Raw genomic sequence first — 275547 nt, forward strand, 5'->3', positions numbered from 1 at the left:
TTTCCTGCTTGTACACTTTTTGTGCTTGCTACCCCTGCCATTTCTGAGATCTGGAGTGATCACAGCCTAAATTAAGAAAACAGGTAACTCTGGCAGTATCACTAAAGCTTTGCACAGCTCTGGGTTACTGATGTCGTTTGTGTGTAACTGCTTACCCACCAAGGGCTGGTGAATATACAGTTACTGCAGAAAATATTCATTTAAAAAAACAACATACAGGACAGATACTGAAGAATTTTTACTCTTCAGTGTATCCCAAACTGGAAACCAAAGAACATAAACCCCCTTCTTTACTCATGAAGAAGGCAGTGGGCTGTGGAGGCATCATGTTCTGGGTAAAGAACAATGCTCTGACCCACATTTCCTTCCAGCATCACATGCTACAAGTTCCATGAGGATGGGAACCATCTCCTGCCATGAACTTCATCTACAAGTCAATAAAAGACTGGCACTGTTCCCAGAAATGCAAGCCTAAGTGGTGTTTTCTGGAGGGAATACACTGGGCAGGGAGCTGCTTCAGTGTCCAGGCACTGCAGTTCCTAAATGGCTCTCTGGGGTAGCCTCACACACTGGGAGCAGAGATCCACAAGCAGCTGAGATCCTGCTGGAAAGAGGAAAAATGGAGGGGAAAATTGGCAGAAGCTACAAGTAAGCACATAGACAAATAGATATTTATTTTGGAATTATATACTCTATCATATAAACTTCTGAGAAAAAGAAATCGAACAGCTCCAAGCAATTTTTGTAGAAACCTATTAAATGACAAATAATTCTACTCTTTTTTGTAACAATTTCTTTATCTCTGTATGAGCTCCTCAACAAGCAGCTTGAAAAGCACAACAGCGTGCACACAGCAATAGCCTCTCTGAACTAACCCAGAAGTTCATAAATGGCGGGGACCACCTTGAATGTATTAAGGTCATATAGAGTACAGTCTGAAGGGACCACCACCAGTGGGACACTCAGGTCCAGACTATTCATTCAACTGCCTTTACAGAAAGAGAAGATAGCAACATCATAAACATGCAATTCAGCACTCCAGATTTTACTACTGGGGACATGATTGCTGGAAAAGACTTCTGTGACCCTTCTGAACAAGGATGGCAATGAAGACTTGATGGAAACTTTGGCAGTACTTTGAATGTCTGTGTATGACTATAGATGTAACACAAATTAGTTCTTTTCTGCTTCTTCTTTGTCTTGCAGTTTACTCAAAGAGATACATTAACACTCTTTTTAGAAAACATCAAAAATTTTAAGTACTATGGACACATATCTTCTTTATATAATCAAAAAAAGTAAATATTAAAAATATGGATTGCCTGGAATTATCTCTTTTCTGAAAGTTATTTACACCTGCCACTCCATGCAGAGCTTTTTCTCTGAGACAACAGATGAAAACACACACTTGGTTTGTAAAAGTTATTAAATGGAGGTAATTATACAAGCTACACAGACATCTTGGAATATTAATGCCTTCCTACATAAACACAGAAAAGGGGAAAAAAAAGAGTATTTCAGCAGCCCTTGGAGCAATTCTCTTTTTTAAGAACTTAGTAATGGTGTAAGACTTTTTTGCTGCACAGAAGTCTTGCACACACATGAAAAAAAATCAACTTAGTCTAAAATAAACATGCGTATAACCTAAATTTAGTTTGAAATACTTAACTAAATAATGTTTGAGTATATTCTTGAAGAAGAAAAGCAACTTATGCTTACCAAGCTTTAGTTTTGAACAGTCATTTCCAATATTATTATTAAGTTTTAGAACTAAATTCAGTACCTGTATATGATCTTACTTGTCAATCACAAGCACAGAGTGCATTTAAAAGTGACAATCTATTGTGCAATATTCAGTTTTTAACAATCATTTCTCATTCACAATATAATGATTTTTGTTTTAGCTGAAGGACTCTTCACAGTCACCCTGTGCTGCTCTGACACATTTAAAAGGCCTCATCATCAATTTCTTTGAATCAAATTGAGACACAATATTATGAAAGATCAATTTCCTTTTCAAGCTATTATTATACTTTTGAAATAAAAATATATAGCAATAAATGTTAGCATCTATGTCTGGGTATAAAGGGAGCAAATCCTCTAGGAGGGTGAGGGAAATCTTCAAGTGGCAATTACAGGGTGAGAGATATAAAAGTCTGTTCATAATTGTGTCTAAACAGAAAAAAATGTGACTTTTACATACTTAAACTTTTTTTTTCATTTAATCAAATCTTTCTAGCTACTATTAATATCATTATATTTTAGGGCACAGAGTTGTCAATTCCCCCCTGAAGTCATCATGCAGCCTACCATCACACACGGTAGAGAGGCCATTTTTGCCATTATGAATGCTTCACGTATGTCACAAAGTTAATTTTAGTGGGATAAACTTTCTAACTTTAAATTTCAGTATTAAAATTACAGGAAACCATAATAAGCTCTGTCTCTAGAAATTAAAGAAGCAAGTAAATTTAAGAAGAAAGGAGATTACTAAAAATGAACGTTTTTTAAAAATCTATTCTCCCTTTATATTTTACGTCAAAATAGGATTTTGCAATGAGGACAAAAAAAGAAAAGCTTACACAACATCAGCACCTTTTCACTATTTCACCTTTCACTAAAAGGTCCTTCTTTACTAAAAGCATAAGTCTCTGTCTAAAGACAATTCTTGAATGGTTTTACAAAGTCAAATGAAAACACTGATTCAAGTGAAATATACCTAATTTATTCTGATTTCCAACTTTACTAGGAGTGAATGAAAAAGAGCAGATAGTATAGACTGATAGTAGCAAAACACTGAGTGTTCCTACTGAAAAGGTCTGTTTTATCTAGCAGACAATATTCTGCATCATTGCAACAATCAGCATGCTCACATATGGAGCATCAGCAAAATTAATGACAAAAAGGTCACACTTTACCCCTGAGAAACAACGGCTGCTGAAACACCTTCGCAAGGTGTGCACTGGCAACTCTGTTATTCAGACTTTATAAATCAAATCTGGGTTTCCTTCTGAAAAATATGTTCCAGTTTATCCCCCAAACTGGTTGAAGGTGAAGTTTATGACCTCTGTTGCCTCATGGATTAGCCTAGATAACAATGACAGTCTGTACAGGCATTTAACACAAAAATCAAAATATTTTATTGATACTAATAACGTGGTCAAAATTCAAGGAAAGGGAAGAAAATGTCCTAGTTTTCAGCTGGGCTGCAGCCACACTAGTATTTATGTAGTCAGTAAAACATGGGTGGACACACTCTACTGATAGGTTTTTAAATATTTTCCATCAACACCATGTGTACAAATCAATGAGGAAAAAAATACAGGTCCATGGGTAGCAGTTTTTCTGCACAGCTGATCTTTAAGGCACAAGATGCAGTACCACTGGAGCGCTGATCTGCATTAGATCCTGATAGATTTATAATGACACTTTTAGTTATTCCAAGCATGTTGTGATCCTGACATGTTTGAGAATACTTAGAAACACGGGTGAGAATTAGAACTGACAAGCCATGCAAAGAATCTAAGTGGACTGTCATTTTTATTTATCGTGCCATTCTTATGTTACTGACATCATGATTAAGAAGACTGCATGTCACCACCTCTTTTGTGCATTACACAAGTTGCACTGTATCACTGAATGAGCTCAAGTGATTGATCCATACCTTTTAGGAAGGATGGAGCAAACCTAGCAAAGGCAACAAGCCACTCTTCTAAGTACTAATACTATAAATTAACATATATCAAGTATTTCTGTTAATGACTTACAGAAATCTATTACTTTAGTAGTGAACTAATACTATGACAAGAAAGCATATCTTATATAGTAATAATGCCTTTACGGTTCATATTCACCCAAAACCCCAAATAAAACTAGCAAATATTAACCTTGTTTCACATCATCTTCCAGTTCACAGTCAAAAGGCTTTAGCCAGTAACACATCTATAGGTTTTGTTTCAAGTCTCAAAATAAGTCAGGAATAGGTCTTGAATCTGTTGAACCCCCACACTACACAAGAAGCCGAAGTCCCTCATTCCTCCAATGAAGATGCTGGGGCACTTTTAGCAACCCCCCAGTTCTTCACGGTATTTCAGTAGCAAACATCATCAGATGAATTAAAGGAAATAAGGAGAGGAAATGCAATTATTGCAGTAGTCTTAGATCTGAGGTCAGTGTACTTTGCATGTGCATTTTGAAAAAGTTTCAGACTTTTTAAGAAAAAAGCTTGGAAGAAGGTCCTAACCATGCAGAACGTAAGTTGATATTTTTGTTGCTTCAGGCACATAGACTTACAAGAGAAAATCTTTGACATTGCCAAGCTGCTTTCACTGCTCTGATTCACCTGCCTTCCAAATCTGCATACCCTGTTTCTGCTGGGTTTGTGTGGCATCCTCTCCTAAACTCCTGCATTTTTCCAGCCCCAGTATCTGTCTCCTGTTGAGGAGAGCTCCTCTCTCTGCCTGTGAATCTCACCATACCACACTTACCTGCTTCCCCAACTCACTTGTGGCAATTGCTAATTCCTTGGCGAGCTCCTATCACCTGCAGCACACCCAGATGGTTCTGTCAGAGCCTATCTGGGGACAGCGCAGGCTCATACCCATACCACAGTGCTGGGAGAGGAGGTCCAGAGGCAATCTGGCTTTAGCAGGAGCTTTTTCAAGCTCCTTCTGACTCGTGGTGCAGACAGCAAGAGCGAGAGATGACTCTGCCTGTGGCTGTGTGCCCTGAGGAGCTGAGCTGAGGCTGGTTTGTCACAACTGTGCACCCAGCTGCAAGAATTTGAGTTCCTGGAGGGGAGGGAGGGGAGCTATTTCTGTAACATGCCATGGCAATCACTACTGATGCATACAGCACACTGTCCAAGGAGACAGGAAATTTACTGGGGGATGGTTATTCGCACTAAATCCTGCCCTCTCTGCACACGTGTGACATTTTCCCTAGTGCGAAGTGAAGGTGAAGCTGGAGGGCGTGGGGATGCAAGGGAGGTGCCCCCCAGGCTCGGTGAGCTCCCACCCAGGGCTGCTCCCAGCCCAGCCAGACACAGGGGCTCCTGCAGCCCCTTGGTGGTCAGGCCTGTGGCAGGGGCACGAGCGCCAGGGGCACACATCCACAGGCACAGGCACGCAAAGGCAGCCTATTCACACAGAAACCAGTCAGACCAGAGCTTAAAGACCGGGCAAGCCGTGGTGACAGCAGGCAGTGCTGACCAGCAGCCTGCTCTCGCTTGACCAGCCTTTTTATCTCCCTGCTCTCTCCTTTTTCCATGCTCGTTCTTCCCCCCACTTGCATCTGGCTTTCTTTTTCCCTGGAGGAAAAACCCATTCCTTGTGTACTTTTCCCATTGGTTCCAATTCTGCTACTCTATTCCCACTCTATTTGTTGTTCCTGATCCCTTTATCTAGGTCATCTAAGCTTTCCACTATGTGTTGACAAGATTACCCAAGTTCTGTCGGTATTGTAAGATTTTACTCCCACAAAGAGCCCCTCTAATTATCAGTGAATTTCACTGTCTCTCACCAAACCCCCCATTAACTACCTGTGAAACCCAGCTAAGCTCAGGGCACTGTCTGTCCCCAAAGCTGGTATTTCTGATTCCACTACCGAGGCCATCTCACTATTGTATAGTATTATTATTATGGCTATCTAGTGCTGTTACAGCTATCTAGGCTTTGAGAGATTTCCTCTGCTCAAAAGTCCCCCTTGCAATTATTGGCATTTCTCATGCGATTCCCCCTTAGCCATCTGACCACAGATCTGACCATACCCCACTGCAGCACACACCTTCACTCATTTCTGCTGTCATGTCTTCTCACACCTCTCCACGCCTTTAGTTTTCCTTTCTGCTAAATCTGCCTATTCTTCCAAGTGCTTATCCCACTTACCCTTCCCTTCTGGCTTCAAGTCTGAAGATGGATACTCAGAGAAAAGGAGAAAATTCATGGAATGTAAGCAGATCTGACTTTCCCTTGGATAGGGTTGGAACTACGAGGCTTTTACATATATTTATTGTCCAGCAAAGGAAAAAGAAACCTTATAATTTGTATTGTTAGGTTCACCCCTTCAAGTCCGGTGAAAAGAATGTCAATATAGTCTCCTTCCTTTCTTTTGCCCATCAGATTTTTGCCTCTGTTAACAGGAAAACAGTCATCCATAAGAACTCTCTCCAGCAGATGTCAGTTCCTACTTCTGATAATGAGAATTTTGCAATGAAAACAAGCAGAGAAAGGGGGATGATGAAGCAGGACTCTTCAGTGTCAGGAAGATGAAAAGTTTCTCTTCCCATTTACTGGTGGTGCAACAGCTGAGCTCCCATTAGTTTAACTCATGCACTCGGGATTCATGTCTCTGCTCTGTTAATCACTTCATCTCTCACTGGGAAAGCAGAAAGGCACACAGGAGCTGCTTTTTGTGATCGTGACAAGATTCCCCCGTGCAATAAATTACATAGAAAAGGGTGAATAATGCATAATTTTCAACTGAAATTGGCAAGATTCATTAACATTAATACAAATAGCTACGCTTTGATGTTTCGGGGTACTTGCATGTGGCTAATGCAGGCACTCAGGGCAGAGCCAATTCAAGAGGTGTCAAATAAACCCCTGTGGCCTCTACACCTATTGCTCTGACCTCCTCACATCACACACCAATTGAGTCCATCCTGTTTCCCAGCTCTCCAATTTCCTGCAACATCAAAGCACAATTGTGATCCATTTACACTGCAGAACCACCTGACAGAGCCAGGATCTATTAGGACTTGCTCTCACAGTAAGCAGAAATAAAGAGCAGAGCTCCAGCAGGAGCACCCCCAGACTTTCATAAAATGAGCATTCTTGTAGGAATCTTTCAGCATGGTGCTGCTGTGCCCAGCCTTGTCCTGAGCAGGAAGCATCACTGTCTCCTCCTTCTCAAATGCTTTGTTGTGGCCCAAGGCAACCTAGAATCAAGAAGGGACCACCCTGGTCACCAAGAATTGCTGGCATCCATGCAGTGAGTACCTAAACAGGCAAGGTACACAGACCAAATTCCTTCAACTTGTTTGAAATACGTGCAGCTCTGCAAGTAAAGAAACAACAACTCGATAGCAGTGGAAAAAGTATAGAATATAGAATTCCTAAAGAGGGAAATGGGGAAAATGGGCAAATAAATCACACTCTATGTGATTGTTATATTTAAGTCAGCAGGAGTTGAAGGTGATTCAATTTTGCAGGCCAGGACTTTGCAGAGAGATATAATTTTGATCACATTTAATTTTGGGCACATTAAGATCCCAAAAGCTGCTTTCCAAAGAACTGTTGACTTCTGATAATCAAGGTTCCTACTTCCAAATTAGGCATCTAAATTTTTTTTTTCAAAACCACAGCATTCATTATTAAGACACAGTCTATTAGTGATCAATTCCCTATGTCAACCCAAATTCTAAAGAATATTCATTTATTCAAATGATTTCTTCAGCGTCAAAACTGACACTTAAGCACTCCTTATTTACATATACCCTTAAGCAACTGCTCTCTAATTATTTTTAAAATAACCACAGTAACCAAGTGTAATCATAAAACTCATATTTCAGGCTGCCCAAAGTGAGGACTCAGTATTGTAAACACTATAAGAGGATCACAGTGCAAAGAGCATGGAGCCTGAGCCCACAAAACAGATAAAATATAGAGGAAAGAATACAAACACAAAGCAGACTGATCAAGGAGTTATTCTTCTTTCTTTGAAAGAAAAAATAGGTTAGTAAGCTAGGAATAAGCCAAAGAAGTAGGGGGAAGAAAAGAGGACATTAGTGCTAAAAGCAAGTGAGAGAGAAAGTAAGGGAGGCAAGCAGGAGAGAAACAGATAAGGAAAGGAATTCTAGACTGGGAAAGTAGGAAAGAGAAGGGATTAGATAAAATGATCAGTTGGCACAGAGCAGAGGACACCCAGCCAGAGCCCAGGGAGGACACTCCAAGTCCAAAGGCTCCTGCTTTGTCTGCTTTCACGTAATCCACTCCTCATGTGTTGCAAAAGTTTACATGAGTGAGCAATAATCTAACCTCCCATGGAACATCTTTACCTCAGCTCAGAATCTGTTTTCAAGTCAATTTTTAACACTATAAACTCCAAAATTAAATTTATCTCAAGCCAAGTCCTCCAGAGTGCTGAGTTCAAGTTTTATAGGGGTATCCAACATTAATATTTTTCATATCTTAAATGGTAGCAGGCTCTCATAATTGTTCACTTTGTGATATAGTACTTGAAAAAGAAAAATGTATATCACTAAACAATGTCATTTATGGTTGTGTAAAGTATGCCTAGATCACCAATTTGTTATTTTCAAAGTCATCTCAAGACTGGCTTTTTGTTCCTTTTCAAATTGTCCCACTGCTTTTCACAAGCAAGTCTCTGTATGTTTTACACGCTCTACACCTTGCTCTATGTTTGTTCTACATTCACTACAACTGAATTTAGTTCACATTTGTGTGTCACACGTGTGAATGCTGTCTGCTCTCTTTATAACCCCTCTAACTGGTTTTGTAGAGCTCATTAGGCTGCATTCCTTTGCTGACCGTGGGTTAGCTCGGCTTTAGCTCCGGTGTCCTCGTGTAGCTCTACTTTGAGGTTTCTGCCAATAAATAGCTCACTCCCCACAGAATAACTGCTTGTGATGACTTTGCATTAGTTTAAGGAAGATTCATAACGTTTGGTGTTCTGCTACACATCTTTACAATGCTAAGCAAAAGGCAAAAGGTCATGGTCCTTTTGTCACTACATAATCATCTTCCTATCTGCAATTTCCTATTGTTTCCCAGTTTAATATTATGAGTTTAGGTAGGATTTCAGCTGTTATTTCTGCTCCATGGACCAGGCTTGCTCTAAAGAGCATCTGTATATCTGGCTTGACTGGATCTTTTTCCCCATTAATATCCATCTTTCCATTCTTTTTATTAATCCATTAGAAGACAAATTAAATTTGTATGGATTATGTTCCAAGCCCCTACAGCAGGGGGCTGGAACTATATGATCTTCAAGGTGTCTTCCAACCCACACCATTCTATGATTCCATGATTCTCAGAAATCCAGATTAATAAAATCTGAAGCATTCAAGAACTAAAATGCTTTATACTTTTATTAATGGAAGATTAAACTCCAAAAGGAGAGTTGATACAGAAATCCTGAGTACAGGAGTAAATATTCAAGCATATGCTCTTTCAGCAGTAAAAATGTTTGTCACCTCCACATAGCTCAAATAGGAGTCAGACTAACAAAGAATAAGATTATCTGAAAACTGGCAATGAGTAAGCTTGTTTGGATTTTTCTGCCTGTGTAGTCCTACAAATTATGCTTCAGTCTTATCTGCAAGAGTATCCTCACAGCTACAATGATTAAAAATACTCATGAATGGGCCCTGGGAATTTGAGAGTTATTAAAACACAAAGAGGCTCATACCAAAATACTCAGAAATAACTTTCTAGGAATCACAATTCTGGAGGACATGGAACAGGCACGGGGGAAAAGCAGGAAAGGATTCTATTAATTTTTCTCTAGAACTCAGGCCATAACTTTGACCATTCGGTAGCCTGTGTCACACCAGAGCATTTCCTGCTGAAATTATTTTCAAGACTTTGAGTTTCTCATGCTCCTTCCAGTGCCCTCAGAGCAGTTTTGTCATTTCCTTAATTAATGTTTTAACTTAGAGGTTTCTCTGCAATTCTTTAACATTGCAATTTTTTTCCCTAAAAAATGACTTATATGCAATATCTTAAGAGTGTTTCCTTTTAACAAAGGCTTATGAATAATTGTCTGTACCCCCTATATAAATCTTAGGGTGAAGAGCGTATAGTAACTAAGAGAAGTTTGGAAGAAATACCTTGGAACTGGTTTATGAAACATGAACAGCAAACTGTGCTGAAGGTTAGGGAATTTTATATTTTGGGAACTGATAAAGGGCAAATCTAAAAAATTCATTTTAGAAGATGGAGACAGAAACAAGAGCTGCTCAACTACAAGAGCTGTTCAAAGAGTGATTTTTATTTGCCATCCAGGATGATAAGGATTCATCATAAAAATTTTCCACTTTTGTTGGAGTAGGTGGGGGAAAACCAGCCCCAAATGAGCCAAAGTTAAACATGGAAGGAGTGAGAAGAACTCAAGGGAAACAAACAAAACAACAACAAAAACCACCACCAAAAAAAATCTGTTTCTGTTTGTTTTGACTCTATTACATTTCTTTCAAAACAAAGCTCTTCTGTCTAAACCTCCTAAAAGCTGGTTTCTCAAAGGTACTGAAATTCCCTGCCTGATTTCTGATGGAAGCTCAGACAAAACCAAAGCACTCCTAGGGAATGTTACAATTCCAAGGATGCAGTGTTTTCTAGCAGAATGACAATTTTTCCAGAAACTGTAACCATTTTAAATATCAATACCAGTGTTGATTCAATTACTTAAGGTTCACATTTCAGTCAACAATTTTAAATCTCGTATAAATTACTTTTCCTGCTAGTCCCATAGCCTTGAGGATTTCAACTCAAAAATTAAATTCTGCTTATATTAAAAAGTGTTTCAGAATTCTATTTCAAAAACTTGAAGGAGAAGGCAAAGAAAGAAACTTCCCTGCTAAGTTTACTGCCTATTTAAAATCTTGTGGGTTGTTGTTTTTTATTCCTTAGTACTGGAAAATGGAAATGGCAACTCTTCGGAAGGTCCAGCAGAGAAGCATTGGCTGTATATACACTGGCTTATAGATATACTGGTAAAGGTTTTATACAGAACCCCTAAAAATAACCAGAAAAATCTCTCCAACTTCATTAAGCTTTGTGCCTATGCCTGATTTTATTAAGATAACAGTTTTGCCTTCTTTCCTCTCAGGTGGTTTGTTTTGTTTGGTTGTTTTGGTTTGTTTTTTTTTTTTTTCTTTTAATGTACTGCCTTTTTCTTTCTTTTTCTTTATGTTTTAGAGAATATTTGCGTATTTGTTCTTGTCTGAATACTGGGAGTTTTATTATGCCTTAAAGGAGTATAAATAAAGCTATTAAAAGAACATGTCTATGTCTCTTCCTAAGTCTCAAGGTGAAATTTATTTTCAAACTAGGTTTGTCCTTCATTTCTACTATTGTTTGAATATGCTGATTTTATGCAGAAGTTCAGCACTTTCTAGCACTTTGAGTTCATAATGCAAGAAAAAAGTGTATTTATAGGTGACTGAAAAGTGGTGAGCTCAGTTTTCATTCCATAGGAAAAGAGTATTGGAAAAGCCACAGCTCCAATATACTTGGCAAAAGACAAGTGAATGGATTGCAGAACAGAAACTGGATGAGAAAATAAGGCTTTTTTTTTTTTTCTTTCCAGAGATTACCTGAGAACTTCAGCTTATGAAAATAAACCATTCAAATAACCTATTTTCCATTGTTCTGAAACAGTCATGCTTCTCTGACAAGCAAGAAAAAATTGCTTAACTTCCACAGAAGTTTAGTGGCATTAAATACAGGCAGAGCCAATAATATGTTGTGACAAGACACCATATTATGCTGAATATAAACTGACCTCAGTTTGCACAGATAGAGCAGCAAAAGGCACCTTTGGCTGGCAGAGCTGTTGTTAAACCTGCAGGCTGTGATGTCCCAGCTGGACACGCCCCACTGCAGAGATTGCTGAGCCAGGCTGAGCAAGGAGAGACATTCACTCAGTGTTGGACCTTACCTCTCCTTCCTGGCTTTTGCCTGTCTCTGCAAAGGGATTAAAAGCACATTCTCTAAACACCAAATGGGTTTTTTCAACCTTAATGTCATCTGACATGTGCATGAGTCGTGTTTGAGTGTGCACAGCCATGTGCTTCTGCTTGGTCACGACAGTCAGGATGAAAATGGTATCCTGGGCTGCCCTTGGGAATTGCTTTGGCAGACTCCTGATGCTGTCCCAGAAGCCCCACATCTCCAAACCAACGTTTAGTCAGTACCACTTAGTTCCATTTGTCTGATTAGACACCCTGAAATCTTTAGAATTATCTCATTAGATTGGTCAGCAAATATGGAATGCAGCTTTGGTTACTCATTATCAGTAATTTAGTACAAATTCCAGACCCCTTGTGAAATTATTTCTGTATTTTCTCTTGCTTCTCTCTTTTTCACTCCAAAGATTTCTTATCTGTCCCTTTTCCTTAATTCCTGATGTTTTGTTTGTGCTTTATCACGTCACACCAAAATTGAATGCTCTTACAAGTCACCTGCTAGGAATATTCTTGCATATTTTTTCAGACGTAGAAAAGCAGAGATACAAGAGCTGTTCCAAGAGTGATTTTTATTTGTCATCATATCTATGTGAAGTAGAAGCATTTGTTCTCATTGAAATAATCAAATTATAAGGGCCTTATAAAATGGGTCATTCTTCTGTATCCTAAACAGAATTTTTCCATGAGCCTGCCTGAGAGCTGGATCTTTCAGAAGTCAGCCATCACCCCAACATGAATTCATTTATGTAAAAGAGTATGCATTAATGCAAGGCACACAATGTCTACATTGGGGAAAGACAGTGGTCAGATGAAGGTGAAGACTCGATATTTAAAGGCAGTTGTAGCTAGAAATGAGGGAGACTGTCCTTACAGTACAGAACCAGCCCACAGGTATAGATAGAAACACTTCTGGGTATTTGCGAGTTCTGCAAAGACTTCTAAAGCAAAGATGTAAATTGGGACACAGACTGAACCTCAGAGTCCTGAGTTTGGTGGGTTTGTGCATCTCGGTTGTTTGTTTGTTTTTTAATGTAGTCAGACTGCAGGGACAGCCAAGGTTTGCCAGCCCTTAAATCCACAGAGAAATGCACATGAGATAAACAGCTGTCATTTTAAAAGGTGTTGCTGTCCCTTTTTGCCCTTCCCCTGAGAACACAGTGCCAGAGGGAAAGCACTGCAGTCCTGGACTGCCAGCCCAAGGCATCAGCAGTGACACTTTCCCAAGCAAGGAAAAACCCAAGCAGGACACAGCACCCCCCTCCACACCCCTTCTTCAATTTGAGACCAGCCTGAGATCTCAGTTGAGCTGTTTCCAGCTATCAGGATAGCAAAATATTGATGAAGTTAATTTTGGACTCTCCTGTTAGGATAGCATACAGAGTCTGACACCTCTTGAGAGAACTGAGTCACATCAAATCACTAGTCTCTGGCAGAAACTATATTTGAAACATATGCTGCTACCATAAAAAGCTGCTTTTATTTCAGGAAGAGACGACTCTGAAGCGGTCTGCACTGCACAAAGAACTACCAATATTGCCATATGCCCCCTCAAAGAACCGGCCTGAAAGCTGCCTTAACTTGTGCAGGAAAAACTGCTCTCCGTCTCCTAAAGGAGGTGCAGTAACACCAACTGCTGCTAGCTCAACCTGTGACTTCTGGATCTTATTGCTCCAAACGGAACGACTGCCCAGCACAAAAGCTGCTTTACCTCATGGATCAGCTGCAGCCCATCTTTGGCCCTGGCTGCCAAGGAAGCTCTTTCATCTCTATTCAGCTGAAACCTCCCCTGATCTCAGCAATGAGACAGAAACCACGCTGAGGAGGGGGAGACCCAGGGAAGAAAACATCTTCTTGGTTACAAAACAATAACCAAACCTCTCCCCCTGAAAAGTCAGCAGAGAAGTGTTTCCTCCTTGCAATTAGACTGTATGTTAAAGAACTCCTGTGTCATTCTTGTGCTTTGAAATGGCCTTTCCAGATGTTCTCTCTCTCCATCACATATTTCTGTGTCTGTCCCGCCCCCTTTGCCTTGCTCAGCAGTCACATGCAAAGCAGAGATGCACGGAAGAACCTAAAGCCGGCTCCAGGCTCCAACAAAAGGACGGTGGGAGCTGAGAGATGTTAGAAGCCACATTTAGCAAATGTTTTGAAAAACTTGGCTTGAACTCCTTTTCTAAACTCTCTGTCCTAACAGAGTATTTGGGAAAGGAGGAAACGTTTTAAAGAGAAGAAAAGATTACACTTCTGTGCTCTATTCTTATCCAAAGAATCCTTCTTTCACACATGATGTTACAGCATCAGTAAAATACAGCGGATTGTGTGGGCAGATTCTTTAATAATTTGAAGGTAAAACTAATGGAGCAATTACAACATAACATATACATATGTAAAGAACCCTGGTGCTCTAATCTTATGGCTAATAATAGTCAACATTGGTAAGTGTTACTCATAATTCCTGGTTGCCTCTGAAGTGTAGCAGATATGAGGATCTTATCACTTCACCTCTGGTCAGAGGGAATTGGCCATTTTCTAAGCATGATGGTCCTCTAATCTGTGCTACAATGTGATAATTATTTTGATTATTAGCTTGGCTCTTTACCTTCATTCTGATAACTACAGAAATCCAGAGCCCCAAAACTCTCTTGACTACTGCCTTTGAACAACTAGAAATAATTAAAAAAACTTGTGCAGAGGTCAGGGAGGAAATTTTAAAATATGATATAAAAAGACATCAGACTGTTAATAAATGCAAATATATTGATGGCATCTGTAAAGGCTGCTTGCAAAGACAACACACCTGCTTTTCACCTCTTGTATGTCTACTTCAAGAACTAAGCAAATCATGGTAATGTAGGAGCTCTAACCCAAAATCTAGTGCCCAGAATCAAACCCAGTGTCCCAAGATAAAGTGTTCTTTAGCTGATAATGTGCTCTGGAAAGCCAGATAAGGGCCCTTCCACTTGCAATGTGCCACCACACAGGAATTTGTTTCATTTTAATCCACTGCATTCTCCTATAAAGACCGTCTTAATCAAGTGAGCAAACTCTGGCCCTGGTTCAAAATCTTTCAGGGGCAAGACATTTTCAGCAACTGCTATTTTTAACATGTGTGAACCTGCTGTACTAAATTTCCTCTTGGCATTGTCCAAATAAACCTGCCTGAGTATGTAAATGGTTCATATGTTCTGCTTTTTCCTTTTTGAGCTACTTTGGATATCAAATGACACTCTTGTGACAGTTACACCAGATTGTATTTTCTGGTACAGTAAAGCAAACTCTCAAATTTTTTCTGTACAGTAAAACAAGCCATTTTAAATATCACTGCAGTTTAAGGCTAGAAGAGACTGAGATCCTCACCCAGCTTCCCACAGAATAAATCAGAGAATTTCATCCTGTGATTCCTAAATCTAACTCATCTCTAAAACTCATTATCTCAGTATTTAACAAGCAACATTCTTTTGACTTCAAGAAATAAATTAGGTATCAATTTATACTGTGGATCATTGCAAGCAAGAATCCAACACCCTCCTAATTATCAGGCAGGGCATGTTACTGTAGTCCATTAAAACTAGAATACCACCAGTATTGATACTACCTTAGTGCTGTAACAATAGCAAAAAGCTTCATGAAAATGTTGAGTTTACTTTGAATGGTTCCTTTCATGTTAGGAATTAGGATGCTTCCCATTGAATTCCCTCCCTAGACAGCCCTGGAAGAGGGATCTTTGCTGTTAACCTTCTCAGGAACTGTGAAACAACAGGGTGAAAAAACAGACGCTTCCTCAAATTGGTAAACTGATAGGTAACAGAGCTCGACTACATTTCACTTAGCATACAAGGGAGAAATTGGAGCTTGCTAAACTTGATTAATCCAACATTCAAGACTCAGTTCCAGTAATGAGAAACGCTGAAAACCTGGTTTCACTTGGCGAGGTAAATGCATCTCAGAGGTCTTTTTGCTGTTAGTGAAAAGAACCTTTCCTGATGAGGAGCAATAACACTGAGAAGAGGATTGATTCTGTGAGACAAACCACAGTGAGACCAGATCGGTGAGACTTCAAAAACTTCTGAGATTTGGCAGGAAAAAATAAGCTCTCTGAAGGCTCCTAAGAGACATAAAACTGTCTGGATAAAGTAATTTTGCCTTGCATCTCACCGACCCTAACCATCAAAGCCACTTTTGGTCCTGTCTCAGTCAATATCTTCAGCTGGAGGGGAAGAAGGAACATACCCTAAATTAATCTATGAAGATAACAGGCAGTGGCTTCTGACTACCAATCTTCATGTATCATTAAAAAAATCAGATTACCCTGTTAACCTGCCAGAGACAAACAGAAGTCTCTCAGAATAACTTGAAACTTTAAAAATACCTTCTTAAACTGACAATTAATTCACCAGTGGTCAGAGGATCAAGGAAGAAAACTGAGAGGCAAATTGGCTATCTTGATAACAGCAGGGAAAAAAACATAGCTAACACTTGAAGAAAGGCAGTGATCATTTTTTTCACCAAAAACCAAAACTAAAACTAACCCAAAAACTCAAACAAAAGAACACCAAACAAAACAAACCAGTTATGGGTACAGCTTGTGTTTAAGGTACATTACAAAAAGTAACTTTCTCCATGTTGATGTGGAAAAGATAGCAAGCAACTCTTGTTCTTTGCTGCAGAAGCTGAGATAGGTGTGAATAAAGCCACGCTGCTAATTGGCAGGGGAAACAATCAGCACATAAACCTGATTGTTAATATTTACATAGCAAAATCATCCTGGCCATTATTAGAAGATTACTCAGAACAATTTAAATACCACCACCTTCTGCTGATTACAAACTGACTGATTAAACTGAGGAGACAACTGAAACTCACTGCTTTCCTCTGCCAGGCACCTCATCTTCATGGCCACACAGGGAGAAATTACCTGGTTCTTGTTCAAAGATCGGGAGGGCAGCTGCAGGCCCAGCTCTGGGGGAGAGGCGTCCTGAGGCACGGGTGATTCCTGAGGCAACTAAAGCACCCAGGGATGGGGTGATTCCTGAGGCACCTGAGGCTCCTGAGGCACTTGAGGCAGGAGCAGTTCCTGAGGCACCCGAGGGTCTTGAGGCCCCTGGGGAAGGGGCAGTTCTTGAGGCTCCTGAGGCACCTAAGATGAGGGTATTTCCTGAGGGTCCTGAGGCACCTCACAGGGGGATGGTTCCTGAGGGTCCTGAGTGTCTTCAGGCACCTGAGACACCTGAAGCAGGGGCGGTTCCTGAGGCACCTGAGAGGGGGGGCGGTTCCTGAGGCACCTGAGCACAGGTGGTTCCTGAGGCACCTGGGGGTCCTGAGGCAGGGGCAGTTCCTGAGGCACCTGAGGCAGGGGCAGTTGCTGAGGCACGGAGGTCCCGAAGCACTCGAGGAGCTTTCCCTGGAAAGTGCCAGTCTGTTGACACAGAAGGCATTGACACAAAGGAACATCAGCATGCGATGTTCCTAACTTTAGACGCTTAAAGGCAGATGTAAGATTAACTGGGTCCTAATATGGGATGGCAGGTTGTACTTCTCTACCATATAAAGGAATGGTCAGTGGCCTTGAAACAAAGTGAGACAGTAATGAGACAATGCAGTGGATTTGTGGGCTCATGGAAAAGTCCAGGGCTTCGGAAATCCCTGGGTCCAACGTCCTGTTAAAAGCAGGGTCCCAGATCAGGTGAACCAGAGCCCATAAACCAAATCTGGAGTACTTCCAGCAAGGAAAAAAGTTTCCACTGTTTTCTGGGCAATCAGTTCCTATGGTTAATTGCTCTAATGAAGACTTTTTTTCCCCCTTTTCTTCATTCCAAACAGAGCTGCCCCTGAAGAAGCTTGTCCCTGTTATTCTTGTTCTCTCACTGTGCATCCTCGTGAAGAAAGAATCCCTGTCTTCTCCTCAGCTACCTTTTAAGTACTGGAAAACACAGTAGACCGCCCCTTACCCTTCAAAAATCCCATGTTAAATTCTCTCCCAGTGATGAAATGTGTCAACACAGGAGAAACATACTATATAAACAAACAAATCCAAACAAATGGCATTTCTCTTAGATAAAATTAACAAAGAGATACATTGCTATCCTGAAAGTAAAAACAGAATAATCTGTTTATATTGAACCATCTAAATACACCAGCTGCATTTTAAAAATAGTTTTATCCAACAGAGAAGTCCCCAAAAGGATTAGTTAGCAGGGCTTGCATTAGAGGCACAAAGTGGCCCTCCTAAACTCCAGATGAAGGCTACTAGTTAAATACAAGTTTTAGGCTAAGACTGCAAGATATTCACTTACCCTGAAGGCTAAAATCCTTCCACAGAAACTGAATTAGCAAGAGCCTAAATTTAACGGATTTATTTTCCAGAAATCTATGTTACTTGTTCTTGACATTTTATACAGAATCCAGAGTGAGCCTCAAAGGATGCACCTACATTAGTGCTGCAGTTTGGGTGAAGAACATGTCCCCACAGAAAGCCTGGATGTTCTCTGCTTAATTTGCTTGCACTCTCTGTTGTTACACGCTACGTGTGGACATTCCACCATCTAATTTTAGAGAAACTTACTTTAATGCTGGAAATACTTGATCTAGAATCAATAATTTTCTTTCTCCATGCTCTTTCACAAGCATAATAGTTAAAAAGACATCTGTGGAAAATTACAGGAAAATCATATTAGCTCTGCATGACACAGATAATTACATTAGACTTTGCACTTTACCCCACAAGTTTGGTAAATCAGGTTCATCATTATGTTAAAGATGCACATATCACTGCAAGTAATTGGAATTAAAAGGGGTGCACAGGAAGGTAGAAGTTAATAGAACAGAATGTCTTTCCAAAGGGCACAAGGCATGCCATTTACAAGTGTAAGTCAACAGCAATCATTTACACTCTCCAGCAGTCAGCAGGCAGAAATTCTGCCTTCCAGGCACATATGATACAATGCTTGACTTGCTACCTTCACAGGGAAATAAAGTTATCAAACACTAGTGTCATTGGGCAAAAGCACTGAATTTCTAGAAAATGTACAGATTCCAAGTCATGCACTTCAAAAGGAGTGCTTTACAATGTCATTTATACCAGTCAGGTCATGGCACTGCTGATGCAAAATGAATCAGGTCCCACACAAGCAGCTGCTTTCTGACACTGCTGAGGACCTGCAGCTTTCTCCTAACATCAAAATACTTAATGAATTTTTCTACATTGTGATCAATTTCCAATAATAGAAAAACTGCTGTCTTTAGCAGTTATTAGCTCCATACTCAGCTAATGTAAAAGCTGTGTCAATTACCCTCATGACCTAAATTATGTTATGCAGGGTCAGCTAGCTTACCAGGGAGAAGGAAGCAATAGTTAGCTGAGTCAGACAACCATTTCATTAAGATTGTTTCAGTTGCACGTTCTAATAAAGGCAATAGCATGGTGAAAAAAATTGTACCATTTTTTTAGCTTGTATATCTCAACCGAAAAGTTCACATGCAGACTTTTTCTGACATATTACAGAGAATCTACTGATGGCTTCATCTAACCTCCAGAGCATAAAACCACAGCAAAATAAAGTTAAGCCATGATAAATCATGACTGCCTGTGGGCACTGTAGAAATACGACTCCTTTGATGGTCCTGAACCTCCTCACCTTATCATCATTTTATGACACAGCAGAACCCCATTTCTCTGTCTGGATGCTAAAAGCTTCAAGGTTATTGCTGGTTTTAAGGAGTCTTTTAGTCTGCAGACAATGCCATCCACTGCATTGCTAAGTGTGGCACGGAACATTAAGAGCTGCATTAAAGAAAACCAGACATTTATCTCTGTATTTCAGATATAAACTTTATATCACCTTTTACTACTATAGAAAAATATCTGACACGGATATGAGATGGCCCATGACTGTTTATAAGGTTAGCAATACAGTTCTGGCCAGCTGAGTTATTTTTACAGAAAGTGGGCAGGTACTGTAACACAGAACAAAGATGGGAGAGACTGAGAGAACAATGGGAAGCAAATGCTGTGAAATAGCTCTGGACAGGAGGTGAGAAAAACTAGCTATGGGTGGAGACAGTATGGGAATGATGGGAATGACTTCCTAAACATTTGGGTTGCTGTGCCTCCTAAATCAAGCAATGGCCACAGTCACTTTTATTTTCCTGTCTTTCAATTAAGCAACTCTTCCCAGACACACTGCTACCTGCACTGGACTAGACTGAAACTCCTGTTTCAAGAGATACTGGTTATTTAAGGAGCTAAAAATTAGAAAGTATTATAAAATACCTGCCCCCTCCTCTGATGTGACTGGTAACACACCTGAAGGTATTAATCCCAGAAAAAAAACAGTACAAATCACAATTTCCAGGTATAAGAGGAGAAGCATTAAAAATATGTTGCACAAAGAATTGTTGGGCCAGTGATGGTGAATTCATTACCATTCTACAGACTTGACATGTGAGAGATGAGACTGTTTTGAAGACACCTGCTGACATTTCACATCTCACATCAAATGGGTAAATTCCTGACATATTACATGCATTTCAAAGACTTCTGGCAGATTTTATTACGCTGAAATTCTCAAAGGCTATTTATTGCTCTTGGAAATAACCTACAGTCTGTATTAGAGTAAAAACAAGCCCCTGAGAGGCAAATTACTAAATGCACAGTTCTCCTTACCTATGATTTCTCATGTAGCTTAGTTAAAGAATTGAATATAGTCTCATGCTGTATGGCCAAGTGTCAACTGTGTTCTGAAAGGAATTAACATATGGAGAACACCACACTTGAATTTTGACACATCACAGAAGTAATGATATAAAAAATTACAATGTACATCATGATGGATGCACATTTCTCAACAGAACAGTAATGCGTATGCACATAAACACAAAATTAACTGTTACTTTTCATTTACCTAATTCTGTACTTACAAGATCATCCAGCTGCCTTGATATTTGGGTGAAAGAGAAGGCAAGATGAACAGACCAATAGCTACTGACTAAAGCCAGAAAAATCCAATATGAAGTGAAAATAAAATTCAATAGGAATTTTACTCCAGTGTGTGAATTTGTGGATCAGTCAACTTGACAAAGGCAAAACAAGATTATTTGGAACACAATTTAGGGCATTAATCCATACAGAATAAATTTGTTGCATACAGACTTTACAATGCATTGTTCCAAATCTATTTCAGTTTAGTAATTTCTATGTAGTTTGGGTTTGCTGGTGTTTTTGTTAATTTGATTTTGTTGTTGAGCAGTTTTTGCAGGTTGTGGGGTTGGTTTTTTCTTTTTTTTTTGTTGTTTTGGTTTTAGTCTTTAATCCTATTGTTACCTTTTTGGCAACTTTTCAGCAAGCAGACTAATTGCTTCCATCGTGCATAAAACACGGGCTCCTTCCTACAAGTTTTATTACAGAACAAAAAGATGCCCTATCTCCAGTGGAACTTGCAATCCAAGTATGGACACTTCAGCTGAGGAGGGGTTCAGCCCAGATACCCCACTACAGACACAGACACAGCTACACCTTCTTTTTCTGTGAGAATCAGAACTTTCTAAGGGCATGCTGTAAAATTTACTGGTAACTCCTAGCCCTGGAAAACCATCAAATCCACAAGTATCAAACTTTTAGTTTTTCACGTTGTTCACTGCTCATATTTTTTTTTTTTTTTTTGGATCTGTGTCACAAAATCAGTAACAAAACTAGTGTGGTGCTCCTGAAACCCTGGGCCAGCTGTGAACAAAGGCTGTCAGGTAATTAAGTGTTTAGATTTCACTCAGTCTCAGGTTAAGAATGACTCAGTGGAGCTCAGGATAATCATTCTTCACCTCAGACTAATCTGCAGTAACAGGGAGACCTCTGCAGTTAAAGGTCCTTGGAGAATAATTAGCGACATACCAGTAATTAAGGAAATACTAACAACTAGTATGCCTTCGGTATTTTTATGTTCAAAACTTCAAAGCTTCATTGCTCCAGGTCAAAACTAAACTAGAAAGAAGCAGGATGAAATATTGAGTAGGTCATCCATGAATTTTTATCAGTTTTGAGGTTTTGTTCATTTGGGGTTTTTTGTTTGTAAACAGCTTTAAGATACAATAGGGAGAAGTTCATGCTTCTTGTGCTTCCACTGCCCTGTCTGTGCCCTGATAGGGCAGAAGAATCATTCCTAGTGGTGTGCTTCCATAAAAAGACTGTGGGTTAGGGAACAGTTTGGCAGAAACAAGCAGGAAGAATAAGTCAGGGAAGCAGAAGAGTAGCTGGATAGGTCTCTGGAAAGGATTTCAAGAGGAAAGGAACAAGTGAAACATTAGAAGCTGTTTCTTTAAGATGTTTTTTTACATCCTATTTCACCAATAAAAATGCATTCAGTGTTATGAAACTACATGTTTGGTCTTAACTGATAGGAACATGAAAAACATGCTTTGTTTCTTCTTTCAGGGCTAAGATGACTGTTGCAATTTGAAAGACATCCTACCTTTGAAAGTCTGAAAGATATTTTTCCTAGGAATCCTCAGAAGTTGGACTTGAGCTAATGCTGAACTATAACTCTGTAAAAAACATCATTAATATAGTTCACATCTTAAATAATGGTCATGTAACAAGATATTTCCAAAAATTTAAATTTAACAGTCTGTTAAATACAAGTTTATGACAGCTATGTCATAGTTTAAAGTTTGAGTCGCATGGAAAGTTTCTTTTCTTCGTCACTCAATAGTAGTTGTTCCCATAGGGTTCTTCTGAGATTTCATTTGAATTTCAACCTTCAAAACCACTATTAAAACTTGGGCACACTGACACAGGCCAGAACTTATAACCCACACACTCATAAAATCTATAAACTTTCAAGGAACTGCAGCTGAAGATTTACCTCTGACAGTTTCCACTGATACATGCAGGAACCTTGTGAAGCAAGTAAACAGTTTTTCTGCATTTGAAATACACCAAAAGAATTTACAGATGGAAATAAAAAACAGACACTAAGTTATTTTTCTTACAGATTTTCTGTACCACCTCATATCTTTCATTTTTACAAGAGAACTAGTATCTGCAATAAACTTTGAAACATTTGAGATTGTTCTTTGCATTTGCATTCTTATTTTTAAAATTATAAAATTCATGTTTAAAGAAAATCGAGCACAGTAAAAGTCTGGATGCATGGCCTGCCACTGTGTACTACCCACCAACAGGTTGTGCTGGATTAAATCTCATCCTCAAACCTGCCCTGTGTGATAGCATCACCACTGAAAGGAATGATCCAGAGAGAAGTCAATGACAGCTGAGCAATCACAGCATGTGCTGAGTTGGAAGGATCCACAAGCACCATCAGATGTTACCCCTGGATCACAGTCCCATTCAGACACCGTCGTTATCCTTGCCAAGTGCCTCAGCTCCACTCCAACAACTCCCTCCTCAGTGATCTGTGTTCTGTCCCTGCCTCAGAACCCTTGTGGTGTGCAGTCTCAATGCAAACCCAAACCTAGGACAGAAAACTACACAAGTGTGACTGAAGTATGCAACTGCTAGCAAAGTAAGCAGAACTGCCACCTCTCACAAAAATCCATTCATTACAAGTGAGCAACTCAGGATACGACATTTGGAGATTCCAGTTCGTGGTAGATTTTTCCACACATTAGCTGAACTGTAACCTACTTGGCCAGCATTTTCTTCAGGCAGGGATTTTAATTTTTCATGAACACATTGCTCTAATAAAGTACTTGGCATTAGTTATGGCTTTTGAATTAAAATGCATTCATGACATTAAATTTTAAAACCTCTAAGCCATTAATTTTGATCAGCTTTTTTTTCTTTTCTGGTACAGTGTTTGCAAGAATTAGCAACAAAGTGCATATTTCACCAGCAAAAGAATAAAGGCTGTACTAACAAAACTTACTTTTGCACGTCCCTGTAGAGACTGGCAATATTTATACACCAACTGCACAGCAAATGAAAGCCAAAAACAAATTTGCTGTTCCAAATTTGCTGTCAAATATAACATAATAGTTTAACTTATGATGAAGGGCAACTTAGCACACAATTTGCTATCTACATTTTCTTCTGAATTCAGAAATAAAAAGGTTTACAGCATTGCAGAACAATTCCATAAATTGTCTAGTTCAAGCACTGACTTTAGTACCTATTTGTAAAACCATCTTCCTACAAAAACTTCCAGGTAATAGCTAAATAGCTGAGACTACTCAGCTGAGGATGCTGATCTGCAATTTCTTCAGGTATGCAAGTCCCTGCAGTTGCCCTACTTTATCTTACAAAAAACTCCCCTTTGGTTTGCTTTGTTCAGACTAACCTTCAAAAAGCTCAAGTGAAAAGTATATTCAAAAGCTCAAATAGTATAAATCATAGGTATTTTAGTTTTTAATATAAAATCATTACTTCAGGTACAACTACTGGCCCCACTAACCCTGCTACTAAAAGCAATAATCACCTGCTGACAGCATGTGAGCCCAATCACAGACTTCAAACCAGTTCTGGACTTATCATGCTTCATCTCACTCATCTCATCCTCCTGAAACAGTGAAGAGTTATGACATTAAAAGTGTAGAACAGGAACAGCCAATTTGATATCTGATTCTCACGCTCGTGTCATTCTATTGTTCAATAAACTGCAGTCAGGGAAGTAGCTCAGCTGTAGCTGGACATTTTAATTGAATACAATTTACACACTTTATACACCTCTAAGTAGTGTGTTGAATTTGCTCAGCAAAAAGAAAGCAGCTCAGTAAAACAGATGTCTGCTCCTCCAGCTTCCTCACTTCTTAGTATCAGTTTTCTTTATTGCTCTACATTAACGTGCAGACAAATTAAGCATAACATAAATGTCTAAAATTCCAGCTGTGTTGCAAAATGCTGCTGTAAGGCTAAATTTTTAAGTCCAAGTAGTTTCATAATCTATGTGCAGTTATTTATGAAGGCAGCAGGAATGCTATTCTGACAACCTAATTAAACTTCCAATAATGTCAGCAGGAATCTGATTGCAAAATGGCTCATTTTATAAACATCACTACTTTTATGACTGACAAAAATATGCACAATCAGGTGCCAGCTCCTTCACAAATACATATTGTATAATTTGGGTCACAAACTGCTTGCCAGTACAAAATTTTAAGATGTTAAAGGTCTGTCCTCAACCCATAAAAACAAACACAGGTCACACAGATTTCATGGATATTGCTCTTCTGCCCACTCCATGGCCACGTAACGTCAGTAGTTTCAGAGGAGTTTCAACTGCCAATAAGTACATAAATCTCCATCTAAATCAAACCATCTCCTAGATACAATACTGGATGTGGAATTATACCTGCATTGAGAACACAAGTGAAGTACAGGATACAGAAAAGATAACTGTCCCTTGCCTATTGCAAACCCACTCTGTGGTCTGCATATCACACTGCATGTGAAGCACACACTTGTTCAAAATTTACTTTTCAAGCTGACTGCCTAGACGTCTCTTTAAAACAGCACAGGCCATGATGTACTTATTAAGTCTGAAAAAATGACATTTCTATTTGGAAATGCTCAAGTTGAAGAAGGCATACATGATATCTCACTGTTTAAAGAAGAAATGTGCTATAAATTGCTACCACGTGGTAGCAGCTACAATGCTGGAAGAAGCCATTACAGCTTTGCTCTGTACAGTACAGGTAAAACCAAGCACTCAGTGTTTCAGCCAGCTCTAGTATGGCATGGACACATTTCTAATAAGCTTGAGTACAAGGAAAACATGGTAACAGGGTACTGCCCAACTGCCCACACAAACAGACTTCCCAGAGGTTCTGCAGTGCCCAGTCTTCCCAGTCACCACACTGAATCCATTCCAAAATCCAGGGTCAGCTGCTTCTCATCTTGGGATTCACGGAGGGTTGCTTTGGTGGTTTGAGATTTTACAGTTCCATTAAGACCATTTGAAAATACAGTCTCAATATAGCAGGGATGGAAATATACAATTAAAAGTCAGACCTCACAGTCCTCATAAACTTAAGACATAGTTTTAAAAACCTGTTATGGATATGTGACTTGGGGTTCTATTAAAAATGAAGTTAACATCAAATAAAAACCAAAACAGAATAGGTAGAACATTTTATTTTTGTCAAACCTTAAATGTAAAGTATATTAAAAAAACATGGTTTGGAATTTCAAGAACAGGAATATAAACATGTATTTTCTATCCCAGAAAAAAAATCATGCAGGTGTTACAGTATTTGATCATTCTCTACATTCACTGGTATGCAACATCAACTTAACGTTATTCCATAGATTCAGAGATGCTGTAAATTGGTACAAATACCAGGATCCTCTGGCCTCACACTGTAGATGAAGCAAATCTGTTCTTTGGTAATTTGAGAAGGCTGATTTTCCATTCCAACGCAGGACTCTTGGGAGGCCATATTAGCCACTCAGCTCAGAAAATTACAACTCCTGTTGAGAGTCTGGGCTACTTTTGTCACAAGAAAATAGTATTAGAGGTATAAATGCAAAGAAGTTAAAATTATTCATTCCTTGTGGTGGCTGTTCCAGGAAAAAAAAAGAATCCAACTGTCTCCTCCTCTATTCATCATTTAATCTAGGTAACATTTAGACTCATATGCAAAGGTATTTGCTAGATGGGAATGTACACATGCATACTTTCAGTTTAAAGAAAGAGACGCGCGTGGAGAATGGCAATTTAGAGTTACCATGACTTGAAGGTATGCCTATAATAAATTTTCAAGATTTAGTAAACTGGGACATTACAAATCCAAAAAAAGAGTTAATAGATTTTTGATCTTCCCTTTTTCAACAAAGACTGACAGAATATACATATACAGGTTGACATTTTGATTTATCGAAAACAACTTTCACTTTGCTCAGTTTGCAAGTCCTATTGACTAAAATGTAATATCATTCACAACAAAATATTTTCAGTAAGTGAAACAGTAAGCAAAGAAACCCCAAACTAAGCTCAGAAGCTAAGTGGTTCAGAAAGCCTGGGAACACCTACGTGTGCCTCAGTGTGTCTGTAACTTTTTTGTACACTATATCTGCAGACACAGGCACACATTTATTTACACACGCCCGTGCGCACACGCACACACGCACACACACGTGGGGAACCCGCCGTGGAGATCCAGCTATCACCTACTCGGGAACAAAACACATTCTTTAAAAATGTGGCTAATTTAACAAAACAGAGAAGAAACTGCTGCTATCAAAATATACAATTTGGATTGCAGACTAGAAGGCTAACAACATTAAAAAAATAGTTTTAAGCAAAACCCCTTTGCTTCTGAATAACAGGTATCAACCTGCCATGGCATGAATCATCCAAATAAGATTTTATAAAAAGTTTAAACTGTGACCCTTCCTCATTTGTAAAGTTCTTGACATATATAGTGCGAGCTCTGGTCTCCAAACTGGAGCCCCTTCCATTTTTTTCAATCCATACTTCAGGAAATAAATGGCAGCTGAAGGATTTAGAATCTCAAGTGAGATTTGTGCTTTACCATATACCTGAAAAAAAATTAACAGAAGACAGCATTACTACCCTTGTGGCATTCACAGGAATTTTACTTGCAGGAATAAAACGCCCAGGCATTGTTAAAAGAGAATTCTTAGGGAATGAGAAAGTTGCCAGAGAGATGCAATGTGTTGTGTGCAGGATTTGTCCCAGTAAATAACAGCTGGCTACAGCCTTGCCTCGAAGAAAACTCAGCTTTCCAAGGCATTGCATGACCTCTAACATTGAAAGACTATTGTAAAGACAACTAGTTCATCTGGGAGTCCAGATATATTGTTCACCTGAGACTTTTAAATAGAAAGCCATGGAAAGTTTGATGATTGGAATAATTTTGACAATTCCCATAGGATTTTTCTTTTTCACTCAATCATTCAAGCATTTCACTGTGAATCAACATGAAAAATTAAACATTCATGAAACGCATGGGCTTCTCCCCTCCCTCAATATTTCTTCAACCGCTTCATGATAAAAAAGTTTCTTCTCTACAACATGAACAAGGTATTGCAGTGAACCTCCCCTTCAGGAGGGTTCTGACCCAGAGAATCAGAGTTAGAAATTGGGGAATCTTGGGACTAATCCATGACTAATGGTAACTACCCCTCCTTTAAATCCACACTTTGGAGATTATTACTTACAGTCTGTAAACATATATACCACTACATTTTATTAACTGTATCATCAGGGAAAATCAAAACAAGCATTATTTCCAAGCTAAATCACTGTTCAGATAGCCAAGTTGTAAACAATTCCCTGGTTGCCCGAACTTTTAATTCCCACCAAAACCATACAAGCACGAACATCAAGGACTTGCAGCAGGAGCCATACCTGTCCAAAGTTTCCCAGAAGCGTAGGAATACCGGCCTGTCCAAGTGTCTTTTGTGGTAGCTGAGCTCTAACACTGTTACATCCCATTTCTGTACGTTGGGATCCAGGCGCACTTCATCGTATTTGAGATGAAAAGCTTTAACTGCAGCAAACAGGAGAGCATTTGGTACAAACATGAAGACTTTAGTGTTTCTTTATTGGTCAAAGAAAATTCCCACCCCACTCTTCCTTTTTCAGAATGAAGCCTGAGAGTAAAATTAACAAACCCATAATCCAAAGAAGTCAACTACTCACTAAAGGGCACAGTTAAATACAGAGGTCAATGGCTCCCAGGCTATTCCAGGGTGAAGGGAAAGGGCAGCCCCTGCTTTTAGATGCACAGATTCCAAGGGAACAGCAGAAACACACTGCCAATTCAAGTACATTCTCTTTGAGAAACAAAGAAGTTCTTCCTGAAAAATCTCTGAGCTGTCAAAGAATTAAAAATAATAATCAAAAAGGTATTTCTGAGACCTATGAGTAGGTCTCCTAAAATAATCTGTAGAAGATTGATAGTAGAATGCCAGTGTAACCCCCAAATGCTGCATAAAGCATTCTGAGAAATTTAGTAACTGCCAATTTCCCCTGATCTAGTACTCAGTTAAAAAATGGTAAAATATTAACTGTTATTTTTCTCTTGGGAAGTATTGTCACATGTGAATTAGGTAAAGCCTAAGCATTTACACAGTGAGCATTAAAACCAACACATTTAAGCCTTGCACAATTCCTTAACCCAATCTGATGATTTTAGTGGTATTGGAACAGTAAAACAAGCCATCAGTCTTGTGGAAACTAGTTATTTTTAATGTCGTGCTTGTATCTTCTTCGGAGACCACACTCTTAATTTTGCCTTCCACAAAATCGGTTCTCTTTTCCAGATCCATTTGGGAACTTCCTAGAAGGTTGGTATGTGAAATTAGCAATTTTTTTTGTTGACAAACTAAAGAAATTATCATCTGACTTGTATCTCTGAGAGATAAATTTCCAGGCTTTGTGATTAAGAATACATACACATTATCTCCACTATACATTGTTGCACGTATTCATATAACTTCAGAAAAAACAAATGAAGATATACCAGGGCCATGCATTTACAGAAAACTCCATCAACACCTAACAGAGCCTCTGCATTCAAATTTAATGTTATTAAGCACAAGAGGATCCACTTCTGAACCTGAAACAAATCACTATTAAAGCTCCCTGATGTGCTCTGGGAGGAACACCTTTAAAATGGTAGTCAAAATGAAATATTTGTTCATGAAACTGACAGCATTCAAAACTTCATCACAAAAATTCACTTATAAATGTGAAATTAGGCTGGTTTGGTGCATGAACATGAAACAGGACACCATGCACAAGGAAAGCAAAGGAGCACAGTTTTAGAGACTCAGCTAATGAAATGTTCTGAGACAAAGCAATTGCTCCAATAAAATCAGTTTGGCAGGCTCTGGCCCAGTACACCTTTTATTGAGCAGTTCTTTCTGGTAAGCTACCTGCTTGTTTTCCAAGTGACAGCCTTCAACACTTGGTAACCACAACAGACCCAGAGACAGAGGAGAAATGCAAATTGCAGATGAAACAATGGACAGTTGCAAATCCCAGAAACCACATTTGTGAAGACTACTGAACACTGTAAACATGGCAAAACAATAGCTTCAATAAAAATAGATACATAAAACTGGACTGACACTGTCTGTGCTCCCTTCATTTACCTGTTTTCATTTTAGGGATGAGTAAAGTCATTAGGGAAAGCTCTGGAAATAAACTTTATCAGGAAAATGTTTTAAAAATACCATGCTTTGAGGAAACGGAATGCATTTCTAAATTGAAGATCCATTTCAATGTATGAATTAAGACCAGATATCCCTCTTTCACTTGAAAAATGTAAGAATTTGTACACCTTCAGCCTGAACTGTGCAGGCTGTGATTGTGATCTTTTGGCATGTTGAGACCAGGAATGTCAAAGCAAGTCAGAACAATTCCTACAGGCCGCCATGCATACGTACATAAAAATGATAAAATTAACAGGAAGCAGCATGTAACTGCTAGCTAGACCTTCAGTATTTCACTGCATTTTTCTTGGCTTTGCTTTTTGCATTTTCTCAGTATCTTTATTTTGAAGTGCTGTTACCTTCTTTCATTAGTCTCTTTTGTTAAAATCTCTCCTGTGGCATAGTTTTACTTTCACAATTACTTTCAGGCTCTTTCTCTCTTTCCCTGCTCATTCTCAATCCCTCTTTAACTGACTCATTCTAGTCTCTTGTTCACAGGCCCATCCTTAGCTTTCTGTCCCCATCATTGAGTTTTTTCCTTGCTGGTCACCAAAGTAGCATTTTCTTTCCAAATTCTACATCTGGAAAAGAGGGGCACACACAAAACCTGATCAAACCTCTCCTCATCACATTGACTGCAAGATGCCAGAACTGAACTAAGGTGGGTTTGGGTCTGTTGCCTGGTTTTTGAGGTTTGTGTGTGAGGGTGTGTGTGTGTATGTGTTGGTTATGTCTATATCTGAAGCCACAGGACACCACCAGAAGGTCTGTTTTCTAAAGCAACTCCAAACTGAAGAAACACAGAAGAGAAGCTGACAGACTCCTTAGATACTACGGCCCACCTCTCTGTCAGAGGGGTGAACTGTGCCAGAGCAGCGCCTCAAAGCATCACAATTGTGGGGACTCAAAAAACCTGTTCAGATCTATACACTGCTAACATCTAACTGACTGGAAACTTCAACTTTTTAAAACTCTGAGGTTTTTGTCAGACACCAGATCATATTTTCAACGCTTTCTTAGTGGTGCACTGGGTGATTAATGCTCTCTTCAAAATAGCACTAGAATGTGCAGCCAGCCTGTAAACCTGTTAGCTATGAATTGTAGGAATACACATTGTCTGCTCACCCTCTTTTTAGAAGATTGGAAAGCACATTTGTACACCAGCTATTTGTGACTCTTGCAGCTGACAGCTCTGAGAAGATTTCCATGAGCTTGCACAGATCAGAGCAGAACAATCACAAAGGGCATGGGAATATTTGCCATCGTGAGGAGCCCAAAGCCCAAAACCTGCTCAGACACCTCCACCCAACAGCACTTTGGCAGCACTCTGTCATGAGCATAAACACCCTACAGGAAACCCCAAACACAACAACAAACCCCAAACCAAGGAACAAAATAAATCCCTTACTTTTTGCAAAGATATCAACAGGAGATCCATCCGGCAGGAGCCAAGGCCAGCCCTTGAACTGCCAGGCAGGGCCCTGGACAAACACGGCCACCACGCGGTCCCTGGAACACACAGAGGGATGGGCATGGACATGGGCATGGCCTGGGACATGCCAGTCACCTGCTGTCCTAAACAGGCCATGTGCCTTAGCACAGCTGCTCCTTTTATAGAGCAGGAGAGAACATTTAACAACTACACCTCCAGCACAATTGCTTTTCCTCTTGTAAAGAAAAAAAAATCATTGCTGTGATTCCTCTGGGCTTTCAGCCCTGCCCCTTTGCAGAAGGTAGCTCAGTTTCTCAGGTTACAATTTTTAGAAGGCAGTGTTTATTTGTGGTCATCATTAACTTGCTTTTGAAAAATGCTCCAACATTTTCAGAGATAATCTTCTGCAAACGGCACTTGAAACTGAGATGCGCAGATTTAAAAGCCTTTATTCTCAACACTGCTGACTTCCAGGCTGAAAATTAGTGAGAACCAACAGATGCTAAATTTCTGCAAAGTGAAATTTCAGCTATTTTAAGAGTACACAACCATTACCTGTGGTCTAAGAAAATAAATTTGTGATTAAGCTTTTGTATTAGTAAAATTTTAAAAACCCCACCTTTGAGAATAAATGACCTCCCCACAAATGGTCTATCTTTCTCTTGAACAGTTACATCATCCAACCACAGTTCTTACCTACCACAACAAGTAATTACCTCTTTAATCTAATCCCCAAATTTAATCTATCCTTAAATCCACTAAATCCCAAATGAAAAAGAATAATCAAGGTGAAGTTTTGTGGTCTGGGTTTTGTTGTTTTTGGGGTTTTTTTTTGCAGGTTTTAGAATGGCTTCCTTGGGCAAAACCAAGATTAAAAAACCATACACCACTTCACGTCTTTGGTCAGAAGTACTTTACAAAGTAGTTTAGATGGTCCCTAAAGATTTGATCATTAAATATTTTAAGTGCTATTTAACATTCAGAACTATAAATCCACTGATTTCTGATTAGTTCGAGTCCTAAATACTTGAATAATTGATTTAGGAACAGAATCTTTAAAAGTATTCTTCTCCATTAAAATCAAATTTGGAAATGACAAAACCACCAAATATGTCATTGTCCACGTCCCACATCTTCTCACTTGTCAGGAAGAAGTAAAAATGCTGCATAATGCATGTCATCAAATAACAAAAAGATGTCAAACAACAATAAAAACTTCTCCAGAGTTTTTCCATTCAAAGAGAGCTATTTTTTATAGCCTTGTAAAATGGACTACAGAGCAAATAATCCATTTCCAGCTTTTTCATAAAAGTAAAAACTATCTACAATTCCCTTTCTGTAACTAGGGCTCGTCCTTCAGAAGTAAAATTCCAATAGTTCCAATACTGGAATCACAGTTCAGTCTTTACTGTCTGATGTATTTTCTTTCTACAATTATTAAAAAATATGGCATTTCAGTTGCTGATGGCCTGCAAAAGCATCTTCCCAACAGACTCTCCCTCAGAAAGCAGACAGGAGAAGAGGAGTTTTCTTGCATGTCATGGTTCAGTGACTTGCACGTTACACCACCACAAACCAGAACAATAATATGAACATTTCTATTGGAATTTCTGGAACATTTCTGGCAAACCAAATAATATTAAATGTGCTGCTCACACTATTAAAATATGAAGTGTTGCAAGTTTTAAAGATCTTTTAGATTAATTTAGTTTCATCTTATTTTCAGCTGAAGACTCTTTTACAGTTAATAAAATGAAGACTTCATTTTTCAGTAGATTTCAGAGCATTTTATTGCTTCCAAATTCTGCATTGTCTGGGGTAAGAAATGTTTTAAAGGAGAAATGTTCTTACCAGTCCTGTGGCATGAGTTTCAGAGGTTGATCCACGACCCGGTAAGGGACAGTGACGCTGACTGTGGTTCCCCCCGGCTGCATCTGGTCCTTCCTCCTCTGTATTAGAGTCTCATTCTCTCGTTGACAGCCCTGCTTCTTCTTCTCATCTGATGGTACAAACCTTAGGGAATAACAAACCCCTCAGTAGACAAGGGCAATTTACTTGATGGAAGCAGCAGGAAAAGTAACAGCTTTATCAGAGCTTGGCATTAGTGACAGCAGCCACTGAAGCCACCTCGTTCTCACGATCCCTAGTCTCCACCACCACTCATTCAGAACATCAAAAAATGTAAGAATATTATTTCAGAAGGCCTCATGATAAAAACAGTCACGCTAAAAGGTCCTCTGTGCCTCAAAAATACAGCTTGACCCATTCTTAGACATTTGGGGCCTTACACAAGACATTTGCAGATGAGGAGCCAGACCACAACCTGCAAACTGACCACAACTCTTCTTTTTAGTGACCAAGGGTAACCTGGGCATTAAACCAATTGCTTCCAGGAGCAAATTTTAAGAGCTCTTGGACCCATCAGAATTATTGCCAATTAGAATTTTCTCAAGAAAGCTGAGATTTTTTTGGTCAAAAGTGGTTTGAGTGAGGTTTTATTTTTTTAGAGGATGGTGATTTTACATTATAATTATGCATCTGGTTACCATGATGCATGATACTACAGTTTTTGGGGTTTCTTTCTTAATAGATTCTGTGATGGAATAAGTGCTTGTAAAATCCAGATAATGTGGCCCTCATGTCATATATTACCTCCATATGACAAAAATAAATGCTAAGATGTGACACAGCTTTCCTTCCTCCAAATAATTACAGATCCTTAATCTTTCAACCCTCTCACCTTAAAAAACAACTGCAATTGCATTTCAAGGCCCTCTTCTTTATGGGAATAATAAAATAGCCAGAACAGGTCTCAAAACTGGCATCATAAATGAGAGAGCAGTGTGGGCCTTTTTATTGATAAACCTCAGTGGATTTTGAGATAGAGAAAAGAAAGTTACCAGAGTCATGCCTTTCACAGAACTGGAAGTGTGTCATGGAAAGGGAAGCTGATGTGACCAGCAGCACCTTCCAGGCCAGCACAGGAATAGAGTTCAGGCCTGTGTTCTAATATTCTATTCAGAACCACCCAGCTGCACTTCAACCCTGTCTGCTGCTGACATTTCATTGCCAAAGCTTCTGATGAAAATAAAACTCTGGTTCCCTTAACTGCAGTAGTTAGCAGGAGGATTTGTGGTACATTTTAAAAGCACAGTACATAGCTGGTAACATTTCTCTTCATTACAGTGCACATGGTGCTTTTGAGCAGTTTACTACATTTTTTGCTTAAGTTGTTTGCAGCATTTCTATTTGTTCTCTTCAATTTATTTTTATTTGAATACTAAAAACTAAATTTGAATGTGCTTTAACAGGCAGACTGCACTTCCTATTGTTTGATAAACAGGAAAAAAGAATGCAAGATTGAATATGAAGAAAAGTTCATTATTCAGTCAACTTTAAAACACTAGTTTTCACTACCTGTTCAGTTCAGTAAGAAAATGGCATTGAGGGGGAGGGAAACAAACATGTTTTAAGCCAGCAGGTGAAAATTGTCAGGAAACCTCCAAGCAGAACTGTTTTACTTGTAAATTAAGAGATGATATCCCCTCTTACTTCTCATGATTTAACAGTGTTTCAGAAACAGTCACAAGCAATTTCTGAAATGCGTGTCCAAATGCATTCAATTGATACAACTGCACTAGGAAATTAAAAAAGCCCAACACCTGCTAATAACTATGAATGGTGCATTAAAGCTGACTAGAGCTGCACATACTGCAAACAGAAAAGGCATCACAGGTGTTAAATGAGCAGCTATAAATTAAATTATGTTTGTCTGTCTAGTACAGGTGAAACACCATCATTCTAAAGGAAATAGACAAAAAAGCTGTACAGAACACTGGGAGAAAAGTACATACTGGCCACCTAGAATATATTTTTTAGGAACTCAAATAATAATTTATCTAATAACTGAAGTAATTAGCAAACAGTTAACATTTACATACATTTTATCCATCACAACAGACTGACACATACAATTGCACACTACACAGAGGCATTCAACTGAGCTCTGCACTGGAAAAAGCCTCCCAGTATGGCACCAGAATTTAAGTATTTCTCATCAATTTGCTAATTTAAAAACTCCAGAATGAGGTGCCTTTATCATGAGCACTCCTAATGGCCTTTCCTGCCAGTGGATCACAGGCTTTGCTTTACCAACAGTAACTGATGGGAAACTCTGTAACCTAAAATCAGGATTTGCTTGGTGGTCCTTCAGCTTTTAAGAAAACTACTAACGAGTTTCTTCTTCTCATCACCCATTAGAGCCAAAGGAATCTGGGCTGAAAAGAATGAAGATAAATTTAAAAAAAAAAATTAGAGAAACAAGCCCTTAAACACCTTTTATCCAGCTTTTTTTACAGGAAAAGCCAGGGTCACCTGAAATGCTGGGCAGCTTGAGGAGAAGTTTGTTATTCTCCATCCCCTACATTAAACAAGAAGAAACTCTTGGAATATGTAAATAAAAACCAAACAGCCCTACCCACATTACAGCAATAATCAAGTATTCATCTGAACAGGGATCTAAAAGGTCACATTTTAAATTTAATTTGTAAATGTGAAGAAGCAAACACATTTTAAATGGAAACAGGAAAGCAAAGCAGCCCTGCCACATGAGAGCAGAGGCAATATTGCTGTGCTACAGAGTAACAACCTCACCACTCTTGAGTCTTCCCACATTCTCCGCTTTAAATGTTTCTGTGTTTAAGAATTCATTTCAACACCAGTTTTTTGGCAGCTTCTGCCCATTTCAGCTAGAAACTGTGTCACAGCCATTGAGGCACCATTCACTTGTGCCTCAGTTATGTCCCTTGTAGACAATGGCTTCAGTTTTATTTCCTGGAAAAAAATCTGAATTTTTGAGTGCAATTCTCTAGGACACAACACAAAGATACCTTGTTAAGGACAAACTATCAATGAGCAGATTCAAATGGCACAGCAGAGAAGACAACTGTCACAAAGCAAGCATTGAAGCAAGCACTTACATCCAGACAAAAACACAGAGTACAGGAATAAAGGACAGCTTACAGAAAGTTTATGGAATCTATGCCTGCATTTCCGGAAATCATCGACTCAGTAAGCACAGTAAAACTCACGTGCTCAAGAACTGAGAATCAATAGCAATTACTGCATGATTATAAATATATTTATGCCCTATGTCATCACTACCCAGACATAAAACACAAGTGTAAGAAACCTGAGTATTAAACACCAAAAATCCCCTTTTCTCTTGGAGATTGTTTATAATATTAATATAAAATACTATAGCCAGTGGCTTAACTACACATTTGTACTTGACAGCTTTTTAAACATCAGAAATGCATTCTGAAACCTGAGTGTGCAGGAGCTTACAGTTTCTTGCTGCTTCTCCAGATTACTATTCCTTATTAAAAAAAAAAAATCCATATCTTATTAGAATGCACTTTTGTGCCCCTAGTAGGGGTATGAAATTATTAGCCCTTGCTGTTAATTGCCAAAATCATTATCCACATGAAAAATGGTGCACTCTCACTTTGTTAAGGCAGCAGGTCCCTTCTCTAAGGTAACAGGCAAGCAAGTGAACAGCACGGGATTGAGGGAGGTAACTGGTAGGACACCATCCACTGAACTGGCATCCACATCCACCGGCAGCAGTGCCTTTAAAACACCTTCCCTGAGGTCAGATCAGCACTTTCTGACCCCCAGCTCGGGCACACTGAAAAATGCCTGAAGGGAGAATAAGGCAACTCACCAGCAACTGAGATCATGGCAATACACACTGGATTGTGTTCAGAACTGGAGAATTAATCCGACCACCCTCTCAGTATTTCTGGTAAATTACAGTATCCAAAGCTTTAGACACCTACCGTTGCATGAGAACAAAGCTTTTTTACACCACATCATGCCTGAATGTGTCCCAGATACTTCACTCGGTATCAAAGCTGGATAAATCTCCAGTGACTTGCCTGGCCACATATGGTTAAATGTATCACAAGCAAGAGCACCATCATAATAAAAATACATCATCACCATTTAATCATTCTCATCTGCCTGATGGAATGCCTGCTTCATTTTGGCTCCATGTAAAGCAGAATCCTTGTCTCTAAAAAACCTCACTTCAGGTATTCTCAAACACTGAGCCACAATTTTGCATAGTAATTGTGATATCCAGTGTTGCACTCAGATAGTGAATAAGAATAAAATGTATTATATAAAATATTTTAAAGAAGCATCACAACATACCAGAATGTATTGCAGTTCTGATTTTAAATTAAATTTTATCTTTTTACTATTTTAGAAGCTCTTCACTTTATGTAGTACTTGGCTCCTTAGAAAAGTAACCTTTCAAAAAAAATTAGCAAGAATATTTGCATATTATTTAGGTGAATTGTATATATTACAATCACACACAGAAATATCTCCCTTGAAAATCCAAGTTTCAACAAATATATTGAATAGAGAAATCAGGTATCTTAAAAATGAAATCTTAAACTAGTGCCATGCCTTGGCTTTGTCATATGTATTTCCTTCCACACATAATAGTTTTCCTGCTTTCCACATTCTCTACCTTAAAACAGAGCCTAATATAAGTGATAAAGTAAGATGCTAAGCATCGTACAAATGTCAGCCAAATTTGGCATGAAAAGCTAATATACTACAGAGCTATAAAAAGGCATAGTAAAAATCTTGCTATAATTACTAAGTTTCTCTCAGTTCTTGGCAATTCAATCTAAGTCCTACCACAGAACTGGATGAACAATCTCCTATTTATTTTATAACCACTACCTAAAATATCAGGCAATTATACCACAAATATTTTTTCTTATATCGAAAGTGACAATGCATTGCAGCCCAGTTAAAAAAAAAATTTAATATCCAGGATTGTAGACAAAAAGCATCCTAAAACACCGATTCACACCTATGATTGTAAGTTTTGATCTCTCTTTATCTTTAATTTCAGCTGATTTTTTTCCTTATTTTGTTTTAAGAAACATTTAAATGGACAGAATCACAGAAGTTGATTTATGAAACCCAAATTCTCATTCTTTATGATCACACACTTCACAGACTGTGTTGCCTCAGGGACATCCATATCCCAGGCACCATGGGGCATCATCCTCCCAGGCTTCTGCTACATTTCTTCAGTCTCCCCTACAATGGCTTTTACCCTTCCAGCTCCAAAAATCTCTCCTCCTTCTGCTGTATCACCAATCCCCTCTGATGGCAAATACAAGCAGGCTGACTATCTCCAGAAACACAAGAAATGCAAATCTACCTGCATCTTCCTCAGTAAGGGTACGGGAACGAAGATTGATTTAAGTGTGTCTTTTCTACCTGGAAAAGACCTTTTCTAATAATTCTTTATCCCACAACTTGTGGCAATGAAAGGAGTCTCTCAAATCTCTGCTCTTCTGTCAAATTTAGCTGCAAGTGGGGAATGAGCTAAAGAAGGTGCTGACTTGGAGGCAGAAATTAGCTAAGTCTTCTTCCCTTGGAAAACCATCACATATCTATCAATCACACTCTACATCAAGGCTAGCTCTACATTCTGCATACCTTAACAGTAAAAACAAACCCTGAAGCCATTCCTGAACAAAGTACTTCCATAAATCTGAATGCAAACACATACAGGCCAGGTGGCGTATTTTCCAGAAGAGTGCTAGACCTGTCATGGATAAATTAATATTTTACTCTTCTGAATTCTGCTATTGCACTTCTGATTCATTAACACACCTTGCTTCTCCCCTTTCCCTTTCACACAGGCTAAGTATTCAGTGTCATCCCTTGAACCGTTAACTTCCTTTCAGCTTGTTCTGGATCATGTTCCTAACACTCTAAATACGAGCATCCTCTTGGGATAGGCCTTGGCAAGCTGTCTGCTGAAAACTCTGACTCCTAGCACAGATCACTTAGACATGACAGGCCGATTGTCCTGGGTTTGTCTTAATTGAATTTTTGGCGAGGAGGAAAAAGGGTCAGCCACAGAAGTGACTTTCCCCACGACAAACATCACAGCTTCCTTCACAGCTGACAGAAACAATAGTGAGCTGGCTCTGAAAACTAATACACTGCTAAGCCAATTAGAGAAGCCGGACACGCCTCTATAAATCATATTTAAGAACAAAAAAAAAACCACAGAAAGCTCTTTCTTACTTCCTGCTTTCCAGAGAAGAGAGAAGTCATCGTGTCCCCCCTCCCCGGCCCTGGCGCGGCTGCGCTGATTCCTGCAGCCGGGAAATGCCCGCGGAGCCTGGCCGGGGAGCGGGGCCCACAGCAGCCGCAGCAGCAGCACGGCCAGCCGTGTCCCCAGGTACGGCCCGGGCTAGATTAACCTTCTCAGCGCTGAAAAATTCCATCTGAGAACAAAGAAATCCGTGGATGCCAATCTGCTCCCGAGTCAGAGAGAATGAAAGGTGGAGAAAACAAGAGGGCAACACCAAGGTCAGTGAAGGAGGAGAGGCCGAAGCCCAGAGGAAAGAAGGACAGGAAACGCTCCTGTTTAGCAGCTGCAAACCTTTTGCAAGCCAAGGTGAGAATACAATACACCAGACCATTTCCCTGTAAGTCAAAGTGTATGTGGAGATGCAGCGTTCATGCGCAGCTCAGAAGAGAACTGGAGAATACAGATGTTGAAAGAAGCTGTGATCTGACTTGAACAGAGAGAACCTTTGCTTCAAGAAATAGAAGAAGAAAACCTTTGCTTCCAGAGATAGAAGAGAACCTTTGCTTCAGAGACAGAAAAAGAGAACCTTTACTTCTATACTAGAACAGCTCATCCTTAAAAAACTGCACCCCATAAGCCAGTGACCTACGGAGGCAGTTGTGAGAAGACTGACAAAACGTGGGAGGGAGTTCAGGATTGCAGATTTCTGGGCGGGCTGCTGCTCATGAAAATTAAAACCATGAGAAACTATTTCCTGTGGCATGGCAGGAAAGACTCCTCTCCCCAAGTGAACTGAAGAAATATTTATTTTTAGAAGTGGTAAACTGACTCAAAATCCCATGTTTTGTCTCTTTACCTTGTAGGTGGGAAATAGAAAGAGGCTGGGGGGAGGAGAGGTGTTCTAAAGCTTTATTTTAGTTCTTATCATTCTCCTTTTAATTCTGTTAATAAAGTTTTCTTTACACCCTTTGAAGTTTTCAGCCTGTTTTGCCCCTAAAGCATTTTCTCCTAATCCTTATCTCAACCTCATGAGCTTTAGTTTACCTGGTTATTTTCCCCTCCTCTGCTCCAATTACAGCAGAGGAAGATGAGTAGATGATTTCGTGAGTGCACTGGCGTTTGGCCAGCAGTCCACCCACTACACAGGTGCTTCATCCCTTTCTGGGTACACCTGTGCCAGGAAGTCACCTGTAAAAGCCAGGGCTTTTTTTTTAAAAGCCAGGGCTATTTTTATTTTCCTAAATATTAAAAACCCACATAAACAAACACCCTTTGTCAGTGCTGTGACGGCTTGCACACTGAACTGTAATGCTAAAAGCCAGCCTTCCCTCAAAGTATTTCAGAAGAGACACGAGAGCCCAGTGCACTCACTGGGCCTTTGATGGCCTGTGGCACCAAGAGAACTGGAACACCTGTGCATCACAAGGCACCTGGTATCCCAGAGCACAGTTTTAAACAGTTCTAGGGCAACTCCAGCAGAAGGTGTACCACCACCACAGCCTGATTTGGATGAAAAGCAGTGTAACATTATCGTGAAAGATGAGTGCTGGAGCAGTCAGAAAGATGATCCCTCCATTTTTTTGACGACCTACATTTTTGCAGACAACCTACAACAGTGCATTTCTCTGTCAAAATGACTGTTTCCAAAAAATTACCTGATATTTACTGATAGGCAAGTCTAAAAACCATCATCTGTTGGACAAGCAGAAATATTCATTCACCTATAATGAATTAAATCTTAGAACCAGATGTGTGATGTGATAAACAAGTTTTAGTAACTCACTGAAATTTCCCTGGATGCATTTGCATCAATACTTAATGACAACATGTGAACTTCAGAAAAAATTTTTTTGTTTGCACAAGCAGCTGGGTGCTTGGCTGATACAGCCCAATACAGCCCATCTGGTCACCTTCTCCTTTACAATAACTGAGGTCCTTTCCCAGAATCTTTTCTGAGCTCCAGGAGCTCCCTTGGTCAGCTTCTCTCAGCCTTCTTCCATGGAAAGGGTTCACTTGCACGTGGCTACACAGATGTTACATCAAAGAAAAGGACTGCACACATTCCAGCTGCAAAAGTTTCCTAAATCTGCCCACAGGTCACAACTGAGCCAAAAGTCTGAATTACGTTTTTGCTTTTTTTCCTACTAGTCAAGAGGAATTAATTTCTTTCATACTCTGACCTGTAAAACTAGCTTGTCACAAGAGAGTAAATGAACCCTCTTGCTTAATCACTAATTAGGTGCTAGTATAACTTTGTATCTGAAAACAAATTGTTATACAGTATGTTGTAATCAGCTACTTACTTCAGATCTTGCAGAAGGTCCTTTGCATTAAGCATTGTTATTAAAGAGGTCGTGGCTGCTGGAATAATGATTATGGGAGTTCGAGATCCTGTAGAGATAATAAAGTTAGACTTTTCCTGGAGAGGCTTTTTTGTTGTGTTCTGGTTGTTGTTTCCTCCTCTCCTCCCTTTTTTCATAAAAAGAACTGTACATAACAAAACTCTTGCTCACAAGGTCCCAGCCATGAAAAAATAGTAAAGGAAAATAGTAGTAAAGCTTTTCTAAAGTCAAGGTTTTCATTCACCAAAAAAGCAGATCCCTGTATCACGAGTCTCTCAACGTGTGTGGGACCCATATTTAGTACAATAGAATGCTATTATGCTATACAGAATACATGCTATATATTCCACTGCTTGCTTATACTGTTGCTTGTAGTGTCAAGAAAAAAAAATGAAAAGTGGGCACAATTTACACAGAAATGAAAAGGATCATATAACTAAAATTTACTCACCTTTTTTCTGGTTTGGAGGTGGTCTTGCTTGAGAAACTGAGAAAAAAAAAAAAAAAAAATAAAAAATACAGTAGAATGACTAGGACATCAATCCAAAGGTCACTGCAAGGCATCTGTTTAATTGCAGGAGTGAGGAGGGAAGAGTCACACTACAGTCATTAGATCACTTTTAGGTGCAAGACACTAAGATGAAGAAGGGATTTATAATTTGGGTTTGAGCATCCAGAAAACAAACAGCTTTTGACCATCTGAAGGAGATGGTAGGAGAGTTGAGTCAATCTCTCCCACTTGTACTGAAGCTACTCATCCTCTCTCCAACCTCCACAAAAGGCCAGGACACGACACCATGGACAAAAATTCCCAGCAATCTTGAAAAAAGCTGCTTGTAGATCTTTAGTTCAGTAGTGCTGAACCAACAGGAAAACCTTCACAACAAACTGATCTCTACACTTCAGCTTTCCATTAGTAGTTATTATTGCACATGACATCCATGGGATTTAGCTATCCCAAACAGATACAGAGCTTTCAACAATCAAAACCTGAATTTCAGGCTTACTCAGGTTAATTTTGGATTGCAGCTTGAGTTACATGAGGTCTTCAGGAGCCAGACACAGTCAAGCTCAGACACTCAAGGGGAAAACCACCCAAGCAACCAAAAAAAGAAAAATAAAAAGAGAAAAAGAAAAAAAAACCAACCCACCCACAAACAAAACTACCCTCAACAACCAAAGAAACCCACAAAACTACTGTTACACTGGTAGAAACCAACGGACTGCCCCCCATCTCTCCAGCAAAATGTTTCCCCTTCAGTCTTCCAGGTGGTGACCACCTCAATACGGGAGACACTGCATTCCAAGAGTGGAAAAGCCTCTTGGTTTCTTCACTTTGGTGCTATTACCTGGTTACTAGGTGACTTGCCTGGTTTCCCCAAATAAACATTTTATAGTTCAGTTTTCAGGAGCCCTAACTTCAGGAGAGAAGTGTAGCACTTGATAATCATCATCATCCATGTTTATCCTAATTCAGAAAATGGTGAGTAGTAGAGAGATTGATGCAGACTAACTCAAGCCTCAACTGCTACTATGCATGACAAATTTCATTAATTGACTTCCAATTGCTTAGCACCAACTTGCTCATGTTTATTTATGACCAACTGTTTCAGAAACTTCCTAGAACAATATAAATATTCACAGCACATACTTGCCATTATTGAAATATTGAGACCATATCCTTAATTATCTTTTCCTGACACTGTCAAATGCACAGATATAATTGGCAACACTATATTGAACTACATGAACTTTACCTACCCAGTGATTTTAAATTTTTTTTTCTTTAATTTAGGTATCTCCTTGAAGTAAAAATATTCTTGAAATTATGAGCAGAGCCAGCTGTCTTAAAGCAAAAAACATCAAAACAAAAAGGAGAGGGAGGGAGAATAAGCATCTGTAAGAAATTAAATAGCTGTACAAAGACAGGTTAGGAGAAAAGGTTGGTAATGCAAAATGGTGCCAAGAAATATAATTTAAAAACGCATCTCAAGTATTTTCTTCAAATCACTACTGTCCAACAGTTTAGCCTAATTTAACTAATGCTTCCTATGGGCAAAGCAGCATCCTCCTGGAAACAGCAGGTTTTAGTTGCTTTGACTGCTAAGAATAGAACAGCTGAATTCTTAACATATCCAAATATCAAAATGCAAAAATATCCCAGGACAGGCAGAAAGAGAAATCTCTTCTGACTCCACCTGACTTCTTTATTCTCTCTTCAGTTTCCAATGTAGATGCAAGATAATGGATGGGGCTGGCCTCAGAGCAGGGCAGTATCAGTGTCACCTCTACCATGTACAAAGCCCACGCTGCTGGCAGGAAATGCCCAGGAAGTCACAGCCAGCAGCAGGGACTGTGACAACTCAGTCACATTTCCTTTCTTGCCACTTCTACCCTTTTCATTCTGCTGTCTGTCAACTCCATCTGCATTAGGATGCTTAACGGGGCTAGTGAGATAAGTATGACAGGCAGCATGACCTTTCCAGTTCCAAAATAACCAAACACAAGAATCTGTGCACAACAGCATTTAGGCATGCTGAGAACATTCAATATTAGAATGGATTTTGGAGGAAGAAGCAGCTTTACAATATTAAGTCTTAGCATTAAATCCTGCAAACAAATCTCAAGGAATTAGCAAAGCACACATTGCAAGCATTTAGAGTCTCAACAAGGATATACAGTATTCCAGCAGTACTTCTAGAAAAAGTATATTCATTTTAACTGGTAGCTTTGTTTCCAAGCCCCCCAGAATGTTTCCAGGACCTTCATAACGTTATCTTGTCCTGAAATAGCACCTTTCACTTGAGACCTTCTTCCATCAAACCACTAAACTCTCTAAGTATGTAAACCAGGGGCAAATCTGCATATCAGCTTACAAATACTGTTCCTCTTATATACTGGTCCTACACACTTCTAGAAACTCATCCTGAGGGTTTCTTATTTAAACAAAGTACATTTATCATCCCATTACTGCATCAAAACTCGAGATTCAATCTGACAGATAAATGGACTTGGTAGCCAAAATTTACTGAATGGAAATTAAAAACCCAGCTGAGGATTTTGGCCCCGTTACAACTATCTTATGTGCATAAGAAGTGTGAAGAAGTAATGATAACACATTCAGAGAACTACTTATTTCTGACATATTAATCCTAGAAGAAATAATATATCTCTTTTTGAGATTAGGTATTGTGCTTGTTTATCCTTGGAGTATTAACCAGCTCTTGTTAGATATCTGAGTGGGGATTTTGTGAAGTTTTAACTGCTGACATACCACGCCCACAACCAAGAGAAGTTCTTGACTTTTTCATTTCAGCAGTGCATGCTTTCAAAGGGCTAACTGGGCAACACACTGAAGAGAAGGACCCCAAGTCCCATGGTATAACAAGAAACAAAAGGCTATGGGTTTTTTCCAATACATGCAGTTAAAGGCCAACACTAAATGACCTGTACTTCACTCTTGAGCTCACTAAAGTTCTAAAGAGAACTCCTTAGAAACTCAGGCGTATGTGGGACAGAAGCCCGTGTGACAGGGGCCACCTTACCTGGTCGTGGCACAGGCTGTGCTGCCGGAGTTTGTGTTTTTCGAGCAGATGCACCTTCCTTTGAAAAGACAGAAGAGCAACACGATCAGCTGAGCTTTGTGTCAGGTACACGAGTTTTCAATTAACACAGAGGTACTGAAAGTATCATCATAATGAAGCAGTATGTTTCCACTAAAGAGATGGAAGAAAATAGACAAAGTATTCCAAACTCTTTATAGATCCTGTTTTAGGTTTAGGGAAGACAAACAACCTCGACAGTCTTACATTTTAACCAATCATTAACTTTTTTAACATACATTCAAAGAAACCTTTCCTATTTATAGTATTGTTTCATTTTACCTACTACCACCTCCACCAAGGGTTAGTAATGTAAACAGAAGAAATTGGCTGTAGAAATTTCCAGTCAAGATCCCCTTATGCTTTGGATAGAAAACCAGGACCAAGAAATTGCAATGCATTCCTGACTTGAGGAGTTTAGTGCCCAGGAATAGCACTCTCATGATAATTAGTTCTGCTCATGCCTTATCCAATTACCTTAATGTAACACACAAAAGACCTGCACTACTGTTTATTCTTGTTAATTCCCCAGAGTCAACACAGCACCAAAGAAAACAGTGAGGTCACATGTCTGCTTCCAAAGCAACGCAATTCCTGCAAGAACAAATTTTGCTCTCAGTTTCTGCTGTGAAACCTCACTGAACATAACACATAGCACCAACATGCTAAAAAGCTGCAGCATATTCCAGCCACTTCTATCTGTTTGCAGAGCTGACAGGAAAAAAACCTTTTTAACACGAAACCATGGATTTTAGCTGAAAATTACTTAAACACTATGTGAGGTATCCTACAAGCATGAGACATTGAGAAAGGTCAGAGATCCCACTCAGAGGAAAACCTGTTGGAAAGGACTCCAATAGGCATTATCAGACTTCTATCTCCATGCATAAATAACAGCGTGTTTTGTAATGCAAAATAAAAGAAAGCTCATGAGAGGGCTCACTGCATGATTTAAATAATACTTAGAGGAGCTGCTTTTAAGTTTCCATCATGAAAGTTAAAACTCTTTATCTCATGATCTCTGAAGTACAAATAGAAGCTCCCACACAAGCCCATAGAAAACACAAATTTACTCAAAGCCTCTCTTCCCTGAGCCTTAGTGAAGCCACCCATGATTAGTTACAATAAGCTGGAGCTGACATTTGGTGCAGTGAGCAGCTTTTGTAACTTTTACAGGCCCATTAATCGTTAGTAGAGGGATTTAACCCTACTCTGCAAGTAATGGGTCTACCCAAATTTTGCTGTACTCTTTTCTGATTATGGAAATACCAACATTTATGTAGGGCAGTTGAGTCAGTGCCTGTTATTTTAAGATTTACTTTTATAGTAGCAGAGGAAAGGTATTTTTGCCAATGTCCTTTCACAATAATTACTCAGAAAATTATAAAAATGAAAATACTACCAGACTCTAAAGAAAGAGCAGCAATAAAGGCTGACTACCTTTGAGACAAGCCTTGCAGCTGCGAAACAGCATCCTTCTTTTCACCTCCACTTTCCAAGAAAGCAAAATTAAAACATTTTGCACCTCTTTCTGTAGAAAGCTACCATGTTCTGTGTCAAAAGAATGATTCTGTGCTGCACTAGTTACTCATTTTGAAGAAACCAAGAATTCCCCCATAACACTTCTTTAAATTCACAGCACTTGATGAAATGTAAAGAAAATGATCAAGCTAAAGAAACATCAACTCCTGCAATGCCAAGTTTCAAGTTTCTAAATCCAGTTTAGATGCATAAGCATTACTGTGTGCTGTCCCACACCTTCATTCCTCCTTCCACCCCTATGGAATGAGCAGTGCAGCCTTGCTTGCCTCCCTGCCACTCAGCCAGTGCTTCCCATGGCTCAAACACAGCCTGCAGTGAAGGAGGCAACCAGGAGCTGCAGCAGAGAAACTTGTGAACAATTATAACCAAATAAGAACCAAAGCCAAACCAGTGGCTTAAGTCTAATGAAGTAACTGGCAAATTATCTGCATGGGAGTTCTTCACACTCTCCTCTGAACTGCCTCCTCTACAGCGATTTATGGGAAACTTAGTGCAGGAGCCTAAAACAAAACAGGAGGGCTTTGAGAACATGGCAACTGAAATAAACAAAATATACCCACCCAAATGAAAAAAAAGTACAGGAAAAAACCCACATAAAAGTAGCTGATTAATAGTAGGAAATAAATTCATTTAAATGAGTAAATACCACTTCCATGCCTACGACCATTCTGTTTGTAAGACCAAATTCTGCAAATCAATAAATTGTGGAGATTACAGCATGATAATCTCAGGAATGAACCTCCCTCAGCTCACAACTCCTGATATTGAGGTACCCTGAAAGCTCAGCTGTCACCTGACTGAAGGTATACCATCAATCCTTTGGAGGTGATTTACACCCCTTCTCTTTTTACAATTTTCAGTGATCTAACCACTACCTCTTGTTCTGTAAAAGCTGCAGCCAATGTAGCAAAAGAAACTCTGATCAATATTTCACCCCCACATTTCTCAGAAGATTTGTAAGGAGAAATGTATACTACCAAGGTGAGGAAAAGAACAGAAGCACAGAGCTGTGGTGGTTGACAAGACCTGCCAGTGGAGAGGAAAACCTGGTGTCAGTAAGGAAGTCATTATCAGGATAATTTTGTTAGGATTTTCCTTTGTTCTGCTAAGTTTGGATTCAAAATTACTGCTTTTCTGAAGCCTTCAGATAGAGATATAAGCTTTTCCCATGACAACACACTGATTTAAGACAAGCTCTGCTCTTAAGGCAGGTATAACCACAGAGACTCTATTCCAGGATTTCTCCCAGAGAAAAAAGAGTATTCCTGTGGCAGAGTAACGCTGTAGCTGCTTCACCCAGCTACACAAAGGGGATGCTGCTGGTGACTTGTGGTCTCTCAGCTACTCAGAGGCAACTCCTGGTTTGCACACTCTCACTCCCTGGAGTGAGAATTATTTCTCACTGAGCACACACAAAGGTATTTCAAATCTTTTCATGTGAAATTCTTAATCTAGAAGTTACTCTTAAGTAACCAGCGCACTGCAAATTGAAACTCCAGCTAAGGGAGCTTTTGTTCATGCAGCTGTACCCTAAGCATCACAAGCAGCAGAAATCACTGTTCAGCTATTTAAAGAACATTCATTTCCTCAAAATTTCTGAATACTTAGACAGTTTTGCTCGAAAATGACATACCTAATTCTCATGCATAAGCTGTTTGACACTGTTAAGGAGTATATTATGAATATTCATAAGTTGAAACTAATTTAGTAACAAAACCATGTAATTTGAAAAATACAAATCTTCTTTAAGACAACCACTTAACGTTGTTTTTTAATCAAAAACATATTACTTGGTTTACTTCTGCTAATTTACCATAGAAGGTTATATATATATATAGTTTACTTATGATTTACATTTTAACCATTCAGAAGCAACAACCTGACACAGAATGTCATCAGCTCCACACTTTCCTGAGCCTCACTGCCTCGTTTTCCCATAGTCCTGGATCTGCTTCTCTGTGGGACTCATTTTAGTGCTTATGTTCCCTGTCATTTCAGACATTTAAGATATCTCTGCCTAGCAATGGTTTTGTGTTTAGTGTATTCCTTTTGCTATTTAGCATTGTTGTACCTAGAAAATACTGGGTGCACAAAGCACTGGATGAGTGGAAAGCAGCTCAGTAGCTGTGGTTAGTACAGCCATGGTTGGGCTTAAGTTTCCTAAGAGTGGCTGTTGGGGATTTGTTTGTTTTCTTTTAGACACCTTTTAAAACCTCTTGGTTTTGAACCTCTTTTTTTGACTTTTCCAAAAATAACAATTTTTTTAAACAGCTATTTATGTGTATTAATTTTTTTTTTAAATTACCCATTACCAAAATTTACCAGACATCCATCAGGACCCAACTATTATTTTCCTATATTTTAGAAAAAAGTCTGTATTTTAGAAACTTAATGCTTTTCTTAGGTTCAAAATGAGCATTAACAGCCATAGTTAGGTTACCCTCATTTCCCAACTAGAATGAAAAATTGCCTGAACAGTAACTTGTGATACACTTTAGAAAATAAACTCTCCTGTTTCAAACCAAATTATTCAAGATATCTTACGGCAGCTTTACAGGTCCAAATTGTGGAAGGAAAAACTATTTCATTGCATATTCATACCTTTTCTCAACTGGTTTCTCTGTAGAGATCATAAGAGCCTGTAGTATTTTGACCTTTAAAAAAACATTAGGAGCAAAGGAAAGAGTTGACAATTTAATGCCATCTTGTGGCTTTAATTTGGTAAATTAAATTACTATCTTGTTCCTTAATAATATTTAAATTAGTCCCAGAATTTCACCCAAAAATCTGAGCATTACTGGGTAGCCTGCATGCTCCTGCCCAGAAGCAGTAGAAGCAATAGTAACACTGCAAGAAGTTAGCAAGTGCATGCATGTAAAACACAGAGCAGCTTCCAGCCATGACAGAATCCACCCAAAGACACCTCTGTTTGTGAAGAGGAACACAGCAAAACTTGGATTCAAAAGAGAAAGAAAAGAAGTACATGTGGATGGCTAGCTTGTAAAATTATTTTCAAGAACAGACTTCAATGTATCTATTCAATTTGAGGTACAAGAGACTGTAAAAACCCACTTTAATTACCAGCAACTCTATTAGCATTTCCTGACTTAAAGTATTGAACCTTTGAAAATTTTAGTAAAGCCAGCCTAAAAAACTATGAAAAAACCTAAAACAGCTGCATAGTTAAAAAGAATACAGCTTTTCTGTAAATTAAATATTGCATATATCAATGTATGAACAAACGGCCAAAACAAAGGGTTGACTTCAAAGCAGGTATCTAAAAATTGGTCCAGATGCCCTACTTGAAGCCTGATAGAAACATCTATTTCATATAAATTGGATTCTGAAAACATAGAGTTTTGGTCAAAAAATTTAAAGCCCATAGAAGCCTTGGAAAAAAACCCAAGCTTTTCAAAGAGTCATGCAAAATAATCCAACTCAGTTGGGCTGCCTCTGCAGCCCTCCCAGTAATTCTCTGACTTCTGTCTGCATCAAGGAAATATTAATAATATTTTAACTAGTGTTTCACATCGTCATTTTATTTATACATCAAACTGGTATCATTTATTTTCATATTTTTATGCACACACAAATTTGTGCAGTCCCACAAGACACTTAAATAATAAATCGCAAGCTTTTAATTGCCTTCCTAATTCTAATCTTTATAGTAAAAAATAGAATTTATTGTGCAAATACTTCTAATATTATAGTTACTTTCACTTCCATTGTTTGCAATATTAATGAAAAGGTCATTTCTACTGTTTCTATTGTTTCAAATTTCTTATTTTCTGGAAGGGAGAGTGGGAGTTTAAGCAGAATTAAAGATATTTTTACAGAACAAATTTTAACAGAAGAACAGTTTCACCAGTATTTATCAAAGGACTCCTATACCAGCTACCTAAAGAAAAAGCATAGATTCACTTTTTCACACCTGGACAACCAAAAAAACTGATCTGACAAGACAAAGAGGACTGATAAAAAATAGATAGAACATGTTTATGTCAAAAGACAAAATTGATCATAGAACCATTAAATTTGGAAAAGACTTTCAAGCTCATTGAGTCCAACCTTTAGTGTATTATATTAAAATGTATTTTACTGAAGGTCATGTCTTACCCAGCACAGAAGGCTTCCTATCCTGAAATTCAGTTTCATGCCACAAAACTCAATGTCAATCTTACAAAGGTAACAGAAGCCTCGTTATAGTTTTCCAAATCTTGAAGTACATATACCAAATTTCACAAAAGACGAAAGCAGAATGAGCACAGCACTACAGGGATGGAGGAACGGGGAAAGGAGAACAGGGAGGGTGGCACAAATAAAACTCTGCTGGTTCCACCCAAACTTTAACACTTGTTTTACCACACCATGCAAATTCAACTTTCACTTACAAATCTGGTCCTTTATTAATTCATAACAGAATTAAAACTGACAAGATCATTCAAATTTGGAAACCCTGACACTGTTAAACATGATAAACAGAACTGATGGGTGTTTGCAGGTTAGACCTGGCAATGAGTGTCAATGAATGAAAAATATTCACTGCAATTTCTTGTTCATTACCAGGTCAAATTAGCTTTAAACATGATTGAATTAACTGGACTGCTTATTGATATCTTAGGAAATACTCTGGTCCTGCAAAGAAAACAAACCAAATCACAACTGAATGTAAAAGAAAATTGTAGTGACTAGTGAGCAACTAGGGACAAAAGCATATAAAAAAGCTGCAATAACAAAACAGAAATCACTGGAGAAGCTTTTGAAAATAATTAATCAAAGCCACAACTACTGAGATGCTTTAAAACCATTACCCCCAAAGTTAAGCTACCCAACCCCTCTGAAGAGTCCTCAGAAGTGTACTAGAGCTCCTCCCACCCTTATCCTTGCACAGAATATCTGTAAAATTAAGAACTTTGTCTTGAATTTACATCAGTCACATAAATTCAAACTGTTGCTATAGAAATAGCAATTTTTGAGCAGAAGAGGGATGTTGGTGACTAAGATTAAATATGTAAACACTTCCATTTTCCTGGGGATAAGCTGATTTCATCAAAAACAACTCTTAATCCTGAGAACTCCAGAGGACTTGTTTGTTTGTTTGTTTGTTTGAAAAATAAGGGCTTGTCTATACCTCCCTATGTTCATTTTAATGATTCATTTCCATGAACTGAGTAAAAAGACAAAGGCAGTTATCACTAAAACATTATTTTTGCTTAGACTTTCCCTTTGGATTAGTTATCTAAGCCAGCCTCACACACATTACTTGGCAGCCAGGGAGGGTTTTGAGAAGCACAGTTTGAGTATTAAGGGATTGTTTCACCCTTCTCTAAAGCCAGGTGTAAAGTTTCTACCCTAATGGTTTTCTGCATGCCACAATCAGCTCAGGATACATCAGTTCAACTGGAATTTGTATCTAATTGTGAGTTTACTGTAATTGGCTCATGTTTGAGTGTCTAGCTTAGAACTTGACATATTCCTAACTATCTAGTTCCAGTACTGCCTCTAAGGGCAGGCACTGGTCACTCACAGCAAGTGCTTTTTATCAGAAATATCACAGAATATGGGGCTCAAGCAATCCATTTGCCCAACAGCACAACTGGCATGCAAATCCCAAACATACAGAGAAGCATTGTTTTTGTGATCAGATTCAGCTTTGGAAATGGGATTCAAGGGAACAGTTACATTTACATTACAGAAAATGCTGCTCCATACAGAGCAGCAGGAAGAGCCCACTTACACCTGCACTCAGCGAGCAATACATAAACAGAGGTCTAAGTGACCTCAGAGGTCTAAGTGACAACTTCTGGAAAGACTCAGGAAATGCTTTGTGTGAGAAGAATATTTTTAAAAGCTCTGCAGGTGCCTGAATGAACACAGATGGACCCTTCACTTCTGTATCAAAATTTATCCAAAAAAATCCCCAAAATGAATCCAGACCCAAGTAACTGAATAACTTTGTGGGATGCTGTCAAACATCTCAATGCAACAGAAACTGCTGAGGCTCTTTCCAGCCTTCCCCTGCTTATACTGACTCCCATTGCTACAACACAGGGGATGCTGGATTAGAATTCTAATACAAGGGCAGCTATTAAAAGACCTTGGGTTATTTCATGATTGCTTGTTCAACAAATTATCCAGCACCAGTTGTTCCCAGTTGTACTTCATCCTGATGTGATCTTCTCCTTTCTATTCACTAAAAAGTAGTTTTAATATTATTCTTCTGTACCTCACCAGCTTTAGCAATCCCAGCACTATGCTTATATATTACATTATGTTGCGAGAAAACAGAATTATCATGGGTGGTCATGGGCAGAGAGATGAAAGCAATTTTCCAAGTAATCGCCCATCAAAACTTAAAATATCTGGGGAAAGATCCTGAAACTGAATTCCTTGAGGAGACAATGTGCAAAGCTCAACAGTAGAGCAATGAACTCCAAGTTGTTTGTGCTGCCTAGAAAAAACACTGCTGAGTTCAAAGATGTGTTTTCCAGGATCAAAAGCTTTAGCTGCAGCTATAACAAATTGTAACAAACAAGACGAGGGCTTGAGTGATGACAGCAATGGATGTGAGCATTCAAGGGACTGTAACCACCTGGATATGGAAAAGGCTATTTTGAACTGCCAGAAAAAGGGCTAAAAAATGTTCTGATTGCAAAGTGCCTTGTACTCCAGGCTCCCTTGGTGAACAACAGCTCATCTGCTATGCAAACTCAGCTGAAAAAGCAAAGATACTTTTTTTAAACACCCAAAAGGTCATGATTGTGAGATCTGCTGTAACTGTAATAAGCTGCTGGTAATACTAAACCAAACTTTGGCAGTCACCAGTCATGAAACTTGTGCTCAGATTTTCTTCTCAGCTCTTGTATTTTTTACTTTGTGACTTTTACACAAGCACACCCCAACAGATTCTTGTGGGATGGCCACTGCTTCAATGGCTACAGCAAAGTCAAGTGACAGAACAATAGCTATAGGCAAAAAAGGAAAAATAAGTGTATTATAGTAATTATCTATGTCATTTGCAAATAGAGCAGTGAAACCCCAGCATGACATTGGTTAAAGCCCTCAGATCAACAAACTGTCTTGTTCAGACAGAGCAGACTCACTGTCTTGACTGCTGGTGATAAAACTATTGATAAGATACTGAGACACAAGAGAGATCTGTACAACATGAGACAAGCAAATTAGAAACAGAGTGGTAATTCTCTGCAAAAATTTCTGAGTTTTAGTCGAGCACAAAAGTGTTAAGATTTCTGGACTTGCAAATGCTGCAATTATCCACTCCCTGTAATTCCCCCAGACAGGGAAAACTGGATATTTTAATCTGCTTACAAGATAACCAGAATTCTGTCTCTGAACATTTGTCCTGCCCCAGCTGTCTCAGTTCACAAGTTCGGTTTTAGTTGTCATATGGGGAAAAAAAAGTTAAAATTAGCCAAAGGAACACCACAATTCACATACCCCAGATCCTATTCTGCTCTCACTCTACAGATTTTATAGCTTTAACTCATTTTTAAAAAACAGACTGAAAGGAAGAAAATATGTTGTCTACCATGAAGACAAAGTAAATCAAATCAGGATGCAAGCAGAGTTTTTTTGGAGGACAGGGGTGAGAGGACAATGAGTGAGCAGACTTTTTTTGTTCTACAACACTGTAGCTAAGCACTCCTGATCATAGTGGCAGCAAAAGGTATCACTTCAATTTGGTCATTTCCCCCTTCCTCAGATGCTGAACTTGAGCCTTGCATTTACAGCTTGTACCACTGGAACAGCCCCTGTGAAATGTCTGTCAGGCACTGCACACACACACAGCATGCGCGAGGTTAAAACGCAGGGGAACAGCGACAAAAGCTTCAAGCAAAGCTTTCTGCACCAAACCCACCTCCACTTGGGGGTCTCACTTCTCCCGTGCTGCCAGCCCAGACTGTGCTCCCCATGTGCAGCCCCAGAACATCACAGAATCACAGAATGACTGGGTTCTAATAGACCTTCAAGATCATTGAGTCCAACCCACGCCCTAACACCTCAACTAAAGCCTGGCACTGAGTGCCACATCCAGGCTTTTCTTAAACACATCCAGAGATGGTGACTCCACCACCTCCCCGGGCAGACCATTCCAGAACTTAATTACTCTTTCTGTAAAAAACTTCTTCCTAATATCCAACCTGTATTTCCCTTGACAAAGCTTGAGACTGTGTCCTCTGGTTCTGTCAGTGCTGCCTGGAGAAAGAGCCCAACCCCAGCTGAGCACAGCCACCTTTCAGGAGCTGTGGAGTGATGAGGTCACCCCTGAGTCTTGTTTTCTCCAGGCTGAACACCCCCAGCTCCCTCAGTTGTTCCTCGCAGGGCTCACAGTGTTCCAAGTCTCTCACCAGCCTCACTGCCCTCCTGAGCAATGTCCTTCCCAAACTGAGGGCCCAGAGCAGTCCTTGCTACCAGGCTGATAACGTGTTCAGAGGAACTGAGCAACGCTCAGATTTTATCACAAGGAGCTAGAAAATCTGCCCCCAAACAGGAAGTTACTGGTTATGTCGTGAATGAACTTCCATTTCACTAAAAATACTAAATCAGAGAAAAGCAACTGTTGTGAACATAATACTTTACATTTCCAATGTCCAGGTTTGCTGTAAGGTGCCCCATGAAAAAGCCTTATTTTGACAACTGCTATACTACATACACTACACTACATACTATATACACTACATATTATGACCACAGCTGACATTTGATTGCAATGTTTCTTTCTGCCCCGTGACTTTACATATTTGCATCAAGTAAAACAAAAGATGTCAACACAACACATCTGTTGTTGGATTTAAATGTTTATATTCCTATTTCAATAATATAAACACACTCTTGGAATCATTTTCCCACATTTTAAGACAAGGCACGGAAGCAATCTGGGATTCAAACACAAACTTCAAACCTAGAAAGTTCCTAAGCAGTGTATGAGTAGCACCTTAATCTTAATATTACACTTTAGGAGTTACTTACCTGCAGCTTCCCATAGGTAAGCTTAGATATTTAACACAATAAAACATCATTGGAAAAGAACCTTGTGCTCTTCAGTGTCCTCAGATGGCTGCTCCCACCTAGAGTCAACATCATTAACCTATTTTTCTCAGTACAATATTCTGAAGTCAGCATTTCCAAAATTTGCAGTAATAGCATTCCTCTCACACCAGTCACAGCAGCTCTGACAAAAACTGCCTGCTAGACTACCTTCTCTTTGGCTGCAGGATGGCCAAGTTTCATATGCAGCATCACAATCAAATACCCCCAACAAAAACGCAGAGGGTTTGGAGCTGTTCTGTGCCATTTATCACCCTGTCCTGCAGCTCTCTCTGCCTGCAGCTTTCCCTGGGAGATCCATTCCAACACATACTTTTCATTGCAGAACTCTCATTCCAAAGTCTGTTTTAATTAAAATATTATTTTATTTACAACTAGGAAGGAGCACTCAAATTAGACCAATACATTTATTATTCCCCCTTCTTGAAGAAATTTCCACTGAGTGTAACAGGGTAACTACAAAAGGCCAGGAGTTTCCCTCCCTGGGTACAGATGTAAACAGATGAAAACATTAAAGTATTTTGCAGCTATCACTACTACAGAGCACAAAATCACACTACTGCACATGTCAGCAGAAAGCCAGGCAGCTACCTGAACCCAAAATTCTGTATTTCTTCAATTAAGCCTTTATACTTATCCTACAGATTCCAAAATTAAAGAAAACAAAACCCAACCTAATAATCCCCCAAACACAACAAGGAATTAAAGCCTTCTGGTTCATACCCAGAGAACAAACAGACAACATACATTAAAGTTTCAGTTGTCTCCATTTCAGCATGTTCTAAAAGCCTGGCTCTTTGCCAAAAGCAATACAGCCTATGGACATGGCCAATTTCCTTCAAAAAAATCACACAGGGAGACCAAACAGCAGAATCACAATATTAATCATCACCTAGCAAAGCCACCTGGGACAGAAAAGCATTCCAGTCACACATCACAGATTCATATATTGAGGAAAAACAATAGAATAACATAGACTGTATTTGCATCATAGCAACAAAGCTTCCTACTTGCGTGCTTCTTGAGAAATGGAGATGTTTAAAGAAGTGTCTTCAAGGTTTTTAGTGCTAGCATGGCTTCAGCAGGATCTGTGTATTATTGCTGTAATACTATACACCAAAGAGATGGTGCAAATGGCTGTTGGTATCCTGAAAAAACACACTATTCATACTACCCTGCTGGAGCATCTAAAAGCTGATGATGTTACATGCCCATATCAAAAACTAACTGTAGTGGCAATAAATCATGCATTAAGTTAAAATACAGGAAGGCTTCTGGCTGTATCACAAAAGAGGAATTTTTCCATTTGGCCTTCTGCCTCTACTTTCAGCTTCCTTTGGCATTATATCTAAATTCCCATTATTCTTCTTTCTTTAGTATAGAAGATTAAATTAAGCCCTTCTCAAAGCACTAAGATGACAGCATTCAACTTTAATTTTTTCATTTTACACACAATCCATAGACTATCTCCAAGCTTCTAGCATTGCATTAGGAGAACTGGTTTATCACAGACTGTTCTCAGCTGTATTTTTGGTAGTGCATAAATGCATTCTCTTAAATAAAGGTCAACTGGCAAGATCTCATGTAGTGTGGGGCCAACCTGTTCAAAGATGAGAATAAAGGCTCTACAAAACCAACAGATTTTAGGATCTTCCTGTTACACTGTAACTTTTAAACAGGTTTCATCCATTGCTGCAAAAAAATAACTCCTGACAAATGAGCCGACTCCAAAATGCATCACAAAACAGGTTCTGGAAGTTTTCAGAGTCTGTGCCCTCTTGCTCTGTACACACACACACAAATTCATCTTTAAGAACCTCCCACTGTGAATAGGCACTGGAGATGACAGACTGCCAGTCAGCACATTCACAGGTGAGTTCAGTACAGCCATCACTTCTGCTCCTCACATGTTAGCAGCCATCAGTCATCCATGATGATCCTGGGGATTCACAGTTTATCTGAAGGAAATCTGCCATAAGCAGCAAGACCTCCTCAGCTCTCCTTCAGCCCTCACATCTGTCCTGGTACTCCAAATAGCTGTTTCACCTTTGAAAAGTCTAATGTCAGTCAGAAAAAAAGTAAGTTCTTTTTTTTTCTACTGCAATGTGTTGCAAAGTAAAATCCCCTCAGTTCAGAAAACTGACCACTAAAGTGGCAGGAAATAAAAATGAGTAAACCACTAAGAGCAGACAATGTTTTGGAATAGAGTTAGGCTTTCAATGCCAAGATTTCAATGAGAGAAAAAAAATCCAACACAAAGTGTAACAAGATTCCTCTGTTATGACACCCTGGAACTTTCTGTACGTGCTTAGGATGGCTTTACCAGTCACAAACAGATTCAATTTCATAGAGACTCATCCAATAACTTCCTTGCCTTAGTCAGGTCATGCTCTACTTTTACAAGAAAAACACCAAAACAAAATAGCAGCATCACCTTTTGAGCAAGGGCAGCAGAGTAATTTTACATGTAGCTCAACGGGCTGATAATAAGTACACAGACCACAGACCTCACACTTTTCTATTTATTCCTGTGCTTCCAAAAAGACATTTTGAAAATGTAAGAAAAAACAACTAATCAAGAGTTAATGCCAGAATACATATTTCTTCCTTATTCTGGAGGTTCTGCATTGGCATATTCCTGGGGGAATGAATATGTGCCTATTCTGGAGGAAGAGCAAAAATCTTTATCTCCTCCAACAGAGATTTCTGTCATTGACTAGTGCTCAGCTGGAAGAAACATCTGAAGGCACTACCACTATGAAAGCTGTTCTAAGAAAAACCCCAAGTTACTATCACCCTCAGACCTCAATCAGCTGGGATCAGGTATTTCCAGGTAGCACATTTTCCACTGGAGATGATGGAGATGCCTCAGGTTTCACACTTTGCTTAGCTCAAGGCAGCTTCTCAGAACCACTGCTCTTTTCCTTCCCATCCCCAGCACTGCCACCCAGCACCAGCTGCTGCAGCTCCTGCAGGCACCTCACGGCTGCCTCAGCACTGTTGCGAGAGCGGCAGGAAATTCTGCACAGAGCCATCAGCCACACGGGACCCAGGGCTGCACCAGCCCGCTCTGAGCAGGCTGCTGCATCTATTCCCACATGGCTGACATTCCACAAGGCTCAGGAGATTGTGTGCATTATTATCCTGTGCATGCACAGATCCAATTTTACTCTGGCACTGGTCCTAACCAACCTGCCAGGGAGAGGAGAACAGGGATTCCAGAGATCTGCCCTAATCTTTCTTGCTGCACCCAGCATTTCCCATTTTACTGACATAGCTCCTTGCTCACTCCCTTCCTCCCATGCACCTCAGAGAAGTGACATTTAATTACATGGAATAAACAACCTCTTGTCATTAGGCAAACACAGCATATGAGTACAGATTGTGGCACATTGTAAGGAAAAATAGAAAAAGAAAAAAAGAAAATGGCAAATGTAAATTTTCCACAGTAGGGAAACCTTTTCCTTATGTAGTGACCTAGATTCTCAAACAAAGGGATTCCCTTTCTGTACTGTATCCAGGTCTTATTAAATAAAGAAGAAATTTTTATTCTACTTATTACTTTGCTTGTTACCTAGAAATACAAGAGAAGGGCTTTTGATATTTGGCAAAATAAGGAATGCCAAGGCAAAGATTAATATGGAGACCCCAAAGGTGTGAGGGAAAGAAAGAAAGAAAAAAAAAAAGTGGGTCAGATTTGGTCTCATCAACAATCAATCTTTTGATATGCAATGTAAACCATAATGCTTGCACATAGATAAAACAAGCATGCATTAACCAAAAACTACAGAAAAAGCATTTATAGAAGTCTGAATGTTTGATTACACAAATCCTCAAGAGGAGAAGACTTCAAAGAATCTACAATATGCATCATCCAAGGTCATGAGATTTTGGGGGGTTTTTAAGAGGATGACAGGTTTCTGTATGTTTCTAAGAAGCGGGGTGGGTTTTTTCAGATTACAAATGCTCTCTATAAATTTACTTTAGCAAGACAGATCAAACAATAGATCTTTTTGTAGATGCTGATTATGAATTGCAAGATTATATACCTAACAGAAAAATAATTGTGACTTTTAGGCCATATTTTATGAACTCAGCATTATTATATTAAATAAACCAGTATTTTTTATTTTACAGACACACCTCCCTACAGAATGCATTGATTATTCTTAATATTACATCTTGAGGTGGACAAGATGCAAGAGAGCTGTCTCTGATTTCTTCTTCTGTTAGAAGCCACTAAATTACAGAAAATAAACCACCTGGAATTTCAGTTTGAAATATAGCTTAAGTTAGGAGAAAATAATAAAAATTCTCTAGTTCTCAATCAATACTCTCTGTCAATTTACATTATACAAACCAGACCCAGAGGATTTCCTCTAAATCAAGTATTTGAGGACTAGGAGTCCTGGTTACTGACTCTACATCAATAATTTATGTGAAAAAAAAAATCCTCAGGCTCATGAAATTAATCTAGAGTCTTACACAGATTACAGAAGGAATTATGAACACAGTTACTCAGACAAAATCCATTATTTCCACAGCAGAGCTTCCTTTTCCTTGGAAGTCACTCAAGGAATGGTATCATTTAAGTTTAATGTGAATTTTAGAAGTAGAAAGTCTGTGGCTTAATCTCCACTGATTGGGAACTACAGCAAATTGAGGGAATCATGAAGGTGGAACAATATTCAGTAAGATGGGGAGTAGCTGGGACACATCCCCAGCTGGCCAGGCTGAAGCAGTTCAGCCATACTGGATGATGTGCAAAGTGTTTGGAGAAATTTCAGTCTCTCCAACATGTCTAAAAAAGAGCAATAGGGAATCTCTCTTAAAAGGGGATTTATTCTCCATTTTATGATCCAGGTTTTCTGTTGGGTATGAACAAATATTGCTGAAATTTATTACACGAATAGGACCTGTTGAGTCACTGGAGAAAGGATTTTTTTCCGCAGATATTGTTGGTTTTCCTAGTTTAAGCAAGTGTTCTTGAAGGAAAGGATTCAGGCATTTAAGGCACTTGCTAAATCTCTGTTATGTCTGCTGTAAACCTTTCATGTCCCCCAGAATTAGCTGTAAATGAAGATACCTACAGGATGGAGCTGTAGGAATTAACATTCTAAAGCTACTGAGGAAATGTGACAGATGGAAAGAGTCAGTACAGGTCTCAACCCCAAGCCACAGGAAATTCTGACAGCTCTCAAAGTCCAGTTCTTCAGTTTCACATTATTTAACATTCACTAAACAAATGCCTCACCAATTTCAGTATTAAAAATTTTCGAGGCAAACAAAATGTCTCCATATTCCTGTATAAACCATATACATGAGGAAAAAAACTTAGTGAGAGGATGAACAGTTGGAGTTGCTAATCTCTTAATTGGTCCCACACAAAAGAAAAAAAATAGCAAAGTAGCTCCTCCAGCAGGAAGAGTGCTGGGCAGGATAGGATGGCTGCACCCTCTGATCCACCTAACAAACCAATACTCTTGAAGTTGTTGGGAGAGAAGTGTGGGATGCCTCAAGAGCCTGAAGATAGCCTGAAGGAAAAGGGGCAGAAAAGGCCTGGACAGGTGGCAGCAACTGGAACAAGACATTTTCCTTCCTCAGCATAAATGCTAGTGCCTATTATCTCCAACAGGATGCCATCTTCCTTCATTCCATCTTCCATGTTTGAAACTGGATATTTAGTACCAGTTCTTCCACACGAGCCCCACTTTCTGTAAGAACTGGAGTTTTTATTTCTAATTCTCATGCTGGGGTGGGTGTTAGTGGTACCTTGATCATATAGTGCAGGCAGGAGGATGAAACAACCCATAAGGTAAGGGGAAAAACACCAGCCCATTTCCCACTGTAAACTGCCTGTGAATTTTGGTACTTCAGCTGCTTGGCCTCCTCTCCCCTGCGGTGCTGAATCAAAGCTTCATAAAGTCTCTGCTCTTCTCAGAATGCAAAAGCAACACTTGTGACAGGCAGAAAATATTACTGCTGGCACTGGCTTGTCAGTTCTTCAGGGGAGAGCCACAAAACCAAAAATCCTGCACAGTACAAATGAAATTATGTTGCCCATCCCCTGGAAGAATAAAATCTGCATTTAGCACTTGAGATCAGCAATAATTGCGTGCAATACCTGAGGAAGACACAAAAAATCAGGATACAGAAGAAAGCAAAGATATGATAAAGCAAACAACACAATATTGAAGAAAGAAACACATCTGGAAAGTAGTCAAATATACATTTGTGTAATACACAAAACTTTTTATTTTGTACTTTGGCTTTTTGAGTGAATTTTCAATCACTCCAAACCTGTGATCCTCTAAGGAACCTGTAATAGGAGAACAGAATGAATTCTAGCTGGACACCTAGAAGATCAGTTTACTTAATAAAAAAATACAAGCTTTAAAATAATAGAACATCTCCCTGAAATGTTTTCCAAGAAACACCCTTCTGACTTGAAAACATCACTTGGACTTTCCCCCCTCTCACAACTTCGTGAAGTTGGGGATATGCTTATATTCCTTATGGACTAAAACATAATAATCAACTGCATAAAACCTGATCCATGTTTTGTAATAACTGGGAACATTTTCTAGTTCTATAGCTTGATCTGTATTGTTGCATTCAAGTGCTAAAATTACGACACTCAGTAATTAATGAAATCACCAAGTTTATGGCTTAGGTGTTATTAGAACAGAGAGCAAAATCTTGACCATTTATTAAAAATGCACCAAGTGTAAAAACTGGATTTCACTACCAGCTAAGCAATGGTGAAAATCTACTAAGCAAAATAAGGCAGGCAATACTGACACTTGTGGTCATTTCTAGATTGCTATTTTTCCTTCACTTACAGACATGTCTGGGATAGCTAAGAAACATGTCGGGATCTCAAAGTACCCAAGCAAATTCCAAGTATTTGCCAAAGCTGTCTCTACTATAGATGAACATAGTGGAGCAGTATTATTTTTGAAGAAAAGGGCAGAATGGCCACTGGCCATATACATAATAATTCTCAACATGGAAAATTAAAACTAAGCATTTATGACACTCTGCATTAACACATTTCCAGAAGGTAAAAATAAAGCTTAAAAACAAGAATAACCAACCTTGAAAATGTTGCCATTAATCATCTTGAATTGTCCCTTGAAAGGCTTTCAACACATTACAGTTGATATAATACTCCATTTTACTATGATAAAATGAACTTTGCAAAGTATTCATGGAGTACCCAGAATGCATGATCCATATGGGAATAGTGATAGGTCACCCATGGCCTAAGTATTTCAACTCTCAAGGGGCTTGTGCCACCAGGCAGAAGTTGCCAAGCAGTACATGCCTCAATACTGCAATTAATCCAAATTAGTTTGACGAATTTCTGCTAATGTTGTCAAGACAGAACTTTAGTGAATGGCTCAACCTAAGAGTTTCTTATAAAACCAGTTAGACAAAGCTCTGCGAACACCCTCTAAAAACAACACATCAAGAGTTTTTAAAGTTCTTTGAAGAGAATATTCCAAGCCACCACAAGCTTGCTTTGCATTGGTACATTTTGCTCAGTTCCAAGTGGTCAGGTGCACAGGGAATTGTGAGCAGCCCTCTCCTCTCCTCTCTCTCCTGAGCACTCCAGTTCCTGGTCACAGTAACTCTGCCTGCTCCTCATAGGCTGTACGTCTTCACTTACTCCTTGGAGCCTTAATAGGTGGCAGCCTTTCAAACACTAACACTGCAGCTTCTAATTTGGGATGTAACCATAGTAACATTACAGAACACACTACTCCCTGCATGGAGAACAAGCAGTCAACTGACCCTTCGTGCTGAGACTGGGCTGAAATAAAGCTCATTCCAACCTTCAACCCAGCAAGATTACCAAAACCTGCAGCTCCTATTCCCAGCCCAAAGCAAGAGCTGCCCTCCTGAAATACCCACAAACGCACAGTGCCCTAGGAAAGTAACAAAGTGCTATAAAAGGAAAGGAAATTCTTCCCAAAACTTTGACTCTAAAGCTGAATCAGTCACTCCCAGATGAAAAGCACTACAAAAATCAAAGTTTTTTCTTACTTTTCTATAAGATTAGCAAAGTACTGCTCATACTTTACTTGGAAGAAAACAAAAAAGGGAATGAATGAAAGAAATTGGTCATTAATATTTGAGAATTCAATACTCAATTTGTTCACAAGGCAAGATGACAATTTTTACACATACCAACAGACAACAGCTCTGCCTGAACTTTACAGGCTACACACAAGGGATATGGCCATTTAATTAAAAGCCAGAGCTGATGTCTGTTCCCTTCTAAATTTACTTTAAAAAGGATTCTCTTTAGAAAAACAGCCCTCGGGATTTTTGTACCTTTAATATTTACTAATGAGCATTTATAGAAAAATAAAAACAGCTCTCCCCCTTCCAATATAATAGATAACCATGCTGCCTATAGGTCCCAAGCTTTAGGAACCAGGTACAGTAAAGCAGTAGCAAATAAATTAAGTTGAAACAGCACAGATTTTAATAACCATTCTGTTGAGCTCTGAACTCATTTCCCAAATACAAGGTTACATGTCTTGTCTGAAAATTCAAAACTCAGAGGCAGATTTCCATGTTTGTGTTTGACAAAAGCCTTCCTTCCTCCCGCCTGGGTGCACTGACCACAAGAATAACCCACCTGGTTTCCTACCCCTAGCCCAGAGCAGCCAGCTGGGAGGACTCCTGGCCACTCTCGCATGTTTGTGTGCTTCAGGAACAGACTGTGCCAAACTGTGGATATCATACAGGGCAGGCACAACAAAGTTTTGTGTGTCTAGGTGGGAAATTGAGTCATCTGGGCACATATGGAACATCTCAATGCACTGGCTCTCAATTATTCACAAAGGTCCCAGATCAGTAAGTGGTGCTGGACACAGGCCCTCTTCTCGTGCTCCACCCCCACACTGACCCCTCCCCACCATTTTTTAAACACTGATTTGGTTAGACTGGAGGAGATAGAAAGTCTTTACTGATATGCACTTAATATTTATAATTACTGTTTAGGAAATATGCTCATGATCCTAAAATGTCCTCAGATAGGATCAAAGGATTTGTGGAAATCGTTATTAGGTTAGGAAACTCATGCATTACAAACAAGACTAAATTAATAGAGAAAGTTAGTGTACATAGATGATTTAGTTAGGAGGATCTAAATCTGATTATGTTTCTAGTAAATTATCATAGTATGCATCTAGAATAATAAAACACACTGACTGCCTGGGGAAGCCTTATTTCCCAGTAAGGGGCACGCCTACCCCCAACACTATAAATCGACACACCAGATAAGTCACAGTTTCTTTACTCCTTGTCAAGAAAAAGGTCTAAAGAGCCAGTCATTAGCTTTTCAAAACAGAGTAGGCAAACACAGTGACTAATAAATACCTGGGTAAGCATGCTGCTAGGTCTCTATTTTCTCAGGTATTATGGTATTTTATTTATACAGTAAATAGAGTAAGATGCTTCAGCACAGAAGGGTCAGTCATTGAAAGGAGAGAAATTAAAGGAACACAAGTTTCCTTAGGACCAAAAAGACAAATTTCACGACATAGGTATGTCTGTAACAGACAAAAGACATTTTAGGCTCATCAATAATTGAAATGAAGTGCCCCTGACTTAGTAATGCCAAACCATAGCAGAAAGCTATTAACAGCAGAGAAGCAGCTTAACAGCATGTGCTTATAAATCAGTGTTGATCAGCCCAACTGAATAACCTCAGATAACAAAAAGCAGCTTTTAAAGAGTAAGCATGTGTAAAGCAAACAGGAGCAAAGGAAGGCACTTCTATCTTGTCTTTGGCATGAAGGCACACACCATTTGTACTCCAAGAGAGCCAAATGGGTTAAATCAAGCTTCAGCATTTAAATGCTTATAATTCCCTTGCACAGCTTTTGGAATATGGGACTAGAACGTCTAGCATTAAAAATCTCCTAGAGAATCTAAGTTGCAGTGTCGAGGAAAAGTGAGAACAATCTGTAAAAACCCTTAATTTTTCACTTAACGATCATACAGTTTTTATACAATTCACCTATCACTGTGCTCGAACTGAGTATGTATCATTTATCAAATCAGAGCTAGAGCCTGTAAAGCTTCCTGTCTGCCTTTGGGTTTAGTCAAAATGAATGCAAACAATCACGTGGGATTCAGCCAAGCAGTGACGTTAAATTCTGCTCTGTCAGAAGACAGCATCTGTCAAAGCCCACATTTAAACTGCTGCCTGCCTGTGCAGCAGCTGAACAACTACGGAATGGATTTTATACACCACGATTCTGGGTTAAAACAACTCCAAACCATTTCTATTACTGCCTAGCAACAATGAAGGAAGGAGCAGAGGGAGATCCTATTACTGAGGACAGCTGAGGCACTACGCGCTTGCACTCCCTGCTAACATTTCCAGCAGAAATATGGATCCTGAGGAGAGCAGAGCACAGCCCTGTATTGTCCGAGCTGCGAGGCACCAGATGTGAGAGCCCCAGCGCAGCGGCTGCGAGCGCAGCCGGCCCCGCAGCAGCAGCAGCAGCCACAACTCCTGTCCTTTTGTCTGCAGCATGAACAAAAAGCCCCGAGCCAAGGACGCCGCTGGCCAGCGAGGAAGGTAACACGGACACGGGCAGACAGATGGACAGAGCGGATCCCGGGCACGGCGGTGGCAGGAAGCAGGGCTGCTGCGGGATGTGCGCATGGTCGGGAGCATCTTTTTTGCTGAAGTGATGGCGTGCCCAAACTATTTTCTGTGGGTATAATCCTGCACCATAAATGGCCTGACCAAGGAAGGTATGTCAAACCCTTGTGTGTGATATTCATTCGCTTGTCTGTTACCTTTTCGACCATTACAGATAACGATCGCTCCTAATTTGCAGAGCCCTGTGATAACAGTGTCTCAGAGCTGGGAGAAAGAATTCTAGCAGGTTTTGCTCTCCCCCAGCACAATGTCACTCCCTTACACTGACTAAATGCGGTGCTCTCAGTCTGCCAAGGCTGGTGTGGCTGGAGAGGGAGGATTAAAGGGATAATGGAGTTCCTGTAATGATTGCTTTTAACTGAGAAATTAAAAACTCAAACCCCTCCAATACAGAAAAACCAGTTAGAAATCCTCTCAAACTAGGTCAGAATTAATCCTTATCTGAAGTAATCTTAAAGCACGGTAAAATGGCCATAATGTGACATACCGAGAGCACCGAACCATCAAAACAGACCACACAGTCAAAAGACATTATCTTAGAAGTCCCCTCAGCCCTTTTTACACTTGCTTTGCTGCCCCCCAAACACAAGCAAAATGTCACAAGGGCACTACCAGCCAAGCATAAACTGGGAGCATGCAAAAGACTGGGCACGATTTAAACCATCAGCAGTGCAATCAGGCACCACGATTTACAAGTAACGTCAGGCTCCCTGACATCCCAAAAGGAAACCTTCAAACACTACACACTCAAAATGGTAAGCACGTAACTTATCTCCTGCCATCACTGCAATTTCTGTTTAATATGAAAACACTGACTGTTTAACTTGGATTGTAAAATGACATTCCATCTAATTGCCATCCATTCCTATTTTTTGTTGAAATTTAAATACTTTGTCACTAGTGACAAAAGAAAAGGTGAATATTTGCAATACAAATTCAAGACCTAAATCTATAGCAATTCAATACACTACATAAAGAAAGTGCTTATCTGCAGAATCTTCCAATAAGCTATAATAAATCATTACATGTCAATATAAATGTGCTTTCTTTGCCCAAGGCAATGCCAACATGAAATAAAACAACTGCAGCTGGAAGGAGTTCACAAACCAAGGGATGCAGCATACATCAGACACCGGTTTCAAATCAGTTTTAAGACATTTAGAATATAAAGTCACTTGAGAGAACTTTTAAAACAACAACAAAAAAAATGTACCTTCAGGCAACACTCCAGGAGAAGCACACCTGGCTAATGTAAGACGTTGGTATCAGGCATTAAAAACCTGCACATCAAACCTTATGCCAAATACTGTTTTGTGCAGAAGATTAATGGAGCTCGTAAGGGAAGTCAGGCACATTAAATGAGGCCCAATATGCAACTGCTGTTCATCAGAATACAGACTCAGGCTGCCTTTTGAACTCTTCCCTCTAATTTAAGAGTTTGCCCACACAGCTAATCAAAATATGAAAATCCAAGACGTGTGAATAGGAAGTCAAATGCTTCAATTTTCAAAGCTGTAATTACAGAGCAGAACTGCAAGTACCAGGAACCAAAACACCAGCAGAGCACAGACCACAAATAAAAATTCAAGAGGCATTCACAGTTTATGTATTTGGCATTTGATAATGCATCAGTGACTGCACTGCTAGGTGCCAAAAATGAAGCAGCATTATCACAAATAATATGTCCAAAATGCAGTTACATGAAACAACACACTCCCCGAGGACAAGGTGAGTGTTCTAGAGACCCTCTGCTGTACTTAGGTTTTCTTATTGACTGTCAATAGTTGGTGTCTGTTCATAACCATTCTCTGAAATGGAATTTTAAGTATTTGGGCAAAAGTAATGCTCTAGCCCTAATTACGTGATAGAAAATAATATTTTTATTATACAATTAGATGGTGGGTTTAATATCTATTGACAGTTTTATACATTTTTCTTAAACAATACACCCTAGCATGTAGTATTTTTTTCAAAGGTGCCATTGTTGTTGCTGTGTTTTCCATGCTTAACACCCCACTGCATATTTTGAAATGTTCTATACACAACTGCAAAGAAAATGAGCCCACGTTATTTGGGTTTTTTTCAGTCAATAGTTCTGTGAAGCTGAAATACAGATGTGGGTGCTTCCCCTATTCATAAAATGCTGTTTTAAAGGGCAAACAGAGACAGATTTTCTAAGACACTCCTACCTTGAAAAAATCAAGCAACTACGTTAAAAAAATATCAAGGAAACATGACTCTCTTAAAATATCTTGATTCTAGTTCTGTCCCTCACTGTAAAACTTATTTTCAAATGCATTATGTAAGCATGCAGCCTAATAAAGCAAGGCTTCTGCCATCGCCAGTGCCTGTGCTGGGACATCAGTGCATCAGGGAAACACAGCACCTGCAATCCGCTGTCAGTTCACACAAATATTTATGGAGCTTAAGATTCTCACTTTTGCCTGTTGCCTTGTGGAAGTAGGCGCTCATCAAAACACTGCCTCAGATTAACCAAAGATTAGTAGGACAGCGCACTTTTTGCTGAAGTGTTTCCATCTAATGACTGTAGTTTTGTAAGTGGAACAATTCAGTGTGACAAAATTAATGGGAGTTCTAGCTGCTGCTCCACATTCGTGAAATTCCGGCTTTGATTTTCTTCCTAAACTGTGAATGCATGCAATGGAACAATAATTAATCAAACATGCCCACTGCTGCCCTCCAATCAAACAATGAACTGCCCCGAGATCTGGGCTATCCTTTGAAGCGACATTTCTGTTTGCTTTTACAGAGATATTCCCGAATAGCTGAGCGTTCATCTGCAACTCACTGCACACAAACTAACGAGTTTTGAGGGGAAGCGTCTGTTTTTCCAGCAGGGAAAGGCAGGTGCAAATGGTCACATAAACACGAGTCTCACACGTTTGGGGCTCACCTTCTTTTACATTAAGTTAAAGCAGCGCCAGCATGGAGCGTCAGGTTAATTCCTGAACTAGTTTAGACACAAGGGTTTATGATTTTTACAGATTTTTACAGAGACAGCTGAGTCTCCGGCAAGTGGCACCAGCCCCGAATAGCTAAATAAGAAAATCCGATACTTTAAAACCAAACGAACGGAAGCAGCCGGAGCGCCCTGGGCCGGGCTCGGCCGTTCCCGGGCCGGGCTCGGCCGTTCTCGGGCCGGGCTCGGCCGTTCCCGGAGGATCGCGGCGCGCGCCCTTCCCGCGTCACACTGGGCGCGCGGCGTCGCCCCCTGGCGGGGGTCACGGGGCGGCGGCGGGCCGTGAGGCAGCTGCCGCTTCTGCGGAGGGTGATGGTAACGATACCGGCAGTAAGTAAAATAAACACCAGGTGAACCCCTCTCCCCACCCTTCCGAAACACAAATATTCCCTTTCGTGAACAGGGCGGACTCAGTGTTGCATCACACACATACAGCTTAATACCCTATTATTCGATTGACATCTCATCTTAAATTATTCCCTTACAGCGTTAAACACTGTAATTTCCCATGTAACATATCACTTGGCTTTTAAATGCACAAATTAATCCAAATATTGGTTTAAGAAGATAGCGAAGCAATTAATAAATCGCATATTTCTATTAGAAACGGCATTTTCTATGGACTCTTGTTCCACTGTCATCCTTTTTTCCTATACAAGACCCTAGGGCCCAGGAATAAATTAGAGCAAATTGAAAATCACAAACGAATTGCTATTGTACAGTGAAAGTTCATTTACGAGATGATGTGATCAGCTTTTAATATGCAGCATCATGAAGCTGCCATATTGACTCTGCTGCTGAATATGAACAAAAATTTAAGAGAAAATGAAGCACAGACTACTTTGGCACTTTTTTCCTACAGCTACAGCTGCTGGTCAGAATACTTGAAATTTCCAACTGCTATGTGCAGTACTTACATATACTTTTATAGAGGGGAAGAAACCCAACCCAGTATCATGATCATCAGATAGCTGGCCAGAAACTTAGTCCTGAGCAGTTTTATTTCCAGTTAACATGATCACTACCCAAGATCTGTCTACTGAAAATCAAGAGCTTAATTTTAATTCAGCTGCTTTTGAGGCTGGCACCACAGCCCAGTGTTCCATTCAGTGTTTTCCTCCAATGCAGAGTAGAAGGTGAAAGGTGCCTGAGAAGCGACCAGGAATGTTATCCTGCACTAGCATCTGAGGGCTGTGCAGTGAGCTTACTGGACCCTGAAAATTAATTTTGACAGGTGCATCTTCTCGCTGACCTTCCTTGCACAGTGGGGGCCGGTGGAGACGCGCCAGGCAGTGTCCTGTGACTAACACAGCTCTGCCATCGCCAAGCCCGCGCCGTCTGTCCCACCACCAGGCATGGCCGTTTGCAGAAAGGGCTTTAAAACTGTGAGCCATCCTAGCCTCTGCATGTCAAATCAATTTTAATTAATGCCATTAAACCTTCCATCTGCCAGCAAGGCTTTCTCATTCAGTCCTTCTCAAACACTCTACAAGGATTTCACAGCCATGGATATGAAGCTATTTACATCTACTTCACACTTTTTGCTGCTAACATGATCCATTTTTTTTGCCTCTTTATCTCTGGTATCCAGGATGTTTGTCGAAACTTTACCAGGTAAAAAAAGCATTTTTAAAAGCTAACAAACCAAGTTAAATCATAAAACAAGGTTGGCTTTTAGCCTAAGTCAAATCTTATTTCCATTGACATGGGCTGTTCTTTGAAAAAGTAAATTTAACTCAATTCTATGTTTATATCTCGTTTCTATTTGTAACTGTTTATATTACAAGTGTGTAAAATGAAAGATTTCTGATTTTTTTTTTATTCTTTGCAGAGTGAGCCATTTGCAGACGATTGCTCAACTCAAAGGAAAATGAATACCAAAGAATAGCAGTGGATTCTAAACCAATTGAAAAAGCCTTTTCCCTGGGCATTGTCTCATATCCCATCACTGGATCCTTACAACATGCTTCAGTGGAGAAGACGACACTGCTGCTTGGCAAAGATGACCTGGAATACCAAAAGGTCTCTGTTTCGCACCCATCTCATTGGCCTGGTCTCTCTGGTGTTTCTTTTTGCCATGTTTCTGTTCTTTAACCATCACGACTGGCTGCCAGGCAAGGCTGGATTCAGAGAAAACCCCATGTCTTACACCATACGAGGATTTAGATCTACAAAAAGTGAGACCAACCACAGCTCTCTGAGGAACGTGTGGAGAGATGCTGTGCCTCAGACACTCAGGCCTCAGACAGTCACCAACCCCAACAACACGGATCTGTCCCCGCAGGGAGTAACCGGTTTGGAAAACACCCTCAGTGCCAATGGAAGTATTTACAACGAGAAAGGCACTGGGCATCCAACTTCCTATCATTTCAAATATGTCATCAACGAGCCTGCCAAGTGCCAGGAAAAAACCCCTTTTCTAATACTGCTCATAGCTGCAGAGCCAGGCCAGGTGGAGGCCAGACAAGCGATTCGACAGACCTGGGGCAACGAGAGCCTGACACCTGGCAACCAAATCGTGCGGATCTTTTTGTTGGGCTTAAGCACCAAGGTAGATGGATACCTCCAGAGAACCATCCTCGAGGAAAGCAGACAGTACCACGACATCATTCAACAAGAATACTTCGACACCTACTATAATTTAACTATAAAAACTCTGATGGGAATGAACTGGGTTGCAACCTACTGTCCACGTGTTCCGTATGTTATGAAAACTGATAGTGATATGTTTGTCAATACTGAATATTTAATACACAAGCTTCTGAAACCAGAACTTCCTCCGAGGCACAAGTATTTTACAGGTTATTTAATGAGAGGTTATGCACCTAACAGGAACAAGGATAGCAAGTGGTATATGCCACCTGATTTGTATCCAAGTGAACGTTACCCCGTATTCTGCTCTGGAACCGGTTATGTTTTTTCTGGAGACTTGGCAGAGAAAATCTTTAAGGTCTCCTTAAGCATCAGACGTTTACATTTAGAGGACGTGTACGTGGGGATCTGTCTCGCCAAGCTGCGGATTGACCCCATGCCCCCACCCAACGAGTTTGTCTTCAATCACTGGCGAGTTTCTTACTCCAGCTGTAAATACAGCCACCTAATTACCTCCCATCAGTTCCAACCTAGCGAACTGATCAAATACTGGAACCACTTACAGCAGAACAAGCACAACGCCTGCGCCAACGCGGCCAAGGACAAGGCCGGCAGGTACCGCCACCGCAGACTGCACTGAGGGCACGCAGCGCCCGCCCGCGGCACGTGTACATAAACAGCGCTCAACGCATGGACAGGGAGCGGCCAGCAGCCCCAGCTCCGAGCCCAGCACACAGTGCAGGAGGGAAATTATTTTTTTAAGTTAAAAAAAAAAATTATAGCTCTTGAATATGATGAAATTATAACCAAAAGGTTTTCCCAGCGAATTCGAGATTAAGCTGAAAAAATGACAAGATGGTGTATAAGGATTTCTGTGTTAACATGCAATAATAAGCATGCACACTTTGGTGGTACAATTGCTGATTCATGTGCCAGTAAAATATAATTGAGCATATTTTCCACACTAAAATTTTTATTTTAAGGAGTGCATTCATAGCTCTAGTTCTCTTCCATGTAATTTCTTATTATCCAGAACTGCTATAAAATGAAAAATTAAAAACTAAGGAATTGCACAAAGGGCAGGTCAGTTTTACCTTCAAATGCCACATGACAATTATTACACACTATTTTAATGTACCACACATTTAGCAATGTCACAATTTAGTGAGACACTACCAATAAATTCTAAAGCACTAAGAATGTACTCCCTTGAAGTAGGTCCAGTTTTCACAAGTTTGCTTATTTGGTTTGGAAGGAGAGATAAATGAAATCAAAGTTGCAAAGTTGCTTTGATGATTCTGAAGAATCATCTTCAGAAATTCAAGTGGTGTTCTGGATGCAACTTTCAGTTCACAAAGAGCTGACTGAAAGTTACTTCATTCTCTAGATGTCACAGGGCAAGCTCCTAAGATCTGGTGCCAAGTAACATTCATTGCACTTGGAACCTTCATGCAAATTCATTGGATCTGCTATTAATTTTCCTACATAACCTCAAGGTAACTCAAAGGCTGATGAGAAATTAAAACATAAGTTCCAGTCTTGCACTACCCTTGACAAAATTTCATTTTTTGCAAAGTGGGAGAAAAGTAATCAAACGTGTTGTTTTGCTCTTTCCTGTCTGACAAAAAGCAAGAGTCAGCCAAGTGAAAGCACATCTGCTGGAGAAAATTAAGCCCCACACCTGAGTTTATAGGTGGGGAAAACTAGGTCACAATAAGATTGAGAGTTCCAGCCAGCAATATGGGCAGGAACAAAACCTAAGCAATTTAAAGTCACAACACGTACCACTGAAAATAAATTGTGAGAAGTGGGTTAAATCTATTTACAGGTTTGCAGTTTTCTAACAAACAGAACTTTTAAAGCTTATTTTCCAACTGTTACAGCAGAGTTGTATCAAATTCAGGTTATTACTGCTTGTCACAGTGCCAGGGTAAGCAATACCCACCTCTGATCATCAGCAAATGATCAAACTGCAATTAGTTTTCTGTTTGACTGGGACTTATTAATTGGAGAAAATACAAATATTTGATGTACTTTTATTATTTAATAAAATTGATTATATTTATGGTCTTAAGATTTTACTTTTTCTGGGAAAGCGGCTCAGGAAGAAAGAAATTTCTAACTTTAGCATTACTAGGTTTTTCTAGTGTTTCCTAGTCCTTGAAGCCTGGTTACCATGCACAGTACAGAGATCACAGCAGGGTTTTCTCCTTTGTAATGGGAAGACAAATCATCTTACTGACCATTCTCAGCAGCTCTTGGGCTGTCTGTCTGCAGCAACTCTCACATGTCAACAGACTGCAAGGCACTGGATGCACCTCTGAAGCAATTCCAGTAGGTCCTTCAGAAGGTGGAGATGGGAATTTGCTCGACAGCATTTTTTTGCTGATCTTCCACTAAATCTTTTTCTCTGTTGTATTTGCGGTGTGCTAATTGTGCATTTCTGCATTTCCAACACACCTCAGATCATATAAATGCCTGGTTTGGGGCAAAGCAAATACCTGTAAAAATAGCAACTCTCTTCTGCAGAGATTTCTCTGACTAAACTGAAAGTTCATCCAGTCAGTTTACAGGATGCCTGTTGGCATTCGTGTGAGAGACTGTCCTGGACAGACGTTTAGGGAGAGTGCTTTCAGCCCCCAGTGCGGTTCTCCCCACTCCATGTGCTGCTTGCTCCCAGCTGGCACAGGCCACAGCTGACATGCAGCTGAAGGCACCTGGCTGAAGGTCTCTGCAGGCAGGCTCTGCACTGCAGTGCTAGCTCTAGACCCCCAGAGCCAGTGTGGGAAGCCAGCTGCTGCAGAGGACTGAGCTGTGGAAAATGTCCAATGCCATAAGTGGCCCCTGCCCAGGCAGTGCTGGCCAAGGACACAATCCAGACGCCTGGAGAGGACTTCAGCCCTGCTCCCAGGCCTTGGCACTTTCCAGCTCCACTGTGATGTACTTGATTTTACCAACTCTGGCTAGTCCTAAATGCTCTTCTGGCTCCTGGCTGTAGTCCAAGAGGTTAATACTAAACCTTAAATAGTTTGGCACTGGAATCATCAAGTTTGGCAGCCAAACCACCTCTTGGGCGCTGGGCTTTGGAGCTCCTACATGACGCTGATCTGCCCAAGCTTGGCAGAACCACGGCACAATGCCTGTGAGTTCAGCATACCAAACCTCCTGCTACTTACAGGACTAGTGAGGAGCACCAGAATGCTAAATTAAAAGCCATTCTTAATGCCCTTTTAAGAGCTCGACATGTTTTTTTAAATTTGTATTAATGTTTGGGTGTAAGTTGAAACTCCTTTATAAACATACTTGAATCCTTATCAAGATGGTCAAAGGCTACTAAAAACATTTGCATCCAAGTACTGTTTTCATACAGTTTGTTGCAAAGCTTTCAGAAACAAAAGGGAATCATTTTGTATGACGAAATATGCAATTACAGAATGAACGCTCTACATTCTTTTCTCTGAATGTTTTACAGTTTTCTAGCTTGTGTTTAAGCTATTTGCTCACACTACTAGAATATAAAAACAGTTCATGTTAAAAATAGTGCAATAATTAATTATATCATTAAAAGCTTGGACAAGTTCTCACACTTTCTTTCCCCATACGGCAAGGGAAAAAAAGCATTTTTCATTAGCAATAGCATACAAACTTATAGCTAAAAACATGTCTGCAATGCAGTAAAGGATACAACTATTCATAGAATACAGAAGTACAAGAGTTTGTATAATACTTGCTTTAAATGTTTTTACTTCTCTGTATGTCTGCTTCAGGTTGAAAACAAATATAAAAAGTCCTAATGGTTCAAAAGTTATGATGGGAGAAAAAAATCGTGACATCAGCACCATTATTATGGCAAAGAAAAATCTTAGAAAAGCTGGCCTGGTAACAAGAACCAGAAATTGGAATTCCATCACTTCCCCGTGTTTATTTAACTTTCAGCTTAATAAAGGTTTACACATTGATATATAGGACCATAATGAAGTCCCACAAAAAAAAAAAAAGTTGTTATTGAACAACAGAACTGTTCCTTTCACATCTCCAGTTAAATCAGTGGTATGAGATATTTGCACATCCCACACCAGTAGAATTAAGAATACAAAATGTGCAACTACAGCTTTTGATGTAGTAAAACTGATCCTATCCTCAGTCACCGAGAGATCTTTCATAGGTAAAGTTTGCAATCGTTCTAAATTTTCAAAATTACATGTCATAGTACTTCCAAGCATCAGTGGTTGTTCTGAGAGAAAATTCAGTGCCCACTAAGATCTTCACTTAAATTTATAGACTTAAATTATGGGATGGCAGTGATCTAGAAGAGATGAGACAGACTGCTTTTCAGGTTAACCTTACTAGAACAGCAATTTAGAATCTGCTTTTCTTTGCAGTGCAGTAATATTAAACGTGTCAGTCCTCATTTACAAAATATTTTCAGAATATATCAACATGTAAAGACATGCATTAACTGTCTCCAAGCTCAAGCTAAATCAGGCACTGGAGGGGAGGGAAGCACCTAAAGGCCATTACTGAAGACTGCCTCCCTCTTCCCACTTATTTTCCTGCTATGTTAACACAGTCCCTAATCACACATCAATCTAAAATACCTACATAATCCCACAGGGCAAGAAAACCTTTTCCCTTGAATGAATTCTCATTGCAATGCATGGAAACTTGCGAGTAGGAAATGAAAGGGAGAGGGAAGATGCTAATATAGGAGCTACTACTCCTTCCATTTGTGCTTTTGGAAAGAACAGGCTTGTAACTAATTTGCAAAATCATCACTTGTTGTTGCCATATTTTCCCAATTTTAGATGCTGTTTCTCAATCCTTCTTTTGCGGTCGAACAGCACAAATAAGCAAATATTGGACAATCGCTCAGTTACACTGTGAGAACTGCACCTCTCAATGAAGAGCATGATTGTCCTTTTCATTTCAGATTGTCCTTCCAAAACAGGATGTGACTCGGGGCACAGTATCACCCCCCTTGCTGAGCACATGTTCTGGACGTGGCACTGGCTGTTATTCTACAGATCCCATCTCCAGCCCATCCAGGCCTGCCTCCCTTCCCCAGCCACTGCACGGGCAGCCCCGGGGAAGGAGGGAGGCAGGGAAGCTGCACGGCCAGCTCTGAAATGCTGCACTGTGCAAATGTAGGTCAGCAAGGACAGGACGTGGGCTCTGCTTCCTACCAAGAGGGAAGGCAAAGGCTTTCCAGGGCAGGAGGCTGGGGGAGGGCTCTGGAAAACAACTTCTTGTCAGTGAAAAAGGAGCTTGAATGTCAGAAAACAGAAGAGTGAAACTAAAAATGCACAGCTGATGAACACCACACAGGTTGGAAACACAGGGCAGGCTCAGTGGCAGGTTCAGTGGCAGGGAAAAGCGTTACAAAAGCAAGGCCAAATGAGAAAGCAGGATCTGGAATTCTAGTCATAACTGTTCACACTTCTGCACTTAGAGAAGATTTACATATGAGGTAAATCCATTCTAACAAAACGTTTAGTTTGTGACTGCAGCGCATGTGTTTTATTAAAGCCCAAACCAAATTCCAAGTCATGACACCATGGCATGAACAGCACATCAGTAACTCCACAGAGAGTACTTTACACATGGTACACAAGCAAACCAAGAGCAAAGCAAATTAGATCCCTTGTGCCTAGGATTTGTATTTCATCTTCACACCAAGAGTTAAATTCAGCCTTCATTTGTTCCAGCTCAAAAGAAACAGAGCCTGGTACAATATGGTACCTTCCTTTCACAGTTAAAAGACTGCAAAGGAATTTAACTGAATATGGGATGTGGATGAACATTAGCACGTTGCTTTTCTGATATTACCATGGCAACAGCTACAAGAGCTCTCTTAAGCATTTAAATCTGACAGTTTTCCTGATAACACTAACTGAATGATAGTAATGATCCATTTTGGTTCATGAGCTAACTGCTCTATAACCACAGGGTACGAACCGTTCCCTCCACTTTTCTCAGGACTGTGCTTTTGGTCAAAATGTTCTGACCAAGACAGTCAGCTTGAATTACCACTCAAAAAAAAAAAAAGTCACTCCAGCTCAGGGAGTACTCATGGCTTAAAGCTTTATGTGCTCTCAAAGGTCTCCATGTGAATGGACTTGTGCAGTGTCCAGGGTGGAGAAGTCAAGGCTGCTGAAGTCTTTGATGGGATTTTTCTCAAAGGGCTTTCATTAGCCTGGGAAGGCTGGAGGAAAAAACCCATTCTCTGAAGGGTGGACTGAATTGTTGCTGACCTTCAAGATGTCATTTGCTCAAGAAAAGAGAAGGAATTAAAAACTGGTGTTTTTATACAATCTTGATCAGTTTGTAACCACTACACACTTTTTTAAATAACAAAACACTGCAAGCTGTTCTACCTCAGTGAAGTCCAAAGGGCACTGAGGAATACACAGTGTGCTCTGAGGACAAGGGCATCACAGCAACGCCTCCACCTCCTATTAGCCCATCTAGCTTTAGCTAATAATAAGCAGCATTTCAACTGTTTAATAGGAATATTCTGTGAACCACTCACTCTGATCCTCCAGATGCTCAGTGTGGGCACATAATAGAGAAGTCTCTTTTTCTTTACCTCATTAAAAAGTGAAGTGTGTGAAACATGTTTGTCATCCTAACATTTTAAGGATATCAGCTTTGATAATGTCTTGCAATATATTCAACTAAAAAAGATCAAGATACTGAAAACAGTGTGAAATCTTTAAAAATTTCCCAAGATGACAAAAATTCAGATTTCAGAAGAAAAAGTCATGCTTGCAAGGATCTAAGAGAGAAATCTTTTCAACACAAAAAAAAGTCCTCAGAAGGTAAAGTATTCCCAGTTCTTTTGCTGCTAACACTTTTTACAGTTTTATACTAAATTAAAAATTAAAAACATCCATGCCATCCTAAAACCACCAAATCCCTCCACAGTCTTGAAAAACCACAACCCCACCACATCTTTTCTTCTGGAAAGGCCAAGTGTTCCCACATCTCCATCAGGCTCAAAGTTTAAAACGAGAAAAACCAACTGCCACAAGAAATCCTTTGTTAATAAAATACCAGACAAGACACTGAAGGAAACCAAAACCTTCCTCGCAGCCTTTCCTAAATATTTAACATACCCTGCATTTAAACAAGCTGAGGTCTAAGAACTATTTTGAGAATAAGAATAACCTACAATCTTGCAGGTTTCATTCAGGATTTGTGTCACTGTCATCACTTTCAAAAGAAGCATCAATTTACGTCACATTTTAAACCTGTTTTGCCCAAACATACAGGTTGATACAAGATGACAAAACAAAAAAAGAAACACTGGAAAGTACCATCTGTGACTCAGTCAAAAATTTAGTGCTGCTACTTAATGCAAATGCCAGTCCTTTTATAGGCATTCTTCCACCTAGACATTGATTTTTGCTGCCATAAAAATTCCACTCAATTATCCAGCCTTCTGAATTAAGAGTACCAATTTCCCATTGTATCATCTTTAACTAATCTACAATATTGTATTTTATTGACTGGTTTTTAGTGCAGAAAAGGATAACATTGTTATGTCCCAAAAACATAAAGAAATGAAACAATTCAGAGATACTCTTAATGTTAGTCAAGATTCTAAAATAAAGGGAAATAACTCACACATATCCAAGGAAACAACTGCCACCTCTATTGCTCAAAAAGCAGATTACAAAGCTTATGCTGTACCCACAGTGAGGTACACCAAAGGGAAAAAAGCAAAAAACAACCAAAATCCAGCAAACCCCCAGAAATCACATTGCTCATATATAGATGTATCTTAAACAGTATTTTCAATAATACCTCTAATTGATGGCATGACAAAATTCTGTCTTCAAATCTGAAATTATTTTTTAAACTTGATGAAGTTTGTTTTTACTATTTGATCAAATTTTAAATTATTTAACTATTTTGAAAGTTATCTACATTAATTGAAAAACCTAATCTTTTCACTGAATTCTCAAAATGGTTAAAAAAATTAGGGCAAGAATGATAGATAATCACAATTATTTTACTTTACAAAAAGTAAATTTTTTTCAGAGTTAAAAGCCGTAGTCACTACTTCCTACTATCCAGCTGTGAATTATCCCCTTGAAAAAAGCAGGCAAATCTGTTTGCTACATCCATCAAAGAAATGATACTTTTTTCTAACCAAATTTCAGATGAGAAATGGATGCTGCAAACAACTTCAGATATCCAACTTTCATTAATGTTAATAAAGGAATGACAGGCCTGTGACAATAATTTGGAGGCACTAAGCCTGAATGAAATATAATGCTGTCCTAGTCATTAAGAAGTGCACTGCCTGGACCCCTCAAACATTTTCTTTTTTTTTTTCCCTTCCACCATATCCATATTTTCTACTAATAGAAGTTAAGCAGTTTGAATGATTTATTATCCAAATTTCATGCTAGCAGAGCAGAATGGAAAAACTAGAATAAACAACACAATGACATTTCTTCGCTACCCATCCTCTTATTCATTAAAAAAAAAATTCCACCCATGAGCACACTTCTGCACACATTCCATAAATGGAGAGTTTTATGAAACACTGCTTTGGTTTTGCCTGCAAGACTTCTTATGACAACCAGTCAAGTATTATTGTTTTACCTCTTCCAATTCTGTAAGAAAAAAAAATACCTATGAATCTTGGTTGGTTTTTTTTTTTTTTCATTGTAAAATATTTTACATGGAATAGAGTGATTTTTTTCCCCCATTTCTTATCTCAATATTCTCCTGGACTTATGAGTATTAGCAGCTGAAGCACTAACATAGTCCCCTAATTCATCAGCTCCTGATTTACTCACAGAACAGATAAATCATAGCATGTTCATGACAAAACAGATGCTCAGGAGCATTAAGTGTTGTTTCTTTTTTCTCACAACAATAGGATTGCAGCAAGCAGTCCATGCTGACAGATCCTGGCTAGGACACAGCTAAGTTCTGCTCCAGTTCCAAGTGCAGCCATTTCAGCACACACAACTATAATCCAGTTGAAATGCAACATAAACTGCGGCTGGACAATGCCCACGCTCTGAAAGGATGGACACTTCTCCCACAGCTTGTCTGGGCAACCTGTTCCAGTGCCCCAGCACCTCACAGGAAGAATTTCTTCCTGATATTTAATTGAAATCTAAATCTCCCCTCTTAGTTTATTTAAACTGTTCTTCCTTGTGCTATCACTGTGTGCCCTTGTCAAAAGACATTCTCCCTCTTTCCTACCAACCCTCTGTGAGGAAGGCTGCAGTGGGGTCTGCCCAGAGCCTTCTCTTCTCAGCTCTCAGCCTGTCCTGGAGCAGAGGAGCTCCAGCCCCACAAGCACCTTCACAGCCCCCCTGGAGCTGCTCTGAAGGCCCACCATGTCTGTCCTGTGCAGGGCATTCCAGAGCTGGATGCAGCAGTGCCCTCAGGGTCTCACGAGGGAACAATCCCCTCCTTGACCTCTGGCCACCCGGCTTTTGAGGATTCAGTGAAGCTTCTGGGCTGTGAGTGCACACTGCTGGCTCTTGTGCAGCTTTTCAGCCACCAGAACCCCCAAGTCCTTCCATGCAGTCCTTCTCCCAGCCTGTGACTGCCCCACCCCACGTGCAGCTCCTTTTGCACTGCTGTTCCTCACTGCATTCACATGGGCCTTCACACTCTTCATCATGTTCAGTTGTGTAACCCAAGGTGCTGGACAATTTCCTTTTTTTTTATGACACTTTAAGACTTGGGCAAAAATAGCTTTACATATTTGCTGAACATATTTCACACTGGCTTTGTCAGTTACTTGAAGTGAAAAATGATGACAATGAGATGTGTTGCCATAGAAAAAAAAAAAGGCTGCCTCCCACCACAGCCAACTAAAACATTTGGCATTTCATTTGTTTCAGTGGCCAGTACAGATAAGAATGTGTTTGTCCCTGGATTTTGGGAAGTGAGAAAAAAAAGAGAATTATTTTTCCAATTGCCAATAAAGCTTTCTTTTCTTGTTGTCCTATTTCTCTTTTACAACTACCTCTTCACAGCTAGAGGTTTTCTCAAGTTATCAGAGATATACTGTAACCCACTAGAAGTGAGTCTTTGCAAGATGCAATATGAAAAACGAAGCATTTTCTATACAAACCCCATAACAATCTCCCCCCTCACCCAAACACCTCAAAATCACATTAAGCATTCACTCTCAGAGAAATTTCTAACTAGTCCTTCTAAACAAGTGAACACTAACTCCCTAAAAACCAATGACTCCCAGAGATGACACAAACCTGTCTCTTTCTAATAAATACCAAACTACAGTTTCTGAATTTTCTATAGAACACTTTCAAAGCATTCTAATAAGATTTAGTCCTTTAGAGAATTGTTCATATATTGCACACCAACTCTTTACTTAACAGTGGCATCAGATTATATTAGACCAAATCAAAATTACTTGTAAATTACTTATAAATGCTAAATATAAATAAATGTTGATTAGGACCTGTTACTATTAATACTCCCTCCCTAAACAGTTGGTAAAATTTAGCCAACAAGTCACAGAAATATTACCCAATTTTCCCCATTTGCTGAAAAATATAAGAGCAGAAGACAGAAATTCACCTACACAGATTCAACTATAGGGATGTTGTAATCTAGGACTGTACCATCCTCCACACATGCAGAATGGGAGCAGAAATTATCAGTACATTTTTTCTGCTGCTGCTAACTGCATTAAATGGAAAATATTTTTAAAACCCAGTAGAAATCCTGTAGAATAATGGACAGTAATTACAAACTTTGTAAGTTGTGACACTTGAGTGAGTATTGCACAGTACATCTCTTTCTATTAAATAGGGAGATAAAAGATGCAAAACCCACAAACTCATACTTCAGGGGAAATACACACGCAGGACAAGCACTTAAAAGGGAAAATATTCTGCCCTAAAGAGCTTATGTAAGTAATAAGTGGACAAATTTTAAGTGGTAGGCTTCAATTCATCAGTTTAAGTACTGGAAATGAGTGTTTTTTCTTGTGTAATGACAATTGAAGTAAAGTGTGAAAGCACTGACTATGCCCAAAAATAAACAGCCTATTAAGCATCCACAGCAATTTAATTTCCTATTCCTTTCTCAACTTAAACACCCCAAACATAAAACTGAAAGCAAAACAAATTACCCTTGTGCTTGCCAACCAAAATAAAACCCAAAGTTAAAAATACCTTCACGATTTTTAACTCTCTCTATATATACACACAGCACAAGTGCATTATGGAAAGCTTAGAGGGTACTGAATTTACTGCTGGATGTCCACGAGATCTAGAGGATCCTGAGCTGTGCCTTGTGGAGAACATGCAGGCTCTGCAGGTTAGTTAATAAATACTCTCATGGCTCTGGATAACCCAGCCATTAGTGCCTGCAGGGAAGAGCAGCAAGTGAATTTTATTTGTGGCCCTGGTGCAGATGAAATCTGTAATCATGGTGGCTACACACAGCACGAAGGAATGGGACCCCAGCAAGCAGAGGAGCAGCAGTCATGTATGACAGGCTGGGGAAGCTGCTCCCACACTTAATGGAGAACAAAGATCTGAAGGTTTATCAAGATTCAAGGAAAGGTGAGAAGTCAAAACATATTAATTTAAATGCACTGAATTCCCATGGGAGTTTTTCAATGCAGAAGTAAATTGGCCTTCACTCACTGTAAACCAAGGAAATTAAACTACATACAGCTCACTAAATGAATTTTATTCCTAAAGACATCACCAGCCAATGGCAATTTAATGCATTATAACTTATGAATGTTGATGTTGAACACTTTGGTAATTTGCTTTAATTTGCTTGAGTGCCTTGATCTAGATATAGCCTTAAGGAATACTTGTATATTGCCATTTTAGATTGCATCATCCATTGTATTAAGGAGAAAAGGTTATTTGTGAATGGCAGAACTATGAAGAACTTGCTTTAACAGGAAAGCACAGACCATTATCGAAGGCTCTTAACTTCCTAATGACTCCCAGCCATGCTCAGGTGGCAACAGCTCCACCCTGCAAAATCCTGATGTGTTTCTTACAAATGAAAAATTAATTAATAGTTTAACCCATTAAAACAAATCCTGCCTTGGGGAGCTCAGGAGCTACAACAGAAATCTGGGAGGAAGTTCCACAAGGTCTTCAAGCCCCTGATGGGCACTGACTGACAGAGACACCAAGGCTACCAGGAAGAACCACGGTCATGTTTCAGACACAGGGAGGGCTTTTATCACCCCAAAATTTTGCACAGCTAGTTTTTTTTTTAATTGTATTTTGTGTGAGCACAAAGGCACCTCCAGAAACCTATTTATTTGTCACAAAATCCCTTAACAAGCCTGGAATCCAGGAGGATCCAGAGATGAGAAAGGAAGTCATTTGTCATTTAAAATTATTTAATAGCTCCCAGGTCAGCACCAGGCTGGAGCCACCACAGAGAGATGAGACTTCAGGGGTTACGAATCAGTTCATTCCAGGAAGAGAATTCCGTGCATTCTGCTAGAGAGCACACAGGGTCCATCAGGAGTTTCTCCTACAGGAGCTTGGTCTTAAGGAGTAAGACAGACTGCAGCCAGGGCTTTATCAACAGAAAAGAAAAAAACTAGAATATTAAGCAAAAGAACTGAAAACTAACTAAACTAAGTAAAATGAACCAAGATATAAATAATGTAAATTCTGAGTTTTAAATGTTTAAAAGTGAAAAACAAAGAAGTAAAAATCAAATAAAAGTCACAGTAACATCTAAATTTATCCTGAAGCATAACGGATTCACTACAAATCAGTGTTGGAGTAAATGAACTACTAATACATAAACCCAGAACACATCTTTGTTTTCCCATCAAGATAATGTCAAAGAGCACATGAAATGTATTACAGAAAGGTATAAATGCCTTTCTGCAATTTAACTAGAAGCAAAACATTCCCTCCCACCATCATTATCTTCAGACTTGCCAGAGAAGCTCATGCTACTTCCTTCACCCCCAAGAAAATAAAACATCTGCCCACCCCATCAGCTTTTGATCTTCTTATGGACAGAATTAATTTAGTTTCCTTCTGGGGAATGTGATGGGAGAGAAAACTGGCCAAGCCTGTTTGAGCCAAAGTCAGTCTTTTGTTTAAAGGAGAAAGAAGAAAAAGAGAGGGGAGGAGAGGGAAAAAAATAAGCTGTGCGCACTCTTTAGTTATGCCACATTTATTAAGTATCAATACATTTCTATGCATTTTACCATAGTTTAAATAGGACTTCACTAAAGAAACCTCCACTTGACTGAACATATGGCAGAAACTCCCTGAAGCATGCCAAAGATTAAATGTCAGGTTAATCAATCACTTCCATTTCACTTAGGAGAGGCAGAAAAAGTTACATTACTTCCTTAAAGGTATGATTTTTATTCATAACTGAAAACTTTCACAAATATTATTATACTAATATTGGTAACATTATCCTAGTGCTTAATTTTAATCCATTCTGGATCTTAACCTGGAGGATGTTGAGTATTTATTACCTTTTATATTCTATTTCTCTCAGCTCCATATAAAGGAGTAATAAAATAAAAGTTGAAAATATTTTCTGTGTACTGCAAATTTCCACCTATAAAATGTTCCCTGCATATGGATTACTGTTATGGTACTCATTCTTTAAAATTATCTAATAGCCACATTCGTATTTGAAAGGATTACAATTCACGGTGTTTGGCATTACAAGCCACGTGCAGGCAGCTTTCCAGAGAAGAAAATAAAAGGACATTAAGAGTCTTGCTGAGCCCTGCCAGGGGAAGGAATATAAGAGACATATTGAATGTGTGGTTTTGTTGTGCAGTACAATACCACACATGCAAGCTACCCATATTAAATATTTAGCTCACCTTAGGTGAGCAAACTGCCTGATTTCATTATTCTGAATGGGAACTGTAACAAACCAGCAAACACAGTTCTCAAAAGATTTCAGCTATGAACAAGGAAGTTTATTTACTTATTAAACCTTCACCTTTGAAATCTGAGCCAGCTATAAACCTACCCTTTAAAATCAGATGTAACATTCAGGCAGTTCAGAGTCCCTTTAGATTTTAATTTCTAAGACAGCATTAAAATCCATTTAGGATTTTAATATGTATTTTACTACTTTAATCTGCATTTCACCTGCTGTTCATGTCCAGATATTTTTGGAAGCATTTTCTTGACATTATTTTCCAGACATAATTATGCATGTGAAAGTTACTATAAAAATAATTATTTGTTACAGCACACATCATCACCCTAAAACAGAATGGCTTTTATAGACCCAGATGAGGTAGCTGCATATGTTCTGTATATTATAATATATTCCATGTATTATTAGCTACAAAATATTTGTCTTATGCCATTAGAAAGCCCTTTCCATCCCCAGGTCTTTTGTTAGTTAGCAACATGATAAAACACAATTAATCAGGCAGGTTATCTGCTTTACTGATGACTGTATTCCATTTTTATTTCAGTTATATGTAAATCTGTTTGCCTGATTTGCACCCAAGGTAACTGGGAAGTGAGGCTGATGGATAGTGCTGCATAATAGCTGCACCCTCAAGTCTCCTATGCTAAAGCAAAAGCAGAGTTGTTTTTTCCCCACCTCAGCAAACAGAGCTCTTCACAGTCTGCTTCAGTAACACTCCCTCCCTTCTCCCACAGTGTGGTTCCAAACTACTTCCCAATTTCAATAAAACCTGGAGAAAAGTTATTGCCTTTGTCAACTTTTATGAAAATTGCTGGCCAGGGAAATTAAACCCTCGAATTACTGCTCCCAGGGAGTGAAAGGCAGGCAGTGCTTTCTGTGTCTCCTCAAAACAGCAGCACCAAGCCACCCAAAATCACCCAGCTGTAACTCGGCAGCTGCACTTCCCCCCCAGGCCAAGGGAGGGCACGAGGAGACACCCCCCTCACTTGAAGAAACCTAGAATTTTTTAACAATATTCCAAATTAAAAGTAGTATGAATTTCCAGCCAGTAGACTGACAGTTAACTACAAGCAAACTTAACACATCACTACATCACTTTGCTTAGTCACACCAAGTTTTCTTTCGCACTTGAATTGAATTTTAAAAGCATATCTGTTGCTCATGCACAAAACTGACTCATATATCTTCATGGAGAGACAGAAAGGAAGAGATTTAAATTCCAAAAATACATCCTGAGTTTCTTAAAGCAGCAAACCAGCTGAATAGTTGGACTTCCTCAACCTTAATGTGCTAAATGCAATGGAAATATAAGATGAAATGAAAACGTGCTTTGTTAATATTTATGTTGTATAAAGTCTAACTAATAGTTTTATAGGTATGAGAAACAAGTTAGTGGGAATTGGACTTTGCAAAGTATTATCTGAATTGCTGATTATAATGTTGCTAATATTAGGATAATAATTTATGTTATAAAGAGGTTAATGTTGTCACAATAGCCTAGCTGTGAAATTGGTTTTCATGAGGACGGTATGGTTTGGTGTGCTGCAATGTGGGCTCATGAGTTTGCATTGGACAGACTGTTGCTAGCCCAACTTCTGAGATGCAGCCTCAAAAGGAGGAGACCTTCATCCAGTGAGGACCCTGATAACAGTGACGGAAGCACGTCGGTGCCCAAGAGTGACACGGGGTGAGACTACGTAAAACCAAAACTAAATATGCATAAAGCTGATGCAATATCCAGGGGATGAAAGGTGAAGACACCATTTTGTGCAAGAGCCTCTGGCATTTTGCCACACTTCCAGCACTGTCCCTTTTGGTTTGCTGATTTTTTTTTTTTTTAATAAAACTTCTATAACTCATTCACACTTGGGGTCTGGGTCATTTATAACAATAGGCCATCTAATTAGATTATGTATTTGTAAAAAGCACAGTTGTTCTCAAAGTTATGTTTAAATTTATTTCAATTTACCAACTGCCTTAGATAAATTTGACATTTTAAGTACATTGGACAAACCTTCATTATTCCAAATAGATAAGTACTACAGATGCATAGATCCAAGGTTAGCCTTTTGTATTTTAAAAGCAAATAAAAATGTTTGTCTCTCCAAGAAATTTGCATTCATGCTACATATTTATTGATTCACAAAGGTAAGGAACCAGATTTATTTTTACCAGATCGCTTTCTTCAGCGTTAAGTCCCATTTGCATGAGGCTCATGTTACTTAGAAAAGTCCCAAACCAAAAATGTCCAGAAAATCCCACAAGCCTTTTGGGAACAATGAGGTCCAACAGAGAAAATGGTGAATGAGAATTAAACCAGCCAATGCATCATTCAGTGACTGCCTACATGCACTTGCATACACACACATCCCCTTTACTCCCTCAGCTCAACTGAGCTGGAGATGAAGAAAGAGCCAGGACCCACCCTTGCAGCAGCAGTGATGTGAGTGGTGTCAGCACTAGCAGATTGCTCAGTGCAAGCACAAATCCAGCTCCAGATGGCAGCCCACAGTCACAGGTACATTCTGCAAGGAATGATCACTGCTGCCCAAATGCCAGGTGAGCGAGCCATAATTTATGCAGAGTTCATTTACCTAATAAGGAAGCCTGCACTGATTAGAAGGTTACCCAGAACCACCAGGAGGAAACCTGAGTAAATCAGGACTTTGCCTACAGACATCCTAAAAGTGAGCATGCTGATTCAACAGCAACAGTGTGGCTGCATGAAAGACACAGGCAGATTAACACCTGGATTTAGATGGAACACTAAAATATCAAAAATTTTGAGACCTAAATATAGTCACTCTTAATCAATTACCTTCTTAAATGGTGCAAGAAGGAGCTGCCAAAAAAGCTTAAAAATATGTTCTATTTTGCTATTCTACCTGGATCTTCTCATTAGCTATGTGGCACTACCTGGAAATAGTGCCCAATGACATCACTTATAATCCATCCCCAAAGGACTAAGAACCAGGGCTCTTGCCTCAGCATTCCATTAACATTTGCCTCTAAAGTTCTGTCTCAGTTCTGAGCTTTGCAGGTTTAATGCACTTAGAAAACACTATCTTTGCCTTATGTATTCTGACTGAAGAACTGAAGAACACCTGCCCATGCCACACTGCTGTAATAACTCTGTACCTGTGAGCAAAATCTGCCACACTGAGATAGAGATACCCTCTGGTATCACACACTCCCAGCTACATACTGAAAGAATTCAATAGAAGGAAAAAAACTAAATCACAAAATAAACCCACAACTGCAAGCAAAAGGAAAGGAAGTGAACCTTTAAAAGAACAACACCAGAACACAGTCCACAAATCGATACAATAGTCCTTAAGTGTGTTCAAAGAGGGCAACAATAAGGACTAAGCACAGAATGTATAAAAGTAATTATAAACAAATCATAAAGGAGAGTGTGCTCTAGCTTGACTGAGTAGTAGTAAATGGCGCGAGTGAGATGTGCATGAGCCTGGGCTCTGAGGCAGTTCCTATGGATATTGCTAAGGTAACAAGCTATCCTACTTTCCAAGCTCAGAAGAAGGTATGGCTATGACACCAAGATGTAAGCAAATACTCTATGCAGAAAAAGCAGAAAACTTGTTTCCACAAATAATGAATTCTACATTACTCTACTATGAGCAAACCACTAAGTAGTGAAGTGTCCCATGGCCTAATGACAATGGAATAATCTCAAAAACTGACCAGAGCAGGAAATCTTGACTTGGCTCTCACATCAGTTACGTGAATTACTCAGATGATTGTTAAATTCTTTAACTGCAATTTTGATTTAGTTACTGTATCATGAACTGCAAAGTGTGCTAGAAACCTTCAAAACTTTGTTAAAACTCTAATTCCGAGACAAGAGGATGGCTACCCATAACCTGCAGGGAGAAGAAGGTATGTTAAAGTGAATTGTTTTTTGATCCCCCATCTGACACATGTTCATTTCTACTGAGTCTACAAGACCTTTACACCACCTTCAGTAGGTGTGAATAAATTACCACCCTACAAACAGCAGAGCTGTTCTTTCCCCAGAACTGTCAGGTGAAGATGCAGCTGTTAGACATTGATGAGATGTTTGGAGATAATTTCTGGAGGGAAAGGTTTTGACCCAGTTGTTTAAAATAAGTTTGTGCAGTGCATGATGTCTGATTGCTCAGAACACTGAGGACGAAGTATAAAAATCTGTAGCTCAGGTTCAGTTGGTAGCACTGAGCAGCAACCTATAAAACTTTGATTAAGACATCCAAAGACCTGAGAAACACAAATGAATCTAAGCAGAATCCTATACAGGACTCAAGTAAAGGTGGACATCTAATCCAAAGAACACAAATGAAGTGTCCTAGGCAGTTTTATTTGGAGCTGTGTTTCCAAATAAGAGTGACTCCTGAAACATTTATAAGGATCCCAGTCCTAGTGCACACAGTGCACATGGCAGATGAGTTTCTCAGGGAAGGGATACCCCTAGGACTGGCATGACTCCTGTCATGCAGCTTTGGATCAAGACAGCTCTAGGAGGTCATCTCAGAGCTCATACCAAGCATGCCTGAGGCTCTCAAGCCTTTTTAAGTAAAGCTTCCTGGATATCTAAAGCTCTCATTGAATGTATACTCAGAAATGCTTTGGGTTCTCCTGTCTGGCACTCCTCCATTCAGAGCTCTCCAGGACCTGCCAGGCAGACATGGCCATGTCCTGTGCCACGAGCACAGAGCACTGCCACAGCCGAGCTGTACCCGCAGGGTGACCCCAGGCACGCTCGCTCAGGGGCACAGCTGCACAGCTCCAGGTCTTGCTCCCTCTTGTTCAGCAGCACGCTGGTGCCACACAGCAATGCCTAACTTCCTGAGGCATGACTGATGATACATCCCTATCTTGACTTGAATTTGCAGTTCTTAGCCCCAGCCTAAAAGAACAGCTATCAGAGGGAACAAACCAGGCAGTTCTATTGTGTAGTGCAGTACAGCAGTCAGGTATCTTGGCACAGATGTACACGATTTACTACTAAAGAAAACGAGTGCACTGTCGTTCAACCTGACACATTTTCTTGAAAGCAGCATTTGTATGTGATTTTTCTTGGTCTGTATCAGCTTCACTATTTACACTAAAACTCTTTAAGGGAAAGCAATTTAATATTTGAAACACAACTGAGGCAATGAAATGCCATCCACTGAAACTCTTGTGTGGGCCTTAAATATAAAATACAGTAATAGTTCTTGGTTGCATTTTATCCACTCTCATTAGAGTAACAAAGACACACAAAGCTTTCTTGTCTGCTACCCCAGAGCAGTGTTTGGTTGTTGGCAGACTATTCTGGAGAAACATCCATTTCTCCAGCGAAAGGATTTTTTGAGTTCATGGTCATGTCCCGGCCCTTAACCCTAATGGACCAAGGACCTCATGGGTCTGGATTAGTTACAGAGCAGTACACTTATGGTGAAAAATTATTTACAAACCCAATAAAAACAAGTATCTACCTCAAGTATCATGTAGGAAAAACATCTGCCCCCCCTGCAAATCTATGTAACTTTATAATTTTATATTATTACAGTTTTCCTCACCTCCTCCTTCTGTTTAAAAACTGAATAGGATGCACAGAAAGAATTCACAGAATGCTGCTCAGCCTGCAGAGGGGAGAGGGGGTGTAGGCAGGCTGCTGTTACACTCACATTGGGAATAATGACCACCTTATGCACAGGCTGCACAGAAATTATGCAGCACTTGAGAGCTCGTTTCAAGTATTTCAAAGAGTCCATTGTTTTGCTGACTCCTCCCTCAATCCCACTGTCCCCCAACATTTTAATGAGATTAGAACATGACACAGAAAACTGCTGATGTGGATAAGCTGGTATCTCTCTTCCATCTCTAATATTAAAGATGTATTAAGTTTTTATTTCTTTTTCAAAGTGTTATTTATCTGAACACTGAGAGACAACCTCCAACTCCACCATATGCTTCTAAACAGCCATTTTGAATTTTGGCACTGAATCACAAATTACTCATGATCAATTATAAGATCCTGTGGATTTACCTCCTCACACAGAAGCATATTAATTTTCTTAAGTTTTATATAAAAAACACATGCACACACCATGTTAATTGTTTCTGCCCCAACTGCTTCCTCTCCAGTGGCCCAGTCTGTAAAGTGCCATAATTTAGTAATTCCATTTGTTTATATTACATACTATTCCTCTGAAGACACACCAGAGGTGGTTAAACAACCCCTCAGTTAAAAAAAAACTACAAAGGTTATACCCAACTCAAAAGATTTTGAGGGCAATAACAGTAAAATCCTCTGATTAATTAATTTCTCAAATCTGATACTGACTGAAAAATGCTGTTGACCTTAGGGGTGCTGAACCAGTCTCCAATTCTTCTGAAATTAGACCTGCTTGTACTGTGGTTTACATAGGGACTTCCTTTTTAATTACTTGGTTTCTGCTAGGATTATGAAATGTATTTGTTGTAACTGAAATGTAGTGCATTTACTTTAATTATTGATATTCTCATCTGTTTACTCAGGGCACTTGTACCCAGAGATTGCTGTAAAGCCTGGAAGTGTGCAATGGTAAGAGGGATGTTACTTTTGTCAGTTTGGAGGAAAAATATCACTCAGCTCAGAAGCACTGAACATTTACATAGAATTTCTTACTTACAAAGTCTGAATGCACCACAGAAATTTGCATTTGAGTTTGTTGTAAGCGAAGTGCCTCCAGTGAAGTCCTCACTAACCATACTGATCACACAGGTGTAGCTCCAGACTCTCTGGGAAGGCCATCAGCTCAATCCTACAGCAGCTCTTGCACCTGCCTGTTCACTGAACAGGAAGAGGAAGAAATGCCAACAGTAGCTCTGGCAAATGTGCAGATGATCAATGACACATTCCATTGCTAGCAGCAAAAACCAAAGACTAAGGAAGCTCCCAAGCTTCAGCAGCCCTGAATGCTAAAAGAAACCCCAAGTTGAAACCAGATTTTTCCAGCAAAAAAATTAATTTCTACAAGGGCCCATTGTAGTGCTATGTAGTTCTTGTTCACTTGAACAAAAGTTTCCAGCTCCCTGAATCACAGCTCCTGACCAGCCAGGGCACTCAAACTCAGAGGAAATCACCCTACACAATCCCACAGCCTTTCATGCTATTTGTTCCTTTCATATTAAAGCCATAAGAACTCAAGGATAAAAGCACAAAGATGAGTAAAACCAGCATCACCATGACTATTACTGTAATGGATAAACAAATATTTGCAAGTGCACACAGCCACTACAAAGCATGCCCTCAGCTTGGAAGAGTTCAGCTTTATCAGGTGCTCACAGAACAAGCAACTTCTTCCTATCCTGCCCCAGGTGCAGCTAACTGGTCTGTTCTGATCTTTACATCTTGAGCTACATTAAGAGTTAAATGCTTCACATATCCTAGTTAGAGAAATGAATAGCCCAAAATTCCATTTCATTGTATGCAAAAGGTGAGACCCACCTAGGCTTCCACCAGATGACACTGGCCTCCAATTTAACATCACCCTTCAGAACAGCAGGAGGCTAAAGCCCCAAAGATGTCAAATTTACACAAGTAACAAAGAATGTTCAGAATATCAGCTTAAGCATCACCTCACACCCTGTGTGGTACAGAAATACAAACATACTTTTCCAAAGACTGATCCACCTCAAACACCAAACTTTCCTGGATAAAAACCAGAAGTTGTTGTTCTGCACAGGGATTATGCTTGGAAGTGAAGCCTGCAGGGAGACCTGCAGGTTTTGAAAAGTCATGCTGAACAGTTTGCTACCTGAGCTGCTGGGGAACCAGCAGCAAGAGCTACCACCATTAGCTTATTTACTAATTCTCCAAAACATCACCAATCCAGGCAAACAGAAGGTGCCACAGGTACTAAAATAAGGAAAAAATATTTTTAAAAATCTTTCTGAGGAAAATGCCTTGTTATAAACAATTCCAGGTCCAGAATAATGAGATCATGCCTTCACAATAAAAATTCAATAAATAAGTCAGTTCTTCCGAAGAGGTAGTGTGCCAATCAAGCAAAAACCCTGTTACAGGGAAGAACTGCCAGCAGCACAAGTTATTTTAGCTGACATTACTTCAGAAAAAGCCCACCATTCACCATCTGCTCTGGCACAAATTCTGAAAGCTAAGAAAGTTTCCAACATCACTGATGAAAAGAAAGCAGTCAAGATGAAGAAGTTTTTGTTTTGCTGTTAAAAAGAACAAGCATCTAGGACAGCTCACATTTCAGCAAGAACAAACACAAAACATAAGTTTTGCACATTTCATTAAAATCATTACAGAGAATTACAGCAAGGCAGAGTGCAAGTGTAGGGAATATATGACAAACCAAAAAATTCTTCTACAAAGTTTGTATGAGAAACAGGTGGGAACTCCAAACAGTGGATCACTTTACACTGGAGGTAAGAACTGTAAGTTTTAAGGGAATCTGACCACAGCCCAGAAATACATTACTGGAAGCAAACACCACAGGAAAAATGGAGGAGCCATCATGTCAAGGAGAACAATGGCAAAAAAAGAAGCTTTCAAACGTGAGCATCCATCTGGAAATCAGAGGTTTGAAGTTTGAAGAGAGCCTCTAACCAAAAGCTACCTAGAACTCTTAATTCCTTTGAATTGTTTGATGAGTTCCTACAGGAATTACACCAATGCTACGAGGATAGCAGTGAGATCATGCAGGTGCATGAATTCCAATGCTATCCTCCATATTCCTATGATTTAGCCAATGAATATATTGCACTTTCCCATAAAACACCATGGGGAAGTAATTACTTTCCCATTTCCTCCCTAATTTTGTCCAGCCTTAAAAAAATATAAACTAACAAAACAAAAAAAAAAAAAAAAAAAAAAAAAAAAAAAAAAAAAAAAAAAAAAAAAAAAAAAAAAAAAAAAAAAAAAAAAAAAAAAACCACAAAGAAAAAAAAACTTGAGTAAAAGCAAAACATGAAACCTGGCAAGTGGCAGGAGATTAACTATTCTCCACAAAAATATGATCTGACATTAAGCGTTAGAACTGAGTGGTCCATCACTATGACAAAGTTTAGACAAAACAGATGAACATATTTAACAGATTTATTTCTCCCCCATCTGAAACACAAAGCCAGGATGTCACTGAAATTTATGAATGAGCTAAATATTGACGGTACCTTTTTAATAGTCTGGAAAATAAGGCTCCAAAAATCCCTCAGCAGTTATCTCTTAGACAAAAGCTGAGTAACAGATGGAGTTTTAATATTTCTCATGACACCAGATGATTCTTTATGTGCAGTCGTGCACTCTTAAACAGTTATTTTAAAAAATTCTGATTTATGTTAAAAAAAGGTTTACTTGTAATTTAATATCTATTATATTTTTCTTCCTAAATGGAAGAAACCAACAAGGACAGTTTAATAACCTCAAAACCCTAGGCAGTATGCTCAATACATGAGGTAGGATTCCTAGAACAAAAAACCTTACTTATTTTTATGATCTTAAAAAAAACATAAATTTTTAGATTTACTGTGCATCCCTTCACTTTTACAGATTTTACACTTACAAGCTTAAAACATTTCAATATTTCTGCTTTACTATAATCTTGATTTTCTCTTTCATTTCCTCCCCACAGAGCAATTTAAACAGAACCTATTTATTAACTCATTTCAAATCCCTACCCCTTGAAGCAGGTATCCCAGAGGAACCTGGGTTTGGTATAACAACACTTTGGTTCCTCATAATGCAGACCAAAATTCATGCAAAGTTTGAGAACACATCTTCAGACATAACAGATTATCTTTTTTCTTCATCCAACCAATTTCTGAATTCATCTAGAAATTACATTATTTACTGCTAAGTAGATTCTTTCCTTAAATATTCCCTTCCATTTTCTTTTACAGTATCCTAAGTCACGAGGAGTTGGGAATGAAAGACTTGGGAAAGGACTTTTGTCAAACAAAAAACCTTTGAATGTTTTTCAGAAATTTCTACTCAAGATCCTATTTTATGTTCAAATAAGAAGTGAAAACTAGAAGTAGTGCATGGATTTAGGAGTGTTTAGTGCTGTCTATTCATCACATTTACATAGGTATGCAGCTGGCAAAAACCTTAAGGAAGGCACTACAGCAGTTTTCTAGCACCTGTCATAATTACCATCAAATCAAAATAGCATTTATGGGAGAGCATTCAACCCACTTGCACAAAAGCAGACAAACATTGGCCAAAGAAAGGAGAATCTGTTTGAGGGTCTCTCCTTCTCATCTGTGAACGCTTCAGTTCCCACTGACAGCACTGTACAGCCAGACAACAGAAGTCCATCTCACCAGGCTAGAAAGCTTTAACAGTAATGCTGAGGTCTAACTCTTCCACCACCAAAAAAATTTATTTTATTAAATGCAGAGTGGGAAACAGAGCACTACTCCAAAACCCAGGTTTATTACTTCAGTTTTCTGAGTATATTTCCATCACTTTTGATTAAGATCACTTATGTAATTTCCAGACACACCTAAGGTCAGCAAAAACCTGGGTATGTTGAGTACAACAGAAAAAGGCTGCACCTCAAGAAGCCTTCCCGGTACACCACACTTTTTTACTGCAGACAAACAAATCCCTGGGGCACAGACCTCTAGAACACGCAGATCAAACAAAACACATTTTGGCTTTTCATAGACAAGAACTTTCACCAATTGTTACTCAGTCTACGTGACCTTCCAGAGCCTAGGCCAGGAGGACAAGCTCTCTCCATCTCCAAACATACATTGTATATATGTTTACAATCATGTCTCTAAAACATATTTAAGCCAAGGCTTCCCACTCACCGTCACAGACTTCAGAGTCATCCCGTGGTAGGTGCCCATGGTGTCAATCTTGAAGCCTTCCGTTTCTGCAAAGAGAAAGAAGCTTCTGTAAATCCTTGTGAGCACAGCAGGGTCTTGTCTGAATGGACAACACTGAATCTCTCTGGAGTCCTTTTGTCAAAGGACACATCTTGCTGGGGTGGTGGTTTAGGTTCTGTTCCCAGTACAACACCTGGGTAGTCACTAGGAAATCTGCTTTCTTTAGACAGAGTTCAGTTTGATATTGCTGCTCTCTCTAACCATTTCACATGTCTTATATCTGAATTAGTACAGAAAGCTACTATGCCATTATTTGCTAACTATCAAAACTTTTATTTGCTACCTGAGTAGCTTCTAAATAGTACTCCTCCTCCTGCATGGAATAATTGGAAGCACTTCAGAGAAAGGCTATAAACCTAAATCTTTGTGAGAATATGTTACAACTTGCATGTGGTCTCAGACATTCTCCTCACTGCAAGACTGAGAAGCCCCATTCATATTCCCAGAATACATTATAATGCAACGTATTCAACTTGCATTAATGGAAAAGTATACCTAAGAAACCAATTTACATGCCAACTAGAAAAGTGTGGCCATTTTAGCTTGATAAATTCACTTCTGGAGTGCTGAAGAGTAACATTGTCATATGATACAGAGGACAGAATCTGCATAAATGCACAATACCAGACTAAAGGTTATAAAAAGGGGCGTTCTTAGGGTGGGTTTTTAAAATTAATTTTAATTAGATTGAATTTATGCTAGGTGCCAGAAGCCTGCAACTGCCCAATAACTAAACCTGCTGTCAGAAGCCTATTTGCTTTTGAAGACTCCTTCCCTGTCCCCTTGTTCTCAACTTTAAGATCAAACTAAGCTCCTCAATAGTGCCACCAGGACTGGCAAGAAAAGCCTTTTCCTTTTGTAAATTCCCTAGCCTCATGCATCTACCATCAACTGATCCCATCACATAACCATCCATCCAATTACTACCTAAAATTGCATGATAATCACCACTCAAACCATGACAAACAAGCATTTCTCTACATCTAAGCAATTCTGGGCTATTTCAACTAGACTTGGGTAAAGGTAACTGATACTGTGCAGAAACAGCTACTTGGAAATGGTATGTTTTTGTCATTTCTTACACCCCCTTCATTTTGTGCACCTGCCCAAAATCATGATAGACAAAGAAATAAGGCAGAACCAAAGCATGGCTCCTACCCGATTCTAAAAAAAGTCCAAGATTAATACTGAATTTTCAAAACCATTAAGAGCTTCTTGCTCTCATCATGAGTAAATTAACTTAAACTGAAACCCAGACACCCTGAAAGCAACTGACATGATCTCAGAAACATCTGTGGCTGCTCATCCTTTCTTCCTTAGATGAGGAAGATCATCAGGCACTCAAATGAAATGAGGCCAAAAAGTTTCCCAGATTTAAGAACTCTCCAGTGCCTATAAAAAGATACTCCAGAGTTTGGAACATATCATACTCCTCTCACCACAGAGACAGCTATCTACTTACTGAAAAGTTTGAGCTTTCACCTTTTCCCCCTGACTCCCTCAATTATGCCACCAGACCTGCCACCTACTACCAAACCAAGATGCCCCATGTCACTGACCATGTTTTGTTTTACAGTCACCTCAGTTCCAGCTGTTCTTCAGCTTCACTTCTCAAGGCCACCCCTCCCCTTCTGCCAGATTAACATTTCTGAGCTACAGACATAACTCTGAGAAAGTAAAATGCAGGTACAGACACACATGAATCCAGTCCTTCCTGCTTTAAAAAAAAACAAAAACAAAACAAAAAAATCACACAAAAAAAACCCCAAAGAAAGCTAGCCTCCCTATAAAAATTGATATCTATATAAACTGAGAGGCATTCCCACCTTTCCCCTCAACCCCAAGCTATAACCATGCCTTGAGTCTTAGCTCAGAGGTCACACCACTGAACTTGAGCTGTGGATGGTCAAGATGTGACTGCACAAACACTTCATGGAGAACAGGTTGCTCTGTGACTATATAGGTCACTGCTGCAGGGCAGGGAGCACGTTAATATTTCAGGTGGTGCCTGGAGCCTTGTAGAATACTCGGTAGCTCTCCCTAAGTTGAAAGGATGCTTTTGCTGACTTGGAGTGGTGTAAATCAGAGATGTTTAATCTAGGCTGACAGTTGTTTGTGAATTTCAGAACATCATCCACCAGAAGAACGTTTATCCTTTCCAGACTGACCTACTAGGGGTTCCTCATGCCTGTGACACAGAGCATTTCCAACTATTTTGCTTAGATATTCTTTCCAAAGAATACAGACACCCCATAACAAGACCAGCACAGCACCATCCTCTGTTGTGCCTGGCCTGCTGTGGCTTCTTTTCTCTCTGCACAAATCCTGACTTGGTAATTAGTTCTCCATGATTGTTCCCTGTCTCCATCAGCATTGCAAAGGGAATAAAGGCCCAAAGAGCCAGCAGCACAGTTAGAAACTAAATCAAAGGGGAGAGAGGCACCTGGCAGGGAACAAATCTCTGCTCAACTGCCACTGGTTTTGCAAAAGTCTTCTCAAGTCTCTCATAAAATCTGTCCTGATTCATTTAATGAGCCACGAGAGCCACAAACCACAGCTCTGGCACTCATCAGCTTCCTGCTCCCAGCCCTGTCCTGACCCTTCTTTCTAGCAGAAGTAACAAACTTGGATGAAGAGCCACTTGTTGCCTCCAGCAAACCCCAGTTTCCTGCCTGATTCCCAGCAGCCACACAGGGCCCCCAGTACTATTTAGAAGCCACTCAGGTAGCAAACAAAACAGTTCTGATAATTAGCAAATAATCACACAGTAGCTTTCTGCACTAACTCAAATATAAGACGTGTGAAGTGGTCAGTGTAGGTACCCACCCACATTCCTGCAAACAGCCAGTGCAGCCTCTACAAGAGCTACGGCAGGGCCCATGCTCTGCTGTCTGCAGTAGGGTGGGACCAGTAGAAGAAAGCACCTCCCAAACTGCCCAGCAGCTCCCCAGCTCCCTGCCTCAAACTCTCCAGCAACTGGTGAAGCACATTTCAGCATCTCCAGCTCCCAGAGGGGGACAGCACCCCCCTGAAGCAGGAACAGCAGTGACACATTTGTCAGAACACAGCTTTATTGATGCGATCCTCTCACACACACCATGTGCTGTTGTACCTGCCGGCCAATCACTTCTCTTACAGAAATAAACACTGCCAGAAGCACGAGCCCTGCCCCTTGCACGTCTGCACCATTTTGTTAGGTCTCAGTAGTTTGTACATTTGGGCACATCCAGCAGCACCCTCAGCTGCACTCACTGTGCACAGCCTGGGCAAAGCAGGGAACAAATGTTTCCAGGTCAGGGACTCCACAATTCCAGCTTCATTCCCACTTCAAAAATTGCTGAGGGTGTCAGCCAGGTTAATGCCGTAAAGATATTCAAGGAGCAGGCCATTATCCGAGGCCAGGGTCTGCCCCCGACACAGCTGCTCAAAAGCAGACCTGGGATACAAGAGGAACCACGGGCCACAGGGAAGAGGAGCAGAAGAGGGAGAGACCCCAGGCCATGCCCCCAGCACCAGCAGCACAAACGCTGTGCCACACCCTGCAGGAACACAAAAGCTTCTCCTCTCCCTCCCAAAGCAGCTCCAACCTGTGCTGCTGAGTCACGCACCAGCAGGGAGCTGAAATGGTAATACTTGGCCAAGAATTAGTTTATAACTCCAGCTTCAAAATCACAGCTTCACTGGTGGATAGAAGCAGTTAAAATGATAAAGCATCGACTAAGAAAAGGGTATTTAAAGAAAAAGAGCCTCATAAATAAAGGTACCATGATGGTATGACTTTGGACATTTGTTTTTAAGTTTGGAATTAGATGCAGAACAACTATTAAAAGCCTTATTGAGGGTCGTGTATACACTGAGACTTTTCAATATAATCACTACAAAGTTATGACACACATTTCCTTTAGGCATAGAGCAGTCCATATTAAATGCTTCAATCACAGGTCTAACACTAAGGACTGAAGAATGCAAGCAAAGCCCAACAATAATTTTGTCATGAAAACGTGTACTGCAACCTTTTCTTTGCCAAATAGAATCAATTTTAGAAATACATGCATTGTTAGAAACACCAACATCAACAGATGCCTTAAAACTACATCTCGAGAGACTAAACATAATAACTAGAACTGAATAAACAACTCTAATGCTTCAGAAACACAACCTATAACCACGGGTTTTTTTTCTTCTTCACTCTCTGCCTATATTATGGTCACAGTTTGTCAGTTCCACAACCTAAAGACGGTAAAAGAACCATAAACATTTCCAGTGTAGTTCATCACAAGTTACCTTTCCAGCATCCCCATGCATCAATCTGAGCACCTTCTCTTATTTAAAATAATTAGACCCGGAAATGAAAATAGGCACCCTAATACATCAGCTTTTTGGACTGATGATATTCTCCATCAGCATTTGGGTGCATGTTCCATTTCCTTGCATATAAGTATTAATGCTCAGGGTGCCTTGCATTTGCTTAAAGCCACTGCTCCACATCCATCTAGGTCACCCTGCACTTTGATTCTGCACCTTCTGCAGCTCCAGTCATCCAATCCAACTACAGACTTGAGCTCTGATACATTACCAAAAGAATAAATGCTTGAAAAAGACTCAAATTAACCTGAATTTCTAGAAGGAAGTCAAGGGAAATAAAAACAGAACCAAGTATCATGTCTCAGACTCTGAAGAGCTGAATTGGTTTGAATAAGACTGAATAACCACTTCTTTTTTCAGCTGTGTACTCTTCAAGCCCCAGATAGCAACACTCTGCATACTGCCTGGAAATGATTCACTACCCCACTTCACAGCCCCAGTAATTTAATCCCTGACACCAAATGTCACTCTGCATGAGACTTTACTGAGCACTCCTTTACAGTACTGCATCCTAACAAGTAAGTTTCACACCTAAATTTCCAAGTTACACTAATTACTTTACAAATTCTCTGTACAGTTCATATATAACAGCTCTGTAATAATCTTACCAGTAATTAACACCAACATCTTAAGTTTCTCACAGTAATTTATGTGTATTGTAAAAGCAATTTATGTGTACTTTCCAGCACAGAAATGAATGTGCAGTGTTGGAAGTTTTTAAACTATTTTGTCACACCAAGCCAGAAAATTTAGATTGACCACATTCTTTTTCCACATGTGCATCTCTTGCACATACTTTCTGTTAATAAAAAAAAATAAAAAAAAATCACATAAATCTTAAAGTGAATGCAACAAATGAAAGTTTAACCAGTCAAACTAAGTCTAACCAGTAAAACTTCAGAACCTTTTTTCTCCTGCTACCAATTCTACTCTCCTGTGTAAAAGGATAGCACACAATTTAAAACAAAATAACTTATAATGAGAAATGCCTTATAAAGAAACTTTCTTAACAATGTACACAAGAGAGAAACAAAATGTTGTGGTCCAGAGTCACCTCAAATATAATAACTTCACAGTCCCCTGTTCCCTGGGCTTAGCACTTAGGACTGACAAACTTCTGGAAAATGGCAGCTGTGTCTGAAAATCCAGTAAAAATGTAAGATGACAATAGCAGGGAGTCAATAGTAAATTTTCCTGAAAGAAACACTTGAACACAGTCAGGAAAATTCTTTTCACCATTACAGTGAAATCACACAGCAAGACTCTCTGATTTACTTTAAGCAGGACTGAATATTGCTGGAGGTTTTGGGGGTTTTTTGTTTTATTTTGGGGGGAGTAGTAACAATTGGCTGCTACTATGTTTAAACTTTGAGAACAACAGGAACCCTCCTGAAATAAGCCTTAAAGACCTGACCTTGGAGCAGCACAGGGAAATTTGACTTTGCCATCCATATTGAGAGATGTGGGTCACAAAAATGTTACATCTGCAAGACTACCATCCCAGCACTACTGCACACTTGGAAATTACAGAACAAGCATGTGAAAAAATCTTCTGAGGTAAAGCCACCCAAGAAAATGGGGGGAAAAGACAGTATAACATCCAAGACATATATATCAATAATGTATATTTAAATATCAAACATTAAGGCACACAGGAGAGAACACAAAATAAGCTCCTCAAATGGCATTTGAGCACAGGATTTCTAAATCCTGAACAAGATTTTAAAATTATATTGCTCAAGAAGGTATGACAAATTGCACTTTGGAAAAATTTCTCCAGTTGTAAAGATGCACATTAATAAAGTATAAAAAAACACTCAATAAGTAATACAAAGGAAAGGAATAGGACTACCAAGGTAAAAGCAGAGGAAGTGTAGCACAGGATGGAGCTCTATGCTGTTGAAGAGAAGATACCATCACTAACTGCCAGCATGAAAGAAAAGCCAAAGCAACAGCCAAGGAACAGCACCCAAGGGAAGTGCCTGCCAGCAGTTCACCTCCTCACCCCCAAAACATCTGAGCAGCTGGGCAGGATGGGTGCACTGCCAAGCCACGTGTTTTCCACTTTCCATGTGGAAACATCCAGGATGTGCAATTCCTACTGCAAACAACATTCCAATGCATCATGGAACATGAAGGATGTCAAAGGGAAGGTTTCTCTGTCCAGCCTGACCAAAGCTGCAGGATCAAGATCCTCCTGGACAAAAGGTGACCAAGCCCTGCCCCTGGCTGCTGAGCAGTGCCACTGAATGCACCTGGAACTCACTGTTTGCTCTTCAGGAACAGCACAATCACCACCCCCTCACACTGACTGTTAAACCACTCTAGCAGCAAAGCATGGCCCATCTGGCATGAAATTTTAAGTTAGTCTACCAGAGAGGCATCCTGATACATTGCATCAGAAATAATGATCCACCACAAGAAGTAGAGAAATTTGGCTGCAACTCAACAGTTTACTTAATGCATGTTAAAATTCCTAAATTTACTCTCTTAGCTCTACAAGCTTTGAATTTCTTATGCTAAGGACAAGACAGCTAATGGAAAAACTCTCTATTAAAGCCCACAAATATTCGAAGAAAAACAGTTCACCTCTTTGCTGCCTAAACTTTAAACACTGTAGTATCATACAAAACTGAATATAGGCAATATGCCACAATCCTGCTGCAACTAGAAGAGGACTACTGTGAACCCTTCCTAGGATTTCAATACCTCTGAGGAAAGAGCAAACAGGTGAGACACAAAGAATAAAGCCAAGAGACACTGCCCTTTGGCTTTGTTTCTGTCTTTAGCCAAGCCCACCACTGTGCCCATTGATAGAAGCACCACACCATCCTGCCTTCCACAGTTTGCAGCCAACACAGGCAGTCAGAGAGGGCAAGGTGTGGAAAGCCTTCAGAAATCTGTAGGATTCAGCTTTATCATAGGTGTTATCCACCATCACTAAATAAATGTGGATACAATGGCATAAAGACTGCAAGTTATTATCCTTTGAACTTAATTATCTTTCTTTTCCTTCAGAATTCTTTCCCCAAAGTCCCAATACTGCAACCTTTCCATAAACAAGTGGAATTCCAAGTTCTTACTAGACTTATTGTAAAAAAAGAGTTTAATGAAAAAGAAACCCCTTATTTTATTTTTATTGATGACTTTTCTGCTTGTAGTCACACTTCTACACTGAATATTTGGGAGCCACAGCTTCATTTTGAGGACAACTAAATTAAAAATCCCATAAGGAACTTGTGACAGAGCTGCAAGTGATGTGCATCATTCAGTTTTAAGAAAATAACATAATCTGTGCATTAATGCCTAATTATGACAGGAAAACCACTTGTACTCAGAGTTCCAGCTAGACTACAATTTAAAAGTTAATGGTTTTACAATAGAATACTCTAGAAGTAAATGAGATCTTCGCTATTTTTTGAAGTTAATTTGAAGCCAAAGAAGATCTCAAATATCTCTAGGTCCTCTCCTAAGAAATCCAGATGTTAATTACTAATTCTGTGTAACTTCCGTAAGTGATGTACCAATACCTTTTATAAGTCAATCTCATGTTTAAAATACCTTCTTTCCAACACCTCATTTTTATTTCCAGTGCTAGCCTACACTTAGCTAACTTGGTATTCTTAACCTGTGTATTTCTTGAAATAGCCCTAGAAACCTGAAATACAAAATTAACTTTGTGTGACTACACCAAATATAAGTAACCAGAAAGCTAAGGCAGAAAAACACTCTCTAGAATGGAGTGTGACAGTGGGTTAGGCAGGTACAATATGACCTCATCACAAAAGAATCTTTCAACTGGAACAATTGCTGCAGGCCAGTCAATCCCATTCCAGCACCAAGTGAAACCCCAACACCACATTCTCAGAGTCACACAGGAGGAAGAAGCAATTCAGAAGTGTAACAAAATTTGCATGACCTTCTTCAAGAAACACAAAACCATCCAAGCACAACAAACACAAGATTGCAAAATAAAACCACAGCAAGATATGAAAAGTGAAGTAACTGAACTTGTGCTAAAAACAAGATAAAAAAAGCAATGGGAACAGGAGAAAAATTGCATTAAAAAAGACAAATTATCATTCAAGTTCAATGTTCACCATCTTTTCAAACTGGTGAGACTTCTTCAATATTGCAGATTGTTTCCATCTCCTCTCCAGGAGGATGCCTGTGTTTTGCACTGCTGTTCCCAGTTTGTTTTTTAATTTAAATGGACACAACTAGATAATATTTACTTGGAATTACTGGAGGCAACTTTTAGAGTAACTGTGGTTGTTTGAGGAGAAGGAATCTAATTACATATTATGCACCTGACAGTTATCCTTGCACTTGTGATTTTTTTATAATTGCATAGGACCCTCCCCAAACAATTTTTTTCCCCCGGAAGAAGTTCTGGTTTTAAGCTTTCAGTTTGCTTCCTAAGAGGTAGAAATAATTTCTATGAAATAATATCTCTGGATTTTATTACTTGGAAAGCTACCTTTAGGCATAGTTACAGCTCTTATATTGTCTTTCCATAAGTTTGTGAAATAATAGCAGGTAAAATCCCCTAATATGAACTTGGTGACTGGACAGTTTTGGTTCTCTACTTTTTTTTTAGTTTTGAAAAAAGCATTGCAATCAACTTACCCTCTTTGCCTTTAAATCTTTCCTGATCATATCTGTTGTATGCAGCTGGAATAGGTTGCTTATTTCGTAAAGTGGGATCCTAAAACAGGCAAATAACACGTGTAAAACATACTAAAAGGTGTTTGATGGCTTTTGAATTTCATGAAGAGTAACTTAGAACTACTCAAGAGTATAAAACCAGTTCATTTTTCTAGGAGTTTCAATGCATTTGAAAACTTGTGATGTTTTCATTCAATATCCACTTAAAGTCTTACAAAAACAGTTTAGTACTGAATGCAAAGAGAATAACCTGAGGTAAAACTAAAATAACAAACAGTAACAAACTACATTATTAAAATCTCCACTGAGTTTTTGTTATACTTAAAGAATTACTGAGGAAAAAAAATTAACTGACAATTCATGATTAAGGCTTCAGCCACACAAAATCTCCCTTGTCAGCCTGATTAAGATAAAATTTTGCTAAATAAAATAAATAAAAACAAATTTTGAGGGGAGGAAAAAAGGCATTCTGGGAAAAAAGTTTTCAAAAAGCACCAGTCTAGAGGCACTCTCAATATCAATTCAATCCTTTTTGTGGATAGCTTAGTTACGTATTCACATTTATTCTGAGTAGGACATTTGAATAATGCCATGCACAATTTAAGAAATTCAACACAAAGCAAATATTTACATGTTGGAATTCATCTCGCTATTTAAATTTAGTTCTTTGTTAAATGCAGTAGCAGCAAAAACAAAACACAGTACAATTAAACAGCTTTTAGAGCAGACTACCACCATGTTTAAAGATATATTAGGTTTAATAGAACACAATAGTAAACACCACACTTCTAAACAAATCCTGTCTAATACCTGGATAGAAGTAAACAATACAGCTCTAAGTCTGTCCTGATTTATTACAGGCAAAGGAAAGCTGGTTCGAGCTGTTCCCACTCATGAGTCATGCTCCAGATTCTTAAACATTTGCTACCCTATCTGTCAGAAAAGCAGCAAAACATTTCATCTGAAATGGCAGCACTCTCATCGAATACACTTTTTGCTAATAGATGCAGCATGTGGCTAATGCTTGATAGATGCAGAAGCTGGCACTAGCAGATTAATCTCTAACAAGAGCATATTGAACTAATTAAACTGATATATTCAACTCTTTAAATACCATGCAACTTAAGTCAAAGAATAGCTGTGAAGTTATGCTTGAAAAATATGTGTTTTTTGGAAGTGAAGCCGAACAAATTGTGTGTGCAGTAGTGAGAAGACACTGTACTCCCACTTGTGGTGTCCCAGCCCCGGGGCTCAGCCACACACGGCTCTTACCGTTGGTGCTGTGTTTGGTGCAGGTCTTTGCTCAGGTGCTCGGCCTTCTTCTCTGGCTTTGACTGATTGAAGAATTGCAAAAATATTCTTGGCAAAGTTCTGAAAAAGATATCAGGTACCTGTGAACCTTACTGACCATCTGCATTTCACGTAACTGTCCAGATGGAACACACCACTTCCTTAGCTTACATTTCACTGAAAACCAAAACTGGGGCACCAATTTTCTAAAGAGCTGATTTCTGACCCCTTTTCTGAGACAGCATCCAAACATTAACAGGGTTTTACGGCATCACTGCTATCCCCTGTTCTTTAAGGCCCACACCTGCTAAATCTAACTGTCTTCATTACATCACAGGGTAAACCAAACTCCTCTCAAAGCACTTGTAACCTATAAAGTACAGAGTTAATTGTACACAAAGTCCCCTACTAATGTCAATTTTCAGTAATGGTTCATCAGTAAAAGAAACCTTTCTATCAATTAGGGAAAACAGCTTTTTTTTTTTTTTTTTTCTGGTTCAGAATAATATAAAGTATGCACAAAATGCCAACACTGTTCCAGAGTATTATATATTAACACTGAAGTGGTGTTAACATCACTGGCATCATGAAACAAATACATGAATTACAAAACAAAGATTTCTGGTGTGATTTTCACTTAGAAATCACTTAGAGAGTTGTACTGCACAGCTTCCCTAAGCCTGCTCACTTGACCTCAGTGAACATCTTGTCAATCCACTGCAAGCCACCAAGGGCAGGAACTGGAAAACCACCAGAAACCACTTATAAAGGCAAAACCATCCCCTGAGCAAACCCAGTTCTTTTGACAAAGTCTCAAAGAACTCACACAAAACTGTATTTAAAGTTCTTTTCAGTCAGAAAAACCCTAGGGAAAAAAAAAAGGAAAAAAACCCTTGCAAGAGCTGCAAGCCATGCACATACCAATTATAAAAAGATACTTAAAGTCTTAACTACAAGCTTTTACTGGAAATTCAGACTTCTCCCAAACTCTGGCCTGGGCATCATATCAATCAAAATTTTTGTTATTGCTGTGCTTTATCACACACTGTCTAGGAAACAAGGCTACTCCATCTTCTGAAACTCACAAGGAGGAGCTAATTAACAACAGGAGCAAGGTTTTATGGGTGACTGTCCATGAAGAAGCCAAATCTCCCAGTCACAAGGAAGTTACAACCAACATTCACATCCGGATTTTGCTTATAAAACCTACAGTTAATATAGTCTTAAAGGGAGTTGCAACTTCAGATGATTAACTTTTCCAAGGCATTTAAATACATGGGATTTTAATAGCCTTAAATTGCACATCCTGGACCAAACTCAGGTAAAAAATCCCACAAGGTTGTTTCTCCCATGTGCTGAAAACAAGCCACTAATAAGCACAGAATCAGAAATGTTCTTGCTGATATCTTTTTTCCACAGCATGAAAATGCAAGTCCCCCAGGGCCACAACTAATGACTGTTTGGAAGGGAATAAAACCAGCAGTGTTTTAACAAGCACTCAAACTAACATCATCTTCTTGCTGGTCACTGGCTTGGTCAGGGATATGGGATTATATTACTGTGACAGAAAAATGATTGAGCAGCAAGTGCACTGCACGTACCTGCTGATTTGTAATGCCCTGCAGAGTTGAAGACTGCTAAGTTTTCATTGTTCATCCCTTCAGAGATCAGAATATGAATATCCATTAGCTTCTGCCCTAGATTTAGTTAAACTTAGTTAAACCAAGTGCAACATTTTTACTACCAAAAACTTCTGGTCTGAGGGACAGCAGAAGAGGGAAAAAAAACCCCAAAACATCAAAATATTTGTTTCTCTGCACAGACGCTCTATCCCTTGCCAAAACAGTGACTAACACACATCAAATCAAGTTACTCTCACTAGTGGTGATTTAATGCCAGGATGTTTGTGGAGAAATCCCAGGGCCAGTCACATCAGACTTCTCTGATGAGGAAGGCTTCATGAAGTCTAACTAACTAAATTTCTTTTGTAATAAAAATACTTCCATCACAATATATCACAGGTTATTCTAAAAAATTGCAGCCTTTAATTTCTGCAGCCCACCATAACCCTAACTGTGATTAACAAAGACTTCTAGTCACTACAGCAGCTTCATCATGCTAGCAAAAATAAAGAAATATTTTTCTAATAATAATCATCAAGGATAAGCATTGGTTTCAGCTTAATTGAAAACAATTCTAGAGGAAAAAATAATTGAAGACAAGTACACTTCATCTCAATCATCTGACAAAGAAAAACCCTTAAATCTAACATGTGAAACCAGAAATATATACCCTGTTACACAATATGGCTTACAGTGCTTCAAAACTTTCCTATAGCTAAGTTGCAACCAATTTTTAATCAGATTTACACTCTGGTGTTTCACTACAGAGAAAGAAAAGCCTAAGAAAAACCATATAAACTCAAAAAAACTCGTATTTGAAGTGACAGTAAGGATTTTTTTGACATGCATCCCAGGAAAATCAAGAGCTTTGACTTGTCCAGGCTTAGAGTAGGGCTGGAGAAGGAAGAATTGAGCCCCAACTACATTTCTTTACACATTTGCTTGATATGCTGAGACACTGCTAAATCCTTTACAGCCATTGGCAGACTGAAAGGCATGATGCTGTGCCAAAAAGGCAACATTCCTATCACACATTTGCAGTAATTCCTATATATGGCATGACAAGAAAAACAGCATTGAGATGGCCTCATAAGAGTACAGCAGAAATTAAAACACTGCTCATAAGGAACATGAAGTGATAAACTGTATATTTAAAAGAAAATATTTTGCACATCTAAAATTAAAGCACATATTTAAATCTCAAATTCAAATCAAAAAAGTAAAAAATCATTTAAGACATCACTCATATGCCTTCAGAATATTTATCTTCAATTTGCAAAGTGTTCACCAAGTTTGAAGTTGATCTTCTCTCCTTCCTACTCTTGTAATTCCCAACTGCAGGAACTCATGGTGCCCCTCAAACTGCTCTCTGCACGCTTTGAGCTAGGCAAGCTGTGCTGGGGCACACAACAAGCACACTGCCACACAGGAGGTGTAGATTAACCACCTGAATAAACCAGGTGTTTGTGATCCTGCTTTCAGGACAATGGCAGTTTAAGAAATTCACATTACACTACTGGAATTTATATTGCTAACAAGTAAGAGCACATGATCACTGTCAAGCTTCAGATTAGGGAGCCTATGAGAAAAGGTTGATAAAAATTGAACTTGTTACTAACTGTTGGGGAAAAAAATAAAAATCAGATGCTCCTTTCACAAAAAGTTCATCTGGGCATTTCTTTGTGTTCCACTCAAGAAATTAACTGTGTATTACTAAAGCTGAACTGAAAACATAGCTGTGAGTATATCTGCTCTCTGTACAGCTGTGGACTATGCTCCTGTACAGCTCCCTCTATATTTGTGGACTATGTGTTCAGGAAAATGTGCAATTTTCACTTGTTCTAGCTTATCTTCACATTTTTTATAGCAAGAATATTATATGAAAAACAACTGAAACATTTAATTTGAAATTTTAATTCAGATGTGTGAAACAGCAGCAACACTGTAACAGCCTGAAAATACAGTACAGCATAAAATCTCAAAAACCCCAATCCCCTTGATACATAATCCTAGTTTATTTCCCCCATCAATGCAGGATATGGAAATACATGATTTTTTAATAGTTATGTTAGAGTAGTATTTAAGGAATTACTTTATAGCTGACCTAAATATTCTTTCAGGAAACCATAATGCTTTATTCTATAATTTTTTTTTTTGTCAAATTCAAGGCACGTAAGGACAAAACAAGATTTATTATTGCCCAATGTAAATACAGTTTTTAAAATCTGGCCCAGATTTTAAAATGCTTTAAATGCTACATTCAGAACGTTTGCAGTAGCACCTGGCAGCAATAAAAGAGCCTGCCTAGTTTTACTAAGGAAGCCAGTCGTGCATAAACTGGAGTTTGGGCACTCGCGGCGTGCGGTGACACTGGTGCCAGCCGCTCCAAAGCCAGCCTCCTGCTCCACCTGCAGGACTGGAGAGGACACCAGCTGCTCTCAGCCTGGCACACCTTGACTTTTTCAATTTGCTGTTCAGGTCTCACTGCTGGGAACGGCACAGACGTGGGACAATTCTGCCACCTAGAGCCCGCACATAAAGATGCTTTTACGATCGATTTCTCTTAAAATAAGCAAAATTTTACTCTCAGACCTCTTAGTTGTCCAAAGTGATTTAAATACTATTAGTCTTGCTTAAAAATTGTTTTTCCAGCTAAATTAAATTATTGAAATTTGCATTGCAACTGCAGTGCTAACCTACTCGCAGGTGACTTGACTAGTAAGAATGGTGAAGATTCATCAGAACAAAAATACAAGAACTGAAAGTAACTGAAAACATGATTTCTCACATTTACTTCACATACAGTAGTTACTAGTAGTTTGAAAAGGATCAAACCTATAAAGAAAATACATTAATTTTAAAAATAAAATATGCAAGTACTAACTGCAGTAGTAATATTTGGCAGGTGGCAACACAAAACTAAAAATCATGACCAACACAAAAAATCGGCTAAATACGCAAAAAAAACCAGTTCTGCTCTTTAATGCTTGTGTACAAGAATACAGAAGACCACAAAATAACAAGATTCTGGAATAATTCAGATGCTGTATTAGATAAATTTGCAGTTGTGGGTTACACCCAAGGTAAATGCCACAGAGCAGGAAAATGCCAATCCCTCTGGCTAGGTCAGCTATAAACTCCAATCATCCTACTCAGTTCTGGTCTTCTCTCACCGTGCACACAAAACCACCCAGAAGCTGGGGGTGGCACAGTGGGGAAATACAAATCAAAAATTATGAAATTTAATACATAAAACTCACAGTCAAGAGCTATGAAAGTCTATTCCCTTCTGTATTAACATCTTGTGCCATGGATAACAATACATGGAGCATCAAGTAACCTCCCAAAGAAAAGTAAAGATAACTAGTACATTGCAACAGGGCTGCAATAATTAAAGATATAAAAGCTGAAAATCTATGAAGGCTTAAAAACCAAATCTGTTTATTTAATCAAATTACTTGTTATACAGTATAAGATTTCTATGCTTTCAACACAAAACTTAAGAAAATGTGCTGGATAGCCCAGTTTAAGTCTTTCACATAAGAACAGAGGATATATAAGGATCAAGGCAGGAAAATATTTTATGTTCTTCAGGCTTAGTTTATACCTTATTAGAAAGGAAAAAGAACTATTTTGTATAAAAAAGCTGTCATTTAGAATATTTTCTTAATTTTTTGTATATATTAAGCAGGAAAAATACAACTACCCAGAATGAAAGAGAATCAAATTCACCAGTCTGCAGCAGTGAAGCAAGAGCAAGAAAAAAAAAAAACAGACTATTGCTTCAACATCTCAACCTTGACCTTGTAAGTAATATACAGTTAAAGGAACAAGGCTACACTTACAAAAAGATACAATTTCATGATGTAAAGGTTATAAAACTACAGAGACTCAGGTCCACCTAACTGATCCCATATCAAGTCTTAATAGTTTTTCCATTATAAACAGTTACCTGCAGAAAGAGCCCACATCCCATCATTCTTAGATTTGGTACACACCTAACTGCATCAGAAATGTGTATACCTGAAATGCCAATTTCTCCTGTCCAAGTTACTTGGTTCTACTTCAGAGCTTTTCCCTGGACTGTCTCCAGGCAGGCAGAAATGTTAAGATGCCATACAGGTCACTCACTGCCATATAACGCCCGGCAAAGTCTTCAAAAGACTTACACAAGGCTCAGGGAGGAGAAAATATTTACAAATATGCTAAAAGCTGACAAATGCACCAAAGCAGCAGCTGGGCCAGCTGCTGACAGATGTGTGTCTGCCTGGACATCACTTACACCAGGAGTGTGCAGCTACTGCTCAGCTTCTCAGCTGAAGAGATTTAGAAAGGTTATGTCCTATAACCTTTAAAACTTCCTGTATCTTTGACAGGCTGGATTATGTTATTTCCTTGTACAGAGGGTTAGAGTTCACTTGAGAAAACATAATTCTAATATACTTGCAACTGTGAGAAAAGATAACTGAAGAGTGCTGGCCAAAATTTCAAGTTTTAGCAATAAACTGTAGCATTTTCTCATGAACTGGGTGTGGCTGAGGTGGAGTTAATTCTGTCCCAGCTGCCCTGGTAGTGCTGCACTGTGCCTTGGTGGGCAGAGAGGTGCTGATAACAGCCAGTGTTTTGGCTGCTGCTGATAACAGCCAGTGTTTTGGCTGCTGCTGAGCAGGGCTGGCCCAGCCCCAAGGCTGCCTCCTCAGCAGTCCATGGGGCTGGGCAGGATCTTGAGAGGACAGCCAGCCAGGACAGCTGACTCCAGGGATATTCCCCATCACACAACATCTGCTCAGCAGTAAAAGCTAAGAGAAAGAAGGAGGAGGGCACTTCTTGTTACAATATTTGTCTTCAGGAGCAACTGCTCAATGTACCCAAGTCCTGCTCCTCAGGAAGAGCCTAGAGACTTCCTGCTGATGGGAAGCAGAGAATACATCTTCTATCCTCCTTTGCTTCCCCACGCATCCTTTGTTTTTAATAAACTGCCTTTATCTTGACCAACACACTTTTTTGCATCTTATTTTCTCCCAGCTACCCTGCTGAGCAGGGAAGTAGCTTGGTGGGCACCTGTCATCCACCACACTCCAAGGTCAACCCACCACACTCCGCAAAGAAAAGGATTAATTTTTTATTTTTTTAAAGAACATCCAAAATGCTCAGAGCTGCTCATATCAGAACACTGGTTCATTTCAAAAAGTTACAAAATTACAAGGCCAGTATTAGTGCATTTCCAAGATTCCAGCTTTAAGATTTCTCTACACACAAGTAGAGCATGTTCAACACAGCCCACCCAGTTACCTTGCTGCTTATCTAAGAAATAGTTCTGAGCAATCTGGGAAGATTAAAAATAAATACAGAAATATAAATCAAGTACACCAGCAGTCACAGACAAAAACACACTCTCCAAATACACCTGTGAATGCTACTTGAATTTGTTCCCATGGGAAAAATTCAAGTGCCAAACACATTTACAGTACAGATGAAATAAGGAGGTTTTTCCTTCAGAAAAGATTGCTCTTGCCTGCTACAAAAGATCATAAAAACAAAAGGATTTTTAGGATAGAAAGCTAGAGGAAGGATGTGAAAGGAAAGAATCAATTTCAGTACAAAACCAGTTTTTTTTCCTAGGTGTTCAATGGTTTGTTTTACAAAACAGCCTCCCATTTATCTAAAAACATGCACACAACTGAAACCTGTGCAGAGCACTGATGCAAAACTTAACATTTCAAACACTTAGGATAGTAAATAGCCTATGTATGGATTCAAAACTCTTCCCGAAATTAAATTCCTTAAACAATATATACTGTCAAAGAGTTCTAAAATTAAGTTACTATGAGAAGGAAAAAAAAAATCTTTATACTAAACAGATGTAATTTGGCTCTGAAAAGTGATCACATAAAAATGCCACATTATTCATAAAAATCTAGAAGACTGCAATACAGACTTGGGGAAAGGCAACAATTTTTAAAACAGAGAGCAGGATGACTCATCTACTACATCAAACACTGGCTTTCCAAAAGAGGTAGAACTGCATAATAATCCTACAGAAAACTATAGAATAAGAACTCAACAAAAAGTTTTAAGTAAACATAACAATAAGCAAGCAGATAAATGCAAATGTAGAAATCTTAAAAGCAAAAGAGAACAGGTGAACTGAAACCAGTAAGACATCCAGGGATCAATGCAACATCTGATGTAGCAGAGAGGCCATACAGACAAGAGACCTTTGTGATGCATTGCAGAAATCCTAAGGATCAAATGAACTGGGAATGACACAGCTGCTGAAGCACCTTCTACAACAGGAACATCAATGCACTCAAATTACACATTCTCATAAACCAAAAAACAAACTCACAGCCAGGCAAATATCTATCACTGTAATTTCAGCAAGGGGAGATTTGTGACAATGAAGATTCTGGCAATAAAAGCAGCAGGTAAAAGGACAGAATACAAGTATCATAAGAACTTCTTTCAAAATTAAAAAAGAACACTACATCACCAGAGAATTAAACATCCTGGAACAGTTCTATAAAGCAAACTTCAGAACTGGGAAGTGTGTCCAAAAGGAGAAACAGTAAATGCTTCAGAAATACACTTAATATTTTTGACATCTATGAAGAATTTGGAGGAGCATATTGCTGGAGAAATCAATATTTTCTTCAAACATATTCAATCCAGACGAAACCTGTCAGTAAGCTGAAAAGGTCAAGAATTGTTTTTTGTACTGTGGCCTACTGTGGCCTTTTACTTTTGTGTACTTTTTGCACCTTAAGCTGTTTGCTCATCTTAGTTTATTACAGAGAACACTGGGAAAACTTACACACACAGGAGTGTTTCTCTGTGGAAAAGAACCTCAGAAACAGCCTTGGACTGAGGCAATTTTTGCAAAGAAACAACAAAATTTACATTTAGGAGTGCTCACTGTTTGTTACCATTCACCCAGGAGTTCCAAAGGAATTCAGATATTAAAAAGGCATGCATTGCTGAAGTCAATTTTGTTTTAAATACTCTAGGAGAGGATTCAAGAGAATCTGCAGATAAACCCATACCAAGCAGATAGTGAAAATTTACAATAAAAAGAATTATCAGGCACATCAGCAACTCAAATATCATACAGAAGAGTCAGAACAGCATTGGCAGAGCAGTATCATGCTGCTCTGATCAAAATTCTTAAAAGGAAGAGGGAAGAAGGGAAGAAATTATTTGTCTGAGACAACATATCTGAGTTTCTTCACAACTTTCAAGAAGGTTTTTACAAAAGTTCTTGAAACAGAAAAAAAAAGGAAAAATACCCAAAAAACCAAACACCAAACATATACCAAAAAACCCTCCCAACCAAAGTACAAATGAAAAACCTGAGCTGTTCTGGGATAAACCACAGCCCTCAGTAACAAGTGATGTTTCTCTATCTACTTACTTTCACTGCTACTTGTTGGAAAATATAAACATTAACACCCGGTGATTGCTGTCCAAGCTATCAAGAATGTTCCTGCAACCCTGCACAAACCGAAATAGAAGATTTGCTGTTATGCCCATACACTCATCAGGCTGCTCACAGTAACTGCATGCTAGACTCCAAGAACAAACTTCACCTCTTGTTTCTTGGCTTTCTCCCTGGGTCATGATTTGCTTAAAGTCACTACCTCATCTCACTGTTACTACAGGGATGCCACAACAAAAACATTCATCTCTTCCCTACTATCTTTGCAATTTCACTTGGAAGAAAAGTAGAGATAGGAATGCCATGAACGATTCACAAAAGGAAGAAGAGCTACACAGATTCCTTTGGTACAAATCTTCCCAATGACTAAAACATCAACGCTTTTACCAATTTGTCGGCTGCTCAGCAGTGAGGGCTGCTACAAATCTGAGATTCAGAGAAGCAACACTCACTCTGTAGGTGGCACACAGGAATGTGCCACATACCCAGTAATTACCCCATAATTCATGAATTAAATTATTCAACGCTGGGACAATACTGGAAAGTTGAGAGCTATGTAAAATACTGTTAAAAAATAAGATAAATGAAGACAGAGTTCATTTATTTCTACACATTATTTTCCTATGGCAATACTTAAAATAAGTAGTGAAGGCAAAGGATGAGTTTGACAATAACATCAGGAAAACAGACCCTTGAAATCTTTTAGAAATGGACTTAGTGCTTCCTTGAGAAATTTAGTGCCAATTAGCTCTGCAATAAAGAAAGCCTCACTGTCCAAAGAGAGCAAGCTGTCAGCTGTGCTTGCAACCATGCTCAGAATAGCACATAACCAAGTGCAGCCCAAAGTAGCATCAAGGGACAAAAACCTCTTCATGGTAACACTCTCTCGTTTTGTTCATTCCAGCATTTTGCCTCCTTATTTCTTTGGTGCTTTCCACAATGTAGAGAGCTTTGGGCTTTTAATGTACCTGCATTGTTCTGTCAATTACTCCCCGCTTTGGTCTGTTTCCAACCCATTCCTGGAGCCCTCCCCACAGCAGGGCCCAAGCCAGCTTTGGTTAAGAAGCATTAGGTGATTACTTAGTATCTTTTAAGTGGCTGAAGCAAGTAGTTGGAGATACAATTTAGATTTACTGTAACATGATCAGGACAAACTCTTCTGTCACTGGGCCAACAGCCCTGCAAGCCCACCTTTACATGGAACACTGAGCATAATCCCCCTGTCATCTCTGATTCACAGATTAGATACAGAAAATAAAAATGCAGTTTGTCATAGAGATCATAAAACCCAGCTTCATATCCAGAGCATTACCTTGCCTGTGCTTTGTAAGATTGTAGTTCTTGTCCTCCATACTCTCTCCCTGCTGACAATATCTCTAGTTACATCCACTTCAGCATCAACAAAACTTCTCTGTTTAAGAGCAGTTATGTCATCATCCAGATCAGTTTTGATAGTGGATCTTTTCTTTGCCATGATTTTGGCTTTGATAGCAGCAATTTTTTCCACTGACATAGCTTCAGACAAGGACCTAAATGAGCAAAAGTAACAGCAGAGACTGAATTATTGCACAATCAATTCTTCTGAAAGAATTTGTGAAGAATAACTTCATCCTGCCAAAGTTTAAGGCTGTGCTATAAACCACAAAACCTTATATATACACTGAAATATTATATAGGCTTGGCATTGCTGTTTTGGGCATGTGAATCCAATTTGTGACAAAAGACTCACAGTACTAACACAAGGACCATCCAAAAATCCCAACTACACCAAACAAAAATAAAGAACTCAAATGTAAAGCATCAGGACTAACACCTTCATTTATAACAACATCTGAATTTCAGTTCCCTGGTTTTTTTAGTGGATTATAATTTTGCCAACCAACCCCTGGCTGCTCTGAGGCTTTCAGAGCATTACTCTAAACCTTGGCAGAGGTGCAGTTATGTGGATGTGGTCCCTTGGAAGATGTGGTATCTTCTCAGACCGTGCAGGTTAGCAAACAACAGATGGTGGTAACCTTGTCCACATTAATCTGGGTTTGAGAGAACTCACTCGAGTCCAAGAGTACAATATTTATGTGTGTTTGTTTTTAATTGTAAACAGCATTGGGCTGTCAGTGAGCCCTACTGTTTCGCAGGTGAGCTGAAAAAAAAAAAGATCAAGATTGAATTGCACAACACTAACTGTCCATACCAAATTTGCTATTACATGGGGTTGTTTTTTCTTTGAGAATTCATGAAAAAATTAATGCAAGTACTGGCTGTGAAGCATTCTCCTTTGTAATTATGTTATGGGAAAGGGAATTTCATTGTGTTGCTACTTGGTGCACAGCAGGGTCAAGCATGGAGTTGAAACTCACCGCCTGCAAATATCTGTATTTTTTAAAGGGGTTGTTTACATTCAGCATTAAAAGAACTGGTAATTAGAGAATATAAACTAATTCAAACAACACACAGTAATCCTCACAGCAGCACTACTAAAGTTGTAATGCTACACTCAAGGTAGCATCCAAATTATTAGTTTATACAAAATCACATGTACTTTGTGATTTTGTTTTTTATTCTTATGCTTTCTAACCATGCCATCATCAGATTTTTTCCCTATAGTTTCCTTTTAAGTATACATATAAGAGATAGGAAGAAACCATCCAAAATACATGTTTTTCATGTGGTTAGCTGTAATTATGGATTTCATAAATGCCTCAAATCTGCACTGTCATAAGTGCTCCAAGGTCTGACTCCTCAAACATTACTGAGAGTATCAAAGAGAGGAAAATTTCCACTGAGAGCTGCTGGACAGAAGCATAACTGGCAGCACAAGAATTGTTCTCCATCCTGTAATCAAGCATGAGGCATAAGGAGCAGTAATCCCACCTGATCTGCTCCGTTTGCACGATGCCCTCTTTGTGTCCTTCCAGCCGAGCTGCCAAGCGCTCCTTGTCGAGGCGCACACACTCCTCATCCTGGAAGGAACAGCCAGGTTTGAGTTCTTGTGCATTCTCTTTTCAAATATAAGTACAGCTGGAATTAAAGCTAGTCAGAAGTATTTTCTTCATGTTTGCAAAGACAATCTTTATTTCCAATGCTTTTTGATCTGGGCACTATCATTACATGCAGAGCTATTGGAAGTTTCCCTGAAAACCACAATTCTCCAAGTCTAACTTCTAACCCCTTCCAGTTCCCACTCCCATAACCAAGCTCTCTGTACACCAAAGGAGAGGTAACCCAATGGAATTCCTACAAACAGATAAACACCGTAATTTACCTCCACCACCCATTTGTACTGATGACAGTCACTGTCATTACCTCTATTCTTGGTTTCTTTGCTTCTGCTAATATTTCATCTGCTGCTCTTTTAACTACAAGAAAAAGAGAACATTCAAAATGCAAGATTGTAGTAGATTTTTATAAAATAAACCTCAAAATTCTTTTTCAGTTAAACTGTACCTTGAGTGGATCGCTGAAGACCAATTTCAAGTGGAGCACTTCTGTCTATGCTTGATGAGGTTGCTGCATTCAAACAGAACATTCAGTTTAAAAAGAAAATATTTACAAAAATATTTGGGTATAAAAGAAAGAAGGACAACAGGTGAACTGCAACAATGGAAACTCTACATATTAGGTAGCAAAGGTGGTCAGACACTGGGACCAGTGGAACTAGTCAGAACCTGACTGAATGTAGAGTTAAATCATGTTGCTCAGGGTCATTTGGGCCTTCTCTGAAAAGTGGATTGGATCAGGTGACCTCTTCTGCTCCATTCCAACATAAATTAATCAATGATTCTATAATCTCTATATACCACTCATAAAAGAAAACAGAGTCACAATGAGAATTAGAATCTAGAATCAAGATCTACTGGTTTGTCTAGGTTGTTTTTTGGTTTTTTTTAAGACAACCTGCTGATGCCCTTAAAAACAAAAGTACACACACACACATATATATATAGTGATTTTACTCATCATAATCTCATACTCCATGATACCTAAAATTTAAAGGTCACCTACGAAAGAGAGCATCTTACAAAGGTGACAGTTCTTTTTTTCTCAGAGAAACCTCTTTTCTCTGACTAATGTTAACAAGAAATTTAAGATGATGAAATGCCAGGCAAACGTGCAGGACTGACAAAGCAGTGATTCCATATATTTTATTAAACTGAAGATTTCATCCCTCACATTTCTTGCATTCAAAATCCATGTACTACTGAAAGCTTCCCATACTCTGGAGAAGGAAAAAACATACAGGCTAAACATTCTAACACATAATTATTAACCAGAGTAGGTTAATAGTAATAATAACGTTCACCTCTAAACATGCATGTAGGAATGCATCTCCTATCCAAGCAAAACAATTAAGAACACAATTAAAAATGCAAGAAATAATACCTTTGTTTGAGAAGCTTCAGCACATTCAGTTAAGATGCAAACTGCCTGTTACCCAGCCTCCCCCTCCTAGCCCTCACTTGTGCCATGAACATGAAGCAGTAAAGAGCACTGTGTGTCCAAGTCAAAAGAACACATCACTCACATGTTTCCCCATTTAGGTATGCAAGCAAGTCTTTCCTATCAGGTCTTCTTACCACAGGAATGTTTTCAGTCTGAAAAGACAGCAGACGTGACATTAAACTGTTCTTCCCTCACAGAGACTCACTGAAGATTTCTCACTTTCACAGAAAACTACTCATTCACACAAAGACATGACCATGTGTCCTGCCACTCAAACAAGCTTAACTATCAAGCTTAAAGTGCAACCACATCCTAGAGGATGCTCAGCTACACAAAATTAAACATACAGCTTGCTACAAAACTGAAAGAGAGGGCAGCCTTTTCCCTCCTTCCACAAACTTGCAAATAAGATCAAGAACTAGCTTTTACCTCACACACAAACACTTCCCTGCCAGGAGTCTGTGTTGATACATAGAAATCATGTATCTCAATTGTGATGTTTCAACACAGCACTGCTGTCTCAGGTAACAATGAAGCACAAGGAAAGATGAAGAGTGGCCCCACAGAAAACAGTCAAACAGAATAAAAAGGACTTTTAAAAAATTCCTTTTTATCTTTATTTGTAAGGCTCAATCAGTAATTTTTTTAATAGGATTGCTCACTTCCAAGTCCACTCCAAAGCTGTTCTGCTTTTCTCCATTCTGTAGATCCCTGCCATCTAAGGCGCTAAAGGATCATCCAGACTGGGATCACTCCACACACCAGATGGACAAAAGTACTCTCAAAAGAGTTTAGTGCTGGAAACAACTATGTCCATAGATTATCATGATAAATGCTGACATTACTGCTAATAATTGGTTAACAAACTCTTGCTGTAAACATAATTTGGTGGTTTGAAGGAATGATCTGTTAGGAAGTGAATTGTCAAGAAAAATACTCCACCCTGACAGGACTTGTCATGTGATCCTTCTGCAGAGGTGACTGTTTTCAAACACTCACACACACTCTGCTGCATACCATTCTTACTTTCCCCAGCCAAATTCGTACACACAAGTGCATTTATCATTCCCTGAAAATAACACATATAAAATATAAATAATAACACATATTCATCATCACAAAACAAAAATCACATTCTTTATGGTGTACTTACTGCAGCACGACGGACATACACAGGATGGGAAAGGTGCACATTATTGAGCAGGAACAAGATAGAATCCAAAGTGTAGTATTCCCTGGGCTGGCCCTCTTTCCCTGTCCTGTAACACAAGAAAAGTTGGTAGCATTTAATTTCTCAAGCACACCCTCTTTTAGAAAAGGTCTCTTTTCTTTCCAGACGACAGTTTAAAAAGCAAGCAGTTAATATTATTATCAGGCTACTGCCAAACTAGTGAGCTCTCAACTGTGTTAAAAAGTACAGGTGAGGGAGATGAGTTCTTGCAGCCTCTTTACTGCATGAATTATTAAAAAAACCTTCCCAAAATAAGGGTTGGATGTGTTGCAAAACAAACAAGCTAGACTTGGGAAATCGTAAGTACACATTCCCTCTCGTTCACACTATTTATTCTGATTATCAAAGGAACTGTCTATCACATGTGAGACAGCCAGACAAACAGAACTGAGCTGCAAATGAAATAAAGCATTACATCATCTTCAGGTACAACAGGCCACAATGCTCAGCACTGGAGAAAGCATAGTGTGAACTTGGGACATACAAATTCCACAAAGTCTAGGGAGCAAAGGCTCAAAACGGTGCCAAAAGATTAAAATAAGGAGTGACTACAAACTAATTGCACAAAAAAACCCCCAGCAAAATGCTGAAGGATACAAAATCACAGTGAGCTCCCATACTGAAGTCAGACCACATCAGAGCAACACAACAGCATCATCAAGTTCTATCTCAGCTTTCAAACAGCTTGTTTCAAAGATACAGCTCTTAATTCTAAAAGGGAACTTGTTCTGTGCAAGTATTAAAAAAAAAAACAAAAAAACCACAAAACCAAACAAGACCAAATAAATCCCTGGCTCAGCCTGGCTCCATGTACACTGAACAGAATTCCCCCCTCTCACCCATTATGCTGCTACTACAAGACTCTGTAGGGGAAGCAGTGCCTGTCTGTGTTTCAAAAACCCCTATTCCCTAAACACTGCCCTGAGAAACAGCCCTGGCAGTCAGGAAAGCAGCAAGGGCAGCAGTTCCACTGCCCACCCCCACTTTGGGACATGTCAAACCCCAGCTCCAGGCAGGACAGGGCACCTCCACATTGCTCAGTCCCTGTCCAGTGGCTCACCTTAAAGCCTGAGGAAGAGAAGCCACCACAAAAACAGCTCAAAGCTATACATTTAAGACTGGTAGAGAATTTTCAATAAACAAGCGATTTCAGGAAGAAACCCTTTCATTAAGAGTTTTCCCTCTAAGTACAGTGGCTTTACTCATGGCTCATCATCAGCACCAAAGCACACACCACAGAAGTGCCAACCTCACTGGGGGAAGGGAGAGGAAATAAATAGTCAGTCAGAACTTTATGGAGCCTGAAAGAGCCACCCAAAAATCTACTAAACCAACAGAGGTGTCAGTCTGTTTTCTCAGTACTGTGGATTTAATGCCACCTACTGCTTTGCTTGTCATTACTTTTCTGAAATTAGCTAAGAGTGCCCAATGACCTATTCAGAATCTATTATCAGCACTAAAGTTCAAAACCCCACCTTCACAATGATGCCTGAGAAAACAAGACACAAGAATAACAAGCAGAGAAAAGGGATTCAGGATACCAGAACTGCAGAATAAAGGGTCTCTCTTACCATTATCCCTGCCTTCCAAAAACTTGGTCTGCATGAGGTGGAGGGTGCCTGTACTTTTTGTTGCTGCAGAAGAAGGGGAGTAGACACACAGGATTTTTCTTTCAACTGCTAAGAAGCCAAAACTTGGCTTGACAACTACAGGCAGCCCCCAGAACTGGATTCCTCAGCAAGGAACTGTTTGAACAAGCAGCAAAGCAGTAAGGATCTCTGATAAGGTGGTTTCTAAACACACTGGAAGCACTAGCAGAAACAAAAGCTTCCTCTACACAGGCTTAGCTCTGAAGCAAGCCATGATGTCACATGATACAGCTGTCACTTCATTTTAAAACAAACACTTTAGATTGTCTTAGTTCAGATTCACTCATTATTTCTTTGAAGTGTGCACTGAGCATGATGGAAAAGTCCAGCTGGTCATGTACTCAAGCTTTACAATATTTAGCAATAAAGGACAAGATATAAAAACAAACAAATACTGGAGCATTATCTATTAATTGAAACAATACAGTGCTACAAAGCCACAGGCGTTGCCAAAGCTCAGCAGGGCACAGCTGGTACTTCATCACTTCAACCACACACACAAGAATTCCCCGTGCTCATTGTGGCTCTAAGAGGATGTTTTATTAGGAGCACAAGATATTGCACATTAATAGGAAATTATCAGATGGACAAGCAGTTGCACAGAAGGAGAAAACCTAAGCCTAAATTGACATTTCAACATCAGTGTGTGCTCCTGCTAAATAAACAGAGAACTAAAAACAGGCAGATCTGAGGGTAGCTTGCCTCATTCAATTGACAAACATCCAAAGTGGAAATAGAAATTAATTATGTTATTTTTGATATTCAGTTGTGGCATCAATTACTTAAGAAAAAAATTAAAGTCTTGGGGGGCAGACCTCAACAAACCCAGTGACAATCATTAAAGCAAAAATATAAGGAATGGCTGCGTCTCTTACAAACTCCAGCTTAAAAACTGAGAAAATGTTTATATGATAGGAGAGAGTAAGTTTCATCTGCTCATTTTTAACACCAGAAACTTACTTCTTTCTCATCCATTCACCTTCCACCTGTGGGCAGCAGGAATTTATTCATTTTTAACAGCTCTATTTCCTCTTTCCTGTTTCAAAGCCTGAAGTTTTACAGAGTACTATGGACCTGTGCCTCATCCACAAACCCAAGGAGAAATCTTTAAAAACACAAAACAAAGCACACTGAGTATCACACAACTGACAATACCCAGGGCCAGCTGCTCACTGTTTGAAAACTCAGCTGCATATCCAAGCCCCTTGACTAGGCAAACGAAGCAAACAAAGCAATACATTTCTCTGGTAGATGGATTCCTTCCTTTGGTTTTGAAACAGATTCATTAATCACTCTTCAGGGCCCATAGGTCAAAACACACAAACCACTTCATCTCAGACCACCTAGCCTTTTTCACGTGCCAGCAGGAGCATCCCTGTAATTATTACCTAGAAACTAAACTGGATTAAAGTTGCTTTCCCCCCCCATTTTTTTTCCTCCAGGTTACCTTTAACTTGGCTTGATTCCTCAGCCCAGTTCCCTGTTTGGGTGACACGTGTGCTAGAGAGAGAGAAGGCAATGCAGGGCAGCACTGCTGACTTCTGCCAGCTAAGCTGCTCGAGGAGCCACAGCTAAATGTCTCCTGGGACTACTTCTAATTCTAGCAGGGACAAATGCCACTGCTGCTCTTCAGCCTGGCATTACTCTCTTCAGGCTGGAGATGCAATTACAGCAACCATACTGGGGACACCTAAAACAGAACTCAAGGTTTGTTGTGTGAAAGATTAAGCCCCCAACACCTGCTCAGGGCAAGCATAATTTGGATTCTGTCAAGTGACCTGAATATAAAAGGGTATGAATCTTGAAAGTTTTCAGAATGTCCCTCCTGAGTGCAGCAATTACCTAAATTAGCAGCTCTTGAAGTGTGGTGCTCAAGCTACTGAGCATGGCTTGCAGAACTGGTCTCATTTTTACAGTGTCTTCAATTCAAAGCTGAGACATACAAAATGCCACTGTGGTTGACAAGAAATGCTGTGAACTGAGAGCAGTCTGATCCTACCAAAAGCTCAGAAGGCACTGGTCTAAACCAAGATTCACTGGCTCACCTCCAACAAACCCAAGAAGAAAACCCCTCGGATTCCAGCGCAGGAGGCGAGCGCTGAGCTGCGGCAGGAGCTGCTGCTGCTGTGCTCAGAGAGCCCTCTGCTCACCCACAGCTCCTGCCCGACCAGCAGCACAAAGCTGCCTGGCTGAACAAAGCAAAGTTTGCTCTCCAGCTGCTTTTAGGCTTTTGCTAACAATTTTTGGGTCTAACCCAAGCTCTCCTGAGCAATAGTATAGGGCTGGTATATCAGTTTCTTGTTCCCTGCAGAAGGGCAATGAAACTTGTTTGTCTACTTAACCACTACTCGTTTCCACTTGGGAAAGGCAACTTAGAGCAAGGAAACCACCACATCTGTCCACACAGTGCCCAGCAAAAATACAGCCAAGACTTCTAACTGCTTCTCCAAATATTTTTCTTCCTCTTCAGTCTACATACCAGTATCCCCCACTCAGTCAGAAAGCACAAATAACAACAAAATTAATTTCTGAAAGCTTAAAACAGGTAATGAAAAAGCAGATTTCTAGCAATATATAAGGTGCAAAGTAAAATTACCTATGAAAAGTCCACCTACAACTGAAGATAAGCAAGTAGGCTTAATTCCTTTCTCTCTCTCAATCTAAGGCTAATGGTCATATCATAATTACAAGGAAAAAACATAATAGTTGCTGGTCAGACTTAACTACAAGTTCGGGGTTTTGTGAGAAACCTGCAGACACTTCTGCTTTTCCACAAAGGTTCACAGGATAACATGTCCTCTTTGATCAGGACCTGAGCTTTAAAAAGAAGCATTTTTCCCTCTTCAGTTTGAAAAAGATTTATTGGAACCTTTCAAGTGAGGACACTAAGAAGCAAACAGCTGCTAAATTCTGAGCAAAGGCAAACAAAAAACTCCTTTGCAATATAAGCAATCCATGCTATACTAGGAAATTCAACAGGTAAAACCCCACGCTTTCTAGAGGCTTTCTAAAACCGGGCATTTTATCTCCTACAATAAACACTCTCTCTACTTGTTTGTTCCGGTAAGACCAATAGGAAACAGCCTGCACGAGCTTCTGCCCAGGAAGAGGCCTCAGGTGGAGGCAGAGCACCTGCACAGCTCATCACGGGGAGCGTCGGTCCGGGGCTTTGCCAAAGCTCCAGGAGACGAGAAGCAGCCCCGACAACCCAGGGCAGAATCACAGCCTGTGCTGAGTGGGAAGGGACCCATCGGGATCGCCCACTGCAGCTCCCGGCCCCGCGCAAAACACCCCAAGAATCGCCCCGTGTGCCTGAGAGCGTCGTCCGAGCAACAACATCAGCGTCTTTTTCACCCAACACCCGGAAAAACTTGGGAGCAGCAGCCTGCTGCCATCTCATCGCATGAGTCTGCAGGACGCGGCCCCGCGGGCGGCACGGACAGGAGCGCCGAGAGCCGAGGATCGGCGCGGCCGCGGCTCCGCCGGCCCGGGGCAGCACCCGGGAACGTTCCCGAAGGGAGCGGCGAGCGCTGCCTGCCCGGCCGGGCTGCCAGGGACGGGGATCGCCCACGGGACGGCCGGGCAGCGCGCCGGGGCGCCGAGGCCCCCGCCCGCCCCCGTCCCCTCGCTACCCGCGGAGCGCCAAGGACGGCGGCACCGCCGCCCCGCTGCCCGGGCGCAACTTCGGGGCAACTTCTCCCCCACCCGCCCCTCGGCCCGGCCGCGTCGCTCACCCCCAGATGACATAGTTGGTCTTGACGTTCTTGGGCCAGGAGAACTCTCCGAAGATCACCTCGTCGCCCTTGACCACGATCTCCTTCTTCTGCGTGTTGTACTGCCGCAGCACGCTCAGCACGTCCGCCATCTTCGCCCGGCCGCCACCGCTCCGGCCGCCGCCGCCGCGAATGCCTGAGCCAACGCCGCCGCGCCGCCTACCGGGGCGACGCCGGACGCGTTGCCATGGGAGCGACGTGGGCCCGCCCCCTCCCGGGAGGGGGCGGTGCTAAGGGAAGCCACGCCCCTTGTCCCTCACGGCGGCCGCGCCCCCGCTGCCGCCCTCGGGGCAGCCCGGGCGGGGCGAGGGGTGTGGGTATGGCTTTCTCCGTCCTGAGGGGCAGAGCTTTCTTATGGTTTATGTGAAAATAGAGCTTTACGCACACACAATCGCTGCCCAAGTTTATCGACGTGCTTCTTTTCCCTGGAGCTTTGATGGTCCCGCGTGGCCGCCGAGTCACGGCGTGCTAGGCTGGTTTGGGCGGGGAAACGCGGAGTTTCGGTTTGGAGAAGAGATTTTAGAGGGTGCTGGAAGGGGTGGGTGGTGCTAACGGGGTTTTAGGGGTGCTGGCATGCATTTGGGGGTACTAATGGGTTTTTTTTTCAAGGTCCTAGGAATCATTTGTGGATACTAAAGCACAACTAAAAAGGGTTTCGGCTGTGTTGAGGTTTGAGGGCGGGTTGGGATGCTAGGATAGCGTGTGGTTCACTGGGAGGAGTTTTAGTGAGGCTGAAGAGGTTTTAGAGGCTGCTCAAAGGGATTTGGGATGCTAATGGGGCTTCAGGGAATGCTTTAGGGAGGGGTCAGAGAGAGCTAAAGTGGATTTGGGAGTGCTGAGGAGGTTTGGGGGATGTTGGGGGGGCTGCGATGGTTTATGGTGTACTTGGAGGGGCTTTAGAGACACTAAAGAGGTGTTGAAGAGCCCTGAGAGGGGTCTGGGGCTGTTTGGGGAGGCACCTCAATAAAACAGTGTAAAAGGAACAGAGGGAGCACAGGAAGCAGTATCAGTGGAGTTTATGCTGGACTTTAGGAAAAGGCTCCTCACCCAGACGGTGGTCAGGCTCCCCCAGGGCAGGTAATGGTCCCAAGCCTGCCACAGTCCCAGAAGCTTTCAGGCAATGTTTTCAGACACATGCTGGGATTATTGGGGTGTCCTGTGCAGGGACAGGAGTTCAGCTCGATGATCCTTGTGGGTCCCTTCCAGCCGAGGGTATTCTGTGACTCTGCTTCTCTGAGACGCTGTGCATGCATCTCACTCTGCATGCTGGAGAGAAAATCTCCTGTATCCTGGATATAAAGATGGGTAAAAAAAGGAAAAGTCTCTGCTTTATCAATCACAAAAATTCTGATACAAATAAGCCATCAAAAGACCATAGCATAACAAAAAAGGTCATTAGGAAAATATTGCCAGTGAATCTGAAGAAGAACAAACAGTAATGCCATGGAGCACATCCCATATTACCCTGCAGAATCTGGGATCTCAGAGCTCAGTGTGCTCACCTGAGCAACTGCACAGCTGCAGTTGGCTGGCCTGAGCTCTCTCCACATTCCAGGTTAATTTCTTCTGCTTAAACACACAAAAATCGGGAGCATAGCATTCCCAGCAAAACCAAAGACGCTGGTACCTCCTGGGGAATATTAACTGCAGCATTTGAGACCCCAAAGCAAGCTCTCATCATGACTTACTCTAAGCTTTGATGCTCAGAATTTTCTTAACATTCCCCAACACTGGCAGAAAACATGATACCATCTCAAATTTGCAAAAGGCAGAATTGGGTCATTTTTCTTCTTGTAAGTAACGTGCTGAGACTGACAAAACAGACTAAAAGCCAACAGCCTATAGAATTCCCTGTTTCACTATGTTAGTGATATCCCCATCTGTGTCAGAACAACAACACACAGAGCACCACAAGTGTATTTAAAACACTTCAGATATGGCATTAAAGAAGTCTAGCACACAAATATGTACTGCAACACCCAGTAACATGGGAGTTATACCAATCACTGCCAATATTTGTTTGTCAACTGGTATAGAGTAGTATTTATGTCTTTAGAAGACAAAGGCATAATGAATAAACAATATCATTTCCTGAACTGGATTTGGAATGATGACTGGAGCTACAGCTCATGAAGATTGGAACAGGACACAAAATGCTTCCCGCAGGCCAAGTCCCATTTCCATGCCTCACCCAAAAGCCCCAGTGTATCCCCTAAACCAGCGCTACCTCTTCAGAAGCACATCCTGTACATCTGCTGCACTACAAGTAACACCTCTGCTCAGGGGGACACGCAGTCACTGTGTTGCAATGACACCAAAAAGCCCCTCATTTCAGTTCTGCTGCTCAGGAGCAGGGAATGGGGCACACAGTCAGCTGCACACACGGCTGCAAAGGGATTTATCTTCAGGTTTCCAGAAAACATTGTCGTTCTGGTTCTTTTTTTCATTCAAGTTTGCTTTCACTGGGGAGAACACTGAAAAAGGAAGCTGAGCAAGGAGTGTGTGCACTGGCAGCAGCTCAGCAGGGACAAGCTGCCTGCACCCTCAGGAGCAGGATCCCTGTCGCTGTGCTGCTCTGGGAGGAGGGAACAAAGCAGGCAGCAGCAGGGAGCGAGTTGGTCTCGCCCTGCTGAAATCAATGCAGATGTGAAACAAAGGATGGAGAGGCACAGAGGTGCTGTGGTCATGCTCTGGCAGGAACAATGCAGGTAACAGGAACCAGGCCAAAGGAATGACCCAGCTTTGTGTCAGTACCCCCCGTATGTGCTCATGACTAAAATCAAACTCCACTTAGACAGGAAATTATGTCAGCCACAACTTCACCTCTCCTGTCGCTCACTGGAAACAACATAAATAGAGCTGTAGTGGTAAGGGAGGTCAGAGGAGACTCCATCTCTGATTCCCAGCACTGCCAGAGGGCTCCACCTCTCTCCTCTCACAGGGACACCGGCTGGGTAAGACTCCAGTGCTCGGCTATAGCGGGTGCTTGCTGGGGAAATTTAGAAAGCCAGCCTGTGCTTGGGATCATGTTCTTACTGCTACACTGGCATCTCCCCACCGACTGTGCTTGTGGCTGGCTGTGCGAGTTGTCATACTATTGCACAAGTTCCATACTGTTGTCTCCGTATCACAAAAGTTTCATACCTCCTTGGTGTCTTCTCATGGGCAGCTCCTCAGAGCACTGACTCTTTCTTCCTCACAAAGTAACCAGCTCCCTTCTCAACCCCCCAACCCACTCTTTTATAGCACTCTTCTTCTCACTGGTCACAGCTGTGGCCTGTTAAAGTCAGGCCTGTTCCTAGTCTTTGGTAATTGGCCCAGCTGCAACTCCTTGGGGGTGAGATTACTCTCTGCACTATCTTTATTTTCTTATATTCTATCCCCCCACACGTACGGTTCATATTTCACGGGCTCACACACACTTCTGCACACAGGGCACTCACCACCAGCACAGAACCACGGGGTGGGCTGGGTTGGAAGGAGCTCCAAAGGTCATCTCCTTCCAGTGCCACACCAGCTCTGCATGTCTGCTGCTGAACTGGCCACGGCTCAGAAGCTAAACCCGGCTCTGCCAGCCCCTCTGATACCTGAGGAGCAGCTGGAATGCCAGGAGGGTGATTTTCTGCCAAATTTAATGCAAAATTATAGTGGGTTTACTCTTTGCTTTCGTTACAAGATGCTTTCGTTACAAGTTTTAACTGGGAGTTTACAAAGTAGTTCCCACAGTTTGCTTTGGGGATCATAGTGACATTATAAACCAGCATTTATATCATTGAAACAGGAATTGATATGAAACTATTTTCATGTGGCATTAGATACCTGAGAGTTTATCAGTTTTATCACAGAAGATTAGGCTACAAAATCATTACCTGAAATGAGCAAGCAAGTTACCATTTAGCAAAATGAGAGAATATAACATGGGTACAATATCTCAGTTGCATTTTCTCACTACTTTAACAGGTTATACTGATATTTGTAGGAAATCAAAATTAAGTTGCAAAGCATTAGACAATTTTTCATCATAGGTAAGTTCATTTAAGATTAATCAACATCCAGAAAGATACTAGAAAGATACATCATGCATGAACACACATTCCCTTTTTTACAGATACATGTGACTGATACAAAACCAAATCGGTATGCATGTGCATTTCCTTGCAGTATTTTTTAAAACACAGGGCTGAGCACTGAGTAGTGATCCAGAGCACAATTACCCTCTCAGCTAAGAGGGGGTAGAAAAGTTTCTCCACTACTGAAACCCTTGTGCAGACCCCAGGGGGGATGCTCAGAGGATATTCCACAGGAAAGCTCTGCCAAGGACACTCATTTGACCAGGCTCCGCAGCAAGGTATGTGGGGGGCGAATAACAGAATGTTGTTGAACAGCTTCTACTGGGCAGAATGAGGAAATAAAAAAACTTACCACATAAATTAAAACCTCCCCTTTCTTTTTTTCCCCAGGAGCCTCTAAAAAATTCGACACATTACACGATTAGCCAACTCCACTACACAACTCCCCAGGTGCCAGCAGCCGCTCTTCACCCCCCACCCATTGTTCACTGCGTTCCCAACCCTCCTGTTTCACAGCTCAGCGTCTGCCCGAGCAACTGCGAGGCAGGAAAGAAACGTGAGGAACAACAGGCAACAGAAACGGGGACGGAGAAGATTTAAAGTAAGTTGTACACGGGACAAAGCCAAGGCACCGCCGAAACCCCCACGTCTGGAAGGCAGCCGGGCAGGAGGACAAATGTCCCGGGCCTCCCCCACAGCAGGAGCGGCTCCGGGGCCTCTGGGAAACCCAGCCCCTTCGTGCCTCTCCTGACCCCATCCCGGGAAACCCAGCCCCTTCGTGCCTCTCCTGACCCCATCCCGGGAAACCCAGCCCCTTCGTGCCTCTCCTGACCCCATCCCGGGAAACCCAGCCCCTCTTTACGCCTTCCCCTGGCCCCATCCTGGGAAACCTGCCCCATCCCGTGCTGCCCTGTGCTGGCCCTGTCCCGCCCTGTGCTGGCCCTGTGTGGCCCTGTCCCCGTGCTGGCTCTGTCCCTGTGCCGTCCCCGTCCCCGTGCTGTCCCAGCTGACCCTGTCCTGTCCTTGTCCTGTCCCTGTCCTGTCCCCGTGCTCTCCCCGTCCCCGTGCTGTCCCAGCTGGCCCCGTGTCTCTGGCTCTCCCGGAGCACAGGCAGCGCGGCGGGCAGCCCCGGGAGGCGGCGCGGGGGCCTGAGAGGAGCGGCGCCGTGAGGGCCGAGGGGAGCGCCGCCCCTTCCTGCCGCAGCCATGGCCCTGCAGGGGGCGCTGCGCCGCGTGGCGGCGGCCTGGGGGGGGCGGTGAGTGCGGGCCGGGGGCGCGGGACCGGGACCGGGAATGGGAATGGGATAAGGAATGGGATAAGGATCGGGACACGGATAGAGATAGGGATCGGGACTGGGATCGGGACAAGGACACGGTCTGGAGCAGGGACTGGGATCGGCACTGGGACTGCGAAAGGGATAAGGATCGGGACCGGGACTGGGATCGGTATCGGGACAGGGACCGGGATCGGGATTGGGATTAGGGTCGGGACAGTGACCGAGACGAGGACAAGGACAGGGATCACGACCGGGATCGGGACAGATACCGGGACAAGGAGAAGGTCCGGTACAGGGACCGGGACTGGGATTAGGGTCGGGACAGGAACAGGGACCGGGACAAGGACAGGGACCGGGATCGGGATCCGCATCGGGACAAGGAGGGGGTCCGGGATAGGCATCGGGACCGGGACCGCGACTGGGATTAGGGTCGGGACAGGAACAGGGACCGGGACAAGGACAGGGATCACGACCGGGATCGGGACAGATACCGGGACAAGGAGAGGGTCCGGGACTGGGACCGGGACCGGGACTGGGATTAGGGTCGGGACAGGAACAGGGACCGGGATCGGGATCCGCTTCGGGACAAGGAGAGGGTCCGGGATAGGCATCGGGACCGGGACCGCGACTGGGATTAGGGTCGGGACAGGGACAAGGACGGGGACCGGGATCGGGACCGGAACAAGGACCGGGCCCGGAATCGGGACTGGGAGAGCGACAGGGTTCGGGATGAGGATGAGGGCAGGGCTCGGGAGCGGTGCGGGGTCCCGCGGTGCCGCGGGTGTCACACGTGTGGGGGGGGTGTATGTGTGTGTCTGTCTCTGTCTCTCTCTCTGTGTGTGTGTGTGTCTGTCTGTGTGTCTGTCTCTGTCTCTCTCTGTGTATGTCTGTCTCTCTCTCTCTCTCTCTCTCTCTCTCTCTCTCTCTCTCTCTCTCTCTCTCTCTCTCTCTCTCTCTCTCTCTCTCTCTCTCTCTCTCTCTCTGTGTGTGTGTCTGTCTGTGTGTCTGTCTCTGTCTCTCTCTCTCTGTCTGTGTCTGTCTCTGTCTCTCTGTCTGTGTGTGTGTGTGTGTCTGTCTGTCTGTCTGTCTGTCTGTCTGTGTCTCTCTGTCTGTGTGTGGCTGTCACCGGCGGCGCGGAGCGTGTGTGTGTCTCTGTGTCTGTCTGTCTGTCTGTCTGTGTCTCTCTGTCTGTGTGTGGCTGTCACCGGCGGCGCGGAGCGTTTTCCCGTAACGGCCCCTCCGGGCTGTTCGCAGCCGCTGCCCTTCCCTGCAGGCACACGGGAAGCGGGCTGGCTGCATGCAGCTCAAGTGAACTTCCATGGTGCAGTCAGTGGAAAACCGAAACAAAACAGGGCAATGTGGCGATTCTTGGAAAGCTCAAAGACCTGACTGTCATTTCTTTCTAGTTATAGAATGGGGAACAGCCAGACCGCTTCTGTAGGATTGTCTTATGATGCTGCTGTGAATCAAATACAGGTAGCATTATTTATGTTGCTTTTACTGATTTTCAGCAGTTATAAAAGCCAATTACTTCAAACCTTTCCTTATTTACACAAGTACAGTAAACAGTTCTGCCTGTTGAACCTGTTCCTATGTTCATCGTGGTTATCAAGCCATGGTTATGCTGGCAGTTGTATTTATCCACAGCCCTGGGACCTGATCTTCCTAGGCTGCACCCATTTTATGGGGGTTTTTTAAGAACTCCATTCAAATTCAGTGCTGCTGTCGACATCAGCGATAGAACCATGTAAAATTACTGATATCCAGTAAAGTTAAATATTTTGGAAGTTGGTTTTTTATAAATTTACTCATAGTGAATGATAGCCTGAAACCCCCTTGAATTTACAGTAAAGTGATAAGGGTGTATCTTCCACCCACTGCTTTTGGTCACTGTACTTGCCACTGGCACATCCCAAGTGCCTTACGGACAGAGAAAACTAAACAATTCATGGGGACACAGGGAGATGGGCAGACTGCAGAGCAGTTTGCACCACACACTCCACCATCCCTGTGCTGTTTTGGAGCCAGGAGCAGGTCAAACCTGCTTTCAGAGGTGCCAGCAGAGATTTTCCTGTGTTTGCTGCTCTAACAGCAGCTTTTTAACTCGTGTATTACTTCCAGGACTGTTCAATAGCGTTCCAAGTGCATTGGCTTGAAGCTCGCTGACTTCTAACTTTCTTTTGGGCATGCAGGACATTATTTCACAAAACTGTGTGGTGATTTTCTCTAAAACAACGTGTCCATACTGCAAAATGGCAAAAAACCTCTTTGAGGGTTTGAATGTGAATTACACAGCTGTGGAACTGGACCTAAATACAAATGGAAGGCAGTTGCAAGACATTCTGGAACAGATGACTGGTGGCAGAACAGTGAGTGTATTCTCTTATACATAACAAGTAACAGCTTGGGCTACACACATCACTCTTGGGTTACATCCACAGCAAGTGCTTAATTGTTTTCAGACAGGTAAATTTGGGATACAAGTTCCTAAATTAAATACTGCAGGTCTCTGGCTATCCCTCAGAGCTGATCTTTGCCATACTACCACTGAAATAATTGAAGTATCAAAGCCATTTCTCATTTGTATATTTAAACCATTGTGTTTTACAACACCTTTATTTTATTTTACATAGTCTCACTTGACTCAATTATTGGAATTTATTACAATAACCCACACAGTGTCATCATCCCATTTTTGAGGGGCATGTGAAGTTTCCCATCTCTGTAAGTAACTATGGACAAGTATGGGTTGTACACTAATATTATACACACATCTAGACAAACACAGTGATTGTGTGTACTGGAGTCCACATGGGCTTGCTTGAACGTTTCCCTTTTTCCCAAGAAGTAACTAATGCAACTTTTGTTTTCTTGATAGGTCCCAAGAGTGTTTATCAATGGGGCTTGTGTTGGAGGTGCAACAGATGCACAAAAGCTTCATGAGGAAGGCAGACTGCTTCCTTTAATTCATCAGTGTCAAATGAGGGCAAATTACTGAGCAACCACCTCTAGCTTACCTTCGTCTTCCTTTGTACGAACAGAATTTCAGATGGAATCAGCAGATCACAGATACAGCATGAGCTGCAAAAACCTCAAACCATGGCTTTCTGAATTACAGATCACTCTGACAGACTTTATGGACTTGGTGAATTACTTGGTGTCCTTGCCTCAGCTTTCCCACAACCCCGATGGTAATTAGCAAACGTTATGTAACTCTTGGGGCTCTCAGTGAGACAGTGATGTCATGTCATGGTGATTACATCCTGCTCCAGGGAAGCCCAGGCTCTGCTAAAAGAATCCTGTGGGTTTTGCTGCACATTAGTTTGCTTTCTAGCTTTGTCTCAATAAATTGTCAGTTTTATTTAATGGTTTCTTTAAATGTAATTCTTCTCTGTCAAACTCGAGTGCAAAGCAAAGCCAGTTTGTGTGATATTGGTGTGTGCATGTCTGCCTCTCCTGTATTCCAGTGCCTGACCACCCAGCCCCCAAATCGTGTGTCCAGTGGAACAGAAAAGGGAATACAGATTCTGGCAGCTTAGCAGAGTGACAGCTTTCATCTTTCCTCTGCACTCTGAGGTATCAGTCTGTACTGCCATTCAGGAATGGCCTTCCAGGGGCCAGGCAGCTCGAGCACTCAGCTGCAGACTGGTGCAACAACAGCACGAAACACGAGAGCAAGTGAAGCAGGTCTAATATGCATAGAGTTTATTTAGTACTTAAAGTCTACAGTCAGAATGCAGTTTACTAGCCATTTTAACTTTCTGTTAAATGTCTAAAAGAAATGACTAAAATTCCACAGTTTCAGTACAATGTACATCCAAAGCCAGACCAGGCAATGCCATACTCTTGGTTATTTCAAAGAAGTTTGTATGCAAGTAGAAAATTATATCCCATTCTTCAGTTAAAGGGACCATTACACAACTAAAGGTGCACATATTAGAATAAAAACATTAGTCAATTAATTTTTTACTCACTTTTTGTGAATTAAGAATCCTGTTATTTCCACTGCTTTCAGCACTGCATGTACCTAAAGTAGTTTTTCCCTCAAGGGAAAAAACATCAGTCTTTAATTCCAGCTAACTAGGACGGCAAGAGTGTCATTTAAACTTGACAGCTTCATTTTTGTCAGGCAGGTTTGAACTAAGCTTAAACTGCATCATTTGTAGAAAGTCTTTAGTGTCCAGTTGCCTGCATTGTGCACCTTTAATATGTAATCACTAATTCAACACACTGACCTTGTTTCATTGTAATTATTGCAGTTTACTGTGTGGTGCTAGGACAGTCATCAAGGTAAATACACAGATGTGCATCTCTCTTGGAATTTACACTTAATAAAGCAATTTGTTTTGCACATACAGTCATTTAAGAATACCAAGTGTTTTTTTTCTGTGTAGAATTCTTCAGCCAGTGGTGTTTTTACCAGAGCTTAACAACAATTTTGTCCCCAAAGCCGATAAACCCATAATGTAAAAAAAATAATAATAGTATGCAAAGGAATTTTTCAAAGACCTTCTCATTTTGTTTAGAGGCTTGTTTTTTTAACCAGTAGTCTAAAATAACCCTTTGAGTTCCAAGTTCTGGAAATCCCAGGGCATTGTCACTTAAGGCAAATTCTCTTGCAGCCGTTGCAACAAGCTGTGCCTGCAGATGCAAGTGAGTGCCCCATCATTAAACAGGATCTAGCTTAAGGCACCCAAAGGGTTAATTATGTTTCTTTTTAACCATATTAAGGCTCCCCATCCAAACAGGTTTTTCATTGTGTACAATTTCATAGAAAGTAGCAGCAAGACAGTGCCTTTGTTACTGGATGGCACAAAGCCATGTTATGCTTAAGTTAATTAAACATGATATGGCAGTTAAAGTGTAGTTCTAATCCAGGGGGAAAAAACCCAACCAAAATGAAGAACCTCAAGAATAGTCATTAAAAATTTCTTTCTTTTTTTTTTTTCCCCCAGCACTGTCTCCAGGACAAAGCTGTTTATCTTAAAATATGCTTGTCCTGGAATGTAAATATTGAAATTTATCCACTAGAAGATCTGGATACCTGCTCATCCATCTTAAATCCCAAGCTTCTAAGAAGCAGAAGAAGCTGGAAACAAACACTGAATTATTTAATGAAGAACACAGAGCTGTGAATGTGCCCGTGTTGCTTCCTAAATACAGAATTATTTTTAAAGAGTAGAACTGCACTTCTACAGGAGAATGAAAAGACATTTTATTTGTAACTAGTTGTGCTTAACTCTTAAGCTGGTAACATTAGGAAAACAGCTATTTATATTCATTATTTGTTAATGAAGCATTTGTAAAAGTTCTCAACATACCACATATATATGCAAATATATATATATTTAAACTTAAATTCAGAATGCAGAAATACCTAAAGAAACCACGCTTTGCAGTATCAGAATCATAAATCCAGATATGTAAGCACACATATTTAAAGACACCATACTTTCTCCTGAAATTAGCTTATCTTTTTGATTTCACTCAGAGCAGAATATCCTTAAAACACTGTCCTGGTCAGTGTTTTACCTCTTCCCCAGAACTCTTGCTCAGCCATGTGCACACCCCACAGTGTCGTGGTAAGATGAAATCTCTACCATTCCTGCAAGAAAGTCATTAGAACAGCTGCTTAGAGCAGCATATCTGTGCACTGCAAACCACTGCAGACAGCAAAAAAACCTACACTGGTGGAATTTCAGAGAAACTAAATAAAAGTGTTAAAAGCAGCAGAAAGACAAATTATTATTTCCTTAGATTTACTTCTATAGCCTATTCTTTGAAGACTTCCTCTAGTCAATACTGCAAAGAAACTGCCTGTTTATCCAGAATATTAATTGAAATGTTTTCCTAATTCTGCATGACAGCAGCTTGATACTGTTTAAAAGAATGAAAAATTTCAAATCACTGAACTAATTCTAGAAAAAAGCTTTAAATTTCAAAAGCCAATTTTAAAAGCCAATTGTAATCATTACTTTTTTCAAAAAAAGCCATTCACAGGCAGATGTAGGAATTTTGTAATAAATAAAGTATACTTTTGTAACTGATTTTTACACTGCGTTTTACCAAAAATCTGACAGATACAGCAAATTAGATTTTCGTAAGAGATTTGTATAATTAAAGAACAGAAAAAAATATTCATTATTAGAAACATTAAATACTATGCCATCAGTTCTGGTGCAGGGAGCTAAGCAAGCACACTCAGTGACAGCACGAAGGCAGAAGAATAGAGGCAAAAAATAAAAGAAAAAAGGAATGGATGAGAGCTTGTGAAAAAAGATTCAAGTATAGGCCTGAGGTGACAAGATGGAAAAGGAGAAAAAACCCAACACTAACAGAGAAAAGGGGACAGCAAAAGAAGAAACAAAACAAATGGAACCAAAACTAAAGCTTCTGTTATGGTGCCCGTGAGCTCAGGACAGGGTTAAGCAGTATTTGCAATTCAGACAAATATTTTCATAGTGTTTTTACAGTCAGAGCCATTATTAAAATACATTTCCCAAACTGCTGGTGTGTTTTTAAGCCAATAACACGACTTTGTTGAATAGCCTTTTAAAGGCATACCCGTCCATGGGCATCAGTTAACAAGAGCAATGTGAAAAACCAACATAAACCCCCTTCAGACTTATGTCTGACAAACAGGTGTGACAGTGGTTTTAAGCAGCAAGGTGTTTTAGTGCCAGGTATTAGCAGCCCTCACACTGGGCATTTAGACTTGCCCTGCTAACCTCAGAACCACACCTACCTTTAGACTTCTCCTTTTTGAATCACAGAGGATTGCAGCCTAATTCCACAAGCACCTCAAACTCTCCTATGCCTTGCTCCAGGTTTGAAATTCCAGACATGAAATTCTATTTCTTGGCAAAATTATTATTGTCATTATTGAATTTACTACACAGTGCTGATGCACTCACTGCAATATTTTTAAAAACTCAAGAGCCTTCTGCCCTCTCCACGTCGCAGTGTCCCTTCCACGAAAAAACCTGACCTTGGACGTTCATTCCTCACAGGAGAATGTTTCACTTCAGCTGTGCTTCCAACCACAACATGCTTTTCTTCTTTCTTAAAGCTAAACTGAGCACATGACACTGTTCATCACAACAGTCTAATGCTCCAGAATTGCCAAGGGGGTCAGAGAAATGGCAGTCAAACTGAAACCCGTTAACTGCTAGGTATCAGGAAACTGCATTTGCCTGGTCTACAGTTGCACTCTCCATTTAGGCCTTTTTTCATTCACCATTTTGAATAAAATTAACTAGCTTTAAACTTGTCCCTGCTCAATGCTTACTGATAAACTGCAGTGCACAATTGTAGCCCCTTTTCTGCTATTCCTGTCAGTATTCCTCCAATGCAAAGACCACTACTAATTTGAAAGTCTCCATTTTGGTGAAAGGGTAGGTTGTTTATTGTACACTGAACTAAAGCTTAAGAGTAGCAATTTTGTCTTAGCTCACTTTTTTATTCTTTTTCAAGCATTACAGTAATTACCGCCTCTTTACATGTCTAGAGTTGTTTTGGAAATTACCAGTTTAATAACTAAAGACTAGAAATGGGCCAAATGCATGTTATGGCAAGTGAGTCACACTGTCCCCTAAAATTCAGTGTATGGGAAGATAAAAAAGATCCAGTCTATGGACAAGGAATATGCAGCAGCATTCTTCTATGCCCCTTAATAGAAGAGAATAGCAAAACCAGAAAGAAACTCCCAGAAAGAAAGGTCCACATACTACAAAATTTCAGCTGTCAGCATTTACTTCAGTTTCCCCTCTCTGTGCAAATCTTGAAGGAGGGGCAGGTGGCAATGTGGACTGATCAGTGCTGGCTTTACATCACATAAACCACTGACCAGGTTTGTAGTCCAGAGTTACTATAAATGTTTAGGAGCACATTCTGTACCCCAGCAGGCATGACTACCTTTTATCACTGGGCACAGCTATCCAGTGTCAACAGATACAGGGATCTACAATTTCTATCACTCCTACTGAAAAGTTCATCTTTACCTCCACACTCTAGTTCAAGGAACTGCATTTTAAACTGGACTGCTTCCAAAGATGCAACACCACTATAACCACACATTCAATCTGTTAGTAACTACTCTAATTTTCATTTGCAATAAATTTACTTGAAAGTTACTTGAAACACCTGTTTTAAGTTTTCATTTTATATTTAGTCAAAAATATTTCTTATTACTTCACAAATACTACTGCAAATAAGAATAAGTACTTGCAAAAGATACTCATCTACCAGTTATTTTTGACATCTCTAGCTCAGAAGGAAACACCCTATCAGGTGTTTGACTATTGTGTCATTTAAAATGCATTACTACCAAACCCAATCCCAAAACATCAGTGCATTTACTGGAAATAATTATTAATATGTATTGAGCAAATGAATATTGGTGTTTTGTTAGCATCCAAACAAAACACCAATATTCATGGTGTTTTGTTTGGATGCTAAAAATGATAATTTTTCACGAGAGATAGCTGGTTTTCTTTTTGCCAACCCCAAAGTGCTATGTTTTAGCTTTTGTAGGAACACTTGGTTTGTTCTAGAACTCACCTGAGAGCTGGTGGCAGTCCTGTGTCTCCAAGCATTCTGTGAGCGCAGTGAGAATTCAGGAGTGACTTACATTCATGCTGGCTGGAAGGCAACACTACCCAGCAGTTCTGTTAGCCCTGCTTTATGTCAGGAAAGGCTTCCCTCACTGGATTCATTATGCATTAAGGGAGAGTGTAAGGAAGTAGCAGAATACCTTCAGAAACATGTAACATCCTATTTTAGCACCAAAAGAGATATCCTGGCTACAGAATGCAAGCTTTGAATTTCTAATCAATAGGAATGAGGCATAATGAAAAGTGTTACAAGTACCAAAAGTATAGTAGGAACTTCAATTTTACATTTAAAAGCTTGGGTTTTAGGCAGAAAAATATGGTCTTATGTGTCATTTACCACTATGGGTAAACATGATATTTTTATAAATCATAATTATTTTCAAATTAACGTCAAATTTGCTGTTTAAAACAGTCTGCATTAGCATAAAAGAGGCTGAAATACATGTTTTAGAGGAAGTTGTAAAAGCATCACTAAAAACCTTTCAAATCTTGTAAGACTGATCTACTAATGAGATCTTTTAACTTCCCCCCTATACACACAAATAGAAAACACAGAATTAAATACATATACACACAAATTGCTATCAATTTCTGTTCCAAAGTTGTAGAATACTCACTGGCTTTCTCCTTGTCACACTCTTACTATCAGACTAAAAATAAAAAATTAAAAATAAAGAATCCAGTTTCAATCACTTCCTAAACACGATTTTGTGAACATGAAGGAGGCAACTGTACAGTTCATAAAAGTTTTTAAGAATTGGTCACTATAAACTGGAGGTAGTTTTGAAATATGTTAGCTTGAATTAATTTATGAAATCAGAAGTAACACTAATCTACAAAAAGATTTTAAAAAATGAAATACTCTCCTGTTAGGAAGATTGTTTCTGAGTCATTGAATACATTCTTAAAAAAAAAAAAAAAAGTAGCTTTTTGTTTCTGGTTGTTCCCACTCAGCTTTGCTGCGTAGGCCAAGACACATGCACTTGTTAATCTTGTTCACTGAAGGTGTGCTGATGCTTCTGGAAGTTGTGACAAGGACTGAATGTGGCATCCCAGTAATTTCCAAGGTCTTTTTCCACTAAAAACAGTTTTTAGAACTTCCTGTAAAGCATTTTTAATCCTAAACTAGTGCTTCTGAAACAATATTGTGCAGAAACTGCCCCTCAATTTATCTAAAGAGAGATTTCCTCCTGAAATCCCAGATAATCCAGAGAGAAAAAGATCAGCATGAGCTCTTGCACTTTCAGTTTTAGCAGTATAAAATGTCCCTGGGTAACTTTTACACTGTATCACAGTCACATGGTCTCAATACATACCAGAAAAAACTTCTTCTGTAGATTTGAACCATAGCCATGGAAACCACTGAACATTACTAACACTTAAAATACAAAGATTTAAAAAAGCCCAAAGAAAAGTTCCTCTCAGTGAAGCTGTTGGTAAACTGCCATTATTAAAAATACTAAGTTCATTTGTTTCCAGCTCCATTCTAAAAGTAATTAATGAATTTATTCTTCCAAATAAGCATTCCACAGCAATGGGGGAAATTAAAAATCTCTCCATATTTATAGTCTATTATAAATGAAATTAACTTATATACTATGTAACCCTGTAACCACTTTCAGCAAACTTCTCACTGTTAGTCTAAATTGTGTGCAACAGGAAAAATAAAAAAAGAGATTCCTCATCTGCTTTTCTTGTTTTTCCTTCACAAAAAGTTAATAAAAATCACAAAATCATGAGGGTTGGAAAAGAGCTCTTAAGATCAAGTCCAACCATCAACCCAACACTGCCACTGCCACAGAGCCATGCCCCTAAGCACCAGATCCACGTGCTTTTGGAACACTTCCAGGGATGATGATTCCACCACCTCCCTGGGCAGCCTGTTCCAATTCTTGGCTGCAGACGGGATTTGAGGTTCAGCCTCACCAGTGCTAAGAGGAACAAGCCCTTCCCTGGTCCTGCTGCCACTCTTTCTGATCCAAGCCAGGATGCCCTTGGCCTTCTTGCCCACCTGGGCACAGCTGGCTCTTGTTCAGCCACTCTTGACCAGCATCCCCAGGTCCTTTTCCACGGGGCAGCTTCCCAGCCACTCTGCCCCAGCCCGGAGCATTACATGGGATTGTTGTGACCAAAGGCAGGACCCAGCACCTGGCCTCAATCCATGGACCCAGTCTGTCCAGATCCCTCTGCAGAGCCTTCCTGCCCACAGATCAACTCAACCTGGTGTCACCTGCAAACTGGCTGAGGGTGGCCTCTATCCCCTTGTCCAAATCAGCCACAAAGATACTGAACAGGACTGGCCCCAACAGGGAGCCCTGGGGAGCACCACTGGCGGCCAGCCAGCAGTGGGATGTGACTCAGCCAGCACCACTCTCCGTGCCAGCCACCCAGCCAGTCTTCTAGCCAGCAAACAGTGCACCTGTCCAAGCCACAGGCTCCTATCTTCTCAGACAGGAGAGAAACGGTGTCCAAGGCTTTGCTGAAGCCCAGGCAGACCACATCCACAGCCTCTACCTCATCCACTAGGCAGGTCACCATTCACAGCACATCAGGTTGGTCAGGCAGAACCTGCCTTTCATAAAGCCATGCTGGCTGGGCCTGATCCCTGGCTGTCCTGCTCGTGCTGTGTATTCCAGATGATCTGTTCCATAACTTTCCCTGGCACTGAGGTCAGGCTGACTGTGGCTTCCTGGATCCTCCTTCCAGCCCTTCTGCTCAGTGGGTGCCCCACTGGCCAACCTCCAGTCATCTGGAGACCTCCCTGGTTAGCCAGGATTGATGACAAATGGTGGAGAGCAGCTTGGGTGGATTCCATCAGACCCCAGGGACCTTTGAACACTTAAGTGCAGCAGTAGGTCACTGTTTCCTCCTGAATTACAGGGACCTCATTTTGTTCCTTGTCTCTGTCTTCCCAAGTACAGCTGGTCTGACTATCAAAGACTGAGGCAAAGAAGGCATCAAGTATCCCAGCGTTTTTCCCATCCTTTGTGGCAACGCTTCCCCTCACATGCAATAATGGATGGAGATTCTTTCCTTGGCTCTCCTTTTGTTGCTGATGTATTTGTAAAAACCCTTTTTGTTATCTATTTCAGCAGTGGCCAAATTAATTTCTAGCTGGGCTTTCATTTTTCCAACCTTCCTACATAACCTAACAACATCCTCACAGTCCTCAAGAGCATCCTGCCCCTTCTTCCAAAGGTCTTTTTTCCCTGAGTTCCAGTGACAGCTCCCTGTTCAACCAGGCCAGTCTTCTTCCCCACTGGCTCATCTTTCAGCAGCCTGTTCCTGCATCTTTAAGATCCTTGAAGAAACTCCAGCCTTCCTGGAGCACTTTTCATTCAGGATTGTTTGTAAGGGACTTTCTCAGTCCTAAAAGGCCAAGGTCTGGGCTCTGGGACTCTTCAGCTTTCTCTACACCCTCCTCAATGACTCCAAGATGGTGCTCAGGGCTCTGAAGGTGATCCACTTGCCTCCTGGCCCAACTGGTCTCTGCTGCTGAAGTGCTGGAGAACAGGAAGCTGGCCATCCTGCAGTACAACCCTGCTCCTGTGGCTGATGAAGGCAGCATGTCCTCAGCAGGTGCTGGGCTGCTGCTGCAGCAAGGGAACCTGCAGCACAAGAACTCCAAAGTCCATGAGGAGCTGGACAACACTGTGGCTCTCTTCACTTACCCTGCTGAGGAGCTGGATGTGGCCAAGCTGGTGTCTGGTCTGACTCCAGCACTGGGAGAGCAAGAGCAGGGTCCAGCATGCTGACACAAAGTGTTTGCTGTGGTGGTGTCTTCCTTGGGCCCAGGCAAAACTACCCTTCTCCTCAAGGCAGTGGATGCTGTGGAGCTTGAGGACAACAGGGATGGGGTGACTCATGTGGTGCAGGCCAGGCTAGCCAGGAAGACTTTGGTGAGGCTTGGGGACCAAAGGTTTTTAAAGTACACTGTGGTCCTGCCATTATCCCACCATAACACGGGGTCCTGTTTACCCTTGGGACAGATCCAGAGTGGCTGGTGCTGACCCACAGGACTCAGAGCACACTTCCTCTGGTTATCACATGAGGGATGATGCTCTTTAGAGCTCCAGCTCACACAGAGCCCAGGCTGGTCAGGGAATGAAGTCCAATCAGAGTTTTGAGTGCATGTATAGGAAGAAACCAACTGCCTTGGGAAAAGGAGTGTGCTGGACACAAGGAAGGTGGCTGAGGAGTGGAGATGCCTTTCTGAAGGAGCATGGAGCAGGGCTGCCAGCTGTGCTGCAGGACTCTGAAGGGTGATGTGACTGCACTGCCAGCCATTAGCAGGAGTGTCCAACTGTGCAGTGTGCTGCTGTATGGCACCAAGTCCCAGGGTGACAGCGGTGACACGTAGCTGCCACCTCCAATGGCAGGGGGATCACTGGCTACTGACAGTTTGACACCAGAGATGCCAGCACTGAGTTTCTCTGATTTGCATGAGACTGAAGTTCTGTTCAACCTTACAAACACCTTAGTGAGAAGCTCTAGTCAGAGATGCTTGAAGTGCCACCACCTCCCTCAGTAACATTCTGATATGTATACAATATGCCATGAGCTAATAAAGTATATTTGGCTGGGAGTTCCCAGGGTGAAGTCTGTTGCCAGCAATGGACCCACTGGGAAGAGCAGATGCCTAAAAACCTTAAATCAAATCCAAGATGAAGTTTCGAAGGACATCCAAAGCTCCGGTGTCGAAGCCGCAGATATCCAACATGCCTCTGTCATCCGGGTCTGCGATCGTAAAGCCGTGGGAGGTCATTCCACAAACAACCAGCTTGGCAGGAATACCCATTTTCTACAGGAAGGACAGCAAAAACTATCAGAAAACACATCTAGAGTAAAATGTGTGCACACATGCAGTAACTTAAATATGCCAGAAGGCCAAATCTCACTTGCATAAGCCACTGTCTGAAGAGCTGTACTGACAGAAATGAGGAATGCCTGAATCAGAACTGCAGGATGCCTGCCAACACTGGAATGGCAGCTAACCTCAACTAAGGAAACCAAATTAAAGGCTTTTGGGATTCATTTCAACAGAGTGGAAACTATGGAATGATTAAAGTCCATACACCCGTGCCTGACAAACATATTTTTGCTAGTTTAAGAAATAGTTTATTTAAAGCATAAAGGATCATTTCTGAACAAATAAGGGTTTCCAATAGCAATGTGCTTGGAGAAGGTATTTTTCTTTGTTCTATTGTAAAATTATGAAGCTGTACAGCTCAGAGCAGTCCCTTTAAAACACAATGGGCTTGCTTCCAAGATACTGTCACCTTATCCTCTTGACACTTGTCCTCATCACTTCATTGAAACATTTTGACATCTACTGCAGACAAAGGTGAATTTAGTTCTGAGAGTCAAACATCATTCTGTAACAACTATAAAAACTTACACTGTGAATTATATATAGGATGTAGGAATTCATGCAGTCCCTGAGTAACAAAATTTCATGAACATTGGAGCACACCAAGCAGGGCAGGCTAATTACAAATCCCTTTAGCAATTCCGTGGTTTTAAATATGCAAAATTAGTACAATATGTGTACTAATTCTGCCTAAGTGCAGGACTGATAAGTTTGTAACAATATATAATTATTTACTGAAGAAAGCCACAACTAGTCCAATCTCTAAAAGATTTTTAGAGCTGTTACTTATTTTGTACAGTATTTATTAATCATAAACAGTCACAAGCGTATTTACCTCTCTGTACTCTCTAAGGGCCATTGCAGGAGGAGTATTCCCAGCAAAGGTCTCGTTATCAGTAAATATAATGAAGACATCAGCAGCTGTCTGAGTTTTTTGAGCCCATATCATTGGAAGGGAACAATCAGTGGTACCCACTGGAATCTTATAGAGAAAAAAATAAATATACATGGAACACATTAATACAGAAATTACCAAACCATGGAAAAATTACTTTTGATGTAAGCTTTATGATTTACAATGTGTTACTACACAAGAGGCTTTTTTGTTAAACCTGTTCATTTCATATGTTTGTCCAGGATTTTTTTTGTTTGATTTTTTTTTATATTCTTTTCAAGCTAGCTCATTGTGACATAGCACTGACATTCTAAATTGCAATGTTTAATTTCCAGCAAATGAAATAATGACATTTGCTGGGCTTTCTCTAAATAAAATGCACCAAAACAAATCCAATCTTGTACTAGAGATATACAGATTAAACAAGGTAGTAGGATTGATTACAAAGAAAATACAATGTAATGCTGAGACTTTTTTTTTTACATACTTCATACATTTTCACTAAAACTTGAGGTAAGGTCATGTCAGCCGTCACTGGACATGGGACCATTTCATGTGAAAAGGCAACAATTTGGGAATCCTTCTCAGTCCGTGCTACAACCTGAGAAAGTGAGAAAAGAGTGAAAATAATTCAGTTACATTACTCTGAATTTTTAATGTCTGAACTGAGCCATTCCCTACCAACACACAGCATGACAAATGCTTGTGTATTTAAGTCATCATGGCTGCTCATAAACAGTAATGGTTCACTCTACACTTTAAATATTCTGTTAAATTCTGCAAATAAACACTGCAAAAAGAGCTGAACAACTGCTCTAATTACAGTAATAAAAGATACTTCCATTTTTCTTGCCTTCCCTCTGACGTAAAACCTTGACCATTTTTAAGGGCCAAAGAAAGTTCAACTCCTCTACAATGAAAGAATACAACACAAGAAGCTTTAGAATATTAAACTGAGGGGAAATTGATAGTGAATAAAGGCCATATTGACAACTCAGACATAAGAATTATGCCAATATTTCTTAATCTAATCCGTATTTGTCTATGAATGCTTTTGAAAAAATTAAAATGTGCAAGATAAAGTTACCATTTTTTTACTTATAGCAAGCCATTTTATTGTGGCTAACATAAGTGAAAAAACTGCCCTGACCACTTTGATTTACAACAGAAATCAACTTCTTCACACTGATGTTTCTGAATGTGGTTGCTAGTAGCTTTCAGCAATGAGGCACAAGGTCACACCTTCTGTACCCAAAAAATATTATAAGTAATTTTTCTCTTGATTTTTAACCAACTTTAGAGCACCTTTCTATCAAAAAAGCAATTCAAGCTGAAAACAGTTATAAATAAGAAATTGAAAGCCTCACCATACACATTACTGCTGCAACTGTGCTGGCATTGAGCACACTGCCCAAAACCTTTTGTGTCATTGATGCACTAACATCAACTGCAATTACAATGCGTTTTCCTGTTGGTTCCACTGCCTGAAAGAATAAAAGACAAAAATATAACAGGTACACATAATTTATATATGAATTTCTTCTTCTGCTTTCACTCCTAAAGAGGGCATTTTTTCCTCTTTCTGGGTAACATGAGGACAGTGCTGCTGCCAAAGTTTCAGACTGTTACCCACCCCAGGAACTGTTCTGATAAGCTTTCAGAAAACACAGAACTCTTAAAAAGCTTAACAAATTTGAGAACTATTATTACCTTGAAAGCTTTGTAAAATGAGGCATCCAAAGCTTCTAAAATGTCTTCATCAGGACGCCACCAAAGCTTCCCTCTGTTTCCATGTCCAGCTTTATAGGTTTCTAATGCAACCAAAATATGGAAGGGATGTATTCTACCCTACAGGCAGAAAGGAAAGAAAAGGGACTTTTGAAAATTTAACCTTCTTTAAAAAAATAACAGACTAAATGTGAAAATAAGTTGCTACTACAAAAAATCTCAGGTTTAGTATATGGTTACTTTAAATTTGTTAAATCTAAAGAGTTCAGGCAGTCTTTATACAGCTGTTGGATGAACTGATACTTGTGGGTTACTGATAATGGACCTCACTCCCTCTCAAGAATCCTCTAATTAACACCAAATGGGATGGCATTGCCAGAATTCTGGTAAAATTTTGCAGCTCTGTGATTGTCCAGTGCTATTTTCCATCACAGGCCTACAGTAAAGGGAAGTCCCTGCCCAGCTGAAGAGAAAGAAGCTGAGCAAGGAAAAGAACCAACTTAAAACTAGCTTTATACAAGATACACTAACACTCAACAAGAAATTATTTTTAGAACATAGCATTCATTTTTTTCATGCTCCAAACAATTTTTTTTTTTTTTTTACTTTCCATATATGAACTTAACATACATAACCTTACCAGCATTTTGCCATCTTTATCCAAAAGGGATGTTTCAGTCCTTAATCACTGCCAGCATCAAAACTCAGTAAATCTGAATACCTGTGCATGGTCTATCTTCCATCAAGGCATTGCACCATGATCTTTGCTCTCCCTTCCCCAGAAAAGGAATTGCAGTAGGATGGGGAAAAAAACCGACTTTTGTTCTTGTGCTAAATTCAGCTCTGGTGCTGAAGAATTTCAGTGTCCCGATTTTTATTTTCCCACAAAACTGCTGCTCAACACACTTCTCCTCTCTACCTTTGACTAAATCCCTGAAAATTTTATTCTCTCTTTGGGAAACCCTCTTTTCCCTCTTACTTTCCTACCACTTTGATGGACAATAAAGCAATCAGAAAAGAGGAAAGTCTCCTTGCCCATCCTGTTTTTCCCCTCGGCTGCTGTGCTATTTTCTTAACTCACTTAAAAATTAGAAGACTCAGAAGATATTGATGAACCCAATTAGCAAAGCTTGCCACAGCCCTCATTTAAGAGAAGATCCAATAGCAAATGCACTTATTTTATCAGAATATTTCAGAAAGCGGGTGGGGAATCAAATGAGAAATTATAAACAGAAGTTTTAAAATAAAGTTGCAGACATTAAACTGCAGTTTTTAAATAGAATACACTAAACATTAAAAATTAAAATCCACAGAGGCTGGCACTGATTATACAGTTCTTACCTTTTTTAGCAGTTTCTCATTTCTCAGTTTTTCACATACTATTGCCACTTCTGAACCACGTGGTTCAAGCACTGAATTTGCTGTCAGCTTTCCTAAATTTCTCAACAATACAGAAATAGGCATCTCCTTGAGTAATGCCTTCCAAACCTATGATGAAAGAAAAGGGAAACACAGAAAGATGAGATTCTCAAAGTACAAGAACTGTTATCTGTACATTGAGTAAGTATATTTTAAAATACATGTACAAATTATACTAAGATCTTAATTCTTTTAAATTAACTATTTGGGTAAACAACTTAAAAAACAGGGTAAGGGCTATTTTTAAAAGAAATCTAGACTTAGACTCTGAACAGCATTACTCACTGTAGAGAATTCACACTTCTATGGAGAATTCAGCTAAGGAAGTTTACCTACCTCTTTAGATTTCAGATGGTTTGTCAGGAGATGCTCTCTACCTAGACCATATTCCTCTATCAAATGAATAACTTCCAATTCATCTTTTGTGCGTTTTACTTTCTCCACAGCCTCCAGATACTTCAAGAGTTTTTCAGTCTCAGCCGAAACTGCTTTCTCTTTATAAGCTTCTTGGACATCTTTCCACCCCTTGGTAATATACTTAGTGACTATAGCAATTCCTGATGGAAAAGAAAACCATTTCTCAAGCAGGACTACCATCTGTATACTGGAATTCATCATTCTAGCATGCAAACGAATTAGCAGGTTTCATTCTCAGACCTGCCAAACACCCATTGAAAAGGTCAAGCATACACAATTTAGAGCAGTACTTTTAATTACTGTATTCATCTCCTTAGAAGTCAGGAGCTGCATTGCCCAGAGACGCTGTGGCTGCCCCATCCCTGGAAGTGCTCAAGGCCAGGCTGGATGGAGCTCTGAGCAGCCTGGGCTAGAGGAAGGTGTCCCTGCTCATGGCAGGAGGGTTGGAAACTGGATCATCTTTACGATCCCTCCCAATCCAAACCATTCTATTATTTTAAGATTTGAAGTCAACAGATCTTCCCACATAACAAAAAAGTGTTATTTTAAGCAAATAGAAACAAAATGAGGGTGTTATTTTGTCTTCTCTTGGCACATGGAAGAAAAGAAGGAACAAACCCAGTTTACCTTGAAGATAAACAGGTCTGGTTTTTTAGATGATCACCCACATTTTAAAGACACAATTTACAGGATATCCTCATTAAGAATATATCTACAATGGCACTTGGGTTTCCAAACTACTTCCACAGTAAATATAAAATGTTTAAAACACAATATTTTCAGGTAAATAAAAATTTATTACCTTCACTGGCAGGTTTTAGGTGGGACAACCTCAGAAGATCTTTATGAGACCAACCACTTCTTTGCTTATATTTTGTAACTGCTAAAGCAAGAGCCATGCCATTCTTTCCATTGTACCAATCTGCAACAGCTTTCCTCAGAGCACGGCCCCACATGCCACATTTCATGCCCTCCTTCAGATCTTTTTTAAACTGGATGAAAGTAAAGAGATGGGTTGGTATGCAACACACCTCGGGGACAGCTTTAAACGCCGCTTGCTTTGTTTTGGCATCGGAGCACTGCGAGCAAACTGCGAGGGCAAACAGCAGCGGCTCCTGTTTTGCTGCTCTGCCCTCTTGACTAAATGCTTTTATTTCTTCAACAACTTCGCAGCCTCTGCCCTCTTCGATCAGCCTCAGCAAAGCTTCTGCGTTCTCGAAGCCCAGCTTCTGCTCCTTGGCGTGGTAGGCGGCGCCCTCGGAGCCGAAGCAGAGGAAGCGCTGCAGGCGGGCGCTGTCGGTGAGCTGCGGGCCCGCACGGCCGGGCTGCGCCGCCTCGCCCGGGGGCTGCGCCCGGCTCTCCTCCGCCTCCATCCTCCACGCTCCCAGCCTCGGCTGCAACAACAACACGCTTTACTGAGAACCACGGCTCGCTGCTATTTCAATAAATACACCTTGTCTGTAAGCTTGTAATGGTACGTTTTCCTTCGTGAATTTAATCACAGCGTACTCCAAGTGCGCGGTAACACACATCATTTAGAGGAAAAGAAACAAAAAACTCTCCAACTTATAACAGCGACTAACTTATTTCTTTAAAACCAACTCAGAAACTACTTAAACCCAATAAGTGGCACACAAAACCCACCTGGTGTTATAGCCTTTTGCCACTAATATATTACATCACTTTCATAGGTAATTTTTATATTGCAAACTAAATGGCTCAAAGTTCAGATCTTGCCCTGCTCTATTTTGCTTAAGAATTGCTAATACTGACCAACTGAAGAAAAATGAGGCTAAAATGAACAACTAAAATATGGAAAAACTGCTTAGTTGGAAGACTTTGTGAGAGGTTATATATGGTAGGTTCAGTGAGGCTTAGACAACAGCTTTATAACAACTGAGCAGCTCAAGAACAAATTATCTCTGCGATGGGCTCAAATAGTCTGCTGCTCCAAGTGAGAGCCAAGAAAACAGGGACACAACAGATTCTGTACTGCCTTACATTTGAAGGTAAGAAGCAAAAATCAGCACAAAAATTCACATTCAGGTCTTTATTTACACACTCCTGAGCTGCAAGAGAGCTGTAGTATTTGTAGGGCAACACCACTGCTCTTACTTGGAGAGCATCCAGCACAGTAAAATTTAAGCCATGACATTTAAAATGAAGCAAATGCAGGTGAAATGAAATTAGCAGAGTAAGGGTAAGAAAATTCCTCATGATCACTACCTCCAAAACATTAATAGCACAATAATAAATTTAGTTTACTCAGTTCTCACCAAACAATAAAATTACACTAAATAGCACCAAGAGCTCCTACTGAAAACCAAAAAGGTAGAACCAATAATCCACTCCATCAAACTGCATATAAATCTTGAAATTCAGGGACCAAAGTCTGAGCCCACACAAATGACATTTCAAAGATTTTCAATTTTCAAGAAGTGCAGGTGTCCACTTTTGACTTTTTTTGTTTGTTTAGATAGTGAAGACAAATAAAAGCCATTTTGCTCCATTTACCAGGACAAGCTAGCACAAACAAATGCCACTAATGTAGACAGAGGGCTTCCCCCCCTCCCAGTTTTGGTAAGTAACACTGATTTACAAACAACTTCCCTACTTCTTTGACAGAGAATTTCCCTTTTTCTGCAAGCCACTAGAAATGCACCTTTCCTCTGATTTTGCATAGCTGCAGTAATCTGCACCCAGAATTGAACAACAATCATCAGTGCTCCCACTACATTCTACAAACTGATAAAAATCATAAAAATAGAAGCCATATGCTGACACCTGGTTTAAGAAAGCAGGTTTCATTGAAAATTAACTAGGAATTATTTTTCATTCTATTATTTAGAGCACTGATGCTCAGCTAAAATTATATATTCTAACCATGTTTCCTGCCAAACCTATTTAAATACACACCATGGTTGCACTGATTTTTCCCTGACATCTGAAGCATGCAAATACACTGAAAACAACAAGGGTGATATTCCCCATGCATGAATACCAGATCAGGACTTTTTCATGTCTAAATATATTTTATTTCAATACAGTTCCATTAGCTCATTTTATTACACAATCAATAATGTTTCATAATAAACACAGAAAACCCGAACAAAAAATCCTGAAATCACAGTAAGCATCCATTTAGTTATCAGAAAAAAATATGGTACATGAAAGATACTGAGAAACACCATTATCTTGAAGGAAAAATAAGAATGGCAAGCATAAAGGCTTACCCATGGACAACAAGATGTCCATGTACATAAAATACTGAGAATGATTTCTTGCTGTAGCTTTCATACCCCTACTATAATAAATATTACTATATTGAAATGAGACAAGTGGGAAAACTCTTCTGGACCCTTTGTTACCTCCCAGCCTCACAAGTTCCCACAGCTATTCCCTCCCTTGGACCCATTCCTCTCCTCTGGCCAGACGTCAAGCTTATTTTTTCATCTAACTCCTGTACAACAGAGACTTTCACCCTAACAGGTGGATAAATGCAAACGCTCACTTAACATGTGCTCTACTATAAGCCTACTCTTCACCTGCTGAGCTCCAGCAAGGAACTTGAATTTAAAACACCTGTGGAGGATTTATCAACAATATTCTGGCTCCACAAGCACTTTCAGTTTCTGAACTGTGGGAATGCAAACAGCAATTCTTAAAAGTCCCAGACTACGAGTTTTATAACAAATATTGCTAAACTAAATGCCATGGCTGTTCACCATTACTAATGAAAGAGAAAACCCACTATATTTCAACAGCCACATAAATTTATAAGTAAAAATATGACTTTGACTGCTCTCAAACAGTTTATACACCAGTTAGTTGTCGAGTAGCAAGTCAGTATTTTTATGTTGCTGTACCATAGCATGATTCAGTTCTTTAAGTTGGCATTCATTAATTTTGATGACTTTTCCAAATTGCCCTAATTTCCTAAGAAATGAAATGTCAGAAAAGTTTCACAGATAGATGAAAGAAACTCACATAAAGTGTAAAGCTTTAGCAGAACTACAGATTCTAATTTAAGTTCCTAAGTTTAACTGCTACATTAACAACTAGTGACACTTTGTAGCAAAATCTCATGGAATTAAACTTTGAAAAACTCGCATCTTTTATGACAAAAAAATAAAAGCATTAACATTTTAAGGACAACTTCGCAATTGCCTTTGAATACTTCAAAACCACATATACTACAATCTATGAGGAACTGCATTGCACTTCTCTGCCTTCTATATTCTGCATAAGCATTAACCTGAAGACTATAAGGAATGTCTTAATTGAGCAGAGACCACAACCAGCCCATAGAGCTGCGCTTGTAACAAAAGCTCGTGCTACAGCTCTGACGACATAGTTCTCATACTTCAGAAAATAAGCACCTCTATGTCAACTGGGATGCCAGGAGAACACTTCCCAAAGCACCAATGGAGTGGTGGACGAGAGCAGCACAGCAGATACCCCATTATACGAACCACACACCAGCCCACGCATTTCTACTGCAGAATTTGCAAGAGCCTGTCTGCTTAAAAAAAAAATGCACTGACTGGGGGGCAAAGGCAGCTTAGCTGACGTAGCACAGAATTAGGAGATAGAAGCACCTAAAGCGGATACCCGAGGAGCTGCGATCGCAGCTGTCAGTCTCCACAAAGACGATAAACACGCGTGACGCCAGGGATCCGCCCGGGAACGCCCCGCGGGCCCCTCACGCCCCGCTGCTCTCCGGAGCTGCTCCCCCGGCCTCTCCGCATTCCCCACGCATCCCGGGGCCGGCCCAGGGTCCCCGCATCCCGCTCCCCCTGCAGCCCGGGAAGCGCCACTTGCCTGCGAGGCCGCGGCCCGGGCGGGCCCGGGCGATGCCGCAGCGCCGGGGGCCGCGGGGCGATGGGCCGGGGAGGCCGGCGCGGCCCTCCCGCGGCCGGGGCGGTGCCGCCGGAGCCCGCAGCTGCCCCGGATCCAGTCCCGCGCGCCGCTTCCTGCGGCCGCCCCGCCTCTCCATGGCCGTGCCTGGCGCGGGTCCTGCCGGGAAGGGAGCGGCGCGGCTCGGCCTCGCAGCCTGAGCGGCGGCAGCGCCGCCATGTCCGGGGGCAGCAGCGCCGGCGAGTGGTGCCTCATGGAGAGCGACCCGGGCGTCTTCACCGAGCTCATCAAGGGCTTCGGTGAGGGTCGAGCGGGGCCGGGCAGGTGGTGGGGGCTCCGCGGGGCTGTTCCTGCACCGCCGGGTGCGAACCCGCTGTCCTGCCGGGCGGGGAGGGCATGCCGGGGCTCGGTTGCTGCGGGGCCGGGAGGGCGCTGGGACGCGCTGCCGGTGGCGAGCGTGGCTTCCGTGATGTCCGCGGCGCTGGCCCGGCCCGCCCTGGCCGGCCGCGGGCACCGCGGGGTCCGGCCCCAGCGCGGCCTGCGCGGCCCGGCCCGGCCCTCGCCCCGGCACCTGTTGCTGTGCTGCGGGACGGACGTGCCGCGTGGGGTCACAGCGTCCTTTGGGTTGGAAAAGGCTTCTCAGATCACCGAGTCCGACCTATGACCCAACACCGCCTTGTCAGCCGGACCGTGGCACTGAGTGCCATGTGCATTCTTTCCTTGAACACCTCCGGGGGCGGTGACTCCATCACGTCCCTGGGCAGCCCATTGTAATGTCTCATCAGCCCTTTGAAATAGTTCCTCCGAATGTCCAATCTGAACTTCGCTGGCGCAGGTTAAGACTTAAGGCTGGGAAGGTGTTCGGGTTCCAGAGCGCCTGTAGTTCGGACGTTCGGGGAAAGGGCTGTGTGCCTAGGCTGAGCTGTGGGGCTTGGCAGTGGCTGGGTAGCCTGCAAGCGGCTGCCTGGCCTTCCAGGATGTTAAGTTTTCTGTTGAATTGCGTTTAAAATCTTTGGTGAAACTGTGAATATATGGTTATTACAGCAGCCAGGTTATTCTCAGCCAAAGAACCAAAATTATCTTACTCTGTGTTTCACTGATTCATAGTTTGTCATGTCTTTTTCTCAGAAACAAAGTCCAGACATGCTTCTTTTACGTTTTTATTTAGCTCACAGATGAAACTTCCACATACTAAATATTTGAACCTTTTGGGCTGTGTACTATGCACATGTCTTGCTTGAGTGTACAGCATTTTTGATCTACTACCGTAGGTCTTTGTCTGGAGACAGATGTTTAAAGTTCTGCTTTGGGCTTGCTGATAATGCCTTTATAAACAGTATTGTTCACACTTAAGTGAGGGACATGAAGTGATCAGAGATATTTAAGCTCCTCTGCTTCTTATGCAACTCTGTTGTAAAGACAGTATCACTGTACACAGGTTCAGAAATGCCTGAAATAATTTTTCTCTGCCTGTCTTGTTTGGGTTTCTTTAATCAAGGTCTGTTAAAACCCACAGATAGACTTTTCCATAGCCTGCATATTCTACTTGTAAATATTACATAATGTCTTTGTGTTTTCTTTCATAAGTCTGCCTTTGCTGGCTGCATCCCTTTTTAAATGAGTTAGTTGAAGAAACCTCTATTTTTTCCTTATTTCAGGCTGTAGAGGAGCACAAGTTGAAGAAATATGGAGTTTGGAGCCAGAGAACTTTGAAAAATTGAAGTAAGGCACATGTTTTTTATTCACATTTGTCTGAAGTCCCTGAAAGAATGTGTACTAAACTCAGGTGTGGTTTTGGTGGACCTTATGTTTGGGGCATTTTGTGTTTGTGTTTTTTCCTTCAGTTTCTAGAGAAGTTCAGTATGATTTTGATTTAATGGAATACCTGGCAGTTAAATTGATTTTCATTAATGGGTTGGTACTTAATCTAGTTTAATCAGGTTTTGAAAGAAGTGCTAATAGTAGCTAGAATGTGGAAGTAGATTTCTAATGATTTTTCCATTAGCTTGCCTTACAGCTCTTAACAAATTCTTAGGCGAATTTCTGTTCCTTGCTTTATCTCCCTCCCTCCTCACATCCCATGATGTTGTCTCTGTTGTCTTAAATTATTTTCCAGTATTTAGATTCCTTTGTAACTCATTTTTCCATATAGATGTGAAGGCAAATAGGCTTTTTATAACTGATAATGACTGGTGTCATGCGGAACAATTTTGCCCTCATTAAGCAACATTAATTCTTTTAACGTTTTGTCCATGATGCCCATATGTAAACATACTGTTACCCATGTTTACATACAGGATTTTAAGATGAAAATATCATTTAACCTGGACCATACTCTTGTATCTTGTGCAAATATCCCATACTTGTAGGATTAGTCTTTCAAAAGATGCAGGAATTGGTAGAGAGGATGTACTTCTAGAATTTTTGACTGAAGATATTTGATCAGCAACACTTGAATGGCAGAAATGTTGCCTATGAATTGGTTTATTTGCTGTCTGCACCATCAGAATATTCACCTGTTTGTTCATTAAGTGACAGCTTTGCATATCCTGGGAGATGTGTGTCTTTCTAGTCCTGAGGGATGGCCAGCTTCCATCCTCCCTTCCCATTTACACCTGCAATATTTTACACAGTGTATAAACACTGGGAGTGAAAGAACATAGAAGCATGTTTGTTTTCTAAACATCAGGTCTGTAGGCACACAGTGTGTGGTGACTGTGAGTGGGGCTGGCCCAGCCTCATCCCCAGTGGCACAGCTGTGAGCAGCAGGTGAGCAGCACTGACAGCAATGAGCCATGGAGTGCCCAGGGGCACTGAGCAACACCAAAGGGAGCAGAGGCACACAGGGGCACTGCATCAGCATGGGGGGATAAAAGGCTGGGCTAAAGGACAAGAAGGGTGGATGCTTGCAGCCTTCTGAAGTGACTTGGTGTCACTGTGTGGGTTGAAGCTTTCTGATATTGTATGGTGATACTCTGTGTACTGTGGCTGTCTCAACTGCAGCATGTGCTGTGACACAGGTCCACTGAGAGAATGTTAAAAAGTGCATCTTAGATTTCTGGTCAGAGCTTAAGAAAAGTTTTTTGTGCAGTACAGGTGTATGTTTGTCTTTTATAGAGAAACCATTTGTGGCCTCTTTTTGGTGATGACCTTAGATTTAAGTTGATGAATAAGTTTTTGTCTTACAATAACTGAAGATTTTGTAAGACCTATTTCCTTTATTGGTAAATTTTTGTATTCTGGAAATACTAAATACAGTGCAACATGTAGTAAAAGCTGTTTACTATTCGAGACATGCAGTCCAAAAGGCAAGACATGCTTTTACTAGAAGAGACAACTGGGTTTCTCTTACTTTTGGTGAGCTAACTCCAAGCATGAAGTTTTGGGAGAGCTCCTCTTTGGGCATTTCATTTGTGTCTAGAAGGATTACCAAACCTTTCGTTCCTGCTCTTGTATATGACTGACAAATGCTTTGATAGCTGTTTATCACTAACCAATTCAAATGAGAGTTCTGCAACTACAAAAGGTGCACTAACCAGGAAAACTGGTCCTGACTTTTGAAAATTAGTGGCTAAATGCTAATTCAGATTGGGATTGTTTAGCACAGAAAGAAGCCCAAATTGTCTTCTGCGTAATTAAAAGAGCACATCTGAAAATTTCAGTGTAAGTTCCTGGTATTTAGAAAGAATTAACAGAATTACCATACCCCAGCATACAGCTGAACTACAGTACAGAGAATTTTAATATTTTTTATCAGTACTTGTGACCTTTTTACTATAAATTTTGTTTTTCAGGCCAGTACATGGGCTGATTTTTCTCTTCAAGTGGCAGCCTGGAGAGGAGCCAGCAGGTTCTGTTGTCCAGGATTCCAGACTGGATACAATATTTTTCGCTAAGCAGGTATGAGAAATCCAGTAATTGTTTTAGCTGTATAATGAAACAGAGCTTTTAATTTTTTTTAAAAAATATTTTTTTTCTTAATATGTACACAGAAATCAGTGTTTTGCAAGGTAAAATAGCTTCAACAAATTCTGAAAGTAGGAGCTGTGTATTGACAAAGCAAATCAGTTTGATCTGTCAAGTCAGACAAGAATTGCAGCTATGGAAGAGTAAAGCTCGTATTTATTTGTCAGCCCTCACCCATAAAGTAACTCAGTCTTCTGTGCAGAAGTGACTTGGTAAATGTTCTCAGCAGGATGAGCAAATTACTTCTTTTGAAACCACTTTCAACAACTTGTTGGAAGAAGTCTATTTTGGTTCTGTTTTTATTTCTTATTTTTCTCAAATGCTCTGGAGCTGGGGCAGTATTATGTAGGATAGCGCGTTCCTTCAAGGGTTTGCAGACCATTTTGGCATGCAAGTTTTAAGTATTCAAATCAGAAAGGTGAATTTAAATTAGAAATCACTGGAAAACTGGTTTAGCTGATGTAGTCCATTGTGTTTTATTAAATATAGAGTAGTACTGTTATTTTTCTTAGAGTTAACAGACTGCTGCGTCTTTTGCAAGAAAGAAAAGAAAGACAAAGTGACCAGAGTGAAAGTAGGAGTATTTAATATGGGTATTTATTACAAAACATTGACATCAAAGGGCAAATTATTAGGATTTCTGTGAAGACTGTTATATGGTCTAGTTCTTGGGGGGTTTGGGCGGCTTTTTTTTTTGTTGGGTTTTTTCTTATTCCCACCACAAATGCAAATTTTGAATGTAAATTTCAGGATATGAAAAAATCTCTTCACACTTCCAGGTAAAAGTAGAGAAATGTGGAAAATAATGCAAATAGCCATCCTGGCCACTCTGTACCTGCACTTCTGTTTTGTTCCTTTTATAATCATGCCGTTGTGGATCAGCTTTTTCAATTCTGCTTCTCTTCATTCTTCCCCTGCTGTAGCTCTTGAGTCCTGCCAAGCACTGCCCACTGTTTTTATGATGCAGAGATCAGTAGCAGTTTGCTAATTGTCTTTATAGTTAGGTAGCTCTCATAGAGACTGGTTGAGGTTGTGATTTCTACCTAACCAAACATACTGTTAGTAGCCATGGGCTGTAGCTAAAGAACAGCCATGAGACAAAGAACTCAGAGAAAATCCTTGACGTAACTTTCAAAAGGTAGTTACATGGCGGGAGGAAATTACTCTGATTGGAATCTAGAGAGGGATTTTTTTGGAGGATGCTGGTTTTTTATTTTAAAGTGAAGGTAAATCTTCCCTCACTCAAGGGATTTCATCTTGAGTCCTGTGAGTAGCTGAGGTTGTCCTAGAATTGCTGTTCTTGTGAATGCTGAAAAGTTTCAAAGCATTTGAATGCTTGCTCCACTTCTTTTGCCTTTTCCACCCCCTTCCCTTTTTTGAAGCTTGACACTGTTTAAAGGCAATAGCTAAGAGGAACTTTCTTGAGCTTTAAGATGAGATTGCAGAATGTATATCACAAAATTTGGATAATGTTAGATTTGATAATGAGCCCCACAAAATTCAAGGCTAACAATGAAAGGTCTTGTTTATTTTATAGTGTTACTTTGAAACACTCATATTTTAATGTGCTCTTAAGCTGAAACCTCCTTTTTAATTGTCTCTCTCTTCTACCTGCTGCCTTTAAATAGGAGTACTGGAGTGACTCTTGTAATTTTAGCATGGAAAGCAATTTCTAGAAATGTTGACTCGTACAATAGTAGTGCCTGGTACGGGCCACTAGATGGCATGAAATAGATGTTTCAAAAGTCATTTGCAAAAAGTTTAGAAGTAGTATCTTTTCATTTTTTACTGTTATCTGTCAGTCAAGTGTGGTGGCTTTGCAAAATTAAAACATTCCTTGAAGGCATTTATATGTTTGTGTTTCATATCAGTTCAGTTTGCCTAGACTGAGCTATTGTGACTGAACAAGTAGAAATAGGTACAGAGAAATTATTAAAAGTCAACAGAAAGAAACTGCTTTGGATATTTTGGAGGAATCTGTTTAATACCAGTTTAGCTCTGGTGACTTTCACACTGAAGAAAATTAGTCTGGGTTAGAGATCCAACTTGACAAGCAATGTTTTGAGGACTTAAGAGTTTTCTTGAGCAAGTGTCTGATTTTATGATTTGCTGCTGATGGGAGCAGGGTGCAGTGAAATCCTGTGAGCCAGTGAAGCTCATCCCCAGCAGCTTCCTGTGCACAGTATCTGGGCTGGTCTCTGCTGTACTGAGATGTGTCTGTTCAGCAAGTCTGTAGGACAAAACTGGTAACAGGTAAGTGAGAGAGCAGGGGTTTCTTTATGATAGTGCTGAAGTTACTGCACTTCTCTAAACCACAGGCTGGATCCTTCTGAGTCACCCAGGAGCACAAAGCAAGATGAGCATTAGTATTGAATATTTGTATTGTGAAAGAGCAAGTCCTCCCAGGCGTCGTGCAACTGGGTTCCTGTGTATTTTTGATTTCCTCTGTATGTTTTAAGCCAAATTTTATGCTTGCTTTGAGGGTCTTTCCAGAAGACTTTTTTCTTCATTACAAAAGGGATCATGTAAAATTACACTATATTCATTTGTAGGCTGGAACCCCAGAACAAATAGATTGGTTAGGGCAGTTTTTATGACATTTAAGGTTATTGATCTGTTGATCAGGATCTTCAAAACTGTCATGACACTGGAGCCTGAAAAATCTCAAGTCTTTGCCTCTCTTTCTTTTATCACACATTTTCTTCTTTTAAATGTTCCCATCTAAAGACATTTGGTACAATTGGTTTTACTGCAGGCATGTTTTTAAATGGCTTCCTGAATCCTGTGTGAGCACAACAAGGTTACTGTTAATATATCAAGAGTTGAGTAGAGGAGATAAATTTTGTTTCTGTTCAACTCTATTACGTGTTCAGTCTTAAAAATTGTTTCATTGTGGGGAACTTCATTTAGAGGTAAAAGGCTACAGCTCTCAAACTGTCTAGTAAAACATCTTTAAAATTGAACTAGGAAACACAGTTTTGGTAAGAAGCTTGTGCATGCTCCCATTTTCTCATTTCCACTTCCATAGTGATGTTGTGGTTGAATTCCAAATAGTAACTAGATCTTGCTCTAAGTTACATCATGACTGTTGGGGGGTTGAATTTTGAAGTCTGTCTTGTATGCATGCATATTAAAGGGGTGTTTTTTAATGGTCACTTTTATGTGCACTCATGTTAAATTTGGCCTCCCTGTTATGCCTAGGTATGGTTTGGTCCTCTAGTTGAGGCCAGAGAACTCTGGATGATCTTACATACCCTTTGAGCTAGGATACATAGGCACCATGAGGTGAGTTAAGGATACAGTTTCAGCCTTAACTCAATTTCCTGATTTCTGTGTTGCTTCAATGGGCCCTTGCTGTTGTTTTCACCACAGTGGATACATGATTACAGCTGCTCAATGTATTCAGCTCCTGTCACACTCTTTAGAGGAGCTGCATTCCCTGCTGAGCACTGCAGAAGTGTCCCTGGACAAAAAAGAATGCCATTGTTGCAGATCTGAAACTACTTTTTTTGAGTTTACTAAATTCTTCAGCTTTTAGTATGGAACTATTGGTATCCTGCCTTTCCTAGGTGCCTTGTATTTATTTTATTTTGCATTGTCATGACAGAACATTAACTTCGTTAATTGGGAATACCTTCAGAAGGAATGTCTTATAAATGATAGTCAATAACAAACCATTGGTCTCTAGTTATGTTTATGGTACTAATGGAAGTATATGTGGTTTTTTTACATTTCCAGTACTTAATTGATTTCAAACTTACATGACCTTTTCAGATTTGGTAACATTAAGATAGACCAGATATCTGTGTTAAAGCTAAGTTTGGGATAACAGATAACTTACAAGTACAACTTCAAGACCTGAAACAAATCAGAAAGAGATTTTCAGTAACTGAGTATAGCTGCAGAAAGATTATATCTTTACTCCAACAAAGTTTTAATCAAAAAAATTATATTGGGTTTCTAAACAAGAATAAATTGTGCACCTTCATGCTAATGCTGAATTTTTCTTGTTGAGCTCTGTAAAACCAACTGTTCTGTAATGTTGGAATGCTCAGTAAGTAAGTTCCAAGGATTTGCTGGTTATACTACCAATTGCAGCACAGGCTTGTCCACAACTTTTTTGAAAAACAAAATACATAATCCATCAGGTAGAAGATGTGAGTCAGTAATTTAAAGTGCTTCTGTCTAAAGTTGATCCAGAAGGTCAGATCTGATCTCTAGAGAAAGGTGCATGCTTAGGAAGTAATGCATCTTACTTAGAGAGTAGCCTAATCAAGTGGTTCCTCAGTTTAAGCTGAGCTTCACCTGGGGATAGGTCCACCTTCTCTTGATTCATTTCTGTGGATGTTTGTTACAGTTTTCTTTTCAAGTATTGGAAAATACACCTTGAACTTTTGCCTACAGGATAGGTCCACCTTCTCTTGATACATTTCTGTGTATGTTTGTTAGTTTTCTTTTCAAGTATTGGAAAATACACCTTGAACTTTTGCCTACAAAATCTTTCAACTATGAGTGTCTGCTTTAATTGGAGTCTTGTGTATTGATCAATCTAATACCTTGCCAAGACTTCCTGGATAGCAATACCCAGGCAAATGTTGGTATTTCTGGACAGATACAGAAAATCCTCTTAATCCTCACATCCAAATAAAAATCTTTTGGGAACAACCTGCATTTATTATCACGTTACCTAAATGCAAAGAATGTTTTCTGCTAATGCTGAGGCACCCTAAGTAAGATATACACTGGGAATTAGAGATGGTATGCTGGAGGATTCTCTAGGCTGTGTGTGGAGCAGTGCTGAACTGGCTGCGTGCACGGGTGGCACTGTGGCTGTGTGACAAATAGATCCCACACTTGCCTGCATTTGGTCCTGCAGTCACATCATACCACTCTGCCCTCCTCACCCTGCCTGTGAGCCACCACTAGCTAGAGATTCCCTTGTTCCATCTTGGTGTTCTCTTGTGTCATCTACATCCAGGAGCACACTGGATTTTTATGCACATCACCTGCATTTCCTTCTATTCTTCTGCTACAGGACTGTTGTTGCTGCCTTTTCCTGGACTCCTGCCTCTCACTTGACTGAAGTGCTAGAATGTATTTCTATAATGTATTTTCATTTCAACAGCTGGAGGCTGTTGCCCTCAGATCCACACATCTTTTGCATAGTGTTTATTGTGTTTTCTAGCAGTCAGACTTTGTTTAGCTTGGTCCCTATATACTTCATCAGACTTGTTTCATAATGTAGTTGCAATACAAAATATGTTTGAAGGCAAATATTTGATGAGCCCACTAATTCTTTGCAAAGTCTAATTTTCCCTGTGATTCTATGTTCTGTTTCAAGCTTTTGTGTCGTGCTCTTCAGTAGTTTCAGTGTTGATCTTGCTTCTAGGCACAAAATCTCTCCCTTTCCTTGTTTTGAAGCCATTATTGAGTTGTCTGTAAAGATGGCAACTGCTTGTTCCATCTGATTTTTCAGCAAAATTAATTGCCATTTAGTCCGTCCCTCCTGTAATGCCCAGTATTAATTATCATTTACAAATACAATTTGCTGTAGTGACCCTGCCTTCATTGTGACAGCACTGTTCTAACAGTGCATCAGCACAGGTGTCAGTGCCTTCTCTTGCTTCTCTGTCAGCTCAATTACACTGCATCAGCTTCACCCACTCTGAGCCACTTGAGATTTCCCTGCTTTCATCCTAGCACTACTTTACCACTGTCTCTGGTAACATTCTTTAGTTGTATCTCAGAGTCTTCAGTTCTTAGTTCTTTTTCCTGTGTTACAGTGTCATTCAAAGTATGCCATCCTGCTGGTCTGGTGGTTTGAATTTTTCTGCTGCTGGTTCATTATTTTGCTGCCCTGGATGGATTTTCCTTGTATGCATTCATTTTCCATCTGTGTATTCTAGCCCTTAGCTGGTGTACCTGCAGTTGGTTTAATTTCAGTTTTGGCTGCTGCAATCTCTTCTGTATGTGTAGTTGACTCCCTTGATTACTGTTTAAGTCAACTAGATTGTATTTTTCTTAAATTAAGAAATGCTTTATTATTTACCATCTGCATATATACATAATCTGAACTGAGAACACCCTGAAGTATAGAAAATAAATTTATGATGAGCCTTTTAGTATTAACATACCAGATTTTCCTTTGTTAGGACTAGCCTTGATTGTAAAGCAGGTTGCTTGGGTTTTCTTTTTTTTTTTTTTTTTCCTTTCTTGTTGGAAGTGGTTTCACATTCATGGCCCAGAAACTAATTTTCATATTTTTATATGAAAGGCACATCCTCTCTGGAAGTTTTAAGTAGCATTTTCAATTGCAAAATAGTCTCAAAGACTAATGATACATTACTCTTTCCTACCCTATAGCTCTCTGAGAAAAAAACCTGCTAATATAAAGTCTTGTATTATGGCTTCATACCATTTGATTACAGTGCATTTAGTTAAATCTCAGATTATATTTAATAATCTTTGCAGCTTCTTTCTTTAAATACAGTGTTTTAGTTTGGTTATTAGTAAACAACATTAAAGACATGGCTTTAATACAAAGGGGATTGTTTATATTTTCTAAAAGTGGAATATTTAACACTGAAATATCAAACTAGTAGCTTTAACTTGAAAAGGATAGTTATATTAGACAAGTATATTATTCAGCTAACCATCATTTGAACAGTATCTACATCTTGGAACACTTTTACTAGTTTATCCCTAGAATACTTGAATTTTTGTGTCCAATAAAACCTTTTAATAAAAACTTTAAGTTCCATAATGTGTTTTATTGCTTCAAACTAAATTTTTTGACCTCTTACTCCTGATTATTTGAAGGACTTTTCTTGGGAGAGTTGACTTTTTTCTAGGCCATAGATAACACAATTTGGGCAGCTTGCTTTGAATATTACTGTGTGTTTTTCCACAGGGATCCAAGGATTTTTGCCTTTCTTCCATGCCTTTCATTAATCACTTTAGAGAGATGGTGAGGCAGTGGAATGACAGTTCTGAGGACAGCTGTGAAAGATGAGTTTTATCTGTGAATTGTATATGACAGCCACACAGAGCTGATTTTATCCTAGCAAGGACTTTCCTGTAGCTATCCAGGCAGCAAATCCAGTCTGTGTTAGGGTGCAGCTCTAATGTGAATCAGCATAGAAAGTGTATGTGTGTGTGTGTAACAAAAGCAAACACAGTTTGGAGTGAACTTTTATCACCAGTGCTGACCAAATTCTCCATGCTTTTTTCTAGGTCATAAATAATGCCTGTGCAACTCAAGCCATAGTAAGTGTGCTGTTAAACTGTGCTCATCAAGACATTCATCTAGGAGAGACCTTGTCAGAATTTAAAGAATTTTCCCAAAGCTTTGATGCTGCAGTGAGTGACCAGTTTTCTGCATTTTGAATGTCACAGTGTTACAGCTGTGGTGGTTTACAGGTGTTTTGTTACTTCCTTTCAGATGAAAGGTTTGGCACTGAGCAACTCAGAAGTGATTCGGCAAGTTCACAACAGTTTTGCCAGGTAACATATGTTTTAAATCTGGCCAAAATTTGAGCAAATCCTTTTTAATCTCAGGGGTTTTAAAATTTTCTTTGCAGACAACAGATGTTTGAGTTTGATGCAAAGTCTTCAGCAAAGGAAGAAGATGCCTTTCACTTTGTAAGCTATGTTCCTGTTAATGGGAGACTATATGAGCTAGATGGCTTAAGGGAAGGACCAATTGATTTAGGTAACATTTTACATTTTTGCTGAACATCTTTTATTTAACAATGGCTTTTTGCAATAAATTGGTCATATGTTATAGGCTCAAAGCAAATTATTTATTCAAATAAAGAATATCTTGAAAGTTTTCTGAATGTGCTGTAGGCTTGTACTTCCTTGCAGTCATTTGTACTGTTTTAGTTTTGTTGGTCTGAAAATACAATTTTCTCCCTGTTTCCTCCATGTCTCTGATGCTCTCTTTTTTCATTTAGTAATCAAATGATCAGGTCCTGCAATCCCTTCTAAAACTTTGATAGTTTTGTTGCAAGACAAGTTTACATAAAAGGAGAATGTATACAGCTCACTCTAGACACTTTTTTTCTTTTATGTTGTTATATTCTTGTGTTTACACACTGCCATTTTTCTTCTTAGCAAATGTTTCCCTAATGGTTTAAAAGAAAATAGCTTTGTTCTGTGTAAGACAGTCTTCTGTTTTGTAATCTTTCTTGAGATATGTGTGCCCCGTTGAGTCTTGAAAAGCTCTGCACTGCCTATCGTGTGTCTGTACTTTAGAGTCTGATACGTTGTCAACATATTCCACACTCCATTCCCAGAGTGTTTTCCCAGATTTGTTGACAATTTTATTTATGTTTAGGCTGAGCAACAGCTTGCTGCTTAATCTTGTCTTTAGACTGTCCAGAGATACTGTACAGTCTTTGGACCTAACAGTAACATAATTTGTGTGGTCACAAGATCATGAGTCTCTAAATTTACTTTAAGGTCTTGAAATTGCTAAAGAGGCATTTCAGCTTAGGAAATGACCTGTGGGTATCCTGTCATGTATCTTGAAATCAAGTTCTCTGTCATAGATCCTTTTAGGGTTTTTCTTTCTGCCTGACTTTTTAACATTATATTGCATCCACATAGATAAAATCAAGAGTTAATATTAAACAGCTGTACCTGTCCATAGTGTTTTCCTTTGCTATCTACTTCAATGTTGTCAGACCAACTAATTTCCCTTGTGTCATAAAAATCTTATGTAACGTACTTTCCCCCACCCCATTATTTCTTGTTATGAGCAAAACAAATGTTAGGTGCTTATGCCCTTCAAATTTAGCTTTGTTCCATTGCTTTGGTCACTGCATTATCTAATGGTTGTTATTAATAAAACATCTTCCACCTCCTGAAAAACCACCTGAGTAATTTCGGACTGCAGTACCTAAAGAAAACTTGTTATATACTCTGAAGTTGCTGCATAAGCCTGAATTATATGAGCGGACTTTGAAATAAATTTTGCCATGATATTCCTTTGTTACATTTTGCAAAGATGAATATTGTTTGTGTTCTCCCCAGGTGCATGCCATCAGGATGATTGGATAAGTGCAGTGCGGCCCGTCATAGAGAAGCGCATACAAAAGTAAATGGTCGTGATGCCTTTAAAATATAGCACCTTACTATGCTTGAAATTCCATTGTCTTAACTTCCTTCAGTTAAAGGATTTCTGCTGAATGTCTAAGCAATGACACTTATGCATAATTTCTTTATGCATATCACTGTGTGACTTGAGAACCTGTTGCCCAACATGAGGCAAATGTGATGATAGATAAATCTCAAACACGCTGTGCTGCTGCATAATTAATTCAAGTAGGTGTCTGTGTAGTGAAGAGAGATCCTACGAGTGCTCTGGAAAAGAAGATTGTTATCTGTTGCACAGCTGTGGATCTTTGTGAGTGAAAGCTAAGAGTGTCATGACCATGAATAACATTTGCCTATGCACTTAAAATTATTAGATAGTCATTCTGTCCATACAGCTGGTGTTTAGAAATCTAAAGTTTTTCTTAGGAATGGCTTGTCTTAGAAATTTAAGGTAGGAAAACATACTGTGGAACTTTCTTACTTCTTAACTCTGTTTCCAAACTGCAGTCCCAAATTTGTTAGAAAAAAAGTTGATTTTATGCCATTTTTAGAAAACAATTCTAAGTTTTTGCTTGAAGACTTATTTTTTTTGATAAGCAAAACAGGACTACCAAGCTGTTTTTGGAAAATTTAACCTCCAAAAGGCCTGCTAGTCTAATTGTTGAATGTACTTCTCAGACTGTGTGGAGAAGTCTCCAATATTTTCTAACATGTATTAGTAATGAGAAAGTAAAAACTATTGTGTGAAGCATCTTCTGTAAGTTCTGTTGTTGTGTTTTCTTTTCTCTTTTTGGACAGTTTCAGTATTTGTTTTGTGACCACAGACAGGAATAGTAAATTTTGGGGAGAGAAGGTAATAAGGAGTTAGGTACTGGATAGAGTTCATTTGTGGTCTGATTTTATTTTGTAACAAGATTGGGTCTGTAGCACAACTTAATTTAACAGAACCATTTAAAATTTTGTTTCCATGAAATGAAATCAAGGAGGGGGCTTTTGAGTTGTCATATTAATAACTAATTTTGAAAGTGGGTTGTCTTTGTTGTTTTGTTTTTCTGTTCCTCATTTAGATACAGTGAAGGTGAGATAAGGTTTAACCTGATGGCTATTGTGTCTGACAGGAAGATGATATATGAGCAGAGGATTGCAGAGCTACAGCAGCAACTGGCAGAGGTAGGCCATGGAATTTAAATTGCTAAAGTAGTTCCCTGATAGTTCTGTCTGATGGCTTTACTATTCCCTTCCTTGCTCCCAATGGAGCAGTACAAAAAAGCAGGGAATGATTGCTAGAGATCTGTCCAGCACAGTGTGGATGCACTCAGTGCTGCAGCTCCGAGCTGAGCACTCAGCCCAGTGTTGACCGTGTCATTTTGACTTTCTGCCTTGACTCATTTGCTGTGGTGCTGGAAATGTTTTTTTCCCAGTACCTGCTTGTAACTAACTGCAGAAATTCCTGGTATGTACCTATAATGGTAAACAAAACTGAATCTTTCTGTGATAGAAATACCCTTGAGACAAAACTTGCTTTGAAAAAGTAAAATTTAAAAATGGAGTAACATCATCCATTTAAATTTTTGTTTTGTGGAAGGAGGAGCCTATGGATACAGATCAAAGTAGTAATATGTTAAGTTCTATACAATCAGAAGTTGCAAAATACCAGATGTTAATTGAAGAAGAGAACCAAAAATTAAAAAGATATAAGGTATGTAGTCTTTGCTTTTCTGATGAAATTATTGGAACAGTTGTAAGATCAAGTCAGCTTGTATTTATATGGGAGCTGTGCAATGAATGTGAAGGAACTGGATGGGGGCTAGAAGACTGTTCAGCTGTATAATAATTCTGTTAATGCGTTTAATTTCTTTTTAGATTGAAAATATTAGAAGAAAACATAACTACCTGCCTTTCATCATGGAATTGTTAAAGACTCTAGCAGAGCACCAGCAGTTAATACCATTAGTAGAAAAAGTGAGTATTTCCTAGCTGGTAGTATATTACTATGATTCTTTACACCTTCTCTTTTAAATAAAAGAGCCCCTGCCATTTATTTTTCCAAGTTCTTTGTCAGGGATGGCTCCCCACAGTCCTGTGGCAGCCGTGGCACAGCGCTGGGAATTTGGTCCCTCTCTTTTCCCTGCTCCTGTGCTCATTTACTGCCTTGGGTTTCCCCTTTCTAAGGTATCTAGCCATTAACATGGATTTACTGCTGAGGTTTGTATTAAAACTTTAATAAATAAGCAAGGTTTGGCAAGATAATTGAACTGGTCAAGTACTTGAATTGTACTCAGCTCTGTGCTGGTGTGCACTTATGCTTGAGTGCCAGAGGCAGCATCCCTGATTTTATACTCACTGAGAAGGGATTTCTGAATTGGTGTAGTGACAAAAGAGCTGTGTGTTATTTAATGAGTACATTCTTTAGCTGAATTTATTTAGGAAGTACATTTGCAGGCTCATAGTTGTTAAGAGAGTAACTTGTGAAGTTTTAATCCAGTTTCATGTGAACAGAAGTCATTGATAACACCCATCAAGCTGCTTTCACAAGTAAATTACCAGTGAGTTGGTGGTAACAGATCTTAATTCTAATCACCAAATTAGATGCTGTTCTGTTCACTTCAATAAATGGTAACAAGCAGCAGCCTGAATTAATTCAGAATTAATGTTTTGACAGTAAGTTGTTGGCTAGTATTGCTTCTGAGTTGTCCCCTCTTCTTGCCCAGTCTAAGTAAATTTGTAAGTGCCAGTTCCTTACCAATTTGAACTATTTATGGTTGATATAAGTTATGAGAATCTGTCTGCAAATATTTTGACAGGAACTTTTATGGGGGTTTTTTCCACTTATTTGAAACATCTAAACCACTAAGATCTTGGTTCATTTCAGATTTTAATTTTGATCATTTATATGTCTGAATGTGGTGTTTTCTTGTGACATAAAAAGTTCCCATTAGGAAGAGTTTTTTGTGTTAAATGAAATTGGTATGGAGGTATGAAAAATGCAAGTTTAAATTATGTTTTTAAAATAGTGCTTTTCCCCTACAGAAGTTATGTAATCTCAGTTTCTTTTGCATAATTTATTTAAACCTGTATTTGTTCTTAAAAGGCTTCATACACTAACCTAATAAAATAGTAGTAGGATGCTTCTGAAGGGTCCAAATTTACGTTAAATGTTTGTTTTTCCAGCATATATTTAATATTCAGAAATGTATGTAATGGGTAGTCATTCAAAGCTCCAGAATGATCTTCATCTTGCCAAAGCTTGACATCATCTCCCCTTGTTTCCTAGGCGAAAGAAAAACAGAATGCCAAGAAAGCTCAGGAGGCCAAATGAAGATGACTTTACAAAACACATACAGTTACTTGCTTCTGATACTATTTTCATGACAACAAATAAAGCTTTTCATAAACTTCAATTTTTGTCCAGTGCACGTTTGCCAGTTGTAATGGTTTGTCTTGTACTGTTTGCATGGGTCTGACTCTTCCTTCCCCTGCATCTTGTGCATGTAGTACTGCTGAGCAATGTTTAGGTTCTCCTGGTCATATTCAGTATTTAACAGTCTGCCTGAAAGCTTGGGAAGTGGACCCAGAAATGTGCAAGGAAAATGTCCCCATTTTGTCCCACTTGATAATGACACAAATGCCAGAGGTTTAAGTATAAGCATGAGCTTTCTTTGCTCATCCCTACTAACAGTTACAATCCTTTCCAGTTATTTGGTGACATAGCCTGTGTCTTTGTTTTTATGAAGTATGTGTCTAATTTTTTTACAAAATGGAAAAGTATGAATTTAGCTGTAGAAACATTTGCCAAGACCAATGTATAATCTCAAAAAAACTGCATTGCTTTAGTAGAAAAGATAATAAATATTCCCATTTTTATTTTGGCAAACTTTTTTCTGTGGTATTTTATTATGGAACAAGATAATTAGGATATGAAGGTCATCAGCCTTGTGACTTGAGTATATACATTCTAAATTTGAGTAGAAAGAAGGCACACTTTTTTGGGGAGTTAATATTCTTGGATATAAGGTATTCCTCTTCTGGAGTATGTTCAATTAAGTCTTTAAAACACTGCTTTTTTTTTACTTTGAGAAGTAATATAAGGAAAAAGGTGTATGGAAGATGATTGTTGATGACAACATTGCTGTGGAAGACACTTGAGCTGTGTCCCATAGCCCAAAGGAAATAGCTGGGGAATGGAGTTCACTGGGAGTCCTGCAGGCAGCATGTGAGCTGTGAACAGATTATTTTGGTATGGATAGGAGCAGGCCATCACAACAATACACTGTTTGAATTATTCACTGTCAGTGTACGTGTGTTTGTTTAGAAACTTCCAGTTTCTTCCTAAAAGACTAGGATAAGAAACAGGAAAAAAAAAGAAAGATACGAAACATTGTTACCTGTGGTGCTTCCTATATATTGCATACATATTTATATAAACAGGATAACATTTTGGCCAAAGAAGTAAAACATAGACTGTGCTCTTCACTGCTGGAAGGAACTCTTCGAGTCATTGCTGTGGCTGGAAAGGTAAGCTCAGTTTTAGAAAAACCTGAGATCCGTATCTGTGTTTTGTACAAAATTGATCAGGTTAATGAGAACATAAACTCTTGTGAGAATTTCTTACTTTAGTAATCCACTGCAGCATTATTGCCCAAGGACACAGAAAGGCTCTTGCAGAGGAAGAGACATTTCTGCTTTTAAAATTACATTTTAAACTCTATTTCAACCTTTTGAAAACATTAGTCTCTTTAAGTGGTAGCCTGATGACTTGCTGCACCCTGTCATCCTTGAAGAATTTAGCAATTTGATATTACATGTCAACTTAAATTTGTACTGAAGTCATTTCCTTCTCCTCTTACTGGTGTGCTTGGGCACAAAAGGAAAAGAAATTTTGCTGAAGCAGATCATTAATTTTGCAATTATTAACAAGTTTTAGTAGCAATTGTTTCAGAAATTAGGAAACTATATTGCAAGCAAACTTTCTGGATTTGTGAACAGACAAAAAATTATGGATGTAAAGATCAAATGTTAACAAAATGTGTTACTCCAATGTGTGAGTGAAAAATGCTTTGTTTTTTAAAAGGGTTGTTTAATGCTGAAGTAGAACATTTCAAAACTACTGTTTTCTGTTCTATTATGAATGTTTTTCTCATCAAACTTGTAGCAAATTTTTTACTTTTTTGCCAGATTTGTAGAACCATTTTTTCATAATGTGTGTCTAGGCTTTAAAGGCAGTTATTTGTATATTAGGACAGCATCACATGAATGCAGGACAGGAAGTTGATCCTGGCGAGGCTGGGATACAGTTCATGTTCTCCTTGGTAGCTGGTGCAGTGCTGTGTTTTGGATGGAGCATAAGAAGAATGTTGGTAACACACTGATGGCTTCAGTGGTTGCTGAGCCTCCCACAAGACCACAGCCTCCTCTCAGGCATCCCCCTACTCTGGCATGGAGCTCCTGCAGGTGGAATGCTGCATCCCTATGGCCCTCCATGGGCTGCAGAGTCACAGCTGCCTCACCATGGTCTTCTCCACAGGCTGCAGAGGAATCTCAGTTCCTGCTCCTGGAATGCCTCCTGCCTCTCCTTGACTGCCTCTTGATGTCTGCTGTTCCTCTCACATATTCTCACCTTGCTGTTCTCTGGCCACAATTACAACTGCACAACTTTTTCTTTATTCTTAAATCTGCTATCACAGAGGCATTACCACCATTTCTAATTGGCCCAGCCTTGGCCAGCATCATCTCCATCTTTGGAGCCACCAGGGATTGGTTTTGCCAGACATGGAGGAAGCTTCTAGCAGCTTCTCACAGAAGCCGCCCCTATAGCCCCCCCCACCCCCCAAATATACTATTTGGTAGTATATTTGCTACCAAAACCCAGGCCATGCAGACCCAGTACAGCTGGTTTCAGCCTCTGCCTCCCAAACCTTGTGAAACCTCTGTTTTAGCAGATACACCCAAGAGATCAGTGAATTAACCTGTTTGCCCTCAACTGCTTTTCAGTGTTTGGCTCATCAGTGTAGGGTAGAAACAGTTTGATCTTGTCTATTAATTATGCAAATAACTGCATAGATGCCTATGTGCTTCCTGTGGAAGGAAGTCGAAGGAGAAGGTGGGGTTTGTGTATGAAAGTACAGGACACTCCTTTTCTTTCCTTTTTTCTTTTCCCAGAGCACTATGTTAATGGAAACAATAAGAAAAAACAGCTGCCTGGGAGAGTCTGTAACAAACTGCTATATAAACAACCTTCTGATAATGAATTGCTGAAGTCCAACTACATTCAAATTGTGAAAACTAAGGACTTCAGAAGGAAGGTAAGTTATTTTATGGCTCATATTTTTCATGCAGGTAACACATCTGCCTAGCAAAGCCACAGAAACATTGGGGAGAAACAGACTGGAGATACAGTGGCCTTATGTACAAGAACAAGAAGTTTCCCTAACAGAACAGAAAGTGTGCTTCTCAAAATAGCTGGCATTTGTTAACAGGCTAAGAGCTGTGCATTCTGTGTGCCTCAATGAGCATATAAAAAGAATTGATTCATCTCTGAGAAATTGATGACACTTGCTAAAAATAAATGTTTAATATCTCAAAAATGTATACACAATGTAAGCTCTATCTGTGCTCACAGGATGTTCTGATATTTTCACTGTTTTTTCTTTAGCAATTATATCAGTAGCTTATGTAGAAAAACAACATCAAAAATAGCTAACTCACCAAACCACAAATACTATCTCTTTCTGTCTGGTAATAAGAGCTAATTCCAGTATTACTACCTTTCACTCAACTTAGGCATTTGTTTCACTGATTTTCCTTTTTCTTCTTTTGTAAATGTTGCTTCTGTCACCTGCTAGACTCAAACAAGAGTAGGGAACATCATTATGGCACGTTAGATTATAAAAGCCTTCAAGAAGGCGTGAAAAAATATTTTATAAACAATAAAAAGATAGCAACTTGTTTTTACAACATCTGTAATCTTAGGAAAGTTCAAAAAAAGAATAGTTGAAATACCAAATTAAAACAAAATCCTTAAGCGTTAAGATTAATGATGTAATTCTTGATGAAAATTTACCAAAACCAGAAGAACATGCACAACAGGAACAAACTGTACTGTACATTTACAATACAGAAATTTCAGTGTTTCCTGCTGAAATCGAACTGCTAGAATGATGTGGAACAGCTTTTTACCAGCACAGTAATGACAGGAAACTGAGAATACTGTGCTGAAAAGAAATTTAAAATTGGAGGAGGAAATTCTTATTAAAAAGGTGGGGATTTGCATGTGTGCCTGACAAAGAAGACGTGGTATGTACAATCTGGTAAAAGACTAACAGAAATTACCATACAGCTATGATCATCAAAAAATAATCTCAGAGTACCTAAACAAATTTTGATGGGTTTTCACCGAAAATAATATTTTTAACTGTTTTTCCAGCATATGCTGCAGCTCCATATATAAAAATATGTATATTACATATATATATTTGTGTATTAGAAAATTGATTTTTGTTTACATATCTCTTTTGAAAAGCCACTGAGGAGTTAAAAACATGTCCCTCTGCAACTTCCTGAACAACATACTTTTTAAAATAAAGTCTCTGAGAACTGAGATCTGAGTAAGCAGCAGTTCCTTGAGATCCACACTAATATAAAAACACCTAAACAGGCTTTATGCAATTATTCATGTGTTAGGATTAGCTATGGTTGGCCCTTGATTTTCCTGTGGAAACTGACATTCCTGTCCTGTATCAGGTGTTCTCAAACCAAACCAGTACCAAACTTGGAGTCTTTATGGATAACACAAAGCAAGAATAATTCCAGACTATCATCAGCACATTTTCTTTTACTGCAGAAATGTGGTGTGATTAAAGAGATTTAAGACAGTCCTACCTTTTACATGTGGTAAGAGTGCTTTCCCTGGGAAATTTCATTGGTAAAATTATTCAGATGGCACTTTAGTCATAATGTAATTACAGCATCAGAGTGGAGGATGCCCAAGGTGCAGTGTTTGGAACAGGAGGCCAGACCATTCCTCATCTTGCTGCTCCTTGCTATGTGAACATGAAAAGTTGCTTAACCTTTACAGTTTAGCTTACCCTGCAAAGGCTATGGGTTTACATGCAGCTAAGCAAAGGTACTAACTGTACCACCTCACCTGTCTCTCATTTTCTCCCAGTTTTATAGTACATGAGTAAACCTGCCAGAAAGCAACAAAAATTACATTGTTCATTTAGGTGGTTTTCAGCTTTATACACACATGCACTGGAATTCTTATAAAATATAATTACCTTATATGTTGGGATGATAAACAATTATGTTACCTTCCTAAGCTCATTAAGAGGCTGCTGTAAAATGTGATGCAGTAATGTTATGAAGGAAAAGAACAAATTTTAACTTAAGTACCATTGGAGCAAGGAAAGGAAATAAGGGGTCATACTTCTGCTTTTCTGTTGAGACAGAATAGGAAAGGAAATGCAGCAAGGAAGTCAAGTGCAAGATAAAGTTGTGGCAGCATACAGCACTTGGCAGAGGCTCCTGCCCCTGCCCAAGGGGACTCAGAAGCCAAGGAGATGGTTACTTCAGCACTGGAGTGTGGTGTGTGGTGTAGTACTGGCTCTGCCTTGCTCTGCTTAGTAGAACTACAGACTTGCTCTGCTGCAAATTCTGGTACTTCTGTTGCTTCAAAATTTTTATCCCAAAAAGAGAGGAGATGTGCTGAATGACACTGGAAAGTCTGGGATTGGAGCAAAGCAGGCAATGACACGTAAGCAAAAAAGGCAATAAGGAGGAGAATCTGGGGCATATACTCCTCAATCAGCATTCTGCATCCCACACCACCAGTGGGACCAGGAGGATGATGAGATGGGATGCTTAAGGAAGTGAAACCTCTAATGAAAAATCATCAAAACCAAGTTTCTCACCTTCCTTATAATTTCTTGTTTTTCCCACAGCAGCTGCAGTCAGAGGGTATATTTACATAGACCTTTGCATTCCAAGTATGCTGGAAACACAAACGTTAATAATTGTATTGATATTCTACAAATTTATTATGAACATCATCAATGAACTGCAAAAAAATTTTTCAACAAATGTGCTATTTGGTGGGTTATATAGTATTATTTATTTGTGCAAATTGTCAATTTGTGAATGCTTGGGAGAGAAGCTTTCAAGGAGGAACACTCATTTTACACATGGACTTCTCGTTCCTTTAGATGCTCTAGGCTTCTTTTATACATGGGAAACCAAAACCCTGTGTGTTGTGTTGGAGATACTGAGCATGTCCCCAGTGTAAGGCTGTATTTGGCTGACATTGTTTTATTATTTAAAATAAGCATGTAAAACTAGCTCCAGTAGTTGCATCTGTATCCCATGGACTTGGATGACATTCAGCATGCACTTTAATGAACACTGGAATTTTTTTTTCAATGATTATGTTGGATGGATTGAGTCTTCTGCTTTTTGTCAATGGAATTTTATACAAGTGCAGGAATTTAGGTTTTGTTAATGTGATGGTCAGTTTATTTAACATGATGGTCAAGCATATACAAGTGCTAAGGATTTTCTTTTTTATTATCTGTGGTTTAGAATTTTCTCTGTGTGAAATAACAAGGACATGCTTGCAGCCACTTGGAGAAGTATTTCAATCTTGCCTTCCATTCTGATATCACAGGTTTCAAAATGAGAAGTTTTCCTTTATCAGCTTGACAAGTCACATTGCTAACTAAAATAGCGAACTGAAATACTGCCAAGACATTTAAAAAATACACATTTCTTTTTTTAAAGACAGCTATCCTGGTACCACAGTTCTAGAGCAGTTTTATATAGAAGGAGTAATATAAAAATTGAATTGTGAGATGATACCATTTGACAGTTACATTGGTATTTTAGGTATTTCTCTCAGTCATAGAGGCTAAAATGGGGAGTCATTTTTAATGTATAGTTTGAAGAACATTACTAGTGTGGCCACAAATGTCAGATCTTAGAACCATGCCTACACATTATCCCCTTTTGGATGGGGAAAAAGGAGAGAGAGAAAGGAATAGAAAATTGAGACTATATGCAGTAGAATAAAAACTAATTCCTGTGGGCTTTTAGGAACATAAAAGAAAGAACAATGTAAACAAGTGGAGATGAATTATAGCCGATTTAATGATAAGCTGAACTGGTATTTGAAAACAGTAATCCTGAAGACAAATAACATTTTGTGCTTCAAATGCTAAAAGCAGTGTATCACACAGGAAGAAATGCTGCATATCTGGGAAAGGCAGACACTAAAAATAATCTAGGTTATCTAGGGGGATCAGATCCCAACAAGAGAACAAGCTCATCTACAAATTTATGAACTTTCAGGAAATATAGCAAAGAATAAACATTAGAAAAGCCTGACTCTAATGGAAGTCTAAAGTGGGGTTTGAGAATTCAAGTGCTCATCTGTGCAGTGTTACATAATAAGAACAATAGGTGATTTCATATCCCACTTCTTTAAATCTCAACCATGTATTACTGTGGTAACCTGTGCTGTGCTACTGAAAATTGTTGTTAGCATGTTCCTACTGGTAATACAATTAAATGTTGAGGGAAAACATAAACTACATGAAAAATGAAACCTTTCCACAATAAGGAACCAAAAGGCCAAGTGGCAGAAGTCCCCAGACTGGAATATTAAAACCCAGACTGAGCAGAACACCAGAACGCTGTGCAATCGCTTGCTAGAAACTAGGAAGTAACAGGATTCAGGCCCTGACCATTTCTAGCCTCTGTGACATTAAACCAAGGTTGCAAAGAACACCTACCATTTTAGCTATTCCTAATGCCAGCTTCAGCTTAGGACACTGACAACTCCAACAAGGTTCACATTTCTACTGTAGCATTTAAAGAGGAGTCTGCAAAAGATGGCAATTGCTGATTGAGAAGTTTCTGTGGTACACAATATCAGAGTGGTTGGAAGCACCTTAAAGCTCATCTTGTTCCAAACCCTGCCACAGGCAGGGACAAGTTCCACTAGACCAGGTTCCTTCAAGCCCTGTCCAGTCTACCTTGGACATTTCCAATTTACACTTATTTTCTAGCTCATAGTAAAGCTCTTGCTAAGTCAAAGGTGCTCTTTGTAAATATCCTGATCTTTTGTGTTCATAAGATCTCTGTGACTGTGGCTAGAAAACTCAGTTTTCAGAAATTAATAGCTTTTCTTAATACTTAATATTTTATTTAAACACTGATCCTTGATACATATCAAGGTTGTTTTGGTGGAAAAGCCTAAATAATAGAGATTATTTCTTTAGTAAAACAGATAGAATTAACACTTTTAGTTACTAGCACATTTCTTGTAAAGTTAATGAAAATCTGTCCATGGTCAGTACAAGAGTCAGAAATAGGAGCTGAAGAGTAACCTTGCCCTGTGTAGTTTTTCCCTGTGTGTAGGAATTTCTGTCTTCTGTCTACATGTCACAACCCAGTTTTCTTTTGCAGGCCTGCTCTCTCAAGTCCCTGGCTCTGGGCATGGCTACTTGTAATTTGACAATGTCCTATTTATATTGTATTTCCAGGTCATGCAATGCTGCACTTCAGATGTTGGACTGACATTAATACACTGGGTGCTCCTCAGTGTTATACACAGAAAATAGAAAAGCAGTGATTCCCTGCACAGCATCCTGCACAATGGCATCACAGCAGGATTGATCCCACAGAGCCTCTAGCTGGACATATATATGATAAAATAGATGGGCAATGAAACAGGACCACTGAATACTATTTTTGGTCTTTAATTTAAATATACTTTCCTTAGTATTTTATACCATATAATGTTTCATGTTCTCATAAACAGGCATCACGTGGATGTGCCTTGAAATATCCTGATGCTAAATAACTACCTCTTGTAACAATTTAAAACTGTCAATCAGTACGTGCTTAGTAAATGCTGCAATTCGAGTGACAGCAAGACATTCTGTAATTGCGTTTTAAATTTTCTTCTGTATGCCAATTAGTTCTGAATGTGATACAGGAAAGCTTGGAGAGTCCCCAAACATCTTACCTGTGGTGTTGGTTAAAGCTAAGGATGATTTGTGTCCTGCAGCACACAAAGCTACGGGGGACCTTCTCCAGTACCGAATCCATCTCTACGCCTTCACTTGGGACTGGCGGGCAAAACCCCGAAAGCTTTGCCCTGCACGGCCACGTAGGAGGGAACTTAATTTGCGTTATTTTTCGCCGAAGTCAGAAAAGTAACCGGCTTGAGGCAATAAGTTGTGATGGTATGAGTCAACCGCAGGGTCCACCAACAGAGGTTCCTGAGGGAGAGAAAATGGCGGGCGGGGGCCCACAGCAAGCTCCCAAAACACAGAGCGCTCCCCAAGAGCCACTCCTGGTGTGAAAAGCCTCGACCTCCACCCCCGAGCCCGCTATCTATGACAACAGGAGCTGAGAGGGGGAAGAAACCCCCACCTGAAAGGAGGAAGGCATCCATCTGACATTGGAGACCGTCCCTGACGGAGCGCGAGGTACCCTGCCCGAGACGGGCGATAGTTCCCCTGCCCTGCCCTCACGGGCTCCAGGCCGTGACTCGGCTATTTCTCCCCGTCCCGTCCCGTCGCGTCCCGGTTGCGGGGGAAGGCGGGCGCAGGAAGGGGCGGGTGGTGCGGAGAGGGAGGGAGGGAGGGAGGTGGGCGGTGAGAGAAGCAGTCGACGCACAAGATGGCCGCTGCCGGAGTGGCAGCGGGGCGGCGGCGGGCGATGGCGGCGCTGCCCCGGGGCCCGCGTGTACTACTGGAGGAGCAGCAGCAGGGCGCTGTGGCAGCCCCGGTGTGCCGGAGCTGAGGGGGCCGGTGGGCGCTGCAGGAAGCCCGGCCCGCGTGGTGAGTGCGCTGCCTCTGCCGCGGGGTGCGGGGAACAATAGGGCGGGAGAGCTCTGCCCGCCTTGCCGAGAAAGGAGGCGGAGGGGCGGGCGCTGGGACGAGATGGTCTCCAGAGGTGCTTTCTACTTCTAACAATTCCGTGACTTTGTGCCTCGCCGGGCCTCAGGCTCCTGCCGGGGTCGATTTCCGAACGCCTCGGGCAGGCGGGGAGGGACCGCGGTTCGCTGTGCCCGATGGGGGGGGAGGCGGAGAGCGACTGGGTCCGGCTGGGGGTGGGGAGAGGCGGCATCGCCTCAGGCTGCGGCGGCCGAGGGACAGGCGGCTTTTGTGTGCCCCCTCTGCCTGTTGTTGTTTTTTCCAGGGGCTCTGCCTGCCTCTCCTTGAGAAAATTCGTCCCTCTGTCGCGTTGAACAGCAGAGACGGAGGGAAATTAATGATAGAGCCCTACCCGTCCCCGGGACACCTCTCCGCCCTGGGTTGTGGCTCTTTTGTCTGTCGTGCCTGAGGGAAGAGCGAGGTGGCCGCGGCTGCCGCTGCATGGGGACAGACCATGGTGAAACCGCACAGGATCTCCCTGACTTGCACTAGTTTTTCCACCCTGGCATTGTTTTGGCTGTTGGATTACACCCACAGAGTGGGTAGGGTTTCATGCCGGGGGTGCGGTGTTGGTGTAGCTGGGATTTAATTTGCTTTGATGGTTGGGAATGTCCTGGTGTCAGGTTTTGTCTTCAAAAGCCATTGTGAGGTCTGTCTTGTTTTAAAGCAAGGAACTGAGGCAGGCTTTGGTTTTTTTCCCCTAGGAACTGGGAATGTTTTGTTTACCTCTGCACGCCTTTTTGTCCAGAGTGTATATCTTATTTTTATACATTTTAGTCAAGTATGCGTGACAAATCGTTGGTTCCTCCAGCAGAAGCTACAGTTTTCTGTGGTTTTTTTGCCATATTGAAAATGGCTGAAGTGGGAGAAAAAATTAAAAATGTGCAAAAATAATTAAAAGGTTCAAAGTAACCTGGATTGCAGCTGAGCTGCTTTAATCATTGTAACTGGTGTAGCAATGCTGTCATTTAATGACTGTTGGAATATAAATGCAGTATTTCTACTCTATTCACGTTATTTGGTTATAGAATTGTGAGATAATACAGGAATACTCTGAGGCAGAAGTTAATGTATTCCTAAACTTGCATTTTCTTACTTCTTTCAGGCTTATGAGGATGTGGAGGTGGTTAATTTTGTCAGCTATAAATGTCTGTATTGCTGCGTTTGAAGTCAATGAAGCTAATGTGGGACTTCATGGCTGTATAAATAACCTGTGTTCAGGAGCAGTTGGCACATTATTGCCGGTTTCTAAGCTTCACCAGGAGCTCCATGGCTTTCTTCAGTGCATTGATACACAAGGTTGATAATGAAGTTATGGTTCCCACTAACATAAATAGAAGCAGACGTTATCAGGCACGTTTTCCTTTCCCAGTGATAGCTTGTGGCTTTGCCTTCCTGTCCTAGAAAAGGATCTGTCAAAGCAGACAGCTTGACAGGCTGCTTGGAGGGGAATTTAGAAAGGCAGGTACCATCAGAGCAGTCTGTTTTGACAACCAGAGACTTGAGTTTGTCAATCACTTATGAGCAGCAGGAACCTTCATTGACATAAGTGGGAAGTAACTTGTATGGTTTCTGGTGTTTTGTTGTTTGTTTTTGTGAGGTTTTTTTGGTCAGTTTTGTATCCAAACTAGCTTAGTTTAAAGCGAAATATTTTAGAAATTTCTGATGGGATTGTTGTGTACTGATAATTTAAAATCTAATGTTCCAGTGAACAGATGAACATATGAATCTGGAAATTGCAGACATTAATATCACACAGTTTAATTTAGGGGCATCTTGAGGCATGTATTATTATATAAAAGTGCTCATGCTAAAGCTGAAGAGAAATGAGCAGGAATGCTTTTGGAAACTTCTGACGTGTTGCCAATGATTCACCAGCAATCTGGGTGGAGCCATTATCAATCTTGTTGAATTAAGCTTCACAGAAGTTGAGATTCAGTGAGTATATAATAAAATAATGCTTTAATTACTTTGTATGGGGTTCAGAAGTCTTGGGTGGCACTGATGCTGGCTAGCTTTTGTAGTGATGACAAAAACTGACATCCCATTTAATTAGGGTCTCTGTCTCTTAACTAGTGCTGTAAAAGGTTGTTTCATGATACTTAGGAAATATGTAGTGATATGAAGGATAATTACCTTTTTTTCTTCTTCTTTTTTTAATTCTTAACCAATAATTACAGTTTACATGCTGGATACCTGGGGAAAAAAAAATGTTTCAGCTATTTGAAAGAACTTGTGGAGTCATAGCTTTCCAATGGTATGACATGTAAAGCTGAATTAGAAGGAAAGAACTCACCTGCATGTAGGTTCCCAAACTTCCCAGGAATCTCAGAACAGAGATGCAGAAGCCACTATAAGGTATCTTTTAAGCAGGTGACCTTTATAAAACTTTGTATTTTTTTGCAAACCTACTCATTGTTTAAAATTCCTCTCCCACCATGGATTCATGGAATCATTTTGCAGATGAAAGTCTGTGTGGGTTTGTGGTGGTTTTTCCCACACCCAGTAAATCAGGTTGTTTGCTGGAGCATCCCAAGTAACATTGGCTGGTGGGCCAGAAAAAACAAATCTCTGACTCACAGTACAAGGCAGATAAAACATAGGGGAATTAGTAGTTTGAAGTTAATGTCTTGGACTGTACTAGGTAACAAATGGGAGACCATTATCATACAGGAATAAAGATATAATATGCTGCTATTGTGAAAGATTATTATATAAACACACTGCACCAACTGAAATTTCAGTGTGACCTTCAAGATTCCATGGAGGCTCTGTTACAGTAATGTGGTCTAGGGACTCTGCTAGCTGAGAAAGAAAACCACAAATGTTTACTTATGTTATATTACTTTCCTTTCTGAGCACAGGTTCCACAGTGTGCCCAGAATTAGGTGCAGTTCCCATCACTGAGGCTGACCCTTGTTTTGCTGCAGAAGTACATCTCTTGATAATGACTTTTTGCATCAGTCTCATTTTCTTCATTACCAGTGTGGTTAAAATTGAAATGGTATTAGATTTCCACAGGCTAACTGATTTCCTAATGAAGCTTTTTATTTGTGGAAATGGGTTAATGGGCAAGAAGGTGCAAAAGTCCTGTCGGCTTATTATAAATAGATTTTTCTGATCTAAAAATAACTTTTGGTTAGAGTGCTTGAGGAAACAGCTTTCCTTTTACTGCATGGTAGCATCATATTTGGTGCTATCAGCTGGAGAAGAAAGAGATTTTGGTGATAGAAATAGCAAGAATTCTAAATAATTTACTGTAAATGTGTGTTGTCAGGGGCAGTGCCAGTTGTGCACTGCTCTGTGTTAGAAAGTGTAGAGGGGTGTTTCATGCAGGTATCATGGGTGTGCTGGCCTCACATTGAGATTACTTTCGAGGGTTGTTTTGACACACAAAAGGATTCTTTTTTTTCTGCTGCATAAAAATGGAAGATGCGCAGTTCAACTGAAAAGTTGTGGAAGTGTTGCTGGAGGAGCAGATCTTTCACTTGCTTCACATAGATTGTGACAGAGTTGCCATGTAGTTTGATACAAAGAACACAGAAGAGAGTGTTTGTGTCAGGGAACACTGCGGTGAGTCTGGAATTCAGTATTACAGAAGCGGGAGGGTTTATTGACAGTTATGCCTTCCAGCCATGGTCACTAAAGCCACCATAAGGACATGTTGTTCTTGCCTCTTGCTGAATAGACCCCTCTCACTACAGATTGCTTGCAAAACCACTTTTTGAAATATTCATTTTCAATTACTGATTTTCTGGTGCTTGTGGTGTGCATATTATATTGATCTGAGACAAGACTACTTCAGGTACAAGAGAACTAAAGAATCAAAGTGTTTGGTGTAGCTGAAGTGTGCTAGGCTGGGAAAATGAGATCTCGCAGGTGGTTCCTTATTTCTTTTAGTTTGTTTTTTGTTTTGACGTGGAAAGTCTGGTTGGTCTCATCTCTCTATTGTTCCAGTTTAATAAGTTTAATAGGTGTTTTTAAAGTGTCTAATTAAATACTCTTTCAAAGCAGGCTGTTAATCTTAAATAAAAATCTGGACGTTCCAAATGTAATTATTTTTCAGGATGCTTCCGTGTTTACTAGACCCTGTGAGGATAAGCTTTGAAAGTTGAGGTATGGTTGCTTTTAAACCTGTTGTTAACAAAATGCTGGTTGATCAGCTGATGGGAGCAGGAGTGTTTATAGCTTGGATCTAAAGGTCTTCTCAGCACTTTCTCCTGAACTCATTTTGAGCACTTTCTTTAGTTCAGATAGTGAGCAAGTTGGAAGGGTTTTCAACTACAACTTTTAACTTCCTTGCTAGGAAGGAGACATCTACTAGAGTGGCAGGAATCTCACCTCTTTGCTGTGAATTGGAGGTTTTCAGAGACTTGCAACTAAATATTTTTGATAAATTGTGTCAGCCAGTGTTGGTCCCCAGCTCAAAATGAAGTGCTCTCTTTAGGGCAAAATGAGTAAGGTTCAGGGAAGGTATTACAAAGGGAATTAATTGAAATTCACGCCACGGAGGATGGTCTTAATTACTTGCTTGTTAATGGACCAAGTTCTGTGGAACGCTCCCGGTGTTTGGTAGCATTTAACTTTCTGTGTGCTTTGTCTTTAGAGTAAACGTTTCTCATAATGACATGGCACTCTTCACTTTCTCTAGCAACTGTGTTTGAATTAGTAACTTCTCTGTGTCTTACTACAGTCACTGTGTAATATAAATGCCCTTGAAAAGTGACTGAAATAAAACTGTTACTGTTGACTTACTTTTCCTGTAAGTCACATTCTTTCATCTTGTTCTCCTTCCACCTCCATTCCTTTTGTTACCACTTCAGAATGGAAGTGCTTGAGGTGCTATTTGATGTTAGAGCAACAAATGGAACTGTTAGGGCTTTATTATCCAGCCACTCACAGTACAGCAAGATAAAGTGTTTTGTCCTGTGTGGTTTGGTTTTTTTTTCAATTCTGTGCTAAGATGCAAGAACTGAAGGAGAGACCTTGAAATTAATGGAAACCAAATTGTAAAGCAAATTGTAGAAAGTGAGTTTGATTAGCTTATGTGGCATTCCTCAGTTGTGGCATGTTGCATAAACATTATTTAATGACCATTAATGATTCTGGCAGTTATGCAGGCCTAATGATAATTAAATCTTACCTTTCTGGATATAAACTGTTCTCTGGGAGGCTTAGTAGAAAAAGTTCCCCTGCCTTTATAAGTGATCATTAGGCTAATGAAATCTTGAAAAATCTGCTTATGAATCCAGTGAAGCAATCATCTCTGTTTGTAGTGTGTCACAATTTAAAATTCCTATTTCATTGTGCGAAAATCAAGCTTGGGTTTTGTGCCACAGATTGAGATGGTTTGAGGAAATAGCAACATGCTGTCCTGCTTTTCAATCTGTGTATGGAAGGAAGAGCAGGAATTGTGAAGCAAATCTCAGCCCCAACCCTCTGCAAATGAAAAATCTTCACAGCTATGTATGATGTTGCATATGTGTTTCTTGAGCTCTGCTGCAGCAATTGTTTGTTTAACATAGCATCTGGGAAGTTGGTTCTAGACATGTCTCAGGGGCTTCATACCAAATCACCAGTCCCCTAATGAACTAATTAATCACATTGGAAAGATCTTGATAAATAGCTGTTTATCATCATGCAGAAATTGTCACTAGCACCTGCATTGTTGTTAATTATTGTAAGGGTAGACAAAATCCAGAAAGTTTTGGAAGCTGGAAAATGGCTTGCTCTTATTTAGCAGCTCTGAAGGACAGTAATTCTTGGTCTTGCTTGCTTTGAAGGGATGTGGATTTTGGATCAAAAATAGATGAGAACAGGGCAAAGTCTCATAAATTAGTAAAGCAATTACAAGGAAATAACACTCTCTGATCTACCTTTCCAGACTTGAAATAACTTTTCTCTAAGGAGCCTTTATCTCTTTGCTTGCTAAAGTGCTCTGTTTTCTTTGTAGTACTTTTTTTTTTCCTTGATGCATGTTGTCTTTACCTCTCCTGTTCTCTTTAATGATCTTTCATTCTTTGGTTTTCCCTATTTTTCTTCTATTTTTTTTTTCATTTAACTTTTTTCTGCTCTGAGCCACTCATCAATTCAGCCAGCTAATGCAGGTAAGAGAGATGGCTTATTGCCTCTTAGTTTCATTGCTTTATAGTTCAGAGTTGCAGAATAGGTGGTTTGGATAATGGAGCAACCTTTGTTCTTAGAATTTACTGAGGACTGTTGAAACATCACTGCTTCCTCTGGAACTGATGAGAAGTTAGGGAGCATTGTGACTACCTTGTTGTTGTAAATTTGAAGGGAGACGTGGAGAAAGATAAAAATAAGTTAGGCTAAACTGGCCTGATGAGATGGACTGAGTTAGTTAAACCAAAGGCACTCAGGCTGTCCTTCCTGTTTTATGAGTCATTCTGCCATTTAATTGTGTTAGAAGGCCTCCTGTAGAATTAATTAAAAAGGAGACCTTATTAGTGCTGCAAAAACCTATAGTCAAATTGAATTTTAGTCTTCATTGTTTAAACCAGGATTTATGGATAGAAGTTGACACTGTAACTTCTTTGTAAGTGAATCATAACAGTGGAAAGAAAATGTTATTCAGGGCAGTGAGAATTGCTTAAACTTTGGTTGTTTGGGGTAGACCAGACTATTTAAAACGTAACTGTTTGTTGCCAGCTATTGTCAGAATCTACTGAAGAGATGTGAGCTGGCAGGATTATCTTCTGGACTTTCTAACCTGTGTGTGGATTGTTAGTTTCCTGTACTTGTGTGCTGTAATAAATCATGCTAGCTGAATATACCTCATTCTTGCTACCTTTTAATGCTGCTTGTCCACTCTTTTGTAGTTTTTACAAAGCCATTTCTTGGTTTGAAGACATCTCACTTTGATTCCATCTGGTTTTGTCTCCTGAACATTTTATTCCATTTTAAGGATGCATTTGTGTTAAGAATCTTCAGGGACATGAATAATTTCAGTGCACAGAAAAGGTGCTCAAAGTAAGGGTTGGGTGTGTTTGGAAACCCTCTAAATCATCTCTTTTTTTAGAAGAGGTTCCCTGTTGATAACAGTATGAGAGTGGAGGTATGTGGAATAACCAAGTTCTAACTTGTGCCAAAATGCATTGTGAAACTGAGCTTTGCAGTTTTCCCTTCAGTGATGCTGCTTAGCATTTTAGTGGTGACCTGCCTGTAGGCATGAAAGTTCTGTTGGAGTGCAAGATACTTCTAATTTTTATTAAAATAATAAAGTGAAAGGCTGTGCACAAAGCTCTCAAACACCTTCACTGGGAAGCAAAAAGGCACAGCCCAGCTGGTTGCCAATCAAAATAAATTCCTTAAGTTACACTAAATTTACCCCATTTCTCTAATTATTACTAGACTTAAGACTTAATCTTCTCTCTGAGCAGTGTGATCTTTGCAGAATATATTCTTACTGGAAGGAAACTTGGCAAAATTTTAATTTGTCCTTAATGCATGATGTTCTTTCTCATTTCTGTAGCATTTGCAAAAAGGAAAAAATAAAAATAGGACTAATAAGATGGTATCAACACTGGCAAGTAGCTTTAAGTATTTTTTTTCTTTTAGCATTCATTCATTTACCAGGAGTATTGGAAATTCACCAGTTGAGGCAAAATAACCTAAGTGTCAATGTCTGCACTGTAGTTCATAGAAATGCAATATTTCCCTCCTGATTTTCTGTAAATCTGAGGATTTACATGACTTCAGCAGAGATCTGTAGTAAGCTTTTCTGGTCACTCCTTTCTCAGTGGAACTTTTCTGTCAAATGCTTCTAACAAAATAGCACTCAGGGGCGGGATAGGGATGTCTGTGGGTGTATTTCTGAAGAGAACTCTGCTCACAGCAGTTTTTGTGTGAGTTTTTAGATTCACTAGACCAGCTGAGAACAGAACAAGAGCTCTGTCAAATTAAAGCTTGGCCATGGTGTGGGTGATTTCAGGACATAGCAGGAGGAAAGGCTCCCACAGAAATCCTTGGTATTGGCATTTGAGGATGTGATGATGTGGCTGTCACATTAGGCACTTCAGGGGAGGATAGGGGTGTGGAGTCAGGATTACTCACCGGGTATTAAAATAGTCACAGGTATATTTTAACTAAAATCTAATTTGAAAAAAAAAAAAAACAAACCAAACAAAACCCAACCTTCTACAGTGTCTTCCTGTGAGTAATACAGGTATTCATTCACCTGATATGTAAAAATGTGGCTTGTCCTTCTCCAGGAGAGGACCAAAGGGAGAAAAAGCCCTTGCTTATTTCCCAGTTTGTAGATAAGCCTTATCTAGTCCAGTATCTTAGTTTTCCTTGAGTGAAGTCTCAGTTTCTGTGGATAAAGTTCATTAGTGCAAGTTTACCCTTTGCTTTTAAAGAGTTAAGCTGGTTCAGCATGCCATGGAGATCTCTGTGCTTTTTAGTAACACAACTCTGGCAGTAGTTTGTGAGATTGTATGCCATGTATTTTTTATTTTACATCCTTCTGGTTGCTGATACTGCAATAATATAGTTGTAATATGTAGAGAGATGAATAGAGATGAATATATCTTTGAAGACTGAGAATGAGAAAAATTCTTTGTGGACTGCTCCATTTAGAATAAGTCTCATACAAAGTAAGCAGTAAGTAAGAGGACTTTCTTTTAAAAGACAACATTGCCTGTTTGGAGGAGAACTTACTAGTCATGAGCAGCAAAATTCATCAAGTTGGCACTGGATTTTTAATAGATTACTCCCAGGATTATTACATTTTGCCTTCTTGTTTGAATGATTTTCAAGTTAGCTAACTTTAAATTTCTCTAACTACAGAATTTCTTCATAAGAGGATGTAGGATATTATTTTTCCCAGTTGAATTCAGGCTCCTGTGAAAAATAAATAAACAAACTTCTTATCCATTATTGGTAGGAAGATCATTGAGATGTTGGGGATTGGGTTTTTTCTCTTACACATGACTATCTTATGTTGTTTGTGCTATTAAAAAAAGAAATATAAGGCAACAGCTTTCATTTTTGTGGTTAAGCTTGAAATGTTTGTTACTGGTTTAAGAGTAGGTGTTTAATGGAAACACTGAGACTTGAGCCTTTTGTTACCACTCACTACAACTGTGGGTAATTTTGTGGTGGCTTTGACACTGGCTAGAAGCCAGGTACCCACAAAAAAAAAAAACACCCAAAAAACTATTCACTTTTTCTCCTCTGCTATAGTTGAGCAGAAGAGGGGGGAAAGAGCAACTAAAAGGCCATGGGGTGAGATAAGGATTAGGATAAAAAATTCTAAGGGCAAAACAGGCTCAAAAATTAAAAGGTATGAAGAAAAATTTATTAACGGAATTAAAAGAGGATAATGAGAACTAAAATAAACCTTTAGAACACCTTCACCCCCACAGCTCTTCCCATCATTGACAGCACAAGGAGACAAAACATGGGGTTTATAGTCAGGTTGTCAGTTCTAAAAATCTTTTCTGTAGTTTGTTTAGGGGAAGGAGTCTCTTCTGTTATGCTGCGGGGTCCTTCCCATGGGAGGCCGTTCTCTGTGAACTTTGCAAACGTGGTTCTGATTTTCACGAGTGGCAGTCCTGCCCAGCGTGCTGCAGTACGAGTCCCTCCCACGGGCAAAGCAGTCTTCCAACAACTGTTTCTCGTGGGCCATTTAGTTTGTGGTGTGTAGTGTTTAAGGATGAGCTGTACTAGTATAAAAGCAAGGGTCCTCTTCCTCTGTCTCTGGCAGCAAGGGTTCTCTCTGTCTCCAAGTTTCTCACTAGATTACAGCTTTTCAGCATCCACACACTGGTGTGAGCAGCTTTTTTTTCCACGGATTGTGGGTGAATTCTGCATCTTCCTCATGCACTTCATGAACTACAGGGAAACAGTTTGTTGTGTTATAGTCCTCACCATAGCTTGCAGAAGAATCTCAGCTCCGATGCCTGGAGCACCTCCTCCTCCACCTCCCTCCTTTCCACCGACATTAGTATCGCCATGTTGTTCTCCTCGCATGTCTTCACCTTTTCCTTTTTTATGACTTAGGAGAGAGTTGGTGTCCGTAGGTTCCTTTGTTCTCAAATTCTATCAACTGTAAAGTTTTTATAGAGTCCTGCAGCGCTCAAAGGTTGATTCCATCCAGGGAGTGCATCGGGAATTGCTCACCATGCCTCTCGCTGCTGGTCACATGGTCCCTGCTGGCTGGAACCATGTCAGCTGTGCCGGCCATCGGCTCCACTCAGCACCTCTCCCATGTGGGGTGCCGAAAAAGAAAAGCTGCTGCTGCCACTTCTGCCCTTCTGCTCTCAGCATGGCTGGCTAAGAGCAGCTAAGCAAGTTAAGTTCATTGTGAGCCACACCAAAATGGCGGCGGTCGTGTGGCGCCGCACCGATTTTGACCACGCGGTCCTGGCTGCGCGGCTGCTCCCTTCGCTGGCCCCAGCCATGTGGACTCGGCTGTGTGGCTGCTGCTGCTGCCAGGATGGTCCCCCCAGCAGCATGGCCCCAGTGGCCACACAGGGAAGGGGCCCGGTGGCCCCCCTCACCACCTCTCAGAGAGGCAGAAGAAAGAGGAATTGAGTTCCCTTTTTTCTTTTTAAATATCTCATCACAGAGGCGTTGCTAACTTCCTAATTGGGCCAGCCAATATGTCCATCATCAGAGCCTTTAGGAATTGGCTCTGCTGGGCATAGTAGAAATTTCGAGGAGCTTCTATTTCAGAAGCAACCTCTGTGGCTTCCTCCACCCCCACTAAAAGCCAGGTTGTGTTAAAATAGCGCAACTTCAAATGATGTTGTCAAGCTGTAAAGAAAATACTCTATTTTTATAAATCTAGAAGTTGAGACTGACACAAAGGCTGCAAAATATTTAAGGATGGGATTTTTTTCATGTAATTGAAGGTTGCCTGAAAAGTCTAATTCAAAAGGAGTACCTTGCCCCAGGCTATTTTTGGCCTCTGGAACTGCTTTTTTTAGCAGTGCTACAAATTGAATCACCGGCTGCCAGTATCATTTAAAGCAAGTGAGGCTCAATTACATTCTGAGTCAGACGTACCTGAATTAACCTGCTTTTCAGCAACAGTTGTGTGACCTCTCCTGCTGCTACTTAAAGACTTTAAGCCCTGTGTGAATGGTAATTTAACACTGCCTAAAAGTCTTGAGCAGGCTTGTCAGTGCTGAATATTGTTTGGATTTTTAATCAAATCTGTTAGAATTGTGAAGAAAATCTTGTATAGTGTGTTGACTAGCTAATTTTTTATTTATGCAATTGTTAACAAGAGAGTTGAAATTCTCCAGGCTCAGTGCCATTTCTGCCACAGCTGCCTCTTGACCTTGGATGACTCCAGAGCTGTAGTGTAGATTAGGCTGTGTTATTAGAACACAATTGCAGCCTGTCATGAAAACAGGTAGAATAAGATAACGAACATACGTTTCACAGATGAGTAATATTTCTGCTATTATTGCAAGTGAACCTATTACAGGACTCCACAAAGAAGTATATCTGGTTTTGATTGGGCCCTGTAAGCTATTTCTGTATCAACCATTGTAGCATTTACAATTGCTTCCTTATTTGCAGTTAGTTTCTAGGGGTGGTAAGCTGATGTGAGTTTGGACTGCTAGAGCATTCTCTGAACAGTACTTTGCTCGGTGCTGTTACTGCAGTGAGCTGAAAGGATGCCTTTGACTGTATTTGCATAACTTGCACCATTAAGCTTTGCTTAAATCTAGCATTGTTTTTGAAACTAGATAATTTTCGTGTGGATTTAATATAATGTAACAATTCCACAAATTATTGCTCATATTCCTTATTCTGTTTCACCTATTCTCATCATTCCAAGCTGTTAGTGTAGTCATCCTTACTGTTAGGATTGCTGAAGAGCATTTAGGTAGCTAGTTACAATTTAGTTAGTACTTTCAAGACAGCTTCCATTAATGGAGAAATGCATTAAGAGTCTGTGTTGCCTTGGTTGTGCCCAAATAAGCTGCTTGTGAAACTACACCTAAGAACTTGACAAGTCTACTGATGCTAAAAGTGTCTGCCTTGAAGTTCCTTCTTCTGTGCTTCCCACATTTTTTCCCTTGTTACCAGAACTTCTTAACCATTTAACAGATCTGGAACATCTTTTGTAACCTTTTAGAAGCGAATGTAAGAAGGAAGAGAATTTGATTTGGATAGGCTTAGGTCCTTAGCAGAGGTGAAGCATGAGCATGGAGAGTACTTTCTGTGAAGTAGTTTAAACTTGCCCTGCTCTAAGCCTATGTCTGAAAATGCACTGGAAACGCTCAATAGATGAAGTTTCAGTATCTGTCTTCCTTAGTTGTAGGATGCAAATATGAGTCTGAATGCTTGGATCCACATAAGGCTAAGGTGGTTAGCTCATATTAGTTTTATGGAGAGATGACATTCTGTTGCTGCTGTGCTAAATCTCATTTGAAGTATCATGCTTGTAGGTAGTGACTGTGATTTGCTCTTTGTTTACAGTTTGGGTATTTTCAGAGAATCAGAATGGATCAGGTTGGAAGACACCACAGTGGGTTATCAGGTCCCACCTCTCTGCTCAAGCAGGGTCATTCCAGAGCACATGGCACAGGATTGTGTCCTGACAGGTCTGGAATACCTCCAGGTGAGAGACTCCACAGCCTCTCTGGTCTCTGTTCCAGTGCTTGGTCACTGCACAGGAAAGAAGTTCTTCCTTGGGCATCCATTTCTGCCCACGGTCTCTTGTCCCGTTGCTGGGCCCAGGGAGCAGAGCCTGGTCCTTGCTCGGAGCCCTCCCTGCAGACGGGGACCAAGGGGGTGAGGGCCCCTCTCAGCTGGGTCTGCTCTTGAGGCTGAACAGCCACAGGTCCCTCGAGAGAGCTGCTCCACGCCCTTCCTCATCTCCTCAGCCTCTCCTGGACTTGCTCCAGGAGCTCCAGGTCTCTCCTGTCCTGAGTAGCCCAGACCTGGATGCAGCATTCCCGAGGTGTCTCACTAGGGCTGAGCAGAGGGGTAGGATCAGCCCTGGAAGAGCTGGCAATGCTCTTCCGAATGCATCCCAGAATACCTTTGCCCTTCTTGGCCACGGGGCACTTGTTTAATTAATGTTTAACAATTCTCTTAGCAGCTAGACCTGACTGGTCTGGGAGAGAAATGAGGACAACCTGGATTATCTTCTCTTAGCAACTCCTCAAGCTGCCTTCCTCAGCTTTTTGGTAAAACTGCTGTGTTGTAGTGGGCACAAAAGTGTTTAGCTGTACATGTTGTTTGTAAATTAGCATCTTTTCTCTGAAGCTGATGGTGCCATACCCTTTCATCTTAATGCAGAAACGATATCACATGCTTGACTGAACAGCATGAAGTAGAGGATCTGTTTTATTGAAGCTGATATAGTTCAATAATTCTGTATCAAAATCTTTGAGAGAACAGTGTAATGGATACAAATACAATAAGGCTCAGAGGATGAAAAAAATATTCTTTGTCACTGTGAACTCTCACTATGATAAAATATATGTGCCACGAAAACAAGGTGCTCCATTGCTTTTTGAAATAACATTGCAGTAGTCTAAAGGTGGCTTTGAAGGAAACATAGAAATAAAAAGCCCTTCTTGTGATGATGATGTTTAAAATGAACTCATACATTAAACAGGCAGGCAAGCAAGCAACTACATTGGTAGTTTTGTTAAGAAATTCATTAGTTTTCACTGCTATTGACTTTCTGCTTTTATTAAAAGATTTTTTAATGTTTAAATGCAGTCTTCCAAAATAAATTGCTTTGAAGGTAAATAGAATAACTGAAGCTTTATTAGAGAGTAGTTATGTAAACAGCAGTTATTATATGTTATTAACGTGAAGCTATTTGACGTCTATATTTAAAATGAGGGTAGCATCTACAGTTACAAAAAGCCATCTCCCAATCAGAGAAATGAGAAGCAAGAAGAAAACACTATAAAGAAGTCCTGAGACTGAAGTTATCAGGTGGACACTGAAAATGTTTTCTGAATACCTATGGAGTTCTTCATAAAATGGGATTCTGCATTTTCATTTTACACTTTCAACAACAATGCAATAGAAGCCTTTTATTGCCTATGCTGGGCAGTAGCATTTCTATTTACTTAACACTGCTCTTACAGTATATTTCAGCATCTCCTTACTACTGCACCTGGAATGTTTGTCATATAAGGTTTAGTTTTTTTAAGTCTGTGAGTCAGTTTGAAAAAAAAATAAATAGAGTGACAAGTATAATGTCAACACTTGGTTGGGGAAGTGGGAAGGAGGTGGGGAGGAAGTTCAGACTATTGCTTGATTCTTGCCTTGTGAGATAATCAAATAAAAAAATTTCAGTAATATTTTCATAGTACACTACAAAAAAAGAAACATTTCTGGATTATTTTTTTGCTTTTGGAGATAGTATTCTTACATAAGTTTGCTGGGGAGCCAGGGGTGGGGGATAATAATTAAAGGTTGTATTATAAGTTAGAGGGCTTTTTTGAACAGATTTTGACCAATATCTCCAGCCAGACTGTAAGTCTGCCTTCTGTCTCATTGTTTGACATTGCAGTTGTAATGTTATTGTAGCTGGAGTGTCACTGACATCAAAGCAGAGCTAGAGCTGCTGAATTAAGTGGGGAGAAAAGCTGTTTCTGAGTGGGTGGCGAGCAGTACTTTACACCGTTTTGTTAGATTGGCTTTTTCAATGCTTTCTTTTTCATTGAGTTGTGCTGGGTCTTCTCAGTGATTCATGACTAAGGAAGGATAAAGGCATTGCAGTGACACCAAGATAACCCTCTCCTTTCCTCAACTTCTCATTTTCATCTACCAGATTCCTGTAGTAAGTAGTAGTTGTCGATTATTCCTGCATGGAGAAGAATGATACTGGTCTCAGTGATCCAGAGCACTACTCACTTCAATTGCTTTCCCCTCCTCAACTCTACTACTTGGGATTATTTTAGACAAGCTGTTTGTGTGGCTGATTTGTTGCCTTTAGTTAAAATGAGGTCTTGGTTGTGTAATTGCTGTCCACCCACATTTCTGCCTACCTGTGTTTATTAATAAAAATCTATGTTTAAAACTTCAGCTTGGGCAGCTATGCAACTGGTCCAGCTGGAATATCTTAGGAAGGAATGAGAAAGAAAGAGTAGTGGCTTCTCTAGCTGACACTGAGAGGATATATCTGTCTGTACCATTGAATCCAAAGACTTCTAAAAGCTTGTCTTTATCTTTGCCATGGCTTTTTTCAAACATGTGTCTTCTCTGGGAAAAGCAAACTATTAGCTTGCCTCCTTGGCACAGGGTTGAGAGCTCTCGAGGATTTGACCCATTGAGCCCAAGTCCCTGTCCTGAAAACTACTGTGGATTTTTGAAGTGCCTTCTGCCTTTCTTCTATTAATCTGTTTGGGGCTTTTTTTGATTTTTTAAATGCTGGTTTAATCATTGTGTTACTGTTAGAGTTTTCATTGAGAAATGCAAGAACTTGTAATTTGAAGTGAAAGGAATATGTTGTAGATCTTTTGTCTGCTATTAACTCCCTGGGCTTTATCACCTACTGGTACAAAAAATTTTCTAGATGGTAGATCATAAAACCATTTTGCTATTTAGAGATATGTATATATATAATTTCCTCTTTTAAATAAGTTGTAAGGGATGTATAATATCAACCAGCTGGTTCTGTATATCTTCCCTGAAAATTTATTATTTTATTCACATGCAGGTTTTATATTTTGGAGGGCATGAGCAAGAACATTTAAATTTTGTCTACACGTGTTGTCTTTTCATGTTCATGACCCTAATGGTGGTTGGGTGAGAATAGGGGTCAAGAAAATGATATATCAGGTTTCATTCCATGTTTTTCCTGTTAAACACCATATAAATAACTTCATTCACCAGTTTTTTTCTGTAGGAAGACATGAGGATGTTGGGAAGCTTAAATCATTGTAAATTGCTTTCAGAACTTATTGGGGAGGTCCTATGGTAGAGTTGTGATGTTGATGGTTTGGTTTTCTTGTTTTCTTTGTGTTGTTACTAGGCGGGAAGCTTCAAATAAGAAATAACATCTTGTCCTTAACTGACCCCATTTTCCTAAAGTACTGAACTGACTCGACCAAGTAAGAGATTTTTGCCTGAAATTATATAAATTTCTCCCCTTGTTTTCAGTCAAAAATTACTGAGGAGAAAAGAAAGTAGATCTTGAATCTGATTAGGTGAGCTTCGGTTACTTTGGGACATAGTTTTGATGATGTTCATGATTTTATCTTTGCTTCTTTTTTTGAGCGCTTTACTACCCTAAAGCCAGCTAAGGCTTTGAAGGAAGGGCTGCAATCCGCGTTAGGTCGGGACTTTGCAGGTTGTGCTGTTGGGTGGGGATTTCTTCGCTGCGGCTCCGTGCTGTGGGCAGCGCTCGGTGCTGGCTGCGTGCTGGCAGCGCGCATGCGTGGAGCAGCAATGAGGAAGTCGGGCCCTTGCTGCCAGCGGAGTTTACTGGGGACTTGGAGAGCAAACAGGAAGGGGAAAAAAACCCCGAATCTGTCGCACGTACATATACTCTACTGGCCTTATGGTATGTGTTGTTCATGGAGCTTGCCAGGCAGAGGTAAGAAGCTTTTTTCTTCTACCTTCTCTTCTTTGGTCAGGTGTGGACTTCCCCTCTCTGTAAAATTTTTCAGAGGTTTTTCTGTGGAACTGGATGTGGAAAACATAGCTAGTGTGATTTACCCTTTTCTGTGAACCGTGAAGTTGGCAGTACAGGGTGCTTGTAAGAAAAACACATTACTTTTAGCTGGTCAGGGTTTCCCACAGTTTGTCAGGTTAGTTTTTCCCTAAAATGATATTCAGGATTTTTAAAGTATTTCCTTAGGGAGAAGAAGAAAGCTACTTAAGTGTCCTCAGAAATATTGTTTATTACAATGAGCCCACCGGAGTAGAAAACAAAAAGGTTCTGTGAAACACTGGCAAAAATTTGTCTGTTTGGCACTAGACAAGAATGGAGGAGGTTCAGCTGCTGGCTAGACTTGTATTATGGGTATCTGGTAATCCTTATGAGTTAGGAATTGTTTTACTGTTGTCTATTAATTTAACTTAGGCTGTTGATTTATTTTTAATTTCCAAGTGTCAGAGGTTTTGAAGTAGTTAATGTACCAGAGAACCAGTCTCACAGAAGAGAGAAGTGGTTACTTTTTCTTAGAAAAGTTACTTTTTCTCAGAAAAGTGTAAGTAATTATCAGGGAGTAAGAGTCTTTAAAAGAATTAATGAAATGGTGTTTTCTCTATTAGAATAAATAATGATTACTCAAGAGTTGTATCTGCATGAGCAGTTCAGTTGGCAAGCCTGAGTTTGTTTTGGCTCTGAGGAGCTGCTGTAGTGTTAAGCTTAGCACTAAATAGGCTTTACTTGTGTTCACTGGTAACTGCGACAGGAAGCTCCGCTTGGTTTAGCCAAGAGTAATACTCAGCAAAAATGAAACAGCTTCGGCTTAACCGAATTCTGGTCAAGGTGATGATGCTGTTTGGGTAATGAAATGCTGTGGGAATGCATAAAACTCAGGAGGGAGTAATGCTCTTAAGAGCTGTATCTACTGAATTGGCAGGAGCTGAGCCAAGGGTGCCCCTGTAGGTATGCTGAGTCATCTGCTTAAACTGTGACACGACTTAGTGTGGACTGCTGCTGGGAGAGAGCACTGCCAGCTGGTAGTGATGAAACAGCATGTGATGTGTCCATGCAAGAGCCTGCTGGGTCCAAATAACATGTTTGTGAGAGAATTTGGGGTGTGCTTGGAACCTGCACCGAAGGACTCCCTCAGAGTGCACTTAATTCAGACTGAAAGCAGAGGAGTTTTCCTGTGTGTCATTGTGTGTGAAACTTGATGCCAGTGCATGTTGGTACAGACTGTTCTGCGTTTCACAAGCGTCTTTTTGTCAAGGGTTGAATCTGCAGAGAACGTGCGGAAGACTCTGGTCGCCACAGCCACAACACAGCTCGGACATGAGGCTGCGTCAGCCTCTGCATTGTAGTCCAGCAGAGTAAGGATGGAGTGGTTGTTCCAGTGGTTTATGGAATAATCCTGTCTTTCTCTAAAGCACTGGCAGGGTCCCAGAGGAGACAGGTCACCGATCTGATTACAGTGTGACATTTCCAGTCTGCGTTGAAGGATGGAATTTCAAGGATTTTTTTGGGGGCTGGGAGGCCCAGAAGAGAGGAGAAATTTTTCCAGGTGGTTCTAGATGTGGGTAAAAGCTTATGCAGGGGTAAACAGGAGGATGACACTTGCATACAGGTACTTTATATTTTCAAACTCAGAAATAACAAATTCAGTCAGTCTCAGGTTTCAGTGTAGGATTCAAGTTCTGCTTTGGGGCATCTTCATTCTTAATTACACCTTTTTGTCTTCCAATTTATGGAAGATAAAGGTGTAATTTTTTAGTTTTAACTTTTTAGTTTTTTGCTTTCTTTGATTGTGTCATGTCTATTTTCTTTAATCATGCACCAAGAAGTGTGTATGAATATACATTTTACAGTGTTGGAAGCTATTGAGTGTGAAAGACTTAGTGAATTGAGTGTGGGTTGAAAATGTAATATTATGGGGAAGTGGGCTATTTAAGTAGTTATGTCTATTGTAATTTTTTGCATTCGTTATGATTTGCTTACCTCTGGTGTAATGCTGAAGATAAACATTTTTTTAAAAGCATTGTACTATAAAAGTGAATATACTTTTCCTACTGTACATGTTCAAAGCGTTCTCTTTCTGTAGTGGTGATGGTTCCAATAGCAGACAGTGGTAGTGAAACTGTCTTCTTTCCACTGTTTTATTGCCATTTGTAATGTCTCCTGTTCAAAGTAGCTCTTTGAAGTTAGGACTGGTTTTTTCCAGTTATTTCTAAGGGCATGGTGAGTCACAAACCTTGATACAAGGCACAGGTATCTTCAGCAGCTTCGTGTCTCTAAGTCTTTGTGCCTGGAAGAGATTTACAGTGTATCTCAGTGCTTGGCTCCGCTCCCTTGGGCACAGGTTGATCTGGGCTAAAACAGGACCACGTTTGTGGCAAGCTGTGGCACCAGCAGTACTTGGTTGGTGCATGTGGCTTGTGAATGCTCAGTCCCTGTGGTGCCATTCCTGTCTTGTGTGGGATCAGAGGGATTTCCACAGGTTTGAGCTGATCTGCTGTGGAGGTTCTTTAGAAGCACAGGGCTCATTGTTCAACAGCTGTTCTTTTCTGTGGGGAAAAGGTTGGCTGCATCACACCACTGAGCCATCTGCAGCAGCTAGTTTGCTGAAATGTGTGACTTTCTGAGGTTTCTCACAGCTGTATGTTCTATGGTCAGTGGCCTTCTTTTGGCATTTAGGCACCAGGACACAAGCTCAGACACTGCAGAGTCTCTCTGCTTATGTATGAGCTTTGCTTCCCTTGTTCCCCAGCCTTTGGAGACCTGTCTCGACAGGGGATCATGGATGCCACTAATTAGTTCCTTCATCTCCAGACTCCCCAAACTTCTCTTTCAACTCTTGAATTTGTAAATAAATATGACCTGTTTCATTATGCCAGAGGTACAGGTAACAACAACATGGCTCTGTTTATTGGGGTTTTTTTAATTAGTTAACTAACATTCAAGTTGCAGTCAACTCCTTCCTTCCAGTTCACAGCTTGGGATAGTGGCATCTCCATGTTCACATCTGCTTTCTAGACTTGATGGTACAGCTTCATGTTAGCTTCTGGTTTTAAGTCTCCTCAGTTGGTAGAAAACTTCTTTTCCTGAATGCTTGGCTAATAATTTGTTTTAAATAGACTGCTCAGTTTGTTTCTGAATTGCAGAGGAGTCTGGGAAATTTTTGCTAGATACTCTAATAGCAGTGTGGTCAAAAGGAAGAACTATGACTCTTAAATTTTGATTCCCAAAGGATATTTCATAGTACAGCCATACATACAGCAGATTTACCAAGCTGTGTACTGCTCTTTGTAGAAGGATTTCTGTGGAGTTTCTGGGTAAGTTCTGTTGCAGATTTGGTTTAGAAAGGGTAGTTCTGGCTTGAATGCTTGTTACCAAAGTTTAGTCAGTATATAAGAGGGCAGGTAGCTGGGGAAGGCTTGGAAGTAAATTTGCTGAATGGTTTTGGATATCATCTCTCAGTGCAGTAACTTAAAAGTATAGAATATTTCATTTGGGTTATGGTGATACATTAGTAATGAGAATGATTTGAGCCTATGCTGACAAAATGGAAGAAAATGGCTGATTTGCCATTAAAGAGGTATTTTGGAAGGGGGAGCCCTGAACAACCTTGACATCTTGTTGTGCAATGCTGGTGGCAGCGTGAACCACATGTGGTGCCTCTTCCTTGTGCCACTCTGCCTGGGTAATACTGACTTTTTTTGTTGATTCCTTATTGGCTGGAAACCAGAGGCATTGTATATTGTCTTTTGAAGAGAGAAATAGTTATTTTTTCCCTAGAATCATAAAGCATCCTGAGTTGGAAGTGACTCAAAGGGATCATCATAGTACAACTCCTTTTCATTAGCTTTAGAGCTAAGGTTAGGTGTTTGATGAAACTCAGCTAAAAGCTTAACTAGTAACACTTCATTGGTTACCTTGGCAAAGCAATGTTAACTGTGAACAGCATTGCACTAAATTCTGGGGAAAAAAAAGAAACCTTTTTTATTTTTTCCAGAAAAAAAAGTGGCAGAGGCTTTTCAGAGTCTTTATTTTAGCATTAGAATTTTTTTTCTGTTTTAAAATGTCTTGACTCTGAATTGCACATGTCCTGATATAAAATTTCTCTCTTTGCCTTTAGAATTTAGGTTTTAATTGTAAGCATTTTTTAAGCTTAAGATTTGATAAAACATTGCTGTTTTGCTTATGGAAGAACTTCCTGTCAGAACAGACACTGGCAAGTGTGCAGTCCTTGGTTGGAAACTGAAGGCAGTAGTGTGTGGAAAAGAGAAACTAATATGTATGCGTGGTGGGGTGGCGTTTTTGTTGTCATTTTGCTCCTTGATTTAGAAAAATTGTTTATGAATCAGTTACTTGCACTTTTTTTTCTCAAATTCCGCTGGTGAAAGTAAGCCAGATGTCAGAAATTATTTTATTACCAATTTTTTTTGATAATTATTTTTTCATATCACGTGATCCATCTATTCTTGTACATTTCTCTCCTATGAGTTCTGCTTTTTTCCTGTCCCAAAGCGATATCCTGTCTTCTATTCCCTTATAATGAGAACATTTGATCTTCTTAGTATTTTGATTTGAAAGTACCAAGTAATAAATACTTCCCAGCTTTTCTTCTATTGTATTTTCAGTGTGGTCTCTCAACAGAGTAAAGATTTTGCTTTCTCTATCAATATAATCTCTAGGCAGGCAGTGAATGGTATAAATTGGGGTTACAAAAGGAAACTTAAGGAACAGTTGTCAGTCATCCAGTCCTAAATGACTACTCCAAGTGGTGGTCCAGTTTTTGAAGGATGGAGGTGCTTGGATGGCAGACAGAAGGCAAGTTAACAGTGCAGAATTCCAGCAGGAGTGCATGCAGATACCCAGGGTAACTGAGGTGTGTCCGTGTGGTGCCACAGAGCTCAGTACATGGGAGGTTGTGCGAAGGTGCTGGAGTAGCAGCCCACAGTATCACCGAGTGAGGTGTGAGAGCTGCCCTGCACAGTGTCTGACTGGCCCTGAGGTTCATCCTGTCCCCCTCGAGGCTTTGGCACTCACTGGGTGCCAGTCCAGAGCCCACTGGACTCTAAAGAAAGGTTGCTTGTGATAGAGGCTTTGGATGAAGCCTTCTCTAAGCAAAATTATTTAAATATTCAATTATTTTGTACAGTAGATATTGTACAAAAGTGGATTAGTGGAATTGTCTTTTTTATTCACATTTTATTGATGTCAATTTGCTCATTTATGAAGAGAGAACATAAAAATGAAAAGCTAATTAGTCTTACAACGTCAATGTGATAGTTATCTTCCATGATTTATTTTAAACTGTGTAACCACAGAAATGGTTTACACTGGCTTTTCCAGAGCCAGAGACTAGCTGGAATTAAAGCAAGTCGTGACTCAGTCCTGAGTTAATTCAGCTACACCTCGAGGAGTGGTACTTCCCTAGCACAAAGGAGCTCACGTGCCTGTTCTGGTACAGAATGCTAACTCTGTGTTTCTGTTTTCTTCTAGGTTATGTTTCACACTATGTGCAGACTGTCTGTACTTACAGAAGATATTTAAAACCAAACAGACTTTTTTGCAAAATTTTGATTCCAGTGGAATCTGTGCTTTAGGTTTTTGTCTTGTCAATTAACTCCTGAAGCAATGCCTGTACAAGCTCCACAATGGACGGATTTTCTCTCCTGCCCGATTTGCACACAGACTTTCGACGAAACGATCCGGAAGCCCATCAGCTTGGGCTGTGGCCACACTGTCTGCAAGATGTGCCTCAACAAGCTCCACCGTAAGGCATGTCCCTTTGACCAGACCACTATCAACACAGACATTGAACTCCTTCCTGTGAACTCAGCCTTGCTGCAACTTGTGGGTGCTCAGGTATCCCTGCTTTTTTTTTTATTTTTTTAATCTGTTTCAGTATTTTCCTTCTTTTGGGAGGACAAGTCAGGAATAATAAAGAATATGATATTGTCTTAATGATGTGAAGAGAAGGCGTCTACCTCTTGTAGATGTCTGCAAGAAATAGTAAAGGTGCCTGGATCAACAGTTTAAATCTCTGTTCTGCTGCTGACCATGACTTTTGTTACATCTAGTTCCGTGGGCTGTCACCAGAACAGGTTTGGTGTGTTTCCTTCTTTCTTCCTCAGCTCGTACCTAGCATGCTCTGCCAAAAGGATGAGCTTGATCAGTGAGCTTATTTGTGGGAAGACATTTTTCTGTGGTAGGCTATGTGCTTTACTATATTCACCCTGTGCAACCTGTGTTTGGTTGTCCCTAATGCAGGAGGGGTGTGTAAAGGATGTGGGATAGATCTCTGGTAGCAGCCTTTTTACAGCCTTATTTGAAACCATGGGAATACAACTTTCTGAGATGACATTTTACTCTAAATCCATATTGGTGAGGGGGGGAAGCCTGCTTGAGACTCCCTTTTTTGCTGGAATGGGTACTGGTGATGTCAGTTGACGTGGTGATATGATGGGGATGAGTGACACTGGGACTGACAACAGCCCCAACACAGGGCAGGGATGTGTGGAAAGCAGGATCACCCTGTCCAGTTGCAGCACAGACTAAGCTGGCAAAAGCTTATTGATGTTAGGTCTCAGGTAGCTCCCTGTGACCCACACCTTCCAAGGCTTCTGGACAGGATTGTGGTCTTAGGAGGGCAGGGATAATCCTGTCTAACTTACGGGTGAAGAATGAAAATGTCGATGGGATCAGTTCCCATAAAGGGGTTACTGCTTTATTTTGTACTGCTCCAATGTCTGGGATAAGTGAAATTAAACACAGCAGAAAATTAATGAGATTTGTAGTTTGGGAAAAAAGAATTGTGGAAGAGCTGTAAAAGGTGTGGAAGAAAGAGAGATGCTCTTATGTTGCCTTTTATTAGGTACTGTGACTTACAGGTCCAGGTGTGCTTTTGCTGCTTCTTAGTTTATCAAGTAATATGGCTAATTTGTTGTTTTTCTTTCATGGTGTATGGCATAGAGATTATTTCAGAAGCTCAAAATCAAATGGTGTTTCTGGCTGTGCTAAGTGACTCATCCTGCTCTGCAGGAGGAAGCAGTGAGATTGTGCACTCCCATTTCTGTGATACGCTGCCATTTTTGAAGAGCTTCCAAGCAATATGAAATCTATGGCTGATGTCATTAAAAAAAGTTACATTTCTCTTTCTCTCTTCAAGTTTTTTGAATATTTCCAGTTGGATCTGAATGTCCACATTTGTGATAAATGTCTTCCCCTGGTATTTTTTGGTTGTTTTGTGTGCTTTTGTTAAGCTTTATGAGAAGCTGTATGATAGCCTCAATTTGACCTCTGACAGAATTTAAATTTTTATAAAAACAAGATTCTGTGGAACGGGATGCAAATCCTCTCTGCTCTGTATAGGTAACTGAGACTTTTTTTCTGGTTTTACTAGTTAGCCAAACAGAGTTACCCACATTTTATCCATGTGTGTGAGGTATGAAGAAGGGTTTTATAGTCTAGTGTTGTCTTGAGTGCACCCTGGACTTTAGGTTCTGACTTTGCACTAATGACATCATTTTGTGCTCCCTTTTTATCTGAAAATTTTGTGTGATGAAGGTTCATAGGACCTTGTTTCATCAAGACCTTAAAGCTGAAAATGCCACCAAAAGATACATTATTCCCACCCCTGTTCTTTGCCACTCATTTCTGATTGTTAGCTGCTCCCAGCAGTCTGTTACCTGTAACACTAACCATGGATCCTAGCTGGGTATTTGTTACTGACAAACTTTCCCCTTAGGAGGCATTTGAACCACCTTCCCTGCCAGTTCCTGATTTCAGATGAACACATGAATGAAATCAGTGTTCAGTATAACTTGTTCTCCTTTTTCTTCCCTTTCCATCCTGGCAGCTGTTGCAGTGTTTGCCAGACACTGGACTACTAGGAAATGAATACAACTACTTTCCTTTGAAGGACGGGGAAACGACTGCCATTTGAAAAAATCTTTTTACAGAAAAAGGCTTGCTTGAGGATAAATGTAAAAAAAAAAAGGTAGTTTAGAGAAACTAGTGATTTTGAACTGTCCCACTAAAGGAGTGCACTCTTCTGCTATTTCAGCAAACATAGTCTGTGATCAGCAATCCAGCTTTCAAAGCATGAATAGTGTCAGCTTCAGTTGAAACCACTTCCATTTGTTTTTGTACTTTGGGGTTTAGTTTCAGGAGCATGTATGTGTCATTAGTGTCCCTTAATCTCCAAAATAACCTCTGTACACCTTAACCTGAGTCCACAGATACCTGTAATATTTCATTTGTAAATGCTAAATTCCAAAAAAGCAGGTTTCATTTTGGAAGGAAATACAGTAAAGCCCAACTAAAGCTTTTATCTGCGAGGGGGAAGAACAGTTTGTTCTTTTCCCTTTGGAGTGACTTCTGAGGAATTCACACATTTATACTTGTTAACTGCTTTTTTGCTGGAGGTGGAGGAGGAGAGCAGGCAGTTTAAAGAAACAAATCTATTCTGCTGTGACTGGCAGCAGTGACAGGATTCCAGGGCAAGTCACTTTGGCTTTTGCACAAGTACAGCGAGTGAAATAAGCAGGATTGTACTTCTGGGGAAAACATACTGGGTTTGTCACACAGCCACCCAGGAAAGCATTAACATGTCTCTGATGGTGTCATTCTCTCTCTGGATAGAATTTGTCACTCTAACTCAACTAAAATAATTGATTTCTTACTTGAATTAGACTCTTTCTCAGTTTTCCCTCTCTCCACCCCTTTCTAAATGAAACCCATTGCCCAGGTTTTGTAGCCACCCTTCATGTGAAAATTAGCTGTTGCAGATTCAGATCTTCTACCTGCTCCCCTGTAATATGGTTCACATCAACACTGGTTACAGAGCTGTGCTGGAAGGCAGTGGTTACAGAATAGAGCAGAATCACAGAATGGCTTGGGTTGGGAGGGCCCTTAGGAGCTATCTCATCCCAGCCCTGTGTTGTGGGCAGGGACACCTTCCACTAGACCAGCTTGCTCCAAGCCCTATCCAGCCTGGCCTTGGACACTTGCAGGGATGGGATATCCTACCCACAGCCTCTCTGGTTAGGTAGTTCACACCATGTCTAGATAAGTTTTGCTGCATAAAATGAGGGGAGCAGAGGGATCATAAGGGGACGATGAGAATTACTGTTCCTCTGAAAGCTGGACATAGCTGAGTACCTAAGCAGGAGCTATGAGGGAAGGGAGACAGAATGGTCTTGGACACTAATTAGCAAGGCATTCATAGCATACCTTGCTTCGTAGACTTCCTGGGTAAAGGAGTCACTTAAGTTTGTTTCTGTGAGAATAAAGTTTTGAATTTTAGCTATTCAAGCATCCACATACTACTCACTATATGTAACTATTTTAAGCAGTCACCTGGCTAGTGTTTTGAAGGTACCTAATCATGACTCTGTCATCTAAGCTCTTCCCTCATGTTTCTTTTAACCATGAAACAGCAGCATGCACATTCCAAACAGGTGATGTAGAGTGGCAGAAATGCCTGTGGTGCTTTAATTTTGGAATAATCTCCTGCTGGACATGATAAACACAATTCTAGACACTGGAATTGTACATAATGAGAGATTGGGTGATCTTAACTTACAACCCTTTCAAAAGGGGAAGGTTGAAAGTGCAGAGCTGTTAGAGGCACGTGTGATAATTTTTTATTTTAACTTCTGATGAAATAAAGTGCCACAAAAGAGGAATTATCTGTGAAAAAGTTGTCTTTAATTTAAACTTTTGAGGAACTAAAGACAGTAGGCTTTGGGTTTTGTTTGGTTTCTCTTGCCGGGAAACAAATCATTCATTTGCAGGAAGGGGGAGGGAATTGTTGCTAGAAACAGTTTTCAAACAATACAAAAAGGAGTTTGGTCTGTTTAACATGTTCTCATTCTGTGCAATTAGATGTCTAATGGTAATTACTGACAACTCAAGCTGACTTTCTTCATCAAATTACACTTAAATCACCAATTCAAAATCACTGCCTGGTATGAGATGATACTTTAGCATTCTTTTCCGGTCCCCTTCCTTATGCTGTCATAACCTGTCTCTTCCCACAGCCACAAGCCATGCTGATGGGTAACATTCCACTGTCAGGATACTTGCAGTCATTGCCAAAGCAGATACATGCAAAACCATCACAGATTTAAAGCAATTAAAGAGCTGAGATCATTTTTCCTGTCTTGCTCTCATCCCCTTTGGGAGGTGTTGATTGCATGATGTGAATATATTTGCAGTGGAAACTGTCATAAGGGTGTGATGTCTGAGAGAACGGAATATGGACTGAGTGTGAAAATAATGAGCTCACTCTGTGGGGTATCTATTCTGAGGCACTGAGAGACATTGTAAACAGCAGTTACCATAGGGTCATGCATGCTATTAAAAGGATATTTTGGGAAGGGGAAGTGAAAATGCTTTCGAGTTGAATTATTTCTCAGTTGTTCCTTAGCCGTTGCATGATGGAGCCAAAGTCAAAATTCACATTTCCTGTCACTTACATGAATTATGTCTTCATGATTTTTCTTTTGGTAGATGCTATTCTTACAATTATTCTAACCCTAAAATATTTTAATAACTCTTGGAAGTGCCTATAATACAACCAGCAAAAGGAAAATTACTTGTAAATTTTATTGTGAAGTGTACTGCATGAATGAAGTGTGTTTGCGTGAGAACTAAATTCTCTTCTCCTGAACACTCCTGCAAACCACAGAAAAAACATGTTTTACTCTTTAGTACTACACTTACTCCAGCTTCAGATAAAAGTTTAATCTCTTTTAGGCTCATTTTGCAAACAGTACAGTTGTACAAAGCATTTAGATTTTTACATTGGAGCTTCCCTCCAAAAGAGAAGGAATGGGAACAATATGCAGATAGTGTTTGAATAGCTTGATTAGCTCCTGGAAGTTTTTCTCTGCCAGCTTTTCCGTGGGGGAAGGGGAAGCTTTCTGTTCGTTGCTAGACAGTCCTTGTGTCTCACTGGTGGAGTTGTGCTGTGTCTGGCATTCCAAACCACTGCTCTGAATGTGTGCTAAACCCACTTTAATTCAGGGTCGAAATCCAGGGCTGAACGTGGCTTCCTGTCCCACGTCTGTTCCGAGCCCCCTTTGTCTGCCGGGGGCGCGACGCTGTCGCTGTGTTTGGGCTGTCAGAGGTGCTAGATGGAATGCCTGCAGGAGCAACAGGAGTTTGTACAAAATGTGACTGCCCTAAATAGGGCAGAGATGGTGCAGTGTCTGGACACATACGCTTGAGATGTGTCATTTGCTCTGTAAGCCAGTTCTGCTACGTAACTTCCCTGGCAGTGCCTTTGAAAAGGAGGTGTGGAATATTCTGCTAAGGTGCAGGCAAATATTGCAGGAGTTAATAATAGTTTCCTAAATCCCGAGAAACCACTCAAGATGAGGTTGTTGTGGCTGTTTACAGCTGACCACTCTAACATGCAGAGTTGCAAAATCTCCTTTTGCTGAAAATATTCTTGCTTACAGACACAAAAACTCCTCAAACCCAAAAACCAAAATACCCCAACCAACTGCTGGCCCAGAATTAAAACCAAAACCCCACAGAACATTGTAAGTTAACTTCTATCAGTGATAAGTATCGAGGCTAACCTTGTTGTGTTGGTGTGATTGTACTTGGGTTTTTCTCTTTAGTAGGAATAGAAGCCTGGATCAGACACAGCCTCTATCTTGTTTCTATTGTTTTGGGATGATACTATGTTAATTCCAGCTGAGATGTTGCATTTTGAGACTTTTCTTTGTTACCTGCTGGAAAAGCAAGATAGTAACTTTTTATTTTGCTCTACGTGCGCGGCGACCCAGTTGTCTAAGGAGAAGTGTGATTATATGGCTGAAGCGTTGCTTTTTATTAAAATTGCTATAAAAGCTGTTTACATTATTGATGGCAGCCATATACATGTGTGTATATACATTTTAGATACATATTTGCTGCTTTTGTTTGGTGCTGCCATCATAATGCTGCTCTTGCCATGGCTGGATTACACATGAAGGTAAGCAGGTTTGTATCTGTATTTAACTGAAGCATTAAAGGCTTTTGCTTTTAGATTGGAGGCCTGGGTTGGTCGCTGTAAGCAGCTATGTGAGATTAGCATGCTGTTATTGCCACTGGGGTGGGGATTGATTTGGAAATAGAAGTCTGAGATATATTTGGACTTTGACAGCAAATACTTGTGTTTAGTCTTCTGAGGAATTCCAGTTCTCTGCACTATCATATTGGGTTGACTGCTGAACAGTGATGTTGAGAAGTGTTAGTATGGTGCCATACTGCACCCTCAAATTTGATTAAAGCTTTAAGAATTTTCTAAGAGGAAAGTAGAATAACAATTATAACTTGGAGGAGTGTGGTGCAAATCCTTTGGAAAAATCCTGATTTCTGGTGAATGACTGGAAGAAGAATAAATGTCACCTGACAAAAACCCAGCACAAAGCCCCAAGAACGTAGTTGGCGTCTATCATCAGATAAATACTCACAGGGTGTGTTCACATGCACTGCATAGGATAACTTGGTCATGCTGTGTAACTAGTCAGAATATGTTCCAAGGGTGTCTTATTGTATTTGCTGCTAAGTCTTTCTTCCACTAATCTTAAGTAGCTGCAGTCTCTTATCCCTGGATGATTTTAGAGCTGTGAGGCCGTAGATACAGATTTGTACTTACCAGCAGACCAGGGTTCTCTTCATTTTTTTCTTCCCCCTGAGTTTTTTGGCCAGTCAGCTTTGGGGATGTTTCAATGTGTTCTATTTTAGGCAGAGTTTTATAGTTATAGGAAGTGCCATATTCTGCTTCTAGTTCCTTTCAGCCAGTAAATAAAAGAAGTCTCTTAAACATAAATCCTGTATTTTTGTTTTCATTCTCACTGGTGTTTCTTATGCTATTTGTTCAGTAAATAAGCTGAAAAAATGCTAAGTAATACAGAAAAATCACAGAAGGAGAACAAAACAGGAAATGTGGTGTAGTAATAATTGTTTGTAAGCACGGTTGCCACTTATTTATGCATATTCATAGTAGATGTACATTCGTCTCTCTTCAGGTTCCTGAGCAGCAGCCGATCACTTTATGCAGTGGAGCTGAAGATACCAAGCATTATGAGGAGGGCAAGAAATGTGTGGAAGAATTGGCATTGTACCTCAAACCACTCAGCAGTGCAAGAGGTAGTTCCTGCATTGCTTCCTTGGAAAATGAAACAAAAAGCCAAATAAGATGCAGAACAAACTATCCAAATTATTAGTTAGTATGCTTAAAAAATGGATATAAATCTAGTTTAGAAACAAATTAAAACAGATTGCCTAAACATTAAGGTTATGTTTTCATGAAGGGGAGGGGGATGTAGAATTGAAAGGTATCAGAAATAATTCAGAGAAAAGGCTGAGGTTTTTGGCCATGCCATAGTGAGTTGAGATAACTGATCTTTGCAGAGTAAGTAAAAACAGATAATTTTCCCCTGTTTTTCAGTTCTCCTTTGTGATAACTGTAGTGATGCAGCTGTTCTGTAGAGGATGAATAATAAATATGAGAAAGTCACTACATATAAGATAGATAAGGAAAATTATAAGTAATATTTTCTTTATACAAGGTCATATACAAGAGCTGGATCAATCTGGGTAATTTTCAGTTAGCAAACCTGCACTGTGTTGAAGAGTAGGGATTTTATATATATTACATGTGCTAGATTTGGACAGTCTATCAACCCAAGTAGTACAGTTGAGCATCATGGGCATTAGGTCATCAAAAATGATTTCTTTGAGAAGCTGTCTGTGTCTTTTGTGACCAGTGCAGTGTGGCAGCAATATCACTCTGGGAACTGGTGGCCCAGTGAACAAGCTCTGGCTGTAGAGCAAACTCAGCATGGCAGCTGTATGTCTAGTGAGTCACCTCTTCCTTTAACCTGAATTAGGTGGCTCTCAGCATGTTTGTGATTCAGAGTTTTGGCACAAAATTAATCACCACCCAAACAGTTCAGGACTCTTGTAAGCTCTAAACCAAAACAGTGAAGGTACTACATGTAGACAATAAACTAAATGTGTTCTGAAAACAAACACATGTCCAAGTGATCCCTGAAGTCCATGAATAAGGGATGAACTGGGAATCTGTGTGGGAGGATGTGGGACAAACTACCAACATGGGAAAAGGATTCATTAGAGGTTCCATCTTCTTAAAAAGCCAGATCAGTCAATCACAAGATCAAGCCTGTGGGGAAACTGACTACCAGAAAACTGCTTTTATTGCCAAGTGAAATGAATTTATGATATGCCTTGACTAGTACTCCCTTTGACAAAATGGACACCAGGAGAGCTAGGTTTGCACTTGTCCAGTACAGTCACTGGAGACTGGCACAAGAAGTAGTATGAGGTAGTTTATTATTCTGCTTCATTTTGTTTTGAAGGTGTGGGTCTTAACAGTACTACTCAGAGCGTGCTGAGTCGTCCCATGCAGAGGAAACTTGTGACCTTAGTCCATTGCCAGCTGGTGGAGGAGGAAGGGCGGATCAGAGCCATGCGTGCAGCACGGTCGCTGGGTGAAAGAACAGTCACAGAGCTCATCCTCCAGCATCAAAACCCTCAGCAGCTCTCCTCCAACCTCTGGGCTGCAGTGAGAGCCAGAGGGTGCCAGTTCCTTGGGCCAGGTAGGTGACATCACAGTATTGCTGGTGTGCACGCTGGTGTGCTAGAAGCACTTGAGAATTGAGTCATTGATAAATGGCTGTCCAGTTGCCCAAGTGATTTTATTAAGCACCAGCCTAATTTCTTAGTAGTAATCTTCAGAATTAATTTTGTGTCTGTTGGGTTTTCTTGTATTTTTAATGCTTTTTCAAGTGTTCTGTAAAATTCAGAATAGGTGTCCTTCTGTTCTTATCTATTCCTTGAAGATCTTTCTAGAAAAAATAAGGTTACTGGAAGTGACTAGCATGGCTTCTTTTCCTTGTTAAGGCAATAAACATACAAAACAGTTGTGGGGATAGAGTTACAGTTACATGTACACATTTTTAAGAAGTTGTGCATTTGTAAATTAAATTCCTTTGCTTAAAATACTAGAAAGAAATCAATATTGCTTAAAAAATGAAGTCTCATTGAAAGTACAGACTTCACTTGTTGAGTATTGAAATATGAAGCCAATTTCTTAATAAAAAAATAGTGAAGCTTTTCCTGACTGAAACAGACGAAGACTAATTTTGAGATACTAACTTCCATACCACTTCAGGGAAGAAAGAGGTTGGTTACATAGCAAAATAGCAGTGCTGCAGCCTGATTGATTGGTGTGAGCACTCTTTTTTTGTTTTACTTGCATAGAAATGAACCTTGTCTTCCTTTGCCTGTCAGCTTTTTCTTCTGGGATAAGTGTGGGATGTAGGCAATACACTTTGAAAACTCATGTTAATGATCAAGAGATGTACAGACAGGAACCTTCTTATCAGATGATGCCCAAAACAGATGTTGTGTAGTGGTAATAATAATAATATTAATATAGTATATAATACTGAATCGTAATAATGATAATAATAGTAAAGGTTAAAAGTCCTGTTTTCCCAAGTCACTGTCTGGGAATCTGGAGGGGTTCCTTCTCTCTTTGCCCTCCCTTCTTGCTCAATTCCTTTTTTCTCTGTGGCTTTTTGTCTCTGTTGGTGGGAGTTTTTAGCTCTTATCCCAGTTGTAGGTGAACTAGAAACTGCAAAAATTTTACTTAGGCTTCTCTCATCCTTTATCTCTTTGCATTTCCCCTGACTCTCAGCAATGCAAGAGGAGGCTCTAAAGCTGGTTCTGCTGGCTTTGGAAGATGGATCTGCTCTGTCACGAAAGGTCTTGGTTCTCTTTGTGGTGCAGAGACTGGAGCCGCGATTCCCTCAGGCTTCCAAGACTAGCATTGGGCATGTTGTCCAGCTCCTTTACAGAGCCTCGTGCTTCAAGGTATGAAGATTCTGCCCAGAGGTTTTATGCTATGAAATCCATTGGTTTTCACCTTCAGTTTTTATTGTCCTGTTACATTAAATGTGCCTAAAAATATATGTAGTTAGAGAAAGTATTGCTCATTAAGTCCTATATGAATTTAGAGTTCTTTGTCATTCAGCTGTGATGGCAGCGTAGGCTGAAACATCAACTTGAAGCTGTAAAGTTAGTTTTTGCCTCTGTCCAGTTTCATAGAGGTACTGTTACAAAACCTGGATGTAAAGCACCTTCTTAGAAGTGGCTTAAAGCCAAAAAAATCACTAATTCTGTTAACTCAGTTGTGGTGTGGTTAGAATCAAAGAAATAGGAGACTTTTGGGTGTCAGCTGTATGAAGAACTGCTTAATGTACTTCACGGTATTTAATATCTGTTACTAGGTGCTCAACTTAAATGTCATTTTCTCCTGCTAAATTAGTAGAAAAACGCTTTCGTTTTGCTAATTGTACCTTGAACAAAATTCTGCAGTGCAAACAAAATATCTTGATTGGAGGTGTGGATGCTGTAAAGTCATTTAGGAAGTGTGACACTGTGACCAATATGTGAGTCAGAGTCCAAGTAAACAATGTTTTGTGTCCATTTTGTAGTGGTTCCACTCTGTGGAGTGTGCATTACTTTAGTAGGAACTGGTGTTCACTGGGTGGTGTCACAGTTGATTTTAGTTTAGGAAAAGGACTCAGTTGCTGACCAAAGACGTCGCTTGCCTCGGACTTCACGTAATCTTGGGCTTATCCTGCTTAATTGTATTTGGCTCATTTCTCCTTCCAAGGTGACCAAGCGAGATGAGGATTCCTCCCTGATGCAACTGAAGGAGGAATTCCGGACTTACGAAGCTCTGAGAAGGGAACACGATTCCCAGATAGTTCAAATAGCTATGGAAGCGGGTTTGCGCATTGCGCCAGACCAGTGGTCCTCGCTCTTGTATGGAGACCAGTCTCACAAATCCCACATGCAGAGTATCATTGACAAGGTAAAGCCACCTAGAATCAGCCCAGCCCATCTTGTTTGCAACTGTAGTAGATGTAAATGTTTGTAACATTGAACTTAAAAACTGTGCCATAGGGACTTGCCTGTTAATAATTTGTCCTGTTATTTCAAAACCTGTTATGTCCTAAATAATTAGAATATATATTTGTAACCTAGTGAATCTTGCTTCCTCTGCCATCTGGACATTTTTGCTACTTTACTTCTCTCTGCAGATGGAAACCCACAAAGTTTAGCTAAATAATTGGGGGGTGACCTTTATGAACAGCTGATAAGTGTCTATGTAGTGACAGAGGCTAATGGTCCATGTTTCCGGGCAGGAAGTTTGTGCATAAGTTGGAAAAAAGTTTCACGTGTCTGTGTCTGAAGTAAGACAGAGAGGTGGAAGCACATTTTGTAAATAAAATACCTAAACTCTGGAAATGCCCAAAACTCCCTGTGTTCAGAAGCAACATAGGATAAATGGGCTTTTAGATTAGGGGATGCTTTTTTAAGTGCCTAAATTGGGTGGGAAGAACTGAACCTTGTTGAATGGTTATGAAAGCTGTGAAACAACTTCTTTGGCTGCTGTGCAAGAGGATTGGCTTCAAGATAGCTTCTGCTGTGTATTTATGCCTTTGCCCACTTTTTGAAGTATCCTGCCAAACATCTCTTGAAGGATCTAGGTAGAATTAACAGTTTTAAAACTGAAATTGAGTGATGTTAGGAAATGGAATGTTGCTAGCTATCTTTTCCTTCAACCATCTTGTTCTTTATTTTCTGCTTGCTATACTCAATTTAAAGCAGGGTGCAAACCTGTTGGTTTGGGGATTGGAGATACTAGACTCTCCAGAAATCTAAATTAAATGGTTTCCAATATGGCCCATTTTTTTCTTTGGGTAGCAGCACAACACAAAAGAAACTTTTATTGCTAGAAGTAACACCAGCCTTTATTTTGTCTATTTCAAAGTGTAATGCAATGTCAAAGAACTGTGCTTTCTTAGTGGAAAGGGTTCACTGGAATGGGCTTCTGTGAAAGATGTCTATCTCCAGTTTTGGGAGACAGTTCTTGTGAGCCTGTGGAATAACCTTCAGAAACCATGAGGATTGCTGTGCCTGTAGAAAGTTAATTATGATAATTTTTTTAAGTTGCAGACCCCAGCCTCGTTTGCACAGAGTGTTCAGGAATTAACTATTGCTCTTCAGAGGACTGGAGATCCAGCTAACTTGAATCGTCTTAGACCTCACCTAGAGCTCCTAGCAAATATTGATCCCAGTCCAGGTAAATCTGGGTGTTTTTATGAAAACCTTTAAGTTTAGCAAGATGAGCTTAACACTGTTCAAGGATTGAAAACTGATCATGGAGTGTAAGGATAAGTCCTCATTACTCATCAACTAAAGAGTTTTAGATTCCAGAGTAGAATTTTGATAGATTGAATAGAGAGAAGCTAGACAAAAGTCAGTCTAGACAAGAATGGTTTGTTACCCTACAGAATTCATTATTTTTCTTGTTCATAGGTAATTCTTCAAAACTAGGAAAGAGTCTAGCAACTAGAAGATAGTTGGAAAGAATTTAACTGGGAAATTGAACCTAAGCTGTTGACAGAGGAGAGAAAGATAGAAATTCTTGAAAAAGTCAGCAGTGCTGTAAGGATGGACTACCTGAGAGAGATGGGAAGGGACAGAACAAAGTCCTGTGGCAGAAGTTTTATTTTATACCTACTAAAATTTATAAAATCAATGTTGTATATCAAAATAGTAAAAAGATATAAACTACAACTTTGGGAGATGAAAAACTGTACTTTGTATTCATTTAAACAAACAGAAGTTAAACTTCATTTCCAGTGAGAGCCAGTTATACTTCATAGCTAAAGGAGATGCAGTGCTTTCTTCCCAAATCTTTCATACTGAAACAAGCTGGGGACAAACCTGTGTACTGCAGATTTGTTTGCAAAAACTTGATATGGAAGGTGGCATCACAAATAGCCTCCCTTGATTTTGGTAGCCAAGTCTGGTCTTTGTGGTTTTTTCTGTACTGTTGAGTTGCCTAAAGAACAGCAGGGAAGCATGTTGAAGTACTTCTGGAAGAATTTAGTCCCTGTGAGTGGAATATAATGTCATTAATTCTGCTAAAGATCTTGAAAGGCTCTTTGAGGTACTGTCCTTTGCAGCAGACTGTGCAGGCACACAGTGGGAGTGTCAGCTGCTGGAACAGATTCAAAAACTTCGAAAAAGTAAATTGGCTAAAAAGAAAAGGTGCTCCTATAGAATTGTGACTGCAATTTATTCACAGTGGTTTAGATGGTGCTCTGATTCATAGATTTGCCTTGTGATGTTTTTTCCACATGAGAGGCTTTAATTTCTGTTGCTGTTCTGCATCTTCTCCTGTGTAATCAGGCCAGTGATGACTGTATTCATATGGAATGATTTTACCACCAGGAGTCTGAATGCAAAGAGGGATTTTGAACCTGATATTTTTCTTAATGAGAAGAGCTTGTACAGTGTCTTTACTCTGGAGTTCTTGTGAGATGAGAAAGTTCTTGTAAAAGGAAATAATTTTACATGCTAATAATGGTCTTACTGGCTCATTCGGTATTGTGGGCAGTTCGGTCTTAAGTTTCTAGATACCTCTGTTCTGTAAGAGCTAAATGTCTCAGAATTAAGGTGCTGAATGTTTTTTATCTACTGATGAAATGTTTTTTATAAACTTGGCTAGTAAAGTTTTGTGATACTGATGTGGGATTTTGTATCTGGTTTTGGAAAATCTTTCTGATTTTTGTTTTTGTATTTGGTGTTTGCTGTCCAATCTACAGATGCTCCACCTCCAACATGGGAACAACTGGAAAATGGACTAGTTGCTGTGAGGACTGTGGTTCATGGCTTAGTTGATTATATCCAGAATCACAGCAAAAAAGGAACAGATCAACAACAGGTAAAAGCGAAATTATTTGGGAAATATGTACCCCTAAGTTTTATTTGCTGTATCCTATAGTAGAGGTTTACTAATGTCATCTGGAAAGATGTGGTGTGACAAGGAGCTAATTGAAAACATCACTGCAATTCATATTTATCAAAAAAGAAACAAGAAAAGAAAAAATGTGAAACAATACATATTTACTTCCAAAATCTGTTGAACAGATTTTCACAGCTCACTAGGATGGAAGGAGAGAAGTCTGATCCAGCTGCAGGGGAATTCATTAGGGAAATGAATGACAACCTTCCTGAGCAGAGGGTGGGGAAGGGGCACTGGGTGCTGCTGTGATTTGTGGGAATTTTTCTTGGTTTTGTTTAAATGTGACATATTTCAGCCAGCTGGCTCTCTGTTAATGAAATCATCCTTATACCTGTGCTTAGTGGTCTGTTGAGCTTGAAGATTTAAGAACAGTTGATATGAAGGTGCAATCCAAGTTCCTGAAGCAAATTTTTTTTGTTTTCAGCAATGACAATGTAATTGTGTATTAACTTATCTCATAGTTACCTTATCACACATTCCTTTGATGTCATTTTGTTGTGTAACTCAGTTGATATAAATGCTGCTGAAGTACAGAGCTGCCTGTCCCAGTCCTACTTCTCTGTCACTTTGGCATTCATCCTCTTGGAGAGCTGGTTTGGGGAGCTCAACTAGTAAAAAAATTATCTCTGCCAAAAAAAAAAAAGGCAGCATTAAAGTAAATTATTTCTGCTGTTTCACCTTTTTTATTACTTGGGATGGATAATGAGCACTGTCACCAGCAAAAGGAAAAACAGTAGAAATGCATAAGTGGGAATTTGGGAGGGGAAAAATCAAGATTTTTTGTTGTAGCACATGGTGTGCTGCCTGGAAGGGAGCCCGGAGCCTCAGGAGTAGGAAAGGGATGTCTGCTGAGTCTGGGTAAAGTTGCACTACCTGGCAACAGTGGCCAGTAAAAGGCTGTGTGGCTTATGATCACTCTGCCTGGATCTTCTCACTGCAGTAGAAGGCAAAAAAACCCCAAAACAAACCAAACAAAACCCAAACAAAATAAATGCTCCCAAAATCAAAAACAAACAAAAAAACTTCAACAGTTTGCAGGTGTCTTCTGACAGATATACACCTTTTGGCTTCTCAGAAGGCATGTTGACTTTTACAGACCGGTCCCTTGGTGGGAACTATTGATAGGGTATATCTGATTATTGGTAATTTTTTCATCCTATATCAGTTTTGTCCACTTAACTGTGTCCTAAAATGTACAGCTGTGTTCTAGTCAAGCACTTTAGTAAGCAGTTTGAATAAAAATGTTGTAGAAAACTGAGAGAGACTTGGTTGTCAAAACACATACTCTTGAATCTGTTGGTTCTGTTAAAAAACCAAACACTTCAGGTTTGTTTCATGTCAGGTATTTTAGAAGTACTTGAATTAGAGGAATTATCAACAGTTCAAACTTTGATAAGATGATACATTCAGCTTGCTAAAGTGCACTTTGATGTTCAGGCATCTCACCTGGTTTCTTTAACCTTGTCAGCCCCCTCAGCACAGCAAGTACAAGACATACATGTGCCGAGACATGAAGCAGAGAGGAGGATGTCCCCGGGGGGCCAGCTGCACCTTTGCACACTCACAGGAGGAGCTGGAAAAGTAAGTGTTCTTCTACTAGTAGAAAGCAGTCCAGTCTTAGTTTCAACTTGTCTATAAGAGTTATTTCTCATATTTAGGAATGAGGGGGGAAAGGAGGTATAACCTGGCTGTTAAACTAGTAAGAAGTAATGTGATAAACTTGTAACAGTCATCTCTTAGGTTTTGGAGCTCTTTGTTCTTCCATACAGCAGGATATTTGCTTTGTTCTTCAGTAATGCAGCTCTGAAAGTTTGATGTTACACAAGTGTTATCCAAAGTTTTTGGAGGTGGGCTATTTTCCCTACTCCTTAAGTGTGCCTAAACATGCTGTGTGATGGCATTCACATTGGCTGTTGTTTGGGGGTACTTCTCTTCCTTTTTCATTCAGGTAGGTTGCTGGCAGTTTTCCAAATGTAAGGAATGTGTTGCTAGCTCTCCAAAAAGCTAAAAACAAACAATTCAAGATTTTTTCCTGCGACGAATCTTTGTGCAATCTGTCAGAAAGTTTCCTGCAGGTACCTTCAATTGGTTACATCTGTTGTTGTAGAGTTAAAAAATTATGCTCATATCAAATCTGCACTCTAGATCCATTACAGATTTAGGAGGGCTACCAGTTATGCAAGAGCAAGATGCTGTTGTTCTGGAGTTGCTTTAATTTTTTTTTAAAGTAAAATGGATTATTTAGGAGCTAAAAGAAATAAATACAGTGTATTTTATGTAGTATATTAGCTTGTTACTTGCTTTTTTGGGCTACAATAATTCAAATAAAAGGTTCTTTCTAATGAGAAGAATACTGCAAAGGCTCAGAATTGGCATGCAGTGTTTCTTTTTAATTTCTTAATCTGAAACTCAAAGCTTTAATGTCAGTTCATGGCCTGTATAGCCAGCATGCAGTGCATAGACAAAACACAAAGAAAGAAGAGCAGAGCATGTGGTGTTAGAATGACAAAGACAGTTATTCATATGGCCAAGGAATAGGACTTTAGTACTGTGTGCTGCAGAAACAGTTGAAGAGTTTTTTTGCCTTCTGTCATCACGCTAATGAAATGGAGCTTGGTAATTCTGCTTTGGGATGGTTTTGTTAGCATGTGTTGGGTGGTGGGTCAGTTACACCTCTGAGGCTGTTCTGTGTATCAAGGACTGTTTGTCAGCTTTGCAGGGGGGAGAAGCCTGTTGTAGCCAGACTGGCTTGCATGCCTTGGTATTAATGTTGTCCCGGGCTGAAGAGAATGTTTGTTCAGTGTCTGTGGGTGGTTGGGGAACTTGGGAGTTGTGATTGTTCCTTGTACCTTTTATCTTTGCTTAATTCCTTTAAGTAGCTATTGTGTTAGCACTCCTCCTTTTAAAAATGCTTAGTGTGACTAATATGCATTGCTGCTGCTGTGTGACTCCTCTATGTCTCTATATAGCTTCAGCTTTGGAGAAAGGTTATAAGGAAATGTGTGGTAATGCTTGAGATAGTATATTATCATCTAAATTTGCTTAAACAGCAGCTCATTCCCCTCCTGACAAGGGACAAAGCCCTGTGTGCATAGGCAAGCACTGAACTTTTTAAAAGTTAATTTGTGTCTTACACATGTGGAGACTGCAACAACATCTAAAAAACAAAACAGCCCCAACAATAAAGCCCCTTTTACCGCTCTTGTGTTGCTGTTAATGCACGTGGGCAACCACAGAGATTATCTAAAGATTGAGTAATCAATCAGTTGCCACCTTTTTCTATTTTTATACCTTCCTAGTCTGGATTCCCATCTCACTCTGACTGTTATTTATGATATAAAAGTATCGGCTTTAATCCTGCTAAAGAAATACTATTTGCTTCTTGTTCAGTGAGAGCACTGAGGTCTGCAAATATGGTCTCACACTTGCATTCTGGGATCTGAACTACTGGCAGGGTATTTAGTGGAGGACCATGAACTCTGGAATTTGTTCCCCAGTACCGTTGGCCTACTGGTTTCTGTGGGACTTTGGTTAAAATGCCTGTATTTGTTCAGGCTTTAGTCACAAGCAGTTAGATTTTTTGAATTCTTGCGTATTCATAGAGTTTTTATCTCTGCAGTCACTTTATCAAACAGCAGAAATGGTGTAAGCTGCATACTGATATAGTAAGAATAATCTCAGACTGTGCTTTAAAATATATCACGTGGTTGTAAACACTTGGCTTATTATTGGACAAATAGAGCAAAAGGGTATAACTTCATATTTTTTCTCTTAAATTTTCTGCTATTAGTTTCTTCTCTGAATAATACAGGCTTGAACAGTCTGTGATTCTTATTCTGAAGCTTGTATTACTGTATTTTATGTGAAAATAATACTTTATGTGATGCTTGGTTTTGGTTTTCTTCTCTTGAGATGCATATGTTTAAAGAAAGTAGGATTTGTAAATTTGTTGTGTGACATTTACCTGTGAATTCTTGATGTACTTGTCATTAAAAGTCTTGTTCAAAACTCTTGTTCTGATCAAAACTCCTATTAATAGATCAACTATCAGAGACGTTTTATTCTATTAGGTATTTTCATAAGCCCCTTGAAGAACTTAAATAAAAGGAAGCTTTCAGTAGAATCCATGCTTGAAAAGTCTTGAAAGTACAGCTCCTTTTACTTTTTTTTGTTTCAATTTTTGATATGTGGTTTTTCTTTCTGAAGATTCCGTAAAATGAACAAGCGTCTCGTTCCCAGAAGACCCCTTAGTGCCTCCCTGGGCCAGCTGAATGAGGTGGGCCTGCCTTCAGGAGCTATCCTCTCAGAGGAAGGGCCAGTGGACTTGCCCAATAGGAAAACTTCTGCTCTGCCAAACGGAATTGTGTCAACAGGCAGCACAGTGACACAACTGATTTCTCGAGGGACTGACTCCGGTTATGAAAGTGCTCTGAAGCCAGGGAAGATGGACCACCTGAGTAGCAGTGCCCCTGGATCCCCTCCTGACTTGTACGGGTCTTCCTACCTGTTGTTCAAATTGCTCTGTGTGTGTGTGTCAATGTGGAGTAGAAACAAAGTGAACCAGTTCTTCAGAAAAGAAACAGAACTGTTTGGTTGGCGGGGGGGCACGGTTTAGTGATTATATAGTAGAGTAGAAAGCTAAAGCTCTAAACTGTGTTAATTCCCTGTTTGCTTATATTTTAATTGGAAAAGGTGATAGAGGCCTTCAGAAGGTGGAGTGTAGACAAATAACAGTGTGTTAGAGTACAGCGTGCTATACCAGGCCTTAATGAGCTGTGCCATCTTTCCACTTCTTTAGGCTGGAATCTGTTCCCAAGAGCTCTATTTCTGCTTTGCCAGTGAACCCTCATCCTGTGCCTGCTCGGGTGCCAGCAGATCTGCCCTCGGTGTCTGTCACCAAGCAGTTGCAGATGGTACCACGAGGGTCTCAGCTGTACAGTGCACAACAAGCAGATATGTTTTATCAAGACCCCAGAGGGGCTGCCCCGTCGTTTGAGCCAGCACCCTACCAACAAGGTAAGATTGACCAAGCTCTTTCATCCTCCTGCTGATTTTAGTCTTTCTTCCCACTCTGGTTTTTAAGCCCTTTAATTGAAGTTTTTTTACAAATGATGAAAGACACCAGTATGGTGATGTCATAATAAAATGGAAATCGGCAGGATTTTATGCCTTGACTGAGGACTTCAGTGCAAGTGAAAACAATACCTGTATCTGTCCAAGTGTTGCAAGTCCTTCTGTCTTCAGTTCTTCCTAACTGGGCTGGATGAGGGATCCATTGTGGTAAACATTAATTTAGTTTGACTCAGGGAAAATGGAAATAAAGTGCATGTGATGACTAGAGATAAAATAAATTAGAGAAGGGCGTTCACAAAAAAAGAAAATGTCATAAAAAAGGAACTAAGAGGAGAAACTTAACTATAAAGAGAGCACGTGGATAAAAATAATATTGAAGGGGATTAAAGAGAGATGATGTGGCTATCTGTATGAAAACTGAGAGTGATTCTTAGGCAATGTGAGGTTGCAGAGAGAAGTGAGATAAAGTGAAGTTAATGTGAAAGAAAAATAAGCACTATAAGACCACAGGAAGTTAAAAGCAGAAAAAGCTCTAGAAAGGAAAAGTGAAATGGGGGAAGCCATTTCTGAGAAAGTTGCAGAGCATTCTGAAGAAAAACTAACTACTTACATTTGTTTATTATGTGCCAGTGAACATCTGAGTTGTCCACAAAATTTGATGTAATGCACATATTCATACTTCTTTTAAAATTATCCAGAGATCCCAGATAGAATAATAAAATCTTCAGGTAACCAGGCATTGTGATATTGCAAGTCTTTCATGATTTACAGTTCTGAAATGTCTTTCTCCTGTTCAAGACATAGAACAAATCTCTAAATGACTTTAAATCCTAATAATCCAAGTTCCTTTACCCCAACGGTGACTCTGGTATGTTGAGATAAATTGAATTTGGTTGCATGGATTAAGATGTACAGGCCAATCTTGAGTTTACTTTTTAGGTCTTACCTGGCTGAAAGCATTTGTAGCAATCTGCAGAGACATTCTGATGGTTTATTTCTATTTGGTGTGCTGGCAGAGCGCCTGTGGTGGGCTCAGTCTCACCAGCTCTTTATCAGTTGCTGTAACATTGACACTGTGCTGGTATCTTAGGTGATTACACTGTGTCACTTGAGCTTTGGATTAACTTTTGCTTCTTCAGGGTTTTCTGTGGTCACTTTTTGTGGACAATTGTGGTAATCACTTGTTGTATCTTGTGTTTCCTCCCCCTTGCCTTGCTTTAGGAGTGTACTATCCCACTCAGTCCATGTCTCGCTTTGTCCGACCTCCTCCGTCAGCGGCCGAGGCGGGTGCTCCGTACCTGGAGCACTACGGGCCGTACCTGCCGGAGCGCGTGGTGAGCCCGCAGTACCCGCAGCCGCAGGGGTACCCGACCCTGGCACAGCCCGTGTACCCCCCGCACTACGACGGCCGCCGCGTCTACCCCCCCGTGCAGCCCTACCAGCGGGAGGACGTGGTGCGGGGCAGCCCGGTGCCCATCGACATCCCGCAGGCGCCTGTGCCCCTCTACGTACCTGAGGCCAGAGAGCGATACCAGCAAACTGAGCCTTATTGCCCGGTGGCTCCGCATCTTGGTCAGATCAGACCTTCGTGCCACAGGGTACGGGTTCTACGCTCTGCTTTTGTGGTTGTTTTGAGAGGGGAACTGTAAACTGCTTGAGGAATTGAATGTTTTTGTACTAAGGGGGTGGCCTTTGTGAAAGTCTCAACTTTATGAAGCGGATGAAAAACTGGAAGGTAGTTTAGTTACTGGTCAACTCTGCAGTTGAAATTATGTTAATATGTAAAAGTAGGCTGCTTTAGCGCTCGAAGTAGAAAAGCATTGTAATTCACTTTGGAAATCTCATAAGTCTCTGACTTCTCCAGCAAAGATTAGGCTGGAGAGGGCTGCTCAAGTGCAGAGTAAATACAGCATGTGGAAGTGGTCTCGTGTGCATTCTTGTATTGCCCATCTGTGACTGGCCAATGCTGTACCTCAATAATAAACATAAAACATACCTGCCCTGATAAAAGAATTAAAGATTCTGCTCTTCTGAATTTTTTCTAGTTAGATAGTTAACTGGAAGGTCTTCCTGTTGTAAGTTTACAAATTTGTTTGTAACTCTGTTCTGACTCACCAGCTGTAACTGTCCCAACTCACCAGCTGGAATTGAGTTCTGTAGAATAATTGGATTTAGATTATTCAGATTAAAGGCTCTGAATCCTATTGCCGGGTATAGGAAGTGTTTTTAACATAACTTAGATTTATCAGTTTGAGTGTGCTATGTTTAATTCTATTGCAAAGTGAATAATAAATGTGACTAGTGACCTGTAGTGTTCTATCAATTTACCCTACATGACTGTAATGGGAACTTGCCATGCTGAACGTGTGCCAGTGGGAACTTTGCCAAGGTGTAACACATTGCCTGTTTGTGGGGTGTCTTGAACTATCACTGGCCAGTGTGGGAACATGTATGTCCTGTATGAAAACATGTATGTCCTGTATGAAAGTTAACAGCTAGACTTTAACAAAGTGGTCATTACTTGTTGCTTTAATGATTCTGTCTATCCTCTGTATTTCCCTCTCCTTGCAGTACATAGCTTATTTCATTCAGGTAAACAACACTTAGAAAATTATTCATTTTGTACTTCAATGCTTCAGGAGCTCTGAGACATTTTCCTGTCTTCATTTCAGCCTCATCCCAGCCTGGATGAACTTCACCGACGAAGGAAAGAGATCATGGCCCAGCTGGAAGAGAGGAAGGTGATTTCTCCACCTCCTTTTGCACCATCACCAACCTTGCCTCATCCTTTTCACTCAGAGGAGGTAAGCGTATTTTGACGAAACATGAGATACTGACATGTTTAGAAAATACTCAGGCATTTGCGTGCTGAGAGGTGTAGACAATAAGAAAATCAGAACAATACAGCACTGGCAGGTGTTGTAGAAAGTAGATTTCATGCCTAGCTGGGAAGCTCATGCAGTACAGTTTTAGGGGGCTGTTGATCTACCAGTGGTCCTAAGCTCTCTGCTTTCGGTGCAGCCAAGAAAATTAATTTAGAGCCATTACTAATTGAAGTAATCGCTCTTCACAGTTACTAGACTTTACTTCTGATGTATTTAGGATGAAGTAACAGCTTGATACAGATGTATTTTTTTAACCAGTGTCAAAATATCACCTTCAAACTGTCCAAGTGAACAGTCAGCACTGGGAGTGTAGCCAGGGGCTCAGAATTTCACACACTTCATGTGTTCTCTGGCTCAATTCCAGAGGGTAATGTTTCTGATAAAAAATAATCCTGGTGATGTTTCTCAAGTTCCCTACTGTTGAAGTGAACAGGGATAGCTGTGAAACTGCTTCTTCCCTTCACTTACAGAACCAGATTTTTGTTTTTGTACAGTACTTGGATGAAGACCTGAAGGTAGCTGGGAAATACAAAGGAAATGACTACAGCCAGTACTCTCCCTGGTCCTGTGACACCATCGGCTCCTACATTGGAACCAAAGATGCAAAACCCAAAGATGTTGTGGCAGCAAGGAGTGTGGAGATGGCGGTATGCAGGGATAAGGGGAAAACAGAAGAGTGGATATTTCTGTGGGTTGGGAAGGACTTTTATTTGCTCTCCACGATGATGGCAGTGCTTTTATTTAAGCTCAGAAGTGCACTGCAGTCACAGAAAGCATTTGCAAGTGTGTGAAGCACTTTGTTTTCAAAGTTTGAGCAGTTCTACCCTTGTGTAGCTGGTACAAAATTCTGCATATAGTTGCAGGATAACCTCTCTGCTCTGAAGCCATAGATAGCAAGAATATTGTGCAAGGATTATTCTTTGCACTTACTTGAAATGCAAAAATTATTCTGTCCTGGCAGCTTGTTAATTAAGCATGTCCATTTGTTGCTGCCTGTACTTCTTTCTGTCAGAGAAAGATGCTGTATCTTAACTTTAAGCAATTAATTCCTTTTAAGGTGGCTGTTATGGCTGTTAAGGGTGTTACTAGGTTTTAGTTTGAGGACTGTGATTTTTGACCACATGACTTGCATGAAGTTTTTGAGAAAAGCACAGTCAAAACTTTGTACTAGGCTGTTTCTTCTTGAAGGCAATTTCTAGCTCTATGCTGCACTTATTCAGCCCTTCACTGAACTTTGGGAGGTGGGCTGTGATCTTGTTCTGTGCTGCTCCATTTTTGCTGGGTCAGTGTTCTAAAATGAAGGGGCTGCTTGGGTGTTACTATTTGGAGTCATGAATGGGGAAGAAAATAAAGAGGAGTCCTACATACCACCACTATTCAATTTCGTCCTAGCACTCAGGCATCACTCAACATGAGCAGTAGGCTGGTACATATGCACATAGCAAGTCATTCAAGCTCTTCAAGAGAAAAGACTGTTTAGCCTGAGGAACTATTTTACAGAGATTCATCTATTCTTCTTCGTCCCCCATCTGCAAAAGTGATTTGTTGACTTATTTTTGTATTGTTGGAGTCGTGGTGAGCTTTCTTTGGCCAATAAGAGGTGTGGGGGAAACATTTCTAATCAAAATTCATTCTTCTGTAGACAGATGCTCACCTGTATCAACCACTTTATTAAATCAGGATATTTTTGGTTCAGCTTCTCCTCGGGCTGCCCTTTCCCCCTCTGTCCCATTGGAATTAAATTTGTCTTTTCTGTCTGCTGAATTGCTTTCCTCTTAATACCTTGAAGCCACTATTGGAAATGGACCCAAAAAGGAGGCTTTCTCCTGAAAAAAGCAGAGCAAAAAATTGCATTTAGTGTACAGCTTTGGCCTTTTTACCTGTCCTCTTGCTCTCAGTTCTACACAGTGTGGTTGCCTGGAGTTATCACACTGCCACGTTTGACCTGGAGAAGTACTGAGATTACTTGGAATCAGCTTATTGCTATCTAAGTGGCAGCATCCAGGAGTGATAAACAACTCTTGGCTTTCATCCCTGCTGCTAGAAAACTGTGTAAAAAACCTGCAGCTCAATTACAAGAAGTAAGGTTCTGGAGAAGTAACCTCCTTTTTCAAGGCTCAAAAAAGTATTCTTCTGCCCCAGAGCTAATTTTCAGATAAGCAAAATGGGATCTCTGCTGCTTTTCAGTTTTTATCTCCTCACAGGAAAAAAATTATCAAGAGACCTTTACCAAATTGATTCTTAAGTGATTTTTTTTTTTTAATCATTCGTAAGAGATTCCTTTTTTGAAGGACAGGAGTAGTATCATCTGAATGCATAATTCTGAATATTTGGCAGATACATGCAGCTTTACTGAGTAAATTAAAGAATATTAAAATTGGTACTAGCATCCTATGGCCTCGAGATTAAAATGTAATTTTTTTCCACATTTCTTGAGTTTAGCTTCCAACTTAGTAGTTACTGCCATTTTCAGCCCTTTATTCCTGCCTCAGGTATGTTAACTGTTTTTAGCAATCCTTATCCCCACTGAATGCTTGCAGAGTTTTATTTTATTATTGCACTATATCTTGGTGTAGTGGTCCCACTTACCTTGCTCTTTTTGTTCTACTGTGCACAGTTTTACTTCTTTAGCAAAGTCTTAACTTGATTTTGACAATTTTTAACATGTTACATTTTCTGGTAGTCAACAGATAGCTTTCTTATTTAAGTCAGCTCTTGGAGGAGAGAGTGAACGCTTTTTCTCTCTTCATGTGCTGACCCATTAAGGTATTTGAGTCAGAAAGTTGGCTAGAAACAAGGATGTTCCAAACAGTACTGCTGCTTTATGAAAAGTGCCTGAAAAGATATACCAGGCATGTCCAAGTAAGTGCAGTACTGAAAAATTCCCATTCTGAGTCATTTGCAGGCTGTTAGGTTATACAATTCTTAGCACTGGGCTTCAGAGAAATTTCTTTTTGATTCTAGAAGGAATGTGTATTCCTGAGAGATGTCTACTGATCTCTTCTTTGAGTTTATATGAGGGGGAGGCGTTCTCCCGCTTCTCTTATCATTAGACTTTCTCTGGCTCAGTTTCTATTTACTGCTGCTCTCTTCTTCTGGATTTGATCACAATTAATTCTGCACCTTTTTCACTGTGGTGTACTAGTGGTACCTAAAGGTAGACCATTAAGGAGACAGACAGACATCCCCTCTGACAGTGGAGTTGGAAACTGAAGAGTAGGAAAACTAGTTGAAAAGTGAATAGAGAATACAAGAGAAACGAACTGTATGTACCAAATTGTTGTGAAAGGAATGTGTCCTGTTACTTTTGGAATGAGTTTTGGAGTGCCTTTTCCATGTCTCGTGCAGAATGTGGACAGTAAAGCCATGCGTGAGCAGCGTCTGGACATGCAGCGCCGAGCGGCCGAGGCGGGCGACGATGACCTCATTCCGTTTGGAGACCGACCGACTGTGTCAAGATTTGGGGCCATCTCCCGTACTTCCAAAGCCATGTACCAGAACTCTGGGCCCATGCAGGCCATGGCAGTTCAGGGAGCTGCCACCAAATCCATCATTTCAGGTATGATCTCTTGGATTTTGCTGGCTGTTGCTATTTTCTGTACTGCTGTAGTGTTGTACAGGTTGAAGACAAGCCCGGTAAATTTACGTCTTGTCTTAGAAATACAGCTGTGGTGTGTGTTAATGCCACTTAAAATAACTGCAAGTAGGGTTATACTGAGAAGACTGAATTCAGAACAAGGTTGCCACAGCTTTCTGAGATCACTTGGTCTTGACAAGAGGAAACTAAGGGCAGACCCCATAGCAGTCTACAGCTTCCTCTTGAGGGGATGCAGAAGGGCAGGTCCTGATTTCTCTCTAGTGACCAGTGATAGGACTGGAGCTGTGTCAGGGGAGGGTTAGGTTGGATATCAGGAAAAGATTCTCCCCTCAGAGTGGCACTGAACGGGGAATGGTCACAGCCCCAGGACTGTCAGAGCTCCAGAAGTGTATGGACAGTACTCTTGGGTACACAGTGGGATTGTTGGGGTGTTTGTGGAAAGTCAGGAGTTGGTCTCTGTGGTCCTTATGGGTCTCTTCCAACTTGGGATATTCAATGATTCTGTGTTTGTGCATACACAGTGTATTTGTTAGTGATATGTTGTTGCTGTTTGGAAGAAGTTACTTTGTTCTGCCAGTCCCTCTGATAGGAAGCTTATTTTAAATCTGCAGCCCAGAATCCAGAAGCCTAGCACTTTCCCAAATACACAATGCAAAACCATCTTGATGAAGTATTTTACTGCTGCTGTCCTGCTTTATGGGTAGCTGCTGCTGCAAGGTTAATGCAGCCATTGTCTCATGTACTGTTAGGCAAAGTGAAAAAGTACAAGTAGTTCATTTCCAACACATCTATTTTCTAATCACATGTATGGCCTTCTGTTTTACTCCAAAAGATTGTCTCTTGAGGTACACTGAATAACCTTAAGAAAATATTGAATTATTATATTCCTCCAAACTTGCTTCTAGCTCTTTCAGGCAGTAATTTTTTAGACTTTATTACAGGTAGAACTCTGACTTCCCTGAAAATTTATTCTTTAAACTGTAGTTACTGAGGTATGTCAGATTATCAGTGAACTCCTGAGTCTTTTAGGAACTTCAGTAGTAAAAATAACTGCAATCATCATGTCTGTAAGTTTTGTTCTGTGTTTGCTCCTCTGCCTGAGTATCTGAAGTCCTTCACAATCTCAGACTCTGGAAGGCTGTCACAGACTGTTAGTCCTACAGGAAGAGTCATGTATCAGGCATGTGAGACCGGTCACAGAGAGTATTTCTCTGTTCATTTAATCAGAAGAAATGTTCAGCTTCTCATGATTAGAGGGCTGGCCTTTCTTCTTCTTCTCTGTCTAGTTCTGTGTTGGCTGAACGACTGAAAGGGTGATTTTGTAGTAATGCAATGTGGTTTTCTCGTGTTCCCTGGTAGACTACAGTCCTTACGAAACCCACGGTGGCTGGGGAGGCTCTCCATATTCTCCTCATCAAAATATACCTTCTCAGGGACGTTTCAGTGACAGGTAGGATTGCTGTGGGGTTTTTTTACTTTTTTCTAAATGTTCTTTTATCTATTTTTTTCTGTGCCAGTGGAGTAAAGATTTTTTTAAAATCTCCTTATTTTCCAATCCCAAAGGGAGAGGCTGTCCATGTCGGATGTGGCTGGTCATGGGAAGCAGTTGCCCTCAGCTGACCGAGAGCAGCAGCTGCGCATGGAACTGCAGCAAGTTGACCATCAGATCAGCCAGCAGACCCAAATGAGGGGGCTGGAGGTTGGTACCAGCATTTGGAGCAGCACTGAGGGGGTGGGATGGAGGGAGATGACATTGGTAAAGCCTTTCAGGGGCTGACCTTTGTAGTGATACTCAGTAACAATACTTAATCCTGTGATGCCAGGCGGCAGGGCTGTGGTGCAAGTTCCAGCCTTTCTGCTTAGCAGCAGAAACTTCCCTGCACTCCACATGCACATCAACACCATATTTGAATCTGCAGTCTGTGCTCAGTCTTGTTTGCTATTGTTCTCTTTTTCACTCCCCCTCTGTCCAGCTCTACTCAGAGGCAAACTTGGAGTGTAGGAGCCTGTTCATCTTGACTTTACTGCTGTTGGAAATGTCTGATTTTATGTGCAGAAAGCCATGAGCTTCATCTGTTCCATGTTTAGCGCTGTGTTTGTACCTGTTTCTTTCTAAATAGCACAAACCACAAGAGTCAAGAAAGTAAATGTGTAATATATTTAGCTTGAAAAATTAAGGCTTAATATGTTATGGCTCTTGGCTTAGAAGAAATGTAGCATAAGGAAAGATGAGTGTGTGTTTCTGAAAGAATTAATGAGCTGAAATATTTTTATATTTATATGAGACAGGAGTAATGTCAAGCCATAATGAATGAATAGTTTTAGAAAACCTTAGTTACTTTTACCAGAAAACTGTTCTAGGTATCTCAGCAACTATTTGTGTTAACATTTTCCCAGAAGAAATTGCTGTAAGTAGTGGATAGCAGCTTCTGCTGAAGCCATGGTTAGTTAAGAACACACATTACAGAGGAGGGTTATTGCAGATTAGTTTAAGAGCTCACAATTAAGTCACAGCAGTAGTTGGAGTAATATGCATTTGTTAGTTACTTGAAACATAGCTTGTGTTCTTGTGCTCTTGTTTGGGAATGAGAGGAGAAAATGTTTTCAATCTTGCATGTCTGCATTTGCCATAATACAAGAGTACTGGAAAGTTGCAAAACCTGTAAGTGGCCCTCTCCTGCTCATCATTGTTGTGATTGTGTCAGTGTTAAATCCTACAGAGCTGAATCTTGAGCCTTTGGCATAATTGGATATTTTGGCATAATATGAATTCTGCAGAATTAGTTATTTTGATTAAGTACAGCTTTCAGTTTATCTCTTATGTTTAAAGCTGCATGTAGATATTGGAAATCAAGGAGTCTTCACTGGCTCGCCTATTACAAGATTGCAGCAATCAATTCAGCCAGAACATGAAGAACTAGATCATTTTGCTTTTGCATTGTATGAGCATTTCTACTTAAAGACCAGCCAAATGCTGGGTTGTGTAGAATACAAGATGATGTATTTAAATGCAGAGCCCACGCTCGCAGAACACTTGTGAATACAAGTGTTAGCCGATTTTTGGAATGGCTGACATGGCTACTGGTTCTAGTAACTTGCTACTTGTGAATGACCATAGTCACTTGCCTCTCTCTGTTCCTGTTTCCTAATGTGGGTCAGTAGAGACCTACATATTGACAACTACATCTCAAGATGCTGTAGTAATAATTCTGGCTCTGTTTTGCAATTAGATAAGTTCTACTGCTGTAAATAAAGCAGCAGACTTGCTTATCTGCAATTTCTGTTGTTGAACACAGAGCTCAGAAGAGAGTAATGTTTTTGTTCATGGGCTTAGTCTTAGTTTTGAGAAGGGAGTGACATATGAAGAAAAGACATGCAAATTTATGACAGCAAGAGGTATTTAACACTGCTTGTTTAAAAATTAAAATACTTGTCCTTGCCTACAGAAACATGTTGAAACTTGCATTGGAAGTGATTTCAATTGGGACATTGTGAAATGTGGCCTTGGTTTTGTAAATGAGCAATACTCTAGAATTATGGCCTTAGAGCTCTCTGTGCTTGGTGTGTTGTGTGCTCAGTTGTGTATGTGCTTGGCTTTATGCATTTAGGCTGTTAGTAACAGGCTGCTGTTGCAGAGAGAGGCGACTACCCTGGCAGGCCAACCACAGCCCCCACCCCCACCTCCCAAGTGGCCTGGGATGATCTCAAGTGAACAGCTGAGCTTGGAGCTACACCAGGTGGAAAGGGAAATTGGGAAGAGAACCCGTGAGCTGAGCATGGTGAGTGCTGGGGGGCTGGGAGGCAGAGAGATGCAGTGGAGAGCCATGTACCTGGCTGCAGCCCCTTCACCCTAGCAAACAGGCTCCCTGCTGGATGCTCACAGCTGGAGTTATCCATCTTCCTCTTCACCTCTATTCTTCAAAACCTCCTGAGGAGTTTCTTGAGCCTCTTTAAGTGTTGTTAATTTGTCACCATTTGAAATAAGCATTGTGTTGACTTTGATGGATACCAAATTGTCTCCAAGGTCACTGTGCCATGAGCTCTGTAAACTGCTTTAGCGTAGGAAACATTGTGCAGGTACAGGCTAGTGTTCAGAAGTCTGTGTGCTGTTACAGTCTGTGGCCTTTGCTTGTTGTTACAAGGATCATCCCTTCCTTTTGGGAAATACTGTGTCCTGAGAGGATGAGCAAATCTAAAAGTCTGGTTTTGTCTCATGGCTTTTGCGGGTTAAACTGTGTGACTGCAATTTACAGCCCTTCTTCATTGTCCCTAAGGCATGAAATCTCCAACTCTTTCAACACACTCTTAAAGTATTTTTCATCTGTTCTTTCTTTAAAGGAGAGCCAGTCTTCACTGGATATGAAAAACAAGCTGGGCACCACTAAACAGACAGAAAATGGACAACTAGAACCACAAAACAAGGTTCCAGCTGAGGACCTTACACTGACATTCAGGTAACACGGGCCTTCAACCTGTCTTTGTATAACAGGAGACACTTCTTCAGGGCCACTCTCCTGTTGAATAAATACCCTTGCCTCACATCAGCTCTGATGAGGAATCACCTACTAGGCAAAAAGAATACAAATCAAGTTTGTATAGTGCAAGTATGAATTAAGGACCTCTCTAGCTGTGGAGTAGGTGAGTGGAACAAGACTATATAAATTAATGGAACAGAAGACTTGCAGAGAGGAAACCATCTGGTCAGTATTGGATGATTCGTAGGGAGAAGCAGGAGTTACACAGCCACCACAAAAGAATTCCTTATCTCCTGTTTTGGTTTCAAATAAAAGAAATCTCCCAAATGTGCAAGGTATTCCATCCTGCTAAGGTTTGTGATGTGGATGTTGTCTAGGAAGGCACACTTTGAAACTAAGTTCACTTTCAGTTGTCAGTAGTGGACTTTTATCTGTGTAGATGCTGGGATTGATTTCAGTTCACATTTAATAGACAGTTGGAATAAGATGTTGGTTGGGAATGCTGGAAGTCTCTACAGCAAGTATTTTCAAACAGCCACAAGCACCTATGTGTATTTAGGCCAGCACTGAACAGAGAAGCTTGCATGCTTACATAACTTCACGTGAGCAGTTTGGAATATTAATATTCATTCAGAATGAGCATTTTCTGATTAAATACACTATTGCTGGTGAAGTCTCTGCCTTCTTTTTATAACCAGTTCTGGAGTTTGTTTTTGTGCTGCACCATCAGATTGTCACCTCCAGAGCAGGAACTAATTTTTCCATATGGTGCTGTGGAAGTAATGAAATCAAAACAACTCTTTATATTTTTTAAAATCGGGGGGGCAGATAAATTATTATTAGCTAAGTTAAATATTCTAGAATATATACACTGAGGTCCTCTTACTTAAAAATAAAGGAAAAATCTCATTAATTGCTTATTTTCACCCACTTCCTCTTTCTCCTCAACTTCCCTTCAGCAGTGATGTTCCGAATGGATCAGCTTTGACCCAAGAGAACATTGGCCTCCTGTCAAACAATATGGCATCTCTCAGCCTGTCAGAGGACCCCGAGGGAGGAGGAGATGGCCATGACTCCCAGAGAGGGGGAGTGACACCCACATCTGCTCCATGAAGCGAGGCCAGCACACCCTGGAGTTCCTTCTGCTGGGGTGTTGGCAGCTTCCATCTTGTGTTTTTTTCCAGGGATGATTGGATAAACCCAGGAGCAGCAGTAGTAGCAGAGCAGCAGGTCCAGAGGCAATGTGCACAAACACAACTACTAGAAACAAATCCTGCACATAGTTCACATTAACGCATTTTTTAATTAAAAAAAATGAAAATTAGCAGTATCTGCAAGCAATTCAAATTAAATTTGTTTTTGTTCTGTGAATGAACTTTATTTTAATAACTTTGGACGCCTTGAATCCCAGGGCTTAAAAAAAAAAGATATTATATATATATACTCTGTTTGATTAATTGTATGATCTTAATGAAGTAGGTTTTCTTTTATTTTGGTATTATTACATACCCAGTGCATAATTCCTTATTACCTTACTAAAACAATTTGGCCACTTCCTTGTATGGTTTATGGATAAACAAGGAATGAGGGTTGGAGAGTAGCTGTGAATTGCAGTGTCAAAAGATGTGCAGCAAACTTCATGCTTAATACAAGTTCCGTTGTGGCCAGGAACTTAACCTGAGCTTCTTGCTTAAATTGCTGAATTTAAACTACAAATGGCAGAGTCTTTGCAATGGTTTGGTCCTTTTTAAAAGCTGGTATTATTTAAGGTCTGTGTGTTAGAATCTGACACCTGAGTATCAACCTGCAATTTGTCAGGGCTGCAGTGAATCCACCCTGGATTCCTGTTTCATGGGGGAAGAGTTGCACCAAAGTAACCACTGAAGGTGCAGCACAGATCTTGCCAGAAGTAATGAGAAGTAAATTTTGCCTGATAGATCTAATACTTCTCCAAGTAGACGCTTTGTGGGCATAAGCCAGAGAAACCAGAAGTGTCTTTTGATTATTTTTTTTAGATTAAAGATTTTGTTCTTGCTGCACATTTTTTACTTTTTTGGCATACGCTGAGCTAAGATCCTGGATATGAAGACCTCTTGAGAAGATTTTTCAAGTGCTGCTCCCTCTACCTTCTTGGCCTGTCCTCATTTTTTCTTTCTGGGTTAGACTACTAAGTGGGAAAGCACTGGTTATGTAATAAATTACTGCATTGCTTTGGTTGGGTAAAGCAAGAGTTAATAAATTTTCTTGGGTTTTAGTTTTTTTTTCCTTAACCTTAACTCCTGCTGAGGTTATAGCAACCTTGGGCTAAGCTTTGCATTCATCATACTGTTAAATAAAACAACAGGGGGGTGGGAGGGGATACAGTCTCACTATTGCCTACCAGTAGGAGAGTCCAAACAGAAGACTCTTTTGAGTAGCAATTATTTAATTTGCCCAGTCAAGGCACCGCGTTTATATACTATTTCACATTGAATTTGATTATGCCCTACAGACCTGGCTGGTCAAGGATTTGATACACATATTGGCTTGGGATTCGAGCTTTCTTTTTTATTTAAATAAAAATTTATATATAAATATATATATACATATATACATAGTTATATCTGTATATATATTGGGTATGTTTTAAGAATTTTTTCGCATGAGCGCAGCTGTTGTGATCAAATGTCTGGGAGGTAGAAGCACTGAACGAAAATAAAAGCATTTTTCAGCACACCCCCCCACACTTTCCATGTGTCTTAACACGGGTTTATTTCCCTCTTAGTTGAACTTTGGCCTCTTAATTGCCTGGAGTAGTTTAAAGCTTGCTTTTTGCTAACGCCTCTTTTAACTTTTGGCAAAAAATCAACTTTGCACTGAAACAGCTTCATCTCCCCTTGCCCCTCTTCATATGTATCTCCTACTTGAAGCCAAGCATTCCAGCCACTCCCCTTGGAGCTGAGCAGAATTGGGGTGATGAAGCTGGGAGCCCGTCAGGTCTGTTCCTCCCTTCTCAGCTCTGGGCATGAGGAGGATGAAGGTCTTTTCCTGGCTGCCTGCTTCCAAGTCACCTGGCACAGGCCCTGGGCCCTCTCATCCTTCAGTGCAGAGCACCACCCTCAGGTCAGCCTTCTCTTCATTTTAATTAGTTGGCTCCTTCCTGCTGTGTCTTTATTAACACAGGAAGCTCATCTTAGTCAAGATAATTAGTGCAATATTCTAATCTAGGAGGACAAGCCCAGAATGTGCCTTTTTTTGACTGTAGTAATTGTGGATGTAAAATTAATTTTCAAAGATGGTTATGACAGACTGGACACTACAGATTCATTTGTAATACTAGGAAGAAAATCTAGAGGGACAAAAACCTCTTTACCATTTATTTCCTAGTTCCCTCACCAGGTTAGGGATTATTCTTTTCTCCACATTTTCTCCTGGAATTCTTCAGTAAGCACTATTCAGATTGCTGGCCTACATATAATGAATGCTTCCAAAATCTGTGGATTAGAAGGGGGACCTTACTGTGTTTTTTGCCTCCTTCATCCAGCTGTGCTGTACTTTGTGCATAACGTCCTTGTTGAGATCAATGTGTCCAGGTGAATGCCCTGTTTGCCCAAAATTATAGTTTGGCTTGTTAAATAATTTGCTTAGTATCTACTAACAGTATTGATTTTTTACTTTGTTCCATCCCCTCTTCCTCTTACCCTTTTTCTGCTTTTTTTGCAGAAGTTTAGTTGATTAAACAAATAAAACAGCAAAATGCAGTGCATGCTTTTAAGTTTTTTCTGGAAACTGTACCTAAAATGTTCAGGTTTTGTGGAAAAATTGGGAGACCCTGGGGGACAGCTAGCTCTGTATGTAGTGGCAGCATTGATGTTTACAGCTAACAAGCATGAAAATGTCTGGAGTGACTCTGTCTTGCTACACTCACTCCTTTAGCCCATCATTGTCCCCGTTGTACAGGAATTGTGGCCACCTCAGTGAAATTGGTCTTGGCTACCAAGTGGTTTAGTTCCTTCTGTTGGGCAAGAAGAAGCAGTATTATCATGGTGTCAGGGCACTTCTGCATCCTTTGGTAGGTAGGTAGGTTAAGTTTTCTGCTGCACCAGACAACTCTTGATATCTGGGTTTCAGCCAGATGGACAGCATGGACAAACCTTCAGAATAGGAAGCTTCAAGTGGTAGGTTAAGCTTCAGTGTGTCAGTGATTCAGTCAGTATATAGATGATGTCTGTTTATTCTGTGGTGTTATTTCCCTCCTTCTGTCAACATCTCATCTGTCTGTCCTGTGACCTAGTTCTTTTTTCTTAGTAGCAGAAGTTTAAACTTTTTCTTCTGCCCTTCTTGCATGCTGTCCTATTTCAGAGTGGGACTTTTTTTCTGTAGATCAGAGCACCTTTCAAGCTAGCAGCACTTTTATCCCTGTTCTTCTCAAGTTCTTCTCTGTGTAGTTTTTTCTGAGCCGTCTCTCCCCTTTTTGTGTCTTTTTCTCCTGTGGCTTGCCCATCCACCCTCCCTGATTGTGTAACAGTGACAGCTTGCTGCCTCAAAACAGAGCATTCAAATGAATTCGCTTAGCCAATAACTTCTGTGAAGTTGCCTTTTCTAATGGTGTTATTACTCAGTGATGCACAAATGTGATATTGCCCCTACTGGTAGGCAAACAGGGGATCTGTATAAACATGGTAAACTGCTGTTTTTCTTTAAAGGAGAGCCAAAGACTTGTGCTTTACACTTTTTTTCCCCTGGTGTAGCCATTTTGATTGTCAGACATTTGTGTAGGGTATTGTGAGTTGACTGTATTATCCTAATAACAATTTCCAGAAGTTAATGATTGTCAAGCCTGCCCATGATTGAATTGTGGAAAATCATTCCATTTAGTCATACAATTTGCAATGTACTGAGATATATCTGAGGTGTTGTGATGTGTTTTCAGTCTCATGCACTCTCTCAGCTGACTGAATGGCTCATTTAGAGAGGGAGAAGGAAGAAAGAAATGTTATAATCCAAGAAGCCTTGTTTTTAAGTGTTTCTAAATTGAATACTGATTGAAAATTTCTTCAGTTGCAGTAAAAGATAAATCTGTGTTAAAAATGTGACTGACTTTTAAGTCCACTGGGATGGAAAAGATTTGTGAAACACTAGCATTGCATTAAATTAGATGTGGAAGAACCAAACTTGTGATGATATTGTCTCTTGACAGCATGGAATTAGTAAGGTGGGGCAAATTTTCTACTAGAAAGGGCCAGGAGTGAGGCTTTTATTGATAATACAAGAAATGCTGGCATTTCCCTTCCTTGAGCTACTCAAACTCTCAAGACTTCTACTAAAGTTTATAGGTTCAAAGAGAAATCTCTTGAAGTCCGAGTAGCATAAGCCCTCATTTCCACTGCCATTTATAATTTTGGACTATAACAAAGCAGACTGACAAGATAGTTATCTGAAAGACCCCCAGTATAAAGTTTCTTTCCTGGACTGGCTCTTTCAGACCTGCTTTTGTGGTCCAAGAAATGCCATGCCAGTGTTCGGGAGGCCCAACAGCAGGGAGTGCCAGCCACCTTCTCTGCTCAAAAATGGGAGAAAAGACCCAAACATACACAGTGTGCAAGTTTTTGTGTTTGTGTGTATGGAGAAGTGGTTTTGGTCCTAGGATAGATAGAACACAGAGCAATGCTGCTGGGGCATGATGTTACCTTCATATTCAAATTTTGTCATCATTCACTTTCCAAAACACAGCCTTCCATTCCTGCCTCCTGATGTTGCTGATTTAAAAACAACCAAAAAAAGTTAGCGTGTCAGCAACTTAATTTCTTGTATCACAATAAATCAATTCCCCAAGGGAAAAAGAGAGCAAGAATTTTTGAGTTGCCTGCATGGTAATGGAGTTATGAACTGAAAAAAACATCCACCTTGCTTGAGTAAGTGTAAACTGAATTTCTGAGGAAAATGAAGCAGCTTTTCTAAGCCACCTTTTGTGTAAAGCTATGGGTGGTTGTTATACAGATTATGTAGCTCAAATTGATCTGCTCTCAATTCAGATAGACTATTAAAATGTCAAAAACTTCATTGGGAATTTTCATTTCTACAGTGAACTGTTACCAACTGCATTATTTTCAGTTGGAGTGTCAGGGGATGACAACGACTAAAGTTAATCCTGGTTATACAACAATATAAGAAAGGGATTTGGGGAAATGTTATCCCAGCAGTGTCCTTCTACAGTTAACATGTGGCCTTTATTCTTCTGTAGGGAGAAGAATGTAACTGCTTAGTGTTGTCACAGTCTTCAGAGCACTTCTTGTGATGCAGGTAGAGCCTTGGTTAGCAGAGAAAGGAGAACAAACATAACATTTATTTCCTTTATAATTTTATTTCCTATTGGCAAGTGTAATATTGTTCCATGGGAAGTGTGGCAAGCAAAGAGGCTGCAGCTTTTTCTGAAATTTCCCAATATAAAGAGCACATGGCAATGTGGATTTGTCTGCATCAGGAACATCACAGTCATTTGATACTTAAAATATGTGGCCATAATAATCAAAATTGCATTCCTGTAGCTTAGTAACGTGAGTAATTAACTGATCTTTTCCAGGCAATCTTTGCAATTCCAGGGAGTTGGTGTATGATTTTTAGTGCTAATTGCAAGGTGCTCAGCAGTTGGGAGGGTTTAGGTGCCTAAGTGCATCCAGCAAGGCATCTTTCCTTGGATATACTGGTTGGATGTTTTCATATGCCAGGAAACTACTGTTTTGAAGATCTGCAAGTTTTAGGAAAACACAATTGTCCAATTTGAAAAATACAGTATTGGGAGAGACAGAAGCAAGAGGTAGTGCAGTCTCTGGAAGTAAAAAGCATTATACATAATGGAATTACATGTGAAATGTATATGAGATAAATGTATTTGTAAGAGGGAAAAAAAATGGAGTATTTGATGCTCAAGAAATGATTTGCTTCTTCATAATGTTAAAAAGATTTCATTAATAGTTCTGTGGCAGACAGTACTCACAAGTCTTTGGCATCCAAACCAGATTGTATATCAGATGGATCCCACAACTGGATGTGTGCACTGACCTCTTTATTTGTAGCTTTTTAAAAAGAAATTTGGCAGCAGCTTTTAATAATTGCATGAAGCAACCTGAGAGGAAGAAGCAATCCTGTTCCCATCACAGCTGCTGCACAGCTCGCAATTAGTACTGTTCATCTGCAGCCTCTCGTAAGTGAAGCTGATCAATATGGGCAAAACAAATCACTTTGAGAGTTTCCCCTAATTGTAAGGAGTTCCCATTCCCCCTTTGGCCTCTGCTTGCTGTGTAAGCAGCTTCCATGCTTAAAGGATCTTTCCTTCAAGTCAGCTTAGCAGCTGTTCTGTAGCTTGGCTATTTTTTCATATTTTCTCTAATTGATAGCGTCATGTTAAGCTCTTCCCCTCCTTATATTTGTTGCTATGGGGAGGAAGAGGTGGAGCAAGATGTGTGAGAGGAGGGAGGAAAAATTGTGGGATCTATATGACAGCTCCCACTTCTTTGAAATCACCTACTTCCAGTTGTGGGATTTCTTGATATATGATTTTTATTGTGGTTTTTGTAAGTCTAATTTTCTTTGATCTTGTTAGTTCCTTACAAGTCTCCCCGAGACATTCTGCAGTCATTATCACCTTTTTGGGTGGAGTTTATTTTATTTTTTTGGGTTGTTTGTTTTGTTTGGTTTTTTAAATAACTTTTTAACATTGGTGCATATATGCTTGGGATAGAGCTCATGTAATTATCCAATCGTATTGATTGTATGTGATTGTGCCCTGCAGAGGTATATTTAACAAAAAATGAAATAAAGGATAGTCTAGGTAATAAAGGAGACCATGAAATTTGTTGAGTCAGGTTATGAACTATTTCTTAAATTTATATAGGATCCTAGATAAATGAAATTCCATCTGCTGTTCTCATGAGTCAGTGCTAAACAAAATATCATTCATTCTCTCCTTGCGTTTTTCCTTGCTTTTCTTGTCCTTCTGCTGTTTTCTTCCTTTCCTGTTTCTCTTTCCCATAAACAAAAAATCTCAATCCATCATGGGAGTGATTGACTCTGGGTTGATAATGTGGATATTTATTGTTTGTAACTATCAAAACATTCACAGTAGGAGTAGAGATGAAGTAGAATGTATGAGAACAATTCCATAAATTGAATTCTTTGCAAGTTCAGAGGAATTGTGAAGTTTTGTACATACAGACCTGGTCATGGGGGAGATGTTCAGAGGCACATGGGGAATTGCTGTGTCTTTTCCAAGAAAGGTTAGATGCTTTGCTACCTCTTGGGAAAAGTGAGATAACGAAAGGAGTAGAAGAAAATTCTCTATATCCAACTCCCTGTGTCTTTACTCCTACAATATACTTTTTAGTCTTGAAAGAAAAACGTTCTAGGTACTCTGCCGAAGTGGGACAGAATGCATTGAAGGAGGCAAAAGGATGCAGAGATTTGAAAATCAGTATTGGTCTTCTTTATTTAATTCTCAGACCTGTAGAGCTAACGGTGTCACTTTTGTGTGAAAGAACAAGGGAGTGGAGACCTACTGTACAAGCACAGCAGTTACATAGAAAAAAACGTGTTGAAATGCTATTCCTTCTTTCCTCTTCACCTTGCTTTTCTCCCTCTTTCTCCCTGACTCCACCTTGCTCTCACAGAATGTCTAAGGGTCCTTTGAGCTGCAGATTGAACAAAAAAAAAAAAAAGTGGAAAAGTGATTCACTATGTGGTTTGTAAATAGATGGAAGTGTCTATAAGGTCTTACCTGGTTTTCTGTCAGCATTTATATTAAGTGATAAATTAATGAAGAACACTTTGAAGTATCTCTTGTTTTCTGTCTGCGATGAATGTACATTCTTCTAAATTTTGTGTGAGGTCTAAGTCTGTTGGACCATCTGAGTAAGATTTTCACCAGCTCAAGGTGTGTGTTCTGTGCTGGGCTGGAGCATAAGAGATGCCAAATAGCAGAGAAGCCACGTGTCTCCTGGGTTTGGTCTGCTGTCTTCTAACTTCACCTGTAAACAAAGTAGGTCCTTCACCTGTTCACCAGAAGTGAACAAGAAAAGATACTCAAAATAATCAGGTTATTTTAATTGCTCAGAGTGTACATATTTTAAAAGCAAACCAGACCCTTCAGAGCAAGCATTTGTCTAACGTTGAGCCTGATTTGGAACTTGCCTTAAAGCGAAAGTAAGTTTTGTTCCACAGTCTGCTTTGTGGTTTTTAGTCTTCTCCTTTCACACCTTTTTTGTGGTCTTTAACAAGTCATTGTCTATAAATCTGAAACTGGATGAAGCTGCTGCTTCACTGAAAAACTGTTCCTTCTACTCCAGGGCAAGCAGAGCCTTCTGCCCCTCGAGTTTGTGCTCACTGCTGTTGAGTTCATTACCATTAGCTTTATTATTCTTGAGCCTGGGCACCATGGATCACGGTAAGGTGTGTTTTGCTGGGCTGAAACCCACCACAGTGCATTATTAGGCCCCCTCACACCTCCACACTCACTTGCTAGATGAGTTAAAGCATAAAGAAATTGTATTTAGTGGGAAATCCAGCAGAAAACTACGTTTCAGTTGGTGATGGTTTCCTTACCCTTTCTCTCACTAGTCTGAGGATTCAGGATTCTCAGGTAGTGACTCACTTCAGAAGGAAAAAAATTCCAGTAATGGCTGGCTTTTAAAAGGAAGATCTGAAGCACTAGAGAGTCAGATCCCTCTGGAAGGAAGTGATGGATGCTCTGCATCAAGAGAGATTGCGGGAAACTTGCTGGCTTTCTTTATGTGAAAAAGAGAGGAGACCAGGCTCAAGTGGATGGTACCTGCTGGAAGTTCCTTTTGGGTATGGATAGCAGGATAGAAAGAATCTTGAAAAGGCTAGCTCATGAGATTCCTTGATCCCATCTTGCTCCGTGAGTGCAAGAGTCATTTTCCCTGTGCCTATCCGTGAAACTCAACAGTGAACACCCAAAGCAGAAAACAAAAGGTAATTTATGTTCCTCCTCACCAATCAGGTATGTTTAAGAACTGGTTCTTTCCAGCTAGGATATGTTCAGTTCTTTCTGTAACCTTCTTTCTAACTGTGAACTCCAACTCCCTGAGGACTAAAAATGTGGGAGAGACTAAAACCAAAGCATGATGCTTCATCTGTCTTGCCACAGACTGCCAGGCTTTGGTGCTTGATGGTTTTGAGCCTCTGATCTTTGCTTTGTGTCAGGGAGCAGCAGCTCTGGGAGAAAAACAACCCCTGTATTAGAGCAAACAAGGCATCTAACAGTTTGGATTAAGACACTGGCCATCTTGGCTGCTTCCTGGATAGCTCTGCTCAGGTGCAAGTGCTGGGTTGTTGCTTGGAGCTAAACCAACCATAAATGACCATTTACATGCTGCATTCAAAAGACAGATTTACTCAGCTGCCCTAGAATAAATGCCTTTGGAGCTCTGTGGGGTGTGCATGGTTGTTTGCTTTTGGTTTTACTGCTTTAAACTGCCTCTGAGCACTGGGTAAATGGAAACCTGTGCTTGGATGTCTGCATGGGTATGGAGCATCCCTAATCATCTGAAAACCCTGGGATTTGTGAACATATCAGTTACCTTGAAAAATTAAACCAGCAGCCACCTGAAGTAACAAGCTATCATATGTGAGTCCTTCCTGTCTCATGGAGGATATTTTTCACAGTACCCTTAAATTTATCTCCACAATCTCTGTCCCATTTAACTATGTCCCATACTGACACAGTAAAGTTTTTTACTTAACCCAAACCAGTTTGCAATTGCATTTTCCATTAAGGGAAAATGTTCCTCTCACTGGAGGCTCAGCACCTGATGAGCCAGCCTGCTCCTGGGATTTGAAATTCAGAAGGCAGTGGTGTAGGATTTGTAGAGCAGCTGCATCCTGGATCAGAAATGGTGTTCAGTCCTGTTCACTACTCCGCCTTGTGAATCTGGACAGGAGTTGGGGGAGCTGCTGTTAATCCTCAGCTTTCCAGCTGTGCAAGGCAAAGGTCACAGAATCACAGAATATCCTGGACTGGAAGGGACCCACCAGGATCACAGAGTCCAACTCCTGGCCCGGCACAGCCACTCCAACAATCCCACCCTCTGCCTGAAAATGTTGTCCCAATGCTCCTGGAGCTCTGGCAGCCTTGGGGCTGTGCCCATTCCCTGGAGAGGCTGATCCAGGTGAGTGTGTTTAAAATGGGATGTATTTGAAACTGCAGAATATGAAGTGGGGCAGTTTCTCCCAACTTATCCGTTCAGGAAACGGGGAACAGGTGACAGGGCTTGGGACAGATGGGAGAAACATTTTGCTTAGCTACAAGATCCCAAAATTAGATCTGCAAATATCTTTATATAATTTTTACTCAAACTCTTGAAGGGTTTGAGATTTTTGTCATGGGTTAAGCAGTCCATTTTATGTTGGTAAAAACTGAGGGCATGTGGCACTTGTGTGTGGTAGGTGGTCAAACTCTCCCTTGTCAGATTGAACTTTAAAACCTTTTTCAAACTAAACATTGCCTCTTTTTTTCCTACTCTTTGCTTAACCTTCAGCAGCTGGTCATCAGCCTTTGGCCTTAGCATCCTAGTCCCCTCCCACCATCCCCTGCTGCTGTCTCAGCTCTGTTTGAGAACAGAAATCCAGTGGGGAAACTGATTTGGGCTCAAGCAAAAATTTGCATTTACCTCCTAAAAAAGCAGAAGGCTGGAGGTACAAGGGGCAGGTAAGAGAAACAGATTGCATACATCTTTCATTGTTATTTAATTCCTTGAAACAGCTTCTTTTCCTTTAGTAGGAGCCTATGAATTTTAGCTGCTGCCAGAGTGGCTTTTTGCTCTATTAGAGAGAGTCCTCCCACCCTAGGTGTCGTGAAGGCTGGCACTCTAAATTGTCAGGCTTGACTTATCCCCAGCCTGCAGCAGTCATGGTATGAAGGGCAGTTAATGAAGTCAGGAAGCCCTGAGTAATTGCTGGCTGCAAAAGAACACTGCTGGTTTGCTTTAGACTCTGGTTTTGGGGTGTGAGACAGTGGGGAAGGTTTCTCAAGAGCCTAAATTAATCTCAAAATGGTTTGAGCTATTTCACATTAGCTGGGCTGTGTAGCACAGTGTGTGAGTGCTGTGGGACATTCCCACCACTACCGGTAGCCCCAGTAGGTTCAGTAGGGTGAATGCTGGGGGTCTGTAAGCCCAGTTAATCATCCTGTCCTGCAGCCATGGGAGAGTGGGATGGAAATGGCATGTGCTGGTGAGAGCCCAACCATGTTGCATAGCAGCCAAGGGGTCGGGGAGTTTCTCGATGCTTCCCCAGAGCCTTCTGATTTTGAGCTGAATCAGCAACTTATTTCTTGGCTTTCTGCACTTTTTGTTGCTTCACCCTTGTAAGAACCTTTTCTGATTTCTACATTCCCCCTTGCCAGTAATCCTTTTCAGGCAGTGCTGTTGTGGGAATACTTTTGGCATCTTTCCAGGTTGACACATGGAGTGCCTGTCGGTGCTGCAGAGGAAAAGGGAGCATTTAAAAGCTGTGGGGGGAGGAGGAGTGGGTTTTGGCCAAATGCTATGACAAAGAGCTGGTCTAAGAAACAGAAGGGGCTCTTGCCTGTAAGAGACAAGATTGGATGTGTCAGAGGCTGGGTCAACCTTAATGGATGGTAAAGTAGATTTAGGGTGTTAGCATAAAGTCCTGCATCTTCCCTGAATTGATGGAGTCAGGGCTTTACTGCAGAGTAAAAACAGGGAGTCTTTCTCATTTCATGAGGACAGGATGAGGATGGAGGTGCCCTCCCCACTCTTGTGCTTTGGCCTTTAAATATGATATTAGATTAGCAGCATTTTGTGTAATGACAAACACCTTGAGCTGCTTCTGGCTTGACAGAAGCAGGTGCTTCTCCTTGTACAGACAGGGTCAGGACATGGCTTTCCCTGGAGGTGAGTGGTGTGACAAGTCAGAGACCATGGTGAGGTTGTCCTTTCCATGGTGGGACTGGTCACAAGTGTGTCAGTGCTGCTGGAGCTGCAGGGCCAAGTGTGGGTGAAGGAGGGCTGCTGCAGGCAGTGAAGGGCTCTACTCCTGGTCCCAGGATTGCAGAACTCTGGAGTGTGTCTGGCTTGTTGCTGGCTGACTTTTCCTGTGGGATTGAAAGGTTCGGAAGAACAGCACTTCCTGGAGTATTTTCAATTGTCTTAATTTTTTTCCTTTCTCATGGCCTGGGTGTTGTTTTTTGGTTTTTGATTGGTTAACTTCCCTGCCTTTTTAGATTTTTTTCTCCTTTGTGGTGTTGCATCTGTCCTAAACCTATTGCAAGATGATCTCTGTGTCATCACCAGCAAGAGCTGTGGCCATGGCCTGAGCGAGTCCCTCTTGTTTTGCTGTGCTGTCACACAGCCTTGGGCTCCAGTCTTGGTGCCAGATGAGGTAGTTTCTGCTTTTGCAGAGGAACTGGAGCACAGATGAAGTCATTGGCCCGGGGAGGGAGTTGTGGAAGAACCCAGAGATCTCCTTCATCCCAGATCAGCCTTTGAGCCTGCTCCCATTTTCCTCTGGCAGGTGCTGGCCCACCAAAGACACGGAGGTCACCAGTGCTAAATGCAGGTGACTTTTAATTTAGTTTCTCAGAAGGCAATGCTTGGTAGCCATAGCAGTGAGTATGTGGAGGCAGGCAGAGACTTACCTAACTTAGACACATGTTTGAAAAAGTGCCCTGTAGCAGGCAAGACCTGGGCAGGCTGCCAGCCCCTCCCAATAGTTGTTTCCCAAACTGTTGTGGCTGTGGTGCTTGAGCTTCCTCCCATGGGGTACATAAACAAAGCAGTCATGCAAAGGGCATCTTGGAACCACAGCGTGCAGGCCCTGGGGTGGCTCATGAGGCCTTGCTGCCAGAGCTGGTGGGTGATGGGGTTTAGGAGGAAATTGTTCCCTGTGAGAGTGGGGAGGCCCTGGCACAGGGTGCCCAGAGAAGCTCTGGCTGCCCCATCCCTGGAAGTGTCCAAGGCCACGTAGGACAGGGCTTGGAACAACCTGCCATAGGAAGGTGTCCCTTCCTATGGCAGGGGTGTAACCAGATGATATTTAAGGTTCCTTTTAACTGAAACCATTCTGAGGTTCAATGTGCTTTAGCAAAGGGGAAAATACAAATTATCTTTCTCTTGCTGGAAGATTTTCAGAGAACTGCCTTTGCTGGAACACAGTAATTACCATTAGCCTGCACTCTTTAGGTACCAAGGACAACCAGATTGCATTGAAGTGGTATGAACTTTGAACAGGAATTGGTGTGATGCATCAGCTACACCATACATGCTTATAAAGTACGTTTTTTGGGAATTAGAGCTGCTTAGTCCATGGAGGGACCAACTTCCTTTTCCTTATCATCTTTCTTCTCTGCCATAGTGTCTCCTACATCAGTAGCTGAAAAGTACTGTAACTCTGAGGTGAGCCTTACACTGTAGCCACCTCACTGGCCAGTGAGGAGGACTCAAAAGTAGAAATCATCCATTTTTGGTACAAACTTGTCAGGGCTCAGCCTGCTACTTAAAAAAGAGGGGACCCAGGTCACTGAGAAAACTGGTTTCAGTGTATTGCTTCTAACAGCATTATGTGCTCACAGGAAAGTTTGTCCTCCTGCTGTCTGTCTGTCCTCATTTATCCTGGAGGTGCAGAGCAGAATGATGACAGGAGGGGACTGTGGGGCTGCTGTCACTGTGCTGCTGGCTGGAAGGGGCCAGGGGCCGTGGCAGCAGCCAGGTTTCACAGACAGGCCGTGTGTCTAAGCTCTCTCTCTGGTTCCAGGACAATGCATCTGTTCCTGCTGTGCCTGCTCAGTGTCTGGGGGCTGGCTGCCCCGGAGCACTACGCTGTGGAAGACATCTGCACCGCAAAGCCCCGCGACATCCGCGTGAACCCCATCTGCATCTATCGCAACCCTGAGAAGAAGCCCCAGGACGGGGAGGGACAGGAGCCAGCAAAGGACAAGCTCCCGGAGTCCACCAACCCCCGGGTCTGGGAGCTGTCAAAAGCCAACTCTCGGTTTGCTGTTGTCTTCTACAAGTACCTGGCTGACTCCAAGGACAACGGGGAAAATATCTTCATGTCACCCCTCAGCATTTCCACAGCCTTCGCCATGACCAAGCTCGGAGCTTGTGGCAGCACCCTCCAGCAGCTCATGGAGGTTGGTGGAGATTCCTCAGCCTTTTCCTGTAGCAGGTCTGAAAGACAGGAAAGGTGATCATGGCTAATGGCTGCTCTCAGGGTCTCAGGAGTTGTCTTGGGGAGGAAATCCCAAGTTGGAAGGACCTTAAAATAAATCTTGTTCCACCCTCTGCCATGGGCGGGGACACCTTCCACCAGACCAGGTTGCTCCAAGCCCTGTTTCTGGATTTGTTTAGATCCCAGCTCTTTCCCTTTACTCCCTATTTGGATCCAGCATTCCTGGGTTTGAGAGGTTAGTTTTTATCTGGAGGAAAGGAAGCCCATTTGGAAAGTGAGGGAAGGGAATGGCAACAGTTTGCTTCTTGCAGATTGAGCTAAGCTTTTCCATATGTAAAAAGCAGGAAAAGACATGGTATCAAGTCCCGCTGGCAGAGGAACTTTTTCACATTCCTTCTCTTTCCCTTGGGGCAAAAATCAGACACATGGGAGACCTTGCAGACCACCTGACTTCCAGGGCAGGGGAGCCCGTGTATGGGGAGCATCTCCCTCTACCTGTTGGCCCTATACTCAGGGGATAGTTCTGATCCCAGAGTAAGAGGTAGCTTAAGTTCTGATCCCAGACTAAGAAGTAACTAGACTTCTGGCTCTTCCATGCAGCTAATTTAACTCCCTGCCTGTCCTAGCACCCTTTTCAATGTCAGACCCACTCACCTGCTATGTGGGGTTTGATGCTGCCCATACCTTTTTCCCCAATGGGACATCTCAGCCCAGAGGAGCCTTTCTCCCTGCAATGAGGAGGTGTGGATCGAACCCTTCTGTTGCTTTTTGTCCTTACAAATCCTACCTCTGGAACAAATAATGTTAGTGGTCTCCTTTCATTATCCACACAGCCTTAGTGGAGCAGCTATAACCACATCTTCAAAATGTTCACTTGTGTGCTCCCCTCTGGGCAGCCCTTCCCACTGGAAGGGGAACCTTCTCCATTCAGCCACCCACACTTGCACTCCTAACTCCCCTTTTCCCTATGAAATGGCTGGGAACACCAGGAATGCTTTACAGGAAACAGTGTCAAAGGAGGTTCATAAAGAGAAATGTGCTGTGGGATTTTCTGTGCTTTAAAGCCCTGAGGTTGTATAGCAGTAGACAAATCATAATTGTCCTTCCAGCTGGCAGCTGGGAACAGATTAAAAAATTCCCTGTGTTGCAAAAATCTACCCTCAAAATGATTGCTACATATTCCCATTCCCTGTAAAAATAGATAAGATGTACCAGAAGTACTCAACAGGCCATGAGAATTCCTCCTGGGAAAGAGCAGCCTTTAGCATTTTCACAGGAGGGTTTAGCACATGTGAGTCCTCCCATGACCTGACATGACCCAAGAGCTGCTTCTAGGCCCTGTGGGTGCAGTGCTCATCTCTGTGTGGTAAGGGGTTATGAACACCACATTAATTTTAACAGAACTTAAAGGTCTTGGGCTGGTGATGTGTTGATTTTCCATAAACTTGGGTTCCCACACATGGAGGGTGAAGCTGTGAGGGCCTGCAGATTTGTTGCTGTTGAGGCTGAGGCTGCACCACCATTTCCTCTGGGGCCCAGGAGCACAAGAGCCTTCTCATGGATTCCTTGTTGCTGTTTGGCTTGTCCAGGTCTTTCGATTTGACACCATTTCGGAGAAGACATCAGATCAGATCCATTTCTTCTTTGCCAAGCTGAACTGCCGCCTTTACAAGAAAGCAAACAAATCCTCAGAGCTGGTATCAGCCAACCGTCTCTTCGGGGAGAAATCTTTGGTCTTTAATGAGACTTACCAGAACATCAGTGAGATCGTTTATGGAGCAAAACTCTGGCCCTTGAACTTCAAAGTGAGTTTGACCTACTCAGGATTTTGCTTTTTTTGTTTGGTTCCACCCCCCACCCCCAGTTCATCCCTGTGTTTTGCCCAGAAGAAGTGCTCTGCTCTGGGACACAAGTGAAAGCAACAGGCAATCTGGGATGCAGCTCCTCTCGCTTCAGCTCACCTTAACCACAGCCATGTCCCCACTCGTCATACCTAAAAGCTTATTGTCCTTCCCCAGCACATACCCTTGTGAACCTGTCTCCTGCAGAAAGGGGTACAAAGAGGGGTTTAAAACTCTTGGCTTAACCTTTGTTTGGTCTCTTCCTTAAGGAGAAGCCAGAACTTTCCAGGCAGATCATTAATGAGTGGGTGGCTAACAAGACAGAGAAGCGCATTACAGAAGTGATCCCAGAAAGTGGTATTGATGATCTCACTGTCTTGGTCCTGGTCAACACCATTTATTTTAAGGTAACAAAAGCTAACAGAACTGGGGAGCACCACATTTCCCTGGAGGAGACATGGTGCTCATGTTTGTTTTCCCCCTCTCCTTTTTAGGGGCACTGGAAATCGCAGTTCCCAGCTCCAAACACAAAACTGGACATATTTCATAAAGCCAATGGTGAGACCTGCCAAGTCCCAACTATGTACCAGGAGTCCAAATTCCACTACGCATTCATCCCCCAGGACAAAGTCCAGGTGCTGGAGCTGCCTTACAAAGGGGATGATATCACGATGCTGCTGGTCCTGCCCAGTGCTGGGACGCCACTGGAGGAGGTGGAGCGAGACCTGACATCGGAGAAGCTGCAGGGCTGGATAGATTCCATGAAGGAGATGTCTCTCTTCGTCTACCTCCCTCGCTTCCGCATCGAGGACAGCTTCAGTGTCAAGGAAAAGCTGAGGAAAATGGGGCTGGAAGATCTCTTCAGTCCAGAAAACGCTAGACTCCCAGGTGAGATGTGGAGATAGGGCAGCGCAGGGTAGAGGTGAGGGGCAGCCATTCCTCCCTAGGCAGGGCAGTAGGTGCAGCAGCACACGAGGAACGAGCACAAGGAACAATTTATGTGTTGCTGCAATCAGTGATGGACTCTCTGGTAAGGTCCCACCATGGACACTCAGCTCTGCTCTGCATTGAAGACATGACAGTTTAGCAGTCAGTTAGACATGGAAGAGGATGTTTATGTTTTTGAGCAGCCTCACCTTCTGCCTGATCCCAGGCCGTGAAGGATGGGAATGTATTCTTTCTTGAGCTGTCTCTAAACTCAGTTTCACCTTTGTATATTTTTGTATTTCAGGTATCATTGCAGAGGGCCGCACAGACCTGTACGTGTCTGAGGCTTTCCACAAAGCCTTCCTTGAGGTAAGCCTTGTTTTGTGCCAGCATGTTTTGCTCTTTAAAAAAAAATATTAAAGGAAAAAAATAGTTCTGAACCAACAGTGTTCACTTCTCAGCAGTCTGGGGCTTTGGAGGGAGGCTGGTCTGTGTTCTGTGGAGGAGAAGGAGGGTGAGCCCTCTTCATGCTGCATAATGCCTGTATTTTAATCCCATCTTGTCTCTTGGCTGGCAGGTGAATGAAGAAGGCAGCGAGGCCTCAGCTGCTACAGCAGTCACCATCTCTGGCCGTTCCTTCCCTATGAACAGAAAAATCTTCAATGCCAACAGGCCCTTCCTGCTTTTCATCCGGGAAGCTGCCCTCAACACGATCATCTTCATGGGCAGGATAGCTGATCCTTGCTCCTAGAGGGGCTGGTAGGGCCTCACTTCTCCCTCCTCTGCCTTGGGAAAAGGGGAGGTGGGGTATTGCCACAAAATGTGGGCTGCTCCTGGGGTGGTTGGTCTTTCTGTTTGGTGCCAGCTGCAGGGAGGGACTGCATCCAGCTGGGCTGTCCCTGCTCCTCCCTGCCATGTCAGGTGAGGGGCTCATAGGTCACCTCACCTGTCCTGTCCTTTGTGGCAAGGAAAGCTGAATTTCATCTGGTACCAGTATTTTTGTGGCACCCAAGTCCAGCATTGCTGTCCTTCCTGTGCCCAACCCTCTGTAACTCTGATCACTTGGTTCATTAAAACCTATAGATCTGTATGTAACAGACTGCTCTCTGAATGCACAGATTACACTGAGCCACTTCCCATTATTTAAATTCTTCTTTTCCAACAAATGGGGCTCCACACCAGAAAGGTGAGTGGAAGAGCAGCAGCCATAAGGCTTGTGCTGGCTGGGCAAGGAACACCCTTCTGCAGCTCCGTGTGGGTGGAAGAGCTGCCAAAAGCTGTGCCCTGCTTGCCAGCAGCTCTGGTGTGTCCTGTGTGCCCAAGTGCTGAGAGTCACTAGTCACAGCCTTGCATAGCCAAGGCTTTGAAATTCTTTTTGAATGCTAAGATTTCATCTAACAGTTACTGTAGCAGCAGTGCCCATGAACCACGACAGTGCCCAGGTAAGAAAACCGGTACCTGTAGCTTTGATAAAAATAAATTATTTCACCTGCAAGTTTACTCCAGGAGCTGAGGTCTCCTGGCCTGCTGCCAGGCCACACATGATCAGACCTCTTGTCTTAGGGTGGCTGTATTGCTGTAGGACTTTTGGCAGGGCTGTCCCGAAGATGCAGATTGCTCCATTTCAGACAGCTGTTTCAAACCAGACAGTGAAAGCACAGTTCCTGTCCTCAGGAGGTCATGGAAGTGGTGTGTGCAGACAGTGGGGTGCACTGCCCAGTGGGCCACTTACTCTGGATTTTGTAGGACCAATGAAATAGCCACCTTTGTAAAGGCTTCTCTTGGCAGGAACTGCTAGAGCAGCCAAGCAGTGAGGGAGTTAACTTGGATAGAGCTGCTATGCCAGATCTTTGGTCACCGGGTCTCTAGATTTGGAAGCTATCAGGGGTTTGACTCTTTCCTGTTCCCAGTAGGATTGTTTGACCATCTGTGCAAGCAGTGTGTGACTGGTCCATGGAGAGCCACCTCCTCCATTGTCCCACGGGCCATTGCAAACCGTACACATCTGAGAGGTGTCCTGCAGGGGCTCCTACAGGTACTCCCTGGGGCAGTACCTTGGAAACAAACTGTGATGGGCTGGGACCCTGGGAGAAAAGGGGAAGCATTTTGAAAATAGCCAAGAGTTCAGAAAGCAGCTCCTCCTCTCCCTGTCCCTGCCCTCCTCTGGCAGTTACCACTGTGGCTTTTCTTGCTGGGTCCCATCTTCTGCCTGTGAACATCTTTGAGAGACACAAAACCTCCGGTAACCGGTGTCTTTTCCAGCTGTGCTCCAGGCTGTGGAGGTGAACAGTAGTGAAAGAGGAGGGGTGAGGCAGTGCCTGGGCCTCCCTAGCATGGCACTGAACCAAAATGCTTCCCCTGCCATAGGCAGCTGGGAAAACATCCAAAACTTGGCCTGCAGCAAGAGCACAGGGCTTGTTCCTCCTGGGGAGACTGAAAAGGGCTGAGCCTGCTGAAGAGGTGAGACAAAACTCAGCCAAAAAGGACAGAAGCCATCTGAATTGCCAGGAACAGCAGCCTGGCACTGTGCAACCTCTCTCAAGCTGCTGAGCTTAGGAGCCAGGACCAGGCAGAAAATCCACACTGGGTAAGGACCAGTCAGCTATAAGACACAGACAAGGATCTGAGTATTAAACCATTTAATTCTCAAACCACTCACATGCATAATGTTCTTTTACACAGTGTTAAAAGAAAGAAGAAAATGCATTTTTTTAATACAAACAGAATTTCAAGTATACATTTATAGAATTTTCCAAGATTCTTACCCAAGTTGCTAAGTTCTCATTCACATTGTTCTTAAAGCTGTCCAACGAGAGCGCTTTTTGCTAAACTGCTTTCAATGCAATTGTACAGTCCCCTCTACCTTGGTTTTATTTCCCCCTTTCCCAACTCTGGTTCCCCTGCCATCCCTGCCCACCCCCCTCCAGCAGTGCTGGCTGTCCCTGGACACAAAGGCCATGGAGCTTCTGTTTGCCAGTGCCTGCTGGAAGAGGAAAAGAGAAGCAGTCATGGAGGGCCAGTTTGGAAACAGCTTGGAAAATCACTGAAGAACAGTCTGATATCCACAAGTTACAGCAGGCTTACTCTTCAGCCTACTCCAGACTAGTCTGAACACTGACTTTTTTTTCTTGAAATAAGGACTGCAACCAAAAATAAAATAAAATAATAAAAACAAAAGAATAATTAGTACAGCAGGAAATTTCTTAACTGTGAAAGTAAGTCTTGAGTGTTAGGACACCTGTCCTAAAAAGGTTTGATTTATAGGTCACTAGTTGACGGTGACAGCACAATTTCTGTTACAAATGGTTACTCTGCAAACCAGCTCAGAGCAGAATCAATGTGGGACACACAAACTTGGATTAAAAAAGAAAAAAAAAAACACCAAACAGAACTGACAAGGGCTCCATATTCATGTTATGGAAAAAGCCCACAACCCCAGTGACAGCTTTGTCCTGGCTTTGCTGCTCAGCTCAGCCCTGGGCCGCCAGCTGGGTTGTAACTGGGTGCAACTTCTGACCTGTTAAAAAACGGGGTTTCAATCTTCTTGACAGGCAAGGGTGGGTTTCTCTTGAAAGATTCCAAGGTCTCCTAACAGCCAGCAGCCCCAGCAGTGCCTGGGCACGGCGGGGCTGCTCCGGGCAGCGTGGGGGCCGTGTGGGCCCGGGGGGCTGCTGGAGGTAGAGCTGCCACGGCCGAGGCTGCGGCAGCATTGCTCCCCCCGAGCTGTGGCTGCCCAGGAGCTGCCTGCCTGTACAGCTGTGTCCCCAGCCAGCCACAGCTGTACTCGTCTGACGAGTTAAAGTGCATTGCGGCAGAAAAGGGTTTGCTTTTTCATTTTTTTTTTTTATTTTTTTTAATTTTTTTTTTTTAAAGAGGAACCTATTTAAAGTGCTGTTCTAGTTTGGAAAGGGACTTTTTAGAAAAAAAAATGGCACCTTTTCACATGAGAGATTTGCTCTCTGTATGTGTATACATATATATAAATTTGCAGAGTCAGATCTGCTGACTAATGAACAACATATAAAAGTGTTTGTATTTTATCTTATTGCTTTTTTTTTTTTTTTTTTAAACTGCTGCCTGCTGCCTTGGAGGCAGGAGGGAGATGGATTCTCCTTTACCTTTGCCACCATTAACTGATTTCCCGGTGCAGGAATGTGGTCTCACAGCCCCGGCCCAGGGGACAGTTCACTGTCACGCAGCACACAGGAGGTGACAAAGTCCCCCTGAACTGTCACAGCCCCATGGCCAACCTGCAAAGGGTCACAGTATGGAATTGGAGGCCAAGAAGGACTGTGGACCCCAAGGGTCTCCCGTTGCTCCTGCCAGATGCCATTTTCATTAGAGTCACTTTACAAAGCAGACTTGCATTTCTGAAACACAGAGGTAAGGAAAACAAATCTCTTTAAAGTGAAAGCTTTGCTGCTAGAGTGTGTAGTGTGGTAACCTCAGCACTCCAAGAGAGAGAGGTAGTTACTGTCCTGTGAATACGCTGCTGCTTAATGAGACTCCATTTCTGGAGTGATTGCTCAAAAAAAAAAAAAGAAAAAAAAAAGGAAAAAAAAAATCCTGTCCTCTTTATTAAGTTATCCCAGTTAAATCTTTCTGGTGAAGATATACTTGACTATTTCCTCTAAGAGGCTTTTGTATTTTAGAAATTGATTGTCAGTTAAGTTTGTTACAAGATGAAATTTGATTAGCAAATTGCTATACAAAGCCACTTCCCTTGTTAACTCTTAAAAATTCTCTCTCCCACTACTCAACTATCCATGCCCTGTTTAGGGGTCACATCATGTCTGCTCCTGCAGTAGGACAGCATTTCCTGCTCTGAGCAGTTTTAATGGAAAAAACCAAAGTTTTAAAAAGAGCTACAGATATCATATTCACAGTGCTGTGCAGGAAAGGTGGGGTGACACCAGGGAAATGAGGGGAGCTCTGGGGACAGTGGGGACACAGCTCATGAGAGCTTCAGCTAGTGTTCAACACATTAAAGGCTTGGGAAAACTGCATTCACTCCCCTCTCTTTTCAGACTAAAGCAGTGCTTTGAATACCTTGCTTCCATTTCCATGAATTACCATCTGATCCAGTCTTCTCATCCTTCGCTAATTCTCCCTGCAAGTGCAGGGCACGAGGTGAGGAATATGTTACTGCAAGAACACACAAGTGCATGTTATTCTCCTCATTCAGCCTCTAAAACACCTTATTCAGAAAGGTCTGTTTTGCCACCCAGGATTGCTCTTGCCTGTCCTAAATGTCAGCCATGTTACCCACCAACACAAAAGAACCACGCCTTATTTGAACAACACCACACCAATATTCCTTACTGGCACTTGCCCTGTGACAGCACAGCCCTGGAAGCTGTCTGGTGTCAGCTTTCTGCCCAGGCCAGTGCCTTGGAGGGGAAGCCAAAGGAATTAGCTTTAAGCAAAGGGTACAACAAAATTCTACTTGCAATCCCACCCAGGGTGCTTCCCCCAACAGCACAACCCTGGCTTAGGAAATCTTCTAACGCATCAGAAAAGTGCCTGCATGCCACCTACACCCTGCATCTCTGGTGGAGATCCAGGCTGCTCTGTAAACAGCCCCTGCAAACAAACGGACTGAAAGAATGCCCTGGGGCTGGGGACAGCCACAGTGGGGCTGGGGCTTCATGGCCCTTCCCAAAATCCAATCTGTCAGCCTGAGAATTGCACTGTCCACTTCTCATTAGTGTCACCCACTGCTGCCACCCTCGTCCCACTGGCCTCTTGCAGGCAAGAGCTGTGTTCAGTTACCAATGCACAGGCAAGGAAGGATTCAAGGAAAGCTTCACAGTAATTCAGAGAGGTTCTTTAGACATGTAAACTCTCAGAAAACACTCTCGGAGGCACAAACCCCCGTTATCAAACCAATGCCCAAGACACGTAGATGAATGAGCAGAGCCAGGGAAACCTCAAGAAACAGCTTTTAAAACTTGACCAAATGGGCAACCAATTAATTGGCATCATCAAGTTAAAATTTGTTTCTCTCAGACTAGTTTTGTGACTCCTCCCCCTGCCCTAGACTCGGTAACTTCTATTGGAATTCTAGCAGATGACATCCCTGCCCATGGCAGGGGGGTTGGAATAAGATGAGCTTTAAGGTCCCTTCCAACCCAAACCATTTTGTGATTTGAGTAACTAATTTAAACTGTATTTTATCTTTTTATACTGCCACTTTATATTTTTTGTCCAGCAGTAAATGAATCAATCCAACTTGATTTTTCATTTCTCGTTAGTTTTACAGTTTCATAGCCAATGATATTGGGTCTGACTGCAAAGGTAATGGGAAAGTTTAAATAAATAAGCCTCACTGCAGTATAAAAATAATGCAGCCATTTCACCATAGATCTGAGGGGAAGGGTGTTAGGTACATTATCAAAAACTAAGCTGATAGTATGCAAAAAAATTAATGCACTGATTTTTTTTAAGTACTGCCTTAGGTAACTGCAGTAAAATAATAAATCAGAATATGTCAGATTAAACAAGGAACTTACACAGCAGTATTTAAAAATACCTGAACATGTTTCAAAAGCTTAACTGATACAAACTAGGAAGGCCAGTAAAGCTGCCAATTTTACATGATAAAACTAAAAAAAAAAGGTAACAAAAATACAGCTTGGCGCAGTCCAATGGAAACAGGAACTTGGAGGCTGCACTCTCCCATGATGGAGATTTCCCAGCCTCTCTGGACAGCCTGATCCAATGCTGTTTGACTGTACTCATGGTGAGATAATGTCTTATCATACCTAACCTGATTTTCCCTTGTATAAACTGCTGCCTACTGCTGCTCCTCCTTCCACCGTGTGCCTCCAGGAAGGGTCTGGCTCCATCTTCTCTGCACCCTTCCCTGAGCTGCGGAGTTTAAATAGGAAAAATTATATAGGTAAAGGAGAAAGCACTGAAAAAAACAAACTTCAGTCTTCAACACTTGCTAGAAAACTCAAAAAATGGCACTTTGAAGTCTAGTACTGCCCTTTCCACCCTTCACTTCCCACCCTTCAGCTCCTTTCAACGGCGTTTTGGAAATGCTCACAGCAAATCTTGCCCCTACAGGGGACTGACCCCTTTTCCTTCTTACTATTCACAGCTCCAGCAAGGAAAACACTGGTGCTGCTCAGCTATCATGTGCCAGAATAGGCATCTTTGGACACCTGTCTCACAAGGGAGCTGCATTTCCTGCATGCTCCTGCCCCTGAGCAGGTTCTAAGCTCAGCATTTCCCTGCCCACAGCATCCACGGCATGCCAGCTACATGCACTATATCTTCCTAGTGATGCTTTGCTGCTTTTCCACATTTCTACCCATTCCCCTGTGTGGTTCCAATGCCACCAGCACCAGCCAGGGCTGAAAACATAAGCTCTCTCCTTATTTCAGCTCTCTTCCTGCTCCCTAGAGGAAGCAGAGCTGCTGCCAAGCCTGTGGGACATGTTAGAGGTGAATTTTTTCTTAGCACTTGCTAATTCCTTGGAAAGGTAATTACTCCCTGGCACAGAAAAACCAGCAAGATCTTATCTTTGAACTCAGTATTTCTTCCTATTGGTGACAGCAGAACACGTGCCTTCACAGAAGTTATTAACAAACCCCCAACCACTTCTAGACACCACTAAATAGCAATGGCTCATTTCCTAAAACTTTAAATTAGACACTAAATACATCAGTGGCTGGTTTTGTGGCTTCCTCCCCAGCTCCCGGCTGTGCCAGGTCACAGTCTGGTTTTCTGTTTTCTCCCTTTTTATTTCTGGCTTTGCCAGAACATCCTTGTTTACAACAAAACTGTTAAGGATCATGAAGAACACCTTCAGAAGGCTCCACCATCCAACTTTACTCAGCAAGTTTCAAATCCTTTCAAGGCTGCAACTCCGCAGCAGCACAAGTTCTTAAGTCTTACTCCTAGGCATGTTTTTGTCACCAAAGACCTTTCAGAATTCCCACCTAAAAAAGGTTCCTCCTATTTCCAAGAGACATCATTTCACAAGCTGTAATACTTTGGTTTACAACTAGATTAAAATATAAATTAAATAAGAATAATGCTAAATGAGTTTATATTGAAACACCATTATATTTGTTTCTATATATGTATATACAGGTATGTGTGTGTGCACTCCCTAATGACAGCTAGAGGAAGCAAAAGTCATTCTCCAAAAGCTTCTACTCTTCCAACTAGCATGGTCAACTACTCATCCATTGCAACAATTCCCTGTGCATAAAAGCTAATGAAGCACTGGAAGGTGGTGCTGGTGACCAGCTGGATCACACAGACATTCAGGAACAGAAAGACAATAAATTATAAGAAGCAGTAGTAACTTGTTCACAGTTGGGATGAGGATAATGTTATGGGAAACCTGAATTGTCTACAGTTCCAGGAATAAAAAGCCAAAGCTTACTGAAAGTTACAGATACATTGCAGTTAATCCTAAAAGCAAAGGTCAGATCTGACACAAAGAAATGGCAGAAACCATGTGGAATCTCTCCCAGCAGCCTAAACTCTTGTACCATCAGATTCAGCAGGAAGCTTTCCAATACCTCCATCAAAAGCAGAATTCATCCCAGGGATGCTCTGATCACTGCCTCCATCTCAGCAATGGACATTTTCCCAAGGAGGAAGATTCCTTGAAACCAACTCAATCCTGCATCCAAACGAAAATGCTCCCAGTCCTTTCTTGATTCCATCAGCCCAAACATCACACTCAATCTCTCCTAATTCACAGCCTCTGTGTTTTATTATGTTTGCCAAGCCAAAGCCTTTCAGCAGATGGAAATATTTTAGAGATGGTAGGACTCTTCAAATAATTGTATAACCCACTTGTGTGGGTTTCAGGTTAGGAATAACCTACATTTCTAGAAAGACTACCTGCAGCAAAACTTTGGTCTGCTGCATTTTACTGGTTATAAAACAAAACAAAAAAACAAACAAAAAAACCTCCACAGCAAGTCTACTCCAAATCTACTCTATTCCAAAATGTTCTGGTAGTTTCAAGAAGCAGCCAGTATTGTTTGCATAGTTCTAACTTCTATTTGGTTACATATATATATATATATATATATAAATACATACATATATATATACTATACATACACAGGTACATATGTATTTTATTTTAAAATATCCTTTGAACGACAGTGATTAAAATAAGGATTCTGAGCTCCTCTTTAGGCCCTTTAACTGCAGATATCAAAACTCTGTGCATGGCTCTCACCTTGTGACAGGAGCAATGCTCACCACAATTATTTTGCTGTGGCAGTGGATCCCAGGCTTTCCAACTGCAGTCCTGGCCACAGATTCAGCTCCTAGGGAAAAGTCTGATCCCAGACCCTGGCAAAAAGTCTCTCTGAATTATAGCTTCTTGACTTACAGAATAGCATGGGTTGGAAGGGACCTTTAGAGGCCATCTAGTCCAACCGTCTTGCCGTGGGCAGGGACTTCTCCCATCTCCAAAATATTTCCAGCAGAGCCTGAACAGCATTTGATGTCACTATTCTGCAGAAACATTTGGATGCTGACACAGCTAAATTGGCAGGCATGTCACAGATCAAAGAGGAGAGTTTGCTAAAGTGTAAATAATTTTAAAGGCTGGTTTTTGTTAGTTTTCAAGGAGCATGATCCCATCTACCTCCCACACCACCTTCCACCCAAATCAGTTTAATCAGCTGCACCTTTGCAGCTGTCTTCCTATTTATATGTTGGATTCTGCAGGAGAGATGATGTCAACAGCAAATAAAAGCTACAACTCTGCTCTTGCAAAGGCCTTGTTAGGGCTGCATCACCCAAAAGAGGCAAGGACTGTACTCCAAAAGCAAACTGCTTGGAATCACTTCCTGAAATGGGCATCCCACAGTTAAGTGACAGTCCTACTGCAGAGGTGTGGGACGGAAACGCAGCCACAGAGCTGTCACAAAATGAGAGCAGGACAAGCAGGGAGAGCTGTCCTGTCCATGTACTTCAACCTTGAGCTCACAGAGGGCTGAAATCTTGGCTCTGTGCCCTGTGTGCTGAGCCAGCCCCATGATGCTTTTCAGCTTGTTCCCAGTGCTATTCCAGCTCTGTATAGCTGTCAGATGGGAATGGGGTCAGTCACTGCTGACCTCTCTGGGTTTAAAACAGCAACAGAGACACAACATGCTTTCTGTTCTTCCCAGCACCCAAACTAAAGTTAAATTATACAGGTCACAGCTTGAGGATATTGTAGAGAAGATGTAGGAAAGTCCAAGGACTGAACCTGATGGTGGATAATGCTGAGAGGATGAGGAGGGACTGCCCATTTGCACTGGCTGCTCTGGCTCTCACCAGGCTATCCTGCATCTTACTAAGTTAGCTCTAAGCATGTCCTCAGCCTCCTGCAACAAATTCACATTCCACAAAGCCTCTCATTCATCCCTCTCTAGCTGCTGGAAATACAAAGCACAATTTGTTCTCACATCCTCTAACTGCATTTTGGCCTTCTCCTTTTCCCAGCATCACATCAGTCATCCTCCTGAGACAAAGAGGTTTAGCTTTTCTCCAAAGCAGCAACACAGTATTAACACAATTCTTGCTATTTTCACAGCTATTCACAGGTAACCTGGCAGCAGCAGGGAACAGCCGTGGCAACCATCATGTCACTTGGCTGACACTTGGCACCAGGGCTTGCTGCAGGCTTAAGGAGATAACCACAACTCTTCACATTTGGGAGGTGAGTTCTTTGACAGCAAAGAACTAAGAAATATGTCCACCTCCAAGAAAGCAAACTGTAAAACCAGAGTGTGTTCTCCTTGTTGCCTGAGGCAAGAAAATAAATGGGTTAGTAAGCCCTAACTCTAAAGCAGACAAAAATGTTACGTACAGAGGTATTAAAACACAAGAGTTCTCTTCACATCCTCCTTAAATCACAGTTGAAATCACAGTTTTGGCAGAACAAGATGCAGCTAGATGTGGGAATGCAAAGCTGTGCCTCAACCCATCACAGAAGCATTCACACTTGGAAAGTTGGCATCTGATTCTCCACAGCTTTGGTGCAACCGTAAAGAGCCACACCAACGCAGAAGCAACAGGACACAGTATCATTCTGTTAGGGAAAGCACCTCTAAGTAGCTACACCACTGTCAGAAAATTCACATGAGGTTTCTCCATACCGTACAGGACCTCCAACCCCTTTTTTCTTGAACCTTGGTCTCATCTGCACTCAGGAAGTCGACCCTTGAAAGAAATGTTCAATAACGATTCCTTCAGCACTGGTTCCACTGTCTAGTGCGGATGGGCCTGAACTGGTTTCAGCACTGTTCAAGAAATATTAGACATGATGATTCCCACACATACATACACATCCATTAAATGTACAGAAATAATATCAAAATGATTCCCACTACCATACCTTATACTGACTCTAGCTACAAGCTATAAACTTCACCTCAGCGAGGCCTGGGCAAGAATATTGGCTCTTTTGCATGCAATCAGAAATGATCATTTATACAGTGGCAACCTCTGCACAAAAAAAAAAAAAAAAAACAAAAACAAAAAGAAAAGCAAACATAAAGGAGGAAAAAATAAAAACCTTTCACAAGCTTTGTTTTCAGCCTAGTAAGGTATGAAGGACTAATTTCATGGTTTTCACCAGGCCACTTGAAGTAGTGAATCAGCAAACAGGACACGCTGTTGGCATCCTGTACTGTTTGGATGCTTCTCCGTTCACAGTATTGATACAGTAAAATAAAAACCTGCTCAAGAAACTCACAGCTATGCCATGGGAACAAAGGCATTCACCATTTTATGTCAGCCCTTTTTCACTACGGTTGCCATCTGTCTCAGAGAAATGTTGCTCGTGTAGCAGTTACTGCACCTTCACCCTTCTCTTCACAGCAAGCTTAGCAGGGAAACTTTCCCACTATATTTTTATATAATATATGTATATAAATAATTTTATGTTTTTATAGTTTGGTAGTATTATTTTAAAATTTCTATTTTAAAACACTTAAAAATCTTTTAAGCAACTAAAAGTAACTTTTTATGCTCTCTAGTGTGAACAGGATAGGATTTCAAAGTTTTTAACTTTTTTTTTTTTTCATTTTTGGTAACTTCAAAAGCTATGACTAAAGCAGCACATCTCCACTCCTCCCTGCACCTTGATTGCAACAAAACCTACCTTGGCCACCCTCTCACCTCATCCTCTGCCACTGCTCTCTGGCAACCTCACTGTTTTGGTACCGTGATGTCTGACCTTTGCCAGGAAACCTGACGGAGCTGGTTGTTTGGGCGGCCAAATCACTCCCTGTGTGACGGATGCCCTTGACAGGAGAGGAGGAAGAAGGCACAGAAGGAAAACGGAGGTGAAATATCAGTTTTCCTGTTTGAAATGGTCAATGAAATGGTACTTTGCAGGTACCCAGCTCAGAACGCCTGCAAAGGTTCCTCTTGTAGGATCACATCCCTGTTACATGTGATACCGGCACCGAGCCCTTTCCCACACACAAAAACACATTAGAGCCACATCTCTTTTTGAGAGAGAGATGGGAGGAACAGTGAGACCCCTCACATATTAAAAAAAAAAATCTATAAATCAAGGCAAGAATACATCACCCTTCTCCAAATTATTCCCTCCAAAGGGGCAGGAAAATGATCCCAAGTACCAATTTGCAGATGGGGAAAGCAAGGGCTGGGATGTTTCCATGTGCCCAAGACCGCAGTCAGACAGCAGGCCAAGTTTATTGTCACTTGGTCAGGCTCCTGCCTGCTAAGCCCCTGCTCTCACCTCTCATCCAGCTTTCTTGCTGAAGCAAGATGAAGTTTATTTCTTTTTCAATGTCTCCTTGTTCCTCCCATCACCTTAAAGTTCAGAACTTCACCCTTCCTCATCATATACACATTATACATCCTCAAGAGAACTCCTTCACCAAACCTGATACGCACAGCCTGTCGTCCATTCCCCCCCTTCAACATGAACAACTTGGCATCAGAACTAGAGAAAACTCTTAAAATATTGCATATTTTTTTAAAAAAAGATGTCAGGATATTTGCACTTATCTGCCTGTCCCATGCTTGTCTGGTTATGAACCACGTAAGCTCGTGCAAACACCTACAATACACACGCAGGCATCTCTCTCCAGGTTTGCTAACTTGCTCTAAACATCAGAGCTACTCAGAATACAAAAATGTTAAGTCCATGCAAGGGGACAGAGTTGTGATTGCTCTAGGAACCATTCACTTTTAAATCTCCTGAACTGTTTTAAGGAAATAGAGTAGGGTTCTCTTTTCTTTTTGCGTTTCATTGATAAAAAAGTTATCAAACTAGTTTGTAGAAACAGGTTTAAAAGCAACCACCTGCGATTGCTCGGCTGTGACAACAGCATTGCAGTATTCCCATATCCCGTATTGCTGTTCTAAAAGATCAAGTGTGTGTCGAGGGGGGAGCAGGGGTGAAAGAGGACTTTGGTAGCCAGCCTCTAACTCTGCAATTCAGCAACTCCAGAAAATCTCTTCCTAATCCTCGGCACTACCTGAAGCATGGCAGCGCTCCAGCCAGGACCTCAGAGTGCTCTGAGCTCTCCAGATCAGCACCAGCAGAGGACAACCTCCTCTGGAAGACCCCTCCAGCCCTTCTCCCAATGCATCAGTCTCATGCAAACCTCACAGCTGCTAAATTCCACTCTCAGTAGCTGAAGTACTTCCTTCACATTTTGCTGACCTCTGGAATACCACTTTGTAGCTGTGCCCACTTTAACAAGGGGCACCAGGGCTGCACGCCTGGAATGAGCAAGCCCAAAGCCCTAAAATAACAGTTTAAATAAAAACGTAAAGAGACACACCAAAATCAGACAGGGATAAATACACTCGGGCAAGGCAGGTTCCACCAGGACAGTTTTTTTGTTTTCTTTGCTGTGGCAACTACCTGGGGAAGGGAGAAAGGCAACGGCCCCTTGCCCCTGCTCTCCCCTCGAGCGGGAGCAGTGGATATGGCTCTGTGGCTGAACCCGGCACCGCCGGCGGGACGCCCTGCTGGGCCACAGCGCTGTCCAGAAATACAAATGACTGCTTGTCCCAGATCACTACAGAACAGTAAAAAAATTTAAAATCCTGTCGATCCCTGAATAAGAAGTTGATTGACACAGTTGTTCTGTTTTTCTCCAAGAGGAGGAGGAATAAGGGAGAAAAACATTTAACACTCTACGGGTGTGTGTGTGGGTGTGTGAGAGGAAGAGAGAGAAAGAGAGAGATTTTTCTATTTTGGCAACATCTTGGGAGCTTCTTTCTGTTCAGTGGTGGCATTGCACTAATTACAGTACCAGCCTGCCGGGTCGGTGCTGACTCTTTAGAGCCAGGAATGGGAAGACGGTCCTTTCTCCTGGGACTCCACAGCCGCATTCAATCCGGCCCGGTTGTGGACACAGATCCCTGTGCCGTCTCCCCCACCGCCACAGCCTCTTCCTGTGGAGGGGATTCCTCCTCTGCCTGCCCCCGGGACGTGACGGTGGTCTCGGGGGAGATGCTGTGGGGCCCCTCCAGGGGCAGACAGCCGGGGTGGTTCTTGCGAAAGTGCTGGTTGAGGATGGCCTGGAAAGGGAAGCTTTTGCCGCACACGTGGCAGTGGAAGGGCTTGTTGCCCGTGTGCTTGCGGATGTGATATTCCAGCTGATCCTTGCGGGTGTACTTCTTCCCACACATGCGGCACACGAAAGGGGTGATGCCCATGTGGAGCCGCATGTGCCGGTCCAGGCTGCCCTTCTGGTTGAAGGATTTGGCGCAGTAAATGCACGTGAGCCGTGGGTTGTACCGGAACCAGCGCTCTGAAACCTCCTGCTCCCGCAGATACTCCACGTAACCGCTCACTCCAAGCATGGCAGATTCCTCCCCCTGCCAAGGAAATGGCACAGATTTAAATAACAAGCAGCCTAAAACAAGTTGCAGAGAAGATTAGGCCCGGGTCCAGCCAGTAAAGCATGTGCCAAACCTCAAAATCAGCAGCACTAATGTCTGCAACCTCAAGCACACATTTAAGTGCTTAACTGGGGCCTCGAGGCTGAAGACAAACGAGCAATCAATTAGAAACCACTGCTGCAAAGGCCCCCTCTGCCAAGCCATTCCCTGGATCTGGTGAAGAAAGGACAGCCCTTAACACAAGGGGACTTGGCCACCAATTCAGTTGCAGACCACACGTCAATACTTGTTACTTTATAAAAAATTTCTGCCAGTTTAATTAACACACTTGGGTGTATCATCTTCTCTTTTTCCTTACTAAAGTCAAAAAAAAGAAGCCAGTTGATGAGCTTGCAGTAAAACAAAGGAGGAGCAAACCATAAATCATATCTGAAAGTGTTCAGGTGTCATTTTACACAGGTATTTATTCAGATGTCACTTAGAGTTCACAAGGAGTCACGTTTGCCTGCCTGGCTGTGTAACCCATCCCAGCCCCGTGGCATCGCAGGCAAGGATGTGCCTGACCCAGCTTGCACAGCAAACACTCCTCTGTATTTTCTGAAGTCACACAGACAAACAGCCGAGAGCAACCTGAAGCACAAGCCTGGTCTCGGGACAGACACTTCTGACCATCGTATTCAGACTGAGCAGAAACACAGCGACTGCAGGATGCTGCTGTGCTGGAGATGCACTCTTTGCTCCCACAGTGCTGCTTCCCAGTGGTGCCACAGGTAGAGAAGCAACCAGCAGAAGGGCATCTCTTCTGCAAGCCAGGGTTCTACAGGCATGAGCAGCAGTGTACCTGTGCCAGGTGCTGCTAAATCCAGCTGTACAGGAATGGCGAAGCTGTTGAGGACTAAAGGAGATACACAAAGCTCTATTTCTTCCTTTCCAGTGCCATGGGACAGAGGCAGGCTATTTTAGCATGGATATTGCAATGCCAGGAGAGTGGAAGTTGATGATACTTCCCCATGGTGTGTAAAGCCTAAGGTTTCACGTTTAAGGCTGTCTCACAATGGAGAAATAAGAGTGCCTTTTTTTGTAGGCAGAGCTAAAACTGCTTAATGTCACATTTCCCCTAGAGGGTTGGTTTGACCTGAAATTTTTGCAATGTCTTCTGAGGACACAGAACAAAGCTTTGCAAAACAGGAACAAAAAGGTATCTGTCATTTTATGGAAGTGTCTAACAAAGATAGCAATCACAATTTCTCCCTACCTTGCTTCACTTGGTCTTGCTCAAGAGCAAAGCAGCCTAGTGCCTCCTTACCCACCTCCAGCCAAGTCCTTACACACTGACACATTCCCTACCTGTCAGGTTCACAAGAGTCCTTCTGCACTCTGCTGGCTGACATGCTTGCACTACAGAGGCACTGTGACACTAACTGGATGCAACTAAATTAGACCAAAATGATAAGGCACAGGCATAACTGCTGTGTCCCACTTTGCTCCACTCTACAGCCCACTGCTCTCCCATTTCTGTGCATCTCTCCCTCCTACCCCAAAACTGTGCCCAAGAAAGCAGAGAATTCAGAGCTCCTTTATGTTGCAAAGCCTGCTGTGCAACACAAGTCACTCGGAGACAGAGACCCCTCTAAAACTGCACAGCTCCTTGACACTCCACCCCAAAAAGGTTTATTGGTGTAGTGCCTGGAGGGCTTTTGGGAATGGTCTTGGTACCGGCACAGAAAGATTCAGCTGTTGTCACCCGTCTTGCACAGAAGCCAAGCCACACCTCCTCCCTCTGCTCAGGCATTTGCTGCCAGTATTTGAGGGCAGATCCAGCTCTGCAGGCAAATGGGGTTTCTCCTCAGGAGTTGGTGGCCTGCCCAGAATAAGGGTGGATATTTATGCCCTCAAACAGCAAGAGAAAATCCTTGTGTTTTCCAAGTATCTGGCCAAAATCCCAAACAACAGCCAGAATCCATTTTGAATCGTACTTGCCCAGCACATGTTCTCCTGTGCGCAGGTAGATTCTTTGCCAAAGTAAAAGGTCCTTGTATCACACACATTATTGCTTGCAAATATAAAATATGACACACTTCATCACAACAAAGTCCCCTTCACCTCCAAGCCAACATTTACTTGCAAACATCCTGGTCTGCCTACCTGGGAACTGGGCTGCTTAGGCTCATCCATCCGCCCGGGAGACTCGCTTTTCGATCTGTACCGCTCGGTCACAGCAACCATGCTGCCAGAAGGGCTGAATCTGTGGGGTGGGCAGAGTGTAAATGGGATTTTTCATGGGCATCAGGTCACTACAATGTTTAGAGCAAGGGGTGAGCAATAGAGGCAGATGTATAGCATCTCTTCATCCTCATCACCTAACACACTGGAAGTGGAACAGTGCAAGTATAAAGGAAAAACCAAATCATACGGTCTATGGCTTCAGTCTAAACATCTGAAAAATAAAACTGAGTCATTTGGCTTCCAGTTCAGCAACAGAGAAGGTTGCTATCATGAATAAACCAATATGGGCCTGGTGACTCAGGAACTGTACAGCAGGACAGAAACCATTTCTCAGAGGACACCTCTCCTCCAGCACCCTCCTCCTCCATTCCCAGTGTGAAACATAAGGGATGTGATGGACTAGAGGTGGGAAACAGTGCATACAGACTGCAGTGCAAAAAGAGATGCTAGAGACTAGATGATCCAAGGAAAAGAGCTAAGGAAGTAGGAAAGCATCGCTCTCCAAAGGCCAGCTCAAGATTGTTCCCACTGATTTGATTTAAGTGACAAGTGACAGAATATTCACTGCTTCCACGTAGCTATTTCCCCATGGGATTGAGCTAGAAAAGAGGCAGATGTGAAGGGAAACCCTAGAACTACAACCCCCCCCAACCTCTGCCCCTTATCTAATCCATTCTCTGGCCTGAGCCTAGGGGAAGAAAGCAAATGCTGGATTGGAAGGGAACGAGATGGATGGAGAAGCCAAACACAGCAGATTTCACCACTCATTTTCAACAAAGGCTTTCTGCTTTCTCATGTAAATCAAAACAACAGTGGAGGCCACTGGGTTCCCCATTTCAACTGCCTCAGAAGATGTAAACCCAGGGGCAACTGCTGTCATGGACCACTGGGAAGAGCTTGACCTACAGCTGGTGTCTGGCTCGTTTCTCAGGGGGAACCATCCCCAGATCTCTGGGCCAGAAGGCACCAGTGCAATGGAGACGTGTAACACATATTGTATATGACCCCATTAATCCAAATGCTGAATCTGGTATCTACTGAGGCTGAACTGAACATCTTCTTTAAAGAAAATCTCACCTCAGCTGAAACACTGAGAGGAAGAGATCCTAACCTCTAAGAGCTAATTAAGCAATTTCCCAAGCTAGCCTGTACCTGGAGATCCTGGTGTGATCGCTACCCAGCCAAAATACTATTACCCAAACTGGACACACTTCCTAACACCAGGTAAAAACCCTCTCGCTCTTATGCTTAAGATGGCCAAAGGAAACAGAAAGAGGACCAAAGGAAATAGAAAGAGGAAATGTACCAAAGTGACTGACCCAACCAGGTCAGCATCTTGCATAACCTCCTCTTAGAGGCAAGTTGAATAATTAAGTTTAAGGAAACCCACCTGTCAATCTCACTGCTGGTCGGCCTGACCACTTTGGCTCCAGAGGAGCCTAAGGCAAAGGCCTCCTGGCCCAGCGATCCGTGGCCCGTGGTGTCGATCACCATGGCCGTGACCTCCTCAGCGCTGCTCCCATCTTCTCCCGAGGGCTGGTGCTCTGCCCCCAGCCACTCCTCCAGGTTTTCCGTCTTAATGCGCACTCCTCCCAGCACCCGCACTTCCTCGTCGTTCTGCGCCCCGCGCTCTCCCACGCCCGTCTCCACGTACCACTGTCCCGCCCTGTTGATCCGCAGGATGGGCTCCCTGCCTTCCACGTCGGAACTCTGCTCGATTATCTGGGGGCTGGTGGACTCCTCGGGCGGGCTGAGCTCCCGGATGTCCAGCACCGTGCTAACCTGGCCCAGGCGGCTCCCCTTGGCGGTGTTGTGACGCGGACTCAGGGAGCGGCTCGGGTTTGGCGTCGCCCGGTGAGACTCGGGCGGTCTCTCCTGATGCTTCGTCCTAGTCTGGCTCAATTCCGCTTCCACCTCGGCCACGTTAATTTTGAAATGAATCCCCTCGAGTATCTGCGTGCATTTGTCTATGATGTGCTGCATCTGCAAGAAACTGGCAGCTGTCAGGTAACTGATGATGTCAGCCAGCTGCAGACATATCCTGCCAGTGTAGCAGAAGGAGAGGAGCTGCTCGAACACAGAAGGGTTCTTGATGACGGAGATGGACACGGTGCTCATCTCGTTCAGGGACATGTGGTCACGGAAGTAGGGTGAGCTGGCAGCCAGCACCACCTTGTGCGCACGGAAAGCCTGGCCCTGCACGTTGACCACGATGTCGCACAGCCGACCCTGCATGCGCAGCTGGTTCAGGTGGCTCAGGACAGAGTTACTGAAGTTAGGAATCTCCAGCTGAATGTTCCCGCTCTTCTCCATGGCTGTCCCAGCTGCAGGTGCACGACTCTACTGGAAAAGGGGGAAAGGATCCTGTCATCAGCAGAGCCAATCACTTGAAATTAGAACTTTTTTCACCTGCTTCCACACAGTTTGAAACACTGGAGTTTTTCGAGACCTTCCTCACCCACTGAACTGCCACACACCTGGCAGCAGCTCTGTCATGAAGGAGTGTGTTTGAGATTGCTTAAAAAAGCATCCCAAAAGCTCTCTGATCTCTCCATGCTACGCATTCCCCTGCACAAGAGTTCTGCTAAACCAGTCCCCAACAGACCCCCATTCCCTGCGGCTTTGGCCTGCAAAACACTTTGTTCTGCCAGCCTCAATAAAAGCACATCTGCATGTGAACGGAACATTAAAAATGGCACAGGTATTAAAAATAGGCACCTGATTGCATAATGGATTAAAATTCTCACCACTTGTACCTTCTAAGCATCTTGAAAAGAGAAAGTAATAGGGAAAGCTCCTTTGTAAAACAGGAACCGGGAAGGAGACACCGGGACCTAAATCCTCCTGAGACTTTTGAGAAGTTGGCCAGCACACATCTGACCTCAAGTGCCTTGTTAACTTGAGGTACCCATCATATGTGGCACTTCTGACACGTGCCAGAAAATATATAACGGGAGAGTGAAAAACAAAGCTGGGGCCCAGGAGAGCTCAGAGGGCCTCACTCAGGATCACTTTTGTAGGGTCCCAAAGACTTCACAGTGGCCATCACTAAGTGCCCATCCGGCCATACCCATGGTCAGTAACTCCTGGACTCTTTCCCAAGTAGAGCAAGAATGGGATTGTTCCACTTGGGCTACAATTCACAATGGTGCTGCTCTGCTCGAGCTGCAATCCAGGTCAATGTTCACCCGGGCTACACATGGCTCATCCCCTGTTTCCCACCTTGGCTGGGATGTTCCTCGTTGTTCCCACCTCTACGAGAGCTCCTGGTAGGCTCAGAGAACACCTCACTGCCCAGCTGGTGCAGTCAGGGGACCCTTCACCACTCAGCTGAGTCCACCAGGGCTTATCAGGAGATCCCAGAGCAGGGCCAGGGAGGCGGACTGGGGGATGCACCAGCACATCATCACATCTTATTTTGGCAAAGTTTGAAAAGAAGCCCTGACCATATATGGTAAAAAGTTGGAATGAATGAAAGTGAGATGTAAACTCATCCAAAAAAAAAAAAAAAGGAAAGTAAATAAGCTTGTTAAAGTCCACTCATGGCATAAGCAGCTTTCAAGCCGGATGGCATTTGCAATGTGGACTGAGCAGAGTCCTGCACATGTCAGAACCATTTCAAGCAGGCTGGGAATATCAAGGCTCACAGTGCCCACTCTGAGGAATCTCTGAATTGAAGGGATTGGCACATGAAGAGCATGTCTGCCTTTGGAGGACTTTTTATTTGGAATTTATGAACACTGCAGCACAGCACATGTCCATATGCCCAAGCAGGCTTTGTGCAAACTTGGCAAACCCACTTACTAAACATGAAGCTGCAGGACAGCCTGTCAATCTTGTGGAGCTGTGCCAAGGGATTTCTGAGGATGGCTGCGTGTCCCTGGGGAAATCAGACCAGAGTGCACAAAGCTTCACAAGGTGCAGCTGAACACTGCTAGGTCTTAGGGCTTCTTCTCTCCTTCCCCTACCATAGAATGGTTTGGGTTGGAAGGGACCTTAAAGGCCATCCAGTGCCACCCCTGCCATGGGCAGGGACACCTTCCACTAGCCCAGGTAGCACCAAGCCCCATCCAACCTGGCCTTGGACACTGTCAGGGATCCAGAGGCACCCTGTGGCAGGACCCCACTACCCTCACAGGGAACAGTTTCTTCCCAATATCCAATCTAAAACTACCCTGTGGCAGGACCTCACTACCCTCACAGGAAACAGTTTCTTCCCAATATCCAATCTAAAACTACTCTCTGACAGTGGGAAGCCATTCCCCCTCGTCCTGTGACTCCATCCCTTGTCCTGAGTCTCTCTCTGTCTTTCCTGTCAGCTCCTTCAGGCACTGGAAGGCCACAATTAGGTCACCCTGAAGCTTCGCTTCTCCAGGCTGAACCACCCTGGTTCTCACATGAGAACGTCTCCATCTCTCTGATCATCTTGGTGTCTCCTCTGGACTCACTCCAACAGCTCCATGTCCTTCCCCATCTTTTGGAGAAAGCAACAAATGCCACAAAAATCAGGAAACCACAGGGCACAGGACTGTGTCAACACAGCACTGGGAGCAGAACACCAACTGCACAGAACAAGGGGAAATAGAAAACCCAACATCTTACCTGGAGTGCTGTGAGTTACATGCAGCAGGAAGGAAATGGGGGTGCTGCCTTCTTTTTTTTCTTCTGATGTAGTAAGAAGAAAACTTGTTGCCCCCTTCCCCTTTAGGAGGTAAAAAGAAAGAAAAAATGAAGGGCAGAGGAACTGGGTTCTCCCAAGAGCAGTTGTGAACATGAAATTTTGTCACTCTTGGTTCTGTTGGAGGATCTAGCAGCAGGATTAGCTCACCATCTTCCCCAAAGAGCTGTTCCTAAAGCAATAAGCCTCAGAGTACACTCTCAAGGAAGGCAAGGGTGAAACAGCCCTGCCAAGGCCACGAGCACCCACGGAGGCAAGAGGGAGGCAGAGGCTGAGCTTGGGATACACAGAAAGAGAAGGGAACAAAAAATCATCAGACCTTAACTGCTGAGCATGGCTGTGGTGAGAAGGCAGCTGCTCCTCAGAGAGCCCAACAAATTATCTGTGAGCTCCTGCTCCAGAGGCAGGGAAAATCCATCTACTCTTTATAACCCACAGAACTCTGCTCACCCCAGTGCCAAGGAACCTGCATGTTATGATCCACTCAGAGGCTGGGGAGAGGGAATCTCCCTTTTGGTTCAAACTACCCTGTCAGAGGCCGATTTCTGCCCCTCTGAGTAAGGGAATCTCTCAGAGCTTTTGCAGCTCAGCCCCAGGGCAATGACATCCTGCTTTCTCCCTGCTCTGGGAAGTCCATCACCTCCAGCCACCTTTACGAGCAGGCTGAGCTGAGTCAGCACAGGGCATGCACTGAGACACTGCTCTTTGTCATGCCATTTGAAGGGCCACCAGCCGAGGGTCAGACTGATCTCAGCAAATGCCTTCCAGCCTGTGAGGGAGCCACCAGGAGTGGGTGGAATTCCTGATCCACCAGGTAAGAAGCAGAGACAGACCACCCAGCAGATGATGTCACCCTGGAAGCTGCACTGAAGACTTTCAGCTTTTGGGTTGAGATTTACTGTGACAGGGCAACTTCACAGAATCACAGAATATCCTGAGCTGGAAGGGACCCACTAGGACCACTGAGTCCAACACCTGGCTGTGCACAGACACCCCAACAATCCCACCCTGTGCCTGACTGCATTGTCCAAACTCTCCTGGAGCTCTGGCAGCTTTGGGGCTGTGCCCATTCCCTGGGGAGCCTGGGCAGTGCCCAGCACCCTCTGGGGAAGAGCCTTTCCCTGACATCCACACTAAACCTGCCCTGACAAAACTCCAGCCGTTCCCTGGGTCCTGTCCCTGCTCCCAGAGAGAGCCGCTTAGGATCCCAGAATGGTTTCGGTTGGAAAGGACCTTAAAGCTCATTCCGTTTCACCCCCTGCCACGGCCAGGGACACTTTCCACTATCCCAGCTTGCTCCAAGCCCTGTCCAACCTGCCCTTGGGCACTGCCAGGGCTCCAGGGGCAGCCACAGCCCCTCCGTGCCAGGGCGTCACCGCCCTCACAGGTAACAATTTCTTCCCAACAAGCCCATTTGGCTGCTCGCACATTCCAACGGGACTCCAACAACTCCGAGCCCAAACACGACTCTGCACTGAGGCAAGCGGCGGTGCCGTCCCGCCCTCCCGCAGGCCCTGGCTCCCGGAGCCCGCTGTCTCCGCCCCAGCGCCCCCGACCCTCCTCAAGCGGGGCCCGCGGCTCCTTCTCCCCGTGACAGCCGCCCGCGGCCCCGCACCGGGGCTGCGCGGGGCGGGCGGCACCGGCCT

The 275547-nt window shown here is 41.1% G+C and overlaps 8 protein-coding genes and 1 long non-coding RNA gene across 33 annotated transcripts in view; 5 read left to right on the forward strand and 4 right to left on the reverse strand.

The window, feature by feature from the left end:
- Positions 1 to 25170: 25170 nt before the first annotated feature.
- On the reverse strand, positions 25171 to 127613 carry CDC73 (cell division cycle 73). 2 transcript variants are annotated; one of them, XM_041420643.1, is made up of 17 exons: positions 127453 to 127613; positions 121992 to 122097; positions 120921 to 120990; positions 119843 to 119905; positions 119702 to 119754; positions 119270 to 119358; positions 117711 to 117927; positions 107324 to 107422; positions 106013 to 106091; positions 96941 to 97005; positions 45294 to 45351; positions 42200 to 42235; positions 41710 to 41797; positions 33121 to 33282; positions 31246 to 31346; positions 28027 to 28168; positions 25171 to 27194 (listed from the first exon to the last, which is right to left on the reverse strand). In XM_041420643.1, exons 1-17 carry the CDS (start codon positions 127581 to 127583, stop codon positions 27158 to 27160), a joined length of 1596 nt encoding a protein of 531 aa, XP_041276577.1. In that variant the 5' UTR covers positions 127584 to 127613; the 3' UTR covers positions 25171 to 27157. The 2 variants fall into 2 exon arrangements, with proteins under 2 accessions (XP_041276577.1, XP_041276578.1); XM_041420644.1 differs by lacking the exons at positions 25171 to 27194; positions 28027 to 28168 and adding an exon at positions 28178 to 28960.
- Positions 66158 to 74414, forward strand: LOC121344557 (beta-1,3-galactosyltransferase 2). The gene is made up of 2 exons (XM_041420645.1): positions 66158 to 66743; positions 71463 to 74414. The coding sequence occupies exon 2, from the start codon at positions 71595 to 71597 to the stop codon at positions 72861 to 72863; it is 1269 nt and encodes a 422-aa protein (XP_041276579.1). The 5' UTR covers positions 66158 to 66743; positions 71463 to 71594; the 3' UTR covers positions 72864 to 74414.
- Positions 127614 to 128498: 885 nt separating the features above from the next.
- On the reverse strand, positions 128499 to 132459 carry LOC121344558. The gene is made up of 3 exons (XR_005953847.1): positions 131914 to 132459; positions 130935 to 131113; positions 128499 to 128780 (listed from the first exon to the last, which is right to left on the reverse strand). It is a non-coding gene; the product is annotated as an uncharacterized LOC121344558 (long non-coding RNA).
- A 271-nt stretch (positions 132460 to 132730) lies between these two features.
- Positions 132731 to 136203, forward strand: GLRX2 (glutaredoxin 2). Of its 2 annotated transcripts, none has more exons than XM_041420732.1 (4): positions 132731 to 132816; positions 134244 to 134313; positions 135030 to 135206; positions 135716 to 136203. In XM_041420732.1, the coding sequence occupies exons 1-4, from the start codon at positions 132767 to 132769 to the stop codon at positions 135833 to 135835; spliced, it is 417 nt and encodes a 138-aa protein (XP_041276666.1). In that variant the 5' UTR covers positions 132731 to 132766; the 3' UTR covers positions 135836 to 136203. The 2 variants fall into 2 exon arrangements, with proteins under 2 accessions (XP_041276666.1, XP_041276667.1); XM_041420733.1 differs by lacking the exon at positions 132731 to 132816 and adding an exon at positions 133324 to 133635.
- Positions 136204 to 136520: 317 nt separating this feature from the next.
- Positions 136521 to 181278, reverse strand: RO60 (Ro60, Y RNA binding protein). 5 transcript variants are annotated; one of them, XM_041420725.1, is made up of 10 exons: positions 181130 to 181278; positions 180720 to 180975; positions 151581 to 152172; positions 150698 to 150918; positions 150284 to 150430; positions 148925 to 149062; positions 148582 to 148698; positions 147702 to 147815; positions 147155 to 147301; positions 136521 to 146250 (listed from the first exon to the last, which is right to left on the reverse strand). In XM_041420725.1, the coding sequence occupies exons 3-10, from the start codon at positions 152149 to 152151 to the stop codon at positions 146098 to 146100; spliced, it is 1608 nt and encodes a 535-aa protein (XP_041276659.1). In that variant the 5' UTR covers positions 152152 to 152172; positions 180720 to 180975; positions 181130 to 181278; the 3' UTR covers positions 136521 to 146097. The 5 variants fall into 5 exon arrangements, 4 of the variants coding, with proteins under 4 accessions (XP_041276659.1, XP_041276660.1, XP_041276661.1 ...); XR_005953851.1 differs by having other exon boundaries at positions 146117 to 146250; positions 147709 to 147815; XM_041420726.1 differs by lacking the exons at positions 180720 to 180975; positions 181130 to 181278 and adding an exon at positions 155600 to 155657.
- Positions 155697 to 172101, forward strand: UCHL5 (ubiquitin C-terminal hydrolase L5). Of its 3 annotated transcripts, XM_041420729.1 has the most exons (11): positions 155705 to 155934; positions 157294 to 157357; positions 159430 to 159535; positions 166835 to 166960; positions 167043 to 167104; positions 167182 to 167312; positions 168638 to 168701; positions 169768 to 169870; positions 170286 to 170399; positions 170564 to 170662; positions 171975 to 172101. In XM_041420729.1, the coding sequence occupies exons 1-11, from the start codon at positions 155853 to 155855 to the stop codon at positions 172017 to 172019; spliced, it is 996 nt and encodes a 331-aa protein (XP_041276663.1). In that variant the 5' UTR covers positions 155705 to 155852; the 3' UTR covers positions 172020 to 172101. The 3 variants fall into 3 exon arrangements, with proteins under 3 accessions (XP_041276664.1, XP_041276663.1, XP_041276665.1); XM_041420730.1 differs by lacking the exon at positions 170286 to 170399 and having other exon boundaries at positions 155697 to 155934; XM_041420731.1 differs by lacking the exons at positions 155705 to 155934; positions 157294 to 157357 and adding an exon at positions 162803 to 162886 and having other exon boundaries at positions 159448 to 159535.
- An 88-nt stretch (positions 181279 to 181366) lies between the features above and the next one.
- Positions 181367 to 242984, forward strand: RC3H1 (ring finger and CCCH-type domains 1). Of its 13 annotated transcripts, none has more exons than XM_041420667.1 (20): positions 181367 to 181539; positions 203741 to 204106; positions 211270 to 211390; positions 212623 to 212862; positions 213966 to 214141; positions 214947 to 215147; positions 216290 to 216422; positions 217954 to 218072; positions 219622 to 219734; positions 222360 to 222641; positions 222952 to 223169; positions 224448 to 224824; positions 225899 to 226030; positions 226588 to 226758; positions 229460 to 229670; positions 231069 to 231159; positions 231273 to 231408; positions 233318 to 233488; positions 234048 to 234163; positions 235144 to 242984. In XM_041420667.1, exons 2-20 carry the CDS (start codon positions 203876 to 203878, stop codon positions 235295 to 235297), a joined length of 3393 nt encoding a protein of 1130 aa, XP_041276601.1. In that variant the 5' UTR covers positions 181367 to 181539; positions 203741 to 203875; the 3' UTR covers positions 235298 to 242984. The 13 variants fall into 13 exon arrangements, with proteins under 13 accessions (XP_041276601.1, XP_041276600.1, XP_041276604.1 ...); XM_041420666.1 differs by lacking the exon at positions 181367 to 181539 and adding an exon at positions 198026 to 198181; XM_041420670.1 differs by lacking the exon at positions 181367 to 181539 and adding an exon at positions 198026 to 198181 and having other exon boundaries at positions 235147 to 242984.
- Positions 242985 to 245904: 2920 nt separating this feature from the next.
- Positions 245905 to 254649, forward strand: SERPINC1 (serpin family C member 1). The gene is made up of 6 exons (XM_041420679.1): positions 245905 to 249329; positions 250957 to 251172; positions 251478 to 251615; positions 251703 to 252096; positions 252440 to 252504; positions 252713 to 254649. Exons 1-6 carry the CDS (start codon positions 248757 to 248759, stop codon positions 252884 to 252886), a joined length of 1560 nt encoding a protein of 519 aa, XP_041276613.1. The 5' UTR covers positions 245905 to 248756; the 3' UTR covers positions 252887 to 254649.
- Positions 254650 to 254759: 110 nt separating this feature from the next.
- ZBTB37 (zinc finger and BTB domain containing 37) overlaps positions 254760 to 275547 on the reverse strand; it is a 20962-nt gene continuing 174 nt past the window's right edge. The window contains exons 2-6 of one of the 5 annotated variants that reach the window (XR_005953848.1): positions 273826 to 273925; positions 270614 to 271566; positions 269143 to 269242; positions 263501 to 266973; positions 254760 to 263405 (exon numbers count right to left, since the gene is read on the reverse strand). Coding sequence is in view for 2 of the 5 variants with exons in the window: in XM_041420682.1 (XP_041276616.1) it covers positions 266485 to 266973; positions 269143 to 269242; positions 270614 to 271536 (1512 nt within the window). In the remaining 3 variants the exon portion in view is untranslated. Of the gene's footprint in view, positions 266974 to 269142; positions 269243 to 270613; positions 271567 to 273825; positions 273926 to 275547 lie in introns of all 5 variants that reach the window. The other 4 variants (XR_005953849.1, XR_005953850.1, XM_041420682.1 and 1 more) reach the window with 4 other exon arrangements.

This window comes from Onychostruthus taczanowskii, unplaced genomic scaffold, assembly GCF_017590055.1.
Source record: "Onychostruthus taczanowskii isolate IOZ18803 unplaced genomic scaffold, ASM1759005v1 scaffold65, whole genome shotgun sequence".
Lineage (NCBI taxonomy): Eukaryota > Metazoa > Chordata > Aves > Passeriformes > Passeridae > Onychostruthus > Onychostruthus taczanowskii.

What these genes read in the sequence shown, in the direction of transcription:
- RC3H1 (XM_041420667.1), top strand. Translation starts at nt 203,876, where the DNA reads ATGCCTGTACAAGCTCCACAATGGACGGATTTTCTCTCCTGCCCGATT. An exon ending in TCAGACCTTCGTGCCACAGG is followed by an intron (nt 224,825 to 225,898) that starts GTACGGGTTCTA and finishes TCTTCATTTCAG; the next exon opens with CCTCATCCCAGCCTGGATGA. An exon ending in GAACCCGTGAGCTGAGCATG is followed by an intron (nt 233,489 to 234,047) that starts GTGAGTGCTGGG and finishes CTTTCTTTAAAG; the next exon opens with GAGAGCCAGTCTTCACTGGA.
- RO60 (XM_041420725.1), bottom strand. Translation starts at nt 152,151, where the DNA reads ATGGAGGCGGAGGAGAGCCGGGCGCAGCCCCCGGGCGAGGCGGCGCAG. An exon ending in TTGCAGCAGTAATGTGTATG is followed by an intron (nt 147,816 to 148,581) that starts GTGAGGCTTTCA and finishes TCACTTTCTCAG; the next exon opens with GTTGTAGCACGGACTGAGAA. An exon ending in CCCTTAGAGAGTACAGAGAG is followed by an intron (nt 146,251 to 147,154) that starts GTAAATACGCTT and finishes TCCTTCCTGTAG; the next exon opens with AAAATGGGTATTCCTGCCAA.
- LOC121344557 (XM_041420645.1), top strand. Translation starts at nt 71,595, where the DNA reads ATGCTTCAGTGGAGAAGACGACACTGCTGCTTGGCAAAGATGACCTGG.
- CDC73 (XM_041420643.1), bottom strand. Translation starts at nt 127,583, where the DNA reads ATGGCGGACGTGCTGAGCGTGCTGCGGCAGTACAACACGCAGAAGAAG. An exon ending in GACCTTCTGCAAGATCTGAA is followed by an intron (nt 33,283 to 41,709) that starts GTAAGTAGCTGA and finishes TTATTCCCTAAG; the next exon opens with GTTTGTACCATCAGATGAGA. An exon ending in AAACTCATGCCACAGGACTG is followed by an intron (nt 31,347 to 33,120) that starts GTAAGAACATTT and finishes TGTGTGTTCCAG; the next exon opens with GGACCGCGTGGTGGCCGTGT.
- UCHL5 (XM_041420729.1), top strand. Translation starts at nt 155,853, where the DNA reads ATGTCCGGGGGCAGCAGCGCCGGCGAGTGGTGCCTCATGGAGAGCGAC. An exon ending in GGAAGGACCAATTGATTTAG is followed by an intron (nt 167,313 to 168,637) that starts GTAACATTTTAC and finishes TGTTCTCCCCAG; the next exon opens with GTGCATGCCATCAGGATGAT. An exon ending in TAATACCATTAGTAGAAAAA is followed by an intron (nt 170,663 to 171,974) that starts GTGAGTATTTCC and finishes CTTGTTTCCTAG; the next exon opens with GCGAAAGAAAAACAGAATGC.
- SERPINC1 (XM_041420679.1), top strand. Translation starts at nt 248,757, where the DNA reads ATGTGCTCACAGGAAAGTTTGTCCTCCTGCTGTCTGTCTGTCCTCATT. An exon ending in TCAACACCATTTATTTTAAG is followed by an intron (nt 251,616 to 251,702) that starts GTAACAAAAGCT and finishes TCTCCTTTTTAG; the next exon opens with GGGCACTGGAAATCGCAGTT. An exon ending in AGAAAACGCTAGACTCCCAG is followed by an intron (nt 252,097 to 252,439) that starts GTGAGATGTGGA and finishes TTTGTATTTCAG; the next exon opens with GTATCATTGCAGAGGGCCGC.
- GLRX2 (XM_041420732.1), top strand. Translation starts at nt 132,767, where the DNA reads ATGGCCCTGCAGGGGGCGCTGCGCCGCGTGGCGGCGGCCTGGGGGGGG. An exon ending in CTGCTGTGAATCAAATACAG is followed by an intron (nt 134,314 to 135,029) that starts GTAGCATTATTT and finishes TTGGGCATGCAG; the next exon opens with GACATTATTTCACAAAACTG. An exon ending in AGATGACTGGTGGCAGAACA is followed by an intron (nt 135,207 to 135,715) that starts GTGAGTGTATTC and finishes TTTTCTTGATAG; the next exon opens with GTCCCAAGAGTGTTTATCAA.